Here is a 286,978-nt window from a genome sequence, read left to right on the forward strand (position 1 = left end):
TCCAGTCCCTTAGTAATCCGGGGGGGGGGGACCTTTATGGTGGTTTCTGTACTGGGATCCATCTACAGAATCCAAACAGGAGAACATTCTTCCTATTGTTTCTAAGGATCAGTACTGATCCTGACGACCAGAAGGAAGTATCAGTACCATAACAAATGAAAGCCCTTTCCTGCACTCACTTTACAAGGTTCAGACCTTTCCTCCATCGCTTTGGTATGGTAGGAGCAAAGAATTTAAGCAGAGGGTGTGCTCGCTGTGGCTTCCTGCGCGAAGCATTGCATGCTGAAGCCCCCTTGCCCCGGGAGCTTGAATTCAGCACCACGTTGTTGGACAGCTCCCTCCGGGGAAGGCTTTGTGCTCCTGGCCCCCGCGCGGGGAGTTTGATTTCAGCACCCTGGATTCGGACAGCTCCCTGCCGAGATAATAAATGCTTGGCAAGCTGCTTGACATCAGCGTCTTTGGAGGAGTTTCAAACGTGAATCAAATGTGTGAGCATCGCGGCGAGCGAGAGACCCGCTTGTACGCTAAGCAAATCAAGAGCTTTCAACACCAGAGCTGTGGGCAGCTACTTATGCAAGAGAAGAGGATTCGGAGGCGCAGCACCTCCAGCAATTGACAGAGGCGGCATCTTTACAGCAAGGAGCAGGCATCCAGTCCGCCAGGAGAAAGAAAGTCAGAGCATCTTTGCCCAGCTCGCCTGGGAAACCTCGAAAGAACCCAGCACAGAAGGGAGACGCTTCCTCATCACCTAACAGGTGTCTCTGCTTCGCAAAGGTAAGCTTTGTTATTCAAAAATGCCGACAATGAGTGGAATTCGAAGCCTTGCCTCTTTATTTTGTCATTTTCTGAAACATGCTACTATACAGTGCTTCTTTTTCGACAGGATTCTGAATGCTTTACAGTGCTATTTCTTGCTCTTATCTCGCATCATCAAACTGATATTTTCTGTTGTTTCCCGTCTGTCCTCCTTTCCTCCCCCGCCAGTCTCTGGCATTTGGTTGTGGTGGGGTGAATTAGTCCAACACGTTGCTTTTTAATCCTATAGATATCCTTGGCATCTAATCCCATTCTTCCCAACAGATTTAGAAGCTAATAGAAGATTGCACTGGAAGCTAGTTGTCTCTCTGCCAAACACCCACAGCCATTTCTGGTAATTAATTATCTTTCAAAGTTTAATTTGGAAGACATATCAATCCACTTCAGAGCTTATTGTATGAGCTTGATCCAGGATGTGAGAACCACTGTTTGAGATCTCACAGGTAGCAAACAGCAGCAGCAACAACAACAACAACAACAACAACAACATTAAGTTTTGTAACTGGTGCTTCTAGGAAAAGAATTTTGTATGTGTGTTTAACATTACTATCAGCTGTATCACAGTGGTGACCCTATTTGATGAGATTTTCTGCGATTCTAGTTATTCACTGATACTTTAGAAGACAAATGTGGTGGTAAAAATAAAAGCGTCTGATAATACCCCAAATGATTAGCTTTTCAAGATGTATGTTAAAAACTGAAATATTTGCCACTTAAGAAATGAGAAGATGTTGACAGGAGGAGGCAAGCATGGACACACAGGTTTGCTTCCACTGTCCCAAACCTGTGATGTCTTGCCACTTCATTCTAACTTATAAGTGAGTGTTCATATTTATTGGTTTAATACTTTTACCAGGTTATATTTTGCCACATAAGTGAATGTCCTCCACAGGGCTTTGGAAATAAAAAAGCTAAAAATCTATTTCTTCTCATCTTTCTATACTAACAGTAAATCAAAAAAAGTCACAAAACATTTAACAAGTTAGGTAAATTAAAGACTGAGAGCAGGAAAAGTTCTTTCTTTCTATTTCCTTCCTTCCTTCCTTCCTTCCTTCCTTCCTTCCTGCTTCTCAGCAGGGATATCCTTTATAATCTAGAGCCAGAGGCAGGCTAAAGAATAGAGTGCTAGAACATTTAACGAACTCCTAGGGGAGAGGATGTAAGGTAGATTGTCTCTCATTTCAAAAGAAATAGCCAGATGAAGCCCACACTGTAAGACATGTTAAACAAAGAGCATTATTTATCATTCACTGAATTTAAAAAGCTCAAATGCATTTCCAAAAAGTTGATTCTATTTCATAAACGAGCAAGGTCTAACTTATTGCATTGCTTCCTTTAAAAACAAACCAATGAATACTTGCAAAAATAGAAAGTCTGATCAGCATGTCCATTTTCCCACTGGTGTCTTTCAAATGTTCTGTTTGACCAGCTACTCTGATAAGCAGTCTGAATTAATTTGTGTGAATTTAAAATCACCCTGGACTGCCATCCATCAGACAATGACTGACAGAGCATCTCCCACTCAGAAAGCTGCCCCTACAGAATGTCTCTTTTGGGGTGATGCATTGAAATGACTGATGGTGTCAATTAAGCAAGGAGACATGGGAGCCTAGTTCTTGCCCTCAGAATCTCCTTGCATGTTTTTGAATGCAGATCACCACCAAAACCAGAGCCTTAGAACTCTAATATTTGGTTGGTGGATGAGAACAAGGCAGAGAAGCAAGGAGATTAAAGCACTGTGTGGCAACTTGCATGTTGCCTTTGCTCTTATGTAAAAGATACATCGCCCCTGCCCTCACAACGATGCACCACTGATGTCCTTCTAGACACTTATAGATCTTAGAAGGGACTTGACAGAGATTTTTGACCACAAGTGTATGAAGGCAGATATCCAAACAGCCTTAAGGGAAGAGCATTGCCAACTGGGGCAATTTCTTACTGCATGGCCCTGATCCAGGAATACATCTTAAGTTTATATTAAAGTTGAGTGTTTGAGTGTTAGCTGTGATTCCTGCTTTTCAGGGGATGACCCTTTGGGTCCATTCCAACCCTATAGTTCTATGATTCATTACCTGAGAGTGGTGTGGTGCATGGTATACAGTGTGAGACCTGAAGTGATGATAACTTGGATACAAATCCTATCTTGGTCATGAAGTTCACTTATGGAGTGGCATGGAGCAAGTCTCTTAGCAGGATGTTTGTGAAGATAAAACACCATGGGTGCTGTCTCAGGCACCATGCAGGGAGGGCAGAATAACAGTTGAAAAATAAACCAATGTTTTTTTTGAATCCTATTGGTGTGTGTGGAGTGAGATTGGTGTGTGGAGGGAGGAAGGCTCTGCTGGAAACAACAGGGCCATATCCATTTGTGGCAAATGAGGTACACCTGTTGGCCTAAGAGGAAATGGGAAATAATGAAAATAATTGTTGCTTGAGTCAATATACAGTGCAGGGCCAAATAGAATTGAACACCCTCATAACACATGTCTTGCAAAAACTAAGCAGGAATTAATGTTACAAGTGGATCTAAAAGTGGTGACAAGTAAAAGTACAATCCAGAGTTCGCCATACATGGAGATCCTGATAACAGTTACCAGTTGTGACTGTAGCCAAACCCTGATCTGCAAAAGTGAAGGGTGAAATGGGGTGGCAGTCTCCACCCAGCCCAAAAGAGCTCTACCAGCCTCTGCCAGTGGAGTGATGCTAGTGTCACTCTTCAGCATGAAGTCCCCTATTTCAGTGTTTTTCAACCACTGTTCCGCGGCACACTAGTGTGCCGCGAGATGTTGCCTGGTGTTCCGAAGGGATCTTTGCGCGCACACCCCCCGCCCCATTCTCGGTGCAGGGCTGTAAATTCCTCCTGTCAAGCCACAGATGCAGCAGCAGCAGCGAAACCTTGCCGCTCTCCGCTCTCGCCGGGCTGCGGCGCTGCGCCCTGGCTTGCAGCCTTCGTGACATGCGGCAGCTCGTACTGCCGCTGCGACTGTTTCACCCCGGACTGCTTCGGATCCGGTGCGAGGTTTCCAGCTCTGCGCGCTGCTCTGGGGCGCGGCAGGGTGAGGCCGCCGGCGGAGCGCCTGTCCTGCAAGTCCCAGCCTCGACGGCCCGCCCGACGGAGGTCACCTTGCGTCCCAGGAGGGGAAGGGGGAGAGGTGGAAACTGCGTCCGTCCCGCCTATGCCCCAGCCAAGACGGGCGACGAAGCCTCGGGGGGGACGGACGCCTCTCCCTCCTCCCCGCGGTTCCGAAGTGGCGCAGCACTGCGGGGAAGGACCCTCGGGACTTTGGGGGGGGGGACACACCCCAGCTCTTGGGACCTTTGGCGGCGGGGAAAGACCCTCGACGAAAAGGTCCCAAGAGCTGCCCGCAGTAGCGAAGGTTGAGTTGCCTTCTCGGGCGTCGGGTCCAACCAACGACGGCAACGCGAAGTCGACGGCAGCCGCTTCTCCACGTCGCCAGCCCCGATCTTTCGGGCATGCGAGGCATGTGCGCGCCCTCGCCACCCGCCTCCGCCCGTGTGGTTTCGCTAGCCTGGGGGTGGGGGAGTAATCGAGTGGAGCTGAGGCGCCCCCGAACTCGCGTCTTCTCCTTTCGCAAATGCGGCGCTTCGCTTGCCGAGAGTCGCGGCGGCACTTTGGGCATTTCTGCTCTTTGCACGCTTCGGGACTGGTCTGGGGAACTTTCGGGGTCCTTGCACCATGGGAGACTCTGAGAAGGGGTCCCTTGGTAGAAATCCACTCAGGGGTAATTCCCCACCTGTGAATATGGGCTTTGGGCGAGCTGCAGTCACAGAATGGTAGAGTTGGAAGGGAGTCCCAGGGGTCATCAATAAAGTATTTTATAATTTTTCATATTTCTGTTTACTTACTATTTCATAATAAAGTAATTATAAAATACTTTCTTTGTGTTTATTTGATTCCTATTCAAGAGAATTACTTTATATATAGTCAATATAGGCACAGAGTTAAATTTTTTCACATTTTCTAATGGTGGTGTGCCTCGTGATTTTTTCCATGAAACAAGTGTGCCTTTGCCCAAAAAAGGTTGAAAAACACTGCCCTATTTCACCCACCCCAAATGCAAGTGAGCGGAAGTATCATGGAAGCACCACGGACAGGATTCCCATGAGTGGTATTATACAGAGACCCCCAAAAAAGAACAATCTGTGGGGAGAGGCTGAATCAGCCCACAACCTACTGGATCCCAAGTGCCCCCCAACTGCCATCCCTTGACATCTAGGCTGGTGTAACATGGAGCAGGGGTTTGCCTGCCCCATTGCATTCCACCCCCGGTCAGCCAGCATGAGTGGCAGGGCTGCAGATACAGTGGTGGCTACAGAGCTCCATTACACCCCAATGCTGCCAAATGAGGGCTAGGATTGCTCTGCCCACTACTTTTCTGGAACCATAGGAAGCAGCTAGCCACAGGTCGATCCGAAGGTTGGCGGACAGTGCTGCTTCCTAGAAGACTGGTTCTGCCTCAGCGGTAGAGAAATGGCCAAGTGAACCCTGTTGCTACTGCATGGATAGGGCATCATGAGGTTACGGTTCTTCAAAACAACACATATAGCATTAGCATTTTTAGAGAAGGAAAGAATAGAGGACAATACGGCAAGTATTCCTGAGCCCTTTTATTAACTCCTGGACCAACTATATCATAGGAAGGCAAACTAAGGCCCAGGGTCCAGATCCGGCCCAATCGCCTTCTAAATCTGGCCCGCGGTCGGTCGGGGAATCAGCGTTTTTTTACATGAGTAGAATATGTCCTTTTATTTAAAATGCATCTCTGGGTTATTTGTGGGGCCTGCCTGGTGTTTTTACATGAGTAGAATATGTCCTTTTATTTAAAATGCATCTCTGGGTTATTTGTGGGGCCTGCCTGGTGTTTTTACATGAATAGAATGTGTGCTTTTATTTAAAATGCACCTCTGGGTTATTTGTGGGGCATAGGAAACCATTCATTATTGTTTTTTTCAAAATATAGTCCAGCCTCCTATAAGGTCTGAGGGACAGTGGACCGGCCCCCTGCTGAAAAAGTTTGCTGACCCCTATGTTTTGTGTATAGATTATGGTAGCCCCGCCTTACCCTGACAAAATTAATGAAACAGGGAAATATCTATTATAGAATATGATCTTACATATGTAACAGCCAAGGGAGAATTGGATAGGGATGTACACAATTCTGAATGGCCTGGGGCAAAAGAGGAAAACAAAATAATAATAATAAATCCCCTCTGAACTGCTCTTCCTCACCTCTGAACTCACCTCTACAAAATTCCAGAATTGGAGGGCACCCACTGAAATGAACATGCAACAACGTGAAGAAAAGGAGCTCTTCTCCCTCTTTCCCACGAAACTGATGCTTGGGAACCTTTTGCATGGAATGTGATTTACCAGCTGCTGAGAGGGCAAAGCAACAGGGGAGGGCAGCCACCTTCCTGCTCTGCCTATGAGCTTCCCAGAGGCACCTGATTGGCCCCTGTGAGGAAAAGAATCGTTAGTCTTGTCCAGCAGGACTCTTCGTATATTCTTATGTGCAAGTGGATTTAAAACAACAGCAGCAACAACAACAACAAGAAGGCAAGTTCATAAAAGAGAGGCGTATTGACAAAGACTTTTAATTAAGGTGGCCAAGGCATCTCTGCCGTCTTGCTGAATGGATTTCTAAGCACAGAAATGCTGGAGGCTCCAAATGATTGATAGTAAATGGATGTCTCTGGCAGTACTTCATTCTGTTAGACATTTTATTTAAATCAGGCAGAAGTAGTCTTTATTAAAAAATGGAAAGCTGGGCTAAATATTCCATTGGTCTGATCCAATTACAGCTTTCTCTTAGTGTAAAATTGCCTCAGCGATCCTTCCTTGCCTATCAGTGGGACAGTGAAGTGGAGTGTTTATAATCTGTTTGCAACCTCTGGTTGCAAGGAAGTCTTTATGACAGTTGTTCTTCCAGGAATAGATATTAAAATGTGACATTATACAAATGTTTGACTAGAAGGAGACCGAGAGGTCAAATTTTTATCACTGCGTCTTGAAGAAACCATATTCTTATAGACTATATGGGTCTTTAAGAACCGTCAGATCGGAACAAACTTTCTGCACTCCAGAGCAGCCCTTCCCTAAACTGGTGCTTCCCATATATTTTTAGCTGCACAACTTCTGTCATCTCTGTTCATTGGCCATGATGATTGGGTCTGATGGGAAGGAATGGTAGTCCAAAACATCTGCAGGGCATCAGGCTGGGGGTGGCACTGTGGTCTAAACCACTGAATCTCTTGGGCTTGCTGATCGGAAGGTCAGCGGTTCGAATCCCCACAACAGAGTGAGCTCCCATTGCTCTGTCTCAGCTACTGCCAACCTAGCAATTTGAAAGCACACCAGTGCAAGTAGATAAATAGGTACTGCTGTGGCAGGAAGGTAAACAGTGTTTCCGTGCACTCTGGTTTCTGTCATGGTGTTCCGTTGTGCCAGAAGCGGTTTAGTCATGCTGGCCACACGACATGGAAAGCTGTCTGTTGACAAACACCAGCTCCCTCAGCCTGAAAACGAGATGAGTTCCACAACCCCATAGTCACCCTTGACTGGACTTAACCATCCAGGGGTCCTTTACCTTTACCTTTTACTCTAGCACTTAACTAAGATGATATGTTGCTGCACAACCTCCACAGGGCAGTGAATATTTCCTAGAACTACAGACAGCAGGCCTACAAGGGTCAGTTTTGGATCAGTGACTGCTGGGATACCAAAGGGCTTCCCTTCTAATTTCTGGTAACATTTTCTGAGACATGATTGTCGACTATCATAATCCATTGCAAAAGGGTAGGATACCCAATGGGTGCCTTGTTCCCAGCAACACTTACTTGAGGAAGTGAAACAGGAGCTGTCTCCAGAATATTTGCTTTGGTGTCCTAATAGGTTATGGAGAAAGCATTGGTTCCAATCTAAGAGCCGATTGATTCTGTCTCTGTGAAACAAGCTACTTGTTATATGAGAATGTAGGAAATAGAAACCCAGATAGCTGCTGCTTCTATAGAAAGGAGTTTTGCAAGCTACAGTCTGTAGGAGAGAAGCAGTTGGTGTGCTCATGCACTTAACTCTTTCCTGCCAGGTACCTGCCCGCTGCAACTCTGCAGCCAGTTTCCAGATGCGTGCGATCTCATAAACTTTGCAGATACATGTCCGGAATCCTGTAAGCGGAGAGGCCATGGGGGAAGTTGCAATGAAGAAAATACCTGCCATGGGATGAGTTAAGCACACCCTGCACTTTGCCACTTCACAACATTCCTTCCTGAAGCTGCTTTGCCTAGAAGAAGAAACTGTCAGTTTTGCTATGCTTTTGCAGTTTTCTGTGTAACATGTAGTTTGCCTCGGTGAGCATATTTCTTGGCTGAGGAATGGATATTTGTATCGAGACCAGGGTTCCAGTTTTGCAACCTGCGTGCTTCCTTCAAAACTTTAATGTTGCTGAATATATATTTGCTGATCCTATGTGACAAAACAACTATATCCTCCTCATGGACTGGCTGGCTGGCTGCTTGGCTGGCTGTGTTGTCTCAGTTGCTGAAGGAGAGGTGGAGATTTGTAGCTTTAACCATTTGGAGAGCAGTCAGAGCTCGATGAAAGAACATACATTTTGCAGAAACTCCCAGAATCAGCCCCAGCATCATATTATGAACATCACAGGCTAATGTTAGCATGTTGGTTAATCCAGCCCTAATCAAAATGGAGCCAATCTCTCCTGTTGGTGGTGGTGGTGGGGAATCAAATACAGGGCCAAGTACAAATTTTCTCAACTTTCCCACAACCTTTTCTTGGACCACCTAAATGGAGCTAGCAGACCACCCCCAGTCCACATGGATCACGGTTTGAGAACTTCTGTTCTAACTGGGTGCACTGCAAGGAAACTTTCCATGCTTTGTAGCTTGTTGTCATAATGTGCTTTGATGGTATCTGGTAGTTGTTTACATTCTGTGGGTGGATTTACTGCTGTTGATTATATCCATATCTAAATAGCCATATCTACATCAATGCATATATACATATATTTGCACATAAACAAATGTGTTCAAATATCATCACCATGTTTCCATTCAAGGGAAACAAATATAACAGGATACAACCCATCTGTCAGGTGTAACAAGATAAAGATAGCCACTACTTCACCAGGAGGAGCCAGGTACTGCGGCTGAGTTCTGAATCTCTTCTATGCACATTTTGCTGAATGGCAATTAAAATTTGATTAAGTTTCAACATTTGAATTCCTGGCTTCTCCTTTGTATTTGGATTGTTAACACAGGAGAAATGCACATTGTAAAAAATAAAAAAAATACTTGAGGTCCGGTTTTGAAAGCTGTCTTCAAAATTGTGTGAGACCAGCATCCATGAAGACCCCCTCAAAGAGTGGGTGGACATAAAGCAGAGCTGGGAAATGTTTTTTTCCTGTGGAGCATCACATGGTGGCTGTGGGCGGGAGTTAGAGCTAGTGGCAGGCAGGGCAAGGTCAAAAGTGGGAGGGGCACTCCCCCACCCTCTTTTTCTTGCTCCACAGGGGGTCCTGTTGTTAAACACCTGCCACCATGTTTCTAACAGTGTTTGCTGTTAACGAAAAGTCCAGAGTTACGTTAAAACCGAAGGCTTTATTTCTGTAGACTAAATGTGCCTTCTCCTGCTTTACCTCCTAGCTCTGTATGCTGAGTCACTTTTTAGTGTGTGTGTGTGTGTGTGTGTGTGTGTGTGTGTTGGGGGGGGGGAGGTCCCTCAAACCATGTCCTTTCTCTATCTAGTTTCCCGAGTCTCTCGTTTAGTTCAACACATTGATACACTTCCTACCACCCTCTTCTCCCTCTCCCACTCTGCCACCCCCCTTGCCCCTGGGTTCCACCTCCTTGCCACCAGCATGAAATCAAGGTTGTCTACCTCCTGACATTAAAGGCAGGCACAGTGTTTGGCTGGGACCAGGGGGGTCAGAAGTCAAATCACTCCTCAATCTATCTTTTCTACCTTCTTGAGATGGTCACATACCGGTAATTGTTGTAAGAAGGTTTCATTGCACAAGGATCCTTGCAGTGCTGCTTTGAATACAATTTATTCTTTCCCTATGAATACAGCAAATATTTAAACAGTTAAGAAGGGCTAGAAGGCAAATCTTAAAGGATTTGGCAGTATTTATTTTTTTTGAAGTGGTTAATGGCAAGTGGTCAGGGTTTGCCTTGATTCTACATATGCACTGTGCTACCACCTCCCTCTGTTTGGAACTGGCAGATTAGGCTGAGATGTAAGGCAGGATAGACTCTGGCCCCTTTTCCTTGCTAGTTGTATAAGGCCAAGGCAAACTGATTATAAGCGAGAAAGCAGCATTTCTTGTCCATTCACCAATAAGAACCCAACCATTCATTGACATCAAAGCATGCATAGCAATGCAAGAATGTAAGTATTATGTAAAGTATTAAGTGTTTAGTCATTATTTTACCCTTCACACACTTGAACAAGCTGTGTGGATGAGAGTGAACATCTTGTGCCTGAATCTAAACAAGATGGAAATGATGGTGGGAAATCCAGATGGTCTGTAGGAAAGAAGGCGCTGTCCACTAGAACCAGAATGTCCCTACCTCTGGCAGGGCAGATTTCCAGGCTTGTCTGCGAGTAACAGCCATGGCTCACAGTTCTTACACTTCTGTTATTTGCAGATCAGGGTCTTTCTGAGATCTAGGTAATTACCAATTACCTCTGCCTATGTAGCCTTCAGAATGAATTACTGCAATACACTGCTTATGAGGCTGTGCTTGAAAACAGTTCAGAAGCAGCCTGATTGTTAACTACAGTAGGAGAAAGAGAACACATTCAGTCAAGCTTTTGTCAACACTGGGTGCCAGTTGGCTTCTGGGCCCATTACAGAATGCTGGTTTTGATCCAGAAAGCTTTGCCAGTTCTGAGGCAACATTTCTTCCCCAGAAGAGGCTGTCCAACTATTAAAATCAGCTTGTAGCCCAAAAACAGATAGATGCAGCAGGGCTTTCTCAGTAGTGGCCCCCGTTCTATGGAATTCCCAGCTCTAATTGTTCCACGGGCTTTTGTTTGTTTGTTTTGTTTTGTTTTGTTTTGTTCCACAGGCCATTTGACCTAGACAAATGTTTGGTGAACTTCTGTGATCTATGGAGGTGATTTATGTCTGTTTATTAGGACATATGCATGAAATCTTTTCTGGTCATAGTAGTCATTTGATGTTATGATGCTTCTTTTCATTGTAGTTACACAATCTTGACATTTTCTGACTTTATTTAATTATAAACCCATCACAGCGATAATCTCAGAGCAACCTACATCAGGAACGAACTCAAAATGTTGAAGTTACTCCCGTCATAGGCTGCCACAATCCTATCAGAGGAAGTGGGATAAATAGGTCAACAACTAAAAGCAATCCCTTTGAGTCCTGTTATTCTGTAATTTGAATTGTGTGGGTTGTTCTGCAAGTGGGGATAAGAGGAAGGTGTCATAGGGCTAGCAAAAGGTTTCTTCAGAGCTACAAATTAATCCAAGTGTCATTGCCATCATTACCTGTAGCACCAACTTCTAAATAAGCCAGCAAGGTGGTACTTCATAATCGCCTGCTGTGAAAACTGTGACCAGTTTTCTGCTACCTTCTTGGCTGGGGAATATATTTCTCTATATTATTATTTTTTAGCGTGGGCCTTGCCGGGGTCTTGCCCAGAAATGTGATCACTGGGAAGCTGTGGAGGGAGCCTGGTGCCACTTCCCAACAGCCATACTTTCTGAAATGCCTAGGAATTGGGAAGATGCAATGGGAAGTGCCATCAGTCCCAAGGCATTCCAGGAAGTTCAGCTGGCAAGAAACTGCAGAGACAGCCTTTGTTTGTTTGTTTTTATATTAAAAGGTAAGGGACACCCTCCCTGCCCCACACAGAGAAAACACTTGACCACCTTGCAAAAGTTAAGTAAGGTAGTTAGCAAGCTTGTTTCCCAAATAATTTGAACATATTTATTTCCCAGCCCTGATATTTCCTGGAGATTCATTTCACTCTCCCCACCCAACCCCATCCATCCAACAAATAGTAAAAAAAATAAAAAAATCTCTGCAGGAACACCTTCCATATTGAGCCACGTGCTCTAAGATCAGCAGGTGAGGCCTTAATAAGAGTTGCATGGTACAGGGGGCTAGGAAAGGGCTTTTTCCGTGATGGCTCCACATATGTGGAATGCCCCACCTCCACTGACCTGCATCTGGCCCCATCTGCTTACCATTTTAGGCAGCTAGTTAAGACTCATCTTTTTTGGCAGGCATTTGATGAAGGAGATGGCTGGTTGCAGCTGCTACTAGTAATATGTATTGTGACTTGTAATATGTTTTGTGTTATTTTATAGATTTTAAATATCTATTTGCCCGTCATAAACTTTTCTGTGGCTTGTGCAAATGACAGTATATAAATGATCTAAAGAAGTAATGAATTTTCAAGATTTTTGGCACAGGTCTCATTCCACCTGCTTTGGAATCTCCCTCAACATCATGTTTGCAGTATCTCAGGAACAGCATCCAATCACATATTTTCTCTCTCTCTCTCTAGCCTGTGACTGTCCTATTCCCTGATATAGGCCATTTGAGACTCAGTAACACATCCTTCTCTAGCTCTCCTACGCCAGGCTTTCAGGGTAGATTGACTGACCAACCAACATTCCATTTGTGTTAAATAACTGGCTGGGAGGAACATCTCAAATGCTGTAGCCGCCCAAACTAAAGATGACTGCCTCTCAGTCTCCATTCTGTGAAGTATTTTGTGCATAGCCAACCTGGGGTAGTTAGAAGACGAACATCCTGGACTGCAAGCATGGATTGATTTGATAGGTACCTTAATCCCTTAATAAAACAAATGAGTGCTTTTGCAGCTGTCCTAGCTTGGACAGGTTAAGTAAAAGAGAATTGGAATGGCATATTTTAAAAATATTTTGCCTACTAGGCTGCAAGTTCTCGCTCTCTGCCTTCAACATCATGGGAAAGGTGCCTCTAAGGCATTTAGTCCTTAGAGATATGCAAATTTATTTAAGTGTAATCAATTGTTTACAACAAGGCAGATGGTTAATCAACTAAATCTTGAATTGGTAGCCAGCCCTGATAAGGGACATTCTCCTACATATTTCATTAGTGCCAGTATTATAGTGCCTATTGCTTGTTAATCCCCTGGGAACTTAGGCAAATATCAATAAAAACATTCAAATGAATGCAGCTATTTATCTCTTCTTCCTCCTCCTCCATCTACCCAACTTACTAATGAAGAGGGACAATCCAGTTCCTTACCACATCCTCTTTGCATGATTAGAACACCCTTTCTCTAACACACACACACACACACACACACTTACTTCTTTGGCCCCTAGCCTTTGTTTATTCATTGCATTTATGCTATCTTTCCTCCAAGAAGCTCAAGGTAGCCCAGATGGCCCTTGCCCTCTTCATATTATCCTCACAGTGACCCAGTTTAGGCTGAGAGTTGGTGGATGGCCCAAGGCCCAAAGTCACCCAAGTGAACTTTGCTGCCAGGGTCGAGTAGCAGCTGTGGTGGCTTCCAGCAAGATCTCACAGAACTCTCGCAAGATCTTGCTGGAAGCCACCACTGCACAAACCCAATAAGTGAGGCTGTGGTGGTGTGGCTCCTTTTCACTCCACCTCAGGTGGCAAAATGGAACCAGCTGCCCCTGCACCCTCCAGGTCCTAGTGCAGCTCTCGCACAATCTTTCATACACACACGTAATTACCACTTTCAAGGGACAGACTGGATCAGTCCATAGGTGCTTCTGCATTACTTGAAATTTTAGATGCCTCTGTTTCTCTGCTCTTGGGAACAGGGAAGCTTTCTTACGGGAATGGTACCAACATTTCTGCACTCACTTAAGATACATTAGGTTTTAAAATAACTGAGGTCTTTTTTTCTCCCCAAGTTTCAGTGCGAAATATCCATAAAATATGCAACTTGATGCCTCCACTCCTAGACATTCATCTATTTTGTCCTATTGTGTCTGCTCTCAAGTACTTAGTACTCTCCACTGTTGTCAGGTAATGGTCCCAAACAATAAAAACACATGCATATAAATGAAAACAAAAATAAGAAATACAAAGCAGCAGAGAATCTAAAAGCAGGTGATACTAAGGGAGCGACGGGGAGTGGGGGTGGGGGTGGAGGAAGCGGGAATAACATGCCATCATCCAAAAAAGAGCAAAAGTCTGCCACAACAGGAAAATGTTCTCCCTGAAATGGGGCATCATCCAAGAGGGAGCCAAAGGTGAGCAAGGCCTGGGCACAGTGACAGAGAAGACTCTGTCATCACATATTCCCATCAGATGGCACAATTTCCCCTTGGATTTCAGAGAGTGGGCAAGTTCACATGATAGGTGCTGGTCCTAAGCCATTTAGGACCTTAAAGGTAATTCAACTAGCACATTGAATTGTTATGGAAGCAAACCAGCAGCCTGCGAAGATGTTACACAAATGGAGTCATGTGTTTGCAATTTGTTGTCGTTCAGTCGTTCAGTCGTGTCCGACTCTTCGTGACCCCATGGACCAGAGCACGCCAGGCACGCCTATCTTTCACTGCCTCCCGCAGTTTGGCCAAACTCATGCTAGTAGCTTCGAGAACACTGTCCAACCATCTCATCCTCTGTCGTCCCCTTCTCCTTGTGCCCTCAATGATTTATTTCAGTGCAATTTCTTTTGTTGTTGTTAAATTGATATACCGGTACCAGTTTCCTGCACAAATAAACTCCATTCAAACAGGGATGAAAGAGTGTTGATGAAGCCTCTGGAATCTGGATACAAAAGAAGGACAACCCCTATTTCTTTCCTAGATGTCTTGATTTCAATCATCTCATGATTTTGAGGAGCTGCATCACAATTTTAATCTCAACCTCAAAGGGACTACAAATCTTCTGGTCAACCCAACTGGCTGGATTGAGGCCCTAGGGAGATGGGGATAGGTCATGCTTCCAGGAACGTGCTTCCTTACATTGAAATCCTGCCCAGTCTATAGAAGAATTGATATCTTGCTCCACCTGTGCAACCTCATGAGAAGTGCAAAAACTCCATCAGCCTTGACTTGGCATTCAATACATGCATTCAGATCCCATGCAGATTAAATTACTTATGTGCAAATTAAATATGGAAATGATGCGGCAATTTGAAGCTCACATGTTTCCAAGGGAGAGTCATTAGGTCTGAACAGAATCCTTCCATAACTTTGCTGGACACGTGATTTCATAAAGTACCTGCACAAGGATTCCCCTAAACTTGGAGATCCTTCCATGGCCTGATCGAGCCCCAGAGACCAAAGTACTGACTCCCACTTCTACCCATTTTCCCTTGTCACCTTGAGGACTTTGAGATGTCCCTCCTATTTACACCTTACCAAGCCAATGAGAATCTTCAGCTGAAGTAATTATCCTGGTCCATTCAGCTATCTCACGGTGTTGTGTGAGTCCCATCTTGCTAAGTGTGATATGAAGGCAAGATGCATTGTTGGTGGGCTGGTTATTATCCTCCCCACAATGCTATAAGCAGAGGTAGCTCTGTCAACATGGACCAGATGCAGTCTCTGTTCCTTGTTATTTAAGTCTACCTCTGATACTGCAACTGATGCTCAGTGCAGAGCCAGAAGCCATTGCTGTGAGCCTAATCAGGAGCAAAGCCAGGGCTCCCTGCAATGAGGATAGAAATAATATCCGCACTCAGTTATTATGTCTCTCAGCCTCCTCTGAGCTCCCCACAGGCCTGAACTTGCATGATTTCAAGCCACTTTGCATGTATCTCACCCTTCCCATTTTGCTGCTGTATCGCCTGTTTGAGTTCATCTGATCAGGTCTCCTGTTCCTTAAGCGTTATGCTTCGCCATATTTATGAAATGCAATAGGCCAACAATTCTGCATGGATTGCCAGGACATGCCTGACTGCCCCATCATGCCATTAACAAGGGAAAGGTCATGGGGTGTTCAGCAAATGTTTAATTCAAGAAAGCTGTTTCTGTTCTATTTATATCTCATTCAGTCTTCCCCTCCATGGCAGCTCTGGAATGGTCTACCATAGTCACCATGGAAGATGCAGGATGGGTAAGGCTGAGGAGATGATCAGAGCAACTATGATGTGACTGGGATATATGCCAGGGTCCCTTCTTAAGCCTTCGTATGAAACCAGAAATGCACAACTAAGTTTTGGTTTTAATTAATTGTTTTATTTATTGTTGCATTTCCATCCCACCTTTCCCCTACAAGGAGTTCAAGGTGACATATGTGGTTCTCCTCTTTTCCGTATTACCCTTCACAATGACGCTGTGAGGTGGGCTAGGCTGAGAGACAGTGACTGGTCTCATTTCAGCCAGTCAGCTTCATGGCCAAGTGGGCACTTGTGCCGTGCTCCCCTAGGTCCCCGTTCAACCCTCTAACCACTACACCACACAAGCTCTCTGTTTCCCTTCCTCTGTCTGTGCTACTGGAGAGAGATTGGCATCAGGAGGCTCAAAATGGGTCTCCTTGGGTTTGAAGCTGGCAGTCTTATCTATAGAGGATCCCCATCAACTGGGGTGCGTAGTGATGCTTGCTCCTAATGCTTTGCTTATTTAGGTGTTGAAAAAGATGTTATAACATGCTGAGGGGTTGAAACAGACTGCGCCACTTCAAACTGAGAGCAGATTTTGGGGGTGCGTTCATAATTTTTTTATTAAAAAAAAAGCCTCCACACCAATAGAAAATAGCAAAATAGACAACTTTGCACTTAAATGTAATTTTCTACTTGCAAGGGGTTGCATTGTCGTGCCATGTTTATCATTTTTAACGTTCCCCTGTGTAATAATCTGTGATCGAAAGTGGTACAGCCCATTCAACCACATCAACATACTGCCATCTCCTTACTTAGCACCTTATTCCGCTGCAGTGGTGCAGCTGGGTAATCTTAGACACTGGACTGAATGGTCTTCGTGATGTGGGTGTGGAGAGTGGGTGAGGTATTTTAATACATCTTACTTCATTTCTCAGAATGTGTTAAGCCAGTCTTGGTGCACTTGGGGACCCTCCTGCCAGTGACAGTGATATTTGGGGCTGGGCAGGGGGTGAAAGGCAGGGAGGCCCATCCTGCTCCTTTCCGAGTTCTGTAAGGGTAACACTGAGACTAAGGAGCACGAAGCTGACATGAAGAGCCAATTCCTGAGACTGGCTGTAAGTAAGAAGGTCAGCAGGTGGGTGCTGGCTGAGGACAGACTAAGGGTGGTGGAACACTGTTCCTTCTGCCCTAATGGACAAAATGCTCTATGGCCTCCTGCTCATTTAATTCCTCCTGGGTGGGGGGGCCCTGGACAGCTGCCCCAAAGTCCTGCCCTGATGGTGCCACTCTTCTGCTGCGTGTTGTACAGCCAGCTTTGGCTACGGGCAGCCAACGCAGAGCAAAGTAGCCCATTGGTGCTGTTTTATGCTCTACTAAAAATAGTCCTAGAATTGGTACAGATGATGCGGTTTCCAGCTTGGAAAGTTTAATCATAGACACCTCCGTGCTTTTCCTTCACGTCAGGTGGCAGGCTGAGGTCTACCGTGTCTCACACGGTGAGGCAAAATAATAAGCAAAATCAGAAAGGCCAGCAGGTTTACTTACCAGAAGCACTGGGGTGTGAGGCTTGTAGAGGAGCTGTACTTGTCACACACCGGCTCCTGTGACCATCAGTGCGATGTCAGTTGCGCTCTCCTGATTGCTGGCACCGTAACCTTGGCATACAGGAAAAATGTACAAGCCGTGGCCTGGATTAACATCCTCTAGAGTTTAAAAACAGAGGTCCAAGAAAGCAAATGTGGCTAGAGGGCCATTGGGGAGAAGGCAGAATGATAATTTCTCAGTGACTGTTCCACCCACCCGCAAGAGGAAGCTACAGTAAGTGAAGGTTAAATTGATTTGCATACAAGCATAGTCAACGTACCTGTACCTTGGTGCAAGTTTGTAGCTAACTAAAATAGCTGTAGATGAAAACAGTCCTCTTCACGTGGGAAGGAATTCACTCTCTAAGCTACCTTTTATAGCAGCCATCCAATTGTACAGTAAGTGGTGCGGTACTTTGTATTTCTTCCACCCAGCCAGTGTGCTTTCAAACAAAGCCTGCTCCTGGATTGCATTGTAAGTCCTCGCCAGACAGAAATTAAGGCGGTTGACCTTATTAAGCTGTAGTTACAAGGAGTGATCCAACAGCTGTTGGGCTCACTGTGGCTAGATAATGTGCTGAAGCAGAGGGGAATTACTGGGATTTTCACACCCTGAAGCTTCAACTTCAGTAGCCTTGGCATCTTAATACTGTTAAAGCACCACCAGCTCAGCAGTGCTGAAGTAGGGCCCTCTTTTCTCTGTTTGTTACTGAGGAATCATCTTGACAGGTTAGGAGTCTGCTATTCCTTTTACTAAGCCTTTGGAGAAGTGGTTGGTGAACACTGGGCTCCTGGACTGCTTATTGAAGGCTGCTTAGGATGACTGGACCAATTTAGGGTCAAATAATTTGGTTGTGCAAAGGAAGAAAAGGGAGGAAGCTCAAAACAAAAAATTCTCCGTCAGTTTGTACCACAGGTGCTAGACTTATTTGTTTACTTAATTTCATAATTTATAAACCATTCTACATTCAGAGAATAGCTGAGTGGTGTGCACAAGAGGAACGTGAAATATAGCACAGATCATAAAGCAGTATTAAAGCCTGAAAACCGGCAAGAATTAAAGACTTCTTAAAATGGAAAGAAAGTTTCTGACAAATGTCAAAGACATAACAATGTTGGCACTTGCTTCACTTCGAAGGGAAGAGAATTTTAGAGAACTGGTGTCACAACACTAAAAACATGTGCTCAGGTCAAAGAATGCTTGAAAGGAGGGAGATGTGGCTTGACTTTGAGTTCCAAAAAGTTGAGACCAGTCTTTCCAGAAGCTGCATTTTGGGCATTTTTAAACTATCAGCTCATGGAGATATCTCTCATGAAGCTTTTGTTATATGTACCTCTTATGATAGTGCTCACATTTTGGGAAAACAACTGGACAAACATGCTTCTGTATCAATATGCTCCTGTTTCAGGAAGCTGCTGAGATTTCCCCTTCCCTGGGCTAATGAAAGACTTCAGGGGACATTCAAGGCAGTGCCAGCAATGCCCACCACAACCAAAACACTGCTTCTGCTCACCACCAAATGCATTAACATCCCATCTCCCCGGGCTGCCTCCCCAGCACCCCCTGTACCACCAGTGCAGGACCTCTGACCTGCTTGCTGCTGTGCATGGGGGTTAGCAACACCTCCCATCCCTTCCTGGCACCTGGAGCTCCTTAAGCTTAGCCCCCATCCACAGTTGCCTCCCATCACATTTAGATATCGAAAACACACTGACCCAACCCTTAGATGTATAAAAAAGCACTGTCCTGGTCCATACATCTATAGCTCCTCAGTCCTCACAGAATCACATAGCCATAAAATCTATAAATAGATCTACAGGCTGGAGTTTTGCATTTGCTGTATTAATTCAAGCAGAGTGTCCAGATCAAGGGAAGTAAGCACCACTCTATTCTGCCTTGGTCAAACCACACCTGGGTGCCACAAGGATATTGACAACCTGGAACATGTGCAGAGGAGGGCAACCAAGATGATCAAGGGTCTGAAAACCAGGCCTCATGGAGAACAGTTGAGGGAGCTGGGTATGTATGTTTAGCCTGATAAGAGGAGGCTGAGAGAAAATACGACAGCCATTTTCAAATATCTAAAGCAGTGTTTTTCAACTAGTGTGCCGCAAGATGTTGCCTGGTGTGCTGTGGGGAAAATTGAAAAATTCAAGAGAATTACTTTATATATAGTCAATATAGGCACAGAGTTAATTTTTTTAACATTTTCTAATGGTGGTGTGCCTCGTGATTTTTTTCATGAAACAAGTGTGCCTTTGCCCAAAAAAGGTTGAAAAACACTGATCTAAAGGGCTGTCACATGGGAGGATGGAACAAGCTTGTATTTTCCTGCTCCAGAGGGCAAGACTTGAACCAGTGGATTCAAGTTACAAGAAAGGAGATTCCAACTAAACACCAGGAAGAACTTTTTGACAGTAAGAGCTGCTCAACAGTGGAACAGACTACCTCCTTGGAGGTTTGTAAGCAGTGGTTGGATGGCCATCTGCCATGGATGCTTTAGCTGAGATTCCTGCATTGTGGGGGGTTGGACTGCATGACCCTTCCAACTTTATGATTCTGTGATTTGGATAATTAAACTTGGTGGGTGGGCACCATCCACCCAGCACTGAAATGGCTCTTCATGGTTACAGAAAACCATAGGTAGCAAAAAACATAGGCATATTGAAGTTGGGAACATTTCATAAGCAATTGAAAACTAGAAACTGAGAGTCAAGGTTCTTGTATTTTTTCCCCCTGAAGCTAGGACCCAAAGTACAACTTGGAGGAAGCAGTCATCATCATGGAGTTGAGCGCTGCTTTTGTTCAGGGCCTCTTTGTGCACACATGACCTTTTTCTAAAGCGTAGGGTTTTGAATATGACAAGCATGTATTTGCAAGCCCATCTATCATGCAATTACACACTTCAGGTAGCCAGGATTGAGTGCTGAATAACACAGTGGCAAACTCAGATTTGCTGCTATGTGACGTGTGAAAAGGCTAGTCTCCTCCCTGGTAAACAATGTTGTGCAAAGTGGAGGATGTCTAACAGTGTGGCTTGATAGTCAGTGTTCCAAATACATCCAGCGCTGCCACTTTCCTATTTTATTCTGTGCGTTAAGAGTTTGCCTTTTTATTCACGGAAAACCAGGAACCAAAGATCAAGAGAAGTACTTGGTTCTCTTTGCCATTCCCCAGTCTGAGCACAGAACTGGTTGTTGTTGCTGCTGCTGCTTGTTTTCTGGAGCTTCTGGAGTTTGCTGTGAGACACACAAGTAATAACACCCCCTTAAAATAAGTGGTTGAAAAGGCTTGCTGCTGATGACACACAAACACAGAGATTAGTGGATGTAATTAGTGTTCCTTCACACAGTTCATTCTTCAGGGGAGAAGTGTTTGTCAACAGCCAGGGAACTGCCTGTTTGCAAGTTGTATGCATTTATAATTCATACACGAAGCATAAGACAATCTGTATAAACTGAGAGTCGTGTGAGGAAGGGTTGTGAAACAGGGCAGGTGTTTACCATCAAGAGGGCATATCAACAAGCAGCACAACAAATGTGGAAGTGTGAATCTTCGAGAAGGCAGATGCTCCACTCCCATCTGAACAGGGACCTCTCTAGGAATCATTCAGTGCAGTCGATATTCTGGGCATAGTTGTTTGCATTTTTGCATACACGTGAAATGACATTTTCACCACGGATTCTTCGATAGCTCAGCATTTTACTATTGCATTTCACTCGTGTGGGTCTCAAAAGAGGCAAAGGATTTGGGTGGGGTTTTTTCTTTCTTTCCAAGATTGTGAATACGACGCTGTGCCAAAAGTTTGTATACCCTCCAGCGTTTCTCCGATGAAAATAGGGGCGTGTATCCTTCTGTCGCCTTCAGCCAATTGCAACCTGCCTGCCTCACCTACCCCACAGGATTGTTGTTAAGAAAAAACGTGAGAAGGAAGCAACCATGTACAACACCTTCAACAGATAAATGGAATGAAATAAAAATTTAGTTGTAAGTTTGCCTTGAGTCCCTATTGGGGGGGGGGGAAGGTGGGATATAATGAGGATGATGTGATGATGGAAGAAACTGAGAATGATCAGGAGCATACTAGACAGTAAATCCTATTGAACTCAGTGGCACTTAATTCTGAGTAAATCTGCTTCAGATTGCAACGTGAGGCTGTTCAGTCTTTACCCAGTTACCTGAGAGTCAACTCCATTGAATACAGTGGGACTCACTTCTGAGTAGACAATGGCAGGCTCCATTTACAATAAAAGAGTAAACACTCCACGTGTTCCTTTTAAAAAAAAAAAGGCCAGCTGCAAAAGCACTGCAATTAAAGAATTTAAAGCGGATTGGTGACCTTTTCTTTCAGCATTATAGCAAGGGCTTCGTATGCCAGCTTCACTGCTTCCTTCATTTGGCGCAGGTATTTTATTTTCAGTAGAAACAGGACTCTGCTTTTGTTCTCCAAGTCATGGAGGGGAGGAAAAAAGAAAAGCAGGACACTCCAGGATCAAATCAGAAACAGGGGTGGTTTCTGTAATTCCAGCGCTGTCCCTGGAAAATTGGAACACTTGGAGTATATGAGGTTGTATGTGAGCATTTCCAATGAGGAAGTAGCTGCTTCAGGGAGGCTGGTAACCTTTTGGCTTTGTAGGGCTGCAAGTTTTAATCTTGCTGTTTTCAACAACTTTTTAAAGCATACATTTTAAAACCCAGATATCATTCAAACCTACACAGCCATTGCCAAAAACACACACAAACTTTTAAAATGTGAGGGACACTTTTCATAATCCAAAAGCATTTCCCCCTTCTAAATTAAAAGAAGTAAGTATTCCAACCATGAGACACACAAAAAAGAAAAAGAAAAAGATTGTTCCATTTGAGCCACAGCACATCAGAGCACAGCACAACATATGTATGGCCCAGTCCTGAAAATATGAAGTAATAATCTCTGCTCATGTGAGAGTTCATTACACCACACTATTGCTAATCAACTTCTGTTATGTCTGAGGTTTGGAAGAATATATTCCATGTTTGGGCAAGGATGTGGAGTCATATCCAGACAGATATAGAGCCCCAAGTTTTCTCTTTTTGGAATTTCACTGCAAGACTCACAAAAGGCAGAAATGATAGTCACAGCATTTTCCTTCATTCCTGTGCAATCAAGATATATCCCCTGCTAGGAGAGGGACTTGTAGGAAGCAGATCCACACACCTTTTCTGGAAATACTCTGACATGGTATGTGTCTACCTTACCTGCCCTGTATTTTTTTTCTTGTTAATGAGGTGAAATAGCCCATGTGATTATGTCATGATGCCATGTAGCCAGTCAGATGTAGCTAGATGAAATGGCAAAGTCAATTCAGAGTGCTTCCTGCCAGCGAGTGAATGTTTGAATCCGCTTTGCACCTCCCCCTGTTTCAGCACAGCCTTATTGTCTAACACAGGAATTAAGGGACCAAATCAATCTTGTTCAGCAGAGTCCCAACTTCCAGGCCAGGGTGGGCTGCTGTAGTGTGAACAACTCTAGGCAGAACTTGGCAAAAGGGAGAGAAAGGCAGAGAGAGGAAGAGGTGCTTGCTGCTGTGAGAGAGAGGCCTGATGAATAATACATTGGCTGAGTTTAGCCTCTTTTTCCGCTTCAGGAATCCCCGTGAGCAAATCAGCACTTCGTTGCATTTATTCATTACTGAGAATTATTCAGTGAATTTGTAACCCAAAATCTTTCTCTGGCTGAGAGTGCTGGATGGGAATTGTTCTCTGCTAGGGATTGCAAGGGAATTTCACCTGTGTTTAGAAAGACTCCCCCCCCCAAGAGGTAATTGGTGACTGCGATGAGGCCCGCAGGGTGGCATGATTCCTGTGCCTTGTTCAGGACAACCTGCCTTTGGTGGTTCTTATTTGAACCACTTTGAGATGATGTAGATGTCTCCTTTCGCAACCCACACAGTAACGAATCCAGTTGCAAACATCGCAGGCACGGGAGCCGAAGCGCAGACAGATGTGGCTAGTTTGTGTGGGCATCCATTGTGTTCTCCCATGCAGTAACATACCCCTCAACTGTCCCCGTAAAACCGGGACATCTCATTTTTTTTGTGCAAGAGCACATCAACCATTTTGTGCACCGCAATCCAGCCCCGAAAAAGTGCTTTTTTCCAGGACTGCAATTTTGCATGGGTGATGTGACTTGTGCAGGAGCGCTGCTCCGGAAGATTGCATCCCGGTTTTTTACCTTGCCATGTTGGAGGGTATGCAGTAAGAGCAATGGCACTAAATCAGGGGTATCTAGAAAGCACCAGTGCTAGCCACAACTTCGTATGATCATGGCACGTACCTAAAGTTGTATGTTTACTGAAACAGGGAACCCTGTCCTTGGAAGTTGCAGTCCAATGTTGCTGGTTAAACACTTCTTTCTTGCATGTACATGTGTGTGCACCCATCCACCCCTGTACACACCTCAATAGCATTACCTTTTAATATTATTAATATCCTATGTGCAATGTGCTTGTGCAGCTGTCATGGGTACCTGCCTGTGACATCTCTCATGACAAGAAATGCAGTTTCCCTGCCAGTCATGCTTGCACAAATCCAAGTATTATTTTCAAAGCTCTCTCTCGCTCTCTTTGTGTTTGTGTGTATATGCTGCAATTTACAGAACATTTTCATGTCATTTTTATTTGAAGGATATGCAATCCCCAATCCAGCACTGAAACACACACTCCTGTGTTCTCTTCCTCCTCCTCCTCCTCCTCCTAATAACAAACCAAACAGCAAATGGGCTTTTATCCCAAGGCAAAGCTGTTCCTCCTCCAGAAGCACAGCTTCCCCCCATTCCTTCCGTCCTTCTCTCATGCTACTGACGCATGATCGGGTCTAGAAGGAGCACAGCAGTATAAATGAAGTTGATCTCATTTTATATATATATATACACAACAATCTCATTCGTACATGCCCTAATGAAATACATATGGAGGATTCTCCTGATTATCTCTATCCAAATTATACCCCCCTCAGGATAGTTCCAGCATTCATAAGCTTGTTGCATTAGTATTAGATAATTGTGGCCAATTCCTGCTGTTGGCAGCCTTCCAGACAGCATTTAAAACACTAATAACTGCTGGATGTATGGTGTAGGCTTTGGCTCCCTTGAGGGGAAACAATTAAAACTACTAATTGATGGCGCCTGTCACTTTTCACCCCTCCCCCTCATCTATTTCTCTTCCAGGTATTGACATTCTGTGGTGTTGTTATCCTTTCCCCTGTTCCTTGTAGCTTCCTTTGCATCTCTGCTGTCTTAGGTGCAGCATCTCTTGATTATGTTCTGTAGAGATGAAGGCAGACATGTTATCAAAGAAGAAGCTTTTGCTCAGATAAATGTGATTACCCTTGAAATGTGATTGGCAGGAAGGCTCTCCAAGTAGCATCTTCCTGCTCCAGTATCTAGAGTGGGCTTCTTTCTTTGAGAGAAAGAGAAACGGTGTGAAGACACGTTAGAACCACTAAAATGAATGTGTACGTGACTCATTCTTACCACCTTAGGGTGCCAACACAGTCATAAGTTAAAGGGGATTTAAAAGATGCAACCGTTGCACTGAATGTTTATATCAAGGTGGTCCAACTTTTCATACCAAATGGGCCACAAGCGTACTTTGACGCAGAATTCGCAGGCCGCACACAGCCTTGTCACAGGGTGGAGGGCAGCAAGGCCAAATTTTGATGCCTTCCCCCTGGCCTCAGCTACCTTCCCAACGCTGGCTAAACAAGGCATCAGGCTTTGGGAAGGAGGCTTGAGGCTCTGGCAGAGCCCTAGAGCCCTCACACCTCCTTCCCAAAGACAGGCAAGTGCTGACTAGGCTTCGGGAAGGATACTGGAGGACTCTAGGACTCTGCTAGAGTCCTCACACCTCCTTCCCAAAGTCCAGCACCTCACTCCCTGGCCCCGGCTTTGGGAAGGCAGCTTGAAGGCTGGGGGCATCAAATGTTGCCAAGGGCCACCCAAAAAGGTCTCACGGGCTGTGTATGGCTCTCAGGCTGCATGTTGGGCCTGGTTTATACAGTGTTTTGTTTATTTACTATTTACACCACTCCAGCTAAGGAAGTTCCCAGAGCAGCTTACAGTCTCTGGAGAACAAGTACTGCACAGTGCCACAATGTCCCTTTTATTTGGAAAATGTTGATCTGGCAAATGAATGCAACATGCTGCAGGGAGGCAAGGAGAAGAAGCCCATCTATATGTTGTACACAACAGCAAAATTACGCAAACTAGGCCAAGAGCAGCAAGTTTAACAAGAGCTCTTCACCATGACATTGTGACAGTCAGAGAAGCACATGGGGGTGGGGGGTTGTAATTAGGTAGCTTTGCCACAGAGAAGAGAGGTCAGGATTCCTTTGTACAGGAGTTTTCATCGCCTTGTCTCTTATCCACTTCTTGGTACATTTGTATTTTTCATAGGTAATAATAGAAGTTGCAGAAATCCAGTAAGATTCAGAGACTGATGTCAGAAAGTCCCATGACTTGAAAGTGAAGATCGGATCATGCTTGTAACTTAAAGCCCCGAAGCCTGCAAGGCTGACAAGGCTATTGCTTTCATTACCTGTCTCTGTGACTCATCTGCTGTAGTGTCACAGGTTTCCATTACGCCCAGTTGGAGAGCTTCCCTCGCACACCTCACCCCACCCCAGGCAATCTGCCCTTCTTTATTCACTTCCATCAGCAACAGGATGGTCTACCTTATTTCCTTTTCTATTGAGGAATTATGATTCTATCTGTCACAGACTGGCTGGATGCAGAGGAGTTGTGGGAAGCACCAGCTGGGGAAACCCCAAGGGAACCACCAGGGGAAGAAGGCTCAGAGCCAGGGGGTTGGTGGTGGAATGACAACGAGTGGTCCGAGGGAGAAGGAGCAGCAGACTGGGAAGAGGAGATGTTGGAAGTTGAAGAGGTAACAGGGTTTAGTGAGACTCTGAGGCTGCAGCAGAGGCTGGAGAGGAGGTTGGCCAAGAGGCAGAGTTGAGACAGGCTGCTGAAGAACCCAAGAGGTCTCCCCCTCCTGCTGTGACCAGCTCCACACACCCCTGGTCTCCCAGAACATGAAGAGGACTGAGCAACAAGGGACAATAAGGCAGAACCTTAGGCTGCTGGGGAAGGAACTGGGGGAGGAGCCTTAGAGAGTGGTGGAAAGGTGGGGCCTTCAGTTCTCGCAACTGTCTCATTGGGGCAAGACCTACTGGGAAGAGCTGCTGTGATCACTAGGCCTGCGCTGTTTTGTTCCTTTGAATAAAGATTTAACTTCATGGACACCGGGTGTTTTATTGCTGACCTGCCCCTGACTCTGGCTCCTGACAATATCCAACCTTTTCTTCAAAAAGCTGGAAATGGCATGCATGATTCTTGCCCTCCCTCATTTTTTATCCTTTGCAGCAACCTTGTGAGGTAGGTCAGTGGGCCTCACAGCTGAGAGCGCATTTGAATCCAGGTTTCCACGACTGTAGTCCACCACTCAAACTGCTGCATCACACTGGCTCCCTATGTTGTCTTTAACTCAGCCTTTACTACTCCCTGAGGCAGAGTGCAAGGAATTTAAAGAGACAGCACTCAGGTTGGGTGCCTCCCATTGTGACATCATTCAGCGGCCTCTTTGCACCTGGGAGCTCTAGTAAAACCTCTTGTCTGCCAGAATAGAGGAGTGTGCAAATGTGTCTAGAAGCTAGCGTAATGCACAAAGATAAATTTATGGTGATTGTTCCACCCATGTTCGCCTCTTGTCCCTTCTCACCACTGATCTGTGCCACCCCCACTCCTGTGAAGGTTGTCCAGAAGGGAATGTAATCTTTGGACTGGATAAGATTCCCCACCCACTCCTACCTTACAGGGAAATACATTTATCTGAGGATCTTACCACCCAAGCAGTAGGTCATGTTTCTAGCAAGATACTCAAATGACTGGGAAACAGATTTGTTTTCATATCACCCTCCAGAACTGATTTGTGAGCCCTTTTTTTGCATTGTATTGCAATAACTGCTAGATAAAGGGCCAATTCTGTTCTAGGAACAACACACCGTTCTCCTGTGCAAGTCCCATTGAAAGGCATGGGAGCAAGTAAAAGCTGTCCAAGTTGGGCTTGGACAAGAGAATCCCTTTCCCTGGTGGATTCTGCCTAGAGTTTCCTAACAATAAAGGGAGGCCATTCTCCTTATGAGATGCAAAAGAAGGAGAGGTTGATTCTGGCCAGGCAGTCCTTATGTTAATTATACAGGGGTCAATACCAGTTACAGTATATCTGAGGAAGGTAAACTCAGCCTTGCTCAAAGATGAGTTTTTGTGCAAGCGTTGTTCAAAGGGACAGAGTGGAATCTCTCTTCTTTTCATCCCCATTTCCTGCAGCTGTCTGTCTTTACTGCTTATGCTAATGAGGACTAGAAACCCTACATGTGATAATGCGAGCTTGGAAAAAAATCCATTGCATTTATTCTATAGGGAGACAGAAAAACAACACAGCTTTTTGAAAGGAAATCTTTACTTTGTTTCAAAGGAGCCTTTAAATGAACAACAAAACATTTCCTTTGTCTGGAAGAGACAATTAATCTCTACGGAGACTTTATTACAAAAAAAAGAGAACGGGAGTTATGTTGCAAAAGGCTTTGATTCCCCAGCCCCCACATTCATTTGTACAGAGACAGTGTGCAGTATGTATAATTTGATATCATTTAATTTGGGAGAAAATTGTGTTTAAATTTTTTAAAAGGAATCAATACATAATCTGGGGGTCCCCGTGGGACTGGTGGAGGAGAAAGAAATGGCAAGGAACAAAATAATGCTTTATTAGCTATGGGAAAAAAGACGGTTAAAAAAAGCACCCCACCAGAGTCCTCATACTTTTGCTATTCTGAAATAATTATGTTTGAAACAAAGAATTAATTAACTGGGAGTAGAATGCATAACTTGTCTCATGTAAAAGAGCTCACGGTGATTTACTTGGCATTGGCACTATGCATTTGCATTCTGCCCACAAATTGCATTTTTTGTGGGATGCTTCACACATTATAAAATTAAAGTGCACAACTAAAAATGTAATGTGTGAATATGGAAAACATGTTTATAGTTGCATTGACAAAGAGACAGAATGGAATGTGGCTCCCTGTTGAACAGTAGGGTCTCCTTTCTCATTGGTGCTTTTAGCAAGTTGTTGTTAGGGTGGGGCTTTGGTCTAAACCACTGAGCCTCTTGGGCTTGCTGATCAGAAGGTTGGCGGTTTGAATCCATGCAATGGGGTGAGCTCCTGTTGCTCTGTCCCAGCTCCTGCCAACTTAGCAGTTTGGAAGCATGCCAGCGCAAGTAGATAAATAGGCGCTGCTGCGGCGGAAGCAGTTTAGTCATGATGGCCATGTGACCCAGAAAGTTGTCTGTGGACAAATGCCGGCTCCCTCGGCCTGAAGCGAGATGAGCGTCGCATTCCATACTTGCCTTTGACTGGACTTAACCGTCCAGGGGTCCTTTAGCTTTTCCTTTGTTGATGTTATTTCATTTATGAATCCCTTCTCATCAAGCATCCCAGATCTTCCTAAATACTTGGGCTTTGATATTGTTTTAAATTCCTCCCCTTCACAAAAAGTTGCTCAGAAGCAACCTTTGCTTTCTGCATAATAGTAAATTCAGGTGACATGATTTGTTTCATCATTGCATGTTTATAATTTGCTTATATAATAGAAATAAAAAAGAGGAATAAAATGTGGAAAAAGAAAAACAGGAAGAGAAAACAGGAGGGTTGAGAAAACTGAAGGAAATGGAGGGAAGAAATCTGCATAAGAATAAACTGCTATATTAAGGAGAAAGAGGTCTATGGAGAAATATTATCTGGTTTTATTATCATTCCAAAGTTAGAAGGAAAAAGCCCCTTTCCCAATGAATTTGTCCTGTTGGTTATTATTTAAAGCTTTCTCTTTGTATGTTCATTTTGTCATTAATGCTATCTCCCAGATTTTTCTCAGCCAATTTGTTATGACCACATGCTACATTCATTTGTTGTTGTTGTTTTTAATCTGCTTACACACAGTGCAATTGCAGAAAAAGCTGTTTTCCCGCCCCATGCTGTACATGTATGTGTGGGGTGGGATGATGATACATTTCTTCATTTGAGGGCCGTTGTGTGCAGTAAATAGAAGTCACAGATGCGGGCCTCAAGTGAGCTGATTTTATAGACCTGTAGCTGAACCTGGTGCACAGAGGGAGTTTTGCCAGTGGTACAGCTTGCATTCTATAGCAGGGAGACACATCTATCTTGCATTGATGCCTTTCAGTTTAAATTCAATTTGGATCCTGCTGCCAACATATTTCACACATGTAGGGATGTACTAGCATGTGGGTGCTGGGGTGGACGAAGAACACATAAGAACATGAGAAAAGCCCTCTTGGGTTAGATCAGTGGTCCATCTAGCCCAGCCTCCTCTTCTTACACTGGCCAGCTTGGTACCTGTGGGAAGCCCACAAACAGAGCAACAGCTGCAACTCTCCCCACTTGTGACAGTCAGACCCTCCAAGTGTCCCTATTTTCCAGGGACAGTCCTGGATTTAAAGAAGCTGTCCCGGTTTCTAATTTGACCACGGAATGTCCTGCTTTTCCTTTGTTGTTGTTGTTCAGTCGTTCAGTCGTGTCTGACTCTTCGTGACTCCATGGACCAGAGCACGCCAGGCACACCTATCCTTCACTGCCTCTCGTAGTTTGGCCAAACTCATGTTGGTAGCTTCGAGAACACTGTCCAACCATCTCATCCCCTGTCGTCCCCTGTCGTCCCCTGCTTTTCCTTAGGACATCCCTATTTTCATCGGAGAAATGTTGGAGGGTAGGAAGTTTTCCGACCCCCACACCATCTGAAGGCAACCCTGTATAGGGAACGTTTTTTATGTTTAATGTTTTATTATGTCACGTTGGAAGCAGCCCAGAGTGGCTTGGCCAACCCAGTCAGATGAGTGGGGAGATAAGTAGTAAAATGATAGCAATAATAATAATAATAATAATAATAATAATAATAATAATAATAATAATAATAGAATAGGACGTCCCTATTTTCACCAGAGAAGTGTTGGAGGGTATGGACAGTTAAGGGTATAACATATGTGAGCTATTCTGAATTTTGCCTTCATCCTGCTCCCACTACAAACAGTCTCCACTTGCAATTCGGCTACATGGAGTCTCTGTTCATAACAACACCGACACACACACACATCTCACAAGTATGATGTCATGTAGCCATCTTCGGGCTTAAAACTGAGACAAAGTCCACCACAGCCAATCACAAGCAAGCAACCACACCCTAGGCCAACCCCAACTTCTCTCACCACTAAAGGAACACAAGCGAACAGCGAAGAGAACCTGCACAAACGACACTGACACAAAACCCCCACACATACATTAAGTAAAATAAAAACATTGCCACCCAACCCCACCCACCATGGCCCCCTCCACATCCTCCCTTTCTTCCTAATGTAACACTAATGTCTCAACAAATGAAACCGACCTGTAGAAAATGTAACTTGAAAAAAGAGACATTGCACATACTTTTGTAAACCAAGAAATCTTTAATAAAAATACATTTTTTTAAAAAACAACTGAGTGACAAAGCGCATACCTTACCAGCATTATGTTCTTGGTTGAATCCCTAGCATTTCCAGATAGAATCATCTCGGGCAGCAGCAAGGCTGGGGAAAGACCCCCGGCTGAGAAGCTGGGAAATTGCTGTCAGTCAGGCTAGATGGATGGTGGGCCATTGGCATGACTCAGCTTCCTATGCTCTCCTGCGGCGTGACTTGCTGTTGGAGCAACATCTGCTTCTTCTGCCTCCAAGAGAACCTACCAGATCGGGACTTCTATTCTCAGCACCTGAAACGCTGTCTGTCAAACCCAGAGATGCACATTATGCTTTGCCAAGCAGCCTGGTGATCTTGCTGTGCATTTTCAGTTTTCAGGTCTGCTCCAAGCAGAAGCCACTGAGCCTGAATTCCATTTCATCTCATTTTGCAATGAGGGAGCTACACTTTATTCATTGGCCGCGCCACCCAAGCGCTACAACATGGTGCCTTGGTGTGAAATTGACTAGAAGACACTGTGAGAAGGGAGAAGCAAGCAAACGTGTCCCCTGCTCTACGAGTCTCTCCCTCCCCATTTAGCTTCCTTTGCGTTCCTTCCTCCAGGCCCGGCTGCTTCTTTGTTCTTATTCCTGCCAAAGGGTCAGGCAAATTGATGCTGATCATTATTGTAATCATGCCAGCACTATAAACAGAAGTGCTTTCCTCTTAATGGGGATTTAATTATAGAATTAAACAATTATTATACCATTTTCTTCGACTGATCCCATTAGCAACAAAGAAACAAAACAGTTCAATCTCATAGGCAGTAAGAAGTGCGCAAGCCTATGCATCTTGTTCAGGCAAGGCCATGAGATGACAAACAGAGGCACAGAAGTCTAGAGGCACATCTCTTCCTGCATACCGATCTAATACATGAATGGGTAAATACACACATACATTACTTACTCTTTGTAAGCAATGAATCCACTATTTTTTTAATGTACAAAAAATGAGTCAAACCTATTATTCCATTATGTCAGGCTTTTTTTTTCCTGTGAGCTCAGAATAAATGCAATCACATAAAATAGTTTGAATGAAAACGTCCAGCACAACCTTTATCTTGACTATAATACCAGCATTGCAAAGGAAAGACTCACATTGCCTCCCAAAGAGGAGTGGACTCTGAATCACCTCCATATAGGGTGGAATCTACCTTTATATCATCTTCACATATGGCTGAATCCAGCTCTGCCCTTGTGCATGGACAACAGACTTCCGCTTATGCAACAGGACTTCTTCCTCCTCTCCTCCCGTTGCATCCTTCCACTGCACCCCCTCAAAATATGCTGCAACAGGATAGGGAGACCCTCTGAAGTAGATTCTGGAGGGGGTGCGGGACGGGCTGCAGGCCAGAGAAGAGGAAGCAAAAATCCCCTTGCATGAGCAGAAGTTTGGCTCATGTAACGTTAGAATTATGGCTTCTGTTATAGTATAGAGATTTCAAATGTGAAAAAGAATAGTTTTCTCAAATGTGGAGTGCCACTTCATATGCTCATTTATTTGTCATTGATTTAAAATATTATTCCACCTCCTAGAGGGCAATGGCTCTCAGCAATAAAGACAATAACAGTCAGAAAAAGAAAATATAAATCAAAACTAAGACACCTGGAGAAAACTAACTACTTAAGGCCAGCATGAGAGAGATCAACTGAGAGAGGTGGTGCAGCACTTCTAGAGAAAACAGGGTGGAAAATAGACGGGCATTTAAATTATTGCATATTATTACTGTGTGTGTTTGTGTGCAGCTGCAGTATCCCTGCACATAAGGGAGCCATGGTATAATGGACACAGTGAAAGACATACATGCCTGATCAGTGTATGCAACTGCTTGCATGGAGGCTTAATGCTATTTCGCTTGTTTATAGGATGTGTGAAGGCAAAATGCCTCTGAATGTACCCTCATCAGCTATTAGCAGAAAAATAAATGCTGAACAATGTTTCTGAGCCCCATTCAAGATACCTTTAAGAGCACTTTTATGTCTTGGCTATCTCAGAGGTGTGGGATAACCAGATTCATATAACCAATATACTTAAGTCTAATTGATGCATGAAAGGGTTAATACCACAGAGTAAGCTGCCCTGCTAGGCTTAGATCACCTTGGGAGGGTCTAGGTAATCAAGACTTTGTTCCTTCAGTCTACCCAAGAAGGTAAGAATATGATGAGGTTTTGAGTTGGTTGCTGCAACTCAGACCACATGGCTCTTACAAGCCATTGGTGTGCTCCTATACCAGAACTTCCACCACTGTAACTAAGCTGAGTTGCATTATCTGTGTTTTCTGACTGATGTATGGAAAAGCACATGAACCTGACCTTTGGAGAGTTTGTAAGTAAACTATTTTTAACTTTTAGTCTTTTTCTATGCTAGGGGCAGAGGGGACTTTAGAAGGAACTCACAAGGACATATTCTAAAGGTCTTACAACCTATATTTCCACACTATACTTTGCTGCATGTGTTGTGATTTTAACTCTCTGCTGGGGTTCTCTCACCAAAGAGTACTTGCCCCCAAACTTGGATCCAGGAATTCTCTTTTCATAACTACCAATACTTCTACCCATGTGAAAAAACCTGAAGTTTATGATCAGCTATGCTTCAGGTTACATTTTATATGGAAGATGTTTTTTTTGTCAAGTTGCTCTTTTCTTTTCTTTTTGAACCAGGAAGGACCCTCCCTCTATCTCCTAAACTTCTCTAGCATATTTGTTCATCTACTCGAATCTTAGCCATAGAACTGGAAGAGAGTAAGGATTGTTTGGCTTGCTAATTGATATTTTAATTGCTTTAAAAATCTTTGAAAGCTTTGAAAAGTGGGTCATAAGTACCTAAATCAATACAGCCAGACTGGTTTGCAACAGGGCCATCTCCCTCATTGCTCTGGAGCTTTTCTGTAGGTTGTTCATTTATTATTTTGTTTGTTTGTTTAATTTCTATACCACACTATACCCATAATGACACTGTGGTCTGGTGAAAATAATTCCGTTCTGCAGTGCTTTGGGGGAATTGGCCCTTTTGAGCTGCCCTAGGGCATGGCTTTGTATAGCTTTTGGTATTTTTTATAATCTTATTCCTGCTAATAGGGGGAGATAATGATGGTGCCTTGTTGTATTTCCACCATACTGGTAGCTTGAGCTGCAATGCAACTTACATGTTTTGTAAAGAAATAAAACTATTGTGATGAGCACCACTGTTATGAGATCACTTTCTGCTGACAATTGCCTTACCTTAGGGCAGGGGTAGGCAACCTAAGGCCCATGGGCCACAAGCAGCCCACGGGGGTCATTTAACTGGTCCACAAGCCACCCCCCCGAACCGAGCCGCCTGCTGAGCAAGTCCCCATGCGTGGCGCAGGACTCGCTTCTGCGGCGCCAGAAATCACATCTGCGCAGACGCTGGAAATCGCGGGTGTGCGCGCTACACACAATGCAGCCCACAGAGTGATCTCCACTGGAATGAACCAGCCCAGTAAACCTTGCTGACCCCTGCCTTAGGGAATTGGTGAAAAAGCAGGTTATCTGAAACTCCAGCAGTTCCCAGACTGACACTTTTCCAGGGATGGGTGAATATGTCAATTCAGGTTTCTCTCAGTTTCTAATTTTTAAATTAAGTTCTCCACATTTCCACATCGGTTTCATTCCCCCCCCCAAAAAAAAAAGTTGCCATGAAAATTCAACATTTCCCCGTGAATATCTCAATATGCACATTTTTGAAGGCAACTTTGCTTTATATATTTTCCAAAGCATATTTGTATTTCCCCTAATATAATACATTTATGTTATTTTCACAAATATATGCATTTCAATGCACACTTTATGCAAATTTGGTAGGGTGGCTGTGTTTCGATTTGCATATTGCAAACTGGGTAGACTCACCTTTAAATGTGTGCTGCATCCAATCTCTCTGTTTCTCATCCCTGCACCTTTCCCAAAGAAAGGAATCAGCCCACTGCTCATTGTGTGCATGTAGTTTAGTAAATAAAAAAAGCTCAAGAGCCCCGCAACACCTTTGCGCCCTCAATCCATCCAGGAAGGAACAAAACAATTGCAACAGGCACCAAGCTTCAGCAGCTGCTGGCTCCGGGCAAGCTGCAGGGCCACTTCTCCTTTTGAAACCTGCAGGGCCACCGGGCACAATGGCAGTTGGCCAAATAACAATCTCAGTTCTGAAGCTTTCGCAAAAAAAGTTTCATTGTGAAGATTGACCTCAGCGAGCAAAGAGGAACGGGCAGAGAGAGAGATGAAAGGGAAAACGAGAAAAACAACTCCTTCCTGGTATACAGTGATAGAGCAGTTGCCATTTCAAGCTGGAATTGGCACCGCCTCCCATGTAATCAGTTTTAGGTCCGCTGCTTGGTCCCCCACGCAGAGTGAAATCTGAGAAGGTCCAAGGAAACATCATTTTCAATAGTCAGGCTTCCCACCCACCCCAGCCTTATTTCTCCAGCGGCAGGATCAGTCAACGCTGTGAAAGGCAAACTGGCAGCAGGTGGGAGGGAGCCAATCTGTCCATGGTGCCTTGGTGAGGCATTAGGAAAGTGAAAGATGTCGTGTGACAAGGCCTGATAAGCTTGTCAGTCTTGGTTCAAAACCAAGCAGTGTAGGGAAATCTGTGGATGCAACACCATGGAGGGCAGCCAAGAGGCTGGCAAAGAATTCTTCTCTCTTCTGCCTCCTCCTCCTCTTTCCCGACAACTACTTGCTCTTCATTTTTCTTCTTCTTTGCTGAGTTCTTCAGTGGACTCTTTGCTTCCCACATTACCTTTCTGGCTCACTCCCTGGAATGATTCCCCAAAACATGTCTTGGGGAAACACAGGAAGGCTTTAGACCTGTATCTTGTGTTTGTTTAATAAGCAACAGACTCTTGATAGGTCGGGCCTGTCTGGGAAACAATGCTTTTGATGGCTCAGCCAACACTGAAGATTTAGAACAGGCTGCACTCTCAACCCCAAAAGCATATTTTTCAGGGTGAGAGCTTATGCGGTGCCCCAAAATGTGTGTGTTTTTGGGTGCCGCACAAGATCATGGCATGAGAGCACAGCGTGAGATCACAGCATCCAAAATGGCCGCTATAATATTGCATGAAAATATTGGATGACCCTTTTTTCTGGGGCACTTGGGAGGTATGGAACATAGGGTCTGCCTTATGTCAAGTCAGACCATTGGTCCATCCAGCTCAGTATTGTCTACATTGACTGGCCGTAGCTCTCCAGGGTTTCTGAGAGAGGCCACTCCCAGCCTCACCTGGGAATGGCAGGGATTGAACCCAAAAGCTTTTGTATGCAAAGCAGGTCTTCTACCACTGAGCTATGGTCCTTCCTCATGCTGAAGGTTTAAAAACAGATATATCCCCAGAACCACAGGAACAATTTCCCATCTTTTTATGCTAATAACTGAAGTGAAATTCATGGTTTGAATTCGTGTGAAATTGACATTTTTCGGTGGAAAAATAATTATAGCATGCCTGGCTTCTCGACATCTGCTTGGCAAGGAATCTGGCCTTCCAAGTCCAGCTTTTTTCAATTTGACCTCTTTCCTACACCCACATCGAGAGAGAGAGAGAGAGAGAGAGAGAGAGAGAGAGTTTAAGTAATGTCTCTTCCAGGACACAAACAACCTTTCCTTTGCTACGCTCACAAATCAGGCAAATAGACACACAAGTAGATGGTTACTTACATGGTAGGTTGGACCATGTTATTTTTACACAGTGCAATTTTACTTTCCAGTAGCTGGAAACTGCAATTGTGGAAACATTAACACTGATTTGGTTCAAGCTGGGAATTGTTCTACAATGCTTGTAACATATAAATTGACATTTTTAATTGCAGGCTATCAGCTAGTGCTTTGAGAAGAGGGTGACAGCAGTTATTTAAACTTCCCAGCACACACCTGGCCTGTCCTTGTTAAACAGGTGCTTCAGAGCTTTTTAGCTTTAGCCTGAGGGTAAATGTCTTGTGTTTGCATTTTAAAAAATAATTTTAAAAAATCATGGCATTTAAAGTTTAGTACAGGGATATGAAGGGCAGATTTGGTGTTTTTCAACCGCTATAGGTCTGACACGAATATGAATAATCAATTTCCCTAAATTTGCATATCTTCCTTATTTAATTTTTTTGTGAGGCGAAAATGTCCATAATGCCATTTTGATGGCATAGTCTCAAGGCTCAATCTGAGGCAAGACTCAGCTGCTATGGTATAGCTCGGGAATATGGGAAGCAATCATGGTTGACTTAGTCCACGCCACACATATATATGGGATGAGGAAGCACAACATCTACCTAGATTATAGACTGTGGATTAAGATTTTTCTTGAGCCCTGTTTTGGCCTTTGGTGGTTTTTTTAAAGGGCAATTACTTGGAAACCTTCAAGTAACTATGCAGCAAGAAAGTCTACCATTTGACTGGGACTCAATAATTTCTGAGCTTTATATATTAGGAAAGAGATGTCATTAACAACACAAAAATCAAGTGCCCACTGAAGAGGACACCACAAAATAAATTAAAATACATCAAACTCTGCACAACCATTATTTTTTTCGAGCACCTCTCTTAGACCCATAATTATTCTCATATACAGCATGTGTTATCCTAAGTCTTTGATGGTATTAAACAACTAAATGGTCATAAGTCTTTGATAGTAATAAACAACTAAATGGCCCTAAGTCTTTGATGGTATTAGACAACGCAATGGCCCTGGGTCTTTGATGGTATTAAACAACTAAACGGTCATAGGCATTCTCAGATCAATTTCACAAGTGGGTTCCTAATGGCCCTTTTCATACACAGCCATATACTGTACACAGAGAGAACTAGATGTGGCCTGCACAATCTATCACAATCCTTGCCTTGCTAGGGAGCCAAGAGGGTATTTAGCATAATTGTTTATCCAGCTGAATTAGGGAAGCCTACATCATGCTTTGAGGATCATTTCACTAAACAATGCCTATTTTTCAAAGGAGCTTTCTACCAGCTCTTATCCACAACTTCTGAACATGTTATTATCTGTTTAAAAATAATTGCTGGGGTGACAGCATTGTAAAACTAACTGGAGCAGAATTGGCTTTTGAATATCTGAGAGTCTGATTGACTAATGATTAAAGCAACAATGAAAACATACAGAAACATTCCACACTATTTACAACTCATGCAGTGAGCTCAAAGGCTGAAACCAGCCTCCCTGAACAACAGGAAGGGAAATATTTGAAATGCTTCTTTGGTCCTCGTACATCTTGGGATTGGAACTTTATTTGTTCAATTCTTCCACACGGAATCCAGGAACCAGTTCTTGCCCCCTGTGAGTTTCTGCTGTAAATGTTTAATCAACTGCAATTATGATAAACACTTTGGACCGCAAGACAAAACGTGATAATAAGTTTAAAGTGCTATAAGCTGGCTAATAGCAGTGACTGATCTCGGGCAGCTTTATAACTCCTGTCGAAAACCATTGGACTTAAGGCACATGACTTTATTATGCCTTGTAGCTATAGCATGACTTCAACATCACTGTTACGTGGCCAACTATTAGGGCTCATGCACTTTTAACTTTTGCCCCATGCTTACTAGGCACAGATCCAGGCCCTTCAACCGTGTCTCTGTTTTCCAGGGACAGTCCCAGATTTACAGAAGCCATCCCGGTTTCTGATTTGATTTGCTCCGATTCAGCAGTAGACTGTGGGTTTTGCCAGGGAAAGCGGCAGGACAAAAGAGAAACCTCTCAGACCTGTGCCTAGAAATCACGGGGTGAGCTCTCAGTGTTGCCAAGTGTCTTTTGTTCCATCAGGATTTTCAAGAACAGGCTAAAGTTGACACTCTCTCTTCAGGATGGAGATGGGAGAGAATTTTGGTTCGGTTCAGATTTTAATTTAACTTCAATTTGTTTTAATTTGGTTTGGCCCACTACCTAATTTGCACTTCCTGACACAATACGCAGACCAAAATACTGTACAACTATCCTTTGAAATTCACACCCTTACTTCTGGGTATGTCATCATTATAACTTCAGTTTATCCCTTGCTGTTTCTGCCTAGGAATTTGTCCTCCCCCTCCCTCCCCCATTTTAAAGATGCTGTGCTCTGAGCCTCAAATTTTGCACTATGCTTGGGAAGAAAAGGGAAGAGAAACGCAAGGAGAGAAGTGGAGGGAAGCAGCTATGTTTTTTGAATGTCAAATCCTGGCTAGTGTTTCCTTCTTGTCAGTCTGCCCTCATCCGCAGGCGTTTGGTCACAAGGGGAGACTGATGAACCGGGGGGGGGAGCAGGACGTGGTGTGAATTTAACCAGCTTTTAAAAAAACAAAGGAAAAACAACAACCTTTATTTCCTCCAGCAACAGAATCATGCAAAGCATCAGGCAAGGCATATATGGTGTTGGCAAGCAAGAGAAATTTGGTCCAGAATGGCTTGGAGTTCAAACCCCAAGAGGTGCTGTGAGGCACTCATGCCAGATAAACTTGGCACATTTGACACAGCTCATAGTGCAAAGAACAAAGAAAAGAGATGGTTTGACCAAAAGGCAGCCAGACTTCTCCCTATGGGAATTCTAAGTTTTATACACGCCCCTACCTGGCATTAGATGTTTTGACAGTGGGCACTGTAGGCGGAAAGTCAAAATGACAACCTCTTTCACAGCTTCCCTTTTTCATGCACACTCAAAAAGAGTATAGAATAATTCAAGGGGTGAGGGGTGATTCTTTCTTTCTTTCTTTCTTTCTCAGTATGCCTCCCCTTGTCTCCAGCACAGTGTATTTGCTACTTGCAAATTTTGCAGAGAAAACACTACCCACTGAACAGCATTGCCCTAGGAAGTCACCCACAGCCGCTAAATGTTAAATCTGGCCCTGCACACATGTACACACCCTGCCTCTCTATCTCCTGGTTGCCGGGAGCAAGGAAAGGAAGAGGTCGAGCCCTGGGAGCGTCCTGCTTAAGTGCAGCAGGCACGCCCAAAGCCACCGCGCCAGTTGGCTGGTTGCCCAGGCACCGCGCCCAGGGCTCGACCAATTAGTGCCAGGGGATGACCCATCCCCTGTGCGCGTGCAGGGCTCGTGTTACCTGCCTGCAACCCCCCCTCCTTCTTATGGGCGGAAGGGGCATTCTTTCTTTCTTTCTTTCTCAGTATGCCTCCCCTTGTCTCCAGCACAGTGTATTTGCTACTTGCAAATTTTGCAGAGAAAACACTACCCACTGAACAGCATTGCCCTAGGAAGTCACCCACAGCTGCTAAATGTTAAATCTGGCCCTGCACACATGTACACACCCTGCCTCTCTATCTCCTGGTTGCCATGGTGACAATGAATCCTGGGGAGTTCTATGCCAGAAGTTTCTTCATGTTAAATGGGGGGGGGGGGGGAGAGAGAGAATGTGCAGGGAAGAAATCTGCAGTCTTAAAATACAGAACAGTACAAAGCTGCGCTACTCGTTCTGTGGATTTCTGAAATAATGGACATTCTGGAACAAAGGTGTACTCTGCAGGGTTGTAGACTTTAAAAAGCAAAACTTGGCATGCGGCAAGGGGCTAGAGATGTCACCTGGCCTATTCCCCCCCCCCTCAACTCTTTGTTTTATATCTTCATCAGTGTTAAAGGGGGGGGATTAGTTGCCTGCAGAGATTCCAGTCATCCAAGAAACAGTTGTCCAGCCTATGTTTAGTCATCCCAAAATAAAACATTTTCCCTTCTTGTTTTTAAAAAAGAAACATTGCATATTATGTCGAGTTGTGCTTAATTCTTATTTAATTGTGCTTATTTAATTCTTACAAGATGTCATAAAATGCTATCCACTTAGCTACTTTAAACACAATACCAGAGAAACTGGTCATGGTTTGCAGGTCATTGGCCTGCCTGCAGTCTTGTTTTCTGAAGCACTTACTATTTGGGCCATGTTGGAGCCCGTGTGCCTCTGAATACCAGCTGCTGGGAGTCACAGGAGGGGAGGGGAGCATAGCTGTCAACCCTCCCTGCTGCTCCCCACTGCTATATACATAGCTGTCAACCCTCCCTGCTGTTTCCCAACACTATAATAAGGGAATTTCCCCCCAAAACGGGAAAGGTTGACAGCTTTGGGGGGGAGTGCTGCTGTTGCACCCAGGTTCATCTAAGAGGCTTCCCAGGGGCATTTGGTTGGCAACTGTGGGGACAGGATACTAGACTAGAAGGGGCACTGGCCTGATCCAGCAGGGTTTTTCTGATATTCTTATGGGGAGTAAAGGATTTCCTTAGAGGAATGAAATAGGAGGATATAATGTTTAAAAAAAATGGGACGGAGAATATTATTCTGTCAGCAGCAGAGAGAAAGGAGAGGCAAAGATGGAAAGATTTTGGGGTACTGGCCATACATTTTCAACCATTCTGATGTAGCAGGAAATGAGGTCCCTTCCCCACTCCATCCCTTCAACGTTTCTGTCATCCCTTCTTCCGACTCCCAAACAAAGCAGGGCTACCTTTACCACATTTGGAAGCAAGTGAAGGAATTCACATTAATCCATTAAAAAGAGAATAGTCCCCAAAATATAATTAAGTCTAGAATTGAAGTTTTCCTTTGCAGTTCTGTGAAGATGCCAGGGGTCACCAACATGGCGCCCAGTTGAGGCCAATACCTCCCATGACAGTGCCTGCAAATGGTCTCAGTAAATATCACCTTAAAAAATCCACAATATTTGAGAGACAGTTTGCTCTTGCTTTTGCTGCTGCTCAGCTCCTGCTTGCAGAAGCTCAGCCTCCTCTGCACTGAACACATCCCCTTAAATATGTCCACAATCTGCTGGAGGACAGAATTGGGAAGAGGTGCTGAGAGCGTCTCTGTATGAAAGTGCTTTGGTGGCTAATGTAGGTGCCTTCCCCCGCCCCCAACTGATGTGGAGGCAAGCCTGCACCATTTTGTAGTCCTCTCCTTCTGCCCTTTTAGATGTGGCAGACATGCCCCCACAGCAGCCATCTTGGGGTGGAAATGTTGGTGAACCCGTTCTAGTCTGCCCACCGTGTTCCATCCTGGTGTTCTATTCTGAAGCAAGGAATACTCCTTTGAAATTAGCATTAATTCTTCAAAATAAGGGATGCTGATAACAAATTACATTAAACCAAGGGATACTAGTGTACAGGCAGATGCTTTTCAAAATGCAGTGTTCTTTTACACTATATATATGTATATATATATATAGTACAGGTATGTATAAAAATAATGAACAGTCTGTATAGAAGTGGGGTTTTTGTTTGTCTGTTATTGTAACTAATATAGTTTATAGCAGGGGTCCCCAAACTAAGGCCTGGGGGCTGGATCCGGCCCAATCGCCTTCTAAATGCGGCCCGCGGATGGTCTGGGAATCAGTGTGTTTTTACATGAGTAGAATGTGTCCTTTTATTTAAAATGCATCTCTGGATTATTTGTGGTGCCTGCCTGGAGTTTTTACATGAGTGGAATGTGTGCTTTTATTTAAAATGCATCTCTGGGTTATTTGTGGGGCATAGGAATTTGTTCATATATTTTTTCAAATAATAGTCCGGGCCCCCACAAGGGCTGAGGGACAGTGGACCGGCCCCCTGCTGAAAAAGTTTGCTGACCCCTGGTTTATAGTGTTTCCCTGGTTAGCCTTGTAACTCTTGAGAAATTGTAATAAATGAATGAATGAATGGACATAAGGTATCTATTTTTTACTAGTAGCCAGCCGGTGTGAACAATGAAACAAGTACTGTTTTCATGGCTTGGAAACCTAGTTGTGCCTGAGGAACGTATTTCCTGAGGCTTGTCTGTGCTCAGTGGAAAAGCTGGTGCCTGCCTACCCTAAGCAAATACCATTTTCTTAGTAGGGAGCTACCTTGAGTATGTGCTGTGAAGTGACTAGTTAAGGGATTCCCCTGTAAAAGTGATGATATTTATAGTACCCAGTGGTGCCACATTTGTGGCACCATAAAACTAAAGATCCAGAACTTAAAGGATATCTCCACCGGGCCTTTCCATGCTGTAACTAATTATCTCCCCTCTTTTTCCTCTCTCTTTCTCTGTCTCCCACAGGTTGTTGTGTCTTTCTTTCTCCAAAGGGGCTGATTAAAAGCACAACTCCCAGCAGCAATTGCTTCTGTTTGGCTATATTTGGACATCACAATATAATTGTTTATTCGCCTAAGGCTGGAGTTTCCTTGCGGCAGGATGGCCATTGGACACTGCTGTTGAATTAAATAAAGGTGTTTCAGAGACACAACTGCCCACAACAAATGGTAGGCCATCTGACACCTTTGCTCTGACCAGGGGGGGGGGGTGTCTCCTTGTGGCTTGGAAAGGTGCTTGCTGCCCTCTTGAGGCAGTGCAATGGCATCCTCTGCCACCCTTTGGATTCTGCTGGTCTATCCTGTTGCGTGCCACACCAGCATTCATAGCCAGAGCCCTGGATACAATGTGCCAGCCAAGAAGGAGATCAGCTTGGAAGGTGACCTGGTTATTGGGGGCCTGTTCCCAGTCCATGAGAAAGGAAATCCTACGGAGGAGTGTGGCAAGATCAATGAACACCGTGGCATCCAGCGCCTTGAAGCTATGCTCTTTGCCCTAGATGAGATCAACAAGAACCAGCAGCTTCTGCCAGGCATCACCCTGGGAGCTCACATCCTAGACACCTGTTCCAAGGACACCTATGCCCTAGAACAATCTCTGGATTTTGTGCGTGCCTCCCTCACCAGAGTGGACGGCTCTGAGCACATCTGCCCTGATGGGTCCTACGCCATCCATGATGATGTACCTACAGCTATCACAGGGGTTATCGGAGGCTCCTACAGTGATGTTTCCATTCAGGTACCATTTGCAAACAGGAGAGAGCTGGTGGGAATGCAGAGTGTGGTGCTTAGAATGGGGGGGGGGTTGTGTCTGGGGCCTTGTATTAGGGGTAAAAAGAATGAGTGCAAATGGAATAAGCCAGGTCTAGGCATTGGCTCACTGGATAAAAGGGCTTGGAAAATTGATGGTTACTTGAGAAGTCTATGGGTCTATAGTCTATAAAATACAACTGTGAAACTAGGAATCAAGTCATTAAGTGGCTTCCTTTCAGTGAATTAAGGTAGCATAGTGGTTTCCACTCGCTTGGCCATGAACTTAATCAGTGGCCCTAAGGCAAGTCAATATTGTTCTGCCAGTTCCAAGCCAAGCCTTGGCACCTGGTATTCTTGGGCAGCTGCTGAGGCCCCAGTAGGGCTTCTCTTGTGCTTGCTTTCGGCCTGCCACACTGAGTAGCTGGGTCTGAGAAGCTGATGCTTAAATATTTCTGCAATGCCCTGGCATTCTGGGGCATTCTGGGAAATTTTTAATGGCAGCTTTCCTGGGTCGGAGAAGGCATTACCGTAGGAAAGGGTCCACTAGATAGCTTGATGTAAGGATGATGAGACAATGTTTGTAAAGCGCTTTGGTCATTATCAATTTGGGTATCACTATCTGGTTTTAATTCAGAATCAGTAGTCAGAAAATAAAAACCAATACGATCTTGGCATCACAAGATCCCCCTATCTACAGTATTCTGTATTGAATGTCCTAATAAGTGAAGGGGCTCTGCGTTCAGCAGACTAAGAGTACTACACACTTATTTGGAAACCCCATGGAACTCAGTGTGGCAGATTGTTCTGTAGATCGTGAAGTAGATACAGCAAGAGAATAAGGTGGCATCAGAAGAATTTGTTTCCATTCTGCTAAGCACAGGACAGAGCAGAAGCTTCTCGTGATTACATATGAAAGGCATAGTAAGCATAGCCACGAGTTTAAGGACTTTATCTTATGTTGAAAGACTGTTGCATATTCAAGTGGATCATAGCTTTGCAAAACCAAATTGCTCTCCTCATGTCAGATTCTTCTGCTACAGAATACCTCGTATCTTGGAATGCTTCTCTATGAACTATCACCAGACCTGCAACTCTAGGCAATGCATTCTTACAATGGGAATCAATTGGGGCCCTATAGATTTCAAAGGCTCTCCATACTATTGTACAGAACCAAGGCGAGAGGCGAAGTGGGGTGAGACTCCTGGGATGAGATGGTAGGAGGTCACATGTTATTCTAATATCAGATATATGTTCACCTTGGGAGTGAGAACAGAGAACAGGCAGGGTATATTTGCGAAAACATAGCTGATGGCCATTGGGGATAGTATTTTGCATATATTTTGCAGCAGGCTCAGTTATCTGAGCGAGCCTTTGTGTGCCTAGGATTTGTGGGTGTTTCCAAACGCCCTGCCATTGTTTTATTGTGATGCTTCCTGTGGTGCAGTGAACGTGGTAATCACAGCCTGACTCACACACCTGTATGAGAGACAGAGCGACCTTTTTATAGCCCACCCTGACCGCCACCTCTGCCTTTGGGTTCAACCCTCCCGACAAAAGCTCTGCCTGATTCTAGGCTTCCTAACGCAGGGACCGTATCCCAGAGCATCCGTGTGACAGAGTAATTAGCTGCTGCTCCTGAGAAGCCCTAAGGATGTATTAATGCTATAATTAATGTAAATTAATATATCATTATCACGTACAGAGCCCATTGCCAGGAGAGAAAGAGGGAGAGAACTGAACACGGCTAGCTATCTCATTCGCAGAGAGAGGACGAGCCTGTTGCCAGGGCTTTGCTCTTAGATGTCTCTGGCCCACTTCCCCAAAAGCAGAGCAGGAAGGAAGGAATAGATGCCACTCCAAGCCAGGCTTGTAGCCTTCCAAGGGAGACTTGCATTGCATCCAGCAAATTAGCAGTTTGAGGAGGGTCTTGCCTTGGCGATGCCAGTGCAAAATAGTTCTGTCCTTTCTCCTGTAGCTTGCAGCTCCTGCTGCTGTGCTCTGCTGCCTCATGCTATGTTTGCCTCAGTCACAGATCTGACCCCAATTCCTGTGGGTAGGAAGACCACAGGATCCCTCTGAAGACATCTGAGACCATGGCCATCTGTCACTTAATTTCAGGAGCTTCCCTACAGATATGCCAGGCCAAACTCCTCCTCCCTCCTTCCCTAGTCAGATGCCACTAAGAATGCATTGCTGGAGCTGGGCTTTTGGTGGATGGAGCCGAAGAAACAAGAAAGACTTGCAAGAAGAGGGTTTCTATTTAGCAGGGTCAGTGGCAGCACTCAGCATCTGCCAGGGCCCCCGGAACCTTGGCACTGCTGAATCATCATCATCATCATCCCCCACACACCATCATATATTTATACCTCGCCCATCTGGCTGGGTTTCCCCAGCCACTCTGGCAGCTCCCGACAGAATATTAAAAACACGATAAAACATCAAACATTAAAAACTTCCCTAAACAGGGCTGCCTTCAGGTGTCTTCTAAAAATCAGGTAGTTGTTTATTTCCTTGATATCTGATGGGAGGGCGTTCCACAGGGCAGGCACCACTACCAAGAAGGCCCTCTGCCTGGTTCCCTGTAAGCTCACTTCTTGCAGTGAGGGAACGGCCAGAAGGCCCTTGGAGCTTGACCTCAGTGTCCGGGCTGAACGATGGGGGTGGAGACGCTCCTTCAGGTATACTGGGCCAAGGCCATTTAGGGCTTTAAAGGTCAGCACCAACACTGAAGGCTGGGCTGGGCTGGGCACCCCTTAATCCCCCCTCTTCTGGCCTGGCACTCTAAGCACTGCCCATTGGCTAGATCAGAGGACACTTTCCCCAGGACCCACTGACATTGGGTGTCCTACTATTTTGAGGAAGTAGCAGGTGAACTCAAAGCAAATCCTCACAGTGTTTTTTTTGTGTGTATGTGCACTGGCTTTCCTACCATATAACTGCCCTGAAAGTCACAGACTTGACTGCTACTCTGGGCTATGAAGCTGGGTTGGTTTCTGAAGTTGCTGAGCTGTGGTTTGTGAACAGCATCTGTTTAGTGTCCTTTTATGCTACATCCGCCTCCCTCCTTCTCCCTATTTTCAAGCAGAGTATCACATGACCCCTCTGCCTTCCTGCTACAGTACTTAGAAGTGGCAACAGTGGGAGTTGAAGAGTGGGAGACTCAGACATGCTTCTTCCCATCCACCCCTTCCACCCCTGCTCCCCTTACAGTTTATTGTTCCATGCCAAATGTAAATGGCAGACTCTCTGGATCACACCTGCACATGCCCATAGCACCATTTCTTTTCCTTTCAATAAGAGTCCCTTTGAACCAGGCATTTACCAAATTGCAAAAAAAGAGGGACAGAAATCACACACACCATTTAAGGGAGGAGAAGGTATAACTGAAAAGAAGAAGAAGAGTTTAGATTTGATATCCCGCTTTTCACTACCCGAAGGAGTCTCAAAGTGGCTAACTATCTCCTTTTCCCTTCCTCCCCCACAACAAACACTCCGTGAGGTGAGTGGGGCTGAGAGACTTCAAAGAAGTGTGACTAACCCAAAGTCACCCAGCAGCTGCATGTGGAGGAGCGGAGACACGAACCCGGTTCCCCAGATTACGAGTCTACCGCTCTTAACCACTACACCACGCTGGCTCTGGTGTAGTGTGGGTGGGAAACAAAGAAGAGGGGTGATAAACTGTGGGGAAGATAGTATCCGCACCATACGTTTTAAGCACATTTAATGGCACACACATTTAGCACACATGGCTTCCCCCAAAGAATCCTGGGAACTGTAGTTTATCCACAGAGAGCAACCATTCCCAACACCCTTAACAAACTACAGTTCCTAGAATTCTTTGAAGAAAGCCATGGACTTTAAATGTTAGTGTGTGGATGTTGCTTAAAATAAAGGAATTAAGCAAGAAAACCAGTAGGACGTAAAAAAGAAGAACAATGAAAGACAGAAGAGGCTGAGCCGAGAAGGTGCAGAGAGCGGCAGTTAGATCTGATTAAGGAGAGCAGGGCATGAAGGAAATAAAAGAGGGTCATCTTTTTTCCCCTTCCTCATGCTCTGATGGTGTCGTGCTGGCGATGGGCAGACAAAGAAAGCAGGACGCAACATTCAGAAAGATAACCAGCTAAGCCAGCTAGATGGCTGTGTTTTTTAATAAAGGAATCATTAGCTAAACTGACAGCCCAAAAGGTGGGTAAATAGCAAAGCAGGGCAAGGAGTTATACAAAGTGAGCGAGGGACAGTTGGTGAGATAATTAGGGAGCTTATTAAAAAGATCCACAGATAATTTGGCTACAGAACCCTCTCCGCAGAGTTTTGCACTGGCGCCAAGAACACAAAGACGTTTTATTAATAATTCTGGGTTCTTCTCACTGGCTGCTGTCCCCTGTGGTTTGTGTCCCCTCCAGGCTGGAGGAGACCGGAGTGCTCTCTCTGCCTCTGATTCTCTCCCCGAATCCCCCAGGACTGGCACAGAAAGCTACAGATTTGATCCAGCTGAGACACTGTGTGTCTAAAGCAGGCAGTGGATTAACACCTTCTCTGCTTCTCTCCAGCCCTCTTTACTTCCCAAGAGTGGTTTGGGCAAAGGCTGTATGAAAGGGAAAGGCTCGCTTACAGCAGTGGAGCGCAGGCCCTCTCAGGAGTTGAAAGAGGCCTGGACCACATCCAGCTTTTGAGAACTCTGCTCAGAATAAAAATTAAAAATGGTGAGTCTGTATGCAAACAGAATCACACACACACACACACACACACACACACACACACACACACACACACTATTCAACAACCCAAAGCTGCTTCCTTCCTTGTTTCAAACCCAGTGCAAGAAATAAAATTGATCTGCGAGAGAGCACACCTGAGAACTAAATATACAAGTTGAATGGGAGAAATTTGCACATTGAAACTCCTCAGATTCGCCAGTATTTAGGCTGCAATCCTAACTCCACTTACCTGGGATCAAGCCCCACTGAATTTAGTAGAACTTACAGCATTTCAGAGTAGACATGGTTAAGATTGCTCTAGCCATGTTGTGGGAATTGCATTTTTTTAAAAACATGTTTGTGGGGTGGGGCTTTTTAAAGGGAGAATTTAGAACCGCCCAGCGGTATGTAATTGATTATAATTTGCCTGCAAAGCATGCACCACTGTAACACACATTTCCCCCATGTCTGTATACATGCTTTCTTGTTCAGTCACATTTTATGACATTTAGAAGCCTGCATGGAGTGGGAGAAATCCTCAGAACTGGGACTTTGGCAGCACTAATGCAAAGGAGTTTATAGAAAAGCTTCACATAAGAGGCGCCTTGAAACAGGGCAACAAAGCTTTATTTGGAGTGAGGGATATAAAAAACAAGTTGTCACAGAGCCACACAGTACAACAGGCCTACAAGCCTCAGCTCACGGTCTTCTTCGTCCAGTGTGGTGTAGTGGTTAAGAGCAGCAGACTCGTAATCTGGGGAACCGGGTTCGTGTCTCTGCTCCTCCGCATGCAGCTGCTGGGTGACCTTGGGCTAGTCACACTTCTCTGAAGTCTCTCAGCCCCACTCACCTCACAGAGGGTTTGTTGTGGGGGAGGAAGGGAAAGGAGAATGTTAGCCCCTTTGAGGCTCCTTTGGGTAGTGAAAAGCGGGATATCAAATCCAAACTCTTCTTCTTCTCTTCTTCTTCTTCTACCTCGGTTTACAAACTTAATCCGTTCCAGAAGTCCGTTCTTAAACCGAAACTGTTCTTAAACCGAGGCACGCTTTCCCTAATGAGGCCTCATGCCACTGGTGCCCTTCCACCGTTCACATTCCATTCTTAGACCAAGGTAAAGTTCTCAAACCAAGACACTATTTCCAGATTTCCGGAGTTTGTAAACCAAATCGTTCTTAAACCGGACTGTTCTTAAACCGAGGTACCACTGTAGTGGCCTAACGCAAAATGAACGCAACCTCCGAAAGAGCAGGAAAAGAAGAGAGGTGGGAATATAAAATGGTACAAATAATCGTGTTCTCTCTCCCCCCCCATATTATCTTTAGTAATAATGATGATGATGATACTAATAATGATGACTATGCTTCTGCACTGTGCTTCTCTCAGCCCGCAACAACTTGGGAGCAATCTCTGTACCCTGCTGTGTGGCAGACAGCAGGAAAAAGATGCCTCTGTACTTGGCTCCCCACCCCAAAAGAACTTTGGAACAATTCCTGCTATGGGGCATGCAGCAGGAACAGGGAAGAGTTGCCATAGCCTCCCTTACCCTCACCCCAACATTCAGCTGAGGCCCATCTCAAGCAGTTGCTTCTCTCCCTCCCACACGCCTATATATATCTATTTAAAAAGCTTGCCACCACACACACACATTCAAGAAGTCTGCCAGCTGCTCCACATGGCTGGTAGGCAGCAAAGCAAGCACAGTAGTTCCCATGCTTCTTCCTCCACTCCAACACAAACATGCACACAAGCTCAAAAGCTTCATACTTGTTTGATGTAGCTGGCAGGTAGCAAAACAAACACAGTAAACACAACAACACACCAGTCAATCCCCTTGTTTTTTTCCACTCTCTGTCCTGTTTTCCAGTCACTCTCAGTGGGGAGATTAGGTGCCTGTTGTTTGCTCTGCAAGACCAGCAAAGCAAACGGGAGGTGAATAAGTCCAAATGCTTCTTCTCTCCCACTCACCTCCCATTTTTAAATAGCCCACCCATAGGCAGTAAACTGTTTCCGCCATCTTTTTTCAAGGAGCCTCTCCATGGGCAAAGCCCTCTCAACTCATTTCCATCCTTCACAATCCATTCCTGTCCCTTCTTCATTTTTTTTATAAAAAAAGTTTGTTGCTTCCCTTGTGTCTTAGTTACTTACACTATTAGTCTAGTTAGAATAGTTGCTTAAAGAAGCATCACTCTTCTTTCCTCCCAATTTTGGCTAGAGAGTGGTAAGTTTTGCATTTTATCTACAGCTGTATTCTCGTTCAATTCATCCTATCCATTTATCCTTCAGAGCCTTGACTATTATAATTCCTTCACTGTTACCTACCTAGGCAATTATAATTCCACAATTGCCGCAAGTGTGCCTAGGAGACATAAAAGGTTATGGTAATTTTGAACCTTAAAACAGGAAAAACCTTGGATCTACCTATCCAAAATTTGGTAGGGTTAATGTCTTGGCTGGCTACTACGTACCTATGTGGGGTGAAACTCAGAAATTTACAGCTGTTCTGGTTTCCTGGCAGAAGTCAATGAGAGGACTGTAGCTTTGGTTTTCCCAATATTGTGAAGGTCTCCCAAACCAATCTGAGGTGAATGTAGCCCCAATCAAAAGCACCACCAGAACAGGTTCTGAAGTCAAGTGGATGAGGGGAGAGTTCATGTAGCTCTAGTGCTTCTCCTTGTCCCCATCCCCTAAAAGTTCTTCTAGGCAATGAGGGAAGAGCTTCCCATTCTCATCCTCTTCAAAAGGCCTTCCAGGCAACAAAATGTGGTGAACACCAGTTCTTCACTGTGGTTTTGTTTGTTTGTTTGTTTGTTTTTTGCAACCAAACATTCTCCCCCCCCCCAAAAAAAAGAAAAGGAAAGCAAATGGCAAAAGGGCCTGCCTCTGACTCCAAGCTACCACTTTGGCTCACAGAATGATCCTGCACAAACTTCCTGCCACAGAGGAAGGTGGGGTGTTACTTCACAGTCATAATATTAGGGGAGTAGGCCTTCTGCTGAGTCATTACCATTTAAAACTCTTTAATACTGTATAACTATATCTGTATCAGTTAAACAAAATTTAAAAAGCATTTTGCCAAATCACCTTTCTTACTTGCTTAAATGTTCTAAACTGTGAATGTTGCATTTCGGTCCGATGTGCATAAAAACAAGTTGCAGAACTTAACAAATGCTGAATTTGAGGCCTCCTTTGATCTTCAGTCCCTCCTGGTCCTGCTCTGATAGTCCCTGGTGTGGTGTGCATATGTTTAAGCGCGCGCGCACACACACACACACACACACACAGAGACTTTCTTGTATCTTCTTTTGCTTGCCTCATGTCATGATAGAACTAATTAAACTAACAAACTGACCCCCCAAACTACCCTTCCAGTGGGCAGCAGTTCTTCCTTTCGCATTGTCATAGTGATCTAAGGAACAGTAGTCAGCACAGCAAATGTATCACAATTTGGGGTCAGAGGAGGACAAGCAGCCAGCTTTGTAGTAAAGTGTTGCCTCTGCGGCACAGCTTCTGTATGATTCCTAATATGACTGCCATGAGGAACGTCAAGCCCTCTTGATGTTGCCGGATGCCAACTCCCAACAGTCCTGGTCAGCATGACCAAAGGCCAGGGATGATGGGATACATAGTCCAATAACAACAGCTTAGATGGTGGGGGCACAAGGTCATCATCCGTGCTGTCAAGGGATGTTAGCTTAGTGGAGGGTCCATAGCTTCATGGCAGAGCACATGTTTTCATGCAGGCTATCCCAAATTTCAGTTCTCAGTACCTCCAGTTAAAAAGGATTGAGTAGGATGTGATGTGAGAGCCTTAGAAAGCCAGTTCCAGTCTCCTGAAGAGCAAACTGGGCAATTTTTCTGACCTGCTATAAGGTAGCTTCCAATGTTCCTAGATGTTTGCAAGTAAAAAATATAATGTCAGAATGGTTCATCCATGCAGTATTCTGAGTGACAACTACACAATGAACATCAGAACTTCTCGATTCATAGATTGCCTAGGGCAGGGGTCTGCAACCTTTAAGACAAAAAGAGCCACTTAGACCCGTTTCCGAAGGGGGGAAAAAAAACTGGGAGCCGCAAACCCATTGCGACATGGAAGGAATGTTTTTATTTTATTTTGACTATGGCAGACCAACACGGCTACCTACCTGTAACTGCAATAGCCTAAAAAAGATATTTAGTCAGATGCATGACCCCCCCCCCAGCTGTCGTGTCTGACTACCCAAACTTGGCAAATTTGGCAAGCTAGCTTCTCCACTAGTCCCCAGTACAATTCTACCTCCTGGCAGGAATACAGCTAGCTACCTGCCACACTGGTGCCTTCTAAATGTTTTGTGCTACAAATCCCATCATCTCTGACCATTGGTCATGCTGCCAAGGGCCAATGGGAGTTGTAGTCCAATGTGGGAATGTTTAGGAGTGTGGATGAGTATATATTATTTATATATCTCAATCCCAGCTTGTGTGAGCAAGCTCCAAACTTAGCAGAGTTTACATTCCCTTTTAAAACACAGCAGAAAAACGTTTGCATAGGCTTGCTTAAGCCAGCTATATTCCTGGTATATTCCCCTTGTTCCCTCTTAAAAGTAGAAAGACACAATACTGATTATAAGATATAAAAGGAGTTTACTTACAGACATCCATGAGTTACAGTACATGCTTCAAGGAGGCAGACAAACTTAGATAAATGTATTTACATGCAGTGAAGCTGCTTCCATGAGGGAACAGGCTTCACCTCTGCTTCTCTCAGCTGCAGGCTGAGAGAGAGCATGCTGCTTCTTCAAAGGATGAGGCAAAATGGGAGAGTCTTCTTTGGGATCTTCCTCCCAGGTAAGACCACACCTACTTCTGGTTCCTGTAACTCAGTCCAGGTAAACAGGAAGTTAAGCCTGGAGGACTGAGTTACCTTCATGTCCTCTCTAGGAGTGTTGTGTTTGGCTGCTCTGTGTTTACATCCCACAAACCCCTTCTCAGACGAACACAACATACAAACATATACAACTTTATTCAACCACCCAGAGTCCCAGCTTGACACGTAGATTCTGGAAACTCTCTCTTGGGAGGGGCTTCGTCAGGATGTCCGCAGCCATCTCATTGGTGCAGTAGTACGACAGTTCCACAAGTCCATCCTGGACTGCCTGACGTATATAATGGTACCTCACACCTATGTGTTTTGTCCTGGCAAGGAACTTTTCACTCTGTGTCAGTTTTATGCAACTCTGATTGTCCTCCAGCAAACTGACAGGTTCCTTTCTCACCAAACCAAAGTCCTTGATGAGTTCATCCAGCCAGGCAATCTCTCGGCACGATTCCGATGCAGAAATATATTCAGCTTCTGTGGAAGATAATGCTACACAGTTCTGTTTATAACTGCCCCACACAACAGGTCCATCCCCAAACATAAAAACATGACCACTTGTTGATTTATAATCAGCATTATCCCCAGCCCAATCTGCATCAGTGTACCCCACCAACTTAGGGTCACTGACAGCTGGCAACCTTAATTTACAGTTCACTGTACCCTTCAGATAACGCACCACCCTCTTCACGCCAGCCCAATCATGCTCAGTGGGAGAACTCACTTTCCTGCTAAGAATCCCCACTGCATTGGCTATGTCAGGTCTACATGTGGTAACTAAATACAAAAGTTTACCAATTACCGACCTATATTCACTGTTATCTGGCAACAGCTTCGAATCCTGCTGATTCTTCAGGAAGTCTGTGGCCATGGGCGTTGCAACTGTGTTTGCATCTTGCAACTGCATGCATTCAATCAGTTCATTTATTTTCTGTCGCTGGCTGAGAAGAAATGATCCGTCTTCTTCTCTTTCCACTTGGATTCCTAGGTAGTACTTGACGTCTCCTAGTTCTTTGACTCCCACCTCTTTGCTGAGGTGTTTCACAATTTGCACATAGTCTCTGTTATTAGATGTTGCGATAATCAAGTCATCAACGAAAGCCAATATATAAGAAAATTGTCCATTATTTGACTTACTGTACAAGCACTTGTCAGCGTTTCCTTGCTTGTATCCAAGTTGCACCAGCATACTGTGCAATTTCTGATTCCAAGCTCTAGCAGCCTGCCGTAATCCATAAAGTCCTTTTTCTAATTTGCATACTAGATGAGCCTCATTCGGTTTTATAAAACCCTTAGGCTGTTTCATATAAATCTGTTCTGTAATCTCGCCATGCAAAAACGCAGTCGAAACATCGATGTGATGCACGTCCATTTGCTTAGAGGCTGCTATGCTCAAAAGCATTCTCACGCTACTGTATCTTACAGTTGGTGCAAACGTTTCATCATAATCTTCACCATATTTCTGTGAAAAGCCTTGTGCTACTAGTCTTGCTTTGTAGCGTTGCACTTCCCCTTCTGACCCCTTCTTAACCTTGAAAACCCACTTGCAACCAATGGCTTTCTTACCCGGAGGTAGTTCTGTGAGGGTCCAAGTCTTGTTTTGATGCAGTGCATCCATCTCCTCCTGCGCGGCCTTCTTCCAGAGACTAGCTTCTGCAGTTGGCATCCGCTGAATCTCTTCCCATGTGGAAGGTTCCTGTGGTGACGCCGACCCTGCAAGGTAGGACAACCTTACCGGTGGAACACCTCTGTTGGTTCTGGATGAGCGTCTGACCTCTGGTTCTGGTTCCTGAACCGCATCAGCTTCTTCATCATCCTCCAACGCTGGCATGTCCCCTTCTGGATCCTCTTCGTCTCTGGAGCCGCCAGGATTCTGGTCCTCTGCGTCTTCTGGTGCATCACCTGTAGGGGGCGCTATGACACTAGAAGGCAGATTAGTACTTTGTGGGGTTACAGAAGGAAAGTGTATAAGTTCTTGAGTCCATTCTGACTCCTTGGAACAGTCAATGACAGTCTTCCTTGTGTCAACCTTTGCATGCTCATCAAAATAGATTGCATGTTGTGCGCTGACCTTACCAGTTCGTAAGTCCATCACTCTGTATCCTTTTCCTCCAGAGGCGTACCCAACCAGGATACCTGCCTGTGCTCTGGAGTCTAGCTTGTGTCTGTGTTCCTTGGGCACGTGATAGTAACACAGACTACCAAACACACGTATGTGTGACAAATTAGGCGTTCTTCCATGCCAAAGTTCAAATGGTGTGCGCTCTGCCCCCTTGGTGGGCAATCTATTCTGGAGATAAACGGCTGTATGGGCTGCATTTCCCCATAGCCTTTGGGGCAAGGATGCTTCCTTTAGCATGCATCTTGTCATTTCCATAATGGATCTGAATTTCCTTTCGGCTATCGAATTCTGTTGTGGGGTATATGCGACTGTGGTTACATGTATGATACCTTCCTTGGACATGAGATCTTGCATTTCACGTGAGCAGTACTCACCTCCATTGTCACTCATCAACACACCTGGAGCTCTCTGGAACTTGTTCTTGACCATGGCAATGTAGTCTCTGAACATTTCTACTGTCTCACATTTCTCTCTGATGAAGTATGCAACACAATATCTCGAAAAATCATCAAGAAATATCAATATATATTTGTTGTTTCCAAGTGATGGAACATTGATTGGTCCACATAGATCTGAATGCACAATGTCCAAAACTTTAGTACTTCTTTGCTCTGCACAACGTGGAAAAGAAGGTTTTACAGCCTTTTCAGTTATACAACTTATGCATTTTGTTGGAGCCTGGTTGTTGCTCCCTTTTACCTGCAAACCTCTTACAAGATCCTTCTTTTGTAGATCCAGAATGACGTTTCTGTCTCTGTGTCCCAATCTTCGGTGCCACAGCGTTAAATCTGCTTCATCCTTCTGGCTGGAATGGGCAACTTTTGCAGACTGCTTTTCTGAAACATTAAGCTCATAAACCCCATTTGTTAGTCTGGCTTCAGCATACACTTCACCATCTTTGGTCACACTACATTGTCCATTCTCAAATGTGATCTTGAAGCCTTTCTTGTCCAAAGCGGACATACTGAGTAAATTGCAGTTCAATTCTGGCACATACTGAACATCAGACACTCTGGTTCTAAAAGACTCATTATCTACATTGAATTCCAAATGCAGAGAACCTGCACCTTCCGACTTCAAAATGCGGCCATCAGCTATTTCGATCTCAGATTCTTGATCATTTAATTCATTAAAATATCCTTTTACAAAACAGTAATGGGAGCTCGCTCCAGAATCTAAAATCCACGTATTATGCACATTTTCATAATTCTGGACAGCTAAACTCCTCTCTTGTAACAGCATGGAGCACTTAAATCTTTCCTTCCTTTCTGCCTTTTGCTGAAAGGTCTGGGAATTCTTTGCTTTAGAAGCATAATTACAGTCACCTCTCCTAGAGTTGCGTTCTTGAGAATCCAAGCTTTCTCTGCATTCCTCTCTTAAGTGGCTGATTAATTCATTAAAAGTCAGATCTTTTGTGTGATCCATTAGGCTTCTAAATGAAGAAAATGCTGGTCCTAGCGATGCTAGCAAGAAAGTCACCTTAGTCACTTCATTAAGAGCTTCAGGAGTGAGAGCAATTCTTTGCACAATCTCTGAAAAACTCTTAACATGCTCTGTGAACTGCTCTCTGGAGTTCATCTTTAACTTGAGCAATTTATCTAGCAAATGCCTGTAGGAGTTCTGTGTAGATGCTCCATAAATCCGCTCAATGTCTTTTAAAATCTGGGATGCATCATCCTCAATGTTTATTAAGGATAGATGCTCATCGCGAAGTGCACTTAAAATTATGTGCTTGGCTTCGCTATTCTTCCTTTCCCAGGCTTCAATTTTGGCTAAATCTTCTTCTTTATCTCCTGTAGGCTTTTGCTCTTTTATAGCCTGCAGAACGTTCCTTGCACTCAGATATACCATTAAGCGTTGCTTCCAGTGCACAAAATTATGGTCGTTCAGCAGCATACAGTTTGGCCTTGCTTCACTATCAAAAGCTACACTAGCCATCTTAAAATTCAAAAAGTTGAAAAATTTTCAAAAATCCAAAAATTTGTCAAAAATTCCAAAAATCAAAACCTCAAAAATGCTCAAAAATACAAAAAACTCAATAAATCTTCACTGCCTCTGAGTACTGTAAACTCTGAGGGAGGGGAGGGGGATTAATCCCTTTTCAGCACAGTAACAAAAGAACAAAGACAAAGAAACATGTGCTCACCAGGAAGTACTTTAAAAAAAATCCAACTCAACTCAAAAACACAATCCAATGCAATCCTTCAAAAATACACAAAAATATGCAATTCTGGGGCCAATAACCCTTTGTGGGAATGTTTAGGAGTGTGGATGAGTATATATTATTTATATATCTCAATCCCAGCTTGTGTGAGCAAGCTCCAAACTTAGCAGAGTTTACATTCCCTTTTAAAACACAGCAGAAAAACGTTTGCATAGGCTTGCTTAAGCCAGCTATATTCCTGGTATATTCCCCTTGTTCCCTCTTAAAAGTAGAAAGACACAATACTGATTATAAGATATAAAAGGAGTTTACTTACAGACATCCATGAGTTACAGTACATGCTTCAAGGAGGCAGACAAACTTAGATAAATGTATTTACATGCAGTGAAGCTGCTTCCATGAGGGAACAGGCTTCACCTCTGCTTCTCTCAGCTGCAGGCTGAGAGAGAGCATGCTGCTTCTTCAAAGGATGAGGCAAAATGGGAGAGTCTTCTTTGGGATCTTCCTCCCAGGTAAGACCACACCTACTTCTGGTTCCTGTAACTCAGTCCAGGTAAACAGGAAGTTAAGCCTGGAGGACTGAGTTACCTTCATGTCCTCTCTAGGAGTGTTGTGTTTGGCTGCTCTGTGTTTACATCCCACATCCAAAACATATGGAGGGCACCAAGTTTGAGAAAGGCTTCTTTCTAACCTGCTATACTACAAGTGAAAAAAGCCATTGCCATAAAGGTGGCTTCTGATACCCTCATTTCCTTCAAGTAACGAGAGAGAGAGAGAGAGAGAGAGAGAGAGAGAGAGAGAGGCAAAATAATGGGTGGAGTCACCCCCCACAACCACCATGGCAACCCGAAGAAGAAGAAGAACAAGAACAAGAAAAGTCCAGGTTTGGAGTTTCCTCCGGGCCCTTCTCGGTCCTGATGCTGCTGCAGTGGTGGAGGCGGCGCAGCCGGGATCTCCTCCAACGCACATGGCCAGCAGGTCGAAGCCAGCGAGAGGAACGAGGCGATCCCGTCACGAGCAGCAGGCACCCCCACTCGGGCTGCCCATCTTCCCAGAGCCCTGGCACAGCAGCATAGAATCATAGAATCTTAGAGTTGGAAGAGACTGTCATCCAGTCCAACCCCCTGCCAAGCAGGAAACACCACCAAAGCATTCCTGGCAGATGGCTGTCATTTGGACCCACCCCCTTTTTCAGGGATCCATCTCTCCGTAGACATGGAGCACAGTCAGATTCCTAGGCAGGAGGGAGAAGCCGAGGTATACCCCTCCAGACAAGGGTGCCAACTTGAATAAAATATTTTGGGGGGAGATCTGCATAATTGAACACATGACACAGCGTGCATACACCATTTGAATGGCAATGCCGATCAACTCGGGGAGGGAGCAGCCTCCTCAAATATTCTATATGGAGGGGCGAAGGGACCTCGGCTCCCCGGCACTGCAGAAGATGGAGACGTCCCTCCAAAAGGCCACATTTCCCGTTCTGTCTTCACCACGGCACCACCCCCGCCAATGCTCGACTGGGCTTATCTTGTTCTTGCCCCAAGGATGCTTCCAACCCCCCACCCCACCCCAAGCATCCTCTGCCCTCCTCTCTGAAGCTCTCCTTCGCCCAGAAACCTCCCTTGGCACAGCTCACCCCTTGCCCTGCGCGCTAAGTCTCTCCCGAGCGCGCCCACATCTCCATTCGCAGGAGCCTCGCAGGGAGGGGGGAGAGCGGGGGGGGGAAAAATCTCTACCCAGGCGTCCTCCGCGTCCCTTAACCCTGACGTGGACTCCCCCTCTCCGTTTCTGCAGCCGAAAGGAACACCCCTCCCCCATGCGCACCACGGACGCGCCTCGCAGCACGCGCAGAGCCCGAAGCGCCCCGAGAGATTCCTGCCGGAGGGGACACCGGCCGACGCGTCGCGAGGGGTCTGGAACCCGCAGAGGGGCATCAGGGTTGGGGTCCCGGTTCGACTTCCCTTTAGGGTGGTCGCAAGTAACTGCTCTCTCCCAACCCCTCCAGCAAAACAGGAACAAGGGGAATGTAGAAGGGTCACCTTCTTCCACCCTGTTTTTTCAGGGGTCTCTTTCATCGCCGCTTGCCGTCGGGATTCCTCCCCCCCTCCATAAGAAAAGAGGAGCTCTCGGTCCCTCGCATCCTTCCCCGGACCCACCACCACCCCTTCACCCTGATCTCTCTGAGCCTTCCCCTCCCGCCCTTAGAAGTTCGCCATCCCCTCGACCCCCGGGCAACCTAGCTGCACCCCTCCCTCCCCACAGCCTGGCCGTGGCCTCGGAGATGCTCCCTCGCGCGCCCCGCCGCCGCCGGACTCGGCTCACCTTCCCCCTCGCCCTCGCCTGCCGCCCGCCGCCCCTGGCCCAGCCCGCAGCTGCCTTCTTACCTCTTCGAGTCGTCGCCTCGTCGTCGACTCTTCGAATCCTCCTGCTCCACGCAGCAGCCAGCAGCAGCCGCGCCAAGGAGGGAAACTGCTGCGGTCTGCTGCTGCGCCTGCGCTAGCACGAAACGAGGCACGGCGTCACGCATGAGCAGCAGCAGCCACCCGGCCAGGTGGAGAAGTGGGCGGGCGCAGGCGGGCCAGCAGCGCAGCGCGGCGTAACGCGTTACGGCGCGGAGGGCGCAGGCGGGCTAGCAGTGCGGCACGGCGCTGCGCCCCCTTCATTTCGCCGCCCTAGTCTAAGTAGACACACCGGCCCTGCCGGGAGCCGCAGCAACGGTCTGAAAGGGCCGCATGCGGCTCTGGAGCCGCGGGTTGCCGATCCCCGGCCTAGGGGTATGCTGCATGCGAACAACCAATTTAAACTCTTCTACACATTTTTGCCCAGAAGAAACATCCCAAGAGCTGTCCAGTGGAAGCCAAACATTACATTGGAAATGACTCCATGGATGTGAGAAGCTATTTATGCATTGTAAACTATTTTTATTTATTCTTGTAACCATCAAGTTACAATAAAAGAGATTCTGACTAAACATCAGGAAGAACTTTGTTGTGACAGCAAGAGCCATTCAACAGTGGAACGGATTCCCTCAGGAGGTGGTGAACTCTCCTTCCGTGAAGGTTTTTAAGCAGAGGTTGGATGGTCTTCTGTCATGGATGCTTTAGTTGAGATTCCTGCATTGCAGGGGGGTTGGATTAGATGACGCTCAGGGTCCCTTCCAATTCTACAATTCTTTGATTCTAGGATTATTTATTAAATTCCTATACCACCGTTCGGCCAAGGATCGCAAGGTTGGTTTACAATATAAAAACACAAAAATGCACACCATACCATACCCTCATGCTACCTGACATCAGATATCTAGAAAGAAGCACTGTGCTTCCAAGATGCTTCTAGCCTTTAGCTCATAGCTCACTCTGTGTACCTATCTTCTGTGCCTGTTTGTGTTTACCTGCCTCGGACTGCTGACACACATACACAATCTACAAACGCTGGTGACTTACTCATTCCAGAGCTCTAATAAATAATCTAATAATTAATCATTTAACAAATAGGTCCCATCGAGAGACACCCCTTGCCCATCCTGGACTATTAAGGAAGACCTACATTCATTTTGTCATTTTGTCAAATCCTAGAGTCTGATCAGCTTTTGCTTTCAGTCAAATCCATGGCAATTGTCCACCCACAGTAAACAGACAGCAGTCCAACAACTGTATGACAAAGCATGCATTTATTTCACTCCCTGGGGTCTGAGTTTGAGAGCAGTCTCTTTTACCTTCTCCACAGAGACTCTTTACTCAACAACAATCTCAATGTTCAAATCTATGCCATCCTGATTCAGGTTGTTAAAAGAATAGGCACCGGAGGCTTTCTGGAAACTGTGGTGCCGCCAGCTACTTTGGATGATCTGGGCTGCCCTTTGATACTTCTTGTACCGTGTTCTCATAAGCCACATCTTAAACATCGATTGCAAGAGGACGGAAGCCTTCTCAGACCAAATGTATGTCGATAATGCCATTAGCCTTTTCTCTTCTCGTCTCCGGAAGGAAATCATGCGCCACCATTTCTGGACCAACCATGCACAGATGATGGCGTGTTGCAGGCTACGGCGGACTAGAGTACCACGCCACCATTTCTGGATGGTAATAGCAGCCTGAAAATAGGAAACGGTGACTCAGGTGTCACTACAACATAAGCAGGAAGGTGCCAAGGCACAAATCCCTTTCCCTGTTAGTTTTCTCTCTCATACAAGAATCAGTCATATTGTGTCAGACGTTTAATAGTTTCTGTCAGCCAAACAAGACACAAAACTGAAAAGATGCAAACTGGGTGTTGAAAATGGCCTTTTCCCCACCTGTGTCTATCAGCTAGGCCACAACCTTAAAGTTCTCACTTAAAAAAAAAAAAAACCTGCCTGGAAGCAGACATGGTGGCAGTGCAGGAAAAGCGTGTAAGAACATAAGAGGAGCTCTGCTGGATTAAGCCAATGGCCCATTTAGTCCAGCATCTTGCTCTCACAGTGCCCCCCCCCCCAGATGCCTCTAGGAAGGCAAAATTGCCTGTATAGAAAGTCTGGCATGTACCTTAATTTCCCTTCTCGAAGTTTCTGGCTTCAAAGGTGGTGGTGACATTGGCGGTGTCGGTGGCGGCGATTTTCCGCATGTCTTATGAAGAGATGGCCAGAATAAATAAAGAAAGAAATACAAGCATAGAGAAGGGTCAAAAGAGTCTGTAGGAGTGTTGAGCCTTATGCTATAAGAGCATTCAAGCTCTTTACCAACGGCTGCCCTTCCATTTATGTAATTTTGCATTTGTTGGGTGCAAAAGGCCAGCGCTTGACTAATGAGCAAGAGGGCGGTGCAGCAACTGACTACACTACATCTTGCTTTTTATGAAAACCAGTGCTTACTTCCTAAAAATAGATGTGCGGTTCAGGCATGTTCCAGAAGCTAACCGTTCCGTTGTTCCATCCTAATTCCAGAGATTGTGTGGGTTACTGGTGTATCTGAATGTGCCTACTTCACAGTGTGCAAAGCTCATCCTTGCCCAGGTCCCTCCCCCCTCACCAGCAGAGAAGCGTCATTCGAAGCTGGCGCTGTTGCTGGTGCTTTGTGGGCACAAAGCAAATAAGGAAGGCTGGTGTGGCGTGGCACCAGCAGGGTGGTGGGGTGGAAAGTTCTGTTTCATCTCAAGCGGTTAAATGGGACAGGCCACCCCTGGTTCCACCCTCCCCTTCTCCACTATCATGACTAAAACACTGCCAACTGCCCCAGCTATTGTTTGGCTTGGGGAGGAAAGCTCCCGCAGATATCATTGGAGACTTGAGGATGGCAGTGCAACAAAGGACTCAGTTTCTGATCATAGTATTTTGCGTAGCGTAGGACATTTTGCAAAGGAAGATTGGCACGCGACACTCAACTTACGCAACATTTTTTGCAGAAAGCAATCATTTCTTTCAGGGTAAGCCCATGTCTCGAGGGGAAATGGTGATCCGCTTCTAGCAACTGAAGCTCTCTTAGAATCGCAGCACCGAGCTGGGTTGTAAACTCTGATGTCATAATGAACACGCCGACACTCCCCTGCTCTAATTCTCACTAGTTAAGAATGAGTCTGTCAGATATGATTTGTCATTGCTTAACTGGCTGGGCTAGAGAAATGTCACTTCTGTGTGTGCATGCACCATGGAAACAGGAGGAAGTTTTCCTTCTGGAGCCAGTGTTTTTTTTAATTGGCAGTGAAGGCAGAGCTTAGGCGAGGGATGTTCACACAAGCAAGCAACTACACCTGGCAACTGATGGCACAAAAACCATCCTTTCTCCCTTCCTATATGGCAATGGGTGCACATGGCTCAGTGTTGTTTTCTCTTTCACACCCATGGCCAGACGCAGTTGCACTGTTAGGGTCAGACTTTGTAGCAGGCATCTGGGGTGCTGCAGTCTGGGTGGGCCCACAAACAATACCAGTGAATGAATGGCAGGTTCTGGGGGGTGGCTGTGGTGAGCCATGGCGTGTAATGGAACAAGGCAGGGCACCCTCCGAAGCTCTGCCCACCTGGCATTTTCATTCCCCCACCATCTTTCTGGGTCCAGAGGCATTCTGGGGTAATAAATATTTTGGGCAGCTGGTTCAACACAGCACTTGGTGGGCCGACCAACTCCAGGACCAGGCAATGAAACGACAATGCAACCCAGAGGCACCTTGGCCAGCCTGGCTTAGAGTGTCTTCTGGCCAGCCTGGCCAACCCTGAGGTTTTGCAAGGTGACTAGAGCCTGCCCTTCCTCTCAAGCCGGCCCCATTCACACCACTGAGATCTCGTGGAAAACTCCTTGCAATCTTATCTGTAGCCATCCAAAAATTTTAGCAAAAAGGAAAGGGAACCCCTTGCACCAGGACTGTCTTCACCCGGGGGTGCAGGGGGTGCAGGGTACCCACGCGCCGAATTCTGAGGAGCGCCTAAGCTCTTAACTATCTACCTGTTATGAAATAATAAATAATTTTGATCAAGCTAGAAAAACAAAATACTTATATACCTAGGTATTACCGAAATGTATACCTACTGTTTCCCGAAAGGACTTTCGACTTTGTGCGCTCATCTACCAAAGCCGCGCCGCGCTAGAGGCAACGAAGGCGCTTGTCATTCTCAATGGCGCCATGCACACGAAATTAACTCTTACATCAAAATATTATGTTACGTATTATATTGAGCTGCTGTGTGGCAGTGGGGCTAGCGGCACCTTTGACACGACTGATCTCACGCCGCCTGCCTCCTGGCTGCATTCAAGCCACGTGTTTGAATTTAATCACTTGCAGTTCATATTCGTTTAGAGAAATCATTAAAAAAAATGTTTATTTTCGCTAATTGTCAGCATTTTCTTTGACTAACTGCTTAGTACTTAGGGCTCTACTACACATGCGTTTCAGCACACGATTTTAGTTTTCCATTTCCGCAAAAACGCATCTATGAATTCTGCGAGCTGCATTTTTTCTTCATTTTATGACAAATGCTAAAGTTAATTTTGGGGCTAAACTAAATTTGGGGGCGCTGGGTGGATCTTTGCACCCTGGCGGCACATATGCTAAAGACGGCCCTGCCTTGCACTACTACCCTAGAAAGCACAAAGCTGATCACCAGCAATGCAAGCACTTCTGAAGGGGGGGGGCATATGGGGATGAGAGGGAGGGAGGAGCCCCATTGCATGAGTGAAAGTCCTTGTGTGGACTTCCACTGGTGGGACTAGTTAGTTAAATCTGTCCTTACCTAAGGGAGTCCCCCAGTATGTAGAAACCACTCCATTATACCGGTATGTTGGGTAGCTTTGTTTTGCTTCCAAATTTGTAGGCACTCAAACACCTATTGGAATTTGAAGGGATAATTATAGCCTAATGCAGTATAGAAGTGGATTTACCTGATCTGTGCTTTCCCTTGGATCATCATGGAATCTTAGAACTGTAGAGCTGGAAGGGAACACAACCCCCTGCAATGCAGGAATCTTCCACCCAACATGGGGCACAAACTCCTGACCCTGAGGGTAAGAGTCTCATGCTATGGCTCTAAGGACAAGTTGGTGACAAGAGATAAATAGTTCTCACTAAAGTCTAACTGGTAACTAGCACCACTTTTACAGATTTTTTTTTTTTTACATTTGAACAAAAGAGCTACTTAGTCCCACCCCCCAGCTGTTACAGAGGCAATCTACCACAATTACGATCATAGCTGTTAAATAAACAACAGTCCATTAGCAAAGAGAGAAATGGCTGCGTTATTGTAGAGGTCTTGAATGGCCCGGAGTTTTGCACTGAGTCTTGCAAAACAACAACAACAAAAAACCGTTCTGCAAGGGGTTATGAAATTATAACATCATGCTAATAATTCTAAAATCAAGCCTGGCAGGTGTGAAAGATTGTTCCCATTCCCCACAGCGTATACAGTTAAACACGAGGCTTTAGGTCAAATGCCCTTGACCCTGCCGGTGGGGAGTCCTTGAAGGGCAATTTGCCGTCTCGGGTGCCTTCTTGCCGCTGTGGAATGTAATTTTCTGCTTAAAATTTATTTGTGCATGTTAATTATGCAGCAAGGTTTCGACACATCCAGAGCTGTGAAGTGTGTTCTGCTTCTCAACTCCGAAGAGCCTATCAGATGGCAAGGCTTTTTCCTCTAGCCTGCCTCTTTTGTAGTCTGTATTTTTAACAACCTCATTAGTGAGGATTTCTCCCCTTTGAAGATAATGAGCATTACTGCAGAGCATCTGGACCAAGTGGAGAGTTTGAGTCGCAGACTGCAGCAGCACCATCCGCGGCTCTGGGTGCACATTTTCACTGCTGGTAGATTATTTGACTTGCTCTTCAGTTTTTCCTCTTTCGGAAGGGCTCTTAGGCCAGGCACAAAGGCAGCAGATTAGCTTTCTCCCTGCACAACATCTGCTTGTACATCACTGTGATTTACATCAGTCGTAGAATTGTGTAGCCTGCCTTGCAGCTCTTACAGGATCTGATCTGCAACAACCTTATTAGCAAAGCCTCTCTTCTGCTGCCTTTTATATGAGCTATGTTATAGCATCCATAGTAACCGTAAACGTACTGCTTTGTCTGCTCTAGTTTGGCTTCAGACTGTAATAGGTGCTTGTCATTCTCCCTCCTAATAATATACTGGAAGGTTTTACCCCACGCAACCACTTCTGCTTAAATTCTGTGATCTTCCACACTAACATTACATATTAGACATTTCTGCAAAATTCCTTCCGGCTGTTACATTTTGTCGTTAGTATGTTGTTGTTGTTGTTCAGTCGTTCAGTCGTGTCCGACTCTTCGTGACCCCATGGACCAGAGCACGCCAGGCACGCCTATCCTTCACTGCCTCTCGCAGTTTGGCCAGACTCATGTTAGTAGCTTCGAGAACACTGTCCAACCATCTCATCCTCTGTCGTCCCCTTCTCCTTGTGCCCTCCATCTTTCCCAACATCAGGGCCTTTTCTAGGGAGTCTTCTCTTCTCATGAGGTGGCCAAAGTACTGGAGCCTCAACTTCAGGATCTGTCCTTCTAGTGAGCACTCAGGGCTGATTTCTTTGAGAATGGATAGGTTTGATCTTCTTGCACTCCATGGGACTCTCAAGAGTCTCCTCCAGCACCATAATTCAAAAGCATCAATTCTTCGGCGATCAGCCTTCTTTATGGTCCAGCTCTCACTTCCGTACATTACTACTGGGAAAAGGATAGCTTTAACTATACGGACCTTTGTCGGCAAGGTGATGTCTCTGCTTTTTAAGATGCTGTCTAGGTTTGTCATTGCTTTTCTCCCAAGAAGCAGGCATCTTCTAATTTCGTGACTGCTGTCACCATATGCAGTGATTATGCAGGAGGTGATGGGACCAGTGGCCATGATCTTAGTTTTTTTGATGTTGAGCTTCAGACCATATTTTGCGCTCTCCTCTTTCACCCTCATTAAAAGGTTCTTTAATTCCTCCTCACTTTCTGCCATCAAGGTAGTATCATCAGCATATCTGAGGTTGTTGATATTTTTTCCGGCAATCTTAATTCCGGTTTGGGATTCATCCAGCCCAGCCTTTCGCATGATGAATTCTGCATATAAGTTAAATAAGCAGGGAGACAATATACAGCCTTGTCGTACTCCTTTCCCAATTTTGAACCAATCAGTTGTTCCATATCCAGTTCTAACTGTAGCTTCTTGTATGTTAGCATCATCTAATAAATTCCCTACTAATTACCTGAGTTTATTACATAACCTCACATCATGTCTGATATCTAACTTGTGGTATATCAGGCCTAGCCTTGGTCACCCCCTTTCTCTGGTAACCTCCTGGTGAGACGACTGCAATATTTTACATGGGGCTGTCCCTCAGGAAGTGCAGTTCAGAAACTGCAGTTAAGTTAGAACAATGGCAGGGAACTGGTTCCAGCCGGTAAGCTAGATCCTTACCTCCCTCATCTTCTATGGGCCAACTTACACTGATGGACAGCGCCACCCACCTATCAATGACCCAACATCACAATGATGTCAGGTAATCTGCTTTCCTTTTCCTGCGTGGTTTGAGATCAAATTGCATGGGCAAAGGTACAGTGCATTTCAGACACTGATGACCAGCTAATTGTCAGTGCTTATACTGATAGTGATTATCTGGTTGCCAGTGCTGCAAACCCCTGCCCTCCACCTGACATCCTATATGACATTTGGTGTAGGCCAGGTGGGTGTGGCTTGGCTGAAACAGCCTCATGGGGGAAATGGGTTGGCGTGCCACTGCCAGGCCTAACTATGTGTACAGGTTCCCCACCGCTGGTTTAGACTATGGCTGCTAGACAACAAGCTGTGCTGGGAATTAAAAATATATATATTTCACCACTGCTTTGCCGATGCCACTGGCTCCTGGTGTGGTTCTGGGCCCATTTGAAAATGCCGATCTTGACCTTTAAGGCTTGCCGACAGGGACCTGGAAGAGAGCCTGTCTCCACATGTGCCTGGCCATTGATTCTCACCAGAGGTGCTTCTTCAGATTCCTCCATGGCTATTGGGGAGAAGAGAGGCCTTTCATTGAAGGTGCCCTGGCTCTGACATGGCCTACATCCACCCTCTCACCGAATGGTGAGGCAAGAGCGGGGCATTGCAAGCATGAAGTGTTGCAGCTCATCTTCCTCACCCACAGGGCAGAGAAGACAAGTGCCAAGGCCTTGTATGTCCCCTCTCTCCCCAAATTAGGGTGTTCTGCCTCACGGCGGTAATGGCAGCATATTCCTGTTTTGCCTCAGATGGAGAAAGGGGATGGGCTGCCCCGGCTTCCTTGATTTCATTCTTCATCAAGATCTCCACGAGTATTTTAAAGAGGGGGACGATAGCATGTCCTCGGAACTGGATTTATTTTGGTGCCCAGGATCGCCAGCCACAATGATTATTGGGGTTTCTAGCTTGCTGGACTCAATGTCCTCTTTGGCATTCAAAGTGGCACAGCCTCCGGTACATGCAACCCTGCGACTCATGTTTTGACATATTTTGTAGGTGGGCCTCTTATCTGTAGAGAATGTATCGGCTCAACTGCTGTCCACTGTCCACTAGCATATGACCCCTTTGCCCAACATAGCCCAAGTGGTTTGCATGTTAATCACAGCAGAGTTTGCCTTCTCTAAATCAGGGGCAGCCAACCTTTCAGCTGAGGTCATTGAGAAGATCTTGGACACAGTAAAGAAGGTGCAGAAGCTTGATCCTGAAAATCCAAGCCACTCTCTCATAGCTTTGAAGCTTCTCCTTCTCCCAGAAGTTTTGCAGGACCTGAATTCCAACTGTTTTGATGACAGCGCAGTGGCCTACGGCTCTGCTTTGCTGCACAGTGAGCGCTTCATACTGTGCCGTGTTTTTGCAGAGCCAGAAGCCGCTCCCCTCCCCTTCTAGCCAGTGCAGCGGAGAAGGACAAGTGTCATTGCACAGCATTCCTGTGAGGCAGGGGTTTGTTTGTTTGGAGGTGGTTTCTGAAGAATAAAAGCACGCCGTTAATCTGTAAGATATAGTTCCATAATGGCTTGGAGAACGGCTTCAGACCACAAGGGAAATAATGACAGTGTAAAATAATGACCGAGAGTAAACTATTCCAGCCGTTGGTCACGAATGCTCTGGAGAGACTCAGGCCTCGGTCGTAAAAGCTTGTTTTCAGCAACCTTTACCGCATTAGAGCTAACAGCTTTGGATTTCTTTGCACCACGCCATCAAGGAAATGTAAGAAATATCCTCAGGGTTTGCAAGCTCAACAGGTGAAGATATCCATTTCTTTGAAGCTCCATGCATCACCTGTTGAGTTTCTGCCTGCCACATCCCTGAAAGACCCAAGAGTTTGACAAGGAAAGGTGGCAGAGAGAGAGAGAGAGATATTGATAGATATAGATATACGTTTGTTGCAAACTGCCTTGGGCATTTTTGGTCAAAAAGCAGGAAAAAAAAGATTTCAAATAACTAAAGAGACATGTTAAGTAATTTAGATTTGGTGCAATTCCTTGTTTTGGAATATATAGCTCTGTGTTAAGTGCTGGAGTATTGATTAATAATAATAATAATAATAAACCTACTACTTTACATTTACAGGAAAATTATTCCTAGGGTTTCCAGATTTTTATAGTCCATTTTACAGGAGCTTGATCAACAGATACTACTTTAGTAGGTGGTAATGGCCCACCTGCTGATGCCTTCATATATATGCTATTAATGCAAAAGAGTAGACCAGACATTTTCTTCTGAGTTAGTTGGCAATTCTAGTCCTTCTTTGCTGTTCAGACTCCTTAGATATGCTCATAAATTGGTGTTTGAACAACTCTTTGCTAAGATTGCCTTAGAGAGGAGGGTTCCCCCTTCCCTTTTCTTTGACCATATCCCCTAGGTACCCTATAAATGCACACATACTATGTTACTTTCTTATACATGTGTGTGTGTGTGTGTGTGTGTGTATGCATTACATATGGTCTGGGGAGGGGGTGTTCATTTCTGAGTCTGCTTAATACTGTCCCATAGACCAGATGCAGCATTTTAGGTTCCACAGGGGTGGAGCAAGCAAGGACATGCTGATAGAGGAATAAGATTCTCAGAAACGTTCAAAGGCCTCTTTCTGGATGTATTGCAAAAAGTAGTATATTTTGAGATTGCTTGATATGGTTGTTTCGTAGTAATCGGATAGATATGTGTTATTGAATATGGGGGAGGCAGGCTGCTGCTCCACATCGTAAATTGCAACACTTCTATAGTAAAAATTCAAAATGATTTCAGAATTGGCATTTCCAAGTTGCTCATCCTTGAACAAGCTCTCATATTAAGAGGCAGGTTTCTATTAGCGTTTCTCTTGTTGGAAAGTACTGTCTTTGAGCAATATCCTGCAAATGTGATGGACATTTGTACCAATTATGCATGCAGAGAGCTAGGGAGGCTGTCAATAGGATGCCTTATGCATACATTTGTTATGGCTGCATGCGCAGTCATGGTTGGAAGTGCTCCTGCGTCTGTGACAATCAATGCCATGCCTCTTCCACATGCCAGGAAAGAAGGGTTTTACAAACCAAAACAAGATGCTGACAATCTAGAGAGGCTTGTTATTTTGCTGTCTCCAATTATAAAGCGTCTGTAACTTGAAACTAATGGGAAGAGTGGCTCATTGAATACAACACATAACAGACCCTGCTTTATTTTTCTACTGTGGTAGCTCGGTGTGATTTAGCCTAGTTCCTTATAAAGGGCTAACAGTGCAGTCAGTCATATGTAGGTCACAACATACAGTGGGAAACATGTGTCAGATTTTTGTATGGAGCTGCTAGCTAATTCACCATCATCTTATCTTGCCACTTGCAATCCACCTCCCATTGGGGCCAGTGGCAAATGCCTATTGATTTGATCGAGATTAAACCCCAGGGTTTCAGCTATTGCAGCTCCAGAGAAAATGTGTCCAAATTGCCATCCATGTATTTATGAGTTCACATCTGTCTGTAAGAAGCTGCAAGAAGCTCACAATGAAAGTCCCCATTAAATGCCCTATTCATCTCAGCGAGGGGTTAATTTCAATGGTCCAGGAAGATGATTTAGGCCATTTCAACACCGCAGGAGATCACACTTGTTGTATTCTGTGTGGCTCAGACATATGGTGCCCACCGAACATGTGTCACTCTGTGTCGTTTATTCTTTGTGCGCTCCAACATCCAGTAGACGTTTGTACAAAGGTTTTCACTGCATACGAAACAGTTCAAATGCATAGTAAAGAAACATCAGTGTAGAATTGATGTGTCATAAACGATTAGCTCAGACAAGGCAAATAAGGTCAGCAATGTTAACCGCTGTTAACCTAATGCCTTAGAAGAAATGATTTGCAATATTAAGGATATGCTTTCAACAGCAAATGTTTTAATCCGCGGTGGCTGGTGTGACTTGTGGAGTGGGAGGCAGAGAGCCCAGAAGTAGGTGGAGCCAGCCAGAGTCAATGGCAGGCAGAACCAGCTAATTCTAGTTTTGCTCCTATTTGCCTTCTTTCTGAGTTTTACAAGGGGAAACACAGAGACTGAAGAAAAGGAAGCTGACATGGAGTGTTCTGTACTGGATGTAAGCAAGAAGGCAGGCAGGCAGGTGAGGGCTGCCTGAGGGCAGGCTGAAACTGGTGGGGCAGCATCCCAATTGCCCTAATGGACCAACCTTCACTGGTTTAAATGTTAGACCATCAGTATGTCCCTCTACTGGTGCAAATGCATCTCGGTGTGGTACAGAATGTATCATTTACTTTGAATGTGAGCTCTGATTTTAAGAGAACAATTCCCTCATCCTCATATTCACAGCAAAAGGTTTGGAAGTGTGTATGCATTGCCTGCTGAAGGTTCAGATGCCAGTTTATGCAATGCCATCTGGGTACCTGTGCCTTGTAGTTCTCCCATTCTCTTCCTCATCTCATTAAACCAGATATACTGACAGGCTATGATCAACTTTGTTCTAAACACCAAACCATGGTTTGCATTGACTACGGTTTAGAATTTGAACCACGGTTTGAGAATCGTATAGAAGGCAAACCATGCTTTAATTTAGAGCTTCTTGTGCGTTTTCATTTTCCATCCTCTCTGGACTCGGCTTCTTAAGTGCATGTTGCTCATTTCCTTCACATGGTGAAGCAACACCTGAAGGCAGAGGGATGTCTATAGCTATGGCATGTCAAGTCAGATATCATGCCAAACCACTGGGAGCAGAAACTATAGTTTGAAAACCCACTTCAAGCAGTGGCTTCTGGTTTGCTGGTTGACTGCAAATGCTTGTTTTGTCAGTTCAGGCCCCAAAGTAAACCATGGTTAAATTTCTTTAACCATGGTTTGGTCTGATGTCTAAACTGAATTTTCAGGGTAGAGTTTCTCAAATTAGGATCTGGGGAACATGAGGTTTATGAACTGCCTCCTTTTTCAAAGGCCAACAGGGGAGTCTTCTATTTAAATTGTCACATTTTCCTCTACAGAGCAGGTAGAGTATTCTTAATCACCACTGCTGCTTCATAACTATGCCATTTCTCCTGTTGCCACTTATGTGTTGCTCAGTTTCCTTCCTTCCTTCCTCTCTTTCCCTTCAGGTGGCTAACCTACTGCGACTATTCCAGATCCCCCAGATCAGCTATGCCTCCACCAGTGCCAAGCTCAGCGACAAGACTCGCTACGATTACTTCGCTCGCACTGTCCCACCAGACTTCTACCAGGCGAAGGCTATGTCTGAGATCCTGCGTTTCTTCAACTGGACCTACGTCTCCACGGTGGCCTCAGAAGGCGACTATGGAGAAACAGGCATCGAAGCCTTTGAGCAACAAGCCCGGGCTCGCAACATCTGCATTGCCACCTCTGAGAAAGTGGGCCGTTCCATGAACAAGAAGACCTTTGACGGGGTGATCAAGGCCTTGCTGCAGAAGCCCAGCGCAAGGGTGGTGGTGCTATTCACCCGGAGCGAAGATGCCCGAGAGCTTTTGGCAGCCGCTCAGAGGATCAACGTGTCCTTCACATGGGTGGCCAGTGATGGCTGGGGCGCTCTTGAGAGTGTGGTGTCTGGCAGTGAGCCAATAGCTGAGGGAGCTATCACCATTGAATTGGCTTCCTACCCGGTGCAGGAATTCGCAGTGTACTTCCGGAACCTTGACCCCTACAACAACAGCCGAAACCCTTGGTTCCGGGAGTTCTGGGAACACAAGTTCCAGTGCAGCTTCCACAGCCAGAACTGTAGCCGCTTCTCCCTGAAGACAGGCAAGTTTGAGCAGGAATCCAAGATCATGTTTGTAATCAATGCGGTCTACGCAATGGCGCACGCCCTGCACAACATGTACCAAGCGCTGTGCCCCAATGCCACCAAGCTCTGCGACCCCATGAAGCCTGTGAACGGCAAGAGGTTCTACAAGGAATTCATGCTGAATGTGACATTTGATGGTAAGCCGAGGCTGTGCTTTGGGGTGCGGGAAAATAAAGGCTTGGGGTGTGGTGGGAGAAGAAGGGTGCCGTTTCAGCCTAATGTGGTCAGTGAGGCCTCATGGCTAATTCTCATATTATATGGGGGAAATATGTGCTTTTCTGTATGGACACATACAGCACAATGGGAGGGAGGAGATGTGGAGTCGCTCCGTTTGGCCAGTCAAAATGCTTGCCATGGCAGAATGCTTGCCTTAGGTTGATATCAAATTCCTTCTAATATTGCTGGCTCTGGGTCTGCATACAACTCTGATGTGCTGTTGAGAAAGGAACAAAGCTTAGGCTGAATGTTGCCTTTCTCCATTTCTGCTCCATCTCACTGTGGTGAGAAGCCTATAGCACACAACCTGATAAGGAGGAGGAGGAAATGGGGAAAGTCCTCACAGAATTGCATCTTCCCCAGACACGATGTTAATCATCTAACTAGCCCTTTCTTGCTTGTTTTCTCTCTCTAAAGAGTAGCCCTGAAGAGCCCTAATCTAGATTGTGATTGCAAGGTTGGTGGAGGGAGGCTTTAACCCTTTGGCTCCTCTGAGGCCCTTGTCTAGATCAGGGGGCTTGTGGCTGCTGTTTAATAAAGGGAAAACAAGCACATGAAGCCAGTCATGTGACTACAGTGGTACCTTGGTTTACAAACTTAATTCTTAAACCAAGGCGTGCTTTCCCATAGCAGCGGGGGACTCGACTTACAAATGGAAACGGAACATGTTCTGCTTCCAAGGCAAAGTTCACAAACCAAAACACCTACTTCCGGGTTTGCAGCGTTCTTAATCCAAGTTGTTCGTAAACTAAGCTATTCTTAAACCAAGGTACCACTGTACTGTCACCTCTAGATTGGTCCTTAAGGCTATTCCACTCACAGGTTTGCTGAGCCGATACAAACAAGTGCAGTAGGGGCAACAGACACACGTCTCTAACATCCCTCCACAATGCCCAGGAACATGAAATTAGGGGTTGAAATAACAAAAATGAAAAGAAAAACAGCAGAACATAAAATGTGAGCATATTTAGCATGCTCAAACAAATGATTATGGCTCTTGCAACTGAAACTGTAAGGTCAAAAAGGACAAAGCACCCTATTAGGCTTTGGTTCATTTCTAACAGGTTGTCCTGAATATCCATTTTGATTTTTGTAATTAAAAATAAGCAAAAATGGGTTTCTATACATTGCATTCTAATGAAATAGGATTTTCTGGGGGGAAATGTGTTTTTTTTCTTTTCTTAGTGAAACATTTTTCTGTCAATCCCATTAGTCAGAAGTAGATTTATTTCAAAGTATGATAACACTTTGTAGTTAATCCTCTGTAGACATGCCCTGGAAAGGAGAGTGACAGGTACGTGTGGAGCTAGATTCAATTATATGTGGACATTTGATTTTCTAATCATTTAGCTTTTCCATCATTTAAATGAGTCTTTGCTCTTCTGCTTCACAGCTCCCTTTCGACCATCATTAGATACCAAGAGCACAGTTCGATTTGACCACTCTGGGGATGGGATTGGCCGCTACAATATCTTCAACTTCCACAGAGCCAACGGGAGGTATCGCTATCAGAAAGTGGGCTTTTGGGCAGAAGGACTCATCCTGAACACAAGCCTCATCCCCTGGGTGAAGACCTCCATCCCTGTTTCCCAGTGCAGTGATCCCTGCAAGAAGAATGAAATGAAGAGCATGCAGCCAGGAGACATGTGCTGTTGGATATGCATTCCGTGCCAGCCTTACGAATATCTGCTGGACGAATTCACTTGCAGCGATTGTGGACTTGGCTACTGGCCCAACGCGATGCTGAACGCATGCTATGAGCTACCCCAAGAGTACATTCGCTGGAAGGACGTCTGGGCTATTGGACCAGTCACCATTTCCTGCCTTGGTTTCATCTCCACCCTGTTTGTTTTTGGCGTCTTCGTGAAGAACAACGACACTCCCATCGTGAAGGCCTCCGGACGCGAACTGTGCTACATCCTGCTCACCGGGGTTTTGATGTGCTACAGCATGACGTTCATATTCATCGCCAAGCCCTCTACGGCGGTCTGCACCTTGCGGCGGCTGGGGCTGGGGACCTCCTTCGCCGTCTGCTACTCGGCCCTCTTGACCAAGACCAACCGCATCGCTCGGATCTTCAGCGGGGTGAAGGAGGGTGTGCAGCGCCCAAGGTTCATCAGCCCCACCTCCCAAGTGGTCATCTGCATGGCTCTGATTTCTTGCCAGCTCATTATCGTCGTCATCTGGCTCCTGGTGGAGACTCCCGGCACGCGGAAGGAGACTGAGCCCGACAAAAGGTACATTGTCACACTCAAGTGCAACAACCAAGACTCCAGTATGCTCATTTCACTCACCTACAATGTGCTCTTGATAGTCTTGTGTACAGTCTATGCCTTCAAGACCAGGAAATGCCCTGAGAATTTCAACGAGGCCAAGTTCATTGGGTTCACCATGTATACCACGTGCATCATCTGGCTGGCATTCCTGCCCATCTTCTACGTCACCTCTAGCGATTACAGGGTAAGTCATCTCTTGCTGCGAATGAGGGCGGGAAATAGCCTGTGGCAGGCACCTTCAGGTCACCTATCCTTATTCTGTTGGATGGGGAGGAAATAAGGGGGAGGGGTGGAGCAGATTCATGCTGGCTGCATTCACACGACAGTTTTGTTCCATTTTCATGACATTTTGCTAAGTGCTCATTTCCACATTGGATTTGAGCTTTCACGTGACGTGAAGAGAGCCAGTGTGGTGTAGTGGTTAAGAGCGGCAGACTCGTTATCTGTGGAACCGGGTTCGCGTCTCCACTCCTCCACATGCAGCTGCTGGGTGACCTTGGGCTAGTCACACTTCTCTGAAGTCTCTCAGCCTCACTCACCTCACAGAGTGTTTGTTGTGGGGGAGGAAGCGAAAGGAGAATGTTAGCCGCTTTGAAACTCCTTCGGGTAGTGATAAAGCGGGATATCAAATCCAAACTCTTCTTCTTCTTCTTCTTCTTCTTCTTCCAGAACTATAGTGGACTAGTTGGCTCCCTGTCAGCTTGCCTTTTCAGTCTCCACACTATTAGCAGAAGCATCCAATGAGCAGTGAGAATTGCAGAGAGGGTAATTGGTGTTAGTTTGCCTCCAATAGAGACACTTTATGCTGCTCAAGCCAGGAAGAGAGCAGAGAGAATTGTCGCAGACCCTTCGCATCCTGGTCATTACCTGTTTGATTTACTTCCATCCGGACATCATTACAGGACTCTATACACAAAAACGTCTAGGCACAGGAATAGTTTTTTACCCTTGTGCCATCAAACTGTTGAATTTGTAGCTGTGTCCAGAAGGGAGGTCAGTTGGTGGTATGGGGTTCCTTTGTTGGGCTGTTGTATCGTGAGGGGAAAAGTGTTTGTATGAGGTACGTTTTCTTTACATTGCAATGTAGTCAAAGCCAAATTCCAAGTATCGTTGATACTTGGCCAATAAAATTATTCCTTATTCCTTATACCTAGGGGTTGGCAAAACTGCCCTTCGCCAGGGACACGGGCCCAGGGGGAGTGCAAAAAAATCAGAATGCCGCTACTGTCACAGTGAAGTTGAACACAGAAAAAGCTTCCCATCCTTCTTGCACCGTAGCACGAAAGTGTGCAGATTTGTTCAGCCCCCCCCCTTGCCTCGCCCTCACTCTGGACGCTTTGAGTACTTGGGTGCTGTAAAATGTGGCCATTTCTAAAGTGGCTATTGAAGTAGCGGTTTTTTCTTCTTCGGGGGGGGGGGGGGCTAATACAGCTAGCTCATTGCCAAGAGTGCAAGGGACCCTCTATTAGGCTATTGCACCACACTTCAAATATTAGCTGAAGTCACTAGATATATCCCACTTCCAACAAAATATTGCTGGAAGCTTTGGCTTATCCACCTGTCTTTCCAATACTGGAGCCATACTTTATGTCAACTTTATGTCAAGTTATTCCAGTCAAAATCATTTACCAGCCCAGTCGCTCTTTTCTCCTATCTTTCTTTCCTGTCAGGTTTTCTGGAGCAACCAGGCAAAATGGTGTTGTCAAATTGTTGCAGTCCAGCATTTCCCTGTTGTTTTCATGTGAAGGTGAGGGGTGGGGATTAGGTTGGATTCGTTGCATTAAAAAAAATTAAAATTAAGTGAAGTATCAGCCTGTTTGGGATGGGTAGGCAAAGCACTCTTGAAAATTTTCAGCCTTCCTGTGCTGTTGTTTAAAAAAACACACGTTTGCAGGTATAGCTTGTTTTGCTGCTATCCCAGCCGAAGGATTCATAGTGAATCAGTTTTATAGCCTCCCTTGCAGGAACAGAAACTGGTACTGGGGCATTTAAAAGGTTTATTGAAGGGGTGATTTACAGCCAATTTGTTACTAATTCCACAAGTTGGATCAAAGTCAGCACAAACATTACAGCTTGGCAGACAGAACAATCCCCCCTCCCCCCCTTCTCCGTTTTGGGATTTCTTCTCCCCCTGAGTCAATTTCAGGACAGGGGCGCAGGGAGGGGAGGGAGAGAGTCCCACTGCACAAAAGGAATCCCTTGCAGCACGATGACTTGTTGGGTGAATCTCAACCCCAGAACCCTCTGAAGCAGAATTTTGTGGGGCAACAGGGAGGAGGAGGAATCTGTGAAAATTGCTGCCCCTGCTTCATCTGGTGGGAAAGTCCCTTGGACGGATCAGGAGCCAAAACAGAAGCAAAACCTTGAAGGAAGATATTTTGATAGTACACAACAAATGAGCATTTCTTCGTTTCTTAGGTTGTAGACTGATGAGCTAGAAAGCACTTTAAAGAGAATCAGTTCACATAATAATTCTTCAGTGAGGGGATAGCTGTCATTTTCAGTGATCTGGTTGTGTTGAATTTCTGAGTATTCCATTTCATACCCTGATCCCAGCTCATCACATCTCTGGAAAAAAAGTTGATCAGAAAAGACTGGAGGCAATTGCAATCTGGACACACGTCGGATAATTGCCAGAGATTTGGCCAATGCACTTAGAAGTGACTTGTGCTGGAAAGAATTGAATGTTTGTAAGCATGCTACTGTCGTAATGAAGACACAGCAATTCAGCTATTTTGTGGGACTGTGGGGCCCATTCCACCCCCACAAATGTGCAGTTGCTTAAAGAAAACTCAACAGATTGTGACAAAAATAGCAAGTTGCATAATTTTTCAAGAATCGCAGAAGAATGTGTGTTGCTAGCAATGAACATCAATGATTATCTGCAACTGGGTAATTAGGGACGATGAAATAATTACTTTCTGGACCTTAAGGTGATTTTTAAAATGAGTACAATATTTCCAACTCTCCATTCCTATTGCATCTGTCTCCCTGGGCCTTAGTGCTGCCCTGCCTTTGGTGTTTCGCTAGAGAAACAGCAGCCTCCAGTGGCCATCAATGCGCTATGCAGACCATACAGAGGTTCGTTTTCAATATCTGTGAGTTCCAAAGCAGAAAACAGTTTTAACTGTTAATAATGCAATAATCTTTAATAATTATAAAGTGGTTCTGGGTTGTTTTTTTTTTAATCTTCTGGACATGAAAGCTAAGCAATCTCTGTTGTGGCCTTGGGGAACATTATCCTTCATAAAATAGGGATTGTGGTGTTTGATCTACTTGTTGGGCAGGTTAACGCTTCCTTGCAGCTTCCCCAAACTGGTTTTATGTTAAGGCAATTTCACTGGAAAAGATGAGGTATCTGAAAAAGAGGTGCAGGAATTTGTTGTGACAGTCACTCCTTTGGACTATTGCCGAAGTCATGGGTCTTGCTAGTCTGCTTGGCTGGTGGGTATTGGGAACACTAGATTAATACGCCCCAACCTTCAAACATCATGAAGCCCCTTCAGAGGTGTTGGCAGTTTAACCCAGGGATGGGCAGGAAGGCTTCTGGAATCTACTGGTACTTCATTCTTTTCCTGGAGTTTCAAGGTTCACCAGCTGGAGTTGCATGCAAAATAGAGATGCATGGTGGTGGAATTAAGATAATTAATTCTGATCATTAAGGAACAGGATGCTAACCCACAGATCCACCACTAGCTTGATATGTACCTATTGCACACTTCTGGTTTAACCCATCCTGTGGCAACATCCCAATTTAGGCTGGGTTCCATCTTCTGTAGAAATGGGTCACTGGTATTGGGATAGATACTAAGATCTGGTACTGGTAGCAGACACCTGTTCCATAAGGTCTTCGGTTAAATGCGCTTGGCATTTCTGAGAGGCTTGCAGAGTCTTCAGGGAGCTTGATAATATGATGCTGTGAGAAACTTTGGAATGATGCCTGTAAGAAACTTGGTCCAAAAGGCACCTTATTAGAGCTTTCTGATTTTCTGTAAAGAGTACCTGTGTGCTATTAATGGGTGCTGAATAGCACAGCTCCATTGAAGTCACCCGGAAGCAAGGACCTTGCCTGCATGAAATGTGGGTACTTGAGTTTGTAATTTGATTAGGCTAATGGTAAAATCCTGCTATGCTGCTACCTTCTGAAGTGCTGAGTGACAGAGTCCTCTGTGCCCTCGGGTCCCAGAAATACTTTATAAAGTAGTACAAAACTATAAAAGCTGTTATAAAACATTGCTGCTGTCTTCTATCTCCCCGTGCATCTATCCCCAACTGCTTGTTAGAGCCCAGCGTAGCACCCAAGCATGCTCAGGGCTGGTTCAAGACATTTTGCTGCCTGAGGCAGAGCAGCAAATGCCCCCACCCCATCAAAGTCAATGTGAAGAAAGCCCAAGGCTGGTAAGTTCCTGTGGTACCCGAGGCAGAACATCCCTGAGGCAAAAGTCCCTCCTCCCAATCCATGGCAGTAAGAATGCAACAATAAACTAAATAACCACCTTCTGTGCTTTCATGACACCTCAAATCTGCCTGAGGTTGCATCTCACTCAGCCTAATGGCAGGGCTGGCCCAGTAAAAGCTTGGATGTGTACTCTAAGACTGCAATTAGCTGTCCCACTTTGGACACCTCTCTGTTGTGCTGCACATTGGACCATGTCTAAATAATGTAGGACCCCTGTTTCAGCAACACTTTGCACAATATGTATGTTGTTCCAATATCCATCCCAAACTCTGAAACTAGACTAACTCAAGGAGGAGAAGTTTCTAAACACAAAGGTGTTTAATATGACAAGGCAGCAATTTATTTATTTTTTTAAAAAATCATCATTTACAATATGTTCATCTCATCTTTTCTCCAAGGAACTCAATGCGGCATGCATGGTTCTCATCCTCCCCATTTTATCCTCACAACAACCCTGTGAGGTAGACTCACCTGGGAGAAAGACACGAGTCATTCAGTGCATATAACTGCAAGTCAAAAGGCAAATTGAGGTGGAGGGGTAAGAGACTTCTGTATCACATGTTGTTGTTGTTGTTTAGTTGTTTAGTCATGTCCGACTCTTCGTGACCCCATGGACCAGAGCACGCCAGGCACTCCTGTCTTGCACTGCATCCCACAGTTTGGTCAGACTCATGTTGGTAGCTTCGAGAACACTGTCCAACCGTCTCATCCTCTGTCGTCCCCTTCTCCTTGTGCCCTCAATCTTTCCCAACATCAGGGTCTTTTCCAGGGGGTCTTCTCCTCTCATGAGGTGGCCAAAATATTGTAGCCTCAGCTTCAGGATCTGTCCTTCCAGTGAGCACTCAGGGCTGATTTCCTTCAGAATGGATAGGTTTGATCTTCTTGCACTCCATGGGAATCTCAAGAGTCTCCTCCAGCACCATAATTCAAAAGCATCAGTTCTTCGGCGATCAGCCTTCTTCATGGTCCAGCTCTCACTTCCATTCATCACTACTGGGAAAACCATAGCTTTAACTACCGGTATATGGACCTTTGTCGGCAAGGTGATGTCTCTGCTTTTTAAGATGCTGTCTAGGTTTGTCATTGCTTTTCTCCCAAGAAGCAGGCGTCTTCTAATTTCGTGACTGCTGTCACCATCTGCAGTGATCATGCAGGAGGTGATGGGACCAGTGGCCATGATCTTAGTTTTTTTGATGTTGAGCTTCAGACCATATTTTGCGCTCTCCTCTTTCACCCTCATTAAAAGGTTCTTTAATTCCTCCTCACTTTTTGCCATCAAGGTTGTGTCATCAGCATATCTGAGGTTTTTGATATTTCTTCCAGCAATCTTAATTCTGGCTTGGGATTCATCCAGTCCAGCCTTTCATATGATGAATTCTGCATATAAGTTAAATAAGCAGGGAGACAATATATAGCCTTGTCGTACTCCTTTCCCAATTTTGAACCAATCAGTTGTAATATGTATCACATATTAATCAACAAATAGACTCACAGGAGAAATTATGTATGCAACAACTGTTTGCAAGGTTTGAGCCTGGACTTGAATGTTTTACATTGTACATTCAGCCCAGGAAGCTTGTTGTAAAGTTTTAACCCTACTAGTCCAGCAAACTGCTAAGACCTAGTAGTGGCAAGAGGCCCACTGTCTTGATACTGCATTGCAGGGTCTCCAGTTTCTGAGCTTGGGGTTGTGACAGAGGAATGACTGTTCCCCACATTAAATGGGGAGCGGCTTTTGCTTGGTTGCGTGCAGCCCCCTTGGATCTGAGAGTGACTCCTGCCAGTTCGGGCTGGTTTTGCCTTCCCCAGGCTGGATACCTGTGGTCTCCGCCTACCTCAGCCAGCATCCAATCCCGCCTGGGGGAAGCGTTGCCAGGGGGTTTGGCCTGGTAAGGGGAGAGACCACCCAGCCTACACAATAGAAGGCATAGCTTACTTGGGAAATGGCAGTTGGGCTCCAGAGCTTTTCTCTCATCTTCCCATGTGGGGTCAGACTAAAGGACTTCCCCCAGGCAGGAAATTAGAATGAAAATTTCACTAAGCCTGCCAAATACCTGGTCTCAGAAGCCTCCAAAGCAAGAGGAAATGTTTCATCAGAGTTTTGCTGCTAGAGGGTCAGATCAATGTCATTTAAAGCCCTCTTTGATAGAAACTTGTAAGAGTGGTTTCATAGCAATTGTACAATTAAAAATACCCCTGGACTTTTGGAGGGATTAAGGGCTGCTTCTTACTTTACATCTTGTATTAAGTTACCAGATAGTCAAATGCAAAGAAGTATTTGCTTTGCACAAGTTGGGAATGGCAAATATGCATTTAAATTAGTACGTTGCTGTTTTCCTAAACCAGAATTAACTATTTTTTAAGAAAAGCAGTAATATTTATTGACTTGTAAAGCTAACATGTACTGTGCTCTGGGGAGCTATCACTAAAAAGTATGCTTCTTTTCCTATGCCAGATAACTGAGCCAGTCTCAGCTAAGTCATATATTATTATTATTATTATTATTATTATTATTATTATTATTATTACCCTGCCCATCTGGCTGGGTTGCCCCAGCCACTCTATCAATCATGTATACTCAGCAAATCTTAAAGAAACAATGTACTTACCCTGTAGCTACTTTTCTTGGGGAAATAGGGGGTACACAGAATATGGGGTATGACACTTTCTCTGTTGGCACATCCATTTGTTTTGTTAGGGAGATTGTTCCTTTGTCTTCACTGTTCTCATTGTGGGAAATTGCAGTCAAACATAACAATGCATGAGTGCTAGTTAGTGCATGAAGGGGTTAAGATCACAGAGTTATGCCCCCTTTACTCCAACTAGGGAGGAAGTGAAGTCTTGTCTTTCTGTTTCCTCTCTCTTATTGTCATGTAACCTACCAGAAAGGACGTTTTAAGCTTTGCTCCAAGCTTAGAGCACATGTTTGAAACAATTTGTCTGTATTTTTCTACTCAATATCTGTCCTATTTTTCTACTGCATAAATCTGACCCTTTGGCAAAGGTGCCCTGTAGACAGTGAAAATCCCCCTCTTTCCCCAACTCTTGTGGCAGAATTCTGTGAGGAGAACTCCACTCAGCAGCTCTCTGGTATTTCACATGGGACAATCCTAGCCCTACCTGGAGCCATTAGGGATTGAACCTGAGTCCTTCAGCATGTAAAGCAGACGCTGTGGCCCCTCTTCCAGCTGCATCAGCTACTATAGATGAGAATGTTGAGTTACATAGAACAATTCCTCAGATGCATATGTTAAAGATAAGATACTGATTATCTGTATCTATAGACTCTTGATGCGAACTCAGCCATTGAGTACAGTAGTCCTCAGTGGAGCTGGAGGTCAAGGCAGGGATTCTGTTGATTTAATTACTGAGTCTGCTGTGCAAATCATCCTAGGTTAGAAGCCCTAGGAACAAAGTAGCAAGAAGTTTTCAATAAGTGTTTTTCTAAAAAAAATATAATATTCAGGCCCATGACATCAGCAACCTATTTAAGATTTATTTATTGTCATTGTCCGTATATACACAGTATACACAACAACGAAAATCTATGTTAGTGTGACAACTGCATTTATGATTATGAAAATTCTACAATAGTCACCCCCAACCTGAAGCTTAAGTTGTGAAAGGCCACCATCCAAGGAACCACAATAATTATAGGACAGCTGCTGTTGCTCGAAGCATCAGGGAATAATAATAGATGTCATCCTGTGATTGGAAAATCACATGGTTCTGTGACTTTAGAGAGTGTATTGATGCGTCTCAGGAGAGGAACAAACTGGTAGTTGACATTATTAGCTTTTTGTCTTGCTTTCTCTTTCTACACACTCATCTTGGTAATTCCTTAATCTGTTGAAGGATTCGTTTTCTTTAAGAAATATATATGTATATGTTCATGAAATCAGCTGAATCTCTTGACAGTTACTAAGTCTTTGCGATAATAACTTTCAATTCATATTTCTCATTTGTTATATTAAATCCATTTATATGCCATGGGAGTTGTCTTCCATCAGTATGGGGAATGTACTGAGTGCAAAAAACTGCAGAAGTATATTAATTTTATTGCAAGATAGCATGCTTGTTTCTTAGCAATCCAAAGGCAGGGAATTTCAACTTCTTCCGCGCCTTATGGAAGCCAATGAATTAGTGTACGTAGAACTAGATTGCAACAAGGGAGATATAGTAATATATTTTAAAGTTGATTTTTTTTAATAAAAAAAATTATCCATGTAACCCAAATAGCAGAATAGAACTTCATGACACAAACATAAAAAACTAAATTGAGCCAAACCAAGGGTGGCATGTGAATCCTACATTCACAGGAAGAAATGATAAAGCTGGTTGTCCTGATATTTGTGATAAGATACAGACAGCTAAGTGGAGTGAACAACAATAAGAAATGAGAGAGCAAGAGGTGAGGCACACATGACTTAAAATATATGCAGGGACATAAACCTATAGCTGAAACCATCAGATATATACTAATACATGACTTCCGCTTAATTCTAAGTAGGGATCTATGGGATTGCATTCCTGAAGGATATGTTTCAGGATTTCATGGGCTGCACTCCTATTCCTAAGCGTGGTTTTATAACTGTACACTTCTACACATGTCTACTCAGAAGTAAGCCCCACTGAATTTCATGGGGTTTGCTCCATCATCTGGTAAGCACCTATAAGATAGCGGCTTAAATCGGTTAGTCTTAAAGGTACTGCACAGGACTGCTGACATGTCCAGCCCTAGGCGGAAACAACTTTTTTCATTTGTTTTCATTTGTTTTGTTTTCAAGAATGTGATTGGGTTGCCCTTTTAATTTTCCCTGTGTCCTTTTTTTTTTAAGTTAAGCCACCAGCACTGTGAATACGTTGGGTTATAAATGTTTGACTTTTGCCCACCTTCAAAAGAAGCCAAAGCTTGAAAGAAACCTTCAGAAACGCACATACCCTTAGGAAAACAAGAGAATGATGGTTGGTAGGAGAGAATGAAGAACTCCTCAGAGTGCATTGCATAGGCTTATACAGTTTGGCAAGATTTATTGAGTGAAGATCATGCTTCTTCTGGTCTAGAATCAAATGGTACTTGCCTATTTCTCTGCCAGTTGGAAGTGTGTACTGTTGGAGATTCATTCCCCGTGTGCAGTCATGGGTTTATTGTCTATCACATGATGGTGTGTGTTTTGATTCCACAGGAATGGGATGTGACGAATACAGGACGTTTGTATTACTATGTTTCCTGAAGTGGAACTGTTGTCCTTTGTTCTTTCTCTTTGCTGCCTGATGATAGAGAAAGAGGGAGCCATGGTGAAGTGCTCCATGTGTATTTACCGGTATATGTAAATAAAGTAGATTAGCCTAAATGCTGAATTGCTGAGGTCTGTTACGCAACTGCTCACACTCTGCGGATCCCTAAGTGTGCTGATGCCAGAAGACATCAGTCGCTGTGGTGTTCGGGCTGAGGAATACTTGTGAAGCTCTTGAACGATTGCCCAGGAGGGAGAGAACATCCCAGGGATCACCCGGGAGGGTAGTTCCTATGTGCGGGGGTACATAAGTATGGACACATGTAAATACCACACTTTCTTTCTTTACCTTACAGATTGATGCACTGTTTTTCTTTCTTTGCCTCCGCTCAGGTCCAGACCACCACCATGTGTATCTCTGTTAGCCTCAGTGGCACAGTAGTCCTTGGTTGCCTCTTTACTCCCAAGTTACATATCATCCTCTTCCAGCCCCAGAAGAATGTTGCCAGCCATCGTGTTTCCACCAACCGTTTTAGTGTGACCGCTCCAAGCTCCAGCCACTCGCATGGTGAGTAACATAGGATTCCCCCTAGGTACTGTTCTCTGCATTCTGAATGCCTCATCGGAGCCTAATAGCGATTGATGGATTCATGAATTTATTTAATCCTTATTTACAACTTCTAAGCTAATTCCCATTGCCACACAGTGGTGATGAATTTTATAAGCTATTATTTATTTTATTTATTTATTAAATCTATATACTGCCTTCTATCCAAATATCACAGGGTAGTTTACAACATAAAAACATAAAATACATAGCATAAGAATAAAAATGAGAAACACCCCCAGTTGTGTTTTGTGATGAAATACTTCATCTTGTCTGTTCCAAGTCTACCATCTACCATGTTCTGCAGCTGATCCAATGTTCCTCTGCAAATGCACCACTTCCCATGAGATTCTAACACAATAATTCATCCATGAAGGTGGGTGCTTCGAGATGGGTCTTTATTGTAGGATTGGAGCTCCTCATATGCATGCAAGTTTGTTGAATTGCCCACATGCCCACCCCCACACCATTTAATCTGGATCTACCCTTTCCAGGGAAAATCTGATAAGCAAATGAACAAACCTATTGCCAACTATCCATTTGCAAATTAAGTTCCTCCCACCCTAATCTAGAAACACCTGGTGACAAACAAAATAATTTGAGGGAGTGAAACATAACAAATCTAAGGGTACTGATTTTGGCACGGGTATAAACTTGTGTGTTTATGCTAAAGTACACGGCTACAAAGACAGCTTGGTTTTGCTAATCAGTATTGTGCATGTTATACTTTGCAGTATACAAACAGTATAGATAAGCCAAGAACGCATTTCTATTAATGACACAGACCATTTATTCCCTGTTCCCCTGTAAAGGTACACTTGGGCAGAAATGTCATGGGGCTTGCAGTCCAGCCATTACAACTGTTTCAAAAGCAGGAAACCAGTTTGGCTTGGGCTTCTTTTCCTGGTTTCCTGGTTCAGATGTGATGAAGAACTGCAGCTTAAAACAAGCCAAAACCTCCACACCAAGGTTGGCATGTGAGAGGAGGGGAAGAGGACTTGATCCTGGCACCCACTGCTGGCTTCCTAAGGCAATGGTTTCCAGAAGCCTAGAATGATAATCCAAAACAGACCATAGTGTGTGACGAATCCTCTACTCTGGGAAGAATAAAACACTCCTAATAATAATTTTTCTTAGCTGTGTCCAAGTCCTAACAAAAGGGTGTGTTATTGCTAGATCTGCTACTTCTCAGTGGCAATATATATTAGAAGAAAATGTGGTGACAAGCAGCATCTTGCATTCCCTTGCAACTTGTGTCCATTTGGACAGAGACAACATGTGATCAGGATTTTCATATAAGAAGCACTTTGCTGTATCAGATCTGTGGGAAACTCCCATTATCCCTGATCATTGGACAGCTACCTTTCTCCAACAGTGACCAATCAGTTGCCCTGAGAAGCCCACTGGCAGTGTGTGAGCTCTGGCTTACGTTACAGTGTTCCATTGCACCAGAAGTGGTTTAGTCATGCTGGTCACATGACCCAGAAAGCTGTCTGCGGACAAACGCCAGCTCCCTCAGCCTGAAAAGCGAGATGAGCGCCACACCCCTTAGTCGCCTGTGACTGGGCTTAACCGTCCAGGGGTCCTTTACCTATCTTGTAAAGATGAAGACAGAGCTGTGCATATTGCATGGTATATAAATAAAAGCTCTGAACAAGTCAACTGAGAGTTTATATCAATGAAATGTATTGATGCAGTATGATTGTGTTAGAGCTGATGTGCTAGAATTGGAGATGGCTGAAAATAGGAGGTGATTGGCAGCTCAGCTATGATGCATGGGAACTCAGCACCACCAGGTGAGATGGGGTGGTGGTTTGCAGATGGTAGTGTTTGGGTAAGTGCAGGATTGTTAAAAACTGCTATTCATTGAAACCTCCTTCTGTTCTTTGCCCCACAGGGTCATCTTCTCAATTTGTGCCAACGGTGTGTAATGGCCGTGAAGTGGTGGACTCGACAACATCATCCTTGTGAATGCCTCTGTGTTCTCTGTCAGTTACCGTATGTTGCCTCTGTGCTCACTCCCTATGAACACATGCCTTCTTCTTTCCCACTGGGCCTCTTGTTTCCTAAAAAGAGAGAGAGAAACCCTGTTCCCCATGCCTCTTCATTGAACAAGTTTTTCCAAGGAAAAAGCAAGAGAACAGAGATTATCCTTTACCCCCAAAGTCCAGCACCAGTTTAGAGATGCAAGGAAACTTTGGCACAGTTGAGAATGTATCTGTGAAGAGGCCCATGATGTTGCCCTCGTGATATGGATACAAGACTGATTCCCTATCAGATTACTGGGGTGACAATAAAGAATCCACGTATATTCCTTTTTCTTGTCTACACTTGAAAAGGAACAGTGAAGCTGTCGGTTGTTGTTGTTTATAACAAACTGCATTCCCTCAAACTTTTCCTCAACGTATACAATACTTCTGCTGTTAAGAGGGAGGATCAATATTAAAACTCTGAAAGGATACCAAGGAATCCGTGGTGCTATGGATTGAAAAGATGGGATAGAATCTCCTCACGTTTTAAAAACCTGGTGGCACACACTGATACTTGCAATGACTCCAAACAAACATATATTTGTAATATGTCTACCAGCTGTTTGCAAGCGTAATCTCTGAGAGAAGCTTCCTGAAATGAATTGACAAAATGCTCCTGTGGTAATATCTGAGAAGAGAAATAGAACCACACACCTGGTTTTTAACAGAATAGTTTGTTATATCTTATATGCCGCTCTGCAGAACGAAACAAGATGAGGCAAAGAAAACACACATCCCAGATGAGACCAGTATTATTCCTTGGTTGGCATCAGGAGACAATGGAAGAGGGCACCTTTGTGGGTGAAGTCAAACTGTTGGAGAATTACAGTTCCTGCTGTGGTTGTAGAGACCAATATGGGAGAGACATGTTTTGTTGCAGCCGGGGCAGTTGAAGGTGTCCAGTTGTGTTGCTACAGGTGCAACATGGAATTTTTTTTCTCTGCTCCCAAACTGTCTCCAGGCACTGCGGTCATCTGCAAGGGATTCCCACATGGGTTTAATGTTGCCAGCCTTTGTGTCATATTTGCAGACATTTTTGTAAAGCAGAGTTAGTCTGCCAACAGGCCTGGTGCCTAGAACCACCTTCCATTCTGCAGACATGGCTAAGCCAGCATGTCATGAAGGACAGGAGTGCAGACCTGCTGGGAATGTGGGCTTGGAAGAGCACATCTTTGTTTGAGAGTCTGTCCTGCCATGTGATGCCCAAAATCTTCCTGATACAGCACATGTGGAAGGCATTGATAAGCTGTTCCTGGCGGTTGTAAGTTGCCCATGACTCCCTTGCAATGAGAATTCACGAAAAAACAGCAAGTGATAAGGCCATAGGAGGTGTAGGAAGGCGATTTATTTATATGATGAGTGTAAATGGAGAGAGACCATTTTGCCAGCATGTCCCCAGAGTCAAGTTTCTCTATATTTTTTCCTAGGTCACTTGGAGAATATGAGGGCCCAGGTCGAGAGCAGCCTTTCCCAACCGAGTACCTTTCAGATGTTCTGGACTCCAATGTTCATCATTCACAACCACCTGGCAAATGACCAGGAAAGTCCAAAACTTGGAGGGTACCAAGTTGGTACAAGGCCGCTCTTGACCTAGAAAGAGAAATGCCTCTGAATACCTGTTGATGAGAGTTGCAGGGGGGCAGAGTACTGTGGCATTCATGTGCTGCTTGTGGGCTTCCCATAGGCATCTGGTTGACGATTATGAGAGCAGGATGCTGGGCCATTGGCCCGATCTAGCAGGCTCTTCTTATCATCTTAGTTATCTCCTTGAAGCTTAGGCCACTAGAGTAGCAAAACTGCTCAGTTTTATAAGGCGTATGATGGACAGATTGAATAGACTGGAAGGAAAATTCCCTTTGTCAATACCAGTTATACAGTTCTTGAAAGTGGCTCATAATTACCTAGACTCTTGCTTTATAAATAGCACTGGAGGATTTCGATGGAAAACATTTCAGGCCAAAGTATATATGGTGCTGAATATTTTGGTACAAACTCATATTGTCAGTTATTAGCTACGCTAACAGTAACCTGTTATAAGCAGTCATAGTAAATTGTACAGTCAATGTACAGGTTTCACAGTATAACCGGCGCACCAGAGTATTTAGTGTGGTTCCAGAAACCTTTCCAAACCTCATTGCCATCAACAGAGAGATCTTCTACTTATTCTAAACGATGCTGTTTTGAAGTGAAAATTCCCTAGCAGACTATCACAGGGGAAACAGCAAGTTATTGGCAAAAATGTGACCTTGAGTCAAAAACCAAGACAGACACCTCTCAGACAATCACCTACAAAAAGCACATCCTCACAGTGAAAAGGGGGAAATTTGACTGCCCCCTGCAAATATGGACTTCTTTTTTCTATGTACTATGTAGTTGCAGTGTAAACTCTCCTCTCCTCTAAAAAGTTAGCATGAAGAAAGTGCCACATGCATGACCTCAAGGAAAGGAAAGGGGAGATTCACTTGAAGGCTGACTCCAGCTTTTGAAGGACCTTTGACCTAGGAAGACTCCCTAAGCCTGTCAGGATGAAACTACAGCTACGGTGAACAAGGGGAGCGTGATTTAAGAATCCTCTGCACCACTGCCAATGGGCCGTGCCAGCCCTCTTTTGTTTGTGAAAGGAAACAGCTTGCCATCTCTGAGCTAGCCTGGGCTTCTTCTCAGTGAAAGCCAAGATAGTAGCACTGAATCCTAAGGTTCTGGTGGTGGTCCTTAAAGGGTCAGAGACCCCACTTCTGGCAGCAACTTTGGCACTCATTTTTCACTTCTTTACAACAAACATGCCTGGTTTTGAGTACCACGGGGTTCACTCTATGTTAGAACATTGAGTCCTGAGTCCCATCCATTTTTGTTAGCAAATAAGGCAAATGATACTTCCGTTTTGCTATTAGGTTTCTCAAGTTTTTCAGAATATAACAAACAGTAACCCTCCCTCCATTTCTTTAATGTCAATTCACGCAGTGAACCTGGTTTGTAGATTGACATCGATTGAGACATACATGAGGAGTCGTAATGAAGGACAGCAAAAATGGAAAATAGTAATTTACAAAAAGGTTCCCAACTCTGCACTGAACTCATCAACGCAACATTAATTACTTTGATTCCTTTACGTTTTATTCCGTGCACAAATCCAGAAACGCCTACTATATACTGCGGAATGTAACCTTTTCCTGGAAGCAGAAAATACACCCCATATGTATGCTTAGGACCAGTAGGTCTCATATCCAAATCTCAATAGCCACTAGTTGAGCTCTGCCAAACCGTCGCCTCTCCCCACCTGCCAGTTCTCACTTATGGGTAGAGTTGTCTAGCAAGCAGTCCCAAACTTTGTGAAGTCTTTGTTATACACCTGTGTTTATCTATGATGCTCGACAATCACTTGGGCTGAAGTTTCTCTGTGAGCCGATTGAATTCCTAGCAGCTGAGGAAAATGTAATTCTCTCTTAAGGTGAGATACAATGTGATTGCTATGGCAGATCTTTGCTTCCCCCTCCTCTGGACAAATTTCATAGCTTAGGAAATGGATGGCATAAGGGGAACACTTCAAGGCCTTAGTTGTACATAATAAAGGGAAGCTAAAATAAAACAAGTCAAAAGCACAATTTCACTTCTCTAAAGCAATTCCGTTCATAACAAAACTATACAGAATCATTCTATACAGCTTCTAAAGCCGGTACAAATCAAGAAGCTTGGAGGACAATGCTTCTCCCCCCCCGCCCCTGTATACAGGCAGCAGGCCTCACTCTTGCCTCTGGAATGAACAATTCTCCCTACAGCATTGGGGGAAGGTGGAGCTACCTCACAATCCCAGGAAGATCAACATTTCAAATGATAGTATTCTTTTTTAAAAAAAATATACTGTTTGGAGTCCCAGTTCATAATTGCGAAACTGACTCAAAGGCAGAGGTAAAAGTCGCTCTGTTACTTTACCATTGTGAACTCATGCTGGGAGCCATCAGTAGAATGGCAACTACATTATTCAAACTTGTGAAGACGCTGAAAACAGGGAATCGGGTGTTTATGAGGTATTTGCAAATTGCAGTATTTCCTATGTATTCATGTAAATGTTTGAAACAGGCAATGTATTCTAATGAGTCGCAGTAGAAGTGTTTTTTTATAGGCAAGACATAATTAATAGAATACCATTTAAAATGTTGTGTCAGTGCCACTATTTTTTTTTAAATAAAAATAAAGCAGTAGACCTACGGCATGTCTATACTAGATTTCTTCCACAAGTGATGATTTGAGGCACCTACACTATACTGTGGACCTGCCTCGCCTGTGCCATCCATATTGACAACAGGTGTGAAATGTTGTAAGGTGCCATTACCGTGTCATAGCCCTGTTCGTTGCAGCAAGATGAAGAAAGATATTTCCTCATCCGCTCCTTTAAAAAAAAAGGATTTTGCATGAATATATCTTTAATTGATCAGGTCTGCTTTTTAACATCTCATTGTAATAACTTTCTGGGGCTGAATCTGTGTGCAAAATTCTGAACCAGAAAATGGACGGCCTAGAAATTATTATTCTAAACCAATAGGAACATAGGAAGTTGCCTTATACTGAATCAGCCCATTGGGTTCATCTAGCTCAGCATTGCCTATATTGAGTGGTAGTGGTTCTCAGGGTTGTTCCCAGTCCCTACCTAGAACCTGAGACCTACAGCAAATGCTGAGCGGATACTCTATACTGATTAGCATGTAAGGAAAAACTTTCCCTACATTTTTGGACATGAGACTACGGTTTACGAGACTCAATAGAGGCCTATAAAAAAATGCCTCTTCCCCACCAAAAAATGTGGAAGCCCTGCTCAAATACTTGAAACTACCCTTCCAAATGTTGCTGGACTCATCAGCACCCATCCAGCCCAACCAGAATGGCCAATGTTCAGGGGGTGATAGGAGATGGGAGTCCAACATCATCTGGAGGAGCACATTGTGAAACACTGCTCTACACTAGTACTTGGCAGAGGTAATCTAGCCTTATCAGGGAACATTTGTCTCAAGTACCAAAGTATAAATGCCCAACCCCAGGTGGGAGGAACAATTGTGGCTGCTGACACCCCTTAGCAGACCAGTGCCATCCAGTTAAACAGGATTACAAGCATGCAGCTCCTATCCTATTTAGTCTGCTGTTTTAACAAAGAGAACGGCTATAATTGTGTATAGAAGTTCCTACATTGCTTGAAGATTCCAGAATATACCCATAGGGTTCTTCTATCGATTCCTCTCTTCTAATCCTTTCTACTGTTGTTATTTAAGCAGTGAGTCTTACATCTGAAATTCACAGGAGTCTATTGCTCTAAGCCACTTTGGATAAAGGGGGAAGACATGCCAAAATTGGATCTGGTCTACTCTCCAAGGTCTTAAAACAGTGGTCTGTGCGTTGTAAGATTTTCAAACTGTATTATTAATGTATATGTAAGAATGCACTTTGCGGCAAAGAACAATAGAAGAAAGGAAGAGTCGTGCAGAAAGCATTGCTGGAGAACCACAAGCTGTTTTCAGGCAGACTGCTACACTTGCTTCTTTATTATATTATTATCCCATTCTTTTCCTAAGCATTGCCAGGAGGTTCACATGGGCTTCCTTCTCCCCCATTTTTATCCTCGCAATCAGCCTGTGAGGTAGAAGTTAGGTAAAAACATCGGCTGGTCCAGGATCCCCTAGAGAGCTCCATGGCTGAGTGGGGACATGAACCTGGTTCTCTGTTTCAGTACTATCCAGAAAGCAAACAAAAGGAGATCAAATTCCCAGATAGACTAAGCTCTTTAACTGCCCACATTATTGTTCTTCCTGTAAGAATTGCAGCCATCATTCAGAACTTCTTCTCTTATTTGTTGCATACTATTTTCCCACCTTGGGAAGAAAACATCAGATGAAAGGGAAACATTTTGACCAAAATGATAGAAGGTTCATCTTTTAGGGTTATAGTTTTATTTTTAACCGCAGGAATCGCCAACATGATGAGGCTTTTCCCAACACACAAAGGGTCCTCTTCCTTTGTTGAAATTAAGCTTGTAAGGAGCAGCCTGTGAAGAGATTACAGTGTATACTGTGCCCAGCAGTTTCTATCAGTTTGCAAACAGGCCTATAAGAAGTTGGGGGTCCCTTTAGTATCGGAAACTGAAAGGTGAAGGCACTCAGGGGAGGAAGACAGGGCTGTGGCAACAACAAAATGTTTGATGTGGGATGGGTTAAGGAGAATGTGAATTTTATCTAAAGACGCAAGTGTTATTGTGATACATACCGTTTTAAAAAAATGGGAAAGTTTAAAGTAATTTTTTGTGGGGAAGTTTGTGACCTTTTGTAATTTATGTAAATAAAGTGCTTTTTTATTATTGAAGCCTTGTGTGACAAGAGCATCTTGCTTGTAGCTGGGATAGCTGAGGTTGCAAAAACAAGCAGACCAGCTTTGACTTGAGCCCACCATAGAAGCTTCAATTGCTTACTTGCCCTCAAATTCTAGCTAAGTGACTGCATCATGTCAGTGGCAAGTCAGTCTTGTCATCTGCAAATGTTGGACTTGATTGGGATTATGAGCAAGGTGTAATTTTACTCTGTCCAGAGACAGGTGGGCCCCACTCACCCACACACAAAACTGCTAGCTTGTGAATGCCTAACCCAGGGGTCAGCAAACTTTCAGCAGGGGGCCAGTCCACTGTCCCTCAGACCTTGTGGGGGGCCAGACTATATTTTGAAAAATATAAATGAAAGAATTCCTATGCCCCACAAATAACCCAGAGATGCATTTTAAATAAAAGGGCACATTCTACTCATGTAAAAACACGCTGATTCCCGGACTATCTACGGGCCGGATTTAGAAGGCGACTGGGCCAGATCCGGCCCCCAGGCCTTAGTTTGCCTAGCCATGGCCTAACTCAACACAGAAAGAAGCATACGTGTAGCACAAAAGCAGCCAATTCACCCTGATTAGGCTTTCACAGCTGAAGCTCCGGGAGCAGAATGGAGCAAAAGGTTTGTGAAGCTGCTAGTGTTGGGCAACTGATCTCCCTCAAAGCAGCATGCTGTCTAATCCGCTTTCACTCGGGCAACCCTTATCACAACTTCAAGGACCTTTGCAAATGCATCTCTCTCCCATTGCCTCCCCTGCAGGAGGGAAAACATGCATAAGTGCCATTATTCATAACAAAAGATCTAATTAGCACTCAAGATTCTGAATGAGAACTTTACAGAAGTCATGCAATGCCAAAATCTGAAATTAGACAAAATTCTTAGCTAGAAGCCCAGAAACACACACCCTTTGCAAATGTACCGTAAGTTGCTATGTTTAGGCTGCAATCGTATTTCCAGGGAGGAAGGTGTGTGTGTGTGTGTAAAACACTCAGTCGGGCTTCCTTCTGAGCAAACATGCATTGGATTGCACTGTCAATCTCTGATTAAAAAGCTGTGGGCAGGTCAGGTCTTGCTACCTAATATCTTGGGAGAGTTGTTTCCAGTCCAAATGGACAGTAGTCGACTATATAATCTGACTCCGGGTTTCCTAAATAAAGGCCAGAGATTAGGGAATTAGGGAAGAATTCAACAGTGTGTTGTGGCAAATATTATGTCACAAAAACACCATCCTGGAATATCTCTGCAATATGGGAACTGGAGAGAGGCAATGGAGAGCAAAGTGAGGTTATTACAGCACCTGCTATGATGGGGTTTTTTTTAACCACTGTCAAAAAAAGGGATTGCATTATGTTGCCTCTTTTATGCTGGTGCCTCCTCTCCCAAAAGATAACCATATTATTAGGAAAAAGCATGTTGCCCCACGGCAACTTTAACAGCAGCAAATGGATGGCTCTTAAGACAAGAGAATAAAAAGAGACACAATCATGACATCAGAAGCGGCAGCATTCAGAAACCAGAGAACTTCTGTAAATTTAGACACACTACTATCAATTGCAAAGTCATAACATTTCAAAGGGATGCTCCAGAACTGAAATTACTAGTCATCTGCATTCAGTTCAAACTGAGAGTTGGACTTGCATTTGTGGAAAAGGTTACCAGTTGACTTTTTACAGCAAGAAAAAGCATGTCTGGTGTTTGGATGGGTCACTCCAGTCTGTACCCATGTTTGCTTCCAAACAAATTATCTCCCTTCACTGAAACCAAGTCCTGTGCATGCTCACCTGAACAGAGATTTACTTCCAAGTAAAGATGAATTAGGCTGCACTGTTAATTCCTAAGTAGAGATGAATGAGGAAATATGAGGCAGCGTGATCTGAGGTTACCCACGATTCAAATATTGCACACAAACATCTTACCAGACCTATTTAAGGTTGAGAAATCAAGCTGTATACTGCAGCCTTTTCCAACCAGGTGCGCTCCAGATCCTGTTCAACTACAACTCCAAAATCCTTGCTAGTGGCCATGCTGGCTGGACCTCATGTGAGTCCACATAACATCTGGGAGACAACTGGTTGGGAACAGCTGGCTCTTGGCTTTTCCCTGATTGGGATGTAGGAGACAATAGTTTAATTCTCCTCTCCCAACAGACACCCTAAGGAATGGCAGACGCATGACTCAAGAGTAAAAAAAGCCAGCTTCTCATGCCCTTCCCTACCTTACCTAGAACCATGGCTGTCAACCCTCCCTGCAACCCTCCCTGCAGTTTCGCAATGCTATAATAAGGGAATTTCCTGCAAAAAAGGGAAAGGTTGACAGCTATGCCTAGAACAGGGCATGCCTTCAGCCTTCTATGTTCTCAATTACGAAGTTATGTTTGATTAATGGAGAATAGAATGATTGCCCCTGATTTGGCCCAAATAATGGCCTTAAAGTACCAAATATTTCTGAAGATCTGGGTCTGGGTAGTACCAGCCTGGGAACGTCACATACTTTCCAGATTCTTCAAGAAAAAGGTAGAACATAATTATTTTAAAGGGGCTCCAGAACACAACAGATGATTGCTTCTTTTATTTCAGAAACTACAGCCCCCTTGCTTCTGAAAACCTCATCCACAATTCCTGTGAGGAAAATAACTAAACTATAATTAAAAAGCTAAAGGACCCCTGACAGTTAAGTCTAGTCGCAGACGACTCTGGGGTTGTGGTGCTCTTCTCGCTTTACAAGCCGAGGGAGCCGGCATTTGTCTGCAGACAGTTTTTCCTGGTCATGTGGCCAGCATGACTAAGCTGCTTCTGGCGCAATGGAACACAGACACCAGAGCAGCGCACGGAAACGCTGTTTACCGTCCCACTGGAGTGGTACCTATTTATCTACTTGCACTTTTTGGCATGCTTTCGAACTGCTAGGTTGGCAGGAGCTGGGACCAACCTACAACAATGGGATTCGAACCGCCGACCTTCCGATCGGCAAGCCCAAGAGGCTCAGTGGTTTAGACCAAAGCACCACCCTCATCCCTGAAACTATAATTAAAAGATGGCTGTTACCATTTTACAAACACAAAATATGGCTTTAATAAACAGGTTATAGAATATTAGGAGCCTTCATCAGGTATCTGTGAGTTTCCTGCTGTAGTCTTCTTGAGTGGAATAATGCAAATGCTGTTCTTGGCCTCTTTGATCCTCCACCAGCGACCCAATCTGCAATAAAACCCAGGTAAAATAAATTTTTCTGCTACTAATACACGCCTTTTAGGTTCTGTGATAAAGTATATCTGAATTTAAACAATCAAGTAAACATTACACAAGAAGCCATCATCAATAAAAGAAAAAGACAGAGACATATTGATTTGCAACAGGATACATCAGGAGAAGCTGACAAGGTTGGAACTGGTCTATTAGGACTTGGGACCATCTTCTTGTTCAGACGCATGCTTTCTGTCTTATACAAACAGAAGACTGAACGATGCTGCTCAGCCTCAAAACCTCCATGCTAATTCTTACTCTTAAAGAGGGTGTTCCCTTTCTCACTCCTGGCCTTAAAAACAGATGAACCTAGATTTAACTAAAGTTTACACTAAAATAATAATAATTGCAAAGACACTAAGAGACATCTCCCATGAGAGTGCTAAGCAAGATATTTTTTCATGGAAAATGGAACAAATCTCTTTAGGGGCACAGAAGTGCTAAAAAGTTGACTCTTAAATTTTCAGGAGTACTACCAAACTCCATGAGAGATTTAAGAATTCTGCAAGGCAGTTCTAATCTCATCTTGAAACTGAGATCCTCAAGATAGTTTGTAGTGGGGACAGACTGTGACAGTTTAAAGCTATTTACATCTATTTTAAAGATGATGGAGAATGCAAATCAGAATCATGCACACATTATAATAAAACAGGTATGGAGTATGGGATACCTGTGTTCTTGTCCAATTCCAGCAACTAGGAAGTTTCCAGAATTTGAGAACTTCAAGCTATTAACAAAGCCAACCTGAGAGAGAAACACACCCAGAGATATAAACTTCAGATTCCAGGCTACATGAATCTTATTTACTGATATAACAAAGTGATATGATTGGTCTATAAGCCTCCCTTTGATATTCTGACATGGCAGACAGTTTCCATTTCACCTCCATCCAAAGTGTGCAAATGAGCCACCAGCACACCAGAATTATGGAAAGTCTGAGATGTTTTGGAAGTGCTCTGTATATTCCAAGCTGGCATAGGTCATTCTATCACAGTCATACTGCCATTTTATTTTATACTCATGATTTCCTGGATGTCCCAACCTTCTTGCGGCCTTTCTGTAGTTTAAGCCAGTATTTTACTATTCCTTATGGCCAAACTACAATTTTTCCACACAGTAGCAAACATGGCAATGGCTTCAAAGGATTCCTTAGCTCTTTTAAGTTCTGAGCTAGCAGCTCTCCTCCTGAAACCTCTGTGCCAGAACACTATCAGCAGAAAGGGAATACTGTTTTGGAAACTTTAAAGAGGTCATTCTGCTATACATAATGCAGTTCGGAGCTGCTGGAAACTTAAAAGTGGGTGTGTTTTCTAAATCAAAGTAAGTCCACGTGACTACTCAGCAGGATATACTGCAGCCTACTAAACACAACAGTTAAGTTTATCTACCACTCAACTGCCCACAATTAATAAGCATTTATTAATTTATTAACTTACAGCCTTCAAAGCGTTTAATACACATGATCTCCATGATCCCTGCAGCAACAGGTCCAGGGACATTAGAATACCAGTAGTTATCTGCATATTGCAAGGGGAAGAGCTAAGAGAAAGGCTGAGGCCATGATCAGAATTCATGGTCAAGGTGAGCTCTGTGCAAAGAAGTCCCCTGGTTCACTTTCAGCCTATCAACAGCACTGTGTGGAAAGCTACTGATGAAAAGAAAACCATCCTCCTTCCTGCCCCCAATTTCCTCACCAGGGGAATCTCAAAGAGTGGCTCCAGCCTCCGGAATCCCTCTCCACACTTCCACAACTTCACACTGGCACTGTGCGAACCTTCCAAGAACAAAAGCGTGTCAGGGTTTGTTGTCACATTCAGGGACTAGAATGAAGTTTTCCCCACACACCCGGCCATGTCTTTCAACATCACAGACCAGGATATTGACATCCTTGCTAAATGGAACCCAGAAAAGAAGCTTGTGAAGCAACTCACCTATATGTGTAAATAAAGAGCTCACCCCAACACCAAAAAACCCCAAACAGATTATTTACTGTCTTTAGGACACTCGTATGGCAGCAGTCAGAAAATGAGGGAGGTTTATTAACATGTAGTTCTTAATAATATAATAATATACTCCACCCATCTGGCTGGGTTTCCCCAGCCACTCTGGGCCACTTACACCTAACAAGGATCTTTAAATGCATCATGAAATAGTATCCGAGCCCACACCTGTTAGGCAGGATTTGTCTAAAGCAGAAGATGGCTTTATCCAATGTTCCAACTACTGTATAGGCAGGCTTCCCATTGAGCAGAGTGTACAAGTGCAACCAAAAATCTACTCAGCATTGAATCCCGCTGAGTTCAATAAGCCCTGCTTCTAAGTACAGAAATGCAGCCTAAAATACACAGCTAGCTTTTACTACAGCAGGCCTTAAAAAACAACAACACCTCCCTCCTTTTAGCTATAGCACAACAAGAAAAGATAAGCAAGGGTTTCAGATGCTGGATTCACACGTCACTTTCAACCACTGGTCTTCAACTGGTGGGTGGCGACCCACTAGTGTGCCTCTGCCTGAAGCAATGTGGGTCACAACAGGAGCTCTAACACCATACAAGTATATGGTAAAAGATTAAGAAGTGGGTGTCCAAATGTTTGGGTTAAAAGTGGTCCTGCGTCTGAAACAATTGAAGATAGCTGCTTTAAAGGATATCTTGGTTTAAAGATGGGTGCACAGCATGGTGATTCATGGAATAAAATTTGTAGGCAATTTACTCCTTCTCTATCAGCCTGGGTTCAGATGTAACTGTAAACCAAACCATGGCTTGGCACAAAGCGCCTTCCATTTTAACATTGCACACCAGCACACTGCACCTTCACCTTTAAAGCACAATGAAGCTTAACTACGGTTTACAGTAATGTGCAAATGAGACCAAAATATGAAGTACCTGTGGCTACAAGGTCACTGTTCAGCAAAGCAGCAACTGAAGAGATCCAGTATGGTTGTTCCAGGCCCTCTGTGCCATGGAGACTGTGGGCTTTCTTCACTGTGGTTAGTGGTTTCTTTTTTGAGAGACCCCAGAGGCATACTGACCTTCAGGAAATATCAAACAATTATATGACATATGTGCAAGAAGAGGCTACGGGGTGAAAGTGCTAATTCAGCAATGTTAAGGCTTGAGGGAGTACTCACCCATCGTCCGCACCAGACACCATATGCTCCTCATTGATCAGCTGAATACAGTCAATGGAGCCCCTAATCCAAAACAGGAAGCCATTATTCTTTTTAAGAGAGCGTGCTGCAGTATTTATAAAACCACCTTTTAGGACCAAGCCCTCCCAAGATGTGTGTCCACAGCCATCTTTTACACATAATGAATGAATGAATACCAGCAAGGAACAACAACCATTAACCCACAGATCCTATTTCTTAAAAAAAGAAAAAGAAAATGAAGAACAGCATCGCAGATTCAACAGCCCAATTAAAAGCCTTAGCATGAGAATGCCACAGCATACAGATCTGTTTTGAGGACCCATTTAAAGGTCCGCATTGAGAGAGACCAATGAACTGCCATTTCTACAGGTGTGGGGTCACTGTCAAAAAGGGGGTGGGGATGCTCATTTTGATGCAGGAAAGAATCTCTGCTATCTTCTCCTGCAGTAGCAGTTTCATGTATCTTGGGTGCCTCAAACAATGTCCATATTAAAAACCTTCGCCTTCACAGCCCCTCTTTTAAATATCCTGCATTTAGGCCTATAACCACTGTGAAGGAACCAGCGCATACAACACCGTTTTCCAGCCTTTAGTGTTCCTGTCCCATCTTTATATACATTAGGCACTGGGGAAGGGCCATAGCTCAGTGGTAGAGTAGCTGCTTTGCATGCAGAAGGTCCCACTCGATGTCTAGCATCTCTAGGAAGGATTGGGCTAAGTATCCTATCTGAAATCCAGGAGAACCGCTGTCAGCTAGTGTCAACACTGACCGATAATCTGACCAAGTGTAGGTCAGCTTACAGCAAAAATCACAGGGTGGCTTCATGTTGGATATGTGACATGCTGCATGTAGTCCACCAACCTGCCTTCCCCCCACCAATTCTATGTAAGTACTTACTGGTGCCCATAAAACACCAGCTGGGCTTCCTCAGGGATCTTCCAGATTCTGACAGTGCCGTCCCTCCCTCCTGACGTCACACAGCACTCCCGACTCAAGCTGTCCAGCCCTGTGATCATGTCTTGATGACCAAACCTGAGAGGAAAGAAGGTGTGGGAATAGCAAAGCAGATGAGATTCAGCTGTGGAGTGTGCATTTGTTTCTGTAATACCATAAGCACACTAAGAAGAAGGGTGGGGGGAGGCAAGCTCCTTACAGAGTTTCCACGTAAGCATTTTCAGCCACGTTCCACACTTTGACTGAACGATCATGTGAAGCGCTGTACAGCTGGTGGGTCCCCTTCCGGAAAGACAGGCCCTGCATTCGGAGAACAGGGAGAGTAAGGAGAAGGGGGACAGTGGTGCAAAAGAGGCAAGATTGGCGGGAATTTTTATTTTATTTATCCGATCTAGTCAAAGACATTGCAAAAGAAAAAATACATAAAAACATAAAAAATGAAAATAGGCAGTGATTTCATTGGTGTTCACAATCATGGCATAGTTGAATCTCACTGCCAGACCTAATTTGCCTCCTCTCCAGAGCAGATTTCAAAACTATGGAACAAGCAACCGGCACAAGCTACAGATGGGAGACTCAAGTGACATGGCACTTGACCCAAAAAAATAGAGGGCTGGGATATATTTTCTGCTACACAATGTAGGACATTTGCAACATGCCCTCAGGCAAAAAGTCTCAAATTCCTTTTAAAAGGCACATCCTTGCATTTATCTATATCTAACCGTAATTTCTTTGTATATAAAATATTTTCCCCACTTTTCCTATAAGATCTGGATGAACACAGCTCACATTTTAAAATAAAAATAAAAATTTATTATTATTTATACCCCGCCCATCTGGCGGGGCTTTCCCAGCCACTCTGGGTGGCTTCCAGCAAAACATTAAAATACAATAATCAATCAAACATTAAAAACTTCCCTAAACAGGGCTGCCTTCAGATGTCTTTAAAAGTCTGGTAGTTGTTGTTCTTTTGACATCTAGTGGGAGGGCATTCCACAAGGTGGGTGCCACTACCGGGAAGGCCCTCTGCCTGGTTCCCTGTAACTTGGCTTCTTGCAGTGAGGGAACAGTCAGAAGGCCCTTGGTGCTGTACCTCAGTGTTTGGGTAGATCAATGGGGGTGGAGACACTCCTTCAGATATACTAGACCCCAAATCCTGTGCCTGCCTAAGCTACAGCATCACTACAACTAAGGCAGGGGTTAGCAACCTTTTTCAGCCGTGGGCCGGTCCACCGTCTCTCAGACCATGTGGTGGGCCGGACTATATTTTGGAAAAAAAATTGAACGAATTCCTATGCCCCACAAATAACCCAAAGATGCATTTTAAATAAAAGCACACATTCTACTCATGTAAAAACACCAGGCAGGCCCCACAAATAACCCAGAGATGCATTTTAAATAAAAGCACACATTCTGCTCATGTAAAAACACAAGGCAGGCCCCACAAATAACCCAGAGATGCATTTTAAATAAAAGGACACATTCTACTCATGTAAAAACATGCAGATTCCCGAACCATACGTGGGCCGGATTGAGAAGGAAATTGGGCTGCATCCGGCCCATGGGCCTTAGGTTGCCTACCCCTGAACTAAGGCAATGAACTTACTCACCGATACGGCATCACGGTGACCTGTGAACTTATACAGGTGGCTGCAGGTTGCAGCTTCCCAGATCAAAATAAGTTTGTTCCTATCTCCTGTAGCCTAAGAGAGAAAAGGCAAGGCAAGATGCTTATCAGTACCAACAACCCTTCAGCAACATTGTACATGTTTACTGGTATCAGCTGTAGTAAGACAACCACTTAGTCAACAATTTGTGCTGGCTGCTGGGTTAGCTCCCTCCCCTTTACTCTACTTGGCTTTTTAGATCAAGCTTCTAGAGAGGCCCGGTGCGCACTATAATCCAAGCCAATAGCTTCTCCACTTGGTGTTAAGTGCGCTGCACGCAAAAGCTCCTGAGTTCAGTCCCCGGGATCTCCAAATAGAGCTGGGAAACCTCCAGCCAAAAGCCCAGAGAGACACTGCCCATCAGTGTAGATATTCCTGAGCTGGACGGATCAAGGGTCTGGCTTGGTATAAGGCAGGCTTTTACAACCCTATTAGCAGCTGACAACAAAAATACCTAACTTTACCCAGTCCTGTGAAAGGACAGGTAAACAATGCAGGAATGCCTGCGCACCACATGTGCACCCACTTGCTGGCATGACCAATAACACAAGAGTTTGATTAGCAACCACCTGCCAAAGGGACATCATGCTAGCCAAAAGCCCACCCAAGAGGACACTTGGAGGAAGGGTTGTCTGGCTTTCCCTCTTCATAGCAAAATCTGAGCTGCAAAGATTGAGAACTCAAATATTACTCCATCTCTGGGGGGAAAGGTGTCAGTTTCTCTTACCAGGTATTTACCATCCGATGAGACAGCCATGGAGAGAATGTGTGCTGTGTGGCCAACATGGTTGTCCTTTGACCCCTTCTTTCCTCTGCGGATCACATGCACCTTCTTCCCACTCTCAATATCCCCTAAGATACAACAAGGGCTAAAATGAGTTGGACAAGAAGGCAAATACCACACAGTCATTTTCAAGGACTTGAATCGTCACTGCGAATCTTTCTCCACTTTAGTTGTCCGGAGTATTGCAAAGTTGAGTTACTGCAGTAGAATCCATGGTTGAGGAGGCAAAAAGTGGCAGATTTCCTTTTGAAATAAGATGCCTTCTATCAGTAATTAAGGAGGAATTAGCAGAGATCACACAGGGAGGAGATGGTGAAATTTAAAACAACAGCACAGGGTTGTATACTGCTAAGTTCGACTCAACAATCAGTCTTAACACTATGTCATTTTGTACAGAATAAGACTCACATTTGATGATTGAACAGTCTTTGGCTGCAGAGAAGATGTATTTATCATCTGGTGTGATGACCAAACAGGTGATGGGGAGCTGGTGACCTCGTAGTACCCTGATTTCAGACGCGTCTGGAGGCTGCAACTGTTCAAAGAGTAACAGTAAGAGCAATATTTGAGGCTGCATCACAAACAATCTCATGTCCTGTGATAAAACTTTAAGTGCTTTGCAGTACGCAAAGGAAACATTCCATTCCACTGACTCTGCAAACTGAGGCACTTTATGTCTCCTACTTCCATACTAAATAGAATAGTAGCACTAAATTCAATACCAAGCCAGATTTGTTAAATAAAACTGGAGCATCGAGCCACCAAAATAACCAACTTCTTTGAAAACTAACTTGAAACGATCAGAATTTGGCAAATGCACAGTTTCTGGCAGAACTATTCCATGAACATTACAATGACCAAGGAGAAGAGAACAATTTTCATTTAAAAGCCAATGAATAAATCTCCAAGTAATCTCAAGTAGTAGAAGAAAGTGCCATGTGTAATCTGGTAAATTAATATGCCACCTCTCCAAGTAACAGAGCTATAGCTGCTCTGAAATCTTGCAGCAAAAAGGTTCAAGGGATACTGTATATACTTACGATTTTGGCAATTTGTCGCTGCAATTTTCCTTTCTGTTCGAGCTATGGGAGAAGAGTAAAATAAAATTGGATGGAATAGAATCCTCTCTCCCCCTTCCCAAAACCCAAGTAGTTTTAACAACGTGCAAGCAACACTGCTCAAAATTAACAGAACTGATAGGTCTTATCTTTTATTTTTAAAAATATTATGTTTCCAGCTCTCATGAGTGTGGAGATAAGTATTAGAGAACTGTAGTTACAAATATGCTTTAAATTAGGGGTGGGAAACTGCATGTGTATGTGTGTACACACACACACCACCACCGACAACAACAACAGCCCTTGCTGTCCGTTTCCACTTGCTGTTTGAAAGGCAAGCATGGGTAGGCAGAGATGGACTGCTGATTTTCCTGCTTACCAACCAGCTTCTTGCTACTATGTGGAAGAGGGCCTGTTGAAAGGGCCAAGCCCAGTCAGCTACTACAACATGGAAGGCTTTTTAAAAAAAATTTACTCTCTAATGAAAATACCCCATTAAAACTTTTTCATTAGGTGGGAAAATCTACCTCTCCTCTGCCCTTTTGAAGCCAAGCACCTTTTTACCAAGTATCCTACTCACCACATCTTCCTTCAGCCGGCCAGCAACCAGATCCTTCTCAAAGGCCTCTTCTTCAGCTTTTTCCTCTTCTGTTCAGGGCAAAACATACAAACAGGCCATAAGACCCAAGGCTTCAAAGAGTGAATGCCATTGAACATGTGAATGTCTTGATGTACATATGTCTTTCTGTTCTTCCCTGGTTCACCCATAAAAACTATGGGAAAGAACTGCCGTGGCTGGAACACCATGCTAAATTTCATCATATAATGTGAAGCATGACAAAAAGTGGGGAAATTACAACACAAAACTGTTTTTTTTTTTTCTGGAAGCAATTAGCATGGAAATGAGAACAAAACTTCCACTACATTCTGCTAGATTTCCAGATCACGTAACACACAGCAATTATGAGGTAGAGAAACGTTGGGAAAATGTAATAAAGTGCTGCCTGAACGCAACCCACAACTCCTACCATCGCCAGCCATTGACTAAACTAGTTGGGGATGACAAGAGTTCAGACCAGCAACCCAAGGCCTGAAGAATACTGTCCTAGAACAGCCATTCATCAAGGTACATGGGGTCAATTTGTACATACAGTGGTACCTCTGGATGCAAACGGGATCCGTTCCAGAGCCCCGCTTGCATCCTGAGCAGTCCGCATCCTGAGCGCCACGTCTGCGCATGCTTGCTGCGTGATTCGGTGCTTCTGCGCATGCACGTGACATCATTTGACACATCTAAGCATGTGCGAACTGCCAAACCCGGAAGTAACCCGTTCCGGTACTTCCGGGTTCGGCGGGTTCGTAACCCATGACGGATGAAACACGTAACATGAGGTACGACTGTATCCCACAAATGCATGGCTGCCACTTGAAATAGCTGGGCGTACCAGTTCACTGGCAAAAGCTGGCTTATCAGATAAAGTGGCTATGGCAAAGAGAATCAGTTGCTTGTTTGCATAACCACAGGAATCAACCCCAAACACAGGCCATTCCAGACACTTTGAGGAGAAGAAGTACTCCAAACCAATCTCCATTCCCAACACACTTTTTTAAAAATTGCTTCTCTTAAGCAGATTCTAAAAGTTGAGATATATCAGCAACCTAAGCTATACTGTCTCAGTAAATTTCTGCAATCGTTTCTTCTACATCAATTTTTTAAAAAAAGACCATGAGTTTCTCATAGGAGCTTTCACCCTTAATTCCAGATTCTCTTACTTTTTAAAACCATATTGGTTGATGTTTTACAATATTTCACAGAGCTTGCAGTCGTGTTATATCACAACATATCCAACATCTCACCTTGCTGTCGAAGCTGCTCCAGATATAACTTTGCTAATCTTAGTTTCTTTTCTTGTGCTGTCTCCTCAATTTCATCTGCTGCTTCATTGTTCTTTTTCCTTGCTGGGCTATAGGTGGGAAAGATACAACCCATAAGGCTTTCTCTCTTACAATCATACATTAGCTAGAAATAACATTCTCATGATCTCAGAGGAGACTTCAATTCTCCCAGTGTCCCCTAAGGGTCAAGAAAGGGTTGTGTTCCAAGAATCCCTGGGAGCTGCACTGCAAAGTACAGTGGTACCTCGGGTTAAGTACTTAATTTGTTCCGGAGGTCCGTTCTTAACCTGAAACTGTTCTTAACCTGAAGCACCACTTTAGCTAATGGGACCTCCTGCTACCGCCACACCGCCAGAGCACGATTTCTGTTCTTAAGCGGGGTTCTTAACCTGAAGCGTATTTTACCTGAAGCGTACTTAACCCGAGGTACCACTGTATTACACAAATGTCTAGATCTATGCAAGAACATAACAGCCTGCTTTGTGGCAAGGAGAACACAATTTTCTCGCCCAACTTTTTTTATCTTACCCCCCTTAGGGAGGGGATTCATACCAAGTCTGGTTCTCTGAATTCATATTTCTGAGAACATTCGTCTTTAGTCAAGATCATGCATCTTTCCTTCTAAGCTACAATGCATATCCTTACATGTCTGGTTCAGAATCGCTGGAAATCTCCTCATTCAACTTAGAGCCAGCTTTCTGCCACGCTTTCTCCTCGGCAACAGGGAGCTAGGAAGTGAAAACAATCATTTCAGAAAACAATTGCAAGTCTACTAGAGTGAAGCATTGCTATATTGAGGAACAGGAGTTTTAAGTAGTAAAGGAAAATGGCCAATGACAAGTAACTGGAGAACTGACCAATTGTGCAACCAAAACCCATTCTACATGCAAAATTCTCTCTCTGGATGAGAGAATAACTACCAAAGTACGGGTATAAAGTACAAAGCTAATGGTAAGTTCTCAAACGACAGAATTATGACCCCCCCCTACAGCTTATTTAACAAGCAATTTAAGCCTACGAGGCATCCTCAAGTACCGCTTAAGGCCGGTAGCGAAAAGAGCAACATGCTCGACTGAAACCAGTGGACTTCCTCGCGAGTAAACTTGCTAAGGCTCACTCTGCACAGTTGCCGGTGGTCATTACTTACTGTTTTGGAAACGAGCACGTGGCGCTACCCTCACCACCCTCCTCACCCTCGGTCTCTGCCCCCGTGAAAATAACTTGCTTAGGGCAGTGGAGTGGGGGGGAACCCCTTAAACGAGCCCGACGCCCGAAAGGGGAGCGCGTGTCGCCAAGCAATTCAGCCACGCGGCGCCCCGGGGTGGGGGGCTCGGCCGCTCTCCCTCCCCTCCCTCCCCCCACTTACCGCACTCCCCACTTACCTTGCGCTTCTTGCGTGCTGCGCCCCCCGCCGTTGAGCCCGAAGCAGAAGCTCCGCGCTGCCTCTGCTGCTTTCTCTTCATCCCCGCGGCCGCCATGCCTCTGCCGGGGCTGCTGCTGCTTTTTCACCACAGCGCACTTCCTGCACGCGGCTCGACGAGCCAACCCCCTCGGCGCTTTCCTATTGGGCGGAAACGCCTCCGGCCTTTCCTCATTGGCTGAGATTTCTCCCGAGACCCCGGAGGAAGGAAGGCTGAGACTGGTGGGTTGGCAGCGTCACGCCTCCTCCCGAGGGTCCGCTTTCATTGGTCCGTAGAGTCAGCTGCCTACCTTCTTTAATGGTCCACTAAGCCGCTCGTCTTGCTGTCGAAGCGGGGGACTGGGCAAGCGCGGTGGGGAAAGCACAGGCAGGGCGCGCGCAGCTTCTGCATTGTGCTTCGCGCACCAGTTGGGGGCGGGCTTGGAGCGGCAGTTGCGGCGTCGCAATTCCCGCGGGGACCGGTGTGCTTGCACCTTTGCATACCCGGACTTTTGGGAGGCTTATGGCAGAAGAGGAGGGGCGAGGGGTGGGAAGGCGGCGGTGCCGGGAGGCACAAAAGGCCAGCTGGCGGAGTGGGTGGGGACGTGGCTTAGCCCTTGAAATGCGCAGGGCGGGTGAACGACAGAGCTATGCAAAGCCGGGGGAGCGAAGAGACCGCAGATTTCCCGTGCAGCTTTCTAATTTGCACGGGATGACGTGAATCAAAAGTTTCCCCTTCTGGGTACCCTTGTTTTCAGGGACACGCCCAACCATCAATAATCCCTGGTGCTCTTACCTCTGTTCATACATGCATGGGAGATGAGGGGGGCTTTAATTAAAGAAAAAACATAATTTTAATTTAGTGCCCAACAGTGAGTGGATGCAGAAGAAGTTGCTTGCTCTCTTCCGCGCCCCCTCTGTGGGTCCGGCTGGTCCGGCTTTTCTAGCACGCGCTTGATGGACAGACAGCTCGGCGTGCAAAGGGGCGCTGCTGCTCTGCCCCTTCCTTGCCTCTGAGCTGGGCTGGCTCCTTCCCCGGGAGGCGTGTTGCTGCAGCCGCTGATCGAAGGCTGAGGTCACCAGGCGGGAGGAGGGGACGGCAAGCGAGGAAGAGGGAAAGCCCAAGCGGCAGATCTCGCCCTCCGACTTGCCCAAACTTGCCCTGCCACTTTGCCTGGCTTCTTTCTGCCGGCCTCTTAACCCTCCGCGTCTAAGGAGCACCACCGAGCTACGAAGAGCCGTTGCACCCACCCCCACACCGCGGTGAGTTTTGCTATTCTGGGCAGGCGGGAGGTGGGGTTGGCAGTAAATAAATAGAGGTAGCTGGATGGCGGCGACTGGCCTTTTATCTTGATTGTGTCTGGTTCGTTCCCAAAGCGACAGTCGGGGAACGTGGACAGAATCCGTAGCTTTCTATAGCCTACCGGGTCTGATTTCTTCAAATTAGAGAGAGGTGTAGGAGACGTCCCCAAACAACGTAGAGCCTCTGTATCTTGATAACGGGGTACTGCGGATTCCTTTTAACACGGACTGGAACCTCCGGGGTAGTTGCGCCCTCGCTGCCGCTGATCCTAAGCGAGTACTTAACAGGGCTGTGCGCTTTTTGCTTTGACCCTCCTCCGCAAGTTAATGGGTCGCTACCCACTTTTTAAAGGGGCAAATCTCCACACAGCATCCTTTGAGTGTAAACACCTATCTGGTAAATTGGGGAAAGTGCTGATTCTTGCCACCTTCGGCTTCCCGGAAGAAGGGTGGAATAGAAATACAGTAAATACCGGTAAATTATTCCCCCTTCCTCCCCAAACACATTATGTTCCACAATATTAATACAGCCGTATTGGGGGGGGGGCAGGTGGGCCAGCAAAAATTCTTCATAGCTTGAAACCTTTGGTGAAATGATTTTCAAGTCTTCCAAAAGTTGTGCAGTTCGGAGACTACCTGTGAAAGCAGCCAGTGGGCTGCCCATCTGTAGTATGATGCCAATATTGGCTCTTAATTGCCCCGCCTCATCCCCCCCAAAAAGACCATTTGCGATTTTCATTTGTGCATCAAGAGTGCATACTTTCCATCATCAGAGTATGTATGCTAAACATTTTGCATACAGCAGGCTATGGATGATTGCTTACATGACTCAGAAGCTTTTTCCTCTCGGATAAGCTTTGATTGGTTTTTGTTTTTTAAATCTGCTTTGTGTGGTTTGGCTTGCTTCTTTGAGCATGCTATTTATTCAGCAAGCCCCTTTCTGGACCAGAACTGTTGGGCTTGCTGTATGCTGTCAGCTGAGTGGGGTACCCCAGCCAGATGGGCGGGGTATAAATAATAAAAATTATTATTATTGTGTAGACTGGTTTTATGGAGTCGGGAGGTGCAAATAACAAAACAACCCTGTTATGAGGCAGCTATTTCTCTCAAATTTAAGATGTTTAATAATACTACTAAAGAACCGGATTTTCTACTAGATTTGCACTAAATTCCTCAATTCAAGGTGCAAATCACTTTCTTAATTCAAGCAGGAGGAAGACACTAGCATGAAGGCAAAGGAAGTTGCCTCTGCCTCTTCATTAATATAGGTAGCAAAGCATAGAAGCAAGTCCAGTGATCCTGAAAGATAAGAATATTTGCATAATATTGATCTGTCTACTTCTATTATTTGGTATCTATATTGGTTTTGTAGTGAAACTAGTGAATGTACACATGGTTGAGTCCTAACAGACTGTCTCCCGGAACACAATATGTAGATAGTCTGAGCCCAGGAGCATTGGCAGACTTTGAGCAGTTTATTACTCAAATAATTTTGTTCTGAGTTCAAAGAGCACTGGTGCGTCTAGAGGACTGCTTGCTGGATATCATACATTCACCTGTTGTTAGCTGATCTTATATTTCTGCCTCCAACCATGCTACATAGCAATGATGTTACATTTCAAAACCTTGCATCACTGTAGGCCTACCTGGCTTTTAGAAAACTTGTTTATTCCTCGTCTTGTGGCTAAGCTCCCCACAGACCAATTTGTGGGAATACACTCCGTTGGTTTCTTTGAACCTGCGATTATTTGTATTAAGTTAATGTCAATATTATGCACTATTTTATGTGTTCTTCCGTGTAGAAGTGAAAGCGAAAGCAGAGCTCAGTAGGCGTCTCGCCACTGAGATCCCTCCGCCTAGACTTTTTGGTTCCAGAGGTTTGAACTTGTGAATGATCAGTTAATCTGCTTCCCGCCTTTTTGGGGGGCAGCAACAGCGTTCTTATTGGTAAAAATATCGATCATGACGTTGCACTTGGTTGTCAATAAAAGGCTGCGGCTCCCCGTTTCAGGCGGACAGTCAGAGTTAGGGTTCAGATGATTCAGATGTAGATAATTGGGGTTTTGGGGAACGGGTTGGTAGGGTTGATTGGGTTGGAAGCGCGTGCAGGAGGTAGAGAGGTTAGCTTGCGGAAGAATTGGCGGTTTAGGCTTAGCTAGCTTTAGTTTTGGGTAGCCTAGAACTCGCGGAAGAATTGGCGGTTCAGGGTCAGTTAGCCTAGGTAAATGTTAGTACAGTTTAGGCATAGAGAAAGGTAATAGCCTATGCGGGTCAGCCAAAGCCATCTAAAAGAAACAGTGATTGTCTGTCTTTATTTCGTCGTCTATTGGCTCTTTTGCCTGGCCGTAGTTTTGGCCACCTTTTGTTTGGGTACATTACTAAAGGGAACAACTTAGGAGGTCGCAAGTACTTGCAGCTACTTTACGAGGCACTCTTTTTATCCGAACTACTCACGCACCTTCAGATTTAGCCTGGCGGACGACGGCGCGGTGTGAGTTTAAGCTCCGGAATTATCAGCCGTCCCGTTTGCAGGCTTGGCCGGCGCCCGTGCAGGAATGCATGTGAGGCGCTGGCCGCAGATCCCCGGCAACTGGAATCCAGCAAAGAATCCCCGCACCAATTGATGAGGGTCTGGGCAGACCATTTGTTTTTCCTAACTGTTGTAGCAATTGTGATGCACTGTGTTAGACGCTGTATGTCTGTTTTTATTATTATTGCATTTTATTGTATTACAATTAAAATTCAAATTGTAACACAATAAAAGGTAAGAAATAAAAAAGCTGCCAAAACACAGCTAAAAATCAATGTGAATACTTAGTGAGGTAGATGTGTTGTTTCTCATCATTAGCCACCAATTCATAGATGCTCCATGGAGCACCTGACTGAAGCTCATGGACCATAGTTTGGGAATTCCTGCGCATGCTATTCTATCTCACCTCCAACAGATAATCAGTCTCTGTCTCTCTGACTCCTTCCTCTACTGTGTTCAAGCATGCAATTATTTCACCTGTTCTCAAACAGCATCCGTTAGTTCACATTTCCTCTCCAAGTCTTACCTTCTGGCTATGATGCTTGCAAAATCCTTTATATTGTATGCAAATACTGTATACTGTTTCTAAGGTCTAGAAAAGACTGTTCCCTCTTGTGCAATAAAGCTGAGACGTGTTAGTGAAAGCTGTGCACTGTTATTGAAATAGCATGAACATAACCGTGCACTTCCAGTTGTGACTCATTAGGAAAATATTCTGCTGCCATTGACTGCCAGTCAGCTTTATTCAAGTTAAAAGTTGGCTCCTTGCCTGTTCCTGGCATTCGATTAGTAAATCAGAATTTAAAACGCTTGGAGTAGCTGACAAACCTGCAGGTGATGAGAAGCATAATAAAGTCCAGCCGAAGGTTCCAGATTTCCCGAGGCTGATTTGTTAACAGATTGATACAGTTAAAAACCAAAAAGGACGGTCTGCTGTACAAGGAATAAAGGTCTGAACTAACGGGGTGATTAGGAAGGAGAGGGCTTGGGGCTGTTTGTGACGTGAGTCAGCTATGAAACCGGCATTTGGCTCTGATAGTTGTCGTATGGCTGTTTGCCTAGGGTGTGGGCTTTTGGGCCTAGGACTAAAGACAACATGTTCATCTCTGTGGCACAATGGGTCAATGCACCTGGCTGTTAACCCAAAGGTGCGTACTTCCCTCCACAGTGTTAGATTAGAGTGCTGCTGCTGTTTCATACATAATCGATTTGCATGTTGAGCTTGTACATTTATATAATATTCTATGGCTGCGCACACACCATATATTTGAACCACGCACACACCCCACACAGAGAATCCTGGGGACTGTAGTTTATCCCTCAGAGCTACAATTCCCAGAGCTATGGTTCCCAGGATTTTTTAGGCGAAGGTATGTGCTTTAAATATGCTTTCCCCGTATGGTATGTACACTGCCTATATCTATATGCAGCTTTTGCTAGATCTGAGCAGAGTGCACAGCACACACTCAGAATTCTCATATGTGGGAATGTCATCCAAATCTGGCAGGAAAGAAAAGCAGATATCTTTGGAGCTACATTATGCTAGCAGGAGCACACCTTGAAGTCTTGGCTGTTGGAATACCCAGCAGTGTGATGTTGCCGCTAAGTCAAACTCTGTGTTTTGCCAGAGTTTTATTGAAGAGTCTTATCAGTAGGCAAAAAGGAATTACTCCAGTATTCCTTTATAAAATTTATTTAATGGTAACACTTGAAGTAGACAAGTCCTCTCCCTGTTCTCACTTAAACGAAATCACAGAGAAGGTCAAAATAAAATAAAATAAAATAAAAAATTCCTTCCAGTAGCACCTTAGAGACCAACTAAGTTTGTTCTTGGTATGAGCTTTCGTGTGCATGCACACTTCTTCATGCACACAAAAGCTCATACCAAGAACAAACTTAGATGGTCTCTAAGGTGCTACTGGAAGGATTTTTAAATTTAATTTTGTTTTGACTATGGCAGACTCGAAGCGACTGGCATGAGTTTGGCCAAACTGCAGGAGGCAGTGGAGGGTAGGGGTGCCTGGCGTGCTCTGATCCATGGGGTCACGAAGAGTCGGACACGACTGAACAACAACAACATGGCAGACCAACACGGCTACCTACCTATAACAGAGAAAGTCAGTTTGGGTCATTTAGGGACTGGTACTTCTGGTGACCTCCTGAGTCCCTTAAGTCTGTCTGTGCAAAGAATTAACTTGCCTCCATTTATTTATTTATTTTTGCAGTTGAATAAGAGCAGCAGCCTGACTCCTTTGGGAAACAGGGTACGGCTCTGGAGGGAACGATGCCGCCAAAGCGCAAGGCCCCTGCCCAAACCAGGGCAGCAGTCAAGGGCAAGAAAGTGAAACAGGAGGAGCCGGAGCTAAAGGCTGAACCTGAAGAAGACAGTTTCCGCTCCACCGTGGAGGCGCTGAAGGCAGCTCCCAAAGAAAAGCTCAAGGCCAAAATTGACTCTGCCTGTCAGCTGAGCGACGTTGATAGCGCCAAGGTGAGAGCAAAGCTCTGGCTGAAGTGTTCCCCGTGCCCAGCATCCATTGGGGTTGGGGAAGGGGTCATTCCCACTTTCACCTGGCCCTGCAATGGGATAGCGTAGCATAATGGGAGTCCTCCTGTCTCTTGTGGGCACCTGTGGTGGGGCAGTGAAGGTCAAAGTACACACTGAATCTTGAGGCTTCTCTCTTTTCCTGAAGCTTTTCTTTGCCTTCCTTTAGCAGGGCAGCCAGGACTGCATGTCCCAAGTCAGGCATAGGCAAACGCGGCCCTCAAGATGTTTTGGGACTACAATTCCCATCATCCCTGGCCACTGGTCCTGCTAGCTAGGGATCATGAGAGTTGTAGTCCCAAAACATCTGGAGGTCCGAGTTTGCCTATGCCTGTCCCAAGTAGAGGGGGGGGGGAAATTAATGGAACCAAAAATTGTTCCGTTACCACCCCCACCCCACCCGCCAGAGCCTTATTAGGATTAGACAGTGTTCTGTCCTTCAGGACCCCTTCTGCCCATTTGTTTTCTGCATAGATCCTTTAGCAAAAGCTACTAATGAAGGTGGGGATGCCGTTGGGAGAGTCCAGCCAGACTAGGAATTTATCCTATTGGATTCCGGCCTAGACTTTATTATAGCACTTGGTATTTGTTTGTTCTTGCAATACTTTTTAAGTGCTGGGCTCTGATTGTACTCCCATTTTGCCAGATGTCAATCACAGGTTGGAATTTAGCCACGCAGAGGTTGCTGTGGGTGTCTTAGGGGCGGTCATGTTGCCTGTTACGATTTTAGATTCACGAGGACTACGATTGCATGCTGAACCAGACCAACATTGGCCACAATAACAACAAGTTCTACATCATCCAGCTCATAGAACAGAATGGGAAGTACAGCTGTTGGAACCGCTGGGGCCGTGTGGTGAGTAGCTTGCCCCCAGGATGAGCCACTGCAGTTGTTCTTTTCTCAAAAATCTGTGTGGGTGGGTGGTCTTCCTCTCTCTAAGACTGACACAATTATATACAGCTGGGGCTAGTGATGCCTAGTACTGGAATAAAGGAGGAAAGATAGCCCAAACCTTAGCCATAAGCTTTAACTCTTCCAGCAATGTTTCCTGAATGACAGTTTGCAGAGCCATAACACGTCCAGACCCTGTGGTTGCTATTAGTGTTCCTAGCCATATTTATTGTTTAATATTCCCCAGGTTGGTTAAAAGATGCGAGGTGGTGGGCCTAGCAGTAAGAAAGTCTGGAAAATACCACTCCTCATTGACCATTGAAACACGGGAGAGAGTGAGTCGAGAAAGTCGAATGAGCAGGAGTTGGAACTAAGGGAAGGAATAGTTTCACATACATGACACCTAAGTGTTAGGGCCTCTGGGCTCCATTTAAGTGGTACAAGATTCCCTGGGGTTGAGTGGCTACGGAGCTGAGATCATCCAGTTCTTACGCTGAAGCAAGCTGACTACTGCTGCTGCCATAAAACTATTTACAAGGTTGTAAACACTTTTAGCCTGGTAATGTGGATTCTCGCTTCGCTTAGCCTAGAGCTGTTGGTATATCAGGTGCAGTGTTTCAGCAGACTTGCCACAGATAATGGTTTCACAAAATGATTGTCTTGGAGCAGTGTGTTACCACTTCAGGGTAATAGGTAGGATGGCCACAGTGTGCAGCTCTCTTGGTCTGCGGCTTCTGGGCATAAGCCTTTTTCCAATTGTAATAAAGTTCTGTGTTTCAGACCTTTGGTCTAATCTAGGTACGCTCTTCTAAAATGACTCCCTGTTAACTCTTGAGCCTGGAGTAGCCAAACAGGGTGCCCTCCAGATGCTGTTAAGACTACAACTCCCATCAGCCCCAGCAAGTGTGGCCCAAAGGTGAGAGATCATGGAAGCTGTAGCATAGCAGCATCTTGAGGACACCATGCTTTGGGCTAATGGCACTGCCACACATTTCTCCCTTTTATTTGCCCTGCTTTCTTAATATTGCAAAACATTTTAAATTAACAAGGCGAAACAGCATGGGCTTAGCCAGATTTATGTTGGGGGGGGGCAGAATTGAGCTACCTGCATTGCGATTGGTCAGTTAAGTATTTTTATTTATTTATTTACTTGATTTGAGGGGCAGCTGTCCCCTGTCTATGCCCTTGTGGAACACAGAACAGCAACATTCACTGGATGTCAGAGGTGAGGAACCTCTGACCTGCAAGCCTAACTAGGCCCAGGGGGCCGTTTTAACCCAAACTGTGAAGAGGTAAAAGCATTTCTGCGGAGAAATGACTGGGAACTTAAGCACACTGGGGCAGGTCATGGTGCTCTCTGCTCAAATAAGCTTGTGGGCACTCAGAGCCACCCCCCTGAAGTCTGTTTTGCAAGCTGTTTGCGTTTAATCTACTAAGAGGCCAGTGACCTTGGAGAATCAACACAAGGCAATTGTTGTTTGCTTCTTCCGGACCTGTACTGCAATGGCAGAATTGCACAAGTTCATTCTTCAGTTATCTATTAAAATTAGACATGAGCTTGCAGTAAACTAATCAATACAGAGAACAATGAGAAAATGTGCTCTTGAGAAAGAAATGTTTACATCCTATGTTGATCAGGTTGTTGTTGGTGACTTCTGTTTCAGTGTATCTGAAGAAGTGTGCATGCACACGAAAGCTCATACCAGGAACAAACTCAGTTGGTCTCTAAGGTGCTACTAGAAAGAATTTTCGATTTTGTTCAGGTTGTTGTTGTTGTTGTTAAATTGCAACGTGATTCAGCAGTTGAGATTTCCTAACAGCCATGAGTGCAATCCCACACATGTCTTTTCAGAAGTCCCTTTGGATCGAGTGGGTCTTAAGTGGGTGCCTGACTGCAGCCTTAATTAATTTTCTCATTAGAACTCCTAGGGCATGTCTCGGTTCCCCAAGCTGCAATTTTGTAACCAGGGCAATAGTGTTTGTTGAAGCTATAGGCAGAGGTGGAAGACCTCAGAGTGTCCAGGTTTGCTAAACTGCAGCTCCTGTCATCCCTGACAACCTATTGGGAGTTGGGATCCAGCATTTTCTGCAGGGTCACAGGTTATCCATCCCTGCTGTGGGGGGATCTCTTTTCAGGAACATTGGGTGGTATTCTACTAAGAGAGACTCAGCGTTGATCCCTTGAGATTAATGAACATGACTAAGTTAGGACCATTAATTTCAAGACGTCTACTCTGAGTAAAACTTTCAGCTGTGTGTCCAGCTTAAAGCAGCCTTTTATTGTAACCTGTGAGGCAGACATAAATGCAAGCTGGTTAAGTTTGTCTTGACCTGATGTGCCCCCTTGGGTGAAACCCTCTTTATGTCAGGCCTTTAGACCCAAGTTTATTTGCCTACCTGACCCTTGAGGGTGTGGGTGGCTAGGATTGTTCCCTGCCAGTTGTCTTTTCCTGCTCCAAGGCTCAAGTTTCAAAAGGCTTTTATTCCTGGAATTAGGTTGTCATAACTTGGCAAGGACTCTGTGCTTGAGAACCTGGAGTGGGAGCTGTACTGAGTCATCCATCACAATAGGCTCTTTCCCACCATCCTTTTGCTAATTTTCACCACATGTTGCCCTCCCTTCTTGCTTTGTTTGCATACCAAATACACTCCACACTGACTGCCACATAGAGACACTCTCTCCCCCCCCCCATCCTTGGGCTTTGAGGCGGAAACACAAAACATACTTCTCTGGAGACCAAGGTAAGGAGCTGAAGTTATTAGCTAGCAACTTTCTCTTATTCCAGAGGCTAATGGCTCTGATAGGCCCACTGCAGTTCTTCAGAGAATGCAAATACATGTCTGTGTATTCCAGAGTTGCCCCTCTATGCTCTAGCTGGAGGTGGGGGCGGGGGGAGGAAAAAGATGTTAGGTAACATCACTATAAGTTATTGTGATTATTCAGAGGTTTCGTGGGAAATGAAGGTAGTTTAAGCTTGTTGGTGTCTCTGGTATCTTCTCTCTCTTACATCATGGATGTTGGCTTATATTATGGATGCACATTCTGTATTTTAATTATACTATTACTACCAGTTTGTCATGGTCTTTGGCGAGAACAATAAACATATGAACTAGAATGCCTATGGATGAAGCGAGTTTCATTGCCATGTATGTCACTTTCTTCTCTTTTGCCTCTCACTCAGCATCCGCCCCGCCCCAAGCTGGATTTGGTCCAGGTACCTCCAGTTTTCTGACCCCCCTTTTTATACACAAGACTGATGTGGGAATTGTCTGAGCAACCTGAGGGATATTGCAGTTTATCAGGAGTGTGAGCGCACCTTTAAATTTGTATTATACAATGCTCAGTGCAGTTGTCCCTGGCCCACTGCTCAATCCACATGAGATGCTTCTTTAAAACAAAAACCACCACCCAACTCTAAGCTGACACATGGCTAGGTTTGGACTGGCAATATATCCTGGTTGTATTTTGCGCAGTTTCATGTACGTGCCGCGATTGCCCTTTCCTATATTTCTATAGCTCATACACATGCCCCCTCCCACCTTCCCTTGTCAGCTCAGCATGAGTGGCAGCTTATTCTGGGCTATCCTCAAGTGGGAAGTGCTTTGTCTGTCACCTTCCTAAATCAGCTTTTCACAGCAACAACCCCAAAAAGCTCTCTTACTTGATTTGACATGTCATCTTTTACTAGAGCAGCTGCAAATCCATGCAGCAGCATTTGTGGAAACACTTTTTAAGAAAAACACCATTCATCGCGGATGAAGCTTACTTGGCTAAATGCCTCCCCCCTTTTGAACCAGGCAAACTGAAAAACAGCACAAGGCTGAGTCTACCTGCACATGACAAACTGGAGTTAATCCAAGGTTTCAATCTACATTAATTTAAATTAGGTGGTTAAAAACGAGTATTAGATAGTGTAATCGACACAGGTTACTGGTGGGATTGGGCTTTCTGCATCGTGAGAGTTGAAAGTCTAACTATAGACCAGACTAATCTCTAGAAATGGGCTTGTTTGCCCTCAAAATTAGTCTTGGATTAAAGGGCTTTAATCTCAACTGGAAGGCTGGGAGAGGATTGGCAATAAAAGGGGAACCTATGGTCACAGCCACAAAGCACATTTAAAGCAGTCAAGGTGGTGGGAATTGTAGCTCTGTGAGGGGTAAACTACAGTTCCCAGGAGTCTTTGGGATGAGCCAAAGTGGTATGAATATGCTTTAAATATATGGTGTGGCTGTGACCTAAATAAGCAGCTCATATCTGATGAGTATACAGGCTCTGAAACCATGATCAAGCAGGATGGACCTCTGAGCTAAAAGGAGGCTCCTTTTAAATTCATGATAGGAAGAAATCTCATGGCTGCTGTCAAGGAGCATCCAAGCCAAAAGAAACACCTTCTGAATAATTTGGCATAAATAGAGATGTCAAACAGAAACTAACAGTAGCTTTAACTTTCCGTACTCGCTGTAGCTGACGTTATGGTAGCATGGCTGCAACCTTCTCCATGAGGAGCAGATGAACAAACCAGCTAACTTAGCCACTCCTGTGGTTTTAGCAGTTGCCGATAAGAGCAATTAAGATGCATTTTCTCCCCATGCTATTTTTATAGTCTATCTACGTAAGGCTTATACAAACTGCTTCCCTACTTTAGCTTAAGACCAAGCAATAAAGGAATTCCTTTTGCTCCATCCTAATTCATTGGCAGTACCCCAGTCAACCTCAGTGCTTTCAGCTCAGCTTCTTTTGTCCCTGGAATCTGGATTCTCTGCAACTGTGACTTTTTCTGTTTCCTAGCTCTCCCATCTCTCTCTGCTTGCTTGTTTGCCAGCATCATTTATATGTATGATTCATCATTCCAGCCTCCTAGCCAATCAGAAGGACAGTAGAAGCCAACTCCAGACACAGGCACACTGTAAATTTAGGTTTGCGCAATGAAAGTGGATTCAAGTGCTCAGGTGCAACAAACCCACTTTTTAAACAATATAGATGCAGATATAGATATAAAGATGTCTTTTGCAGTTGGGAAAGTGACAGGGAAATGCACTATAAAGTGTTGAATAACAACAGGTGGACAGGCAGGCATATGACTTCCCCGCAAACAGATAAGGATGAATGCCCATTGTCATATTATCTTCCTGCAAAGAAATCAGAAGGATTTGTTGGCAAGCAAATTGGGATGAATGCTCAATAAACGGGTTGTCTGGAGGAGCCCACAGTTTTGCTAAGTTACTCCCCCCCCCACACACACACACTCACACATGGACATGGTAACTAAGCTCCATTCTGCCCCCCAGGTTATTTTCCTGGACTGTCCTGTTGCACCTTCTACGACCTTTTGAGTCCCCTGGCCAGAACTGCCTCCATAAACAGATGACAGACATTCTATAAAAACTAATACAAAATTTCCTTTACAGTAGCGAAAAAATGCATATAAAATATTTAAAGAGGAATAATATGTACAGCTGTTTACATACCCATGCTAAAAACATGACAGCCAAGTTGATTTAGAGGACCTGGTGCAAGAAGAATATATGGCTCTAGGACAGGGGTCCCCAAACTAAGGCCCAGGGGCCGGATGCGGCCCAATCGCCTTCTCAATCCGGCCCGCAGACAGTCTGGGAATCAGCGTGTTTTTACATGAGTAGAATGTGTGTTTTTATTTAAAATGCATCTCTGGGTTATTTGTGGGGCATAGGAATTCGTTCATTTCCCCCCAAAAAATATAGTCCTGCCCACCACATGGTCTGAGGGACAGTGGACCGGCCCACGCCTGAAAAAGGTTGCTGACCCCTGCTCTAGGAGGTGCATCCCAAACCTTGTAGAACAGTGCAAAGCAGTAGGATCATTTTATCTTCATATGCCTTTGCTTTTGTTGGAGAGAGATTCCAATATTTAGGAACCTTAAAACAAATGCTGATCTGAGAAGATTCCAGGCAAAATGAGAAAGGGAGAAGGAGTGGAGAGAGAGAAAAGAAATATAGAATTAGGCACAGCTGCTTCACTAAAACTTTTATGAGATCCTTGAGGTGCTGTAAGAAATAGAAGTCCTTTTATTTAAAATGCATCTCATTTTTACTGCAAGTCTCTTGCAGTGCACCAGGGTAATCATAAACAATGTCTACTCAGGAGTAAGTCGCAATGAGTTCAATAGGGCTTGCACCTAGGTAAGTGGCTAAAATGCTAAAATGGCTCTTGGGCAGTATTTTTCTCTTACTTTTTGTAAAATCATCTCTGGGACACCCAGGTGATAAATCTGTGTGCCTCCAGACTCCATTTGCTAATGACCTAATTTGAATTTCCACTCTGGAGACACTTTATTACAATTCATCGTTGCTCCGACATCAAGAGAAGTCACTCCTGGATTATTTTCACCTTTCTGAAATACGCTGCATTTACAGAAGGTGGGGGAGGAGGATTAAACACCCTAAGACTGGGAGCAAAGAATGCAAATGGGACTAAGTGGGCAGGGAAATCTACCTCCGCTTCAAAGTGGAGATTAAGGACTTCAGGGAACCGTTGTGTACAACAGAGAAGCCTGCACCAGAGACTCACTGTGTGTGCAATTGGCAGGCTATCTGTTTTCACTGGGAAGGGCTGTAGCTTGGTGGAAGAACATCTATCAAAGGCTGGGTTGGTGGGTTGTGCTTTCTACAAAGAGGTTGTGGTCCCTTCAGAACCTACATACGCCAGCAGGCAAGATGATGCAGGGTGTCCTTCTAAAGTGTACCGTTGCATGCAAGGACATGTCCCCCTCTATAGGTTACCCCACTTTGTGGAAGGTATGAGTTTCCTGTCTGTGAGGATGGCCGTGTCCTTGCCCATCCTTTCCTGCCCTTCTTTCATTGCAGGACTAAGAAAGGAAGTGCAAGATGCATGGGAGAAGATGCAGAGGTTTCTGTTTCTTGCTGATGTGTGTTTCCTTTCCTCTTGTTGCTTGCAGGGAGAAGTAGGGCAATCAAAACTCAACGCCTTTCCATCCTTGGAGGAGGCCAAGAAGGATTTTGAGAAGAAATTTCGAGATAAGACCAAGAACAGCTGGGCTGACCGGGAGAACTTTGTGGCTCATAATGGCAAGTACACCTTGATTGAGGTGCAACATGCTGATGATGAAGAGGAGCAGGAGGCCACCGTGAAGGTACTGAGCCAAGGAATACACTGGGAGCAGACTGGCACACTGGGGAGGGGCATCATAAGTCAGTGCAAAACGGCAGAAACAAACAAAGCCTAATTGCAAACAGTCTAGACTAGTGCATTTAAAATTAGGTTAGTTGATTTGTTGGCAGTGCGATCCGACTTGCAAGTGAGTCCTATTGAATTGAATGTAACTTACTCCTCTGTAAGCATACCTAAGATTGCACGGTAAATGACCATGATAAAATAAGCAACAGATTAATCAAACTAAAAAATAGTGGTCCAGTGCTTCTTTATCGGCCGTCCCAATACTTTGGCACACAGTGTCCAGAACACACTAAGCCAGGAGCGGGTGTACTTCTCATTCATTACTGTCCATATGGTTTTTTGGTTGTTTCAGAACATGTGGTGTTGTGGACTTTTTGAAATGAAAGCGCAAAGTTCAGGGAAGAGACCTGGGATGCGTCTGGGAGAATATGGTCCCTGCCCTTGCATACCCATACACACACCATAGCTTTGGCTCAGGGACCAGTGGAAGGCCTCATTTGGAGAGCCAGATAGTTGATCCCTGGGCATTATAGCACCGGGCTCCTCCTGTGGGCCGACCAGTGACTGAGGGAGTTCAGCAGAGCATTAAGCATCTCTGCTTGCCTGATTGCATTATCTGCCCTTCCCTCTCTCTAGCCCACTGTTCCAGGGTTTCCGCTGATGCCCACCAGACCCAGAGGGTGCAGGGGGAGGGAAGGAGGGGGAAAGCCCCATTGCGCTAGCAAAAGTACTTGGATGGGCTTCAACTGGCGGGACTACTTAGCTGAATCTGGCGCCGAGAGTGCCAGATGAGTTCTGCCGGTGTGCCTGCACAGCCCCAACCGAGTTGCCATTCTGCCTCTGCCCCACACCATTAGTAAGAGGCAGCAATGCTGTCAGGAGAGGGGCAGAGCAGCAGCACCTGGTTGAGGCTGTGTGCCATCTTCGATCACCAATCCAGTCCTCAAAAAGTTATCCTAGCAGCCTAATCGCAGTCTATCTCCCAGTTATCAGTGATTTAGAGGAGTCTTGCAGGTTTTCAAGGTTTGTGTGAGTTAGAGAACATGGATAAGCTCTTGTGGTGAACTGCGTCGGGGTTGGTGGAGTTAATGGAAGTTAGCGTTTCCATGCGCAGGTCCATGTGCTGAAGGGTGCTTGCTTAAGTCCTGTTGCTTTGAAAGGTGTTCGCTGCCAGGTAAATGCTTGTGCATCTAAGGATGAAGTCCAGCCCCACTAGAAGAAGCTGAATGGTGTGTATATCCAGACCCAGGTTGGTTCTTCCCTGTTTCCAAGGTGGACAGTGTAGATGGAGTGAAGCTATCCAAGCAAAGGATAAGGCCCTGCACCTTGGACAAGCCTACTCAGGAGCTGGTCTCGCTCATCTTCAGCAACGACATGTTTAACGACGCCATGCAGACCATGAATTTAGGTAAAGGGTCAAGGTATCTTTGGGTGGTGGGTTGTTTTTTTTGTTTTTTGCTTTGCAGCAGGTGAGAGCAGCACCCAATGGCTTCAAGTTACAAGAAAGAAGATTCCGACTAAACATTCGAAAAACTTTGACTGTAAGAGCTGTTTGGCAGTGGAACAGACTCCCATGAGAGGCAGTGGACTCACCATCCTTGGAGGTTTTTAAGCAGAGGTTGGATGGCCACCTGTCATGGATGCTTTAGCTGAGATTCCTGCATTGCAGGGGGTTGGACTAGCTGACCCCTGGGGTCTCTTCCAACTCTATGGTATCTCCATCTTGCCCGCTCTTGGCATCAAACATACAGTATCTGTTTTTTGTGGTTTGCTATCTATTTGGCTAATAGAGAAAGCCGGTGTATATAGTTGTAACAACATCAAGCCAAACCAATTAGTGAGAGAAAACTCGGTTATGGGGAGGAGGGAGAGGGAAAGAAGCTCAGGTCACCTGTACTGGTGAGATTTGATTCTTTGGTCCTTGGTCACAAATGAAGGCCAACCTGGGAAGAGCAGAAAGTGGTTCAGTTACAGAGTGAAAATGGGCATGAATTGAACCAAGTAGTGACGTTCTGATCCGGGTGGTTTCAGCTAATGATTTGTAGGATTCTTGGAAGTCCACAGAGTTGTTACACTGATCTCTGCCAAACCTCCTCATGTCACCCTTTTTAATCCCCTTTCCCAGATGTGAAGAAGATGCCCCTGGGGAAACTGAGCAAACAGCAAATTGCCAAAGGCTTTGAAGCTCTGGAGGCCATTGAGGGAGCCCTGCAGAAGCAGCCGCCTTCCCAGAAGCAGCTGGAGGAGCTCTCCTCTCGCTTCTACACCATCATCCCCCACAACTTTGGCCGGGCTCGGCCTCCATCCATCAGCACTCAGGAGGTTGTCCAAGCCAAGAAGGACATGCTGCTGGTAAGGAGCTCTGAGAACTGGGCCACCCCCCACCCCGCCATTAGAGCAAGAGACATCTCTGTGCTGTGGAAGGATCCGTCAAAAGTCTTGCATGCTCAGACTGCAAGACCAAGGTCTTGCCTACACAGCAATGAAGTATCCTCGCTGCCACAAGAATTCTGTACTGCTACGCTTCCTTACCTGCTCTTACAGCCACCGGTTCTGTCTGGGGCCCAAAGCTGCCCAAAGACCTTGTCAAATGGTGTGTGGGTAATTGGCCAGAAATGTGTTTTAAATGTTTGAGAGGGAACTCCAGTGGCCATAGGTTCTGCTCACTCGGTCCCATGCTGTGTCTACTGCACAGTCTTTTTCTACCTGTGCTAAAAGATAGCAGACTAAATATTTTAATATTAAACAAAATAATGGAAGCCTTTATAGCAGTTCAATTTGCAGTGTTTAGTAAAGGTAAGAAGGACCCCTGTTGCTCTGCCCCAGCTTCTGCTGTGTTTAGTACTATAGGAATGAGAGATGAGACCACTACAAAAAGAAAGGAACATAGGAATCTGCCTTATACTGAGTCTGACCATGAGTCCATCTAGCAGCTGAGTACTGCTGACCCTGAATAACTGCAGCTCCCCAGGGTTTCCCAACCCTACCTGCAGATCGAACCAAGGACCTTCTGCATGGAAAGCAGATGTTCTACCACTAAGCCATAGCCTTTGCCTGCAAACAATGGAAACACAGAAGCTGCCTTAGTCATACCTTTTGACCATGTAGCTCCATGTTGTCTACATTGATTGGCAGCAGCTCCCTGTGATGGACCATCTGCATGCAGCTGTTCTGCCAACAAGCTGCAACCTTTCAAGGCTAAAGGGTATAATCTTGAGAATCATGCCATTTCTCAGACTAACAAAACAAAAAGGCCAATGACTCTGGTTCAGTTATGATTTTGCAATATGAGCCCTCAGTACCCAAAATGGCTGCTTAGTGGGTGCAGCCTTCAGGGTTAATAATCCCTTCTGCTCTTGAGTTCTAGAGTCTCTCTCTCTCTCTTTCTTTATTTCATTTCATGTTGTTTGTTAGATTTCTATGTGGCTTTTCACTTGCACAAATGACAAAGCAGCTCACAAACAATAAATAGCAATACTGTAACATAATAGAACATCGCAATTAAAACGTATATCATAAAATTAAAGAATCATCAGTAAAGCAATTAGAAATCATCTGTAAAATATAAACACTATTAACAAAGCAACTCAAACAGCACAACCACAAGCCATATTATAAGATTCACAAAGCACTACAGCATTCATAATCTACAAAACAATATTAACATTAGCAAACTAACAACCAAAAACAAAGAAACACTGTTGAATTCACCCACCCACACCACCCCCAATAGCAATATTGAAAACATAAAAAAAAACCTTAACCTCCCCCCCCCCTTTTTTTTTTTTTGCTTTCAAGCTAGAGCACCAATGAGATTTCCCTAGCTGAAATGGGCTACCAATAGCACAGTCTTAGACATGTTTACTTGGAAGTGAGGCTCACATAGGATGGCAGCGTAAGTGTCAATTGGTTCCCCCCACCACCAGTGTTTGTGAAGATTGGTTCCCTTTCCTGATAGGTACTGGCAGATATTGAACTGGCCCAGAGTATGCAGGCCCAGAAAAAGAAGGAAGAGGAAGAAGAGGAGGAAATGAAGGTGGAAGAGGTCCCACACCCAGTGGACAAGGACTATGGCCTCTTAAAATGCGAACTCACACTGGTAGACCCGTCGTCGGAGGATTATAAGGTGGGGTGACCCTACAGGAAGCTTCCCAGTCCGGTTGCTGTGGTACTGTGGGGTACCATGCATGCCCCTGTGTTGGAAGCACAGGACCTCTGGAAAGTGGGGGCAGCATGCAGGGGGGGGGGAAATGTTGATTATCTGCACTTTCCATTTTCCTTTCTCTGCCTCAGTGTTTTAATGATCACTTCCTTCCTCTGCTTCTCTCCTGCTCCCTGAAATTAGCTGATTGTAAACTACGTAGAGAAGACAGGCTGCACTTATCGGAAGCTTCAAGTCCTGAACATCTGGAAGGTGAACAGAGAGGGCGAGGTAAGGTCAGCTGGCAGTGCCCCTTCCCTTCTTCTGTTAACTGACTGTGTGTGCTTCTGCCAGTTGGCCGAAATTGGCTTCTGTCTTTGAGCAAAACCACCCAGAGCATCTCACCTTGCAGCTGCCTCTGGCACCAGACAGAATAGTCCTAGGAGCATAGCAACAAGAAGAGGCCCATACTCTGAAAGCCAGTTACTGGCTTATTCTCCTTTGGTTCCAGCAGTGCCAGGATCCCTTGTGGAACATAGGGAGCTGCCTGAAATGGAGCCTTTCAAGCTCAGAATTCCAACACTGGCTGGCAGTGTCTCTCCTGAGTTTTAGGCAGGGGTCTCTGGGATCTTTTACATGCAAAGCATGGGCTCTCCACTGAGCCTCAGCCCTTCCCCCGTTGTGCTGGTCGGCAGCCCTTGGCATCTGTCAGTCTGTATAGCAGCAGGGCCCATATTGAACCTAGCAGATGCTTTTGTGTAAAGACCCTCTGTTAGTGGCTAGGTATCTCTCACAGCACTGTGGGTGCCAGCCAAAGCAGACCGGTGCTGTCTAGAGAACTTGTATGTTGTGAGGCAGTGCCCAAATGTTGTCAGTGGTGCTGGAGGTACTCTTGGGATGTAGTTGAGAAAGGGCAGCTTTGGATTCCCAAGACCCAGAGTGACTACATGGGTACAGAAGAGACCAGAGGCACTCTAGTCCATCTACAACCCCAAAGGAGGACTCTTTGCCTCTTAACACACCATTGTCACTGTAGATCAGGAATGGGGAATCTCAGGTCAGGGGGAAGCGGGGGGGGGGGTGGATGTTGTTCTCCATGCCTCACTATCTGACCCCAATTTATGCAAGTAAAAATACAATCAGCAACTGAAGGAGAAAGCTTCTTCCCCACTTCCTTTTTCTGTAAAGGTGTCTCCTCTGGTAGGTTGGTGTTGGGAGCGAGTGGGGAAGAGGCCATGTTCTCACCAGTTCATGCTCCATAGGCACCCTGCTACACGTGGCTGACTAGTCACAGTTCAGCTTTGCTGTGTGTGCAAGCCATGCTCGGTGCTCCCAACAGAAGGCTTATCTTGCTGCCCATGAGCATAAAATTGCACCCTTCACATGGAGGGAGAGCTCTGCTTGCTGAACTTTTTTTTCTATCCCCACCCCATTCTGCTATGCTAACAGGGCAACCGTTTCAAGGCTCACGGCCACCTGGAGAACAGGCGACTGCTCTGGCATGGCACCAACGTGGCTGTCATTGCAGCCATCCTGAAGAGTGGTCTACGCATCATGCCACACTCCGGCGGGCGTGTGGGCAAGGGCCTCTACTTTGCATCGGAGAACAGTAAATCGGCAGGATATGGTGAGGCAACCAACACTTTGTGCTCTCTTTGGGCTGCAAGGGCTGCCTCCCCTCTAGTTCTTTCTACCACTTATCTGGGCTTGATAGTGGCAGGGCAGAAGGCAGGTCCATACAGAAAACCCTGGTCCATGTTGACATGCTTTTAAAAGCTGCCACTGCTACTGTTCGCATATATAGATACAGTGGTACCTCTGGTTACGTACTTAATTCGTTCTGGAGGTCCGTTCTTAACCTGAAACTGTTCTTAACCTGAAGCACCACTTTAGCTAATGGGGCCTCCCGCTGCTGCTGCGCCGCCAGAGCACGATTTCTGTTCTTCTCCTGAAGCAAAGTTCTTAACCTGAAGCGTTATTTCTGGTTACAGGTAGGTAGCCGTGTTGGTCTGCCATAGTCAAAACAAAATAAAATAAAAAAATCCTTCCAATAGCACCTTAGAGACCAACTAAGTTTGTTCTTGGTATGAACTTGGTATGAGCTTTCGTATCTGAAGAAGTGTGCATGCACACGAAAGCTCATACCAAGAACATTATTTCTGGGTTAGTGGAGTATGTAACCTGAAGCATATGTAACCTGAAGAGTATGTAACCCGAGGTACCACTGTATATAGATATGAGAAAGGGAGGTAAAACTGAAAAGTGTGTATTTATATATCTGTACTGTATTTAACTATTGCCATTAAGTGATCCTGGCCGTGTCCCACAAGCACTTAGGTCTTTTGTAACCTTGTAAACTGGAAATGAACCTTAGAGGCTTCTAGCACCAATTGGGTGAAAACCTGTTCCAGATTGGAGAATGTACACCATGGTGGTATTTGGCTTTGCTCTAGCGGAAAGCACATCCTCTTCCAGAAGCAGGGCATCCCATTTTTTTCTGCCAATCCGTTGTACTTGGATAAGACCACCCCAACCCACTGAAAAAAGTGCTTCTGACAGTTATGGGACAGTCCAGAACAGTATAGGATGTGGCGCAGCAGGCTGCTAGCAACTTTTATCCTGCTGAAGATCTAGGACGTGTGCATGTCTGTTTGGACCAATACAGAGTATTGGTGCAGTAGCCATTCCTTCCTCATAGAAGCTGGAAGTTGGAGACGTCCAAATTAGCAGCCCCAGTTTGAAAGGGCAACTTCGTTGCTTTCATCCTATGCCATTCAGGAGGATGAAACCTGTGGTTGCATTTTTGAAGAGGATATTGGCAGCGCCATCTGAAAATAATACTATCCATGATGGGATCTGTCTGTCCTGTTGAGCAGATTTTTTTTTTTTTGAAAGCTGGAATATGTTCATGATATATTCATCCTCCTACTTTCCTGATCCCACTAGATTTGTGTGTCTATGTGAAGCAGAGCACAGGGAAGGATACGGTACGGTGTATGTGACTCGAGGAGCGTACCTGCTGTCCATCACATTAACCACTGGGATCTCTTTTTTTCCTTCCTCTCCCCCAGTTGGCACCACCTCCAATAGGGTGGGGATTATGTTCCTGAATGAGGTGGCCCTTGGCAAAGAGCATCACATCACCCAGGACGACTATTCGCTCTGCAAGCCCCCAGACGGTTATGACAGTGTCGTGGCCCGAGGCGTGACTGAGCCAGGTAAGCCTGAAGGTTGGAAAGAAACAGTTGTGATGGTTTGCATCCTGTTAATCATATGCTGACCTCCCTCTCGCTTTCTTTGTTTCTGGCTTGCTGTGCTATCCCCAGACCCGGCGCAGGATAAAGAGATAATCCTGGATGGGAAAAAAGTGCTGGTATCCCAAGGAAAGCCTGTTCCTATGGCTAAGTACAAGAGCTCCCGCTTCAGCCAGAGCGAGTACCTGATCTACCAGGAGAGTCAGTGCCGCATTCGCTACCTTATTCAGCTCCACTTCTGAGGCGTTTCTCGAGCAGCTCGCCTGCTGGGCCCCGCCTATGCAGCAAGGACGTCCTCGTCTCCCTAGCACTGAACAGGCATGTGACTGTGATATGGCGGTCCGCAGTTGGACTGCCTTGGCATAGCCAGCCATGTTTGTCAGCTCTTAGTGGAATTCTGCGGTCCCAGATGGGCCGAGGAAAGCAGAACCACTCTCTAGGTTCATTTTAGGACTGTGTTAGGCTCCGTAATACTGTACAGATGAAAGTCTGACAAGGTGGAAGACAACCAAATGCTGACAAGTGGCACTTCCTCCTTTCAGAGCACTTTAAGGCCTGTAAATAAAAGAATGTACGTTAAGCCACCCTAATGTCTTTCCTTCCCTGTTACTGTCTACCTGGGCACATAGCTAATATCCACGTATATGGCCCACCCACTGTAGAAGCCATGGTACAGGAGAGGCTAAATGAAGAAAAGGAATCTCTGAGGGCTGTGACTGGGTTCAAACGTGGCATGCTCAGACACGAACGCAGTTACACACCACTGCACTGTGTCCTGAACCAGGCATGGCTAAACTTGGCCCTCCAGCTGTTTTGGGACTACAATTCCCATCAACCCTGACCACTGGTCCTGTTAGCTAGGGATGATGGGAGTTGTAGTCCCAAAACAGCTGCAGGGCTGGGTTTTTCTTGTTCTTTCCACCATGTGGTCAAGGAACTGCTACTGCATTTACTTTATTTAAAATATTTCAACCCACCTGTCGTCGCAGTGCAATGCCGCACCGAGAAGCAATAATGAAAAATGTGAACAGGAAAATTAAAGGAGAGGATAAAACCCGCCACAGGAGCAGCAACAACAATAATCGTCAAAATCCAGCCAGGCAGGCAATCCCCTGTAAAAGGCCTGTTGGAATAGGTGGGTTTTCACTGTGCACAGGGGCAATAAAAGAAAATGTTTGCACCAGAAACACTGTTTCCATTTGTCCTCGGGCAAACTTAAGGAAGATCTTCTCCAGCTTGAATTTCTCTGTTGATTGAACTAAGGTGTGGTTCGCTTATTTTTTTATTAGCCTCATACATGGCATTGCTTGAGAATTCTAAGAAACAAACAAACAAGTTCACACATTCATCTTGATCCAAAATTGTGTCCAGTGGTATCTTTTTCTTACTTTGGGGTTTTTGTTTTTAATTTAAAGGCAATACATTAAAAAATGAGCTTTTTGAAATAAAAACAAAGGGTATAGGGTATCACTGTGTTAATTGTTAACAATTACAGTTTTTAAGCTACTGTATTTTGTATAAATGAGATCTAAATTTCATTTTACTTGTCCATGGGAAGTCTACATCTTTCAGCAATCCATACTTATATAGAGCCATGCATGTATCTTTCCAATGCAGCAATATCAGTCTTTTGGCCATAGTAAGGGCATTTACATTGTCCAGTTGTCAAATGCCATATAGTATGTATGTAGTTCAAAATAGTATTGTCCTGACAATTTTAGCTTCTTTCATCATCATATTTATATGATTCACTACTTTCCCCCAAACTTAGTAAGTATAGGACATTATAAAAACATGTGTTTAAAAGAAGCATCATCTTTATTACATCTCCAACAAAATGCTGTCTTCTCCAACAGAAAATACCGGTAATAATATTCGTATAGAAAAGGATTGTAATATTGGTCGTAATATGAGATCCACTGATACATTTGTTATAGAAGTTTTAAAAAAATGATCCCATTGTTGAAGCAATATAAGAACCTCTCATTCTTTATTCCATTCATTTCTTAATATCAAATTGACTTATTTATAATAAATATCTATAAAAAGTAATCATAGTTTTTTTAGTTTTAAATACAGTGGTGCCCCGCTAGACGAAAAACTCGCTAGACGAAAGGCATTCGCTAGCGGAAGGCTGCCCCGCAAGACGAAAAAGTCAATGAGGCTGCCTCGCAAGACGGTGGGAAAAAATTTTTTCCACCGCGAAAACCGCTTTCTGCCTTGGTGCTTCGCAGAACGAATTATTTTCGTCTAGCGAGGTACCACTGTAATTTAACCAGTTCTAGTATTTTGGGTGTCTCAGAAGCTGAAAATGCTTCTGGTCCAAACAAATGTTAAGAAATGTAGCAGTAGATGTTGCCATTGGGTTACATCCAAGAGCTGATGTTTATTTCATAACATGGCGTATGTTAAAAATTCATCTTCATTATCAGTTGATCCAAAGTCAATATGCCCGCTTCAATCCAATTGTATCTGGACACAGATGAAAACCTGCTCTTTGATCTTGGGAACCATCATGAAAAATTTGGTTACAGTATTGTAAGAGGTGCGCAAATATATACTGAACCAACAGCTTTCCATAATAAATAGTTGTATTTATATTCTTGGAGGATATGGGCACACTTGCACAAATGGGCTTGGCTGTCACACAGTCCTTAAATATTTTGTACGCACAAAATGGTACACACAACAGGCATGCTAGTTTAGAAGGCATATTTGAACACTGGAGAAAGAGCTTGAACTTTCCTGTCAATCTCTTCTGTTTTGGGAGAAATGCTATCGTATTCCTGCATTTCTCGGGGAGGGAAAACACAGTATTAGAACGGAATGCCATCATGAGGCTTTTTCTAGTAACTGTCTTAATGCAGGAGAAATGCATCCGTGTGTTTTCCAAGGATGGCCATAAACTCCTGGCCTTAGATTGAGGAGAGGAATTTGTGCCCCTCCAATCATTCCTGGCCATTGACCATACTGATTGGGGCTGATGGAAGTTGGAGTCTGGTCACATCTGAAAGGTCACAGGTTGCTCTTCTCTCTGCCTTTAGATGGAATGGCGGGAAAAGTATATGGCTTACTCTGAGCTCGGACAAGTTAAGCAAGTTGTCAGGGATTCTTTAGCTGTGACTCCTGCATTTCAGAGGGTTGGACTAGATGACCCTCTGCGTCCCTTCCAACTCTACAGTTGTAGAAGCTGGTGTAAGGCAAAATGAGGCTCACTGTATGCTTCTCCCAATTCTGCCTTTTTTTAAAATAAAAAGGGCAAAAGGGTTTTATTTTTGCAAATGTCTGGGAGTCATAATCTCTCCTTATCTAATTATATATTTGTAGCTTCCATCACCATAGCATCACCGTGCCTCTCATGTATTTACAGAGGGAAATAACAATTATGGCTCTGTCTTTTTTACCCTCTGCATGCTCGAAGCCTGAAGCAGGGAAAGCTAGATTACATTATAGGGCTGCTTTTAATTTGTGTGAGTGAGTTTGTCCAAGATTGCTGAATGAAATCTCAGGCTGCATTCCCATCATGCATTTAAAGCACTCTTGATACCCCCTTAAGCAGCCGTGGCTTCCCCCCCAAAGAATCCTGAGGGCTGTAGTTTCTTAAGGGTGATGATAGTTGTTAGGAGAGCCCTAGTCCCAGAGATAACATTTTCGAGAATGTTTAACAATCCCTCTTCACAGGGACCTCTGGAAGTTGCAGCTCTGTGAGGCAAATAAGGTTTCCTAACAGCCATCAGTATCCTTAATGAACTACAGATGCCAGGTTTCTTTGGGGGACACCATGGCTGATGTCCATGGTGAGTTGAGGCTCCAGTACTTTGGCCACCTCATGAGAAGAGAAGACTCCCTGGAAAAGACCCTGATGTTGGGAAAGATTGAAGGCACAAGGAGAAGGGGACGACAGAGGATGAGATGATTGGACAGTGTTCTCAAAGCGACTGCCATGATTTTGGCCAAACTGCGGGAGGCAGTGGAGGATAGGGGTGCCTGGCGTGCTCTGGTCCATGGGGTCACGAAGAGTCGGACACGACTGAACAACAACAACAACATGGCTGATTAAAGTGGTGTCGTTGTGCTTTGACTGTATCATGTGAAATTGGCCTCAGTCTTTAAGCTGGGCTCTTAACTTTGGTTCATGAAGTCTAGTCAAAGCTCATTGGAAGGAGCAGTCTGTGAACCTCTGAAGCTGCCCCATTAGGAGTCAGTCCTTTGCTCCATATAACTCAGTATTGTCTTCTTTTACTTGGCAGCTGCTCTCTAAGGTCTCTCAGCAAAATTATTTCCAAGCGTCAGTCAGCTGGGAACATTTTTATCTGGAGCTGCTGAAGGACTAAATCAGGCACTTTGTGCCATACCCCACAAGTTTCCCAGGAAAACTGGGACACCCTTTTTCTTCCTGCGAGAGTACGACATCAGTTTTGGGCATCATAATCCATTGTCATTATATAACCAAGGAGAGCAAAACTCAGGATTATGCCTTGACATGGGCTAAGCAGATGACTTCCCTGAATGTTGCAGTAGCTCTGTCCTTAGTTTAGAAGGCGTTACAGTTTGACCAGGCATAGATGTCGCAGAAGTCAGAGCTAAAATGACAGCGGCGCTTCACTAAGCGTGCGTTCTACAATCCACATCAATACCATGACATAACAAAGCTGCTCTTTGTCCCTTTGCAACAACAAGTAGTGTCTGACAATAGCAAGTAGTCGCTTGCCATTATTTGTTCTGTTCCCTCAGAAACATGTCATCACTGATCAGTCAAAGCAACATTAGTGTACCAGAACAAAACCACAGCACTCCATTAGGCCAATCTGATATATGCACCTGTCTTCTGTTACCCAATAAAATTAGGATGTACAGTTCCCAGGATAGACTGAAGGGCCGAGAGATTAAACTACCTAATTGCAAACAACCATTTTAAGGCAAACATGCTCTGGGAATCAAAGTCTGGGCATCAAACAAACAATTCTGTGTTCATATTCACATTCACTGTGCAAAGCAATAACAATGCACCGTGGTCCTTCGGTGCAAATGTTTGTTTTTGTTTTTTCCAGAATTTTAAAATGCTTTGCAAGAAGACACATGAGAGTAGATTCTCCAGGAAGAGTGGGTTAAGAGCACACACAGTATGCTGTGGCCCCTAGACTAGTTTAGCTTCTGTGACAGCCCACTTCAGCAAATATATGCAGTAGATTGAGAAGGGACGTATACATATAGTCAAGGCTCAATGGGGAGAGAATAAAATATAATTGGAAAGCAAGGAAAACTTGCCTATGTTAATGTGAATGCAATACACAGGATGAAACTTTTGCAGTACCATCAACCAACCTTTGTCACCTTCCTATTTGCCCAGGCATTTTAGATCAGCCTTCCATATGTTCTGGATTAGCGATCCCATCAGCCCTAACCAATGTGGCCAATAGTTTGGACTGATGGGTGTGGTGGTCCAAAACATCATGAGGATACCAAATTATGGGAGGCCAGTTTATATACCGTATTTTTCGCTCCATAGAACGCACCGGACCATAGGGCGCACCTCATTTTTAGAGGAGGAAACAAGGGAAAAAATATTTTTCTGGTTTTCCTCCTCTAAAAGCCCTTTTTGTGTCCCCCCCCCCGAGGATCAGCTAGGTTTGGCAGCTTTTTTTGCAAAGGGGGAAAAGCAAAGCTCCTTTTGCAAAGGGGGAAAAGCAAAGAGGAAAAGCCCCATTTTTATGAGGTTTAACTCACATTTCTGAAAAATCTTAAGGAAAGGGAGCCATTTCTACAGTTTCCAGACAGATAATCTAATCAGCCAGTCACATGTCCTGGGGAAACAAACAACCTCCCTCTGCAGCACATTCAACAAAGGAGGGTGGGGCTGAAAGGGAGCCGGGACTCTTATCTCTCTCCCGATCTCTTGCTGATCAGCTGCTGAGCGGGGTCCTTTCAACACTCCCTTTTCTCTTTGTAAAATAGAAAGCATGATCCTCTTTTGGCCCCTGGGCAATTCAGCTCCAGGGACCACCATTCGCTCCATAAGACGCACAGGCATTTCCCCTTACTTTTTAGGAGGAAAAAAGTGCGTCTTATGGAGCAAAAAATACGGTAATTTTGGGGATTTATGTACAATTATGCTCTTTAGTTTTAGGTGCAAAGAGCTGCATGTGAGGCTTTGTTCAAACAATGTATGTCAGCAGTTCTTACCACTAGCATCCATCTATCTTGGGAGGCAATGGAGGAGATGAAGGCATCCAGTTGTACTGATGCAGGCGTACCATGACATTTCTTCTCTCTATGCTCCTCCCAGCAGTAATTTCTCCTCTGGTCATTGCCGTGGATACATGATCCATCTCCAGGCACTGCAGCCTTCTCCCAGGGATTCCCCAACAGCGGGGTTGATGTTGCCAGCCTTTGTGTCTCATTTGCAGGCATCTTTGTAATGCAGAATTGGTCTGCCAATGGGCCTGATGCGTGAAGCAGTGTAGAACACCGCCTTGGGGATCCTGCCATCTTTCATTCTGTGGACATGACCAAATTTATTTTATATTTACATTTAACCACATAATAAAGTTCTGAGTGGTTTGCAATATTGATAAAAAAGAATTAAAATACAGCTATCAGGCATCAAATGTATCTCTCCTACAGTGGCAACTGCTTCAGCAAAACAGCAAACAAAATCATAGGTGATGACTTGACTTTCTCCTTTCTTCTTCTAAGTACCTTGTTTTTCCTTTTGTTGGTGGTAATAGCTACTGTAGGTTGCCAACATCAGTGGAATAACAGTAGCAATTTGAACTTTGGGTTGCATCAATGCTTCCTGCAAGAGTTGGGAGATGAGTGATGGCTCCTGTTTCCTTGGAACATTGAAGCAGTGCTGCTCCCGAGACAGCCTGACATTTCACAGGCCCATTATGACAGCCATTATTGTTGCTCTGCCAAGTTCTATAATTCATATATATTTAGAAGGGAGCCTATAAACTCTCTGGTCCAATCTGCTCCCTGGATACCTTGTACCTAAAATCATTCAGGGCAGATGTTTATCTGGATTTTTCTATGGTACTATACCCATGTCAGAGGATGGAAACCAGTATGCAGTTGTGCAATGAGCATGCTCTAGAGTTACTGACACCTTTGACTGCACTTTTCTAATACACAGATCACTTTGCTGAACTTAATTGTAACCATCCTCAGAGCAACTCTGTGCAGACCATGAATTAATATTTCTGTTTTACTATTAGGGCATAGTATGTGCAATAGAAAGAAAGAGGCAGCTACCCAGGCAGGACAGAGCTGATCAGGTTCTAACTCATATCTCCTAATTCCAATGCCCGAAATTATCTACTAGTCTTGATACTTGGAAATAAGATTGGCCCATCTCACAGGGCTGTAGTAGATGTGTTGTTTTATATTCTGTAAATTGCCACGTACGTCAATAGCACTATATCTTTCTATGGACATAAAATGGTAATGCTGTCATCATGCTGCAGATCACATAGCTGCCTGTTGGCGGCCACACCAACTGCAGCATGGCAAATGGAAGGTGGGTGAGGAAGGAAGCCGTTTGAGTGGCAGACGGCCAATGTGAACGGTTTAACAGCTTGAACACGCCTGCAGCAAGGTTTAGTGGAGGCAGGGAGGCATTTCACACGCCGATTTGGCAAGCTTCGCTGTGAAGCAGCTCCCCCTCTTTTAAAAGGGCTTGGCACTTGGGGTGAGCTGTGAAGGGATGGGTAGATGTAAAGGTAAGAGGCTTTGGTCATGACAGTTGGCAAAGCGGTAAGTAGGGTTGGTTTAGTATCCCCTATCAGCAATGTAGGTGAAGCAGTGTGAAGATGTGAATGGTGCTGTGTTCTAAACAACTGAGCCTCTTGGGCTTGCCGATCAGAAGGTCAGCAGTTCATATCCATTGCTCTGTCCCAGCTCTTACAGCAGGGTAAGCTCCCATTGTTCTGTCCCATCTTCTGCTAACCTAGCAGTTCAAAAGCGTACCAGTGCAAGTAGATAAATAGGTACCACTGTGGCGGGAAGGTAAACAGTGTTTCCGTGCACTCTGGCTTCCGTCACAGTTTCCTGTTGCGCCAGAAGCAGTTTAGTCATGCTGGCCACATGAACCGGAAAGCTGTCTGTGGACAAACACTGTCTCCCTTGGCCTGAAAGGGAGATGAGCACCCCATAGTCGCCGTTGACTAGACTTAACCGTCCAAGGGTCCTTTACTTTTTAATTACTTTTTAGGTGAAGCAGTATATAAACTGCTAAGTATTATTAGGCAAGTATGAAGAGCTGTTGGCTGTGGGTTACCTGTTCATGTGAGCTACAGGCCTCCCTTTCTTCTCAGGGCATGCAAGCCTCTCTTTCTTCACTGGTTCTTATCAGTGCTGTTGGGAAGGAAGCAAGGCAGGGACTGCTACCTGCTTTCTTTGAATCTTCTTTACTGAGGGCTTTGCAAACATTTAATTAATTGGACAAACAGAAAGGTCTGAGGGAACACTTTCTTACATGCAAATCAGTGATAATGGAAAACAAAAGGAAGTGAGCCACCGTAGACCAGTGACAGTTCTTATCTCTGACCCTTCTGATAGAGAAATTGGAAGCTTTAAAAATTAACCAGAGTTCAATCAATACATGAGCAAGAATATTGCTAGCATTTGTTACAAATGCATGCTTTTTAAGTTTGTTTATTGGTTGGGGTTTTTAACCCCGGAACTGGAATGAACAATTGATGTCACTGAGCTGAGCTCTTAAGTATGGAAATATTTTGTTAGTAGCTATCTGCCTGTCGATAGAAATTTCAGGTGAATGGTCCCAGCCATGTGTCAAAGCTGCCTAGTAGCCTTAAACACTTAGCAACTCAACAATTAATGATTCATTTAAAAGATCTCAAATTTAAGTGAGCAGAAAGTTTACTAATAGGCCAATTAACAGCTTCCAATACCATCACATCCCAAAGTAGCTCAGAAGCGAATGACAGTACTACCTAGCAATCCTCCACACCATTTATGAGCTCCCATTGCTCTGTCCCAGCTCCTGCCAACCTAGCAGTTCGAAAGCACACCAGTGCAAGTAGATAAATAGGTAAACGGCATTTCCGTGCGCTCTGGCTTCTGTCACAGTATTCCGTTGCACCAGTAGTGGTTGCCACTATGCTGGCCACATGACCCGGGAAGCTGTCTGTGGACAAACACCGGCTCCCTCAGCCTGAAAGCCAGATGAGCGCCTCAACCCCATAGTCGCCTTTGACTGGACTTAACCGTCCAGGGGTCCTTTACCTTTACCTAGAACCTAAAGGCCAGAAAGCCCTCTCACAGTTTCTGATACGAAACCATTGTGAGGTGTGTGTTTTTTTTATTACAATCAAGCGGTGTATAAATTTTATGAAATAAATAAAATTCATTTTCATTTCTCCCCTCTTTTAAAAGGCTGATCACTAATATAATAATAATAATAATAATAATAATAATAATAATAATAATAATAATAATAATAATAATAATAATTTATTATTTATACCCCGCCCATCTGGCCGGGTCTCCCCAGCCACTCTGGGCGGCCTCCAACAAATATCAAAATACAATACAGAGTCACAAATTAAAAACTTCCCTAAACAGGGCTGCCTTTAGGTGTTTTCTGAATGTCAGGTAGTTGTTTATTCCCTTGACTTCTGACGGGAGGGCGTTCCACAGGGCGGGCGCCACTACCGAGAAGGCCCTCTGCCTGGTTCCCTATAGTTTTGCTTCTCGCAGTGAGGGAACCGCCAGAAGGCCCTCGGCGCTGGATCTCAGTGTCCGGGCTGAATGATGGGGGTGGAGACGCTCCTTCAGGTATACAGGACCGAGGCCGTTTAGGGCTTTAAAGGTCAACACCAACACTTTGAATTGTGCTCGGAAACGTACTGGGAGCCAATGCAGATCTCTCAGGACCGGTGTTATGTGGTCCCGGCGGCCACTCCCAGTCACCAGTCTAGCTGCCGCATTCTGGATTAATTGCAGTTTCCGGGTCACCTTCAAAGGTAGCCCCACGTAGAGCGCATTGCAGTAGTCCAAGCGGGAGATAACCAGAGCATGCACCACTCTGACAAGACAGTCTGCGGGCAGGTAGGGTCTCAGCCTGCGTACCAGATGGAGCTGGTAGACAGCCGCCCTGGACACAGAATTAACCTGCGCTTCCATGGACAGCTGTGAGTCCAAAATGACTCCCAGGCTGCGCACCTGGTCCTTCAGGGGCACAGTTACCCCATTCAGGACCAGGGAGTCCCCCACACCCGCCCGCCTCCTGTCCCCCAAAAACAGTACTTCTGTCTTGTCAGGATTCAACCTCAATCTGTTAGCCGCCATCCATCCTCCAACAGCCTCCAGGCACTCACACAGGACCTTCACCGCCTTCACTGGTCCTGATTTAAAAGAGAGGTAGAGCTGGGTGTCATCTGCATATTGATGAACACCCAACCCAAACCCCCTGATGATCTCTCCCAGCGGCTTCATATAGATATTAAAAAGCATGGGGGAGAGGACAGAACCCTGAGGCACCCCACAAGTGAGAGCCCAGGGGTCTGAACACTCATCCCCCACCACCACTTTCTGAACACGGCCCAGGAGGAAAGAGCGGAACCACTGTATAACAGTGCCCCCAGCTCCCAACCCCTCTAGCCGGTCCAGAAGGATGTTATGGTCGATGGTGTCAAAGGCCGCTGAGAGATCCAGCAGAACCAGGAAACAGCTCTCACCTTTGTCCCTAGCCCGCCGGAGATCATCAACCAGCGCGACCAAGGCGGTTTCAGTCCCATGGTGAGGCCTGAATCCTGATTGAGTAAATGCTTCCCCCTTGGAGCCAGCAGTGCCTATCATAATCTGTTCATGAGCCTTGTACTATTTGCCCTGAAGGAGGTGCAACGAGTAAAGGCAACAGCCCAGATATAAAAGCAAGTGTTCTTGTTGGGGTGTTATTAGATGCCAGGAGGGGGTATTGGATATTATTCTGACTTCCTCATGTTCAGCAGAGTGCCATCCCTTTTGCAGCTTAAAAGGGAAGCTTAGATTGGCTAGTTTTAGCCTTTGAGTTTAAGTAATCCAGGATGCTTTAAGGTAGATGGGATTTCCCCTTTCTCCCCCATAAATCAAGAATCACACAAACAGGGTTGTAAAAGGTAAAAATAACATTTGCGCACTCAGAATATTTCTTGAAGAGCAACAGATAAAGAAGCTTTATTCAGGCAGGCTTAAAATGGTAATTCAGTTACAAAGACATGCAGGCATCTCCCCCTACCCCTTACACACATGTGACCCTGTATACACGGGGCGACAGGAAATCATTAATTCAATTCAAACCCAGAAATGGCGAGAGAGAGAGCTGGAGAGTTCTCGGGGCTTGGGAGGAGACCTTCCCTGGAGCCCAAAGAGAATGTCCGTGAGGGTGGAGGAAGCCCCAAAGAGACCAGAGGCACAGTGGAGCTTTGTTTAAGCTGCTCAGCCTCCCCGCCTAACAGCTGATGTTTGGGATAGCGCAGCAGTAGTCACTGTTTCCCCAAGCATCCGCCAGACTCCTGCCAGCCCCAGAGCTTCAATTCAAGTTGTGGTCCTTTTTGCTACAGTATTTTTGGTGTGGAATGAAGAGAGAACATAAGAGAAGGCATTGAAAGGGTGCTTAGAAGGTGCTCCCCAATTTGCGCAATTTCACTTATGTCTGTGGGGGCCCAGAATGTAACCCCTGCTCAAGTGGGGAGTCACCTGCACTTAAGTCTAGTTTAAAAATGGAGTCTGAACTCAGACTGCAGGTGTTCTCACATTGCTGGTGTGTGAGAGTGGAAAAAGCAGAAAGAAGGGCAAGGAGGAGGATATGTAGCTTATCCCTCTTCCTGTCAGGGCACAATGGGAGTGTGTCTCAGAGTTCTCTCTAGCAAATTTACATGAAAAACTCTGTGACCTTTAGTTCCTAACATGTGCCTATCTAGGAAAACAATAATAGCTGTTTTGACCGCATTTAAATATCCCCCAGTTCTGGCCCCAGGTAGCCTGGTTAGGTGACAGCAATGGCTGTACATCACTTGAAAACATCACTGAATGATTCTCAGCTGAATGCAGAAACTGTTTGAAGGAATCTGAAGTGTTGCGGAAATTCTCTCTTTGATGACTCAGCTGTGGTGATAGTTTGTGTTGTTGCAGCTGTTGTGAGGGGAAGATCCATGTATGGACTCTTCTCAAACTCCTTGTCCCTACGGCCTTTGCTGTCCCTCTACCGGATCAGGGGGATCTAGTGAAGGGGTGCGCCAGGGATTCCTTACTCTTGCAAATAGAGCTCCACACTTTCACCACCACAAGGGAGACGGTAAAACATCTGTTTTTGTGGACGAAAATCCCCTCATGACAGCTGGCTATTAATCTATGAGCCAATCATGAGAATAATGTTGTCACATAGATCAAATGAAACAAAGAGCCATTGCTCATTTGCTATGGTAATTCATGGAAATGTACGCACATTTTAACATTTGCCTGTCACCTGGCTCTGAGTCCGAGATAAAATATACATGACAAGCTATACATATTGTAAAACTGGCAAGTATTATTCTAAGTAGGCTGGGAAGAAACTAGGGGTGCTTGAGGATTTTGACTTCTTTGAATTTTGAAGTGAAGTAAAATCCCCTTGAACTAATGTGTGGATCAAAACCTAATTAACCTTCAGGCTTCACCATTCCCAGAATTTTGCGATACAGCTCTCTACTGAAAAGTAGAGGAACAGTGGAAGGAGTTGGGTATGTTTAGCCTGGAAAAGAGGACACTGAGGAGAGAGATGAATGCCACCTTCAAATATCTAAAGGGCTTTCACATGGAAGATGGTGCAGGCTTGTATTCTCCTGCTCCAGAGGCTAGGGACCGAACCAATAGATTCAAATCACAAGAAAGGAAATTACGACTAAACACCAGGAAGAACTTTCTGACAGTAAGAGCTGTTTGACAGCGGTATGGACTCCCTCGGAAGGTGGTGGACTCTCCTTCCTTGGAGGTTTTAAAGCAGAGGTTGGATGGTCATCTGTTTAGGGTGCTTTGAGATTCCTACATTGCTGAGGGTTGGACTAGAACGGGGGTCAGCAAACTTTTTCAGCAGGGGGCAGGTCCACTGTCCCTCAGACCTTGTGGGGAGCCGGACTATATTTTGAAAATAATAATAATGAATGAATTTCTGTGCCCCACAAATAACCCAGAGATGCATTTTAAATAAAATCACACATTCTACTCATGTAAAAACACGCTTATTCCCGGACCGTCTGTGGGCCGGATTGAAAAGGCGATTGGGCCAGATCCGGCCCCTGGGCCTTAGTTTGCCTACCCATGGACTAGATAGCCAACTCTCCAGTTATATGGTTCTATGATTCAAAAAACATTCTGAAACACATAAAAAACGGTATTTTAGAATAAAATATACAGTGGTACCTCAGGTTACGTACGCTTTGGGTTGCGTACTTTTCGGGTTACGAACTCCGCTAACCTGGAAGCAAAACCCAACGCACGTGCGATTTGCGCATGCACAGAGCATTTTTTGCGTTTTTTTCCGGGTTTTTAGAAGGAATTGTTCGGGTTACATCCTTTTCGGGTTACGTACTGTAACCCGGAACGAATTAAGTATGTAACCCGGGGTACTACTGGATTTATGAATGCTTACATACATTGAGATAAAATGCAATCATAAATGTGTATTTTGTGATAGAATTCATGTAGAAGTACTTAAATATGAATTTCCTTGCATGTTTTAATTTTTTTAAAAAAAAAAATCGTATTAATGTGGAAATGGGACAGGATGAATAAACATGTGCAAAATCTATACAGATTGGAAAGAGACTGCTTTATTTTTTCCTAGTAAAAAAACCACTGCGATTGGTAACAGAGGCCTGAGTGAACTAGCAGGGAGCTGTCTTTGCTCTGCTTTCACTGCAGGGAACAAAACCACACACACCTCTGCATCCTCCTTCTCTTTTTACCCCTTAGGTACTGCTTGTACAATCTGAATGGAATGACCTGGCCCAATTATCTCCCTTGCAGAGCTGAAAATTCCAGAGGTTCAGCAGCTTCGGAACACCCATTTCCTACAACAAGGGTGTCCTGGGTCACTCAAGCCTATGTATCTCTGTGGGGGGAGGTGCTTAGGACCCAGTAGAATTCTCTCTGAATGACAGACAGTGCTTTAAAAGGCCAGGCAAAACCCAGATGTGACAGCCTGTGCCATCCACAGCGAAACAGCAGTCACTACTGCAGCAGCAGCAGCAGCAGCCTCCCAGCCCCATTCCAGGTGCGGAGAATTCAACAGCAGAACCCCTTCCTAGGGATTTTATGCATCTCTTCTTCCTAGTCTTGGGCTACCTCCAGGGTGCAATAATTGCCTTGCTTAAGCTGTCTTCTCCCTGCAGCAGGAAAGGACTTTGATTCCACAAACAAAGCAGATCATTGTAAACAGGACAATAGTCCTTGTTCCCCCGTTCATGGAGCTGGTACGAAAGCCAGCAGAGCATCACCGGTTTGCTGTCTAGGAAAATGGACATCACAGCAGAGCATGGAAAACTGATAAGCCTGTCAGCTCCTGAGAAGGAGGGGTTAGATCTGAAGCCGCTACTCCTGCCCTTGCTGGGAAGTTATGAAGAACTCGCTGCTCTGGAGGAGACAGAAGTCAAGGATGCTGCTGGCAAGTGAAGGACCATCAGCCTCACTCGACTTAGGTGAGTGACCTCTTTGTGGGTCCTTCTGGGGAGGATGTAGGTCTGAGACAGCATTGGGGCAAAGGCACATACTTCATTTGGTAAGGAGAAGTGCAATGGCAGATCATCTGCTCTGCATGCAGAAGGTCACCTGTTCAATTCCCAGTATGCCTGAAACCCTGGAGAGCTGCTGCCAGTTAGTGCAGGCAAAATTGATCCAGTTGGACCAGAGGTCTGACTCGGTATAAGGCAGCTTCCTATGTTCCTCAGCAATATAAGCCCCTTCCACTGAACGGGCTCCCTGGACCTTTTGAGGAGAAAAGCTTCCTTCATCTTTTCCAGTTTCATATCTGCAATGTATTGGGTGTGACATTCCAGAAGGGGCAGGGAAATCTAGAAATACCCTGGTAATAAGGCACAAGCAAAGCCTTTGGTTGAAATGCTAGGTCAAAATTGGCTCACCTGCATTCAAGGAGAGAGAGTCGAAACTGAAATGAGTGCAAAGAAGAGCGAAGAAAAGGAAGGTTGTAACAGAAAAGCTGCTCAAGGGGAGAAATGGAAAGAACTGCCTTACCTTGGTGAAAAGGAGTTTGCAGCCTAAAATGACAATTCAGTAGTTGATACAGCAACGAAGAATAAAGGGTATAAATGATATATACTTGTATAAGCCCTACAAACTGCCAAGTGGTAGTAAAAGGAAGGTTTCTGATAGAAGCACCTTCCTGCTTTCAAAACTGGTAAAATCAATTATGGAGGTGATTTTTGAAGTTAGTTTGTTGACTTGCTTCAATTTTTTATTTATTTACCCCCCCCCCCCGGCAACTTTCCTACATTTTTTTTCCTGCAAAGCTGTTTCATTCCCCCTTCCTTGCAACCTGTTTTACCATTTATTTTATTGTAGGTCACTATTTGCACTTGCTTGATCTTTGTGGATCACCCCATTGTCTTGTCTTATGGACACCATGTGGGAGGTTGCTTCAGAGGCTTCTGGATTATAATGCAATATATGCAGACAATGAGGAGGACTCTGAGGACAGCCACCAAGGGTCTCCAAAGCAGTTGTTTTTCAGCTTAAACATTGGAGCATGCCCTCTTAAGATTCAAGACCATTCCATTCCTCCACCCATCCAGTTCCCACAACAGCCAGTCACTATTCCGTTGTTACTGAACGTAGCACTCATTGTGTTGTTTTTGGGGTTCCCATCATTAGAGTGTTTGCCATAAAAAATGTTTTTGCGCTTTTGTTAGCCTTGGGGCCCTCTCAAGCCTCTTGGTGCTTCCCTCTTGTGTGTGTAGACCAGGCATAGGCAAACTCCAGCCCTCCAGATGTTTGGGACTACAATTCCCACCATCCCTGACCACTGGTCCTGTTAGCTAGGGATGATGGGAATTGTAGTACCAAACATCTGGAGGGCCGGAGATTACCTATGCCTGGTGTAGACGGTGCCATTTTGGCAACACAAGCTGTAGCGCTCAGAGTCTGAACATCAGAAATGGAGGGAACAGTTTTAAAATCAAACCTGAACATTGATCCCATTTCAGCTTATGTGGGCATGCCAAAGAACACTCTAACACTTCAGCATTTGCCTCTTAAACATTTGAGTGAGAGCACTATCTGAAAGTGCACCGAGAACTACTGATGGTCCTAGGCCACAGTTTAACCAACCCTGCTCTAAGGCCCCCTTCACACCTGCAACTTAAGAACCACCCCCACATGATGCAATCTGGTGTCTTAGGAGAGCATGTTATGGGAATAGTGCAAGTACATTGGTCGGGGCAATTGGGCGAGTCCCTCAATGTGTTTGCATTATTCACACGTCTCCCCCTGTCCCACTGCAGTTTAGGATTGCTTCATGCAGAAGTGGCTTCCAAACTGCTGGATGCCAGTGTATCACAGACTTGTAGCATTGTAAGGCACCCTAAAGGCCATCTAGTAAAGGGGTCTAAAGCATCAGAGACAAGTACACATGGAATGAGATACTGGAAGAATGGCCCTCAGCCACCAGCTCCAAACACTTTTTCTGCTAGAGTCATTCACTTGACGGATGCTGTGTAAGTGGCCCTCAACAGAAGAGGAAAAACTCGTATCCGAGTGTCTCGTCAGCACTGAAATTTATACCACAGGAGAACACAGTCCTCAGTAAACTTATCCCAAAGGCAGTATTCTGTGGGACAGATTGTGGAGTTTGGGACTCACCTTACCAATGAAAAAACGTGAGACACTTGCATCAGGCAGTACAAATTCAAAAAGTTGCCTTCTGACCTCCATTTTCTGTTTTGTTAGAAAGAGAAGGATTTGCTTTATATGGAACACATCCGCCTGAAGGATTTGGTACAGGAGCTGTGTCCTTTCTGCAGTTAGGCAAGGGCGAGTGTTGAGGGACGGCAGGCCTCTCCTTTAGGGAGGGAGAAACTGCCCCTGCAACATCTGAGATGGTCTCAAGCCAATCCTGTCTCACAGATCACACACTCTCCCACTCTGTGTGCTCTGTGCCAGGAACTGGCTGCTCTTGTGTTGTCACAGGATCAGCAGGGGCCAGAGGCAGATTTACAAGTATGTGCAGAATTAGGGCCTAGTGTGGCTGAGTGCCCCCCCCCCAAAGTTATTAGTATACCTTGTTAACTGAGAGGGTACCTTTGAAATGTGACTTTGCTGAATTCCATACCCTCTGATGAAAATAGGGGCATCCTATTCCATTATTGTTGTTGTTGTTGTTGTTGTTATTATTATTATTATTATTATTATTATTATTATTATTATTATTATCATCATCATCATCCCACCCATTTGACTGGGTTGCCCCAGCCACTCTGGGAAGATACCAACATATATAAAAATATAACAAAACATTAAACATTAAGAAACTTTCCTATACAGGGCTTCCTTCTAAATATGTCTTCTAAATGTTGTATAGTTACTTATCCCCTTGTCTTGGGGGGGGGGGTTGCCTAACTCCATACCTTCCAACATTTCTCCAGTGAAAATAGGGACGTCCTAAGGAAAAGCAAGACATTCTGGGATCAAATAAGAAACAGGGACAGCTTATGTAAATCCGGGACTGCCCCTGGAAAATAGGGACACTTGGAGGGTCTGGAATTCCAGTCTTTTAGTCGTGTTATTTCCATTTTTCATTTCTCCTACTTGCTTCAAGCCAGCAGGCACCGGTCCATTAGGGCAACCAGCGTGAAGTCCTACCAAGTTAAATGTCAAGCAAATTGTTAAAGCAGCTCCACCCCACCCCCCCTGCATCTCAAAGCCACAGCCTTTCCTATCCCGCACATCCTTCCACAATCCATCAGAATTTAAAGATGTTCAGGGAGAAATTTCCATCAATCTCCCATTCTCTGACCAACCAGTTACCTCCCTCCCAGCTTTGGGTTGAGCCAAACATTCATCACCACCACCACAATTTAGTTTGTTTGTTAACTAGGAGTTTGTCCAAGGCTGATTCTGAGCAAAGCAGCAAGATGACGATTACAGCAGCATGGCTACAAAAGTATAAGCAGAAGCTGCTGGCCTGGCTTGCAGAGAAGTTGCTGGGATGGTCTTGTCGCTGGGGTGGAGCCCAATATATCTAGAGCCCTCTTCAGCAAGTGTTGAGTTGCCCAGGCAACTCAATCTAAAGAGGAATCTTCTGCCGCTGTTATTACTAGGCAGGGGAGAGAACTGTTTTGCTGGATCAGCAGACTATGCACCATTTCACACTAACCTTGCCTGCCTGGGAGAGAGGAAGAATGGTGTTTGCTCTCCTCCGGGCTCTGTGCATGTATGGATGGGAGTGTGGCACTGGGCATGCCTGTGTGTGAAAAAATGCAGTTCTAGGTGTGCTAGAATACATACAGGTCAGTGGAGGGGGGGGTTGGAATGGGGGGGATGCATGTCACTTACAGAGTAAGCCAGTGTGCCTCTGTGTACATGTTGTTAAAGACTGTGCTGTGGCTATGTTTTTGTAAGATAAGAGAATGGTGGCCAGGAGAGTGTTAATGAAGCTAGAAGATGCCTTACTAGACCCGGCAAAATTGCTAAGTGCAGTTGTATTTTTAGGGAGATTGGCTGAGTGTTCTCCAAAGCTTGCCTTCTGAATGGCTGGAAAGATCTGAAGGGGGTGTGAATATGACACTATTGATCGATACAAAATTGGCCATGTATTATTCAGGCAACATGGTCCTGTTTAATCCAAACGTGTCTATTAGTTCTTTTCAAGACAAGGGAAATCCCAGGTTGACTTTTAAGTACTAATATTTTTTAATTAAAAACAACAGAAGAGCTAGGGAGGGATCCTCCCCGGCCCACCCACCACCCAGTGTGATTTCCCCCCAATCAAAATCCCTCCTCTCCAATGGAAAGAAGCATATGATATGTGACTCCACAATTTTTAATTGAAGGCAAACGTTCAGGACAAATTCATGGAGGATAAGGTTATAGAGGGCTGCGTTCTGCATCTGCTGTTGGAGAGTGCATGCCTCTGAATACCAATTGCTGGGGATCACGAGTGTAGAGAGTGCTGTTGCACTGAGATCCTGCTTGTGAGCTCCTCATAGGCATCTGATTGGTCACTGTGATGATAACAAGATCCTGGACTAGATGGACCTTTGGACTGGCTGAGCAGAGCTCCTCATAAGTCCTTAAGTGGAGTCCAAATCAAGAACTGGGACTTGAACAAAATGTCGCCGCCGCTTATTAAGCCTCGGGCCATCCCAAACCATGTTTCCATGCCACAGGGAAGATGTCCCTTAGAAGTGTCCTAGCAACATTTCTGTCTTAATGTTTTGCCATGCTTTCAGTCATGGTGTCCCATGGTGTCCCATTACTTTGCACTGGGGACAAAGAAGGAGCCTGAATTAGTATAGCTCTGTACTACAAAATAAGATTTGGGTTATCCCGTATCAATCATATGACCATAGGTCTGGGAGACTCACCTCCACACAAACAGAGGGTGAGAGAATTTGATGGGGCCATCTGTAAAGGCAGTGGTGGACTTGGTGCTCTCAAATTTCAGTGGTGCCTTGTGCAGTGCTGAAATTTGGTCGTCGTCCCCCCCGCCTCGTGCTCCATTTTACGGCATTGTTTCAGCACTCCCTGCAGCACGGCGCCCGGTACAACTGCACTGATGGCTGTACCCTAAATCCACCTCTGTTAATGGCTAAAGCTTTCATTGTTATTGTTTACTACAGCAGACTTGACAGCTAATTTAAACGTTACCAGAACAGCTGGAGGTTCCTTCCTCACGGGTGGAATTATCCATGCTGCTCTGGTAATGTGGGTCAGGTGAATAATGATACAGTTCTTTCCTCTACTAGCATTGATCTGCTCCTGGGGGTTGACAATCTGGCTTGGAAAGAAAGCATGTCATTTCCCCAAACTGTCCTTGCTTCCTTCTTCCAGATGATTCGAGAGTGGCATAGAATTCAACATGCAGAAGCAGGGCTGGCCTGACACATTTTGCCGCCTGAAAAACGTCAAGATGGCACCCCCTCACATTCCGTATACTAAAGTGAACCAGGCTGGTGATTGAATCTGACTTTAGCACTGGTGGTGGGACAGTGTCTTCCACTGCAACTGAGGGCAGCAGAATAGCTTAGGGGTGCAGGGTATGTGTCCCACACCACTCTCTCCTCCAAGCTCCACCACCTGAGGTGACTGCCTCACTCTGCTTAATGGTAGGGCTGGACTTGTGTGGAAGGCACTCCCATGCTCCGCTAGAACTGGCCTAATCTTGAATGCTAACATTGTGTTTAGCCCTCAGCTTGGATTTCAAACATGGTACCTCATCACAGGGCGGCGGGGGAGGGGACTGAATGATAGAATACCTGTAAAAGAATTACACCCTCCCCAAAAAGTTATGGAAACAATAGAAGGGAGCACCAATGGCAGGGAGATTGACCTTTCAGAGGTTTAGCTTGGCATCAGCCAAGTAGTCTAGCATAAATTAGGTTAAACTATAAAATCATTGCAAGCCTCTTCCTTAATGAGGTAGACTCTGCAACTTTCAATATGTTGTTTCTTTTGCTAGTCTGATAGTTTTTTTTGCTGACTTTACTGGATTAAAGAGTGGCCACTTCAGGATTAGCTAATCTAGAGATGGGAAGGAAGCCTCCCTCATTTTATTTCTTACTGATGGTGGATAGTGTCGGGTGCCTGGTGAATACCCCTACTGGAGACTGAAAAGGGGATACAAGGATGAAGTCTAAAGCTTGTTTCTAAACACACACACACACACACACACACACACACACACACACACTATTCAGAGTAACAGCACTGACAGTTTTGGTTGAAAATTGTTCTAGGTTGAGATAAGCCATCCTCAACATTCTTAAGAGGGTGCGCACACACACACTGCTTATTCTACCAGAAAGTGCCAGAGTCCAGTAAGATAGAGCTCATAGCAACCAATGAGGAACTTATTCCACCTACTAAGATGATGTCACTGTGTGCAGAAGAACCGTGACTGCCTGTTCCCAAGAATGACCCTGATAAGGTGTCTCCTGGGAGCATTTCCTTTCTTTCCTGAGGGGGAAATCAGCCCAGGGTGACTTAATACCTCCCGGATCAATTTCTGCTCCTGTGTAAGCAGTGATTTCATAATGCAGGCTTGTTAGGTTTCATTTTCTTTGCCCTGCATATAAAGGGGCTGGTCTTGCCCCTGTGGAAGTCAATGGCAAACTCTTCCTGACGTCACATTCTCAGAATAAGAGGCTCTTGACTGGACCAAAATGTGAAGGGGTAGGAATTTTTCATTGGCTCTGTTAGATTAGCTGCAGGATCCAGCAGTTATCTGGAAAGTTTTCCCAGGTTGCTATGGCTCTTCAGGTTCTTGGGATCTCACCTGAGGAGATTCCACCCTCCACTTCAAAAATCTGCTAGCCTGAAATTTGATTTCTGGATACACTCTTGGGTTTTGTTGGGTTTTGTCAACTGCAAGAAGAAAATTGCTGAAGTAAACAGAATTAGAAATATATTGAGGCTGTGGCCTTGTCATGACCTTTCCTGTGCCAGCCCAAATAAATGTTTGCAGGAAAAAAGTTAGAAGCTAGCTCAACCACCTGAATACCACCTTGCATCTTATTTACTGGTGCCCCTCAAGGCCTTAACCTAGGGCTCATCGGAGAATGTGGTTATAATTGTGCCACCATATTTTGAAAGTACCACACACACCAAACAGAGCAAGAACTTCCTGATGGTGCAAACTGTTCAACAGTGAAACAGACGGTCTCAGAAGATAGTGGGCTCTCCTTTATTAGAGGTTTGTAAGCTGAGGCCACATACGTTGCAGGAGTGGATTTCCTACTTTCGCAGAAGGTTTAAGTAGGCAGTAGTGTCCCATGAGCTGGGGAAAGGTGAAACCTCAGAGCTGCTCTCCTGACATCAGCATCATCTGCCACTCAGAGGCATAGCATGGGCAGGGCTGGGGCAGCTGCTGCCCTGGGCATATTTTTTTTCAGGGGGCACAAGCAGGTGCCCCCATGACAAGCCCCCTGCGGGGAAGGAAGCCACACCCGAGCTGGGCCTTCAGGGCGGGGGTGGCGGCAGCACCTTCTGCTCATAGCCAATGAAGGGACACACATTAGACCAGCCAAGAGGGGGAGGGGGAGGGGGAGGGGTGGGTGGTACTGCCGCTGCCCCATCATGCTTCTCCTCTCCTCTGCTTGGCTCATGTGACGTCCCAGCACTAACATGCCAGAGCTCCACTCTCGGATGAGACCTGACCCAGGGCAGGAGAGGAGAGGTGGCGGCAGCATCACTATGTTTTTCCTCTGCTGGACTCCAGTGTGTGAGGGAGCTGCACTGCAGCCCAGCACTGCCAGATTGCCCAGTCCACCAGCAAACTATGCTATACCACTGAGGAGCAACTGCAGTCACCTCAATTACCTTTTAACAGGATGGATAAAGTCACAGTTGATTATTATAGCAATCAGCACCCGAAAGCTCCAACAATGGGGGGGGAGTTAGGGGGCCCTTAACAACATCTGCATGTCCAACACCATCTACCCAAAATTATGTCTTCCAAAACAGCAACTGATGGGGCTTCCCCCTCTGACCACCTAGTATTTAAACCACTGGAACACCCTCACCTAGTTCATTGTGTGTCCTACTGAATTGTGTCTCACCCCTATCCCATTAGAGTCCATGTGCTCATTCTGTGTTCCAGTATTGCATGTGCAATGGTTAGTTCCCTCAAGCTACTTTGTCACCCATTCGATTCTAGCAGCACATTCTGTTCCAGTCTTTCCTATGGCATTAAGATTTGTTGTTCTCCACAGGGATCAAGAACTACTGGGAAGGAAGATGGTGGCAGTGACATATACTCTGAACATCCACTGGTACTTCTTGCTGCTAAGGCACAGGTCACTTTGAACTAGACCATGGGGACAATGGTAAACAGAACTAGGATCAACTCTACCCAGGGTTTCGATGCCTTCTCTTCACTTGGAGTGTCCCAGTTTCAGGAGGCCATTGGCATTTTCTTCATGGTCATGCTGAGTATCATTGCTTTGGTTGCCAACACAGCAGTCATGGTAGTCATCCTCAAGACGCCTCTGTTGAGGAAATTCATCTTTGTCTGCCACCTCTGCTTAGTAGATCTGCTGTCTGCCATTTTTGTCATGCCACTGGGGATCATATCCAGCTCCACCTGCTTCAACAGGGTATTGTACAGCATCGCCGAATGCCAGACTCTGATCTTCCTGAATGTTTGCTTCATCAGTGCCTCCATCTTCACCATCTCAGTCATCAGCATCGAGCGCTACTACTACATTGTCCACCCCATGAGGTATGAAGTCAAGATGACTACCGGGCTCGCAGTTACCGTTGTGGCTTTCATCTGGGTTAAGTCGATCCTCGTAGCTGCTTTGGCACTCGTGGGTTGGCCCCAAGACAACGGGGCCAGCAGTGCCAGCAAGTGTACTGTGTACTGGAGCCCAGGTGCCCACAAGAAGATCTTTGTGATCATCTTCAGCACTCTCTGCTTCATAGTACCCACCTTGATCATCTTTGCAGTCTATGGCAGCATCTACAAAGTGGCCCGGATCGCATCCTTGCAGCATGCTCCTGTCCCATCCTGGACTGCCACACCCAGACCGAGATCAGACTCCATTCACAGCCAAGTCACTATAATCACAACCAGGAATGCACCTCCCAGGCTGTCACCAGAACGCTTGTTTGGTGGGAATAAAGCTGCCCTCACCTTGGTCCTGATTGTAGGCCAGTTCCTCTGCTGCTGGCTTCCATTCTTCTCCTTCCACCTCCACTGCTCCATCAACTCTGCCTTGACCATCCCCAGTTATGGTGAGATTATTGTGACCTGGCTTGCCTATTCCTCCTTTGCTATCAACCCTTTTTTCTATGGGCTGCTGAACCGTCAAATCAGGGAAGAGCTGTCCAAGCTGGGGCGGCATTGCCTCAGCAAGCCCCTGAGCCAGGAGCTGTGCATCTCCAGTCCAGAAGGGTCCATCCATGAGAATTTCCTCCAGTTCCTGCAGAGGACCAGTTGCACAACAGAGACCCGTTCTACGTATGTGAATTCCAGCCCTAGGAACACTATGGACCAGACTACAATGGGGTTCCGGATCCCAGGACAGATCCCAGAAGAAACCAACTGACGAAAGACCAGTGCTTTCATGTCACTTCAGCCATCTCTTTCCACCTGCCTTTTAAGTTAAGAGGGGAAGAACAGAAGGTTCAGTGCACTGAAAGATCTGACCAAGCCTCCTTTATGGAGGAATCTGAAATTGAACAATTGATTTTCTCTCTGAGAATAAATGTGATTAAACGGGTTGTTTGCTCATGGTTGCAACTGGTGGGATCAGAGCCAGGTATACCATTAGGCTACTGTTGGCATCCACCTGGGGGGAAGGGGGGGCACTGTGAAGGAGAGCACTCTCAACTATATTTGCAGACAGCAAGAAGTAATATTGGAAGTGGAGGCCTTTCGACACTACCCCTCTCCAAAAGTGCTTGTTGGTGTAAGTGTTAAAATACCGGCTGGTCCAATAGTGCTATTTCTCCCCAAGCATTGGAAAAGGGCAAGTTTAGTTTTGTCATGGATAGATAATGAAGTGGTAATTTATTTATTTTTTTAAATGTGAACTCCAGTGCTGGAGAGCATTCCTGCACAAACTCCAAAAGTAATTGGAAATGGTAGGGTGCTTTTAAACCCTCCATAATGGCACGGATAGGGAAAGAGGCATGCGGCATTTATCCTACACCATTGATACTAGAGCAGCTTGTTTGGGCTATGGCTGATGGGAGTTGTAGTCCTTACTAGCTGGAGGGCACCAAGTTAAGGAGGGCTGCAACAAGCATGACCTGCACTGGATTCATAACTACAGTGCTTTGGTTAAGGAGAAGAAACAGCATTTCCCCCAACAACTCATGGAAGCAGGGAACACAACTGCTAAGTGGAGAAATGTTCACTGGATCACGCTCAACAAATGGACAACCACTGTATATGCCTTAGGCAAGAATAACTCTAGAATTCTGGGCACTGTAGTTTGTTAATAGTTACTGGGAATTGTAACTGTGTGAATCATGAACTACAGTGCCCAGAATTCTGGGCAGGGTTGGTGGTGGATGAATGTGCTTTGAATGTGATTTAAAGGTATAGTGTATGTGCAGCTGTAGATACAGGGGGCAGAATCCATTGCATTTGCAAACAGATGCTTGAAAGGTTTGTGCATTAAGAGGGCACTTAGGACTGTTTTCTGCTGCTTTGCCATAAAATTATTCAAACTCAGATAATATAATCCAAGCCTTCAAAGCCACCTGCCCCTGACTTTGTTTTGCGGCATAGGCAGAATGCGCCAGTTGCCAATTAATCTTGGTCTTCCTAAAAAATGGCAGGGGGGTTGAGAAAAGGCCGTAGACCCTTCATTTTTTGTTTTTTATTCAAGAGTAGGACAGCTATCAATCCCCCGGGGAACTTTAGAAAGTCAAGCTCTATGGGGGAAATAGGGCCTCCCAAGAATTATCAGCATCCTTAGCAAACCACAACTCCCAGGATCCTTTGGGGGGGGGAAGCCATGATTGTTAAAGTGGTATAATAGTACTTTAAATGTATGATGTGGGTGTGACCGTCCATAGTGTAGCAACACCAAGTACAGATTTTTCTCTGCTTTAGGGGTAGGCATTTTCAAAAAGAGGCACCCATCAGTGTTCTTAAGTGTTGAGTGAGTGAGTGAGTGAGTGAGTGAGTGAGTGAGTGAGTGGTGCTCACAGAATTTCTCTGAAGAAGCATTTTTTCAGTTTCCATGCTCTTTGTGAATAATCCTGGGTTGGTCAGAGATAGGACCATTAAGGAAAGAAAGGGAGGCGAACCTACACTGTAGGCCTTGTTCTCCCAATGAGGCTGAATGAGAGCCAATTCATTCCAGCTGAGCAGAGCCATTGGTTCTGTGTAGCTGAATCCCTTGGTGACCTTGAAGAAAGTTCCACTGAAGCAGATACTTAAAGCAGGAGTGGAGGAGGCAGCTCACAGCAGCTGGCTGAGCGAGACAGCGCAGTACCTGCCTGCCTAAAGGCACTTCTAGCAAGCCAGCCTTAATATAAAGTGAAAGCCTCCTCTTGATTGGATCCATGTGACAAATTCGGTCTGTCACAGTAAGATGCCAAAGAGTTGTTTGTGTCAGGGCATGACTGAGTCCTTACTCATCAGTAGGGAGGCACTCCATTTATTCCAGGGGCATGCTCATGGGGTGCCGTTTATACAAATCACAGGAGATGGTGGTGGTGATGTGGCTTAGTTGGCTTGGGCTGACTTTCTCACCAGCAGTGAGTTGGGGGTTATGTATCAAGGCTACAAACTTAGGCGCACAAACTCTCTCAGAGGAAGCCTCAGGTAGGACATGCTTTTGAGGAAACTTGCACAGGGCTGGGTTTGTGGGCTGATGGTTCTGGTACAAGGATTATGAATATGACATGCCTTCAACCTCCCAACAGAGGAAGCATTTGTGGAAGGGAAGGAAAGGAAGGAAGGAAGGAAGGAAGGAAGGAAGGAAGGAAGGAAGGAAGGCTAAGTCCTAATGATGCTTAGCCTGCGGCTCTCTGGGCACTGTTGACTCCATAGCAGCCATCATCACTGACCATTGGCCATGCTGGCTGGGCTTCTGGGAACAAATGGAGGGTCATAGGGTCCCCATCCCTGCCATAGTTACTATCCACACTTATATTAACTAACTTTTGTTCTTGGAAGCAAAACTTCAGGTTATTTCTGGTTTTGCACCATATGTTTGATTAAGGAGCCCAGTTGCCTTTGATCCAACAAGGGAGCTCTATGGGCCAAAGCAGGCATCTGAACATGATGCAGATGCAGATCAGAAATGCATATAAATGTACACCTCCATCATCATCACGGTGCTCATCCATATCCCACCAGTCTGTTTTGGTGCATGCATCCCCATCGAGGACCACCAGCAGTTGTGAGCTATGTTGCCTGAGCCTGGAGCTGGATGCAGGCCAATGCTCCTACTTGATGGTTCCACCTGGTAGATGATCACTTCTAAAGGGAGATGGCAGAATTAAATCTGGGATCATATGCATGCAAGGCAAGTACCCATGAGCTGTGGTTATTTCCTTCCTGAGCTCTTGAAGCCCTGCTTCAGTTTCAGCTGCAGGGTGGGGAAAACAGTTGTCCATGGCTGGAGAGACAGGGCTTTGGCTGAATTTGAGAAAGGATCTCCACAAGCTCTCAGGAGACTAGAAAGGGGTGCAAGTGGGCATGCTAATAACATTAGTGAAAGAAGGTAACCTACTTAGATTCTTCAGCATTAAGACACACATGATTTCTCTACCGTCCCCCGTCTCCCACCGAGTTGAGGGAAGATGGGCAGCTAGAAAACAGGTCCAACTTTCCCTTGCAAGACTGCTTTGGGCCCATCCCATGCTGAAGTCCCTTCTCTCAGAGGATGAAAAAGAGACTCCACTGATGTGTGCAGGGATGGGGTGCTTGAAACAGCTGTTTCCTTGTTTCACCAGGGTGCTGCTTCTCTCCCCAGTTTGGTGTAGTGGTTAAGAGCGGCAGACTCGTAATCTGGGGAACCGGGTTCGTGTCTGCACTCCTCCACATGCAGCTGCTGGGTGACCTTGGGCTAGTCACACTTCTCTGAAGTCTCTCAGCCCCACTCACCTCACAGAGTGTTTGTTGTGGGGGAGGAAGGGAAAGGAGAATGTTAGCCGCTTTGAGACTCCTTCGGGTAGTAAAAAGCGGGATATCAAATCCAAACTCTTCTTCTTCTTCTTCTTCCCCACACCCTTATCTAGATACAGTGGAACCTTGGTTCTCGAACGGCTTAGTTGATGAACGAATCAGCTCCCGAACACCAAAAACCTGGAAGTAAGTGTTCCGGTTTTTGAACGTTTTTCAGAAGCCAAATGTCCAATGTGGCTGTTGGCTATTGTTTCAGGGGCGCCTGCACCAATCGGAAGCCGCGCCTTGGTTTAGGAACGTTTCAGGTGTCGAACGGACTTCCAGAACAGATTAAGTTCGAGAACCAAGGTTCCACTGTACAGACATCAAGGTGGAATTCTCAGTGAGGATGTGCATGTTGCCTCTTGGCTAGGCTGGCTGGGACCCTGCTGTGAGGAGAAAGGATGCCCAACCACAGGGTAGCTGCTGAGAGCCAGCGTGGTGTAGTGGTTAAGAGTGGTAGACTCGTAATCTGGGGAACTGGGTTCGCGTCTCCACTCCTCCACATGCAGCTGCTGGGTGACCTTGGGCTAGTCACACTTCTTTGAAGTCTCTCAGCCCCTCTCACCTCACAGAGTGTTTGTTGTGGGAGAGGAAGGGAAAGGAGAATGTTAGCCGCTTTGAGACTCCTTCGGGTAGTGATAAAGCGGGATATCAAATCCAAACTCTTCTTCTCTTCTTCTCCTCTGTTCACTGCTTATTTGCTAAAAACAGAGCATAGAATGCAATCCTTTGTGGGGTGGGTGGGAACAGACTCTCTCTTCCTTGCAGCTTCATAGCATGACTTCGGTCAAACCAGCTGCACATTTCCCACCCCCCACCCCCGAGTCGTGTTATTTCTTCTGCCTGGGATGCACGTGGACAAGTATGGAGAGGCAGGGAACCAAAGCAGGTTACACAGCTGCAGGCAAATGAATGGTATAGCCCAAATCTCCTTTAGGAACGGTTATGTGGTTATGCCAGTAGGGCCCATGTTCAAGAAGCATTAAAGTGATTGACTCCCATCGTTTTTATTACCTTCCTAGGATACTTTCCACCACACGCAACATGTCATAACTGTGTGTTGGGGCAGGGGAGCTAGCAGGCCCCTTAACTAATGGCCCACAAACTCCTTCTGCCCATTTCAGTCAAAGAATGCCCCCAAACCCATACAGAAACACTTGCTAATGGGGCCAACTCCCTGTAAATTCAAACATGGCATGTAGAAGAAGTCTATGTAGGGAAAATGGTTGAAGATGCTGTGACTTTGCTCAGGGGTGGACTATGTTACAACACTGCAGTGGACCTACCAACCAACCCACCACACTTTGCTTCCTTATGGAGATTTTCCTCTGAATGTTGGTTTTTAAAAAATGGAAATCTGATTTCTGTAATTTGTTGGATCCAGCAAGCAAAAAAATAAATAAATCCAAAACAAAACTCCCAACTGTTGTAAAACAAATAAAGCATTAAATGGCTGCTGGTGGGTGATTTTTCAATGAGACTTTACCTCACTCTCTTGTCTGACTTACATGATTTGGGGACATGTACCCAAATGGAAAGCCCTCTCTGGCACAGTTGAATCACTGTAACGCCACTGCTTCCATTAGTATTTGATTAGGCTAACAAAGCATGGCTTATCTTTGGACAGCTAAATCTGTCCAAAGTCAGATATGTGTGGTGGCTGAAATAAAATAACACAAAGCAAGCTACAGTAGTTTAAAGCAGGCATGGGGCCCTCCAAATGTTGCTGGATTAAAACTCCCATCAACCCTGACCATTGGTCATGTTGGCTGGGTATGATGGGAGACAGAGTCCAACAACATGGGGTGGCCCCAGGACTTCCACTCCTGTTTTAAAGCTCCTTCACTGGGAATTACACAGCCTCCCAGCCAGAGAGAGGAGGAGGACGATCCAATGAGTGACAGCTAGCAGAAACTCCCAGCAGAATATCAGAGCATGCAAAGTTCTCCTATGTGTGAACTGCCAGAGCCCCATTGTCAAAATGCTGTCGCATATTATGAGTACCCAAACAAAATATGTATTTGTGGAAACAGTAAATCTAGATTAAAAGTGGGGTCAGGAAGGGAGAATATGGAACAGTATTTTGATGTGGGTGTCATGTGGACACTGAGGGAAAATTGCCTACATGAGGTGCACGGAGTCTACCATTGACTGTCATGTGCAAGAGCCCTGGATGCCCAAATTCACTAACAAAGGCTTCCTGATATAACCAGGAGCCTTCCAATACACAGACCCACCTTTCACTCACCTGTCATAATCATGGGTATTTTGCCAATCTAGTTTCCTTCACAGGATCTATATTGTAACAATATTCTCTTCATTTCCCCCCTAACAGTCAACCTTTGAATCAGAAGGTGTGCATTGTGTTATAATTGCAGCCCTTTGTAGAGATACAATTTCACCCATCAAGCTAATTCCAAAAGCCCTTTACAAGGTTGCACTGATTATAGTAAGCCCCATGTTCATAACCTTGGTCCTGCTTCGACACACTGCCCAAGAAAGGGGTTGTCTATTTATCCACTACTAGCAGCCTACATAGCAAGATGTTTAATAATATAGCCGTAGAGAACAATGGCTTCAGAGGTGCCCTCTCACTTTACTTTATATCATTTCTTGAGCCACAGAATTTCACTTGTCCATCAGTTCTATGGAGCAATAGCCTGTAAAATTCTCGTGCCAAAGTTTTTGTGGCCTTTTTTTTTTAAACTGCAATAACCTATTGTCTTTTAGGAGTCCTGCAAGACACCTTTGGCCAGTTAAATGCCCCAATACAGACTGCATGTTGTATGGAAGCAAGTCATACTAATTTCAGCTCCAACTCAGATCCTGAGTGGATAAACTATTCACATGGGGATGCATAGGAGCAAGTCCCAGACTTGTACCTAGCCTTCTCAAATGACGTTGAGTGTTCTCTGTGACTGGGTGTGTACGTGCATGCAATCTGCCCACCCGTTTTTGTTGTGGATATGCATATGGAGATGGAGAATCATGTGTGAACATAGCTGATTGCACTCCATGTTCCAAATGCATAGCTAGGGGTTTTGCTCAAGGCTTATGGTACATCTGCTGCCTCCTGCTTTGCTTTCACAGAATGTGCTTTAGGTTTAGGGGTGTGAGGAAGATAAAAGGCAGTGGTTTTTCAGATCCGTGCCATCTTGCAGATCCCGTCCCCTTGTCACCCCGGATAACTCTAGAGGAATGCAATGATGCCACATGCCCTTTAACCACTTTACTCCTTCCTATGATGTGCTGCCATTTGAAGATGTCGTGCTGGAGGAAGCAAGGGCGTTTTCCCCTTCGCCTTTGACCCTGTAAATAACCGAAGCTACTACATTCTCGGTTCCTTGCCGCTCAAAGGGCTTCAGTCAGTGCTAGTGGTTTGATCAAAGAGGTGCCTGGCTTTCATTGTCTCAGCCTCTGCTGGCACATTTATTAAAGCAGAAAGGCAGCGCACGTGAATAAAAGCTGGGTAGATGAGCATATCCCAAGGCAAACACTGCAGAAGGCCTCCGAGTTAATAATATACAGCATTGCAGGAAGGATTCAATTTTCCATAGCACAGTTGCAATTCAACAGCTCTGCCCTCTTCTCACCTGGGAGAGATGTGGCTGAGCAAGCAGCATTTGGAGGACAAAAGCACATCCGTAATATCTCAGGGCCAGCTCCCCCACATTACATTTTTATACAAGCAGGCCCACCTGAGGACACAGGCGTTTTTGTCACGTTGGGAGTTTTTCTAGTTTGGAAGACCAGAAGTGTAACGTTGTGAGAGCCTTCTGGACTATTTTTGTAACAGAGGGGACAGCAACACCCTTGAGCAGCCATTCCCATTTATTATTATTCTTTCCGCGGTAGCTACATTGTACAGCACATCCCTGTTACCATGACCGGCTGTTAGCAATGAGTGGTACAGCTACGGCACAGGGATCACAGTGGTTATTGAAAGCATTCCGCAGCATGTTAACGGCAGCGAGCATCTATACTGGCAGAACAGCTCCATTACTACAGGTGTTCTTTCTCTTGTAGTTTGGTTCTTGAAGCATGATGTTGAATTTCGTGTGCATGGTGCTTTCTGCTCGGTGGGGAAGTCTAGCCTGTGTGAGTCCCACCATCCACCCCCAGGATTTCCCTCAAGCAGAACCCACAGTCAACACATATGCCAGGAAAGTACATAAATGAATCTGTGAAAGACTTTGCAATCTTGTTTTCTTTCCACCTCTACCCCGGTCCTGTATCCTTCCCTCCCATTCTATCTACTTGTTTGTTTAAATTATTTTTAGCCCCACTTTTCATTGTTCAACAATCCCAGAGAGAAGAAAAACATTAAAATAGAGATTTAACTTAAAAAGCAAAACCAGACAGTATATATTAATACCACCAGCCAGGTGATGGACAAAACTTTGGGCAAATGCTAGGGTGAATAGCCACACATTGTTTCTTATTGCTGAAATGAGTTCCTCAAAGTTGTTGCCATTCACACTTGAGAGGGGAGGGCATTCTAGACATAGGATTCGGCTACATTAGTAAAGGAAAAGTGTTTTATATGTGTTATAACCCTGTGACATCAGATGGTGCTGTTGAGTTCCATCTTTCGCCAATGTGATTCCTGACTTTGAGGTTTACAATGCGTTTTCCTGAAACGCTTTTTTGATGTGTCTAGATCCAGCCTTACGGTACTTTTGCATGCCATTCTTTCCCTGATCTGATTATTCCTGTGTCTGTTGCAGGTAGCCTGTTGTTCACTATTTGTTTAGTTGCTTTTAGTTGTTTTATTAGTGATAGCTTTTAGTTTGCATTATGAGTGTGGTTACTAGGATAGACAATTCGGCAGCTGCATTCTAGTTTGAAAGGAATAAGCATTTCCTGCTTATTTCTTCAAATACTGCACACACCTACAGTGAGAGGATAGTGGCAGGAAAAGATATATAATATTGAAGCAGGAATAGCTAACCTGTGGGCCCTCTACATATTGCTGGACTCCAGCCGCCATCATCCATGCTGGTTGGGTCTGAAAAAGGAGTTACAATCCAACAACATCTGGCGTGCTGCAGGTTCCCCATCACATTTCTCAGCCATCTCTACTCACCACTGACCTAGCAGAAAGGAAGGGCCTGCAATTTATGTCCAGGTGAGTACCAAATAGTTCCAGCAGGGGATGGTTGGTCCACACTGAAGCCTTCTTCTGGCAGTAGGCAGTTTTTGCAAGCTCTGATCCACCCATGAACGCACAGCATTCCTCTATAGCAGCGTGTGACATTATCATTTCGCTCTGTTACACGTCTGCAGCTGGCCCCGTGAGCCCAACATCCTGGCAAGTAAACACCCCTTCTGTGGTTGCTGTAGCAACAGAGAGCATAAGGCAAGGGAGGGTTCCCATGTCTCTCATCCACATAGCAACAGGCTGCCCTCACTGAAGATGGCCTGGCTTAGGGCGCACTAGACACTGGCCTGCTATGCCAAATGCTCTCCCAATAAGGCAGCTGCGATTCCTCCCTTTTGCATCCTCCCCTCTCCTCCTGCTCCCACATTTCCTTTGGCACATCCATCATGGGCAAGTTATTGAGATGGTCTAAGACAGGTGGCATGATGCTGAAATGAGAGGAAGGTGGCACTGGCGTACGTTGGCAGAGGCTCCATAGGAAGCCTTAGGAACATGGCAGCAACCTTAGAAGTGGTGGCCCCAGCTCCCGCACCACTACAAGATTGTTTCAAGGGGCCAGTGCAGCTTTGTGGATAGAATGTCAGACTGAGATGAGGCTCAAATCCCCATTCAGCTGTTGATGTCGCTGGGTCACTCTGGGGCAGTCCACTGCCCAACTTAAGTCTGTGGATCCTACGTCTGTGGAAGAAATCCCATTGAACACAGTGGGGCTTGCATCCAAGGGAGGATTGCAGTGAGAATAACATGCAGGAACCACCATGCATGCTCCCACAAGGTTCTTTGAGGGAGGGAGGGAGGGAGGGAGGGATAGTAATATGATAAATAAACCAGGCCCTGTTCTTTAACCGTGGCATACTGGGGTTTGTGTCTAGAGTCCCGATATGTGGGTGATCCTGCTATGCTTGATCCAGCACTATTTGTTCACATTCATAATGGTGAGAGCCAGTGGAGGTTGGTCCATTAGGGCGAATGGGGCACCTCCCCACCAACGCATCAGCCTGCCTTCAACCAGCCCCAGCTGCCTGCCTTCTTACAACCAGGCTGTGTACATACTACACATTTAAAGCACACAACTTTCCCCAAAAGAATCCCGGGAAGCATAGTTTGCCACTCTCAAGAGCTACAGTCCCCAGCACCCTCAACCAACTACAGTTCCCAGGATTCTTTGGGGCAAGTCGTGCGTGCACTTTAAATGTACAATGTGCACACAGCGTTAGGTCTCAGTGTTGCCCTTGTAGAATCCAGCAGGGAGGAGGAGGAGAAAACAAGAATTGGCCGACTATGGGCTCATTCAGACTTCTGTCTGTGCTGCAATTTCTAGGCACAGGATTGGGACTTTCAGGCACGGGGCTGAGAAGGATTCTTTTTGTCCCACTGCTTTCCCTGGGGAAACCCGCAATTCACTGCTTAATCGTTGCAAATGTCAATCCACAGAAAATCGTTGGGGCGTGTCCACTGGGTGGTAATTATTCCGAATCAATTAAAAAGTAGGAATCTGAATCATACTCCACAGTTGCTTCCCCACTTCCCCAAATAAGGATTCTGACTACTCCACAACAAACAGAAATTCAGTAAGTGAAGTTTTCTTCAGCATTCAGTGTTAAGAGCAGAACACATTTCACCTGCCCTTTCTTCCCTCGCTGACTTGCATCTGGTTGAAAGGCCAGGTGCCCAGCCACCAGGTGGGATGGGTGGGCAAGAATCTAGCTAAGTGCCGCTGCTTCTTAGGCAAAACGCTGAATAAGCCTTTTCTTTCCCTTTTTATTCAGTCATGCAAATAGCCAGAGGGGTGTATGTGCATTAGCTTTGCCTAATTCAAATGTATACAAAATCCTAATCACATTACCCTCTGAGTTGACAAAGTTTGTATTTTTATTAAATCAATCATAAGTTACAAAGGAGGGAAAAAATATAGAATTATATGTACAGCATTTTCAAAGACAAGCCAAAGAGGATCATGGGATAGGAGGTGGGACATTCCTTGGAGCAGCCAAAAATAAAAAATAAAAAGGGTTACAAAGAGATAGAAGCTTTTTTTGCCAGTGAGTGATGCAGGGAAGTGATTGGGACCAGCCAGGGAACAAGGGGAAATGGACAGCTGGTTAGATTGGTTTGTAGGAATAGGAAATTTTGGCTCAATTCCCTTGTGTTTTGTGGAATCCAAATACTGGGATGCCTCATTGCTGAATTACACCACCTGAGAATTTGACGCATTCGATGAGCGTTCCCCAGCTTGGTTGCCTCTGGCCAGAACTCCTATCAGCCCCAGCCATGATGGGAACTGTAGTTCAAAGCACCCGGAGGGCACCAGCTTGAGGAAAGGCTGCAATAAATACATGAATCTGCTGAAAATATTTAATCAGAAGTGATCAGTGCCTAAACAGGTGTAGGTACTCTATGCTACCAAATGAATGTGTAACTGAGGGCAAATCTGAGATCCTGTTGCTTCTTGATATTGTAAAGGTACTACTACACCAAATCGACCTCAATTGCCTCCTTTTTGCAGCCCATTTGGCTTCTCTCCACCCCCCCACCCCCGCCAGCTTTGGTTCAGTAACCCAGCCCCAACATAATCAGGGCTAAGTGTAGCCTGTGATTCCTGAAGGAGCACAGAGAAAGCACTGGCTATGCTTCAAAGATGTGCTTCTCAGTGACTAAGATGAGCCCCCTGCACAAGATTCCCAGGCAGTGGGGGTTTGTGTGAGGCTTCCATGCCTTTGCCCCTGCCATGTTTAGCAAATCCAGTATTATTTATTTATTTACTCATTCACACCATTTATACCCTGCCCTTCCTCCCAAAGGAGGATTTATTTTATTGCCAAATAGCAAACAATATTATACAAAAATAGGAGAAGTATTATGCACATTTGTATGATTTATGCTGGTCATAGAAAAGAGCTGTCCAGGATTTGCATTGACCGCATGCAGAATTTCAATGTTTCGTTTTTGGTATGCATTTACTCCACACAGGCCTGTGACTACTAACCTTTTCTTATCGTGAGCCAACTAGTTGATGGCTACAAGCAGGGCCAGAGCCAAGTTTTTGCTGTGTTTGTTTCATCAGTTTTCTCCAGGTCCATTCAACAATCACCTTCCGCTTAATGCCTTATAAAGTGTTGACAGCGAACTGTGCAGTCTTTTGACTGCAGCAATACAACCTGTCAATTAGCCAACAATCCGACCCACTTTGGTGAAACCATGCTGATCTGCAAGCCAACTAAGAAATTAGCCATGGAATCCTTGGCTATATGGTACATTTAATCCATGGGGATAATTTTTGGGGGTGCGGTTTGGATGAATTATATGCTGCTGTGATAGCAGTCTGTTTAGGACACAAGTGTAAGTGCCAGACATACATGTTGGTAACTTTAACCAGAAATCATCAGGATGGGCATCTGCTTCAACCTGAGGTCTCAAGGCTCTCATGGGCACGTTCTGACTAGACAAGTGCCCTTACAATACTGATACGAAGAGAGAAGGGCTGACAAGAGAACAAAATGTGGCAGAATTTAGTAAGGCTGCAGCCCTATATCCACTTATGAGTGACGGAAGGGGTAGGGGCTTATTTCTGGAGCAAACATGCTTAGGATTGCACTGCAAGAGATGAGAGCAAAATTAGAAAGCACTTGTTGGAAATGTCATCCCACGACAGCAAGAGATAAACCCAAAGATGAGTGGCATGGCAAGATATCGCACATGCTGCCAGATATATATGAGGACAGATTTCTGCCATAAAGTTAAATGAGGGGAGAAGATGTCGCCCACATACAATAAGGTGACCAGCTGGGATTGCCGGTGCTGGAAGCTCTTACCTTGTAACAGATAGTGAATATTTATAAAGAACTGCTCTGTTTCTCAGTGAGGAAAGACAACTATATGCCTCTGGTCTTCTCATGGGCATCTGAGTTGGCCAATGGGTATACATAATGATGGAGTGGATAGGGCTCCGGTCTGATCCAGCAAATTCTTGCATACACTGTGCCAGTTCATGCTAAATATTAGAAGGTCTGGTGAAAACTAATTCCCTTCAACCACTTGTAGGAGGTCGGGGGCCAAGCTGAACAGTCATGAAAACCTCATCCTGTATTCTAATCCAACTAAAATGGAACTCACAGCCAGCTTCATATATTAGGAGAGAAGTGCTAGGCAAAAAAACCAAACACTGAAGAATTTCCTTTTTGGTACATTCTGTGATTTCTAGGACATGCACAGCTTCTAGTTCTATAGAAATCAGAACCCTTTTCCAGTTCTGCTCTTGGAAATGCAACCCATGAGAGACAGCAGCATAGCATGTTCTCTGTTAGGGTCACCAAAGGTCTAACCAGCTCCAGCCAGTGCCACAGTCGAGATGGGACCTTTCCCAAGACCCCCAGCTCTATCAATACAGTACAAAGAATTTGAGTGGGGTTCCAATTGTCTTTGAGTAACATGTTTTCCTGAAAAAAGAAAACTGGTCAGGAAACCAGATGGAGAGAGAACCTCTTCATCTTCATTGGTGAAGGCGATCAGGAAGGTTTATGGAAGGTAAAGGATAATAACACTTTATAGTGTGGGGGCAGAGATTTGTTCCGCGGAAGCAAAACTACGAGGCTTGATTGCTCTTACCCATGACAGACATATCTTTAGCCAGGACCGAGGGGGAGCTCTGCAGAAGCACCGCTTCCCCGACTGACTCATGGCCAGCACTGCTTTCAAGAGCTGTCTCGGTTATCCTCTCCCACATACACTTCCTTTCCTGCACATTTGGCTCCCCCCCCCCTCACCTCTTTCCCCAGGTAGTCTCGCTTTGGAGCGGCCCGACACTGATGCCATCTAACAAAGCATGTGAGGGTTCTCCTAAGGTTCCCCCTCCCTGCCCCACCTTCCTGTTTCAGTATGGGGAGAACTTCTGCCTCTCAGCCTTCTTGCTGGCATTGGCTGTCGAGATCTTGGTCGTGTAGGTGGCAAGGCTGCCATTGTGCCCCGTGGCTGAGGAAGGGGGCAGCGTCAAGAAGGGGACGGGTTTCAGGCCAATGAAGTTGGAGAGGGAGATGGCATAGGGGGCACCAAGCAAGGCTGGGGGAGGCGCGGCCACTGCTGTCAGCGTTGGGGCTGGCGAAGGGGTGAGGGGCTGGGAGAAAGTCATGCCGAGGTCAACGGGGGGCGTCTGGGAGGTAGATTTGGCCGTCTCTAAACTGAAGAACAAGAAGGGAGAAAGAATGAGACTCGTGCATGCATGCACAATTTACACATACAAATGCAGCGTGTGAGGACATATACTTGGGTGTATATGTGCTGTTATATGCATGTACAAGCTTGAACATGGAAAAATATGCATAGGTGTGGGCGGATATGTGCAGTTTGTATAATACATACATACAAGTAGGATATGCACACACACACACACACACACAGGCATTTGTTTGAGCTGACATGTGCAAAGGAATAGGTACACACAAAGAATGGAGCTAGTGAACAAGGTACTCTACATTGCTTTTGCTTCCAGATAATGTCTTCTCCAGAGTCCTTTCCCTCTGGGACTACAATCTTGTGGAGAACATCCTGAATGACACATAGGGCTTGTTTAGAATTCAGAAGTGGCTATGTTAAGGATGTTATACCTTGTCATGGACCCTATTGAAACAAAGCATTCCAGCCACATATCCTTCTTGGCTTTCTCGGGTCATTGACAGACCACTGTGTTTTTCTGGGGAAATGAGAACCTCTCCCACATGAGATGCTCAATAAAGGTAAAGGTAAAGGTAAAGGTAAAGGGACCCCTGACCATTAGGTCCAGTCATGAACGACTCTGGGGTTGCAGCGCTCATCTCACTTTATTGGCCGAGAGAGCCGGGGTACAGCTTCCGGGTGATCTGGCCAGCATGAGTAAGCTGCCTCTGGTGAACCAGAGCAGTGCACGGAAATGCCGTTTACCTTCTCGCCAGAGCAGTACCTATTTATCTACTTGCACTTGACGTGCTTTCGAACTGCTAGGTTGGCAGGAGCTGGGACTGAACAACGGGAGCTCACCCCATCACGGGGATTCGAACCGCCAACCTTCTGATCGGCAAGCCCTAGGCTCTGTGGTTTGGACCATAGCGCCACCCACGTCCTGAGATGCACGGTACTGTTTATCTATTAACTTGTCCCAGGAGGAAAAGAAGGGAGATGGGGGCTGTTAATTCTCCTTCAACATGCAAATGCATCAAAAGCTGAAATGAGTTCTGGGGTCATCACCACGGGGAAAACTGATTACAAAAACGCTAACATGCATCCGTCAATGACGGGCTCCACACCTTGAAAACTTGCACCCTATAGTGGTGGTGATCCCTGAACCGTGAATGGCTATTTCCTGCTCTAAATCTTGAAGCATTCCAAATGCCAGGTCACAACTGCGACCAATAACAAATGTTACTCTAGTTACAGGTAGGTAGCCGTGTTGGTCTGCCGTAGTCGAAACAAAATAAAAAATAAAAAAAATTCATTCCAGTAGCACCTTAGAGACCAACTAAGTTTGTTCTTGGTATGAGCTTTCATGTGCATGCACAAAGTGAGGTTATCTTTTGGACAGGACGGGAGAGTTCCCTGCTGCGACACAGCAGTTCTTCCTGCACAGAATTAAGGTCACATCCACACTTGTCATTTAAAGCACTCTTATGTAACTTTTAAGCATCATGGCTTCCTCCGAAGAATTCTGGGAACTGTAGTTTGTTAAGGGTGCTGGGAGCTGTTAGGAGACTCTTAACATACCACTGTTCCCAGGATTCTTTGGGGGAAGCCATGATGCTTAAAGTGGCATAAGAGTGCTTTGCAGCTGCAAAGGGAACATTGATGCCCAACATATTGTAGGCAAGGATACTAGAAATCATGGTGTCTCCTGAGAAACTCAAGGCCTGGTTACTCTCATGTGTGTCCGAGACAGGCAGGCATTAGTGTGAAAGACGGACAACAAAGCAATGAGAACACTTCGTGGTGCTATGCTCAGCACTCCTGTCTCTTGTGCAGAGGGCCGAGGGTTTGCAAACCGGCAAATTCAGCCATGACAGCAAGGTGCTGCCACCTGCTCTCTGCAAAGCTGTCCATCTAAGAGGCCACAGGCTTGGGCACAGCGGGAAGAAGCTGCAACGAGACGGCTGCGCAAGTGCTGCGTTACTCCCCACTTGACCTGCCCAGCAGTCCTAATGGCTCTTACCAGGCTGTGATGAGGTACTGAGCCAAAGTGATGCTGACGGGGGTGCCGGTGATGGTCACGTGACGCTCAGCAGAGCCCTCGGTCTGGTTCCCAATCTTGATGTGTGCTCCGGACATCTGCCGGATCTCGCTGATCTTGCTGCCCTGGCGGCCAATGATGCAGCCAATGAGCTGGGGGGGGGGGGAGAAAGGAAGGAAGGATCAGCCTTTGGGGTGGAACCGCGCTGGAAACCTCATTGCCCAAGAACTGGACAAGACTGGACAAAGCGAACGGAGAGCGTTTTACTCATTTTAGGCCACTCTTGAGTGAGGGAATGAGTGAACCTTCCCAAGCCTGACCTATACTACACAATGGTCTGCTTGATTTATTGTTGTTTTCCGTGTTGGATGAGTCTGAGCCAGAACCCATCAAGGCTTCAGGCTTATCTACACTTACCTTTCCAAGCCTGAGATTTAGCCATTTTGATTCACTCTCAAGGGAGTGGAAAACACGAACTGAGCCATGTAGTTCAAGGTTCCTACCACACTGTGGCAGGAATTGGCCTATTTTAAAAAATAAAACAGTCCAGATAGTTTCATGAGGCTTGTTCCATAAACAAAAACTTCAGAAAGGGCTACTTTTCCCCACACGGGGTCGGGGGGGGGGGGCGAAGTAAAGGTCAGTGTTGCCCTCCTGCCCACTCGTTTCCTGCCTTCTGAGATGCTACAACGGCCTGCTGTGTGCCCAGCAACGCATGCTGACATCTGCAGAGCAGGCCTGGCACGCTGGCAGCCGGGCTGGCATGTGGGTGGGCACAAGAAATGCTGGCACATTCCTCTCTTATCATATTCACCCCTTCTGGGGTTCAGCTTCCACGGATACACACAGAGAGAGCAAAGGACAGCTCACATGGGAGTGATGGCGAAAAAGTTGGAGGAAGTTAACCTTTCCCACGGCTGATGGCTCCTCTCTCTCTCAGAGGACTGTTTATCGCTGCCCCTTCTTTTCCCACCATTTATCTCTGGGCGGTTATAAGCTTCACCTGCTTAATGTCTCTCCATGCCAGGCTGCTGTTAAAGACACAGGAGCGTAAGCACGTCTGTGTACATACTGATAATCTTGGGAAATGTACTTGGGAATCGTAGCTCTGTTAGTTCCCAGGATTCTCTTGGGGAAGCCTTTTCCTTTAATGTGTTTTGAAGGTACAATGGCAATTGTATGGAGGAGAGAAGGCTTGTGAGGGATGAACTAGCCCATGGTTCTGGAGTTTGTGTAAGAGTGAGGATAGATAAAACAACCTGGGGCTTTGTTGAACTTATCTTCCTTTCAAGGACCATGGCTGAGCGGCAGATCACACGCTTTGATGAAACACTGAACTTTTGCAAGCTAGGTTAACAGTACTGGCAGGAGGGTTCACAACTTGCTAGGAAACTGTACTCCAAGAGTGTTCCTAAATGGTCTCTCACCAAATGAGGGAGCTTCATGGAGGGTGCCCTGATGCAAAAGTTCAAGAGTTGTAGTTTGCATGACAAGCTACACCTGGTGAAATTTCCTCTTCTACACAACAGTTGAAACTGCAAGAGCCCTTTTCCAACCTAGTTTTGACTGTGAAAGAAGCCAAAGGACTCCGCAGCAAAATATTTAGGGCTGTTCTACATTTGTTTGAAAAGAATCACTCTCTGAAGATCTCCATAGAGAGTGGAATGGGTTTGGCTGATTATAACCTTTTGGGGCCCATGCACACATTTGCAAACCGGGAAAACTATAATGGGCACAACGCACACAATTCAACACACCACACACCACAACCTATTCCCTTTGGCTGTGATACAAAGCTTCTTTCAAGCACCAAGTGGGATGGGGAGGACCCTATGAGCACCAAGGAAGACCTCTGTGGACAGGTGTGTGAGCTTACTAAATATACACCATACATTTAAAGCACAGGACTATCCCCAAAATATATTTGGGAACTGTAGTTCGTAGAGGCAAACTTACATCGTTAGGAACCAGGAACTCCTGAGAGCTATTCTGAGCGTTCGTGTCCAGGGCTGAAAAGGGAGAAAATAAAATAATGTTATGAATAAGAGAAGAATAGGGGATTAAGTGTTTGTTTGTTATGTTTCGTTTTTGATGTAGTGTCTTGTTTATTTTGTAGTTTGTATTTTGTATTTGTTATTTTTGTTAAAATCCAATAAATTCTTATTTTTAAAAAAAGAAAAGGGAGAAAAGAAGCACAACATTACTGGGGCTGTTCTGTCCTAGCTCTTTCTTGCCTTCCTAGAAGGAGGAGCACTAGGATGACCACATCACAAGGCTACAGAAGAAGTGAAACGCCTAGCATGAAACCCAAAGAATCCTTTCCAGGCACTGCACGGACGGAGCAAAGAGCAGGAGGCACGCAAACAGGACTGGACCGTTTCCCAGCTACTGCAAAGCCATCAGAAGCTCCAAGAAGAGGCTTTTGTTTTATGCCACTTTGCTTGGGTCACATTACACCGGACTAATTTTAGACTGAGGGAGACTGTCCTGCCCTCCTCCCGTCTGATGCAGACTCCCATTGGTTAATGCTGTTCTTTTAATGTAATAAGAAAAAAGCCTAGGTGGAAAATCCTTGGATTACTTTTCATAATGAATTAAAAATAAATAAATCCTGTTGACAAGTATGGTGGGGTGAGGGGGAGGGTATGTTTGCATCTTTCTCCTGGCAATCGTAAGTACAGTGTTACCTCTGGTTACGAACTTAATTAGTTCCAGAGGTCCGTTCTTAACCTGAAGCTGTTCTTAACTAGAGGCGTGCTTTCGCTAATGGGGCCTCTTGCTGCCGCTGCACCGCCGACGCACGATTTCCGTTCTCATCCTGGGGCAAAGTTCTCAACTCGAGGTAACTCTTCCAGGTTAGCGGAGTTTGTAACCTGAGGCGTTTGTAACTCGAGGTACCACTGTATGTGTGAATCCACATTCCCTTATACGAAAAAGTACACTTGCCTTCAGATTCTTTTGTTATTTTTGTAACCAAGAGTTCAAGATTCTCAGAAAAAAATGATACTCACCTCCAGTTTTGTATTTATCAATTGTTGTGCTTTTTTATAAAAAATAAATAATACAGAGCAGGGATGCAGAACATGTGACCTTCCAGATACCATTGGACTGAAATGTGCATTATCTCCAAACAGTGTGGCTAACGGTCAGGGACAATGGGCTATGTAGTCCAGCAATATCTGGAGGGCCACAGCTTTTCCTGAGTCAGAAGATAAATGCTCCACTTCTCCTTCTGGTATCTATCTTCTAGCATAAGAGAGCTGATCCAGCCTTTAAAATAAGACCAAGCGGCAGTCTCCAACAAAGCTCACCCGCTCCCTTACCTAGCAATTCTCCATCATTCCATGAGCATTTTGCTAATTTATTTAGCTCTTTGAAGGTCCTGCATACCCCATTTCTAGGGCCAATTATTCGTGCACCATGTTCTTTCCGTGAAGACCTATTGCCTAAAGGCAGCTGGAGCACAGGCTCACTGTTCATCTGAGCAAGCCCCTAGGGCCATAGTTTGCCACAGAGGATTGTGGGAGTTTAAGCGGCTTCATAGCTCTTTGGGGTTCCTCACCTGCTACTATTGATGGAGATTGTCCCAAGGAAGCGAATGAGACAGGCTGCCCAGAAAGCTGCTGCAACTTCGACACCTAGATGAGAGAAAAAAGTCAGTGGAATGACAGCAAGACCTGTGTTCCCATCTACCTGCTCACATTAGGAAGTAGATGGGTCCACCATACACCTAGAATACAAGCGTTGGCTACTCCGGAGGTATAGTACTAACTGAGCATGTGAAATTTAATTACCATATATTTCCATGTATATGATGCCCCCATGTATAAGACGACCCCTATTTTTTTAAACCCAAAATTAAGAAATTAAGTTTAGCTTTTTGGGGGGGGGTGGGGGAGGTCACTTCCGCCAATCGCTGACCCGCCTGCCCACCACTGCCAATCACTTGCCACAGCCACTGCCAATTGCACACCTCACCACAGCTGCCAATTGTCTGCCCACTCAACACCACCAACAGCCCACCCGTCCACTTGCCGCAGCCGCCAATCGCCTGCCCGCCTCGCCACAGCCACCAATTGCCTGCCCAATTGCCGCAGCCACAGCCAATCGCCAGCAGGCCTTGCTGCAGCCACCCACCCAATCACCCACCCAATCGCCGCTGCCAATCTCCTGCTTGCTGCTGCCATTAATCGCACATCCCCCCTCTGCATTCACTATATGTGTATAAGATGACACCCAATTGTTGCCTTTTTTTTAGCAAAAGGCATCATTTTATACATGGAAAAATACGGTATATGAAATGGAGTAAGTGAAAGTTACTGGCGGTGCTTGCCTGCTGTCATAAATTATTGTATAGCCTTACCCAACAAGGTACTCTGCAAATGTTGCTGGATTACAGCTCCCATCATCCATAGCCTAGCCACTGGCCATGCCTGTTGGGGCTGATGGGAGTTGGAGCCCAGCTATGTCTGGATGCAAAGATCACCAGTGTCGAAGCAATGATTCTTCAACATCAACTTCGTAGGACTGGTCATATTGTGTGGGTGTCTGATTATCGTCTTCTAAAGGAACTACTCTATTCCGAACTTTAAAATGGTAAGCATAATGCTGGTGGTCAACAAAAGAGTTTCAAAGACTCTCTTAAGGCAAATCCAAAAAATGTAGTATAAACACTTACAACTGGGAAACACTGGCCTGTAAGCGCTCCAATTGGAGAACAGCCTTTACGAAAGGTGTCATGAGCTTTGGAGACGCTCAAACTCAGGAGTGCGCTAAGAGGAAGGCACGCTTGGCAAACCCTCACCGTGATCAACTCCCGCCAGGAAACCTATGTCCCCCACTGTGGAAGGACGTGTTGATCCAGAATTGGCCTCCACAGTCACTTACGGACTCACTGTTAAAACCATGTTCATTGAAGACAATCTTACTCGGCTACGAGTGATCGCCAAAGAAATATGTCTGGAGGCACCAGGATTTGACATCTGGATGCCAGGAGGGAGAGAATGGGGAGGCAGAATGGCAAGTCTGGAACAGGCAAGCAGGCAGGGGCGGAGCAAAGGGGCGGGGGTCACCCTGGGTCCCGCCCTGGGGGGGGGTGAGTGACACTTGCTGGCCCGCCACTTGCCTCCATGCCATGCCAAGAGGCGAAAAAAACCTTTCAGCAGCTTTTTCTGCTGCTCAGCTGGCCTTCGGAGATGCGGCATGGAGGCAAGGGGCAGGCCAGCAAGTGTCACCCCCCCCGGGCCAGCTGCCCGCTCCTCGCCTCCATGTTGGGGCTCCGCCCAGGGAGCCTAGGGGCAAAAAAAGCTGCTGAAAGGGGGTGGGGAAAGTAAAGTAAAGCAGGTGCTTCGCCCGCTTCGCTCTCCTTCCCCCCCTTCAGCCCTTTCTCCGCCGCTCAGCTGACCTTCCGAAGGCCAGCTGAGCAGTGGAGAAAGCTGAAAGGGGGGGAGGGAGAGCGAAGCAGGCGCTTTCAAGCCCCCCCCCCCTCACCGGCTTTTTTGGGTCCGGATGTACTATGCATGCCCGGAAATTCCAGGCATGCGCAGTACATCCGACGTGCGTCGTGACCCCGCCCCTGCAAGCAGGACAACAAGACATGGGGGATGATGGAAGGCAAAGGTGTGAAGAAGTTGGTCCTAGCTATACACTGAACTACTTGGAAGCGTGAATTCAAAACGGAGCCTCCTTTTGGTCTGTAAAGCTTAACTTACCTCTGCTTGAGACATACCACTGTATTGTCCTTGCATGGAAAATCCCTGAAAAAAGGATGACAAAGGAGAACAGCGCTATCAAAAATGTAAGAGAATGAATAGGCCCAGCTCCAGATTTTGGAAGGGGGCTGGGGAAGCTACCCTTGGTGCCTCCCAGCGCTTGCCACTAATCTGACCCTCTGGCAAAGGTAGCACTGTTAGTAACCACCAGCCTCCCACTCCCCCTTGCGCAGGCTTATGAGGCATCGCTGCCAGGTAAGCGTGCGTGTTTGTGAGCACAAGGCGGCTGCCAGATTCCCCCTTGTGCTTGCCCATGAGAGTGGGCTTACCCTCACAGTGCTGGTGCTGAAATGAACCGGAAGCAGAGCGGCCATGTGGCTCCTGGCTCGTTACAGCACAGGATAAGTCAGCTCACAAGTTAGCGAGCCAGAGAGTGGAGCTGCAGAGACACTGGTGCTGCCAGGTGCTCAAGTGCCAGCAAGCGCTCTGGGAGCCAAGGCAATGCACCAGCCCCAGGGGGCCTTGCTGGTGTAAGTGAACCTTGGCAAATGCCTACCTACATACAGTGGGTGCTGGCGCCAGAACTGAGAATAAGAATGGATGGGCTTAGTTGTCATTTGTATTTTGTTGATGGTAAGTCTCAAACAACTTAAATAAATAAGAAATGGGGTGGGGGTGGGGGTGGGGAGAGAAGCTCGCAAGAAAGCAGACTTCCTGGTAACTACTGTGCTTACTGAAATGTCAGTTTTAAGGTGAGGAAAGGACTAGGACCAGTCAGAAAGAGACTGTAGAAATTCCATAAGCAGGTTCATCATCATACCCAGAAACATATGGATAAGCAATATGGGAGGAGTGAATCTCATTCATTTGGCTCACCAAAAGCTTAAAGTTAAACTTTTGGAACATACACAAATAAAACCTTAGAAAATGATTGTAGAAGAAAACACAGATGATAATTAGAATCATAGAATTGTAGAGTAGAGTTGGAAGGGATCCCGAGGGTCATCTAGCCCAACCCTGTGATGCAGGAATCTCAACACACAATTCCCCATCTAATTTGAAACCATACTGGACCCTGCTTAGCTTTGCAAATGTGCAAGCAGCTTTATAGCTGCACCACTAGGACACTAGTAAATAATGAGGTCAGATGTATCTGTGCAATTCTCCCTCTTATCTTTAATATATGTGGTATTCCGAAACTCAGTGTGTTAGGTCTTCTGCTTCACTTAAATTCAGAATTCTATTGACCCCAAATTATGATGATTTCATCTGGCTGAAATGGAAATGAGTAATTGTTCCTTCTAATATAAAATTCAAATCAGTTAAGCATCATTTCATAGTAAATGAAAGCTTAAAGTAGATTTGAAATGGGGCAGCACATTACAGATTTACACCTAGTATAATCTGTTTGCTGATACCAATAAGCTTTAGGCTTATTGTCTGGTACCATTGTGTGGGAACTGGGTCATCATCTCACTGAGATAAAGTATTCTTATACAGTTGTAATTTTATTTTATTCAGCCAATCAACATTTTTCAGCCTCAATTTGCATCTCTTTGGTCATCTGGTAAGTACGGTAAGTTTTGATTTTTTACTGGCTGTCAATCCTCAGATGTGCTTGAGTGGCAACATTTGTTAAACCTGACTATGTGCATCACAGCAGGGCAGAATTTTGCACGGATAAACAACTTTTAACAAAATAGCAAATGTTACTTTAGGCATATAGCAAAATATCCATGTTAAATCCCCACGTCCTATAAACTGGTTCACCGTAACGTAGATTCTCTTTTTTCTCTGTAAACTTTAAAAGATTCAGTTGCTCTCTTGCTGGTTTAAGCATACAAAAAATTAACATCAACAACAGCAACACCTCCCTTCACCCCACAAAACCCCCTATCAATAATACCAAGTGTCTGTTCAGCAGCCTCAGCTTTTGCAGCTGGAGTCAGTCAGGGCCTCGCCCTCCCAGGCCAGATGTTTCCTAGGACTCACAGCCAAGATGGTCCTTGTATATATGGTCTCTGAGGGATCTGACAGCAAGTGCTTGGTCACATGACACGGAAGAAGCCAGAAGTCAAGGTGGAAAGGTAAAACCGATACCCATTAAGTCATTCTGATACTTTCTAATCTGGAATGGTATTTGATATGGTGGCGAATTAGGGTAGGGGTGGGGGGAACCAATGGCTCTCCAGATGTTGTTGAACTCCAACTCTCATCAGCCCCAGCCAGCATAGCCAATGGGCAGTGAAGAAAGGAGTTGTCACCACACAACAGCATCTGGCTGACCGCAGTCTTACCCACCCTTTGATTACAGGGTAACAAGAGAACCAAAGCCTAACAGTTCTCTCTCTTTTTAACCTCAACAGAAAAATGGTCTCCTGTGAATTTATGAATCCCTTACCTGATTGGCTGAAAGAAGAACTGATCCCAGGGACAGGCTGGGGTGATAGGGAATAGTGGCGCCTTTTGGTGGAGACTGAAGGAAATCAAAGGAGAAATCACTGCACCATGGATACACAATGCCACTTCCATCCCATCCCATCAGTATCCCCACCACCACCCATGACATCCTAATGGCCATAGCACCCTTGCCACTTGCTGGATTTCTTTGAGTTGCAAAATAGGCACCAGCTGGGAATATCTTTAACTAACTCCTGTTTGGTATGATATGATATGAGTAGTGCCTAGGGATGCCTGGTTCAGAGGAGAACAATAAAGATAGCCTGCAGTTTTTTAAAGAAGTTCCATGAGGAAAAGGTTGACGAGACTAGATATGTTCTTTCAGTCTTTCCTCATGACCTGGTACTGTATGTTTATTTTGGAGAAGAGAAGACTGAGAGGGGGACACGACGGCACTCCTCAAATTCTTGGAAGGGCTGCCACACAGAAGAAGGCAAAATCTGATTCTCAGTTCCTCCAGAGAACAGTACTAGTTCTAATAAGTTTCAGGAGGGGAGATTTCAGATGGAGAAACATATTGATGGTAACAGCAGCACCAGATTTAAGTTGGTGTGGGTGGTTCCCCCGCATAGGGCGCTGAGCCAAGGGGGGAAATAATAATAATAATAATAATAATAATAATAATAATAATAATAATAATAATAATAATAATAATAATACCTATATTTATACAGGTACCTACTAAGAAGATCTATTAAAAAGCAACTGTACCAAAAGGAATAATTGTGAAAACAGGAAATATTGGGGGGGGGGGTTTGCCAAATTTTGTCCTTGCTCAGGGAACCATATTACCAAAATCTGGCCCTGATAACAGCAATTCTGCCATGGAACCAGTGACCTCGAGGGATAGTGCACCCTCCTTTGCTGGAGGTTTCAGAGGATATTATCTGATTCTGTGGTTTCACATGCATTGTGTTAAGGATCAATGTGTGACTTCTTGACACTGGCAACAAGGAAAGGGTGATATATATTCCACTGATGGAACTAACTTTTCACAGGGCTGTCAGATTTACTGCAGATGCCATTCATGCGGACTGAAACTACCATGAGACACCTAGGGCAGAATTCATCTTCAGGTCTGCAAACAGTGTTCACTATGGGCCAAACTAGATCTGACATGTGAGCAGCCACTGAAGGAATGGACTCGTAGCTAAGTGGCAGAGCATCCGTTCTGCATGTAGAAGATCCCAAGTTCGATTCTCCAGGCATCTCCAGGCAGAGCCAGAAAAGATCTCAATCTGAAGTTCTGGAGAGCTGCTGCCAGTCAGTGAAGACAACAGAGCTAGATGGAACAAAGTTCAAACTTGGTGCAAGGCAGCTTCCTATGTTCCACCTACCTACCTACCTACCTTCCTTCCTTCCTTCCTTCCCTCCCTCCCTCCCTCTCTTTCTTTCTTTCTTTCTTTCTTTCTTTCATTCATTCAAGCAGCCACAGGGAACTTTGGATCTGATGGAACAGTAGCAGGGTAGGGAAAGTATGTTTAACCCTTTCCCCATGGACACATTTTTGTGATCAAAACACCCACTCAGCTGTTCTTCTCCTTACAGGGGAAAAGATACAGGGATCCAGTAGATTTCCCCCCTAGAGTAGAAAGGCAGCTAGGTAGGAGGATATTGATGAGGGGAACTGCTTACAGGTATACACCCCTGCTGCTGCTTCTTTGGTCAGATTTACAATGATATAAATGAATTATATTGGGCAATATCCAGCTGTTAAGGATTTACACTAGCAAAAAGGAACTCCCCCCCCCACACACACCATATGCACCCCTCCCCAAATCTGCTCTGGAGGGTTGAGAAAATCAAAGGGGAATATCACTGATTTCTTCTGCTTTAAGGGGGGGGGGGGGCGAGCCAATGTGACTTATGTTTTTGACATCAGCACCCATAGCGCCAATCCCCAATCCCAACTGTGTCCTAACAAAGGGGGCAAAAATAGTTGAGAGTGCTGATTGGTGCAATGGCAGCTGATGTCACAAAGGCACTACTGTTCCTTACGCTAGATGTGGCTGATAACCCTGGTGAGCGTCTCTGAACAAAGCCACAGCGATGGGCTCCAGGTGAAAGAGAAGTAAAGGAAAAGGAACCAGGGACCCAAGACAGAGAAGCATCAGATCCGTGGAAAGAAAGGTACAGCAAAACCAGCTGGGAAGGGATGCAGCCAGCTTATATGTATTATCACCAGTGGGGTGGCATTTTCTAACAATTGTCCATGCATGTTTGGAAGGAAATGTAGGGCAGTCTAATTTGGGGGGTGTAGATACCCAGCCTTGCGGTACCACTTCTCCATGATGGAAGGGAGGGTCACGCATTGCAGAGTGCTGTCCTTGCCTGATGAGGTGGAAGGAAAACGAACCAACGGCCCATACCTCCAAGATGACAGCGCAGATCTGTCGCACGCATTGGATGATGGCATCTGGTACTCCAGAGATTGTCACAGCCCTCTCGGTGGAGTTGGGGAGGAGGTCTCCAGCCACTTGGACTTGTGCTCCTGTGGTCTGCATTAGGGGCCAAAAGAAGATTTCTCAGTCTTTCTGGGCATTCTGATGAACCCTGCCCACCCAGAGAACAGCACATGGATCACTAGAAGGGAAGTATTTCAGAGTCTTCTTCTAATGGTATGATTTCCTAAGCAGATATTAATCCACAGGCAATTAAAAGAATTTCATGAGACCCTCTCAAAGAAATGTTTGTAGTTTAGCTCAAAATTTTGTTTATTATTATTATTATTTATTAAATTTGTATACCACCTCTTCTATTTCTCCTTATTAAAACTGTTTTTTTTAAATAAACAACTCCTCAGTGTCTCTCTATTCCTGCTTTCCTCAAACCTCTGCTGTTGTTTAAAACCAGTTTTTTTGTTTCCGTGACCCTCCATCTCTGCTTTACTCAAATTTCTGCTGCTGTTTGAGTACACTGAAAAAGGACAGACACTGAAAGGAAAAAAATGGCAGTTTTTTAAAAAATTTTCCTGGTCCCCTCCCCTGGGTCAGTCTCCAACCCTCCACCACACACTTATTAAGAGCCCCTGACAATATGTTATTAACAACCAACCACACACACACACACACACACCCCATCCATCCATTTAATTCTCCCTAACTGAGCAAGCCCAATGACAGCTTTGCTCTTAAAGATGCAGTAACATATATCAGTTTTGCACACACACCCCATGCTGATAGGAGATTGCAGAATAGGAGAGAGGAAAAGGCATGAAAATCTGGGAGGTCTGTTTCGAAGGGAGATTTGTAAGTAGGAAGTAGGAAAAGGGGGACGAATGTGATAATGATGTGTGCACGCTTTCGCGAAAGCGGCTGCACAATAGGAGAGCGCATAAGGCATGGAAATGCGGGGGGTGATCTATGTGCAAGAAATAATTGAGAAAAGTAAGGGGAGGAGAAAGGAGTAAAGGTGAGAAGGAGGCAAGGAAATGGGGTTGAAGAGGAAAGCATGAGCATGCAAGTCTGCAGAATAGGCAGAGATGGTGGCTTCATATCTGGGCAGAAGGTGAAAAGGGTCTTCATATTTGCAATGTGTGGGTGGAGGAAGAGGCAGGAGGTTCCCATGTGTGCAAGGGGTGGGTTGCACAAAAGGAGGGGGCATGGACATGGGGGTGGAGATGCAAACAGGTGTAAAGTGGAGTTGCAGAACAGATGAGAGAAGTCCAGAAATGGGGTTGGGAAGGTGAAAAGTGAACTTAGCAGTTGCATGGGGTTGGAAGGGGAAACTCTAGGGAGTTAATGCAGGGGAATGGCAGCCCCTAGTTTTATAAATAATAAAAAAGTTCACTCGGGTAGCTTAGGATGAGTAGCAAATATGAAACCTAGGAAGAAAAATGGTTCAGGTACAGAAAACCAACATAGAAATAACAGGTGTTCTTGTCCATGGTATGGAGAGGAATGAAGCAATAGGAGAAGAACTCAGATAACTGATTTCCAAAGTTTTTACCTCTCGGATCTCCTTTATTTTGGCTCCTGCTTTGCCAATGAGCGAGCCACATTGGCTGGCTGGAATGACCAGCCTCAGTGTGACAGGTGGCCTGGAGACGGTTCCTCCATTGGCAGCTCCTGTTCCCAGATCCTGAAACAAAACCAATGGGATGAGGTTCAAGATTCAATGGGTTCCTTCAGAATCACCTTTTTGGTAGTAGTGTGCATAAGACCATTCCGGATACACCACTGCTGTCGTGACACTCAGATGGTGTGGTTCTTTTCCCCAGCATTTCTAAGATCCATATGATGATATTCAGATTTTTGAAACCCTGGAGCAACCAGCCAATAACATTCCACACGGATTTCCAGGCATAACATGGCCTGATCTCCTAACCTGGGTCATGATTGGGAGCATGATTTAACTCCCTGCCCCCCAACTCCCGACTCTACATGCCAGTATCATAAAAAAGATAACTCCTACATGCAAAGATAAGTATATTAGAAACCTTTCCATGTTTAGTCATAATTGTTCAATGAGGTACGTGGTTGAATATTCTCATGTACTTTGTTGTCCCATACACAAGCAGTAAAACCATTTTTTCTCCAAATCAGTAAAACCATTTTTTCTCCAATTGTCTTCTTTCTTGGGTGTGTATTAAGTTTATCAACTGGATCACAGAAACACTAAATCTCCCAGACCGTAAGAAACTAGGCTCCGTTTTAGAAAGTGGGTTGCTTTCTCCTGCTATCTAGGATATGATTACTGTGCCAATGCCTTTTTGTGTCTCTCTGTGTGTGTTTTAAACTGATATGTGGAGAAAAAACATAATTCTTTTCGTACCACATCCTCCAGTTTCATCTGTACAAGGCACTAAAACTCTGTGAGGAGGAGACTCCACCATGTGGAGGCAGAGCTAAGTGACTACCTTACCTCCTCCAGCTTGAAAGCAATCATGGAAACAGCTCTAAAAACTGCATCAGTGGATCCGGTGATAGTGGTGATCCGTTCTGGACAGGATCCCTCTGAAATTGTGATCCTGGCTGTACTCTAAGAAAGCAAACCACGAGTAATGTCATTAATAATAATTTAACATTGCTACCAAGCGCTTAGAATGCTTTGTTGATATAAGAATCCTGTAAGATGGGCTCCATATTACAGACATGCAGCTGAGAGAGAGAGAGAGAGAGAGAGAGAGAGAGAGAGAGAGAGAGAGACGCTCGCCTCTCTAGGGAACACAGGAAGCTGCCTCACACTGAAGCTGTGCACACATGACCATTGAGATAGCTGTTGCACATGCACAGACACTTCACTGAATAGGTGTTCAGGGGATTAAAAGCACAGAGAAACAAATCAGGTAATTTGCACCAGGCGAAGACATCCCTGCCCTTTCTCTGGTGTGTAAAGGTAAAGGTAAAGGGACCCCTGACCATTAGGTCCAGTCGCGGATGACTCTGGGGTTGCGGCGCTCATCTTGCTTTACTGGCAGAGGGAGCCAGCGTACAGCTTCCGGGTCATGTGGCCAGCATGACTAAGCTGCTTCTGGCAAAACCAGAGCAGCGCACGGAAACACCATTTACCTTCCTGCTGGAGCAGTACCTATTTATCTACTTGCACTTTTTGGCATGCTTTCGAACTGCTAGGTTGGCAGGAGCTGGGACTGAGCAATGGGAGCTCACCCCATCACGGGGATTTGAACAGCCGACCTTCTGATCAGCAAGCCCTAGGCTCTGTGGTTTAACCCACAGTGCCACCCGCTGGTATGTACAGCAATGTAAAAATGTGACTTGAAATGCAGTGAGGGAGTGCAGTGCAGCTCACCTTTGTCAGATAACAGATCTACTGTTTCCAGCTCTATTGTTGCCACTAGTTCGCAGTGGCTCCCTCTCCAGGGTTTCATGGGGAGGGAGCCTTTTCCAAATCACAGTCCTACCATGGGGAGATCTCAGGGACTGAACCTGGGGTCTTCTGCATCCACAAAATGTTATCTACGACTGAGCTACGGTATTACCCCTCTGTAGAATAATCATGTAACTTTAAACTTCATTTGAATTTTAAAGAAATGCTGACAAACAAGCCTTGTGCCTCTTCACATTTCTCTGCATACTCTTCTCAATTCTCATTCAGGATACCCACTTTCCTTACACACACACAAAAAAAAACCTTTTTCCAGATAAAATGTCCAGAATCGTATAGGCATTCTACACCATCCCATGTTTGACCGGCAGCCAATTCCAATCTAGAATGGAATTACTTCCACACTTACTTGTTCCCGTATCCTCTTCACAGTCTCTCCTTTCTGTTGGATTAAGGACAATAAAGTTCGTCAGACTTCCGCAGCTTCACAGATGCAACAAAGGAACAGCCGCCACACGCCAGAACCTACATCAATCTTACCTTGCCTATGATACTGCCAACTTCCTGCAGGAACACAAAAGACATGAGAAGTTGAATTAAGGGAGATTTACAAATCAGCAGGAGTTTGGCAATGTCTGTATACTTTCTGCTAGAAAATGAGAAGGCAGCACTTTTCTCCCAGCCCCCCTCAATGGAAAACATGGGTCATTCAGGATTTGGCAGCTTAAATGAGAGGGATATCCCTCTTCCCAGACACGGGCAATCTCACGGCCTTCCTTATTGGAGCCTTTACATGTTAATCCAGACGCCTTGGCAACGTCTTCTGCTGAGTCTATTTTGTAATCCCAGCTCGAGATTCCCCACACAGAAAAGGTATTGTGTGTAGGAAAGAATCACATCCACACCATAACATTAAAGCACATGGCTTCCCCCAAAGGATCCTGGGAACTGTAGTTTACCTATAAAAGAACTACAACTCCCAGCACCCTTAACTAAGTTGGAGGAAGAATCGTGTACATTAAATATATGGTGTGTATGTGACTAGTATTTCAAGGCGCCCCACCCCCCCTGATTTAGAGGTAGGGTAGTGGCTCACTGAGTTTGGGGACTTAGGTTTGCATCATAGCCAATGTTCCCCACCAAGGCAAACAGCAAACCTGATCCAACGAGAGGTCTGCTATGGCCCCTAATGAAATCAGGATCACAACCTAATACGGCAGTCTCTGTTTACTTACCTTCCCATGCATAAGCATTCGAAGGGTGAGAGTGATGCTGAGTTCTGCTTCGTCTAGTCCATTATCTGAGCCACTCATCCTATCTGGTGATGCCATGATGTAGGAATGCATGGGTCTGCTCCTAAGGAAACCAACACCCAGGGTCTAGCAGGAGCAGAAGGCGCCAAATCTGTAGATGCAGAGAGAGAAATAAAAGAGCCTCAGAAGGAAACTTGCTTGTAAATCAGCCCACCGAGTTGGCAGGGCTGCAGTGATGAGGAAGCAGTGGTTGAGTTTCATGCAATGTCCTTTGATGCTTCTTGTCTCAGAGTCAGGGCGTCCGGGAGGATAATGATTACAACGATGAAGAGAAGCATCGCATAAGGAAACACAGCAGCCTTCCCAGATGCAATTCACTGAAAAGCCTTCAGAGAATCTCAGTCAAACATTATGATTTATTAATCAGATTTATATCCCAAACTCCCTCCAAAAGGAGAGCATACAAAGACGATATATATCTGCAATCTGGGTAAAAAAGTAGGTGACATTTAAGAATATCCTGCCTCTCTTATTTCGGTAGTCTATTTGCAGAGATCTTGGATGGTATGAAGTGGGGATCCCTGGGTCAGAGCCACAGTACCATGTCCTGCTGGATACCTGATCTCCATTTTGTTCAAATATGTGATGGAAATGACCAGCTGTGTAATCCCTCCCTCACCTCCAGTGTATTGCATGGCTGGCTGCTATTCAAGTGAGCGAAATTCTTGAATATCATAGATACCATATATATTGTGGGGAGGCGGGGGCGTGAGGGGTGGAATATGAATCCCTGTGACCCACATGTGTGGGGTAAATGCAAAATAATAGGCTGGGTCCCTGGATTCAAAACACAGCGCTAAACTCACCCGCCAGCAAGAGAGAGTCCCCAGTAAGAGAACTTACACAAAAGTCAAGCAGCAGTACAGTGCTAGGAATATAGGTTGTTAGACCCTTTTATCCATGTAAGTCCACTTGCAAACAGTGCTGCTCTCTTTCTACCCTTCTTACAATGAACAGGCGTTAAGTAAGTTTAAAACACTTTACTTACAAAACATTCCAAAGGTCAGATTCATGCATTTATCCAAGCAGCAGCAAGGAGAACATAGGCAGAATACTTTTGGGTAGGAAATACAGAAATATAGCTTCAAACATGTGCTCTAAGCTTAGAGCTTGCTTAGAAACTGTCAGTTACATGGAGTGGAACGAGTGGGAACAGGAAGAGAAGGTTTCACTTTCTCATCGGAGAAGAGGGGACACAGCGGAGTCTAGGAGTCCAGCTCTGTTTTCTTACTAGCACTTATGCGTAGTTATGTTTGACTGCTATTTCCCTACTCTATCTCTCTTTTCTGAATGTTTGGTAATCTGTTCTAGAAAGGCATCAGCCATGTCTTCAGCATGGCTTTGTGGTCTATAGAAGACTCGCACAGAAAAGTTGCTGTTGTTTCCCTCTCCTACAATTTTTACCCAAATACTACTCTCAACCTCTCTTTCACCATCACTTGTTAGGTGGTGGCTGGGTGGGGTGAGGCAACCCTCAAGACTTTTGCACTGATCTTCAGCCCCTTCCCCCTGTTGTTTTTAACTTTTAAAAAGTTTCATTTTATTTACTTTGCTTACAGAGTGGCTCTCCCTCTAAAAAACTGCCTAAATGCTCAAATGTGTGTGTGTGTATGTGTGTGTGTGTGTGTGTGTGTGTGTGTATATATATATATATATATATATATATATATATATATATAGCATAAAATGCATATGCAAATTTGCACCATGGAATTTTAAGGATCTAGCAACACCCCTGATCCTATTTTGATATCTATTTCTTTGTAAAGTGAGAATCTTTGAATTAATGCAGTTGCTTCAGAGATTCTTTGGATCATCTGGTTTTAATTCCTGGGTTTTCTGCAGAGTTCCCTCTCGGTGTTTAGACTAGTTGCTGTGTTATAGGCTTTTTTGTGAATCCAAAAACTACAGCTATAAAATAGGAGCAAGATTATTAACTATCTGCAAACCATGTGGACCAGAGGTGTTCCTCCTCCTGTGTTTTGTATTGCAACACAGTGTGGAAGCCACGTGGAAGCAAAAAATGCAATTAGTCTTATGGAACCTTAAAGGCAAATGTATTCCGTGGCGGCACCGGGGAGAGGGCAGAGAGCAGGCGGGGGCAGTTGCGCGTCCTGGGGGCGTGGCGCGCCACCCGCAGGTGCGTGGCGCCCAGTGCGGGCGGGGGAGGTAGCCACAATGGCACCCCACCGGGATCACACTGCCGGGGGCGCTGCGCTCCCTCCGCACTCCTCTTCCTCCGCCGGTGAATGTGTTATGTCATAAGCTTTCGTGGACTCAGGCCCACTTTGGCTTGCAAGGTAACTTCAGTTCACTGGAGAGGGTTAGAAATCGCAACTGACACAGAAGGGGAATTACGATACGGTTAACGCATTTTACATGTTCAGCTGGCTCATTCACAAAGCCTCTCGAAAGGAAGGTAATACTTTATTCAAGAAAGATGATACTTTAAAATTAAGGTCAACACGTTCATTACAGAATGCGAGGTCTTCTGTAGATGCACAGCTCTTTTTATCAGAACAATCTACTGCCAGCAAATTCACTGTAATCCTAACTGATCATTCTGGGCTAGGCAATAAATATAAATAAAAATCTGTACACACATCCCCACTGCCAAGGTGAGGCATGGAAAGGAGGGCACTCAAATCATCCAGCACAGGCATTTAGAGACATAGGACATGCTGGATGAAAGCACAATTTGGAATTCAGGTACTACTGTACCAGGCAAGTATCAGGCAAAGTCTGAAATATTAAAAATAAATAAATAAATAAAAATCCTTCCAGTAGCACCTTAGAGACCAACTAAGTTTGTTCTGAAATATTCATCAAAGCTTCTGATTCTGTACCTCACCTGCTATTAAAAGTACAGCCAGACCATCACTCTTGTCACAGTTCGTTTCACTTTTTCCTTTAGGGCACAGCAAAACTCAATCTGCCACAACCAACCAACCAGTCCTAGTATTTTCCCCAGGTCTCTCTCCTTGCTCCTAGTCCAACATTCCACTGTGCTATGGGACCCCTGCAGATTAGTGTTTTATTGCGGGTGTCTTCTGCAACATGTTATTGAGAAAATAATTGTGCATTAGTAGGTGGATTTATTCTGCTTTAGTTTGTTCTGCAATGCTTCCCCAATGTTACCACATTATTGCTGGCCTGAGAGGCTATAGCGCAACAAATGCAGGACGAAAATAAACCAGAGCATTTAAAAATAAACCAAGTATTTAAAAAAAGTTTCAGGATATAAGAAGAGGAGAAGGAGGAGGAGGAGGAGGAGGAGTTTGGATTTGATATCCCGCTTTATCACTACCCTAAGGTGTTTCAAAGCGGCCAACATTCTCCTTTCCCTTCCTCCCCCACAACAAACACTCTGTGAGGTGAGTGGGGCTGAGAGACTTCAAAGAAGTGTGACTAGCCCAAGGTCACACAGCAGCTGCATGTGGAGGAGTGGAGACGCAAACCCGGTTCACCAGATTACGAGTCTACTGCTCTTAACCACTACACCACACTGGCCCTCAAGATTAGAGGATATGCATTGACTGGAAATGAAGCAATATTACAACAACCTCAAAGCTTTTCCATGGTATTGAAAGCAGGGTCATGTGTGACTACACCAAAAAGCAACATGAACACAAATTATCACAAATGTACCCCCCCCCCAAAAAAAAGTCTGGACAGGCCCTACAACACACTGTAACTACACCCCCATTGACTCTATTTTGGTTTGGGTCTTTTAATATTTGAGGAAGCTAGACAATAACCTTTTTGTTTCATTTTTATTTTAAAAACTTGCATTCCACCTACTTTCCAAGGAATTCAAGGCAGCTAACAAATCCAAATACCAAAAACAATATTTCAAATATAAAACAATCACTTTTTCTGAACCCAGCCATTAACATCACAAAAGTCATGGTGCTAATTCGGACACAGCCAAGCACCAGGCAGAAAAATAATCAGCTGAAGGACTTTTTTAAACAGCAACATCCTTACCACTTGCCTGAAACCAAGCAGTGAAGGGGGCTGGTGCACTTTGCCTGCCAAATTATTTGGCAGAACGGGCACCACCACACAGAAGGCCGTAGCCCAGATTGCAATCAGCCACGCCTCATGAAGGGAATCTGCAGCAGAGCCGCAAATGATAGCCAGAGCATGTGGTGAGGAAAAAGCCAACCCTTAAGAGGTGCACTTAAAATGCCAGAGCGGGTTTGGATATCGTTTTTGTTTTATTTTTACTGAATAAGAAATTGCTGAATTATAAATATGTGAGCATACAATAATAAGTTATTGCAGCTTGTTGGAAAATTAAGTTTTTGCGACAAGGAAGATTGAGAATGGATCATGAAATTGGTTCTAAGTAGATTTGGTTTTGGCTAAAAGAGCGTAAAGGGACCCCTGACTGTTAGGTCCAGTCGCAGACGACTCTGGGGTTGCGGTGCTCATCTCGCTTTACTGGCCGAGGGAGCCGGTGTACAGCTTCCGGGTCATGTGGCCAGCATGACTAAGCCACTTCTGGTGAACCAGAGCAGTGCATGGAACACCGTTTACCTTACCGCTGGAGCGACACCTATCTATCTACTTGCACTTTGACGTGCTTTCGAACTGCTAGGTTGGCAGGAGCTGGGACCGAGCAATGGGAGCTTACCCTGTCGCGGGGATTCGAACCACCAACCTTCTAATTGGCAAGCCCTAGGCTCTGTGGTTTAACCCACAGCGCCACATATAACACACATAATTCAGTAGGTGCATGAGTACAATAATGTACATTTGCTGTCATTTATTTTTTTTAAACGCTTTGATGAGGAAAGAAGATGAGGAGCAGAGTTGCTCCACACTCAGTAAAAAACACACTGAAAATTATGTCCCTTTAATAAGCATTTCTGTGGCAACGGTGGCAGGTGCTGTGGGGGGGGGGGGGTACGCAAGAAGTAGCATGCAGGGAAAAGGGGAAGATCATGGAATGGGATGTAGACTGTATGAGCTCATACAATTTTCAGCAGTAGATTGTGTGAAAAACTGCCAGTTTGGATGTGTCCAAAGTGTATTGATGACAGGTTTCCCATGTCTGCTTTTGTGCCATGAATCTGTCACTTTGCTCAGTGGTCGCACAGCAAACCTTTGTACAGACGTCACCTTTTACCCTTTTGCTGCTGATGGAGCAGAAGTGAGCACAGCAGCTGTCAAAGGCCTTCGCTCCCTTTCTTTATGGAACAGCCTCATTCAGGCTGTCAAGAGGATCCCGAGATAGGAGAACAAACTGCAGCCACAGCAATGGAGCCTTGTCTATCCTTCAAACATTGGAAAGGGAAAAGCATTTCAAGCTCACTTACTCAGTATTAAAGCTGTTGGACAGAAACGTCCTCTCTGAAGCCATTGTTACAAGCTAGGAAGTTCAGCAGGCAAGACACTCTCATCTCCATCACACTGGCGACAACAACAAGTTAATGCTCAATACCCAGGGAGCAGCCAGTATTGATTGACTGTTTCAGTGAAGACGTCAGGGCTCTCGTGTTCCTGGAGTACCATCCAGACCAAAGAATCATTCTAGTCTTTAGAAGCACTAGGAAGGATGGGGAACATCTATCCACGTCTCACAGAACGTGCTTTCAAATGAATTTTGAAGTGAACAGATATGTGTCCTTTGCATTTGATTGTCATCAAACCATCCTATGATGCAATATATATTCAAGAGGAGGCATGTGAGGGTGCCTGCTGCTACATGCGCCAGAAACAGCAATGCTCCCCATGTGAGATACGTACCATCACAAAATCTCAACCAAAAGTTTCCAAAACTCTTCAGCGAGGAAGTCCAAGTTCTGGGGAGACCAGAATTTGATGGAACCAAATGCTTTAAAAACCTTGTAGTTAAGGGCCAAACGAGAGCAAGCTTCTTTTTGTGTGTGCACCCCATCTCCATATACAAAAAGGGTTGGTCTTAGTTGAGCAGAAAAAGAAGAACATAGGTATGCAGTGCTGATGAACTTCCTTTGCTTCTGTGCCTTACCTCCCCTCAGGCCACTGCTCCTCACTTTACTCTGACTGAAGTTCTAGGATTCCTAAGAGCAGCTCTGCCCCATCCTTGGCAAAACCTCAAAAACAATAATAATTCACTTTGCTTAAGATGAATAAGCCTGAGCTTTCTGCTTCTTTCCTCATCTTGGAAACAAGACCTTTCCAAGAGACTCCTCTCCGTGTTCTGTCTGTGTTGATTTGCCTGTTGGGTCTATGTTTGGTCTAGCTAGCATTGCCCTCTGCACAACCTCCACCATGCTGCCTCAAACCCAACCTTCCTGCTAATAATGTGTGTGACTCTCTGCGTCAGGCGCATCACCGGAGGCATCTGTGGAATGCAAACCCACACAGTGATGTGCCAGCCCATGTGCTTCCCCTCCCGCAACCGGAGTCCCTAATCACCCTCTTCTGAGGGAAACGAGGAGACACAGAAGCAGCAGCAGAAGCAGCAGCGGAGGGCATGGGCTGCCCCCCTCCCCTTTTGTTTCTTCAATAACCAGAGCCAAATGGTCTTAGGTCCCTTCTGAAAATCCAAAAGGAAAACAGGCTGAAAATGCTAGTTAACCCAGTGATGAGGCGAGAAGGCGACAGCTGTGTAAATGCAGACACTGGACACCCACCCCCCTTTCTGATCTTTCTCAGCTGTCCCAGGCGGCAACTGTCCCTATCAAAGAGCCCTCAGGGGGCTTATTTAGACTCCAGCGCCTTTATTCTTGCCTGAGAGATTGAGTGCCAGGAAAACCTGGGGCTTTGTTTGGGACAACAACAAGTTATGGCAGGCGAGACAACAGAAGAGAAGCTATCAGGCCTCTTCTTTCATTTGCTGGGCTTGGAGGGCTCCTCTTTCCTGTCAAAGCCTCCCAGAAAAAGACCCCTCTGAGGCAGAAGACAGAAGACCGTGTGTGTGTGTGTGTGTGTGTGTGTGTGAGAGAGAGAGAGAGAGAGAGAGAGAGAGAGAGAGAGAACCACAGATTTCAATTATGTAGTAATTATTGGTTGTGGGTATTAAGCTTGTGTGCACAACAAACACATTACCAGGGGGGAACATATCAAAACACTGTATTCAATTTTTAAAAAATGCCAGGATGCACATGGATTTTGTGGCTAACACTGTGTGCATACCTCTTTGCAAACCAGCTGTGGGGGCGCACTGGATGCAGAGTAAACAGGACTACTGTACATACACAGCCTAAGATTGATCCTAGACACACAGAGCTTGGCTTGGCTTTGCCACTTTCCTTGGAAATCATACAGAAAAGGAAAGAAACAAAACCATAGGCGCTCATGCAATAACAAAAGCCATTACATTTTGCCACATACTCTAGTTTGGTGCTGACCTTTAAAGCCCCAAATGGCCTTGGCCCAGTATGCCTGAAGGAGTGTCTCCACCCCCATTATTCTGCCTGGACACTGAGGTCCAGTGCCAGGGCCTTCTGGCGGTTCCCTCACTACGAGAAGCCAAGTTACAGGGAACCAGGCAGAGGGCCTTCTCGGTAGTGGCACCCACCCTGTGGAATGCCCTCCCACCAGATGTCAAAGAGAAAAACAACTACCAGACTTTTAGAAGACATCTGAAGGCAGCCCTGTTTAGGGAGGCTTTTAATGTTTAATAAATTATTGCATTTTAATGTTCTGTTGGAAGCCGCCCAGAGTGGCTGGGGAAACTCAGCCAGATGGGCGGGGTATAAATATATTATTATTATTATTATTATTATTATTATTATTATTATTATTACACACATAGCATATACATTGTTGCCTCGTTAGTACTGAAATAAGCATTCATTTTTTAAAAAATTAAAAATGGACGGAAAAAAATACATCCTGTTTATTCAAGACATTTGGTCAATTGATAACTTTTTAAAAAGTCAGGCCTCCTAGTGCTGAAGGTCAAGTGAGACAAATATGGCACTCTGATGTGTTGAGGAATAATACAAACCCACCCTTTTAATCATTATACTTTTCAGGTATTTTCAGGTCAACTGAATATTATGGGAAACTTGTGTCTTCCTCCAGTCCCAAACCTACTTCCTGTCTCCCAGCTGGGACCAGATATTTATGTGAAATTATGTCATCATTGCATCACTGCTGTTGTTTTATATACAGGAAGAGAGGTTTGTTTTTCGTATAGATACTATCATTAAAAATTTGTCGGTTTTGAGCTAATCAAAAGCATTTTGATTATAATTTCAATTATGATCATCAAAATATTTGTTATTGGCTCACAAACACCTAATTTTTGATGACACTTCCTGAACCTGAACCAGAACTCTGAGTGAGATTTGTTATTGTTTAGTTGTTTAGTCGTGTCCGGCTCTTTGTGACCCCATGGACCAGAGCACGCCAGGCACTCCTGTCTTCCACTGCCTCCCGCAGTTTGGTCAGACTCGTGTTGGTAGCTTCGAGAACACTGTCCAACCATCTTGTCCACTGTCGTCCCCTTCTCCTTGTGCCCTCCATCTTTCCCAACATCAGGGTCTTTTCCAGGGAGTCTTCTCTTTTCATGAGGGGGCCAAAGTATTGGAGCCTCAGCTTCAGGATCAGTCCTTCCAGTGAGCACTCAGGGCTGATTTCTTTAAGAATGGATAGGTTTGATCTTCTTGCAGTCCATGGGACTCTCAAGAGTCTCCTCCAGCACCATAATTCAAAAGCATCAATTCTTCAGCGATCAACCTTCTTTATGGTCCAGCTCTCACTTCCGTACATCACTACTGGGAAAACCATAGCTTTAACTATATGGACCTTTGTCGGCAAGGTGATGTCTCTGCATTTTAAGATGCTGTCTGTTGTGTATTAAATAAGATATTCTGGCAGCAGGGTAAAGTATTGTTATTGGTCAATTTGAAGTGTACAATCACAATCCACAGCCTGATTGGGTCCCGCCGGAAAGTTTGAATATTATTGGTTCCCGCTAAAATGTATCTTTTCCCTCAGTCCCAATGTGTCTATAAATAGAGCTTTCCCTACCCCCTATCCCCAGTCTTGTCTAATCCCTATAATAAAGAGCTGTTTTCACTAAGATGTGTTACTGGACTTCTTGCGACTAGAACCCACGACACAACATACTGGCGACGAGGATGGGATTGAATTAGGCCGGCTGAGGGCTGTGGACCCTAGCGACCTGATTCTGGCGACAAGACTCCCTGTGACTGACAGGACAGATCAGTCCACTAAGATGGCTGCGTCACGGTTCATGGAACCATTTCAGCCCGGAGCAACTGAGGCCTGGGATGCTTACCTCGAGCGCTTTGAATTCAGCGTGGCTGCAAAAGGGGTCACCGACGAGGAGAGGAAAAAGGCGTTGTTCCTGAGTTGCTGCGGGGCAGAGACCTTTGAGTTGGCTCGGGCAATTCTGGCCCCCACAACCCTGCGGGAGGCGTCGTTCGCGAGCATTACGGAACGCCTCTCGAGTCACCTTAATCCTACAGCGTCGAAGATGACATGGCGCATCGAATTCCATAAGAGGCAACAACGACCTGGTGAGACGGTAGCAGTTTTTCTTACCGAACTAAGAAAGCTGGCGAGACACTGCAAATTCGCCAACTTGGAGGAGGCCCTGCTGGATCGGTTTGTGTGCGGCCTTCGCAGCAGCAAGGGCCGCAGGCGGATTGCAGCAAAACAAGACATGGATCTCGCGACAGCGCTCCGTGAGGCCATTGCGACAGAGAGCGCAGAGAGAGAGGAGCAAAACCCGGGCCAGCGAGCCGAAAAGCAAGCTGGAGAGTCAACCAACACCGTGGACAACCAGGATGTCAGCCCCAACCAAAGCCCTGTGCGGGGAATAGAGATGGTGCGACAGGAGAGCACAGCAAATAAAGGTCGGCAGGGGGTCTGCTCTGGCTGCGGCGGATCACATGAGAGAAGGAAGTGCCGGTTCCGAGATGCTACGTGTCATGCTTGTGGGAAAACGGGGCACATAGCCAGGGTCTGCAAGTCGAGTGGCACGTCGGGGTCCGCGAAATCAAGAGGTCAGAGGACATCCACAGCGACGCACCAACTCGACGATTGCAACTACCTCACGCAAATCGAGGGCAGAACTGTGCAATTTCCAGCCCAAGGGAAACCAGCTGTGCGGGTCCTAATCGAAGGGAAGCCGTGTAACATGGAGGTGGACTCCGGATCCGGATTCTCCATCGTCTCGGAGGACACGGCCAGATCGTTATTTCCGAGAGGTAAGCTTCCGAGATTGGAGCCCTTCCCGGCTACTCTACAATCCTACTCCGCCGGCCGCATAGACATTTTGGGGATGTGCGCAGTGAACGTACAGTTCCGCGAGAGGGAGGCCGTATTAAAGCTGGTGATCGCAAAAGGGAAGCGCACTAGCCTGCTGGGTACGGACTGGTTCCCGGCCTTAGGGTTGGGAATCTCAGGGCTCAACACGATCCAGACAGCTTCCGAGACATTTAACACCTTGTACACGGAATTTGGGGAGCTATTTAATGGAGAGTTAGGATGTTATACAGGACCTCCAATTGACTTAGAACTGGACCCGGGGGTTGTGCCAATCCGCCTCAAACCCAGGCGGGTTCCATTTGCGCTACAGCCTAAAATAGAGACTGAATTGGAGAAGCTAATACAGCAAGGGGTGCTTTCACCAGTGGACTCTGCTAAATGGGAAACACCCATTGTCACACCCCTGAAGGCTAACGGGGAAATACGAATTTGTGCGGATTACAAATGTACGATTAATAAGGCCATCAGGGGCAACTCTTATCCAATCCCAGTAGTGTCCCAACTTTTAGCGAAGCTGGCTGGGGGCAAGGTGTTTGCAAAGATTGACTTGGCACAGGCATACCAACAGCTTCCAGTGACTCCAGCGTCCGCAGAAATCCAGACAATTGTGACGCACAAGGGCGCCTTTAAGGTGAATAGGCTGCAGTTTGGAGTCTGCGTGGCACCTGGCATATTTCAAAGTCTTATGGAGCGCCTGTTACGGGGCCTGCCAGGTGTCCTGCCGTATTTTGATGATGTGTTAATCGCGGGCAAAGATGCTCAAGAACTACTGGGACGCATCCAGGCAGTCCTATGCAAATTCCGGGATGCGGGGTTGAAACTTAAAAAAGAGAAATGTAGTTTTGGGGTAGCAGCTGTGAACTTCTTAGGGTACAGAATTGATGCTGCTGGCATCCACCCCATGGAAGACAAGGTTAAGGCTATCGCCGCAGCACCGACACCTAGTAACAAGGCTGAGCTGCAGTCCTTCTTGGGCCTCGTCAATTTCTATCACGCCTTTGTGCCACACAAGGCATCGATAGCCGAACCACTGCATCGGCTACTCCAAAAGAAGTGTGCATGGCGTTGGGGGCAACCGCAACAGAGAGCTTTTGAAACGCTGCGGGGTGTGCTGTCAAGGGAAAGTACACTTGCCCACTATGATGCTGCTAAACCATTGGTGTTGGCGTGTGATGCCTCACAATATGGCGTGGGGGCTGTCTTGAGTCACAGGGAGGCGGATGGGTCGGAACATCCAATCTCATTCTATTCAAGAACCTTGAGCCCCACTGAGCGAAACTATGCCCAGATTGATAAGGAGGCACTGGCTATAGTCACAGGAATCAAGAAGTTCCATGACTACGTGTACGGCCGCCCTTTCACAATTCAAACGGACCACAAGCCGTTGCTGGGTTTGTTCTGCCCGCATAAACAAACGCCCCAAATCTTGTCCCCACGCATGCTCCGATGGTCCATTTTTTTGAATGGATTTCAATACGAACTGTGTCATGTGAAGGGTAAGCTGTTGTGCCATGCGGATGCGCTGAGTCGTCTACCACTACCTGGAGCAGCCGACGACGACCCAGCTCCGGCCGAGCACGTCATGATGATGGAGACACTTCCCGGACCACCCGTGACTGCCGTCGACATCGCCGTGAGAACTAAAAGGGACCCCGTCCTCGCCCGTGTTCTTGTGTGGGTGGGGAGGGGATGGCCAAGTGGGACTCAGGAAGAGAAATTTAGACCTTTCATGGCAAGACAAAATGAGCTGTCCCTCCATAAGGGTTGCATATTGTGGGGCGATAGGGTGGTTATTCCAAGGTCGCTACAGAATGAGGTGTTAGACACATTACACATGGGTCATCCGGGCATGGTTCGGATGAAATCTTTAGCCAGGTGCTATGTGTGGTGGCCAGGTATGGACAAGGACATTGAACAATGGGTGCGCACCTGTCGAGCGTGCCAGGAGGTGCACCCAGAAATGCCCAGGGCACCAGTGTATTGGTGGGAGCGGGCTAAGAAACCGTGGAGTCGGCTCCATGTAGATTTTGCAGGGCCGTATCAGGGAAAGGTGTTCCTAATTGTAGTAGATGCCTACTCGAAATGGCTGGAGGTCTCAATTGTTCCAAACATGTCCTCAGCTGCTGTAATCAGGGCCCTGCGCATTTTGTTTGCAACGCATGGGTTACCCGAGACCATAGTATCTGACAACGGGGCGGCTTTTGTGTCCCAAGAGTTCAGGGCATTCCTGGCCGATAACTTCATTAGAGGGGTAACTTCTGCTCCCTTTCACCCATCCTCGAACGGACAAGCCGAACGGATGGTGCGCACGGCCAAGGGTTCAATAGCACGCCTGCTGGAGGGGGATTGGTCTGCTCGCATTGCAAGGATGTTGTTCCTGCAGCACACAACGCCGTGTGCATCCACAGGCAAGTCCCCAGCTGAATTATTAATGGGAAGGAGGTTGGCCACAATCCTAGACTATGTCCACCCTGACAAGGTGCCGGGCCGCGATACAAGAGAACCACCGGCTGCCGAGGGTGACAGAACCCGATACCTGTCAACAGAGGATTTGGTTTGGGTCCGGAACTATGCAAGGGGACCAGCATGGGTGCCGGGGGTGGTCACCCGACCCAGTGGGCCAGTGTCATATTTTGTGACGTTAGAGGATGGCAGAGTAATGCGCCGCCACATTGACCAGCTAAGGCGCCGGTTTCCAAGCAGGGTAAGCCCGAGTGGGGAGGAGCCGCGCACAACTCTGCCGGCGTCCAGTGAATCGCAGCAGTCTAGTCAGGATGACTCCGGGCCACAGGAGGTGGAGGGCTCAGAGAGTCAGGAAACCGAGATCACCACTGATGAACCTAACCCGGGGACAACTAGTCAGCCTAGAGAGTCAGCTAGTGACACAGCTCCAGCTGAGGTACCCGAGGTTATTGGGGAGAGAAGTCTGACCACGGACAGTCCAAGGAGTGACACACCGGGGGTTAGGCGATCCGGTAGGACTCGAAGACCTCCGCAATACTTGAAAGATTACGTGTATAGTATCAACTGGGTGCGGGGGAGTGTTGTGTATTAAATAAGATATTCTGGCAGCAGGGTAAAGTATTGTTATTGGTCAATTTGAAGTGTACAATCACAATCCACAGCCTGATTGGGTCCCGCCGGAAAGTTTGAATATTATTGGTTCCCGCTAAAATGTATCTTTTCCCTCAGTCCCAATGTGTCTATAAATAGAGCTTTCCCTACCCCCTATCCCCAGTCTTGTCTAATCCCTATAATAAAGAGCTGTTTTCACTAAGATGTGTTACTGGACTTCTTGCGACTAGAACCCACGACACAACACTGTCTAGGTTTGTCATTGCTTTTCTCCCAAGAAGCAGGCGTCTTTTAATTTCGTGACTGCTGTCACCATCTGCAGTGATCCCAAGACAGTAAAATCTCTCTCTGCCTCCATTTCTTCCCCTGCTATTTGCCAGGAGGTGATGGGACCAGTGGCCATGATCTTAGTTTTTTGTTGTTGTTGTTGAGCTTCAGACCAAGCTTCAGACTCATTCAGACTGGATGAGATAGATATATTCAAATCTATGGTTGCTGAAGGGCAGCAATATGGTAGGAAGCTGAGATATGGATAGAAATCATTCTTGTTTTGTGCTCTGACTCAGAAGAGCAAATGTGTCTGGAAACATGTTAAGATTTCTCATAACCTTCAGCATTTTGGCCTTGATTTCTAACATGTACTGCCTTCAGCTAAAGTTGCAAACTGGGCAAAAGTACCACTGAATTTAATGGGACTTACTTCTGAATGCATATGCATAGTGTTGGGCTTTATTCGCGGATTTTTGCAAAGGTAGCTTTATATATCTGAAATTATCTTCTGCTGTTTTCCCTAAGATAAACCTTTTTATGGTTTAAGATTTAACTCATTTTGCCCTGGGTTATTCTTACATCTCACGACAAATAGCAAGCTGTATACTGCATGGCAGTTTTGTTACCTGAAAATTACATTTCAGAGCAGAATGAATAGTGAGATTGGAAAGCTCCTGGATTAAAATAAGAAATGGTGCATATATGCTATGGTTCTGCCTCAAATATCACCTAGTCTATTCGCTGACAATGCAGAAATCTACTGCTGGAGCATCCTTTGTATGTGGCCAACCCAACCAGCTTAGAAACCTCTAATGAAAGAAAGTTCACCAGCTTCCAATATAATTTCTGCCATTGTCAAACAGCTTTTAGCATCAGGAAGTAATTCTTCTTTTTAAGGCAAAATCTCTTTTCTGATCATTTGTACCTGTTAGTTCACATCCTACTGTCTGGAGTAACAGAAAACAAATTTGCTCCATCATCCGTGCAGTATTTGAAGACAGCTATCATATTTTCTCTTAAATGCTTTCATCTTCAGGCTAAATATACCCATTGCCTTCAGCCTTTCCCCACAGGACTTGGTCTCCAGATCCTCGCAATCTTTGTTGCCATTGCTTCTGAACACATTCCAGTTTGTGAATACGCCGTGCAGCCCAGAACACTATCTTGCATTAAAGCTGACCAAAGCAAAAGGTAATGGCGCCATTACTTCTTGTGGAGCCAAACACTACATTTCTGTTGATAGAATTGCATTAGCTTTTTAGCAGCTACATTGCACTGCCAACTCCTGCTTTGACTTGTGGCCAACTAAAACCCCTACAATCATCTTTTCTTACATGTGCTTCTGTCTAGTTCTGGCTACCTCAAGATCGTTGGATGGAAGTATGCTTTTAAACTGTAATTGCTTTTAAAATGTTTTCAACTGTAACTGCTTCTACATGTTTTTAATTCTAATTGTTTTTAGAGTGTTTTAATCTGTTTCAGAAGGTTTTTGCTTTGTTTTTGTTTTTTAAATTGTGTATCTATTGGCTGCCCTGGCCTCCTTTAGCAAGGAAAGGTGTGATATAAATCCAACAAACACATAAATAAGTCACGTGCCAATGCAGAATGTTACAGTTATCTCTGTTGAAATTAATCTTGTTTTGGCCCGGTCATCCTGAATCCTGTTTTTATTTCTAAGGGATTAGCTACCGCTCCTAGCTTCATGTCATCTACAAAATGGATGTGTATTCCCTCTAATCCTTTGTCCATGTCATTTGTAAAAATGTTTAACAACACTGGACCCATGACTATGGTTACCAGATTTTTTAAAATGAATCCGGGGACACTTTTTTCTTTTCTTTTTTTTCTTTCTCTTTCTTTTGAAGCTGAGTAGCAACAGGGAGTCAGTAGTGGGGATGGCGAGGCAAAAGACCCTGGGTCCAAGCACACATGCATATCGTATAAAGGTGCAAAGCCCTTCTTTTTCACCCTGTGAAACATAAATGCACAGAGGTTTTTTTAAAAAAAACTGGGCAACAGCCAAGCCATGTCTCCCGAGCCTCCTCCGATCAGTCAAAACAAAGGGGGAATGGGGCAGGAGATGTGTACCACTGGACGTCCCTAGTGCCCCTTTGGCAGTGGCGATGGCAGCGGCAGTCAGCAACCCAGAGCCAGCCTGGTAGCGCAGTTGGCTCTTATTGGCTTCAGGAGCTGCTCGCTGCCATGGCGCTCGCCATTTTTCATTGCCAGAAGTCTCCGTATGATGTGTTGCGCACAAGACACACCATATGGGGACTTCCGGTGAGGAAGAATGGTGGGCGCCACGGCAGCAGGCAACGAACAGCTCCTGAAGCCAGCCAGAGCCAACTTCACTACCAGGTTGGCTGCGGGCTGCTGAGGCTGCCGCTACCACGTTTCCCGGGGACAGATTCACCAATCTGGGGACATTCCGAGGATGGAATTTGTCCAGGGACAGATTTGCAAATCCGCGGACTGTCCCCGGAAACCGGGGACGTCTGGTAACCTTACCCATGACAGAACCCTGGAGTACCCCACCTGTTGCTCTGGTGTTTTGTTTTGGTTTGATTTTTTAAAATAACCTGTCTTGTGTGATCATTCTAGTGGAAGGCCGTGTCTAACTGATTTTAACTAAAATGAAAACAAACAATAGGAAGCAATTAATCTGGTGCTGAAGATTTGAATTCATTTAGAGGGCTATATTGCCTCTTTACTTATCTTGGGCTGCAATTTCCCTCTCTCTCTCTCTCTCTCTCTCTCTCTCTCTCTCTCTTTTGGTCTATCTTTGCAAGGTTGAGCAGAGTATCGCTTATGGGAGAAGAGAGGGCTGGGGCAAAGTAAGAGTTAATCAGTTCATTCTCCTTTGTTACCCACTAACAGATCTCTATCTTCTCCATGCAGTAGATCTACCATTTCCCTCTTCTTCCTCTTGCTCCTAACATAGAAATAATAATCACCCCCTTGTTATTTTCAACATCTTTCAAGTCTACACACATTCTGAGCTTTAGCCCTTCTGACACACTTCTCCCTACAAGATTTGGACATTCATCCTTGGCGATTTGCCTCTCTCTGCATTTCATGCACATGCCCCTTTCAAATCTAAGTGCATCAAAGCTCCTTGAACAACCAGTCTGGATTTCAAACCTTATTTTTCTACCCTTATTTCTCCCCCCCCCCGACCCCTAAGTTCACAAATTAGTTCCATTTTGCTCATTCTTCCACTGAGATTGGTTTTCTAATACATTCAACAATAGACTGTTTTCAATACTGTGTTGTTGTTGTTTTACCTAAAAGCCAATGGGCAGTGGGACACATCCATTGCCAAAATGGCGCCATAAACAACTGCTGCCAAATAGTATTGTCTTCCCCTTTTGTCCTAACCAAATATTACTAAAAATAAATAAATTCTGCCAGCATTAACATTCTCCCGGTAGAGAGGTTTCAGTCCTTGAGCTGAAGCAAGCATTTATAGTAATTACTGTGGAACGAGGAGTTTACAAATAAATCAGGATTGAAATATATACTGTATCTCTTATTCCCTGGGAACAACAAATCAGCTACTAACTATGCCACACACACTGGCATGCCGCCACAGCCATGGCGTCTTGCCTGATCTACCACAGCAACATGTTTTGAGGAGAAAATTCCTCCCTTAATTTTTCCAGAGCAGGTGATCAATATAACCCCCTGCATGTGATTGAAACACAACCTCCTTAAGCATTTAATCCCACTTATACCCTGATCCTTTGTTAGTGACCACAGGGACTCATTCAGAACTGGCTTAGTTTGGAAGTTTCTACAGTGAAGTCAATGGTGTAACAGCAGTGGGAGTCCATTTGGAATCTGGATCTATTGCTCATACAATCCTAGTAGTTATTTTTGCCCTGCCGGGGAATCCTGTTACGGCAAAGTCCGCTCTGTAGATTACTGTAGGCATTTTACAGCCCCTTTCAGATTTCTGCTATAAAGCAGTAGGACTTAATTGTTGAGGTGGGAAGGGTGGGCCTTTCACAGGAGGAGAAGGAACCTGAGGAGTCCTGTCTTATCTTTCGAGGGATGCAGGTTGGGTAAAATTTCAAAAAGGACATTAGAGAAAACTATGAAAGCACTGCTATTGAATTCTGGGGGAGTGGTAATAAATAGTATTTTTTTTTTCTTTTTTAAGGGATACATGGCAACCCCAAGACCTCCATCTTATGAAGTTCACAGTCCATGCCTCTGTAAATATCACAAATAAAAAAAATCCTGAACCGAAATCACCTGTGAGTTATCTGACTCCGTCCAAAATCCCAAGCCTAAAGCTAGAATCCTAAACATACTTACTGACTAAGGAGTAAATCCGATTGAGCCCACTGAGATCTACTTCTGGGTAAGCATGCTTAGGATTGTGCTGCACAAATGAAAAAGTGGCCTGATTTGGCTTTCGTTTTGATGCTTAGTTGCCCTTTCGAACGAATTTTCCCACCCCTTGAAAATTAGGGCAAAGTATGGTAAGCGCAGCAAGCTAGATGGGAAATCCCAGCTCTGGCTGTTGTTGCTGGGTTCTCAGAGGACGAGGAGAGCAAAGATGATACGAATCGTATGAGCAACTGGCAGCTTGAAAAGGGAGCAGATGGCATGAGTGACAATATCTGCCAGTGGAAGGGATCATCAGCCCACGCCTCTTATTAGTGCCTGATCCATTGACAGCACTTCGGCTCCCAGGGCTCAGCGCAGCTCTCCATCAAAGCACCCAGATTACTTGGCAGAGGCTAGGAAGCATGAGGAGAGGGCTATATTTTATCCAGCTGAAGAAACAAGCAGGACATACTGTGCACCCTTTCCCCCAAAGCCCCCAATGAGCATGCTGAAGCCTTGGGCCAGAAGCCACAATGAATAACTCGTGTTTACCATCATAAAGACACTAAACCAGGGGTGGGCAACCTAAGGCCAGTGGGCCGGATGTGGCCCAATCACCTTCTCAATCCGGCCCACGGACAGTCCAGGAATAAGCGTGTTTTTACATGAGTAGAATGTGTCCTTTTATTTAAAATGCATCTCTGGGTTATTTGTGGGGCCTGCCTGGTGTTTTTACATGAGTAGAATGTGTGCTTTTATTTAAAATGAATCTCTGGGTTGTTTGTGGGGCATAGGAATTCATTCATCCCCCCCCAAAAAAAAATATATTCCGGCCCACCACATGGTCTGAGGGACGGTGGACCGGCCCATGGCTGAAAAAGGTTGATGACCCCTGCACTAAACTCTTCTAGTCAATGTTTTTCTGCTTCACACATTACTGGTTGAGTGTTTGCAGGCGCAGGGGTCACTTCCAGACTGTTGCTATTTTCGGATGGGATTCCGTCGTGCAAATTCAGGTTGCACAATTAAAACTGATTTGGTGATCTTGCGCAACACACGTTGCTCAGTAAATAGCTGACATAGTACAATCTGTGCAAACAAATCAGGACGAATGCTTTTAAAAAAAAAGCAGTCATGGAAGACCAATGTGAACACCATCATATATATATATACATACCATAAAGAATTGCAATGCACACACACATTTACTCCATAAAGTATGGAGCAGTCCTTAGATATTCCTATAATCTGATATAAAGCTAGAGTGACTAGAATGCCCCCAAAGGAGCGACAGACTAGGATCCAAGCAATTCTTGCAGTATCACCAAATATCAGGATAATTACTGCTCAGATAGTGGCAGTATGCCATGACATAGTACCATCTGTGTTACATTCACAGGAAGAATCCATAAGCACTGAATCTTAAAGGGACAGGGTGCAGATTCCTATATGTTGAAGGAAGCAATACCCTTTCAGATCGCCACCACATATGGACACTTCTTTTGAGGCCAAACACTGCAGGACTAGACACATTGAGGCCTACAGGAGATGGGTGCACACATGCCACATTAATTCTAGCCCCGAAATCCAATATATCTAGCCCTTTTCCCTTCATGGAGCTATAGGGAAACCATACAAGACTCTACCCAATACTTGCCAGGTAGGGCTGGGAGACAACTCAGTCTAAAAGCCTGCCAGTCTGTGTGCACAATACTGAGATAAATGGAGCAATGGCCTGGCTTGGTACAAGCCCTGAATGTACCTCTGCCCTGTGAGAGAAAAGTGAGTGAGTGAGTGAGTGAGTGAGTGAGTGAGTGAGTTTCAAGGAGGGGAGAGGTGTATCCCTTTTATTTATCAGCCTCAAGTTGCTTTCAGGTGGGGGTGCTGCTCATGCAGATGTTTTTCACAGCATCCGCACAACTCCATCATCATCATCAAAACGCCACCCTGTAGTTTTTAAACATTTGGTTTGTAGTTTCAGTAAGTAAAAAGAGCCTATTATATACCCATTGCCACTGCTGATGTAGAAACTTAATAGCGCATTTCAGGGGTGGGTAGTTTTTGTCACGCATGTGCATTGATATTTGCATCTCCATCTCACACCTCTACTCTGCTTCATCCTCATCTGGGGCACAAGCTGGGCATTTTGTTTCCAGCATCCCAAACAATTTGTTTCCAGCATGCCTGTTTCCATCGCTTGCTTCATGCTGAAGGCACGTACACATTTTACAACCTTGGTCCAGAGGGACTCTTCTTTCAAGATCTCCACACTGTACACGCAGGGGTTTGCCTTGGAGAATATAGTTGCAGGATATACCAATCAGGCTTTTAAAAAGACCTCTTTGTCACTCTTCTACAAGACAGGCAAATCTATGAAATTAAATTTACACCCCACTCTTTCTCAGGGAGGCTTAAAGCATGAAAGTAAGACAAAGAGGGGTAAAACTTAAAATATGTGAAAACTGTAACATTCACAGCCAGGTTTAAAATAGGAGCTGTTAAATTCCGCGGTGCAACAAAGGTCTGACCAAATAAATGTTTTGGTCTTCTATCTAAAAGTGGCCAAAGCTGGGGCGGGGGGCTAATTTTGCCTGGGAGTTTCATACATGGGGTTCTGCCACAGAAAACTCCCTGTCCGGTGTCACTGCTCTTTGCCTCTTTAGCCAACGGGACATCCTGATCATAGCATGTAGCCGGCAGGTGTTGAAAAAGGTGTTTCTTAAAGAACTTAGTTCCTAGACCACTTAGAATTTTGTACACATGTTCTGACCACTTGAGTTGGGACAGGTAGCTCATGGACAACCAGTGCAGTGCTTTGAGGATCAGAGTGATATGAACCCCTCTCACTGCTCCAAACAACAGTCAGGAAGCAGCATTCTGGACTGGGTGCAGCTTCTGGGTCATCTTCAAAGGTGGCCCCATCTAATGCAGTGATCTATACAGGGTTACTCTATCATATCTCACTCTAGAGCAAGACCCCCAGTGCATTACCCTATAAAATTATCAACTTCAAGTTTTTTTGGGGGGGGTTGCCCTTCCTGAAACATAATAAGGCAGCAAAAGATCATTTAAAAATACAGCTTCTGAGCCAATTCTACCTCTAAGCCCTATTAAGGCCTGGGCTGAAAATGCTGAGCCCAACACTTTCTATCCATAATCCTTCAAGTAAGAGAAACCTCTGAATAAAACAGCTGTCTTCTCAAAAGCTCACACTGAGCGTTTTGTAAAGAGTTATAAATGTTGGCTTTCGTAACTAATGCTGAAAGTCAAAAGGATACCAGCTCCCTCTTGTCCTGGTGCTCCCTTCTAAATGGATTCTGGAGGAAGAAAACGAAGCCCCCTTTGTAATCTGATATCTGAAGCAAGTGGTTCATTCATGTGGCTTTGTGGTAAAGAGGAGCCTGCAGCACGGCTAGACCTGATCTTGGTATACTGCAACTTCATTTGTTATTTCCTTCTGCAACCCTGAGAAAACTCCTCCCAGTTTCACTACATCATCCACCTTTGACTAGGGGTGCTTGGGGTGTTATGGGAGGGGTAGTACGGTGGGGTGTTAGGGGAAGGGTAGTACGGTGGGGGACACGTTGTGCTCCTTCTGAGGTAGTTTGTCCACCTTTGGTCCCCACACCCTGCACTCAGCTCTCACCTGTGACTCCTGGAAGCTGTCAGCATGGGACAGCGGCCACACCCTGGGAACGACTCCGACTGACTGGCTAAACCAGGTGAGGGTATCAAACCCTCAGTGAGTTAGGGGCTTTCTCTGAATGTGAAGACAGGCTCCAGCAGATGAGGTGGACGAGACTAATAGTGGGTCCAACAGTCAAGAAGGTGGTATCTGCATATGCGGTAGAGGGCAGTGAAGGACAGGTGGGGCTTGTCTACCTGGAAGGGTGGCCCATCTAGGAGAAGGAAAACTCTGATCCTAAACCTCAGCTGCCTTGCAGGATATCTTCAGGAGAAGTAAAGGCTAAGGAGTAAACCATACACACACCCCTAAGACAGTTGGGTGGCACCTGGTACGCCTCCTTCCAGCAACTCCTGCAGCCAAGCTGGTGCCAAACGTATTGCTTTCCTTTCCTTTGGACCACATCAGTGAGGCCGAGTGGGGGGGGGGGTGGCCTTGTTGTCTGGACAGCGCAGGACCTCCACACATACTTCCCAGGCTGTGCCATGGGTAGGTCACTTTGGTGCTGTTAACGCAGTGGTTTGGCTTTGCCCCCGGAAGAACAATCCATTGTCTCTCGAGACAGATGGATGCCAGTAACAACCGCTAATGCGTATACAGTATCTATCTTCAAAGTGCCACCACACATTCAGCTAACTGTAAGGACCTTCTTCTCCATTGTACAGAAGGAGAAACTGAAACACAGAGGTGAAACCGTTGGTTTGATCTATTATCATGGTGGCAGAACCAAGATTAACATTTAGCAGCATATTACCCCCAGCCAATCCTTTGCTATTTTAAAAGACATATTGCAGCAAAATCCTGTGCATGTGCGCTCAGAAAGAAGTCCCTCTGCTTTCAGTGAGTGAGGTTATAGGATTGCAGCCTTACAAAAGCTTTCAGCCCTAAAGGGGGACTCAAACATGAATCCCGTCACCCATTGGAAGGAATTAAAAATAGAACTCTTTAGGGCCGCAGTAGCTTACCACTCTGAAAATAGATATCAGCAGCATGACTTTTTAATTTTTTTAAACTCACATTGTAGTGGCGGCTATAGATCTTTGGATTTAGTTCTAGTCCCACCACCATGGGATAAAAAGACAATAAATCCCAAAGCACTTGGTGCCTTATGTCATCTCCTCAATAATGCATGTATGGTTCCCCACTCCCTTGAGGTGTCTATGTTACGGATTGTATCTTAGCTTTGTACAAAGCCGCTCTAAGATCTCTCCTTCCATCTCTTACAATCACGACCAGAGTGCACAAAGAATAACATAGTTTTAATAAGCCTCCAGTGGAAGCTTGCTTGCTTGGGTAGCTTTCTCATTAATCCTCCCTCAACTCACCCCCACCCCCGGCTTTTGCATGAGAGGGATCTCTTACTGGAGCATAAGAACAATTCCTGGTGTGTTCCCTGAATGGTGAAGAGGAGGAGAGTGGAAGCCCTTAGAAAGATGACCTCATAGCTGCTCTGAATATTGATGCATAGCTCCCAAAATGAATGAGCAGGGCAGAGTTGGAGGATGTGTGGACTTAAAAGGACAAAGGGGCAAATGTTTGAGGACAAACGGGGAATTTGGATAATTCAGACGGAGATGTAAAAGCACCACAGCAGGAGGATGACTTCCTTGGAACAGGGCTGTTACTGTAGAGAAAGCCCTGCGGCCTTCCCTAAGAGAAGCCCATATGGAAGAGGCTGTTGGTCACATGACGAAGAGGGCTGCCTGGAAACTCTCCTCCTGAATTAGGAGGCAGGATGAAGGAGGATGCTCTATTCCCAAGAGGCAGAGGTCCTAATTAAAAATAACATTTTGGCAGTTCATCAACTGCTGTAGAAGATCTGCTGGGCAATTCTGCTTTTAAATTAAGGATACATGGTGGTGGAGTTGATGGAGGCATCATTATATGCTTTCTCTGCTGCCTAGAGAAGGTCCATTGCAGCATAAAGCGACAGGGTTATGATAAATCTATTCTTTCTGAACAGCCAGGAATAGTATTTTACCTCCATCACCTCCCTCTGGCACTGCTTTTCAGGGTCCTTCAGCTGGATAAAGGCAAAAACAACAGGCCATTTTGGCCCCACAGCTCTATTAGTTTCTCTTGCACCCTAAAACGTATCTGGGTTAGGATGACTTACACAATGATTCTTAACATGTTTACCAGGAAGTAAGCCATGTATGCAGACTGAATATCCTTAGGACCTTAAAATACTTCTGTGGCAGCTACGTACATTCCCCCACATACAGTTGGAGCAATTACTGTACAGTATTGCACCGCAAAACTTGCCCCAATAGAGCTCAGTACTGCCAAAGCAGCCATGTGCAGACCATTCCACCAAGTAAGAAAAAGCGTTCTGCATAGCCAGAGATGGAATGAGTAATTTTTGGCCAGCTGAGACAACATCCCTCGCCCTTGACTGCCCCAGGGCCATCTTTTGTCGTTATTTTTGAATATTGTACCTACGTGAGGTTCTGGTCTGTATAAAGTGGCCAGAAATGACTGGGAGAGGACTGGCATTCGGTAAATGTTGGGAACAAAAGGATGTGCATTGTAAAGAACAAATGCAATCTGCTGCCAAACTCGGGGGGGGGGGCAGGTGCTGGAAATGGAGGCTGTGTCATAAATGGAATGAGCTGGGCAGAGATTCATCACCCAACATGTCCCCAGGGATCTTACCACAATAGTAAGCTGAGCTCAGAAGTAGGTAGGCCATGCCAGTTTGGAGATGCAAGGGGGTGGGGGGGGATGAATGGGGTACAATAGGAACAGAGGGTGGCGGGCGAGCAGAGAGAGACGCAGAAGTGTGGAGAGCCAGAACTGGGAAAAGGCGTGTGAAGTTGGCTTAAGGGCGCGGGGGAGGGGGGTTCCGGGGGAGGCGCATAAGATCAGAAGGTTTGGAACGAACAAACCCCTGAATTTTCAGAGGAATACATACAGGAGAGAAACAAATGGCATGAGCCAGGTGCTGAAGGTCAGAAGAGAGCTGAGAAGAGAGCGGCATGAGGAGGATCGCGGGGGGCAGGAGTGCCCAGTAAGTGCTTGAGGACGTTCGTAGGGTCTGGAGCTGGGAACGAAGTTTAGGGGGAGGGGGAACAAGCGTGCCTGCCCGATCTCCTCTTTGTCGCCAGCAAGGACACGCCGCTTCTTCTATCCTCGGGAGTTGCAATATACGTATCCCCCCTTCCTCCGCTGTCTCCTCAATAACTTGTCTTCAACCGCGAGAGGCTTCTGCAGGATCGCTCTCAGTCGCAGAAAGCGAGCGCCGAAGTTCAGGAGAGGCCTCGGGTGCCAGATCACGCCCGCCGGGTGGGTTTACAAATCTTCGGGGCTCCGGCGGGAAGAAACCCCGGGGTTCCTCCTCTCCCCGGCCCAGAGGAGGCTTAGGCTCTTTGGCCACGCGGGGCTTGGAGTGCGCGGGATTGGCGAGGCATCTCGAGGCGGCGCGCGGCGCAATCTCCGAGGAGGCATCGCCAGCGCTTTCTCCTCGTCGCTCCTTTAGGCAAGTCGCTTTCGCGGAGGCGCACGGTCCAAATAGACGGCGGGCAAAACTTCGCCCCGCTCCCTTGCCCGGTATTTCCGTCGCTGACGGAGCGGCGCGCTTCCCCCCCCCCCGGCCCCCGTTTTCCAGCCTCGCGGCGCATCTTACTACAGTGCAAAGTTGCTCTCGGCTTGTAGGGAATTTGGGGCGCGTGGGAAGGTGCTCTATAGAGTCCCTTACCCCCTCCCCGTGCCGGGGAGTCCTTCAGCGACCGTCCCCGCGCAACTCCCCCAAAGTTGGGTACTGGGCCAGACCCGCGCGCGCGCTCACACGCCTCGATTCCCCCTTTTTACTTACCTTCGGAGTCTGTCCAGGGGGGTCCTTGCCGTGCCTCCTCCTAGTCCCACATTGTCACCCGGAGAGGCGTCTGTGACAACTGGGAGTGACATCAGCCCGGAACAATGAAATCAAAGGCTTGACAGGCTAGGGAGGCCGAAGCCTCGGGACTCTTTTGCCTCCCCCTGCAATCCCGCCCAGCCTCCCTCGGCCCCTCCTTTGCTCGCCGGCTCCCTCCAGGATCCAATTACAGCGGATAAAGGAGACACTAAAGGAACAATGCACACTGGGTAAGACCATCTGCCAAGGACAGGGACATTCCACGCCCCCCCCCCTCCCTGCAACGCAGATCGCTCACCCTCTTTTGAATTTGGCATTCATTTCCCGGAAAGCGACCCGCCGAGGGGCCGGGCCGCCTGGGGTCCAGCCGTCCTCCGTTCGGGCTGCAGGACTTGCACTGCCTCGTTTCCCGCTGCTTAGCGCTCGCCCTCCCTTGATTTGTTTACTCGAAATCCAGGTGGCCGCCTTTGCCTGCTTGTTGTCTGTCCAGAAGCCTGCCTGATTTCTTTTGATCGTGCACTTTGGGTGGTTCAGAGATCGTTGCCCCACTCTGTGGGCTCTCTCTCAGGTCACTGGGCGCTTGCTGCGAATTAATTGTGGGCGCCGTGCAATTCTTTTAACTCAAGAGGAGGCCAATTGTTGGAAAGTGAAAGCGCCCCTGATTATCCACAGGTCACTCAGTGCTTTTAAACTTACGTAGTTCATTCATTGGATTTCCTCACTGATTGAGTGCACAGTTCTGAACTGAACTGAAATAATTTGCAAAGAAAACCCTGTATTTTCCCCAGGGATTCAGGTTATTGCAATGAGCCACTCCTTTCCCCAAGTTCCGTTGCATCAACTTCATTAAAGTTGAGCACAATAACTTGTCCTTAATGTCAGCAGAGAGGAGAAACGCCATGGTAGCAGCACAACTGGACACCTTAATTTGCTCCAACTGCAACAAGACACATTTCCCACATTGGCCTCTACAGCCACAGCAGGCGCTGCAACCTTCCAACAGCTTGACCTCACCCCCAAAGGTGCATTTCTCCATCCTCTCCTGAGACAGACAGATGCCAACAACATTATTATTTGGGTACTCTTGAAGTCTGTGTTCCATGCACACAGTATCTTCCCTCCATCATGGTTCAGGAGGATTTGAGGTACTTGATTATTACAGTAACATGGACCCTTTCTTAGCTAAATTTGTCACTGTCCAGCCAGCAGTGGGCCTTGTAATTCAACTACCTGTTTGCAACAGAGAATAGGGGAGGACTGAGAATTTACAATGGAAATAATGAAGCAAACTCCTTAGCATCCCATAACAGCATCCTGCTTACCATCCTGTAGTCATGCAACTACTGTTTAAGTGTATGTGTCTAGTTTAGCTTAATATAGAGTTGTTGGTGTCAGAAAAATAAAGGCATATAGAGCTGATTCGCATGTGCAGGTTAATCACTTGATGGCTGCAGTGTCATCATGAAGACCATCGAGGTCTTCCAAGCATCACAAGCATGTCAATCATCAGTCCCAAGCCCTATACAAGGAAAGTTGTTGGTGTTAAATGTGTGTGGCTCCCATTTACTCAAGCAAATAAATGTGTGCATGCACGCACACACACACACACACACACACACACACACACGTAAAAGGTAAAGGACCCCTGGATGGTTAGGTCCAGTCAAAGGTGACTATGGGTGCTGCGCTCATCTTGCTTCAGGCTGAGGGAGCCACTGTTTGTCCACAGACAGCTTTCTGGGTCGTGTGGGTCATGACTAAACCACTACTGGCGCAACGGGACACTGTGATGGAAGCCAGAGCACACGGAAACACTGTTTACCTTCCCGCCACAGTGGTACCTATTTATCTACTTGCACTGGTTCGCTTTTGAACTGCTAGGTTAGCAGAAGATGGGACAGAACAACGGGAGCTTACACTGCTGTGCAGATTCAAACCGCTGACCTTATGACCAGCAAGCCCAAGAGGCTCAGTGGTTTAGAACACCGGGCCACCCACACAGAACCTTTGCAATCTATACTACATTGTCCTATAAGAAAAAAGAAGGTACGTTGCAGAAAGGGACTTTGAGAACACCTAGGTTTACTCAGTGAAGCACATCTTTGGGGTGGGGGAGAGGATACCCAAGAGGGTCAGTTGCCAGTCTGACTTGGACAAAAATTCTTTCTCACCCCATATACTGGAGCCTGAAAGAGGGTGTGTAAGAAAAGAAAGGAAACTGTGTTGGGCTTGAATTCTCATCTTATGGAAATACCCGATAACCGAAGTAGTTGGGTGGAATAGAACTGCTACAAATGCAAAAGGGGAGGGGAAAAAATCCCTCCCTGGCCCTATTTGTCCACAACAGAATAGAAACTGAAGCATGGAATGAAGAATGCCGTTTCTATCATCTAACAATCACCAGCACAGCCTTGGCAGAGGAATGTGACACTCGTGTGGGATGAGAGAGAAAAGCTGCACAGTAATGTGATCTGCCACTGCTGGCTACCCAAAGAGAGGAGTTGGGTGCAACTAACCACACAAGGGTGGGTGGGTGTACTTCACCACAACTGCTTCGGAGATAGGGGGTGGGGAGAGTGAGCCTGCCATTGTTGCCAGTACACCCCATGACTACATTAAAGGTTTAGTGCCAAGCGTCTTCAGGATTAGAGATGTGCCAGCCCTGAACCTACTGTAAGGTAGGACTGCGGATTGTGGAAGCATTCCCTTGTGTTGATGATGGAGCCAAGTCAGTGTTACACAGAAACACCCTGTGCTTGTGGACAGGGCATAGATGGATGAAGTAACAGGAGCTTCCTGGAAGCTGAGAAGGGAAGGTAGAAAGTGTGGGCCTAGGGCCATGGCTAGTAGAGGCAGATTTATTAACATTCTCTCTAGCAGTCCACTAATGGTGTGGTCAATGTGACTACTTCTGGGGCAACTATGGCTGTGCAAATGTGGGGAGATGTTTTGCCAATCCCTTGATTGGCACCTAGACGGTTGTCATTCATGGGGCTTCAAAATTCCTGAGCATAGGTCTGTTCCTAAAGGAAGGAAGTATTAGATGCTATGAGAAAATGAAAGGGAATGGTGCTCTTTTTTTGGACAAGAGATACTTGCTGGGTGGCTTTTATTTCTAGTTCTATTGATTTTACGATCATGTGTGGACATCCTGGTGTTTCTCACCTCAGCTTCAAAGCAATGCAGCTACCAGTGTCAGTGAAAAACAGTAAGAGGCTACTCCGCCACAGAGCTTTCCCCTTTCTAAAGCTACAGCAAAGTTGACTTTTCCCTTCTCGAATTTCTAGCCGCCTTGAAAATCAGGTCTACCAAAGGTATGTAACTGCCTCTCCAAACTTATTTCTTTACTTATGTATACTCCATATTTCTTTATGAAATAAGCTCAAAAGCAGCTTACCCTCCCCCCAAAAGCTACTAAAATACATAAAGCCCTGAGGGAAAAAAAATCCACATTACTAAATACATTTTGTATAATAAAACAGATTCAGCATAAAAACGAGACGGGATTTTAACCCATTCTAAAAGCTCAGCAAAATTAAAAGGTCTTAACAGCTCACCTGAAGCTTAAACAGAGAGGCTGTACTGGGCTCTTGTGATCTCAAATGGAAAGGGGGGGGAGGAGCAAAAACTACATTTTTGGTGAGGCAGATGAGAAAGAGGACAGGGCTCCTGCTCCTTTAATAGTGGAGTAAAGGTAAAGGGACCCCTGACCGTTAGGTCCAGTCATGGACGACTCTGGGGTTGCGGTGCTCATCTCACTTTACTGGCTGAGGGAGCCAGCATACAGCTTCCAGGTCATGTGGCCAGCATGACTAAGCCGCTTCTGGCGAACCAGAGCAGCGCATGGAAACGCCATTTACCTTCCCGCCGGAGCGGTACCTATTTATCTACTTGCACTTTGACGTGCTTTTGAACTGCAAGGTTGGCAGGAGCAGGGACCAAGCAACGGGAGCTCACCCCGCAATGGGAGCTCACCCCGTCGCGGGGATTCAAACCACCGACATTTCAGTTGTATCTTGTAGGAAAGGGGTGCCACCAGGAAGGTGGGGGGCTTTCCCCAGAGGGATCTTTGCCCACAGCCCACTCAAACTGGCACCAGACTTGCCTGCTCCTCCTTTACTCTGATATTTGGCCTTCAGCCAGTCAATGACTTCTGCAGCCTCAGCACAGGAATCAGCCCATTTCGTCCATTTAGCTCATACTGACTGGTAGTGGCTACCCAGGGTCTCAGACTGGGACATTCCCAACCCTATCTGAAGATGCCATGGATTGAGCCTGGGCCCTTCCCCATACACAGATGCTCTACCACTGAGTTATGACCTCAGGCCCCTTTGTTCAAACTGGATTGCAGTTGTAGGCCTGACACTAAGGTGGTCACACCTAGATGAATGTCTACCAAGGTTGTGTGAACTGCGATTTGCAGGAAGGACTCGTGCTTTGAAACAGAATAGCAATGATTAATTGAGCTTCTGTTCTGCTCATATTCATTTTCAAAGTTCCGTGGACAACTCAGACTGGATGAGATTCTCTTCAGACATTTTTGTGTTGTTGAATGCCAGCATGAATAGTTAGAGAAAATGGATGTTTTTCGGTTCCCCCCCCCTAGAAATAAGACACCCAGCTAGCATCTCTTGGCCTGAAAATGCATTGAAGGTCACGTCACCTTGGCAGATTATACTCTTGGCCAATATAGCTGTTGCTGATCCTTGAGATTCGCCCCATAAGAGATACTTATTTCACACCGATGGTATTCCACATATGGCTCCACTCCACATTCCATTTACTTTGATGTGTTTTCGTGCCACAAAATTTCAGTAGCGAGGAACCCAACTTCACTGACATGCCAGAGCAGAACACTCTCCCTTCCTTTGAGGTGCAGTCAATCCCAGTGCTTTAGATCCTAGCTATAGATGGAAGTTGCTGACTGTGTGGGAATCAGACTCCCGGACTTGCCAGCCCCCTGCCAGCAAATCCTCTGCCTAATAGGATAAAGTTTGGTTTTTGACAGCCATCACAGCCTTCAGCCAGTAAGGGTGCCATGTGACGATTAGAGTCCACCTCCCTACTTCTTACTGCTGGCTCCATCTGTCTGGTCTCCATCTGTGGGAAATGAGCACAAAGGAACAAGGCCAGGTGGCTCTGGCATAGCCGTGCGGCTGACTTTAACCTGTCTCCCATCTGTTCACCTTGGCCATTAGTTTGGTAATCCCATGGGCATTTAAAGGAATCCATTTGTGCTGTTACTCCAGGGGCTGGCAAGCATTTTCTCTTAAGCTGTAGAAAGCTAGAGCATCTAATTCCATCTCATGTGGATAATGGGAAGAGACAGTGCACTGATGATACAGGAGAGGTGGGAAGCAAAGGGACCATAGCTCAGTGGTAGAGCACATGCTGTGTGGTGGCCAGCCAGAACAGACCATGTGGGTCTAGATTGATAATGGCTTCCTCTGTGTTCTGCACCAGTTCTGCTAGTAGGGCAGCACCTCCCATTATTTGCCTAATTATATTTCCTATGAATCTCTCCTTCCCATACATTGTTAATTATGCCTGTGCATGAGCATGCCTAGCTAGGCCCATTAGTATGTCTATCATTTCAAATCCCTATTACCCAAGGCTACACATAATTTTGAAGACTGCTAAGGTTGGAGGACCCAAGACCAATATTGTTTATGCTATAGCCATGCATCATGAAATCTGAGAAGGGCACAATTACTAAAACTATAAATCTTGCAGTAGCCCTAAAGGAAATTAAAAAAAAAAACCATTATTAGTTCAGATTTTGTCTTTTCCTTACAACTAGATTCAACATAACTTGATCTTGACACAACTCCCAAGACAGTGCTATTTTCCAGTGTTAGGTCAGTGTTAGGTTCAAAACCCAGGTTTTGTGTTCTAAACGGCAGACTGAGCTTTCTGGATTATAATCACAATGTGTTCCCCATGCCTATAAACCAACATGAAGACTAGTTCAACTAATAGCAAACATTCTCCCCAACATCCCCACGTTCTCCAAAAACCTACTCCAAACTACAGTGTCAAATGTAATTGTGGTGATAGGATGATTCGCAAATGTGTGGTTGAGCTACATTAGAAAAGAATGCATCAGCAAAATAAGCAGATGTATAAATCAACGTTTTAATTGATTAAAAAAAATTAGTTTTGACAAAATGTATCATTCAGCAGAAACTCACCGGAAAACCAGGTAGAGCCTGCACAGCCGATTTAATTAATTTTCTTTATCCAACTTTTATTATTGGAAGTCTGCACTCCTTGCTAACTTGACAGTCCCTTTGATTCCATGCAAGATAAAATTGTTCAGGTATAGCGTAGCAGTGGTGAGTGATGCTTCCTCCCTCAGAGCACCCCAACTCTTCCAAGGTGCATAGCAGAGATGAGGAACATGTGTCTCTTCAGAGGTAGTTGGACTCCAACTTCCACCACCCCCTGCAAGCATGGCAAGTGGAGAAGGATGATGGGAGATATAGTCCCAACATAAGGAGAGCCACAAGTTCCCCAACAATAGTGTTCAGTGCCATTGCATTTCTTCCTTCTACTATTGCAACCTTAGACAAACAATACTCTGACAGATCCCATATGTTAAACTTCTAAGAAGAATCCCAGAACCATCTAGTAATTTAATCACCAATGAGAGTGATAACCGTAGAGCACAAGGATGTTTCAAAATAGGTAGCCACATGTTCTTGCTGGGCTCAGGCAGAAGAGGTGATAGTATTTAACATATGCACATTGTTGATGAGCTGCAGTCCTACACAGATTTCCCCGGGGGTAATGGAACTTCTGAGCAGACATGGGTAGCAGATTGCACTGTTAGAAAGGGGAAGCCCTGGAGATGCTAAAGGTTTTGTCATACAAAATGATCCTCCCTAAATTCACTGCGTCAGCCTTAGTCCTGCTCTCTAATAATTGCTCACCACAATGCAGCTGGCTGCCACCATGCACGCCAAGAATACATAGTCTTGCCAACCCAAAGCAGGAAGAAACAGATTCTGACAAAGAGATGGTGTGTACACCACAGCAGTGACATAGCAAAAGGTTCTGAAATAAAGACAGATGTCCCCTGGCAAAGATGTCAAGGGCAAAGATAGCTAAGAGTCCCACAAAGCAAGGCAGGCAGTCTCTAAAAAGACTGTTTGGTTGGGGAAACGTATATTGCCCCACCTTCACGACATCTTCCTCAGCTAACTCAGCATGCCGGCTTGTTGCCTTTTGTGTTCATTTACCGGTAACTAAAAAGAGGGGGAAATTTCACAATCATTGGTGAATGATGAGGAAGAGGTGGATTTCACGCAAGATTGTGAAATGGCAAATTTACACTGAGGTGCCAATGTGCCTGTGTAACAGATCCATATTTATGTATTAGGGTGACCCAATGAATCCCATGGCCAAGGGAGGGGAAATGGGTGGGTGGGTGCCACCCTGGATATGCAATTAATGGAACACGATTATGATTCTGTTAAGCATTGGGCATGTTTTGGATGCAGCATGATCCATTTGCTAAGCATTTTAGTTCTATAATTATTGGGTAGTCCCCAAAGGACTTGGCTCCTGTTCGATTGCCGACTGAATTGCAGAAAGAGAACCCAGCACCCAGGAAGCAAACACCAGACAGATGTGGAAGCCACTGATCATTGTGCGTGGGTTGGGAGCAGGCCGGGCCAGTTTGCTCTTCACTCTATGCTCTTCAGGAAGTCTAGGAGCCCATGGTGCCACTCATCTGGCTTGTCAAGGTAACAGGCATGGCCTGCCCCTTTCATCAGCATCACCTTGTGATTAGGTAAGTTCTTCAGGTTTTTCAGGCTCACTTCCCCCAGCTGGGCGTCCTGGTCCCCATATACGATGAGCGCTGGTGTCTAAGTATGGGAGAAGAGAAGTCAAGTGTGGTCAAGTCAACAAACAAGGAATTTCCCCTTTCTTGGGTGCTTTCAACAAATATCTCAAGTGAAACACAGGTTCGAAGTTGGAAATTAACTCTACCCACATATAAACTGTATTGTGCACAAGCTCAGGAACTCTGCAAAAAGCAGAGTCCTCAATCGTACCCATGTAGGGTTGCTTTTGTGCATGTGTTAGTGGCAGAGCTCACCACCCCAATCCTCTCCCCCCCCCACCCCGCTCCACCTGGGTGTCCAATTTACCTATACTGAATGTGCAAAGGCAGCTTGTGTCTGCCTGCTTCACTCTAATTGGCTTGATCTGTGCCAAACAAAAAGTTCAGGAAGCTAATATGTGCTTCCTCCTGTCTCTTTGATCTCTGTGTTATTCAGTGTTTAAACCTTTATTAATGGTATTGCTGCCAGTAGAATTATCCTTTCCTGGTTGCAGTACCTTCTCCTAGCAAGGAAAACAAACCTCTCCCACATTTTAAATAGCTCAGAATCTCTGTGGTAGAGATGTTCAGGATTCACAGAAGTACAGAGAATTCCCACTGCTGTCAAAGCTATTGTCTTACAGGGTTACCAGGGCTAAAAAAAGGTCACATTTGCAAGGGGAGATTTTGCATTTGCCAGTCACATTTGACTGGGCAAAGGCACACCCCAGAGATTAATAGGAGGAGGAGCTTAAAATATTAAAAAGTGAGGAATTTGGATAACAGTCAGATCAAGTGCTCTGCGTTTGCAAGAGACATTACAAAGCTACACTTATAGGATAAGGAATGCTCAGAGATTTACAGCAGTTACAATCTAATCCCTCTTGCTTCTACCGGTAATGATGCATTTTCTCTTCTGAGTGTAGAAGCAGACTTACTTTCCTTGCTCATGTAAAAGATCACACTTACTCCATCAACCCACTAATGGGGAGAAGGCTATCACAGCAGTTCTTTTTCTCATAATGGTGAAATGATCCCTGCATCACACTATCCTTGGAGCAGTCCTTATGAGATGATAGGCAGTCATTGCAGAAAGAAAAAAGCAAACAAGCTTCCCTGTTTGTGTTTGTAGGCCTGATTATAGGCCTGTTTTGCATCTCTGAAAGCGGTTTTGTGCCTGAGAACGAAGCAGTAGGCACTGCCCTCTAGTGATTAGCTCAGGAACCCTTTCCCTGTTGTATGCAGTTGTATGCAGTCTAACAGAATCCGCTCCAGAAGTCCGTACAACTTTCAAAAAGTTTGACTTCCAAGGTACGGCTTCCGATTGGCTGCAGGAAGCTCCTGCAGCCATTCGGAAGATGCGGAAGCCGCACTGGACATTCGGCTTCCATAAGTACGTTCGAAAACCAGAACAATCACTTCTGGTTTTCGATCATTCAGGAGCCAAAAAGTTCAGCAACTAAGCTGTTCAAATTCCAAGGTACGACTGTATTGCTGTTCTCCGTATACCCCTCAATTATTTTTCAATGCCTTTTAATTTTAATTTCCAGGACTGGCGTCAGAAGTCTGCACTACAAGGCACTGGCTGAGGGCCATACCCCTGCATAGTCATTTGCCCTCTCCAGGAATATCAGCAGTGGCAAGACTAAGGCAGAGGAGCTGCAGTGCCGTTGCCTTCTTATTCTGGTCAGCAGTGCCAATTGGGCATGGATAGAGAGGGCTCTGAATAAGCAGCAGTGACAGTAGCCTGGAGATGGGCCCGCCCAGGTAATTTTGGCCTAGGCCACAACATCTGCAGCTGACACTGTTAAGTGTCATTGGCTGAAACAAGACCTGCCCCAGTTTTAACCTCAGAATCCCCTCCCCTCTGCATGCCTAGCCGCTAGGCGGACATACTTTGACACCGGCATATTGTGCTGCTGAGAACTTCTCTGTGCAGATGGGTGCCACCGGGACATAGGCTTTAAGCATCTCGCTGTGCTGGAAGAGGAATGGAAGCGAATACATCCCGCTGAGAGACGGGCTGATCACCACCGCCTGGTCTAGCTTCAGGGCCTCGAAGACGGACTTCAAGAAATTGGCTGGTGCTGGCTCTCCGACAGGAGCTGGGGCAGTAGCCTCTTTGGAAAGACCTAATCCTGGACCGCAAGAAACAAGACACTGCACGTCACACATGTTCTGTGGGAAGGATGAATCCTGATTAAATTGGGTGGAGGAATGAGTACAGGGTGGCATTTCAGTGCTAACAAAGCAATGTGGATGCTGGGGGGGGGGACCCACACCCTTGCATGCACAAGCAGCACCAATCCAACAATGAACATGCACCTGGAAGCTCCCATTTTGCTCTGTTTCGCATTAGGCCTAGAATAACACTAGCTTACAAACTGTGATTTGAGAGAGACTGCCAAACCAGAGTCTCAGAGCATGCTTTGAGGCTGATTTTGAAACCACAATTGTAACTAACTGTGATTTGCTACTGCTGCCATCTATCTATCTATCTATCTATCTATCTATCTATCTATCTATCTATCATCACTAGTGTGCATGGTACTTTATAGAGTCCAAGAGGTCAGGAGTCTGACCCCAAGAGCTTTCAATTTAAAATCTGAAATTGGGGAAACAGAGGGAGAGAAAGCAGGGGATGAACAGGGAAGCCAATAGCTGGTTGTTTCGGTTATACGTGTTTAGGCTTAGCCATAGGCTCAGTTATAGTGAGGCATGGGAATTAGGACAGGGATGGGGTTGCTGGACTTTGTAGGTAAATACATGCTCATCCTGGATCCAGCTGTTATGTCTGAGTTCAGGTAACATTGATAAACCACAGTTATGGCCATTGCTGAGACTTCAGAGGACTGAAGAGGATGCTGCTGCAGTATGGAAATGAAGCTCACCATTGAAAAACAAAAGCAGGTGAGCAGCCGTAAACCTTGGTTTGCCTGTTATACCCAACTAAGCCCAAGCATAGTTTAGGATATTTATATTTGGTTAGGACATCCATGGCTTGGCAAGATATCTGAACTGAGCCAAATGTGTATTATCACAACCCAAAGGCACGCACACCTGCATGACAATTTTTACACATGTTCTTCCATACATGAGCGAGACTTCCCACATTGTTAAAAAGCAAAACAAGAAGGAGGGCCTGGATGTCAGCAGCAGTTTTTTGACCTTGGGGAAAGGCCAGGTTCTTACATTTCAAATTATAACTGCACTGGAGTTGCCCACAGGTGTGGAAGTGATCCCTTCACCTGTCGAGATCCAGGCATACCTGGCAGGTCGACAGCCACAGCGCGGTATCCTGCTTCTCCCAACTTAGACAGAGTCTGCAGGTTTAGCCACGTCTCTGATGAGAAACGGATGCCATGAAGCAGCAAGACAGAGAACCGGGGGCTCTGCTGAGCAGGCTGGACCTGCCGGTAGAACAGCGTTTGCCCGCCCACCGTGATGCTGCTCTCGGTCAGTTGCGTGGTGGTAGCAGCCATCACTGCCAAAGAAGGTATTCTGAGAAGCCTGAAAATGAGAGCACCAAACAAAAAGAAGAAAATGGAACAAATAAATCATGGTGTTTTTTTAAGGGGGAGGAGATGGCACTACTGTACTTTACTTTCTGGCTGGCACAAAATGGTGTGTGCAGAAGTGCTTACACATTTAAAGTGTTTAAAGCCCTAAAAGACCCAGGCCACAAATATTTGAAAGGCTGCCTCCTCCTTTGCAAGTCCCTTGGGTGCTAAAATCGGCGGAGGGAGCCCTCTTGGTTGCTCCACTGCCCTCAAAAGCTCAGGGTAGCGGCAGCCAAGGAGAGGGCATTCTTTGTGTTGGCCCCAAAGTCATGGAACTCCGTCTCACAGAGGTGACTCTTGCATCTTCATTATACAGCTTTAGGTGAATGCTTATCCTGGCTTTTGACACCCGAGGCAAGGGATCGTTCATTAGTATTGTAGGAACTGCAGGAGGAAATGCTGGTGTGGCTTTGCCTCCTCTTGCTGCTAAGTCTTTTTCTGGTTAAAAACCACCTTCTCGATTCTTCTTTCCTCAAACTGGCCACAGGTTTGCAAATGGGGGGGGCAATAAAATGTTGAGCCACATGTGCAGATAGGTGACAGCTGTATGTGTGCTGTGACACCATTGAAAAGCATTGTGTGTAAATGGAGTGGAAGAACTTTCAGATCTGCAATGGCCCAATTCACACGTGCGCAAATCGCCATCTGAGTTTGCATTAACCTGAGCGAGGTTTGCAGAAGCCTGCTCACAAGGAGACCTCATTTGTAGAGTTCTTCTCCCTTCAAATCTGGGCCTGTTCTAGTGTGCTCTGCTATCCAGTTAACAATCTCCTAGCTCAAGATCTGACAGCGCCCTTTTATGAGCCAATGATGCTGCCATTTCATCTCCTTACAAACCCAGAAGGCAAACAATGCTTTCACCATCTCACCTAGTCCACCTCACATCCACTGGGGGTTCAAAGTATCCTGAGCTTGTGTGTGGAGCTAAGGGGGTAGAAGGGTTGGGAGGTATCTAATCAAACAAACAGGAATCGTGTGTTAAAAAAATCAAGTGACATGCATCGTGCAATCATGTTTGAACCACCAGCACTTATCTTACTGCAGTGCAAGAACTGGGGTGTAATCTGCTGTCATATATAATTGTAAAATAATGCAAACACCAAAGTGATTTGAGGCACTGGTGGGACTAAACCATGCAGCCCATTTTCACCATCAGTACAGTATTTATCCAGGGGACATTTTAAATAGTGAGAAAGAGCACAAACACCTTTGAGTATCTGTAGATCATGTTCCTCACCTGGGATTAGGGAAGCGGGCGTAGCTTCCAAGCAGCCTTAGCGTTTAGTCATGTGTGCTTATTTACACAAAGGGCATTCACATGGTACATTCAAGGAGTGTACACTCACATCACCCGCATAAAACATATACCGTAGTTGAGCTGTATAACTCAAGAAACGCACACTTGGTTCCACAGAGAGGTAACTTTTGAACAAGCCTAGGGGGGGGGGGGATTTAAGCGGCCAGGATTCAGTTTATGTAATCACATTCTATATGTCTTGCAAGCAGCTTGGGAACCCAGTAAGAAGCAAGGTGCTCTACTCCTTAAACTCGCCCTGCCTGGGTCTTTCCTGCACCTTCTTATGAGTGCATGGCGGGACAGGGAAAGACAACTTCTGGACTTTGTCCCGTTTCCTGGCAGCTGCAATGGAATTGCCCAAGTTACCAGCTCAGAACGGAGGAAGAGCTCTTTGAGACGGCGAGGGGACAAAACGAAACAACCACCTTACTCTCAAGTTGCTCCCTTTCCGAAACAAAGACACTGGAAGCTTCAGGAATGCGTCACTGTCCGTCGTGCCCGATCGCGGAAAGAGTTGATGCACCCCTCGACTTCCGGATCCAAAGGTACCGTCGGAAACCCGACGAAAGAGAGCAACGGGGGGCGGAGGCTGGAGGGGAGGGACAAAATGTGGAAATATACAGCATTTCTAAGCAAAGGTCCGCGCGAACACTAGCGACACCTAATGGACATCAGCAAACTCATCTTGTCAAGTACAGTACTGTAATGGCACAAGTGATCTACGACGAGCAGCCTAAACACATAGCTGTCAACTTCTCCCTTTTTAAAAGGGAAATTCCCTTATTCCGAATAGGATTCCTCGCAAGAAAAGGGAAAAGTTGACAGCTATGCTAAACACCGGGAGGTACGCAACACCTGGGCGTCCATGCGCACGTGGGCTGCACTGCACAGATCCGATTTTGTCCCCCGGCGTGCGCTCTCGCGCACTTTCGTCCACATATGCGCGCTTTCCGTTTAAATTTGTCTCAGTGTTTCCCACTCACTTTTGTGGGCCGTGCTTGATGGGCTATATTGGCCATGTGTGATGTCCCCTTCTCTGTTAGTACAGTACTGGATGCCTGAGGGCCATTAAGGGCATGCATGCAGGTGTTTTCCTGCATGGGGACACCACTTCTTCCTTATAGTTTATCTGGAACAGTGCAACAACAAACTCCCACCAAAGCCAACATTTCAAGCATGCTCCAAGTAGGCAAAATGGCGAATTAAAAAAGAAATAAATAAAAGTGCAAGATTAGCTTCAAAATTTAAAACAAATGCATATGTATGGCACACACCGCCGCTACATAGAGAGTGAGTAGCCCATTGCCGGTGCAATGCAGCTATTTTGAACAAACGCTGATCTACATGAGACAGTTACAGGTAGGTAGCTGTGTTGGTCTGCCATAGTCAAAACAAAATAAAATAAAAAATTCCTTCCAGTAGCACCTTACGAGACCAACTAAGTTTGTTCTTGGTATGAGCTTTCGTGTGCATGCACACTTCTTCAGATACCACACTGAAGAAGTGTGCATGCACACAAAAGCTCATACCAAGAACAAACTTAGTTGGTCTCTAAGGTGGTACTGGAAGGAATTTTTTTTATTTTATTTTGTTTTGACTACATGAGACAGTTGTTGCTGCTGTTTTTTTAAAAATACCGGGAGTGTGCCTTTGGCAGCAACCTGTAGAAGTAGGTGCACTGCATCTTTTTCCTTGAGCTGGTGGAAACAAGATGGCTAGGCTGCGTTCAGAACTGAGGAGACAAGACGATAATTTAAAGTACTTTGAGATTTATTTGTTTTTTAAAAAGCACAAGCCCAGACAAAGTTGTTGGTTTAAAAACATGACTGTGCAGGGTGGGGAGTATATGCCAGTGGTGGGGAAAGCTGACACTAAGTGGTGCCAGAGACAAATGCTCTGGATTACCTAACCCATGATAAAGACATCCGTTCATTTTTACAGCCCTTTCTGGTTTGTTCTGTAACTACCTAAGGGAGGGGGAACACTCTAATTAAAAAGCCAGGTACAATAAAAGGGAGATTAACAGGGAGGAAGAAACTCTCATGGGAAGTGTAAGTTCAGGAAGTGTAAATTGCCACATAAAATGAAGTCACCCACCTGTGGTTTGAAACAATTAAAGATTTGAAGTGCTAAACTGAAATCAATTCCACCTCCCTCCTTTTCTTTTTAAAACAATCTACAAGTACAATATGTTGTGGAGATGAGGGGGGGGGGTGATTAACAAAACCAACCCTTCTGGCAAACTGGGAATATCCCCTCATTCACCCAGGTTTAAGATATGCCACCATTCTTCAGCAGAGTTTCTTTTTCTATGAAAAAAAAATGAGCGGCTCACATAAATGTAAACTAAGCTTTAATGATGGTATCTGAAGAAGTGTGCATGCACAGGAAAGCTCATACAAAGTTAGTTGGTCTCTAAGGTGCTACTGGAAGGGTTTTTTATTTTGTTTAAGCTTTAATAATAAAGAAAACTGTAACAAAATAACATGATGAGAGAAACTTAAATGCTTAAGGAATGAAAGTAGTTAGATAGGGGGAATTGGAAATGCAAGGATAGAAGATAGAAGAAGATAGAAAGTCAGTTTGGAGGGATGGAGGGAAGTTTGAGACAAATTATAGGTGATGAAAAGATACGTTAAAAATGTTTGGTTGAAAAATGAAAACTTAATAAATAATATCATAAAAAAGAGAAAAACTTAAATGCAACATGAGGCAAGTCTGAGGCAAGAAACAAGAAGACGCAGTTGGTCCCTCTTGGTCGGCGGTTCAAATCCCCGCGATGGGGTGAGCTCCCATTGCTTGGTTCCTGCTCCTGCCAACCTAGCAGTTCGAAAGCACGTCAAAATGCAAGTAGATAGATAGGTACCGCTGTGGTGGGAAGGTAAACGGCGTTTCCGTGTTTTCCTCTGGTTCACCAGAAGTGGCTTAGTCATGCTGGCCACATGACACAGAAGCTGTACGCCGGCTCTCTCAGCCAGTAAAGCGAGATGAGCGCTGCAACCCCAGAGTCGTCCGCGACTGGACCTAATGGTCAGGGGTCCCTTTACTTTTACCTTTAACTGAACAGAACTGAGCTCACACTGCAAGGAGAGGCTGATTCGGAGCATAACACACAAGTCCCGCCCAGATGCCAAACAGAGGAAGGACTGAAAAGGTTGGTGGCTTGTCTAGTATCTTCTGCTTGTAAACTATAAGGCTATTGTATCATATGTATGAGTGAATTAATGAAAAATTACCATAAACATCATACATCACTGTTGGTGAATGTTTACTTAATTATAGAGTTCGGTAAAACTGCCATTCAACATGTTACTTTTTTAAATGCTAAAGGGTTTCTCATTATGCTTCTATCTCTTCAAAGTGATGGAAGTATTATATAATTGAGATTTTTCTCCCTTTCTAGCTTGTTTTCCCCCCCGGCAAGATTTTTTTTACCTTTCACAGCTAGACTACAGATGGAAATTCAACAAATGCAAACCTGCACTGCTTCCAACGAACCTAGCATTCCAATCACAAATTGGAGTCAGATAGTCACTGCAAAGGAAGAGAATCATTCTGGTGAAGGGGAAATGTACTTTGATTGAATGAGTCGTGTACACTTTTAATGCCTATTAATGTGTCCATTCGTGTATTGTATAAGAAAAGCTGGTTTGCTTGCTTGCTTGCTTGCTTGCTTGTTTGTTTTTGATAACCAGGCCAGGGGATCAGACTTCAGAGATAGCATTAGTTACAGGTAGGTAGCCATGTTAGTCTGCCATAGTCAAAACAAAATAAAAAATAAAAAATTCCTTCCAGTAGCACCTTAGAGACCAACTAAGTTTGTTCATGCGGCTCAATGAGCACACGAAAGCTCATACCAAGAAGAAACTTAGTTGGTCTCTAAGGTGCTACTGGAAGAGATAGCATTGTAAGTTTAGGAGGGGTTAGAAAGGAGTGCAAATGTTTCTTATTTTCAACAGGCCAAGTTGTGAAACACACCCTTTATTAGGGAAACGACACGGGTGGCGCTGTGGGTTAAAACACAGAGCTTAGGGCATGCCGATCAAAAAGGTCTGCGGTTCGCTTCTGCCAACCTAGCAGTTTGAAAGCACATCAAAGTGCAAGTAGATATATAGGTACTGCTCCGGCGGGAAGGTAAATGGTGTTTCCGTGCGCTGCTCTGGTTCGCCAGAAGTGGCTTAGTCATGCTGGCCACAAGACCTGGAAGCTGTACGCCGGCTCCCTCGGCCAATAAAGAGATGAGCGCCGCAACCCCAGAGTCGTCCACGACTGGACCTAATGGTCAGGGGTCCCTTTACCTTTTACAGGTAGATGACATGAGACCAGGGTGAGGATTTGGAGATGACTCATCCCTATTGACCACCCTCCCCTTCCCAGGGAGAGCGGGCAACCTGACTGTGGATGGAAAACCACAGACTGCAGTTTGAGTGAACGGAAAAAAGACACCGAGAATTGAGCTTTAGGGTTTGCACACCGACAGCATTTGGGAGGGAGGGTCTGATTCTCTTTCTCCTTCCTGAGATCTGATATGGAAGCAGCAAATTTTGGAGGAGGTTTGCTGGAGATGATCTTAATGGCTAGATAATGTATGTTTTGTGGGGTGGGAGCAGATTAGTTTAAACAAAGGCCAAACAGCACCGTACATTTAAAGCACATTACTTCCCACCAAAGACTCCTGGGAACTCTTAAGATTATACAACCTTCTAAAATTAGTGTATAACCTTACCTTTACAATAATAATTTAACAATGCATGGGCAAGTGATTTTGAGTGCTCCAATGTCTTCTTTCTGGGTGACTTAAGCTGCTTTTTCTTGACGTCCCATTGCAAGTTAACAGAGCTTGCACACCATTCTCCAGAAACTGAAGCATCTTATAATTCCAGGGTTCTTAAATGCTGAGCTTTGGAGCACACAGAACTGCCCCCTCTTTGGTGTTCTTCCTGCACGCCTTCTTCAGAATGACCCTAGGAGCCAATCCTCAGTGGCCATTGGCCAATTCACCTCCTTTCACTCTGATTAGCTTCTCAATTGCTAAAAAGCACCCCTTTCTTGCTCATTGGGTGGCTTGCTGATGCCGGATGCAGACATCCTGCTGCAGAAATAATAGCAGATCTTCAACCCCACCACCAAAACTTGACCTCAGGTTGTAAGTGGCTTTTACTTTTTTGCAAAAAGAAAAGTACTAACGAATAAGCGCAATTAATAATAAGTCACATTTGACATTGTATTTGCACCCAAGGCAGATTTGGGGCGGTCGGGGGGGCATTCACTTGGAGGTTTGGATGCATGATTTGGCACAACCCTAAGCTACTGTGGGGTACTCTCTCTCTCTCTCTCTCTCTCTCTCTCTCTCTTCCTAATTTGCCATCGCGATCTGCGATCATCGTGTATTCATGAGCTGCCATGCCTATGAATATGCATAAGCAGGGGATCTCCCTCCCTCCCTCCGCAGCTGCCCAGGCTCCGACCACGCCTTCTGCGTCGCTCCTGCCCGAGACGCCGCGTAGTCCCGCCTCCCGCCGCTAGGTGGAGCCTTCCGCCTGGAGGAGAAGGGCAAGGCAAGTAGGCCGGCGGCGGCTTCTTCTGCTAGGCCCCGTGGAAGCGGGGCGGGAGGCTTCGCCGCCACGGCGTCATTCGCTCCGAGCCAGCCGGGTCGAAGTGTGTCGCAGGGGGCGGGGGAAGAGGCAGGACGCAGCTGCCGCGGAGGCTGCTGCTAAGTGGAGGTACCTTCACGGGCCGGCCGGGCTGCCCTCTGGGCGGGGTGGCGGGGGAGCGCAGCGCTTGCCGGGCTCGCTCGCGGGCTGCCTGCAAAGCCCGTGGCGGGCAGAGGAGAGGCCGCCGCCGCCGCCGCCGCGCGCAGGGGCGGGAGATGCGTGCGGCCCGGGCGCGGCGCCGTTGGCGGGGGGGGGGGCGCTCCCTGTAGGGGTTGGGGAGCTCGGACGTGGGGGAGATCAGCCGGCCAGACCCGCCAGGTGTGAGTGGGTGGGGGGGGGAGAGAGAGAGATGTGGGGGTCAGAGTTGGCCAAGAGATTCTCCCGCCTCCCCTCTGCAAGGTTTTGCATCGAAGGAGGCGAGAAGCGGAGCTCGGTTGTTGCTAAGCGCCGCGCAAACCCTTCTTTGTTTACTTCAGGGGTTTTTATTCCTTTTCGTTTTAACTCTGCAGCGCCTTCACCTTAAACGGCAAAAACACACACACACCTCCACGGCAAAGAACGCTCTCTCTCCCTCCCCCAATTCTGCTATATTTAGTTTCTAGGCCCCCAAGACCATTGAAAATGTATACGTATTTGTTATCCCTGAGGGAGCTTTCCAAAAGAAGGATGGAGCAGGTGACATTTTGGGGCTCCCTGGTTTTGTTTCCTTTTTAAATCTATGAGCACCTGTGGCTGCAACTACATGGGAGACTAGTTTGCTGAGTAGAACATGTGGGGGTTCCGGGATGTGGATGTTGGCACAGTATATAATAATATGATTGCCATAACAACTGACAACTCAGTTTTGCATCTCTGCGTTCAGCAAAGTGTCCATTGTGGGTTTCCTCATCGGAGGTGCCTGCTTTACTTTATGCTCCTTTTTGTGTCACTGAAGGAGTTGGAGGAGGGAGAAGGGGGAAGGTGTGTATGTAAGTGGGAGGTTAAAAAAAAAAGGCTTGTAAACAAGGGTGTGTCTTGCTGTACTTAACCAGGCAGGAGCAGTGGGAAGCTGTTTGCTTGTCCCGGCAGGAATGGTCTCTGCTTCTTCTTGAGGGTGTTAATGTTTCCTCTTTGCTGAGGGGGAATTGATGAATGGCTGAGGCTCAGAGGCACCCAAGAGATAGTAGTGCTATGCTCTCGAAAGACGGCGGAAGAATCCGTTGGGTGCACGTCTCTCCGTCTGTGGCAAATTCGATACAAGAGCTGTTGGAGCAGATAATATCTGAGCGGGATGCTTTAGGCCAAGCCCTGGCTTCTCTCTCAGCTGGACTGGCCAGACTGGAGAAGCACCTGGAAGAGACGGACCGTCGGGTAGAAGCTCTGGAAACAAAGCTGGTGTCCACGCAAAGCTGTGTTGTCAAACACTCCACTCTGATGAGGGAACTGGCGGTAGGGCGCCTGGTAGCCGACCGCAGGCTGGAGAGCCTAGAGAACAGAGTGCGAGCTCGGAACTTAAGGGTCACTGGTGTCCCAGCAGCTGTTGGAGATGCCAACCTCATTCCTTACCTAGAAAATCTGATGCCAGCTGCCTTGGATTTAAATGGGAAAGAGGTTCCCATCTGCATTGAAAGTGCATACCGTCTCCCAGCAAAGCATGCCTATGAAGGTAGTGGCAGTACAGTGCTAATAACTCTCTCAGATGTACGCCATCGGGAGAGGATACTGAACGCACCGTGGGCTTCCCAGACAACAAAGTTCAACGGACACAAGGTATCCTTCTTTCCTGACCTCAGCCCTGCCACGTACGCCAGGCGGAAGCATTTCGTTGCACTCAAGCAACAGTTCTCGAAGGCAGGCGCTCGGGCTTACGTATTGAGCCCTGCAAAGTTAAAGGTGGTGCACCAGGGGAAAACCTACATCTTCAAGGACAGCAAATCTGCAGCCCAGCTGCTGGATAAAATCCAACAAGGTAGCTGGTGAAAGGTTATGGTGAATAAGGATATGTCTTGAAGGATAAATTGAAATCTGAACCAGGAAGCACATTCTTCCTTACGAATGTGAATTTCACACTAGTGTGCAGCTTTGTTTTGGCTATCTCTGTCCCTTCTTTATTTTGAGTAAAAAGTAGTTATTAACTGATACAAAGGAATGAAAACTAGCTAATATTTACCATCACCGCAAGCCTTGTGAGGTATGCAATATCTTGGGATAGCTTCTGTGAAAGTTGTTTATTCCTTTGTCCCAGCTTAACAAACAGAAGTGGGTGTTTCTCCCTCTAAAGGCAACAATCTTTAACTGTGCATGAGCATCTTCCGCAAATTGTGAAGGAAAATAATTCAAAAGGATGTCTTGCCTTCTGTGCTAGGCCAGTCCCTGTGTCTGCTATTGAGTTATCAGCTGACTTGTGTCAGGACATGCAGTAGCTGGCCTGGAGAATAAGTGTTTGCTCTGGCCATTCCACATTGGGCAAAAGATTCCTGCATTGCAGGGGGTTAGACTAGATGACCCTTGTGGTCCCTTTCAACTTCTCCTTGCATTTTATTTTACACGAGAAGAGGTTAAACATCTGAATAGAGCTGGTGTGTTTCTGGGTGGTTATCTTTGTTGCCCTCCTTTAAGCTTCTTGGTGTTAAGGATTTGCCTAGTTAGACCTCTCTGTCTAGAGTCTTTTGGGCCTGGTTGTGTAAGTGTGGATGGGGTCTGATGCAGTCCTCTAAATCCCTGGTTAGCGCAGACATCAAGACTAGATCTAGAGTTAGACGTGTGCAGTGGTGGCCAAGTTGCCTAATGATACCAAATTGTTCAGGGTTGTTAAAGAGAGACTGTACTCCTAAAGGACCCCTCCAAACTGAGCGTATCAGTTGTGAAATGGTGAGTGCAATTCATTGTAAACAAGTGTAAAGTGATGTTATGTCAGGGGCCAATAAATCTTAATTTCACATAAACTATCATGGGGTCTGTACTGACAGTGATGGACTTATAACAATACATTGGGGTCAAAGTAGATAGCTTGATGAAGATGTAGACCCAGTGTGCAGCAGCAGTGAACAACGCAAATTCCATGCTAGGGAGCATTAGGAAAGGTATTGAAATAAACTGCTGGTATCTTAATGCTGTTATACAAATCTATGGAGCAACTGCATTTGGAATACTGTGCACAGTTTTAGTCACCATATATATATGTATGTTTGTGTGTATATATATATACTGTAGAGTTAGAAAAGGTTCAGAAAAGGGCATCAGGAGGATGGAGCAGCTGCCCTGTGAAGAAAGGTTGCAGCATTTGGGACTCTTTAGAGAAAAGGCTAGTAAGAGGTGGCATTATAGAAGTTTATAGAAGTATGCATAGCATGGAAAAAGCAGATAGAGAAAAGTTTTCCTCCCTTTCTCATAACACTAGAACTTGTGGAGATCCAGTGAAGCTGGATGTTGAAATATTCAGGACAGATACAAGAAAGCACTTCTTCATGCAGTGCATAGTTAAACTACAGAAGTGGTGATGGCCACCAACTTGGATGGCTTTGAAAGAGGATTAGACAGATTCGTGGAGAAGTCTAGCAATGGCTACTTTCTGTGGTGACTGTGCTGTGCCTCCACAGTTTGAGGCCGTACTGCTTCTGAATACCAGTTGCTGAAAATCAGCAGCACGTTTTGAAACATCTTCGGAATCTGGGGTCCCTTCCCTCTTTTGCCTCCCTCTTATCAAGGTGTGTTCTGTCTTACAAAATGTTACTTCAATTTTCATCATCCCTGACTGTTGGTCATTCTGGTTGGGGCTCATGGGAGCAGGAATCCCCCCTCCCTGCCCACTGTTGAGTGAGCTGCACAGGACCTCTTGACCAGGGCTGGGGAACTGAGGGCCCATCAAATGTTAGATTCCTGTGCATATTTCATTGCCCATTGGTAATAATGCAATAATATGATTAAAATGCTGTTTTACCAGAGAATATTGATATGACAGCGGCAATATTAGCTGTAACTATTAAATAGAACAAATATCAGTCTGCCTTCCCTGGAGAAAAGGCTCTTAAGAGTGTAGGATATAGTTTATGGTTGAATTAGCTATTATCGTTAGAATTAAGGAAAGGGAAATTTAAGAGACAATGGGTTTATTGAAAAAAATGAGCCTTTTCAATGGAATCCTAAGAGTTTAGGATGATAGACAGCCTTAGGCGCTATGAGGAGAAGCATAAGGAGAACTTTGTTTCCTATGGGAACATGTTTCCTATGGGAATAACAGCCTAGTGATAAACAAGCCAACAAATGAGAGTCCGTTTGGAGATACCAGCTATTCCATTTGGCTGCGAAGTTTGTATTACTTGTTACATTAGGTATATTGCATTATGCTTGTTGAACACATGTTGTGAGTCAGCAAAATAAATTTTGAAAAAACCTGGGGAGATTTGGAAAAGGAAAGGTATTGGGAAGAGGTAACAGAGGGACACCTAGCAGGCTCCCTCTGGGTGGGTATGAGAATGGTGGGTTGCAAATGGGGAGAGAGAAAAGAGGATTGAGTTGTCACCTTTTCCCTAACAGATCTTCTGTGCATTGATAACTGTGTGAGATGCTGCTGAATTTCTGCATTCATTAGCATAGAAATCCAGTAAACGGGGGAGTGGAACACATTTCTGAATTTTTGTCAGCCTTCTAGACAGACCCTGACCACTGTTGTAGGGAAGAGGCATAGTGCAATATACATTCTCTTTATTAATGGCAGGTTGTCAGTGACAGTTGCAGGTTTTGGAGAGCTCCCAGTAAAGTTATCATTAGTCCCCTGCCTCTTAGTATGGGCCCAACCTTCTCATTGTTTCAAGCTGCTGCTGTACTTCTTCTTTTCATTGTTACTGTGTGCTCATCTGCCATGGGGTGAGCAAGCAGGCAGTGGTTTACCCTGCCCTCTTAGGTGAGGAGCATGAGTGCAGAGCTCTTGGTTGGGGCCCATTAAAAGTGTGGCCCTTGTGGCCCATGCCAGCCCACCTTTTTTCTTTGCCTGGTGTAAAATCAGAGGGGCAGCCCTTCTGAGTGCCAGGGCAAACATTGAGGGAGTGCCATTGTGCTCATGCCCAGGTTGTGGGCTTACCAGTGGCATCTAGTCGGCCACTGCAGCAAATGGGACCCAGCAGAGCTCTTCCTGGAAGATGTACTGAGAATGTGTAGAAGCAGGCTGAAGCATTAGTAGAATTTAATTGTTCCTAAGTTGCTTGGGCAATTGCAACTTTTGGCCTCAGCCTACCCATCTCCAGCGGGCATGGTAAAGACTTGGAGAATATCACTGATGCAGGGACAAACATGAAGTAGCTAATGTTGAGCAAGATGAGTTGGAGCATCTTGGGTTCTCTGAACCTCTCAGCAAAAGGACTAGGTTTCTGTGGTACAAAATCATAAGAGGTTTTGGGGGTATACGGGTTCCCACACTGAACCCGGATCAAAACACCACTACCCAGTAGGATCATTTTATTATTTACCGGTACTTATTTGGAGTATGCATGCTGTTGCAGAGAAGGCCACATGCCCAAAGAGAGGCTACTCTGGACACAGGCTCCTTAATTTTTCCTGAGCCTTTCCCCATTGCAATCCTGCAATTTGAGTTGTTGCATAGAGTTCACCTGTCTTCTTGCCCATGTTCAAATTCTCTGATCCTAGTGGTTTTCTTCCTTTCTCTCTGTCTCAAAACTCTTTCAGAAAAGATGACTATGACTTTGATCCGCAACAGGCTGGGGCTGCTGGTCCTAGGAGTCCTTGTCACCTTCGTCCTCTACCTGTTGCTCCCGGCAATCCAGCATGAGAGATTTACATCCTCGGTAGACATCCCCAAGCCACGGGCTATGGAGGAAGAAATGAATAAGGGCCAAGGCACGGGCAACGTCACCATCTTGACAGGGACAGTCCTGCAAAATCCCTCTGTTTTCTTTAGAGAAGCTGTACAGGTACAGAAAGATGGGCCACCCTTCACTGAAAGGTAAGGTCCCCCCACCCCAAACTCTGCCTGTAATGAGATAAAATGGCCCTTGTTACCTTAAATAATAAACAAGCTCCATGGCAGCCTGTCCATACTGACAGTTTGCAACTACATCAGCTTAGGTTATGATTCTAGTAGTGTGTCTTCATGCAATAATCAGACTAGAGACAAAACAAATTTTGACAAATTGTTCTTCCTTTGATCCAGCAGTTCATTCTGTGCCTCTGCAGATACACAAGTGCTTGTTGACTAAACCAAGATGGCTGTTATCCAAAGCATCTTTGAATTAAAACTATCCTGGTAGCTGCACTTCTGCTGCTAAAAATGATCCTTCAGCACTTGGGAGAATAAATACATTTTGGCTTTTCAGTTACTTTTCCACTCAGAGGTGCCAAAAGATTACTATTATGATGGTGAAGTATCCAGATCTAGACTTTACCTCTGGATCAGCTGTTTCCCATATCTTTTTATTTCTTTCTGGCAAAGTGCAGAAATGTTCAAGATAGCAATAGCCTGCTGAGTCTTGCTGATGCTGAAGTTTTCCTCCTATGTTTGTTGTGCTAACCTATTGGACTTTTCAGGTGGTAGCTTTATTGTGCAAGTCCTACGTTATTGCAGAAGATCCAAACACCTTTTCCCTCAGATAGCACATTTATTGTAAAGAATCTCATTTTCCCAGCTGTCAAGCACAATATTTCAGCACTAAAGAGACAGACAGAGAGAGAGGGAGAATATCTCATATTTGTGTGTGAACAAAGCTTTAATTGAAGTGAGAACAGACATCCAGAATACAAATATTCAAATAATAATTGCAAATGTTAACAATACTTACTATTATAATCCAGAATATTATGTCAGCAATTAAAAAAATAGAGAGAAGGTAAAAGGAGCCAGCATGCATTCATTAATTTCATATAATGGATAGGGAAATGATATTAAATAACCCCTTTTTATATATTTATCATTCTTTGTTGAAAGATAATTGTATTCATATATCCTCACAGAATTGCAAAAGAATTATAACTAATCCCATGCCCCTCTGTCTGCTTCTCCAAAATTCTTTAAGCATTCCCCATTCTTGCTGAAATCTATTTTCTTTTTCCCTTGTCAGACCCAAAGCATCTAGATAATTTTATGTAAAGCTGCCAGTTCCCAAAGTTTTGTAAACTATTACCTCAGATGAGGAAATTATTTCTCTTTCCAATATTTCACTAACAAAATAATTGCTGTTAGTCATATAATGTAATAATTTCTCACTTTCTTTGACATGAGTTCTTATTGGTGAGCGCTGGTGACATCTATGGTGACGATCTGCAATCCTTATTCCCAATACCCACACCTATAAAATATTTTACTTTCATTTTTCTGTGTTGGAGAACCTGAGCACTGTTTACTATGCCACTGTACCTTAAATATGTGTATATCCTTTGCTGCAGTCCTGTGTTACTGTGTGAACTCTCTTCCTCATTTACAGTTAATTCTAGGCTGTGTGTAGCTCACAAGCGCTGGAGTGTGTATATACCCCCCCCTTCAGAAAATCTGTACTGCTTTCCCACCCCCATCCAGGCTATCATTACTTCTATATTTGTTGTTTGTTTCTTCATTTGCAAATAGACTATACACTGTGTTTTGTTTTCTAGGTTGGCAGTGATCTTCCTGCATGGTCAGTCCTTCAATTCAAAAAAATGGGAAGAATTGGGGACACTAGCTTTACTTTCTGAGAATGGATATCGTGCAGTAGCCATTGATTTGCCTGGTGAGAAAAAGCTGCAGACTTACCCGTGTTGGAGCTTTATGTGCTCTTGCAGTTCATCAGGGAGAAATAACATAAAAATGTGTGTATCTAACTTCATCACTGGCACTTTAGTTGACAGTGAGCAAAGGTATAAGAAAAATCACCACTTGCTGTGCTCACTGAACTACTCCCACATAACTGGGGCAGGGGTAAAGGTTTGGTGTGTATGGGTGTTAGGGAAGAGGTAGTACAGTGGTACCTCAGGTTATAAACGCTTCGGATTACAAACTCCGCTAACCTGGAAGTAGTGCCTTGGGTTGCGAACTTTGCCCCAGGATGAGAACGGAAATTGCGCGGCGGTGGCGCAGCATCAGCAGGAGGCCTCATTAGCAAAGCGCATGAGCAAAAGCACAACATGAATGCCACAGAAATTAAAGGATCTGCCAAAATCCCTGTCCATCAATCACATTGGGGGAAAAGTGACTGAAGAAGAAGAGGAGGAGTTTGGATTTGATATCCCGCTTTATCACTACCCTAAGGAGTCTCAAAGCGGCCAACAATATCCTTTCCCTTCCTCCCACACAACAAACACTCTGGGTGGTGAGTGGGGCTGAGAGACTTCAGAGAAGTGTGACTAGCCCAAGGTCACCCAGCAGCTGCATGTGGAGGAGCAGAGACGCGAACCCAGTTCACCAGATTACAAGTCCACCGCTCTTGGCTTTTAGACTATAACTCACATCATTCCCAGACAGCTTAGCCCAGTGGCCATGAATAAGCCAGTTATACTGCTGGCTGGCCTAGGAGATCTTCCATGAGGCCACCAGATTTCAGTGTTCTTTGATCTTAGGACCCTATATGTTGTTGGACTACAGCTCCCATCATTTCAGGGTGCTGTGAAGTCTGTTACGAATGAGACAAGGGAAAACAGCACTGCCCATCTTTCTTGGATATATTTCTCTTTCAGGCAACACTGTTCACTAGAGGGCAATGCTTGGTCCCTGCTCTGGGATTCTTTGTCATAGTTACTCATTGCCTTGGAGATGTGACAGAACTAGCCTAGATATGTTTGGCTTCCATTAGAGCACAAGGTGGCTGCTAATTAGCAGTCAGCAGTGACTTATGAGTTGAAGGTGCTTTTTGCTTAGTGGTGTAAGTTTTAGACAGATTGCTGCATCTTCTCCAAAGGAGAAGTAATTGCTAGTAAGTTCAGGTTGAAAATTAGTTGGTTTAGCAGCAAAGCCATGTAGTTACCTCTCCTTGAATGTTCAGCTTCCTTGAGTCTTTGTTTCACAGGAGTTAAACTCAGCTCTGCATTTTGCAGCAAACCTCAGTGCTAGTGGAGTGATTTCTCCCCCGCTCCCGCCCCACACTTATGCTGGCGCAGGTTCTTAAATGGCAATGATAATCACTGCATTTTTGAGAGAAGGAATCAAATATGTTGGTAATTCCTACAATAGCACTGTAAGGTAACTCAATAATATTGCTCCCATAATACTGAGAGGCTGTGGCTTGCAGGAGACGACCTTATAGATTACTTGGTTGATTTGAAATGGGAGGCGCTTGGCTCACGGCTCACCCTATTAATCACTAAGTAACTAAAGAAACCACCACTGGCAAAGATCAATTAACTCTGCAACTTTCCTAAGACCCTGATTGTCCACAGGATTGGACAGAGAAAAACCATCCTATTGAGGAAAGAACCTAGATCTGTGTGCTTAACAAAGTGACGACAGTGGCCTAAGCTTGTGCAAGGCATGGTTTTCTTCACTTTGGGCAATGGGGATTGGTTGGTAAAGTTAGTAGCTGGAATCATTCTAATGATTTTCCACCAGCGCATGTTGATTGTTGCCTGTGTGTGTCCTGGCTGTCTTAATTACCCCAGTTCCTTCTGTTTCTCAACAGGCTATGGGGAGTCCCCAAGCTCCAGCACTGTTGAGACAGCACAAGGCCGTGTTGCTTTCCTGCAGCAAGTCTTCAAGGAGTTGGGACTCCAGCAGCCTGTTTTGATAAGCTCTTCCATGAGTGGTCGCTATTCTATTCCGTTCCTTCTGGCTAGTGGGGAGCAGCTGAAGGGCTTTGTGCCCATTGCACCTGTGGGCACCAAGGACTTCACTACTCAGCAGTATCAGCAGGTCAAGGTAAGAGAGAGGGAGCTGTGTCATGGTGCCCCTTCTAATGTTGTGGCCTGGAGCTCATTTGATAAAAGTTGTCATGGGGGCAAGTCTTAGCATACGATTCTAGCGGTGGAGCAGAAAAAGTGAATGTCAGCCTAGTCTTTGTTCACAAGTGCATCTCTCGTGCTTTGAAGGGAGCCTGTGTAAAACCAATAATATGTACACACAGCAGGTACAGAATTCGGCATAACATCTTCATTGTTTAAAAAGAAGTTTTATGCCTGCTTGACTTTATTTGGGGGGTGGGGATGGAATACATACTGGATTAAGGGTAAGAAATTTCAGGAAAATAACAGAGTTCAGTAACTTTGAACAGCTTCCAGGCTTTTCTGCCTCCTTGGGTTTTAGTTAACCATTTTTACTCAGAGTAGACCCATTGAAATCAATGCTTATGACTAACTTTATTATTTTTAAAGGTTCTACTCTGAGTAAAAGTTAGTTTAATACAGCCTCTTGTCTCTGTTCCTGGGTAGTCATATTTCCCACCATTCCATTCTGTCTCTGCCTTTTGCTGCCTCAGTATTAACTCTTCTGTATATGGAAACAGTTTCTCTAGGTATGGAAATGCATGCTCTCTTGTTTCATCCGCCTGATTCTGGGTGCAACGCTTCTGCAGAGCAGAAGATGCACAGGACTCCACCCAGATTACAATGATAACAGGGTTCTTCTCTCAGTTGCTCTGGCCTAACTACTCCTTACAGCAAGAGGCAGCCACTGTGGTTCCCATCAGGTGTTGCAGACAACATTCCTGGCCACTGGCCATGCTGACTGGGGCTTATGGGAGATGTCGTCCACAGCATCTGGAGGGCACCTCATTTGCTACTCTGTGCCAACACGTTTTGTACATTTAGTCCCTTTAGTCAGTTACAAATAAAGCCTTTTACAAAATAAGTTGCTCCTCACATGAGTGTGCAGTAATGTGAGTTTGTAATAATGTATTCCTTCAGGAGATACTTGGTTCCCAACATCCTCTTCTGCCTGAAGGTCTCTAGGTAGACTTTCTTCTTTGCATCTTGGCAACAGGCACACTTGTTGAATCAGTTACAGGTGGGTAGCCGTGTTGGTCTGCCATAGTCAAAACAAAATCGAAAATTCTTTCTAGTAGCACCTTAGAGACCAACTGAGTTAGTTGCTGGTATGCACACGAAAGCTCATACCAGCAACTAACTCAGTTGGTCTCTAAGGTGCTACTAGAAAGAATTTTCGATTTTGTTTTGTTGAATCAGATTTATTTGGTGTACATTGAAATGCATAATTAGGAAGGAGATGTGGAGCTTTGCAAAAGTGAAGTGATGATGATCACCCTGGCTTCATAACCACAAAAGAAGCCCTGTGTTAGTCCAGATGATGTGTACAGCATGGTACTGCACGTTACGAGAATAATATATATATATGCCTTTCCATATCTGAATATTGTATGAGGTGCCTCTTTATGGAAACCCAGTCAGATGGACAGGGTATAAATAATTATTATTCTCGTAAGGTGAGAATTGAGGGGGAATAGTACATCTGCAATTGTAAATCCCAATCTCAAACTTCCTACCAAGATGATGATTGGCCCCTGTAACCTTTTCACTGTTAGTGAACATGTATATTATAAGGGTGCATAGCCTTATAGTAGTTTTTTAATCTGTTGCTCTTTAATCTTCTGTTTTACAATGTTACAAATACATTTCCAGCAGAGCATCCAAAGAAGTGCTCACAAGTGCCCATACATAGAAGTATGGCGTTTTTTCATCCAGAGTGCTCCAGGGATTGTACTTCCCATGCTCACTTCCACCAGGCCCATTGGAACATTACTGACATGTTAATGTTTTGATCTCTCTAGATTCCAACGTTGATTATCTATGGAGAGCGTGATACTGGCTTGGGTACTCAGTCTCTTCAGAGCCTTCAACAGATTCCCAAATCCAGAGCTGTCATGCTCCTTGGAGCTGGCCATGCCTGTTACCTTGATAAGCCTCAGGAGTTCCACAAAGCACTTCTGAACTTCCTCGGTGAGCTGAAGTGATTGTGGTACTCTGTATATCTGCCCTGCCCTGCCGATCTCTTCCTGGGAAAGAATTAAGACTGAACCTTTGCCATGTCGCTGGGGTGCTGTGTGTTTGAATCTGTTTCTCCATATTTAAAGGGCTGTAGGACTTGCTGACTGTTGACAGGGAATTGCTTCTCCCTGCTTGCACTTGAGGCTGCTTTTGTTACGACTGCTCCAGGCTTGACTGTCTGAATCCTGCAGAAATATTGGAACAAGGCTATATGAAGCAGAGTGACACCGTTTTCAAGCTATTTGTTGTGACTGTGCCTGGAGAACTTGATCTGCGCATCACTTGCCCCATTTTTAGCCTCCTGCCCCATTTTTAAGAACTGATCCCTCAGGACAATGATGCAACTTCAGCACCAGTTTCTTCATTCAGGAGCACAAGCAGCCCATGTTACATCGAGGCCGCACTTCTCCATCATCAGCTGACTACTTCAACTGGTGTGTACACTCCTGTTTTAAGGATTGAGTGTTTTCCATGTGTATGTTGCTTTACTGCTCTCCTCTTTCTTGGAAGGGATCTTCTCAAACTTGCCCATCGGTGGAAGGCAACTAGGTGGGCTGCCATGCTGAATTGTGGCACCCCAATAAGATGAAGAGTGTGTGTGTCCTTGTTTGGAAGATCTGAACAGGAGCAAACCACAGCAAACACTAATATATATGAAATTGGCCAGGAGGCCTTTGAGGGATTTGGGAGAATTATTTTTCTTTTCTTTTATTTTATTTGGAAAAAGCACTATGTTTAAATGTCTGTTCCATTTAACTTTTGGTGATAATTGTGATGCCTTGGGAACCCAGCTGTAACAAGTTGGCTGGTTGTGGGTGATTTTGTTGTGTTAGCGTTACATACATTATCACCCAAGAAAGAGGAGGTGCGGGATAGAGGGGAAATGATGCTACAATGTTTTCAGGGAATGTAACCCATATGTTAGGGTTGTGGCTGATTGCTTCTATTTGGTGTCATAAGCTGTTTAGGGATACTTTTTTTTTAGTGTTGCACAACTGCCAAGGGTCAATAAATAATTTGTACAGATCTTGTTGGGTGTATGTGTACACGCACATGCTAGGTAGAGACTGGGTGGAGCAGGAAAGCCTTGCCTTGAAGTAGCATACATGCTTATTTGCTATTTGTCATAGAAGACGGAAATTTCCCCTATACATTCCTGTGTGTTGGGGTCAGCTTACTCTCTGCTCATCCATGTGAGCAAATGTAGCTTGATCTATTCTTAGCTGATAACAGGATCCCTCCCCCTCCAACTCAGAGGACTCTGAAGACCTCTGAAGACTTTTCCAAATTAAGACTAAGAGGCCTCGCTGTTGCCAAAGACTTCAAAGCACCTACTACAAAGGAGCCACTGCCTTTGGCTTTATGATGCCTCACAAATTAAAAGCCTGATTAAATTGAAAGCTCTTGGACATATTTGTGATACTACTACAAGACAACTACTATGCATGCCACCCCCCTCACTCTAAGAAGACTTCACATGCCTTTTTAAAGCAACATCCCACCTCAAGTATTGTAAACTTGCATTAAATGTTAATAAATCCCCCTTAAAATATGTTCAGGTGATTGCCTTCATAGTTCCTTTGCACACCAAACTTCAGGTTGAATTTATTTTAACTGCTGAGATGAATGAAATAAAAGGTTCTCCTTTGAGCTTAAAGCAATTTAGTTGCCTACTAAGACACAGCAAACGTATGTTCAGACATCTGTGAGTAGAATATCCTCAGTGGGGTCTGAGACTTTTGTGGATGATGTGCCACGGTGCAGAGTGTGAGTGGTTTGAAAGCTAACAGTACAAAGTAGTAGGTAGCTTGTCTTTATAGAGCAAAGGATAGATCGGACTGGTGAGTTTCTGCTTTGAAAACTAAATTCCATTGCTGAGCCCCTGTGAAGTAGGGACGCTACAGAGATAGTTCTTGCTAACTTTCAGGTCTACATTCTGGTGTTAGTGTAGCATGGTGTCTATCCTGTCCTAGTTCTTTAAGAGCCAGTGGCCTATCTTTGGGTGTCTCATTCATCTAGCACCTTCATGCGTTTCCAGCTGACTCCTACTCACCTTTTATGGGTGACTATTTCTGGTTGTGGTACAGGTACTCATACTTGAAAAGAGATACTGATGGAGTGAATGTGCTGCACATTAGGACTGGATCTGCCTCACAGCCTCACTGGAAGCAGTGTGCTCTTTGAGGGATGGTGAAATTAGAATTTGCTGTAAGTAAAATGGACTATTACCTAATGTCTCTAGGACTTCTTATTTGCAAAATGACATGGATGGGAATTGCCTTCTACACTTTGGCTCTTACTCATAGAGACAGCCTAGAACTGGAAAGAATGCCAAGATTCAAAGGAGCACGGAGGGGAGCAGGGTTAAAATGGCACCAGATGCTCAAGATAATTATTAAAATGCTGGTTAAGCAATAGTGCACAGGATACAGAGTCCAACACTTCATTTTCTTTCCTGCACATCTGATCACTATTTTACCAAGCCAGATTCCAGTTAGGAACATGGAATGCTAGGAGCAAAATAATGGATAGAGTGCCTGCTTTGGACATTACATGACAATACAGTATGTTTGATGTATAAAATCAGTGCTTTTAAATGATGGCGTGTATTTGACAACATACAGTGGATAAAACTGTAGCCAGTTACATCTCATTGCCATGACAGGTGTCTGCTTCATGCTTTTCTGTGTCTACTGCTGCAAGCACAATAAAATCTGGAGCTCGAAGCACATCCTGGTGGATATGCAGTATGAATACACATGCTGACCAGCTCCACTGGCTAATTGTGTATCTCCTGCACACATGCAAATCTGTATATCTGCTACAAAAAACATGGCCCTTTTAGTATGTAATGGAAGAAGTATAAATAGCCCAAGAGTATACAAGAGGTGTAAATGTACCCCTTCCTACCTCCTTTTAAAGCTTCATTTTATAACTTTTTTTTTTTTTTAGAAACTTTGAACACAACCCTTGCATAAATGGGGAGATGCCTGTAATAAATAATGTTCCTAGGATTCTTTAGAAGAAGCCACAACAGTTCACTGTTATAAAACCAACAAATACATTTCAAGAATAGTCATAAAAGTGATTAGCATCCAATCTGGTTTTCCGAGTAATTCTCTTCTACTCCTTTCCTCCTACTTTAAGTTGCTGGCCAGGAGTAATATAAGAGCTAGAATACAGAGACGATATTTCCAGGGAAGGATTCTCACTTAGAAGTGGGGTTGTTGGTAGAGAAGGCTCCAACATACTCCTTGAAACAGAGTTCTCAGCCAGCCTGCTGCTGCAGCTCTTCGTCATTCACCTTGATGGAATTCACCTAGATGGAAAATGCTTCAGGCTGCCCCCTTCTGCCCCCGGATCTTCTGAGTAAGTATCCTAAGTGAACCGCACACCTACAAAGGGCAGCAACAAAGCCTTGCTGGAGGAAGCGGGTGGCTAGTTCTGAGCGTCCCAAAGAGTGTTACAATATTCCTGCCCCTGGCTCTCAGGAACCCTAAATAGGAGCACTCCCGTTAGGGGCTGGGGATATGTACTATTATAGTTTACTGACTCGACTGGAACGGTCATCACATTAATAGATCAAGTATATTCACTATGGAGATTGTTTGCATATACTAACATTGATTTTAGTCAGCCACCAAAGGAACCAACTGAAACTCTTAACTTTTAACAACTGCTTTCATAAATTGGGATAGCAGCTTAGTGTTACTTAACTTTTGCCATCCTGCCTACGCAAGGTTCAATAATATGCAGACTTTAATGCCTGCAAATTGGACACGAGCCCATATTCTCTTTGTGATTAACATACCAAACAAACATCTCTGTTATTTTGGCAACCAACAAAAGTTGGAATTTTATACTATTTTATACTTGTTATAGTCCTCTGCTTTCCATTGCCACTTCGTCCTCTTCAGGGCATTGCTCTTAACTAGTTCAGCATGTAACAAAGAGGAGCTGCTGGAGATAAACTTATTCAGTGGCGTACAATAGTGCAATGTGCAAAAATGAAATAGCAGTAATTGCTCAAGGGAGCATTGACCCTGAGCAGGGAAGATAATGGTGGTGTATTTGAACCTGAATGACAGTAAGCCTTGAGTAAAGTTTTTAACACTTGAGGTGTTAATCTTCTCAATGGAAATCTGATAGAAGATAATATCACACATGAAAGCAGCAGGTTGACCCTCAGAGGAATGAAAAACAGTATCACATCGCATATAACCTGACTACTGAATCCGTAAATGGCTAGTTAAGAGCTAGTTTTATTCAGGCTTCTGAAAGAACTGTATATGCTTGCAATCAGTGAGGAAACACCTGCCTTTTCTACACTAGCAGCTTGCAATGCCAGCATAGATGTGCTGCATAGGATTGGTGATAACATATTTCTTTATCAACAGATAAAATGCTATCTTTGTTCTTGCTATGCCTGCTGCACCCAGCGCCAAAAATCTTATGCTCTGTGGGTCTGTGATATTTGTCAGATTGGATTTGCTACATATTCTTTGTTCTACCTGGTGTTTCAAGCATCCTGAACAACATGAAATGAATGAGAATTGCAAGTAGCTGTACCCTTCCAGAGAAATTGAACTTTAAGAGGCCGGCGCAGACCCACCCACCCAATGGAACTGGAAGTTGGGCACTGTGTGAACATGACTCTTTAGAACAAACAGTCTTGCGCACAGGAGTATGGGATGACACTTAAAATTCAGAGCATGGCACAGCAAGTGCTGCAGTACTGAGTGAGGACAGTGACCTCAAGAGGTTCTGGGAAAAACAACATGCAACCATAATGAATTCTCCATTGAGAAGCTGCCTGAGAACTTAGGGTAATAGGATATGCACTGTCATAGCTATAGTGTCATCAAAGGACTTCGGCTGTTTCAACATTCATTTGAAGATCTACTGAAGATCTGCAAGGACCTCTGCCCTCCCTGGCTGATTAAAGCCATGGTGTGGAAAGTCAGGTCCAGGGTATTACAAATGCATCATTGCATGATGTGGTGGGGCCAACCACGCTTAAAGAGGCAGTGTTGCAGCCACTGCTCTTAAGAGTCATCCTGGAGCCAGTGATGTGTGATGACTACTAGCCAGTTGCCAAAAAACCTTTTTTGAGGGTAAGGTGGTGGCAGAGCAACCACAAGTGTTGCCGGATGACACTGGTTATCTAGATCAACTTCAATCTGAGTTTAGATCTGATTTCAGGACTGTGTAGGCCTTGATCACCCCAGTGGATGTTCTGTATTAGGAGGGGGACAGGAAGTACAACCTTCTCAGTAGTTTTCAATACCATTGACAATGGTATCCTCTGATTGTGGGATGCGTATCGGAGGCACTGTTCTACAGTGGTTCTATTCTTGCCTGCACAGTAGAGTACAGACAGTGCCATTTAGAGAGTGCTCTTCAGATCCCAGACACCTGTGCTATGGTATTCCACAAGGCACTGTGTTGTCCCCAGGACTGCTTAACATCTATTTGACTCAGCAAAATTGAAAGCAGCACAATGGCCAGAAATAAAAAAGAAATTTTATGGAATAATGCAAAACATCAAAACTATCAAACTGAAGTCTCTGAAAGTCCTTGAATAAGTCATGGTGCCAGACTTTACCCAGCGGAGATGAAGCTTGTAAAGCAACACAGGGAGTTGTTTGTTTGTTTACTTAACATCTATTTGAAGCTGTAAGGAGTGGTCATTAACAATTTTGGAGCACAGTGCCATATGGATGCTGATGACATGCAGCTCTACATCTGAATCAGGAGAGGCTGTGCAATCCCTGGACCAGTGCCTTAATGCAGTGGTGGACTGGATGAGGGCCCTGAGAAGACATAAGCTGTATAGGGAGGTAGTTCCTATGTTGAGAAGATAGGGTAGCTGTCTGTTCTGGATGGGGTTGCATCCCCCCCTAAAGGAGCAGGTGCATATCTTGGAGGTATTCATAGATACATTCAAGTGACCTCTGTGGCTAGGAGTGCATTTTGCCAGTTTCATCTGGTACACCAGCTGCAGCCATATGAGAAACATGAGAACATGAGAAAATCCAGACTGAGGGAGGGGGAAGTGTGGAAAGGAAGTGTTATAGAGAAAAACATTATATGGACAACCCATAATTAATGAAGGTATAGGAAACTTACTATCCATGTTAAACAACAGTATGGATGAGCCCACAGTCTAGGCACCAATATTCCCTTCCTGCTGATTATCTCTATGGCAGGGGCAATGGTTGAAAGAACAAGTACAGGAGGGCTTGCAGATTGACTGGGGTAACTGAAAGGAAGATGTGTCTAGTGCAGACATTTTGGCCATTTTAAGTGCACCAATCTCTGCTCCATAAAGTTCAATTTATAAATAATTTAGGAAAGAGAGTTGAAGTGTCACAAGGAATTACATCTCAAAGGGTTATGTACTGTGAAAACCATTATGCATTAAATATATGCAGTAGGAGTTTATTGTGGGTTGTTGTGCTCAATAAGGAAAAGTAGGCTTTCCACCTGCCTTCCAGGGATATAAGAATTGCATCTGGAAATGCATGCAGCAATACTATTCTTTTTGTGAAGTGTTACTAACGTAAAATTGGCTGTACAGAGATGAGAAGGTGGTTGATGTGTAGTGGCTAAAAATGTGGTCTGTGAGCCAAGGAAGTTCTCTATTAAAATGTAGCATCAACCATGAGTTGGCTAGATTTTATTACATTTGGCAAGCCAGTTAATAGCCCCTCAACCTTCCTTTGCAATCAGACAAAGTATGCTCTGAAGGAGGTGGATTTGGACAAGAAAGAGTAAAGCAACGAAGAACCTAGTTTGAATCTGACTAAGAGCCTAATACATAGGACACATAGTCATGTATTTAAACAAGCATGCCTATTGTCTCCACACCATTTAACACCCCCCCCCAAAAAAATCATAGGCACTGTAGTTTATCCCTCACAGAGCTATAGTTCACAGCACCCTTAACAAAAACTATTCAGGAGAAAAAGCAGCACGGGCCTGCTTCTGGATTGGAGTTTTGTATCAGTTTTTGTGTGTGCTCACCTCCAAAAGTTCTGCTTATTGTAAACAACACCTTCAGGGGCAAATAGAAGTGGATGCTTTTCAGTAGAAAACCATGAGCCTGGGGCTGCTGCTACCTCAACATAACTAGTTATGTTTATTTAAACATATGTCACAATGTAGCTTGGATTGAGACAGAAAGGAGAGTTGTAGTTTAGAGCTCTGGAAGGTACCGTTTGGGGATGCTCTTTGGGCAGTGATGTAAGAGCATGACTGGCTGGGCCAACCCAGCCAGATAAGGTAAAGGTAAAGGGACCCCTGACCATTAGGTCCAGTCGTGTCCGACTCTGGGGTTGCGGCACTCATCTCACGTTACTGGCCGAGGGAGCCGGCGTACAGCTTCCGGGTCATGTGGCCAGCATGACAAGCCACTTCTGGCAAACCAGAGCAGCGCACGGAAACACCATTTACCTTCCCACCAGAGAGGTACCTATTTATCTACTTGCACTTTGACGTGCTTTCGAACTGCTAGGTTGGCAGCAGCAAGGACCGAACAACTGGAGCTCACCCCACCGCAGGGATTCGAACCGCCGACCTTCTGATCAGCAAGCCCTAGGCTCTGTGGTTTAACCCACAGCGCTACCTGGGTCCCTAACCCAGCGAGATAGGAAGGTTATAAATAATAAAATAATTATTATTGTTTAGTAAGACTACTATGCTATCTGCCTTCACCTATCTTTAGCTTGCTAATGAACTCACATGTGACAAAAATGCTATAGGTTTCCAGTGATTTCTCTTTCCAAAGAAATCCAAGTTCAGGTGAGTGCTGCCCTTGGAACTACTTGCCACTTGGTGGAAAACAATACTAATTTATAGGAATCTGTAAGGTTTTACAACAAAAGTAACGTGTGAAGCACTTCAAATGCTCTGAAGCACTAGATAACATGCTAAGTATTCATTTCAGGATAATGGCTTGATTTCATTATCTCCACACCACTCATCTGACCCTGCGTTTCTGAGCCTTAAACTCCATATTTTTACATATTACTAATTTTTACATATTACACATTACTACCTATTAAGGATATTCAGTAACCAGGCTGAGAGAACTATGGCAGGTGAAGTGAGTATAAAAATACACTGCTGTGTTTGTATTCTGCCTCCTGGTTAAGCCTAAACTTGAAACCTGCCCCTTTTATTTTATATAAAGAAAGTGATTAACTGAAACTTCTACATATTTTTGCATAAGTACCGTAAGTCCCGCTGGCTTTTAAGAGAACTTACTTCCCCCAAAGGACTTGCGCCCTTAGTCACTCACGAGCTAGAACTTTTCTCAGCAAAAGACATCCAAATGTCTGGTGGTACTAATCCGATATCCTTTCTTCTGCACCAGGGGCGCATTTTAGGAGCCCTCAGATTGTAGGAAGTTTTCTGAAAAGGACAATAGATTGATGGGCTCTCAAAGATTCATAGCAGCCAACTCCTAGGAGCCGGGGGGTCTTCGCCTCCCTCAAATAAAATATTTGAGGGGACTAAGGTCCCCAAACTTGATGTGCATTGACAATGACTTTCAAAGTGTGTGTGTGTGTGTGTGTGTGTCGTCATGTGATCGATCGATTCTGCGGGGCGGGACTTACCTGCCCCTCCCCTCCAATATTGTATTCAAGGTGCCACCCTTGCGAAAACTCTGGCGTGGGAGGTAACTTACTTTCCCCTGCCCCAATATTGTCCACCGGAGCACCCACCGGCCACCCATTATGTCGATTAATACCCTCACCTACCACACAGGGCTGTGGCAAAGAATTGCAAGGCGATGTATGTGGAGTGTTTGAAGGCGCTCTCAAAAAGGGGCCGGGCCTGAGGCGGCTTAAGAGTTTGGAGTTTCTTAGCTGGGCTGCGAGTTTCCGCTCGCGGCTCGCGCTGTCACCCTCTAGCCAGCCTGCTCAAGAGAAGAGCCGGCGCTGGGGAGCAGGAAGTGCTCCCTGTGGAAGGGCCCTGGACGTGCCCAAGCCTGCCGTTTTAAATCTGGCCTTTGCACGCGCGCGCTCTCTCTCTGTTTGGCAACCAGGATTTATTCACTCGGGCCCGGGCGACGGGTGTCGGCAGGGAGTTAAAACCCAGGAACTTGGCGCCGAGGCCAGCCCTGAAGGCGAGAAGACAGGCGGGACCCCGCTGCAAAGGTGCATTGGCGCGCTCGGCTCTTCCTCCCTCCCTCCGCAGTAACCCTTACCAACTCCCTCCCTCCCAGGAAGTCTTGAACCAGAGGCATCTTCTGCCTCTCTCCGAAAGCCTCGCCCCCGGCCACGTGCGCCAGACCCCCCCCCCGCCCCAACTCGCCCGGCTTGGGACGGAGGCAAGGCGGCCAGGCTGCCCCCCGTGGGATTGGCCACGCCTGAGGCCGGCGGGCGGGCTGGAGGCAGGACTGTCCCCGCGCCCAGCCTTCCTCCGCCGCCGCCGCCGCGAGTGCAGCAGAGCCAGGCAGCAGGAGGAGGGCTGGAGGCAGGCAGTGGCTTCTGCGGCGACTGGAGAGGTGGGTGAGCTGGGCAAGGCGGGACTCGGGGAGGCTGCCCGAGAAGGTCCCCTTTTGGCGGCCCAGCGCCTGGCACCGCCGGCCCTTGTGCAGCCTGCAGGGAGGAGGGAGAGAGGTTCCTGCGGAACTACTTGTTTACTTAGCAGCCGGGGCGCGGGAATGCGCGTCCTGAGGGGGCTGCTCCGCTCTGGGGAGGGGCGAGCCGGCTCGGCGCCCCTCGGACGCCCACGCTCCTGACCGCTATCCCCATAAACGCCCCTTGTGCTTCTCCACGTTCAGCTCCGCTTTAGGACGACCCCCCCCCCTTCGGAATGGACTGCGGCTTCCCAGTCCCGCTGCCTGCGTTGTGTGGCCGGCCTTTCCCCCTGTCAAGTGCAGCCTGCTTAGCCCACAAACGCGTTTTATTCTCCCCTACCCTCAAATGCTTAGTTTTAAAAAAGAAACGAGAAACGAAAGCCGCAGCATTTTCCAGCACTCATCATACGCTGTCATGCCCCAAACTTCCCTTGGCCAACTCTGCCTCTGCTCGTTTTCTGAAAGTTTCCCTCTCGATCCCTGCTGCCTTAATAACTTATTGTCTCCCAACGCCCTGTGCCTGTTTAGCACGAATCTAGCTTTGCAAAGCAAGTCCACCGAAGTTACAACCTCTGGCGAACTTTTTTGCTCGCCTACCTGCCTATGCCTGCCTATTTGAAGCGCCTGGTTGCAGTGACTGTGGTAGATAAGGGATTCTACAAGCCTTCCTTCTTGCCGCACAGGTATTGCCACAGAGCAGTGTATTGTGGACTCAGTGCTGCTCATACATTAAGGGTTTTTTTGGTATTTTTTTAAAAAAATGGATAGCATCAATGCTGTCCACATGAAACTGCCATCCCATGTTATTTTCCTGACTAATCAACTATGATGTGTGGATGTTATGAAATATTTCCATGCATGAGCAGCACCTTCTTCACAATAAATTGCTGGGCAAAAGTGCCTGCAGTCTTTCTTCCTATATCTCTTCTTTAAAAACAAAACAAAACAAACACCCCCCCCCCCAAAAAAAACCCTACTTCGCATACTTGCTCTTGCCCACTTAATGCCCCCACTCCCAATTCTATGCTCACCAGTTTCCTTAACACCTAAATCACAAGAAATTTCTCCTGTGCTATTAATTTTACCCACCTCCCTTCTATTCTAGTCACTACCATGATGTCTAAAAACCCCCAATATCGAGTCTTTAATATCCTACAGCATTATTGTATTAAAAGGAGAGCACAAACTGTCGACCTTTATATCATAGAGTCCCTTATTACTAGTCTTGAACCCAGTGCTTTTTTCCCTAAATATATATATATATATTTAGTGGTACTCTCATTTTCCTACTCGTATTGAAATTTTGTTGTTCAGTTGTTCAGTCGTGTCCGACTCTTCGTGACCCCATGGACCAGAGCACGCCAGGCACCCCTATCCTCCACTGCCTCCCGCAGTTTGGCCAAACTCATGCCAGTCGCTTCGAGAACACTGTCCAACCATCTCATGTATTGAAATACTGCCCCTCAATGAGGCCAAACTTAGATTCACAAAACGTTTTGGGGTTATGCATCCCCCCAGGAAAAAGCACTGCTTGAACCCATCTGTTAGGAGCAGCTACACATTGATAATGCAAGTTGTACCTATTTACAGCTGTCTGACAGGCAGTAATTCAATGGATGCAGCTTTCTTCACGCCTGTAGGGCATGGCTATCTATACCTGTGGAGTTTCTGTGTTGAATGCAGGACACAGTCAGTAGGGTGTGTGTGGAGGTGGCAACGCTACTCCCAACTTGTAGGTCAGTTCCCCAGCCTTCTGTGTTTCCAGGACCTTTTGCTAAGCTGCCTGTTTGAATGCTTCCATGTAGGTGTTAAGAGAACACATCACCCGTTACTCTTGCCATTACTGTATAGTCATTTCTCGTTTCCAGCAAAAGTTGCCTTGTGCTCTAGCCCAAGAGCTGTATACTAGACACAATACCCTGAAGAAGCTGTTGTAGAAAGTGCACATGGCCATGCTCATTTTCAAATTAAACCTTCTGACCTTCATAGTAGTAGGTGTAATGGAGTTGAAAGTAAGCCTTGATTGGGATCCCCCCCCCCCTTGGGTGCAATGATGATTGGTCCCTCAAGTGCTGAGCTCAGCTTTCATAGCTTTGTATGTGTGTTTTTTGAACCATTACAATTTTGGGAGCGAATCCATTTCGGGGAAGTTTTTAAATCACCAGTCAATTATTGGTGCCATCTGGCAATTTCCTCCTGTTGCTACAGCCTCAGGAAAGCGAGAGAAGGCACAGCAGGAATTAAATGTGGTTATACAAGTTAGTACCTGTAGCAGCGCAATTCCACTCTGAACAGTAAGGGAGAATGATATTCTTGCTCTTGCTCTCTGCATTTCCTATGTATTCACTTCTTAATTTCACAGAGGACTCTAATATCCTGTGTCCAGAAGGCTAACATGCTGCCAGAGAAAGACCCTAAAAGGCAAGGGGAGAAGGACCCCCGAGAAGATCCATCAGTCACCCTCTTCCGGGAATATCTGAGAATCAAGACTGTCCAGCCAGAGCCTGATTATGGTATGGAGGGTGTTTTCTTTTTCCTCCTTCATTTTAAAAAGGCGAAGTTCTGCTGCTGTCTACTTGACTGGTGTCACTGCTGGAGCTTTGCAGAAACATTACATAATCAGCAACCAATGGGAGTCCATTCGGAGGCTGGTTACTTTAGCAGCTGGAGGTAATGTTCTTGCATCATTTGCCAGAGTGAACAAAACAAATTGATTTCTGGAGTTCATTTGAAATGGTTTTATCTCACCTGTTCTGGCTAAGATGCACCAAATGCATTTGCCACATACAGCATAATTTAAACAGGAAAAACCATCTAGTTGGAATTATGCATCCCTGGATATATTTACACAGACCTATGATCATCTGTGCTGTGCTGTGATCATTCGGTCCATATGAATTATTCTGAGTACAGCTTGTGAGTATCCAGCTCCACCCCATGTTTCATATGTATTATTTTCAATATTTAGCCTTTATAATCACATGGATAAGCCTCACTTCCATTGCCCCTCAGCACTTAAACTATGCTTTAAAGAGTGAGGGGAAATCTCTCTCCTCTCACTTTATAACACGCATTTCATTGCTTTCTTTTTAAAAAACAACATCCTATCAGTTTGCCAGGAACTGATTGGTCTGCTTCTATACCACTGTTTCTCTGGGAAGCTCAGAACAACATTTTAGCCTTATTAAACAAACACACACACACCTACACCTGTGAGCAGGGAGATATTTGGGACAATTTTTATTAAATTGTTAATTAAAATACCCAGATAAGATAAGTAAAATTGACAACAAAATTAACTGTTATAATACAATCCAGTACATTTGCCATCTTTTCAATGCATCATTGCATTTTCTACTTCAAAGTCAGAATATTTCTCTAGCCTCCTTTTCCAACTCAATCAAATCATAACTTAAAAATACTTTCAGACAGGGTATCTTGCAATAATGCTAACGTGTCCCATGACATTTTCCCATGGTTTGCTTTGCTGCTCATAGAAGACTACAATGTAAAGAAGAAGGTTATGCTAGAACCCTTTCCGCTGACAAAAAGTTTTATATGTGCGGGCAACATTTTTATATGCTGAAATGTTCAGCCATGTTCGCCTGCTACCATCTTCAGTCTGAGCAATTCGGACCAGACGCAAACTTTACTTTCTCTGAAGTAGGCCAGTAAAATTTCCTGAGGACTAGATGCACAAAATTCCTTACTACGCTGAAGAACCAGCATAACTTGGTTGGAGACATTAGGAAAACAGAGAAGTCACAACTGATACGGAGTAGGCCAATGAAAACACAGTTCAACACAGTTAAATAAGGCCACAGACAGCCCTGTACTCACTTCTGTGAGAGTAAGTCCCACTGAGCCCAATGGGGCCTGTTTCAGAGTGGATGGATGAACATAGGATTGAACTATTAACCGCTTAACAGGTTTATGCATGAGTCCCTCTTTGTTGGATTATAGCCTTCTGCCAAAATCCACAGAAAAATTTTAGAAGAACATAAGGTCTTGAGTGTTCCCAGTCGGACTTCTGCCCTTTCCCCCTTTGCATAGCAAATCACCATACTGTAGCACAAACAACTTTTGACACTTTCCTGGGTTTTGGAAATACTTGGCTGGAACTTTTGAAAGCTACTACTGGAGTAATGCACATCAAAAGCCCCAGTGGTCCTCACTAGGCAGAGGAGCAGAAGAAACTTGCTAGACCAGAATGGAATGTTTCATCAAATGCAAGTCACATGGAAGTTCCAGTTTCAGGGTGTGTGTGTTTAAAATTTCTGTTCCTTGCATGATTCAGTCTATTCCTCAAAAGATTCAAGTCACATTTCTAGCCCATATACATTGTTTCAGCAGACTTAACCTTCCTACCTTCACCTTCCTAACCATGATTCCTTCCAGTGCAGATGAGCACAGGATAGGCCCAGGGATGAGCAACCTGTGACCCTCCCAGAGATTTTTTGACTCCAGCTCACATCAGACCCAGCCAGCAAGGGATTGTGGGAGTTGTAATTTCTGGGTGACCCTAGTTTCCCCACTCCTGATATAGAGTGCAAGTTGTGCCTCAGGGGACACCAGATAGGGATCTGATATCCCTTTCTCTTCCTCCACTCATGCCCAGTGGACAAATCTCTACATATTGCTTTTTGAGTTGCCATTTGAAACAAATAATGTATGCCATAGGCTATCAGATCAGAAAGTAATTTGGAGGGGTTTAATGGTGATATTTTGGACCCAAAGCTACTCAGAAGTGTGAAGCAGAAGGTGTTAATAGCTTATCTAAGAAACACTTTGCTGCTTTTCGAACTTTGGTGCTGAGTGAAGTCCACATTCCAGAGCTTACTTCAGACAAGTATTGCCCCTCTGTTATCCTGAAGTATTAATGAGTCACAAAGTGAGGGGATTTAAGCCTTGTTTTCATGGCAACAGGAGTAAATCTGTATGCACTGAGCACTCAAGTGAGTTAAGCTGGAAGAGAATTTTTTGTCTGTCGTATACGTTGGCTCTCGTCCACTTCGTTTAGGCAGACATTGAGTTGCAGTCATGTGAACCCTTGTCCTCAGTGTACTCAGCCTAAAGTTGGCAAAGTTACCCTTTCTAAGTCACTTTGTAACTTAGGCTCCTGTTCCCATATCACATAGTTTGAAGTAAGGCTACTGAAGCCAGCGGGACTACAGTGGTACCTTTGGTTACAAACTTAATTCGTTCCGGAGGTCCGTTCTTAACCTGAAACCGTTCTTAACCTGAGGTACCACTTTAGCTAATGGGGCCTTCCTGCTGCCGCCACGCGATTTCTGTTCTCATCCTGAGGTAAAGTTCTTAACCCAAGGTACTACTGCCAGGTTAGCAGAGTCTGTAACCCGAAGTGTTTGTAACCCGAGGTGTTTGTAACCTGAGGTACCACTGTACTCTGGAAAGAGTGGCTTAAAGGCTGCAGTCCAAGGCTGCAGTCCTAGCCTGCCTGGTGCATCTGAATTGCATTACATAGGGCTTTTTGAGCTAGGGTCAAAATTCATATGAGAAGTGAGATTGTGTATTTTAATTGAAAAGACAGTGTATGGGAGCACCCTTGCATGTCCACTACTGCATGGCGGCCATTGGAAAGTTGTTGAAAAGAAAGCCTCTGTGTGGTAGCCCGCTTGCCACCCAAGAGCTGGCCTTATGTCCCTGCCACATGCTTGCAGCGTGTGCTGGATATACCAGAAGGAGAAATGGCTCTTGTGCAATGCACACTGAAAATCAAATCCCAGGCATGGCAGAGGGTACACATGACAGGATTGCTACGGGCAACCTCATTCAGTGTTTTGTTCACACTGTCACCAACTGTGTGTCTGGCGGGTTCTGTGAATAGTCTAAAGAAAACTGGTCAAGTCATTTTGGGGGAAAATAAAACCGAAAAAATGATTTTTTATTATTACAAACTTGCACTGGATTACTATTTGCATTTTACTTACCGGTACTTACCGGTACATCAGCTTACTTCTGTTCAAGCAAAGGATTGGCTTACCACTTTGCCAGAAATAACACTTACAAGAACTTTTGTAACTAAGAATTATTGTCTTACCATGCAATCCACACACCCCATCTGCTGCATGCGGTGATTGTGGCGGCGGCGGCGGCGGGGGGGATTGGATAGATAATTGTTCAAAACAGCTCCTTTGGCCTTTAGCCTGGCCTGGGATCTGCTAGATCAGCATAGGCAAACTCCAGCCCTCCAGATGTTTGGGACTACAATTCCCATCATCCCTGACCACTGGTCCTGTTAGCTAGGGATGGTGGGAATTATAGTCCCAAACATCTCGAGGGCCGGAGTTTGCCTATACCTGCACTAGATCCTGAGCTACCCACCCTCCCACCCACTGCCATCACTTGGTGGCATTAGACTTCTGCTGCTGCCTGGCTGGGGTTAGGATTGCTCTTGCGAGTTTGCCTTTTTCCTCCTCCTTAGCAATTCATTTTCCTTCCGTTTTGTGTATTTTAAATTATAAACCTGAGGGTAGGGTCCATCTTATTACAGGCTGTTGTAAGCTGGTCTAGGAGCCTTTTTTCAGCTGAAGAATATACTGGAAAATACTTTAGGTAAAATGTCACAATCCTATTTAGCTGTATAGGATATGCAGCCTGGGATGCATCACTTGTGAATGTTAGTGGGAGAAAGAAAAGTGCAAGAGCCATAATTAGCTGTTGTGCGTTTTTCACTTACAGAAGCAGGAGAAGCCCATTTAAGTTTTGCTTGTGAAAAAGTCTCGGTGGAGAAAGCCTTGGCTTGGATCCATGAAGAGGGCATCACCATTAGGTTCTTACTGGACTATCATCGTTGCACACTTTTGAGCTAGGCAGAATGAAACTGTAAGAATTGTTTCCTGTGTCCAAGGAGAGAAGGCAATAGGAGGACAGCGCCAGAAAACTCCAGCACAAAGCGTTTGCAGGGAGAAAAGATTTGTTGTTGAATTCCCACCACCCTCCCCTGTTTTGCTGGAGGGGCCCTGCAGGGAGAAGAATCCATCAAAGGGGACTTAATAAGGTCCGTTTCCTGTTTGCTTGGCCAAGTAAACTCCTGAGAGGAACCACAGAATGAAAGCAAAAGATTTTTATCCCCCTCCGTTTGTTTTGCCCTACTGGGTCAAGGAGGCCCACATAGAAGGTTCTGAAATAGAGAGGGGCTAGCTTTGAAAAACAAAAAACAAAAACTTAACGCTCTCTGGACACAGTCAGTAGTATGCAGTTGACCCTGTAGTCCTTGCAGAAATTGTACTTTTGATTTAATCTACAAGGAAAATAAGGCAACGCTGCTCCATGCAGGCTTACCATCTTTAGAATGTTTTAACTTCTCATCATGCCTTGTCTGGTCCCTGTCAAACTGGCTGGTCAGCTGTGGGGCAGGGAGAACGGATGGGTGTAAAGTGTGCAATGGGAAACATTGGAAATTAGCAGCACTGACAAGACTTGAGAACCTTTCCAGATTAAATGTCAAAATAATCCTCAGAGCAATATTCATGCAGAAGAATAGCGGAAGGCAGGCCTTTTCTTTGCTTGACACACTGGGCTTCAGAGAGAAAAAATGAGAAGGTGCAAGTTGCTCTTGTTGCTTCCCCCTTGCCCAACAACTGTGTCCATCTGCAAAAATCAGTGTGGAGTGAGAGATCAGCCTCTGTCCTGAAGCCTCATCTTCTGCCAATTTCAGGGTTGCATTATTGCCACTGCAATTTAAGAGAGCCTTCCATATAAGCAAATGCTGGAATGACACCCAAAAATTCTATGCCTTTTTTTAAAAAAAATATTCCTTGTACGTAGAAATATTAGAGGTTTGAACACCCTTTCCCAGTGATGGGAGAGCATTCCAGCATGTTATCAGAAGGCAAAACAGGGGTTCGCAATTTTGGATAAGAAAAACCAGAATAATTATGATCCAGCTGGCAGAGTGCTGGGTGGACTTCGGAGAACCAGTGTGGCGCCATATTTACCAGGTGATCTTATGCTTTCGGCTGTGTGTCTTTCCGAATACCTCTTTCTGCATCTCTTTACCCTGCCTTTTGACATGAGGTGTATATTTTCAGGACTGTCGTTATGTCTGTAATTATAAGTTTTAATATTGTGCTATGCCGTGTTTTAACGTTGTAACACACCTTGTTAAAGTAATAAATAAGACTATAATACAGTAATGCTTGCTATCATTCAAAACGTTCAGTGGAAAATACTTAAGACAAAGAACTGCTTTAGCTAATATGAAACAGAGGGCTCAAGCAAGAGGCCTTTGCGACATTTTGCAGAGAAACATGTAAAAGCCAGGGTATGCAAACAAGATGTATTCCCAAAAATATTTTAAAACCTTGTCTGGTGCTTCAACTCCATTTGTTGTCCACCTCTGGGAAAAAGTTTTACTGCTCATACTGCATTGGGTACAATGGATGTGCAGCTTTTTGCAGAGGCTACACTGATGATGTTGAGTAAGTTTTATTGAATTAGCTACTTCATGTTGTATGCTGCCTTGGTAATTTATGGTTTTATGTATTTATTATTGCATTTCTATGTTGCCTTTCCTCCAAGGAACTAAAGGTGGTGTGCATGTTTCCTCTTCTTCCCCATTTTATCCTCACAGCAACCCTGTGAGGTAGACTTGGCTGAGAGTGAGTGATTGGCGCAAGGTCACCCAGTGAGCTTCATGGCTAAGTGAGGATTTGAACCCTGGTCTCCCAATCTCGGTCCAACCCTCTAACCACTACACCACACTGGCTGTCTCTAAGGCCAGTTTATAAATGCTTTTAGTAAATGCATAAGTAAAATAAACGTTATTGACTGAAAGGTGGTTAAAGCAATGTGTTTCATTGATATGTGGTTTTTACAGCTGCTTCTCCTTTCTCCTTCCAGACACAGCAGTGAAATTCTTGGAGAGAATAGGCTCTGAACTTGGCCTCCAGTGTCAGAAAGTGGAGGTAATTAATGAGAAAGCCATTGCCTCGTCTCAGTTCTGTCAGGATGTCTGATCACCCATCTCCAATTTACTGTTACATAGTCTCTCAAAGCTTATGACTTGGTAAAGGAGGTGCCATTAATCTGCCATACAGAAAGCTTTGGGCTAAAGTAAATTGTTACTGGTTCTCAAGAACATTGTTCTGTTTGTTCATTTAAAGTACTTCTAGGCCTCCCTTGATCAAGACACATTTCAGAGCTGGGTACAACGAGCATGAATAAAACTATTCATACCAGATGCAAAAACAACAAAACATCAGTATTAATAACGAGCTAGCAAAATGAGAGGCATAAATAAAACTGTAAAAACTATACTGCCTAAAGAATTATAACGCGGAGCTCTAGTTCCACCATCACAGACTCAAATTTGATATCACAACGGTACATGTCTTTTAAATTCCGTCTCATCTGCTTATTCTCTTAGCCTCTGCGAGAGGGATATTTCTTTACGTTCTTGGATTGTTGTCAGTGTCAAACTTCCATCTGTTTTAAGTACCAGGAATAAGAAGATGGCGTTGGATTCACATGAGCAAAGTGTCCACAAAGCTCCTGTTAGTCATGGGTGAAATGTAGGCCACAATTTTAGATTCCGTAATTGGAATCACTGCATTAAGTTTACAACCCATTATTATTTCCTTGTGGCCACAGAAATGTGCTCTTTAACACTTTCCCAGAGAAGACTATTATTGACAGTTTGGGCCTCAGATACAGATAATCAGTCAATCCTAGTGGTGAGAGAATGTTGGCATTCTTTATTTGTTAATCGTGTAAACACTCTCTGCTGGTGGTGATAATGTTTTACACAAATGTTCACTGGTTCTATTACAATTGTTGTTGTTCAGTCGTTCAGTCGTGTCCGACTCTTCGTGACGCCATGGACCAGAGCACACCAGGCACACCTATCTTTTACTGCCTCCCGCAGTTTCCAATACCAGCACCTAGTATGGAGGCTGGAGTCAGAGCCGCAAATTAATGACCTCAAAATAGTGCCTAGCAGAGGTTCCAAAGAGAATGAGGGCCATATTCTCCAAATGAGTCCTGCCAATGCAAGGATTTCAACTTGCACAATGGGACTTCTCCCCTTCCCTCCATGTGTGTGCCCTGAACCCTCCCCCAAATCTTTCCCAAAGGGTTGGGGAACAGATTTAGGGTGTGTGCAGGGGGAAAAAACCATTCTGTTTTACAAAGAGAAATCTCCCCTCCTATCCAGAGTCAGAGTCAGAGGCACTAATGCTTCTGAATATCAGTTGCTGGAAACCATCTTGTGCTTGGGTCCTGCTTGCAGGTTTCTCACAGGCATCTGGTTGGCCACTGTGAGAGCAGGATGCTAGACTAGATGCCAGGCAAGGAGGCCATGGGGAAGAATTGAGGATCAAGGGAGGACTTGGGATGGAGCCAAATGGGTTCTTTGGCGGGGAAGAGGGAGGAATTCCTGAGATAGAGCTCTTCAGGACCACATATGTTGGCCTGACTTGAAGGGTGGAATAGAAACATAATAAATAAATGGTTTCATAGGCAGTCTTGAACAAGTATTGCTTCATTATGCCTCCTTGATTTGTGTTGTTTAATGTAGTGGTGGTGAGGAATGCCTTCAGATTTATTCTCAGGCAATCTTCTGGTTAAGCCATGCTGTGGGAAGCATTCTGATAATGCTGGTGCTTATATTGGCTGTTTTATAATTTGTTGCAGCCCTCGTGCAGCCTATAATCTCTTCATGAGCTGGCTATCCCATTAATCTCTTATTACCATGTTCTCAGTCTATTCTTGAACAGATCCAGCCTGACCTTTCCCGCATTAGGGCCTGTATTTAGACTGATTATTGTTACAAATTAATGTCATGCAAAAATTGAACTTTTTTTTTAAAGGAGTGAGTTGTGTTCTTTTATCTACTCCTATGTGTTGGTAAAGGCCAGTTCTCCCCCCAAAATGTTAAAATGTAAATGGGTCAATTTCAAATATTGGAGTTTGCATCTAGCTCAGTCTTTATCATGAAAGTCAAGGGTACTTTAAAAGGACTAGCAACCATAAGCCTGTATGAATTTCCCAGAGTCTTGTATCTGTTCCGGACTCCGTCTAGTGATCTCTGGAACTTCTCTGTGTTGGAAAGTACTGCATTTTATTATGCCGTTGGAGGACTGCAGGTATGAACCTAGATCTGTAGAAGCAGTTTGGGGCTGCCTGATTTCGCCATAAGGAGACACTGTTTGCCTGAATTCCGAGGCTCATTTTGATTCAGCCTGTGGCACTGTATCTCCCATCTGTTTCTTTAACTCACAGTGAACAGGGTTGTATCCAATGCCGCTCCTATTTAGAATAGATCCATTGATGTTAATGGACCTGAGTGACTCGGATTTATTAATTCCAGTAGGTCTACTCTGAGTAGAACTTGGTTGGAATACAACCCACACTGTGTTCAGCCTTGCAAACAAGTCTACAGAAGCTAGTCACCTATAATGCTTCCCTCGCTACCCATTTAACCCAAAAGTGGCAGTTTTAAAATGTTTTTCCTGCCTCGTCACCTCATGGCAATACTTATTTTCCCACAAGTGGCTACTGCAGAAACCTGAATTGAGACAAAGCCACCTTAAGGCACCAGTGTGCTTGCTGTCTGTCGGATTCTCGCTTAATTTAATGGAACAATTTGCAGAGAAGAAAATAAGACCCCGTGAAAACTCAAAAATGACTATAAAGTCCAAGCCACAATAAGGTAGAATAGTGTGAGCCAGAACAGGGTGCTTCTCTCTCATCATCATCATCATCCATCAGCCCCTCTTGCTGCCTCTCTGGATTGCACACAGAGAGGTTGGTACCTTTAGAAAAACCGTTTCCAAATACTTGGGAACCATCTGCTGAGTTTTTTGTCCATACTGATCTAGTGACAGGACGAGCAACCCACAACTGACTTGGTGTTCTGTGTTGCAGGTCTGCCCTGGCCGTGTGATCACCATCCTGACCTGGAAAGGCACAAACCCGCATCTCCGCTCCATACTGCTGAATTCCCATACAGACGTCGTGCCGGTGTTTGAGGTTAGAAGGGGATTCAGGTCTCTGCATCTTGCATGTGATGCCTGCTGTTCAGAAAGGGTGTTGGTGGTACAAATGTGCCCCCCTCCTTCAGAATGCTTTGAAAGACCCAGGGAAGCTTGATTATGCTTGCTTGCTTCGTGTTTTGAATATATAGAGGACACAGGTTACGGTGCTCATATTGGTGTGATGCATTTTCATTCACGTCAACACCTGTGTCATCCTGGGGGATTAGTAATATGTACCGTAGAGTTCACACTTTCTAGGATTACAACAGTTGAGGGATGAGATGCAAGATACCTTTGAGTAAGCCTTATAATTTAAACTCAAGGAAACTCTGCCCACTTCGTTATTATTATTATTATTTTAGATTTTAAAACAGCTTTATTTAATTTCAAACTTATAAAATACAACCATATCAAATCAACCAATAGAAACAAATAAACAAAAAAAAAACCCAAAAGCATATAATCTAGACATAGTAATCCACAAAAAATAATATATGAAAAACAAAACACATGGAAAAAAGCAAAGAATTATAAATAACAATTAAAAATTGACTTCCAGTTGTCTGTATATCACTTCCCTTAATAATAAAACAAAACTTGCTATACCTTATACAATTGCCCTCTTCGTTATTCTAGTCCCCAGCTTTATACCAGCAGAGTGCCACCTACAGGGAGAAATAAAGAGCTGCAGGCATTTAGATGGTTTCTTTAATACAGTGGTGTCTTGGTTCTCAAACTTAATCCGTTCCGGAAGTCTGTTCCAAAACCAAAGCGTTCCAAAACCAAGGCATGCATTCCCATAGAAAGTAATGCAAAACAGATTAATCTGTTCCAGACTTTTAAAAACAACCCCTAAAACAGCAATTTAACATGAATTTTACTATCTTACGAGACCATTGAGCCATAAAATGAAAGCGATAAACAATGCACTATACTATAAAATACAGTGGTACCTCGAGTTACAAACGCTTTGGGTTACAAACACTTCAGGTTACAAACTCCGCTAACCTGGAAGTAGTACCTCGGGTTGTGAACTTTGCCCCAGGATGAGAACAGAAATAGCGTGTGGGTAGCACGGCGGTAGCGGGAGGCCCCATTAGCGGAAGCGTGCCTCAGGTTAAGAACGGACCTCCGGAACGAATTAAGTTCATAACCCGAGGTACCACTGTAAAGTTAGGGAAGATAGCCATATTCCTTAAAGCAGTTAAATCCAAAGAAAGGGATTCCTAGTTTCAAAACGTTACCAAATCATACAACAGAGGTTGTTTCCTAAGAACTCCTTGCCTGCCAATGAAATATCAAAATTGCTTTCCTTGTTTTCAACTTGGATACCTCTGGATGGAAAGCAATGGGTGTTTCCTCTTTTGTTTCCTTAGCTGACACATTGTGTTAGGATCACTTTCTTGGAAATGCTTGCTTGTTCTACGCTAGGGTGGGAAGATTGAGGCAGGGCCTTAATCTGGTGGTAGAGCACATGCTTTGCATGCAAAAGATTCAAGCCTCGATCTGTGGCATCTCCAGATGTGACTAGAAGTGACCCCTTCTGAAACCCCGGAGAGCCCACTGCCAGCCAAAAATACCAAACTAGATGGCCTGACTTAGCATAAGGTAGTTCCTAAAACCTGCTTCACTCTGCATTCAGCACTTAATTGGTTCTCCTGCAACATTCAGTGGTGGAGCATATGCCCGTGCTGCCCAGGCCGGGCGTGCTCCCGAGGGGGGCGGGGCATGGAGGGAGACGCACCCACTCACCAATCCCACTTCCTTTCCTTCCCCCTCCGTTATTTACTCGCTTGCCTCTTTTCCATCCTCTCCACTGCCTGCCTGCCTTCAAGCATCCCTGGAGACTTGCCGCCGCTGCCATGCCACTGGGACGCTCGCTGGCAGGCGGGGGAGAGGATGGGAAGGAGGCAGGCGAATAAATAATGGAGGGGGAAGGGAAGGGGAGAGGAAGGAAGTGGGATTGGTGGGTGTGCTCAATGCCCACTGGGAGGAGGTGCCCGGCATGGGAGGAGCGCCACTGCGAAAATCCGCGCAGGGGGATTTTGTCACAACCCCCCCCCCCCAGAGATGGTACCCAGGGCAGACCTTCGTCCGCCAGTGGCAACATTACAGTTGTCAGTTTGCTATCACAGTGGGGAAATATTCCCATTTGCCTTTGTTATATGGAAGTGATTTTGCCCAAAGATAGTACTTGAGCATCTGACATAATATTTGAGAGTCTTTCCAGACAGGAGTTGAGGAATCCAAGATCTCATATATTTGCTCCTAATATTCAAAATACATAGGATTTCCCCTGTGCTGTAATAGCCAGGATATCACATTTTCAGTGCCTCGTGTCCTCCCATCACCTGAGGTGCTCTGCGTTGTTTTCCTTCCTACAGGAATATTGGCGCTATGATCCATTTTCAGCCTTCAAGGATTCTGAGGGAAACATCTATGCACGTGGAGCCCAAGATATGAAATGTGTTTCTATCCAGTAAGTCCATCCATGGTGGGGGAGAGGACACATGACTGAGAAGATTATCTCAACCTATCATAGTTCACGTAGAGTGCTCGTTTCAGTTAGTGCACTTTAGTGAGTGCAGAAGTCAGTGGAAAATTTAATCCTGGTCAGTTAGTTAAGTATTTCTATTGTTTTACTTGATTGGGGGGGGGGAGAAGCTGCCCCCCTGCCCCCTCCTTGGCTATGCCCATGTACTGAATGCACAGCTTCTGGTAGATACAAACTGTGCATCTGAGCCATGGGGGGTCCCTGATGGTGACTCCCTCAAAGACATTGGTGGTCAGACACGAATCTATGGAACCAGGCAGTCCTTGAGGTATCCTGGATCCAAGTTGTAAAGGCCTTGTAAATTAATATGAGAACCTTGAACCTCTCCCAGTAGCGTACAGCCAGTTGGTGCTAGCTTTTGAGTATTGGAGTTGTGTGTTGGCGATAGTCCGTCTGCATCAACACTCTAGCTGCACCATTTTGCACTAGCTGGAACTTCCAGACCAGGCTCAAGAGTAACCCCACGTAGAGCATATTACCAATGCATGAATTACAGTGGCCAAACTATGAGAATGGCCATAAGTTGGCAGACTAGCTGTAGCTGGTAAAAGGCATTCATGGCACCCCCAAATTCTTACTAATGTGCGGTTAATATGAATTGCATCGTCTTGCTCTGCCCTGTATGGTAAATCTTAGAAGTCAATGGACTCTGATTCAGGCTTCAGATAGCTGCAGTGGCCCCTTCTAGCCGCCACCGCCCAAAAACCCACCCTCCCTTTCCCTCCTTTATCATTCCTGCACCTGTGCATGATCCTGACTGGGCATAGGCCAAGCATCTCTGGGTTCCCCCAGGGGTATCATCAGCCACTAAATAAGGCTCCTTTCCTTCCAGGTACATAGAGGCCATCCGGAAACTGAAAGCCGAAGGTAGACAGTTCCCACGTACTGTTCATATGAGTTTTGTCCCAGGTGAGTTAACCAAGGGCTTATTCTTTCTCATTTACTTGTATTTCCTGCCCCTAATAGTTTCTCCTCCTTTCCATATTTCTCTCAACCCCTTTGAATGAGCTTTAAAAGGGCCAGCCCTCCTCTTCCCTTAGATTTCCCTCCCAAAAGACTGTTGCAGTAGGTAGGAGTTCGTGTCCCTCCGCTCCCCTCTCAGCTTGTGAATTACACCAGGCAAGTCAACCCAAACCTTTTAATCCCTGCCATACAAACCTTCACTGTATCGACTGTCCTCAATCCCCTCTCAATAACCAGACTCACCAAAAACAAAAGAAAGTAAGTCACCACCATCCTTGTGGTCTCCTCTGGTGGTTGTCTGCTTAAGAGATGCTATAGGAGGGGAACCAGAATTTAATACCTGGTAGTGGCGGCGGGGGTGGCTGTTCTTCCTCCACTGCTGGAGGCCGTATGCCTCTGAATACCAGTTGCTGGGAATCACAAGTGGAGAGAGTGCTATTGCACTCAAGTCTTGCTTGCACACTTCCCAGAGGGCATCTGGTTGGCCATTGTGAGAACAGGCTGTTGGACTAAGTGGGCCTGTAGCCTGATCCAGCTGGGCTTTTCTTTATGTGGTCTTTGTAGCTGCCCAAAACAAGGGTTTTTTTTTTTTTTTTGCTTGTAGATCCTTTAACAGACAGCCATTTTTGTTCCATCCTTGGAACACTAGAGGCCTAGCTGTCAACTTTCCCCCCTTTTTTAAAGGGAAATTCCCTTATTCCAAATAGGATTCCTCGCAAGAAAAGGGAAAAGTTGACAGCTATGACTAGAGGGCAGCTGCAGAGGATACATGTACCATGACCAAGGTTTTTGGGCCTGACTGGATGTAAATGGAATATCTGTGTTCTCCTCTCCTTATGCCCTTTTTGTGGTTAAAAGCAATCATGGTGCCTCCCAATTTGGGTTGAGATCATGCCACTGGAGGGGTGGGGGTTTAACCCTTTTCCTTCACACTGCTTCCATGACTTAATCACCCCCCCCCCATCCACACAAACTGCTGCTATTAACTGCAATATAGGTTCATGTCCCCCTCCCTTCTCTCCAACATATAACCACATAGGTTTAATTCAATAAAAATACATCAGAGGGGATCCAAGCACCGTTATCCCATGGCATGTTTCTTCTGGCCCTCTGTTGCAGCCCAGGTAACCAGATACTGATACCTGCTATTTCTGCAGCCTTTTCATTATTAGTACAGTCTGCAGTTTCCTGGCAATCCTGAGCAGACTGACTGGCTCCTGCTACACAGCAGGAAACAATTTGAACATCACAAATCTCTGTGTCATTGCTGAGGAGGATCATCACTGTGAGCTAAATCACCACAAGTGAAATCCCTCCAGGTTTTCTTGGGCCCGTTTTGACTCTTAAGTGCAGAGAGAGATGTGGTTGGTCTCTGGAGAATGAAAGCAAAGGTATTTATGTGGCAATTGGTGATTCACTTACCTGGTCTCTTTTCCCTCCCCTGCAGATGAAGAGATCGGGGGCCACAAGGGGATGGAAATGTTTGTGAAGCGTCCTGAGTTTGCAACACTTAATGTTGGCTTTGCCTTGGATGAAGGTGAGGCTCCTAACAAGGAAGCTATTTTGGACTTGAGTGTATGAGGGAATCGGCCCATACATTTTGCTTTGCCCTTGTTTCAGTTTATCCTTGGTGATTACCTGGGCATACTTCCTCTCTCATTGCCGGAGAGAGAGAGAATGAGATTCTGTTAGGTCACAGGCTTGCTGTCAAAAAAGGGCATACAGTGGTGAAGATTCTTTGTTTTACTGGTGCAAGGCTAATGTTGGTGCTGAACTTTAAAGCCCTAAACAGCCTCGGTCCAGTATACCTGAAGGAGCATCTCCACCCCCATCGTTCTGCCCAGACACTGAGGTCCAGTGCCAAGGGCCTTCTGGCAGTTCCCTTGCTGTGAGAAGCCAAGTTGCAGGGAACCAGGCAGAGGGCCTTCTCGGTAGTGGCACCTGCCCTGTGGAACGCCCTCCCACCAAATGTCAAAGAGAAAAACAACTACCATACTTTTAGAGGACATCTGAAGGCAGCCCTGTTTAGGGAAGCTTTTAATGTTTAATAGATTATTGTATTTTAACATTCTGTAGGAAGCCGCCCAGAGTGGCTGGGGAAACTCAGCCAGATGGGTGGGGAATAAATAATAAATAAATAAGTTGTTGTTATTATTATTATTATTATTATTATTGTTGTTGTTGTTGTTATTTGCATGAGTTTAATGAATTCTCAGCCACTTTGCTGGCGGTCTGTTTCCTGGTCAAAAGGCGCTTCAGAAAGCCTACTGTGTCTTCTAGCTAAATGTGTTGTTTACTAATTCCATTCTCTCTCTTCCCCCAGGCCTGGCAAACCCGACAGACACTTTCACTGTATTCTATGGCGAAAAATGTCCGTGGTGTGAGTACAATCCAGGATTCCTTCTGTGTTTGTGTGTTTGGATTTTTGTCTCTATTTGTGGTTCCCTCGTGGCTACTTCTGGTCTTACATGATGTTTGCTTGCATTTTCAATACAGATCTTGGGAGAGATAATGTCTTTTGAAAGAAAGAACTGTTGAGCCTCTTTCACAGGGAAGTCACGAATTCTTCTGAGTAGTTTCTGGAGTTTTGCCATACCCATGTCTTCACTGTAAAACAGTCACACATGTAACCCTTCCTAGAGCTTTTCGGGGCTTTATGGAGGAGCCAGAGCAGATAATGAGACCAGCATCCTGTTGAAATTGGTTTGGGACTTCATAATTCTTGGCCACAGCTGTTTTTCACTCGCACAGTAGATTCGAATCTGTGGATTTTTTAGTCACAGTTACATCACTGGAGTGAACTTGGAATTTTAAGCCTCCTTCCTTGAGTGGTTTTGTAAACCTTGGGATTTTCAGTAACGGCTTGTAACTTGTGAATAATTTTGCAGTGAATGTCTGAAAGTAGGCATTCACATGTGAGTGTTAACAGATCGTATAAGTGGGATTGCCAGCATTCCCTGCCGTATATCTGTAAAAGGGAGTGGGGATTCATACCAAGGTAACAGGATATCCACCTTTTGTTGGATATACGAATGGTAACATTGCCATAAAACTGATTTATTATAGTTTGCTGCCTTTATTTCCCTTCCTTGATGGCTTTGGCCTACATTTTCTCCTCTTCACCCATGCTTTCTTTCTGGTTCCCTCTCTTTGGGATACTGCCACAGTCCAGTGTCTCATCTGCTGCCTTACTGCCGTCTCCTTCAGTGGCGGAGGCACCCCCCTGGGGGCGGGGCGTTGCGATGTCACAACGCACATGGGGATGGGCTGCACATGTGCGGAAATGCCGTGCATGCGCAGTCCATCAGCCTGGCGCTGCTGTTCCCGCAACGACCGGGCGGGCGGCAGCTTGTGGGTTGCCCCGTCCATGCTGCTTTACAGACGGGGCAGTTCGCTTAGTTGCCACGGGAGCAGCGGTGCTGACTCAGATGCACTGTGTATGCCCAGAATTTCCGGGCATGTGCAGGGCATCCCGCCCAACGCTGCGGCGACCGGGGGGAGCCACTGGGCAAGCGGCGGCTCGTGGGGCTGCCCCAGCCGCCCATGGAGCAGCACGGATGGGGTGGTGGGAGGGGCCGCCATGTGTCACCCCCTTCCCCTGGAACCCAGGGTGAAGCACCCCCTACGCCCCACCCTTCCTACGCCACTGGTCTCCTTTGCTCTTCCTCAATTTATTCCTATGGTGTCTAGCCCATTCCTGTTGCCCACAAATGGAAAGAGTTTTATTGCTCATCCATTGATGCGGACAACTGCTAGAGAGATAATGGAGGAAAATCTTATAGGGTCTACTCCATGATAGTAAAAAACAAAAACAAAAAAACCCCTACTTTACCACCACCAAACATATCCACTCAGTATTACGTAACAGAGCATTTCTGAATAGTGAGGGGCTTTTCACAACTTGGAAACAATTTTTTTCTTGTACCTACTCTTGACATGGATTCAGGTTACAGTGAGGGGGGAAAGTATTTGATCCCCTGCTAAATTTGCCCGTTTGCCCTCTGACGAAGAAATGACCAGTCCATAATTGTAATGGTAGGTTTATTGCAGCTGTGAGAGACAGAATAACAACAGGAAAACCCCCCAGAAACGCAGAAACAAGGGTTTTGCCACCAAGTACTAAGTCATCTTTTGCAAAGGGATCAAATACTTATTTCACTCATTATAATGCACATCAATCTCTGACTTTTGTTTTCTGGGTTTCTGGGGGTTTTCCTGGTCATTTCTTCGTCAGAGGGCAAACGGGCAAATTTAGCAGGGGATCAAATACTTTCCCCCCTCACTGTACATGGAAAATAGGACAGAGATATGCACCCCACCCTTCCTACTCCTTTTGTAGGAATAGTATCCAGGGGTCAGCAAACTTTTTCAGCAGGGGGCTGGTCCACTGTCCCTCAGACCTTGTGAGGGGCCAGACTATATTTGGGGGGGGGGAATGAACAAATTCCTTTGCCACTCAAATAACCCAGAGATGCATTTTAAATAAAAGCACACATTCTACTCATGTAAAAACACGCTGATTCCCAGACTGTCCACGGGCCGAATTGAGAAGGCAATTGGGCCGGATCCCCATGGAATAACCTTTCTGTTTGTTCTTTGAAAATTCACTGTAATGCAAAACGTTGCAGTACAGTTTGCAATGTTAAGCATTTGCGTGCAGTTTTTTTGTTTGGGGCCCACAATGGGGCTCTTAAGTATAGACTGTGCCATTTCCCCTCATAAATTGAGAAACAATGTATACAATATGGATGCAAATGATGTGAGGTTGTGGGGACTTTTGCAGCAACATTTCCTGCTGCTGAAGAAACAAGCCCACTATTCAACTTCAGAAGCAGTTTGGCTCGTCAGCCATGGGGGTCTGTGTGACACTCCAGTACTATTATCTCCTCTTTGTGCATGTTGATCCTTTGGATCATGGCACGCTTCCTCTAAAAGACGTGTTGGATGTGGTTCTCACTTACTGTAGGAGTTGGGCATCAAGGTGTTGCTTTGACCACCTTGCTTATCGTTCACGTTTTGTGCTTCCTCTGAATACTTTGCAGGGATTAAAGTGAAGGTAGAAGGGAACCCAGGACATGGATCCAGATTCATTGAGAACACAGCTGCTGAAAAGATGGTAAGAGATTAGGAATAGGGGCGAAGTGGCATGGGAGGCAAGGCTGCTTTTGTTTGGCAGGGGACAGAATTGTTTGCTTAGATCTAAAAGCAATGCCTTCAGCCACCCGAGCTGAGGTCTGTTTTCATAGACCTTTCTTTGCACAAGCCTTTGAGCCTGATGCCATCCAGCTGCTGGGCCACCTTGAAAAACATTTGCTCATTAGAATATGTATCTATGTTTCCATATTGTTGCATTGACTTTTCTGCTTTCTTGCCCATAGCACAGAGTGATTACTTCCTTCCTGGAGTTTAGAGAGCGTGAGAAACAAAGGTGAGGGGGGGGGGGGAAAGGAGCCCCTACTGGAAGCCTGACTGCGTTGGGAAGAGGGCTTCTCCTGACCTTCTCTATGGCTGACTTTTGTTTGCTATTTATTTGGCGACCATTTCTAATGTGCAAAGGCCTTTCAATCCTTACGTTTGTCCTCGTAACTGAGAAAGAGCCCTCCCTTAGGACCGATGCTAGCATTATTCATTGGGCCACACTGATGCGTGACTTGTTGCCATCTGCGTGGGTTGAGCAACACATCCAGGCTGTCGTAGAGCCCGTGAGCAACAGCCCTGCTGGGCAAAGGCAGAGAAGCTTTATTTCAGGGAGGGGACTGACCCACGGCCCTCCAGATGTTGTTGGACTACAGCTTCCACCAGCTCCAGCCAGCATAGCCAGTGGTGAGGGATGATGAGAGTTGTAGGCCAACTACATCTGGAGGGACTCTGGTCCCCTATCCCAGCGTTTAGTGGCACTCATTGTTCCTGAGACAAGATGCTTGCAGTGGAACATGTCTATGTTTCCAAGACCACTTGTAAGCTGCTGTGTGAGTCACCTGTCATTTGGACTCAGCTTCTTATGGGTGGGAATGTTAGCTGCTCTGACGATTGAAAATACCCACTGTTCCTACCAGTACTTGGAACAGTGATTTTAGCCTCCTGTTTTTTCACCCTTGGGACTTAGGGAGCAATTAAGTGCAGAGTTTCAAAGACGTGGGTTGAAAGTCTTTCTCCCTTGTTTCTTGGAGGTTGAAATCAGAGAAGCACCTTACCTTGGGTGACGTCACTTCCCTCAACCTGACCATGCTCAATGGGGGCATCTCCTTCAATGTGGTCCCCTCTGAGATGTGTGCTGCCTTTGACATCCGCATCCCTCCCACAGTAGATTTAAAGGTACAGTATCTGGCTATTGGCAGAAAGGAGGAGGTAGGGGAATGGCGACAAATTTTCAGGCTGTGGGGTATTGCCTGGAATATGCTAACTGGGAAATGGCTGGGGGGGGTATGTTTATTCTTCCTGCATTGGGCTGTGTCACCTAGAGCTCTTGTTCCTAGGCTTCTTATGTTAAAATTGTTTGAGACATCCTAGTATAAAATATTATGAAATGCTATAAAAAAAATTTTTTTTTGTCTTGCATTGGTTATCATTGATCACATGAAAGCACCTTGCAACCCTTACTGGTTATGGTTAGGGGAATTGAAGGGGTTGATTTCTGACTCTCCCATTCCACTTTTCCTCCTTGCCCTGAAGGATCGTCTCCAGTTGCAGGATCCGCCTTCAGAGGCTGAAAGAAAGGAAGGAGCCAGTTGGGGAAGCAGTTGAGGGAAGCCTCTGAGGTTTGGCATGGTTCAAAGCCAGCCTGGATCCTTGGATCAGTGGTTAAGCTTAAGGAGCATTTGATTTTTTATATTTGTGGGGGTAAGAATGGTGGTCAACCATGGCAGGAAGGAGTGCAGAGGATGCTGGGATGAGTTAGAAGGACTGTGGGATAAATCGAAATCAGAACCATCCTGAGATCAACTAACCCCTTTTACACCCAACTGATCACTCTGCAGGAGAGAACCCTCTGCAGATACCGTTTCATCAGGAGGTCCTTTCTATACAATGTACATTGCCTTTAGCGTGGCAGTAACTACCCATTGGACCTCCTTCCTGCTACATACAGATCAGAGAGACTCTATTTTTCCAGCACCTATTGAAGACACTGCTTTCTTAAACAAGCCTTATAAATTGGGGTTTTTTTAAATAATAAAAAATCCGGTCTGTTATCTGTATTACATCTGAAATGACTTTTATATGTTTTTACTGTTGATGTTTTTATTGTTAAACAGATTCAAGATGTTTCACAGGAAGCAATTCCTGGATGAAATAAATAACACTCCATGTTGCTTTGTTTCTGCTCTGCAGGCGTTTGAGGAGCAGCTCACAGCCTGGTGCCGGGCAGCTGGGGAAGGTGTTAGCTATGAGTTCCACCAGGTAACTGTGGAGACGAGGGAATATTCCAGCAGCCTGTTGCCACCCCCTTAGATCTAGGCGCATAGCTCAGTTCCTGGCTTATGGCTACATGGCCATCTGTGCTGCTGCAGCTGCTTCCACTTCTCTCTCCCTCTCTCCTCCATCTCCCTCTTGGGCCTCTCCTCTCTCAATATGGCTGCCCTTCTGTTCTGCCTTGTCTCCCTCAGCCTCTCGCACTCCTCCTGCCGCTTCTGCCGAGCCCTTGCCACAAGTCTCCTGCACTGTAGGTGCCCTGTTGCCTCCTCCAAGCTTCACCCTCTACCCTTTTCTTTGGGCTAGAAATACACGGATCAGTCGGTGACCTCCACAGAGGAATCTGACCCCTGGTGGAAGGCGTTCAGTGGCACCTGCAGGGACATGTGAGTAAGACGCCTCATTCCCCCCATTCTCACACTCACTCTTCTGAAGACACCTGTGGAAGCTGGTGGCTGTTTTCACCTGCCAGACACAGAAGGAACTGTAAACACAGCATCATTATGGAGGGAGGGTGTGTGTGAGGGGGGAAACCTAACATTCAAGGCATTCAGAAAAAGACTCCCCAAGGGATCAGTATGGAGAAAAAGGAGAGTGGCCCAGTTACCCTCACCCTTGCCAACGTCTCCCATTCTGTTCATCTGAGGTACCCTGTGCTCCATTTTTAAAAATTCTCACCATCTGAATCCCCCCTTCAGAGAGCTTGGAGCCTCCTTGGCAAGAGAAAGAAAAGCCTAGCTTAGCAATGGGAGCTCCCCTGTCATAGTATCTCTGTCTTTGTCAGGAACATGAAGCTGCAGTGCGAGATCTTCCCTGCTGCCACAGACAGCCGCTATATCAGGGCGGTGAGTGCAAGTGCATTTCCTGTGCGCATTTATCTTGTCAGGTGATTTCTTCCAGTACTTTGGTTGAGCTTCTCCTGTCTCCTCTTCCCCCTCCTCCTCCCCCCACTGTGTTGCAGGCAGGACACCCGGCTATCGGCTTCTCCCCAATGAACCGCACCCCTGTGCTGTTGCATGACCACAACGAGTTCCTGAATGAGCAGGTCTTCCTTCGCGGGATTGAGATCTACGCCCACCTCATCGCTGCACTGGCCAGTGTCCTTCCCCTGCAAGCAGAGGCCTGAATAGGGGCAGGCAGAGCATAAGGCAGCAGTCCGAGGGAGAGGGAAACCAAAGAAAGAAAAAGAGAGAGAGAGAAGCTGAAAACCTGCATTGCTTCCTATTTTGAGACGGGACCCTGCTAGAGGGGACGTAGGCCTTAGATGTTTTGATTGAGGGCTAGGGCTTGCTGAGATCACACCCAAAGCAGACTGTTGCATTCCAGCATCCCTGAGTGGTACACAACGGGGGGGGGGGGGAGCATGTTGGAAGCAGAAACGTACACTTACACCAGTATATATAAAGTGGGGCTCTGTAGGTGTCAGCGACTGTTTCTCTGCTCCTTACCCAAAGCACTTACAATCAAGACCCTTGTTTGCACAGTTCCTGCATCAGGTCCCAGAGCTCCAGCTCTTTATCATCACCAGCTACCCATGTTCAGTTTTAAAGGATTAATCCTCAGTCACCAGGTTCGTAGGACTGAGGTTCTCACCACTGAGGTTTCTTGGGTTTTGTGGCAGAACGTTATTGCCTTGTCACTGGCTCCTTTCGGCACCTTCTCCTGTTAACACCAATGCTGCACCTTTCTGCCATGTGACTCCCTTCTCCACATACCAAACCCAAGGCCAAAGCAACTGGAAAAGCAGGGTAAGTCCTAAGCTGCAGGATTAATCAAACTCCCCCCTGGTTCCTTCTTCCCTTTTGCAAGTTGATGCTATTTACACCTAGCTGGTTTTCTCCGCTACAAGGCATGCCTAGTTCTCAAAGATCCAGCAATCTCACATTTTCCGTGGGAGTCCAGGCACCATGGAAAAGCCTTGATTTTACCTCCATTATATCCTGTATGGTGTTGGGCAAATCACACACTCTCTCTATGCCCCCCACTTGTAGAGGGGCATGAAATGTTGCCACGGGTGTTTTGCCACATGAGATCATCCTACAGAATTTGGTGAAGATGAAGGAAAAGGCAGATTTGCTGAGGGAGATAGTAATTAATATTGCCTTACTGGGAACCTGCCTTCCCCACTCACCAAAGTAGGATTGGCGTGGGGATGGATGTCTCTCTGTATTTTCACTCTTTGGGACTTAGCAGCAGAGGTGCTGGCTGCAGCATGGTGCCTTAATTTTCTGCTGAACTGTAATGAGTTACTGCTGACACTTGCCATGCCCATGCAGGTAAAGAGTTGGGTGAACAAGTTTCAGCCATAAAGGACAGCCATCTCCTCCCCGCCCCAGAACGCTCCAAGGGAACAACACTACTTTATGATGCTTTTAGCAAAACTTGCCCTTGCTTGGAAAGATCGTTTTTCACATTACGCTACAATATAATTCCTCATCCTCAGGTTTACATGACATTTGATAACATCATCTGGAATTGCTAGCAAATTCCCTAGAAAATATACTCACAATTGCTAACATTGTAGATCAACATGTACTTAAGTAATGAGGAATACCTGCCCCTTCATCTCCCTGTTATCCGCATGCGGCTTGAGCAATAGATTGGATAACGGCATGATGCTCTAATTTGACATATGTCCTTGCTAGTATCAATAAAATATCCACTGAAGTATAATGAGGAAGAAAATGAGTTTCACTTTAAGTCTCGTATCCCAAAATGCCCCAATTCCAGAGTAGGCCTATAAACCAGGATACTTTTTAAAAGCCTAAAGCAAAGCAAAGCAAAGCAAAGCAAAACAACACAATATGCTTGTTTTCAGTGAGGCTTACTCTTTGGTAAGTGTTCACAAGATTGCTGCCTTGGACAAAGAGTTGAATGGCTACCTTTATGAATGGCAATATGAGAAGTTAGTGAATGACTACAAGTGAGAGGGATACATAATGTAAATATTGTGATACGATCCTCCTCTTGGCAAGTGGGAACTATTATGTACATCTGCATCAGCAAACCTATGTTTATAGAGCTGCCTTGATGTCCATCCCCATAACATCACCCCTTTATGGAGGTATATTGCCCCTCCTCTCAAGTAAGTTTAGTGGGAGGGGGGAGGAGAAACAGCAAGTGGTTGTTTCAATCCCAAAGGGGTGTTGCCTCTGGGATTCAAGGTGCCACATCCCATCCCAAGTAAATTTATTTGACAGTTTTAAGCGCTGCTGTTTTGTGGAGTGAAAACCCTTAATAGTGGCACAGACTGCATAGTCACCAATGCCTGCATTGCACAGAGGGAGGATCCTGCCACTCCTGCACTGTTGTTTTTGTTCTCATTTGAGAAAGAGGTACACCCCCCTCGGTCATCCTGGGGAAAGTGCAGGGAGCGTGTAGCTCCCTGCATTGCACAAGCTGCTTCCTCTGGTGGGGAAAGGGAGGCGCTGCTTGCAAGATGGACCACCCCTGCACTCCTCCCTCTCTTAGGTTAACAAGTAAGGTATATGGAACCTGGCCATATAGCATATATAGTATGTCACATTGAATAATGCTTAACTTGAAAGTGCGCAATCAACCAGTAAGCTCTCCTCTGCAAGTGCCATTAAACTTCCTAATGGTTTGTGCTGATTGTGTCTACATCTCCCCATCACCTCGTAAGCACACCTTTTCACAGGTAGAAACTCTAAATGTGCATAGCTTCCTCCATAAGATGCATATCTCAGCATATACTTTTTATTTTATTCACATTGAGAAGATTATGTACTGCAGGCCAACAAAAAATGTAAAGGTGTGTAAGGCACGAATATGGAGATAATTTAACATGATCATTGAATCCTGAGAGTTGTTCTACATTCCCCTGTAGAATATGTCTAAGGGCTTATTTGTTGGGGTTTTGAGGATTTGGCACCTGATTCCTCTGTAGTCTTAAATTATCTAATCAGCTTGCTGGCCAAACGAAAATAATAACAAGCTTGTTCCGATTTAGAAACGTTAGAAAACTTCAAATTTGCTTACAGTACTCCATGTCAAAAGGCCAGAAATATACAAACATGATTTTAAAACAAAAATAGGATGAAGGTATTAAAATATATTCAGATTTTAAAAACTCAAAATGTGTTCGCTTTTGTTGATGTGATAAAATGTACCTTGAGGAGGATGTGGGACCATAACTTCTTTATTTTCCACCAGATGGCGCCCTACACCTGACTATCCTCTGGCAAAGGCTGATTCCCACTTTACAAGGCACTACTGTATCTGCACTGTAGTGTTTGCTGCAGTTTGATGCAGAAAGGGGCAATGCAAATCCCTAAGTACTTGGCTGCTGGCTGCTGCTGTTTTATCCATTTCTTTTTGGTTTCAGGAATCATGTTGGCAAACATGCCCAAAGAGTACATCGCAAGTTTCAAAGCACAGATAGCATTTATCCAGCAATTTTGAATGAATATCAAATGACTGAACTGGTTAGTAGTGTGCTTACCTGTACTAATTGAGGAGGTTGGGGAAGAAAGGGATGTACGCACCGCACTCATAAAACCCTTCTCTGTGCTGCAAATTTGTAAGGGGTGTGGGGGGGAGTCCAGAGAATGATCTGCTATGCTTCCCACTTTCTCCTTGAGAAGCCCATGCAGGGAGGCATATGCCAGCTGGACTAGAGGATTGATTTGGTTATTCCTGTGTTTCCAAAACAAACAGGCAGAAAACCCTAACAGCGTGTCCTTGAATGGACATCAGTGGCCCACAAATGGATTGGGGGGGGGGGGAGAGAGAGAAATACCCTTCATCTGAAATGTTCACATTGTGAGATAAGTCATGGCATAAAAAGTATGCTGAATTGGTAACAAAAATGGGTTAAAAAAGAAGAAGAAGCTGCCAGTGGCTGGTTTCAGTGTTAAATGTACACAGCAGAGTATGCCCTGTGCTCTGCCACGTCTGTATTATGAACCTGGAAAGGGATGTGAAGGTGCAGCTGGCAAAAGCATTAAGCATCGGTCCCTCTAAAGCAAACTGGAAGGAGCTTCAGCAAAGATGTGAAAGAAGCAGGCAGTAGATGTTTCAAATTGGCCACTTTGTTAGCAGTGGGGAGAAACCCCTGATATGATTATACCAGGGGGTGGAATACTTCCAGCTATACACGTGCAATATTCTTGAGATCTAAACTAGTTGAAAACACTTGGAGGAAGGGGAAAAGATCCTGGAATAACTGTGGTCAGCTTTTGGGAATCATCCACTCAATTTGCTGCAGCTGTCAAAAAAGCAAAACCAAATGTTGGAGACCACTAGGGAGAGCTTGATGGAGAATCACAGTACTCTTCTGTTGTTGCTCTGCGCGCTGTTACAGTTCCTCTGATCGACGCATCTGGTTCTGGCTAAAGAAACAACTGTGTCTTAGGGAGACGGCTGGACTGACTCAGTAATGGTGTTCTTGTATATCCATTTGAATTTGCTTCTCAATACACTGTACAGGTAGACAGGGCATGCTCAGAACCCAATAATATCTGGTGGGGGGTGTTGTTCAAAGAATATGAAACACAGGTGTGATCAAAGCCTTCTGGAATAGACACAGCCCAGTCACATCTGGGATTTGACCTGGATCAAGTTGGGCCCCAAAGCTTGTATGTCACGCTGGACATTTTCTCCCGCCGGATAAATCAAGCCAGGTGTGGAGTGGCATAATTCTGACTTGCACTCCTTACGCCACAGTGCAAACATCCACATGGTGCAATGAGATGTTTGGGGAAGGGCATCACATGGGAACAGCATGGTTTCCTTCTTTGGAGGGAAAGTTGTTTCCACAACAGCCTGTTGAGGTTGCGTGCAAATATTTGCAGAAGCCCCCTTACTCTGCCGCCCTGCTGTCTCCTCTCCACTCAAAACACAACAGCAAGCGGAATAACTTAAAGGCAGCCGTCAAAATTGAAATCAGATGAAATGCAAAAATATTATGCTTTGGGTCTGAACTTTCCCTCTCCTCACAAATGAGATCCACGTCTCCCAAGGCAGGGGCTCTCTCTTGGGGGCCCCAAACCTGCTCAACCTGATAGAAAATGATGAGTGAGCAATTGTGATGACAGGCACAATGGGGTGAGATGGATTAGCAGTGGGGCAGGTCTAAATAGTTCAGTTCAATTTCTTGAAGTCAAGCTTGTCATGCATCTTAACCCCTTAAGGAGATGGCACAGGGTCTTTCTCTAGTCTGTTTCTTCCTATGCCAAATATGCAGTTGGCCAATAACTGTCTTATGAGGCAAAATGAGAGATTTCCAGGGGGAACTCTCCAGAACTCAATTGAGGCACCTCTCAGGTGGGTGCCATTGCCATTCTAAGAGAAAGAGGTGTTCATGGTGAGTTCTGGTACCCCCTTTTCCAGAAAAATAGCACTGGAGATGAGGATTCTAGATTAGTCCTGTCTCAAAAGAAGCCTATCTTAGCTGAAAAGTTTAGTGTTTCAGCTTCCTTTTTTCACATTGGCAAATCCTTTATGGAAAATTAATATAGAAGAATGCTTTAATTTGAAGTTGAGTCAGCGGTGCAATTCTCAGGACCAAAAGCAATCATTAATTTGATTAATATATTTATATTTTGTGACATAGTGGTATCCAGTGAATAGAGGGGTTTATTGCATTACAAAGCATCTACAGTGGTACCTCGGGTTACATATGCTTCAGGTTACATACGCTTCAGGTTACAAACTCCACTAACCCAGAAATAACACTTCAGGTTAAGAACTTTGCTTCAGGATAAGAACAGAAATTGTGCTGTGGCGGCGCAGTGGCAGTGGGAGGTCCCATTAGCTAAAGTGGTGCTTCAGGTTAAGAACAGTTTCAGGTTAAGAACGGACCTCCGGAACGAATTAAGTACTTAACCAGAGGTACCACTGTATTAACATTTCTTAATCCAGGCAATGTACTGAAGTTGGTTTCACAGAAAGAAATTATTTGTCCATATTACCGACAAAGGAAATTATTTTAGTTCAATAGTTTAAAAATGGCACCTGTGTTTGGAGTTACTGGGAACTGGATAAAAAAAGGATACAACCATATTTACTAAGGAATAAGCTGCACCAACACCTTGGGACTGACTTCTGTGCAAACAAGCATAGGATCATATTGCATATGATTAGTTAAAAGCAAGTCAGTTTGCCAACTTAAAACACCACCATTTTGTCTTTCTCAGATTAAAGTTGTTCATTTGTATTTCTTACATATATTGGTTCCAGGCATGGCAGGAGGAGGGTACCAGATGTACGTATGGAAGCATGCATGGCAGTGGGGACCAAATCCAGCTCAGTCTCTACAGCCCACTTTTGACATGTGAGTGAGGCTGCCTACCTGTCTATCACCTGGTGTCATGTAAGGTCAGGTGATACTTCCTCTGCAACCCTGGTTTGAATCCAAGCTGCGTCTGCAAAGATTCCTGCTGAAAGTGGGGCTTGCATTTATTGATTGATTTAGCACCAAATACAAGCTCTGCTTTCAAGAGGGATTGACTCCACTAGGGAACTTCGCTTGGGAGCCTCCAGCTGGAGCTGATCCCAGTGGGATTTGCAGTTGGAGTTGGATTTAAGCAGCACCAAATGAAGCCTCGTTGCCAAAGGAACAATTGATGCACCTGTGCAGTCCCAGTGGTTCCTTGGCAGATGCAGCTTTACTTCTCCTGAACCTGATTAGTCAGATCATGTCAGGTAAGTGACAGGTGGGTGTGGCCAGCTGAAAATAGCTGCACAGCATGCATAGAGAGGTGGCTTACAAGCTTCCATGGTAATCTACTTAACCTGTTCCTTCCCACCTATCCTGCTTCTCAACTAGTTGTTGGCTCTTCTCCAAGCATGACTGGCTAGCTGACTCCTAAGGAGCCCAGAGAAACACACAAATGTGTCTGTTTTTCAAGGGAATAGGGCAGTATTCAAGCCCTGTGGGTTTGGAGCAAACATTATCCCATTTGCCCTGAAATTAGTGAGTTTTTTGTTTTGTTTTTTAGCCATGAATAAGCAACATTTTGAATTGCATCAAGTACATTCATTCCATGTAATTTATGGTGACTGCATGGATCCTAAGGAAGTCAGGCCCATACACCTTTAATAGTTTTGTAAAAGTGGAAATTTCAGCGGGTGCAGTGTTTCTACCCCCACCTCTTGCCTGATAAAATTCCCTCTTCTGTGCAGTGATTAAAAGTACAAAGACCCTTTTCATCTGGTCTACCTAGCGGTGATTGCTGAGCCCTTTTTCATCTCCAGCTCGCTTCCAGAAGTGTATGTGAAAATGGAAGGTAATCTCACATTACATTTAATACTAAATGCCTCACTGTTGCATATGAGGATTTGTTTGTTTATACTGCTGCTCTCTGCTCTCTTGCCTCATTATAGTGTTACGACTCATCCCTGTTCCTTCACTGTACTTAACCACAGACCGCTCTGTTTAAGCTTCCCTGTAGTGAATATAAGCCTCAATGAGTGACCAGTTCAGACCTTATTTCTTCAGCCTATTGAAATAAGGCCTCTGGGCAATAATTCTGAATGCAAGAGCTTCTAGTGTGGCTTAGCCTCTCTTTGGGATATATTTTGCATATTAACTTGTTTTTGGATCACAGTTGAGTATAAGGCTGATGATTGGGAGCAGGAAACATTTTGAAATATTTCATTGATTCAGCAGGGGAGAGAAACCTGAAGAAAGTTGGGAGTAGGAACCAGCTGGCTGCCAGATGACTCTACCACCAAAGCCACAGGGTCCTGCCTCTGGAATTACTAGCCAAATAAACCTCGGGCTTAGAGCACTGGTGATTAGCTAGGCCTAGCATTGAGAAAGAGTTGCCGAGCAGTGAAAAGGGCATTCACCAAGAATAACAATTTACCAACTGGGAAGCTAACCTCTCCCTGCTAAAACTAACCGTGAGGGATTCCATGCTGTGAAGGTGGCAACCAGATTAACCGTGTACCTAGATAATGGTTGTATGCAGTTAAGCGACTGCAGCTCATCTCTGTGAACTGAATGAGTTTGCTCTCTCTGTACACGGAAGGTAAGCTATTGTGCCGTTTGTAAACGATGGTGCCTAATGTGGAAAAGGTGCACACAATTCACAAAGATGTAGTAAGAAATTTAGGCAGCTTCTGTCCAAGGCGTTAAACATCTCAGTTACTACTCTCCAACAGTACCATCTAGCTGGTTCAAGAGGCCAGGGCCGGCCCAAGACATTTTGGCACCTGAGGTGAGCCACCAAATGGTGTGTCCCCCCCCCAGCTGCGAGTGCATAAGGGTTGAGTGAAGATCTACGTCAGAAACAAGGAGTGGGGAATAAATATCTATATTGGGGTGTGCTGCCCCTGTGGATCCTGCTGCCTGAGGCAGTTGCCTTACTTGGCCTCATGGGTGGGCTGGCCTGCAAGAGGCCACACCCTTCCTACTTGCTCCATGTCCCACTGCAGTACATTGCTGCTGCTTTCCACCACCTGAGTTCTGACTGATCTAGCTGCTGGATTGGAACGAGGAGACTGACTGACTGACGAAAATATGTAAGTGGTTGTTCTGGCAGTACAGAGATTATAGCATATTAGAATCTCCCATGCTTTACGTGGAGAGATTCCAAGTTCAATCTCTGACACCTCCAGTTGATCTCTAGTAGTAGGGACTCAGGCTGAATCGACACATGAGGTTGCACAATGGATTGTACCACTTCAGCCTGCAAGTGGGAGATATGCAGTAGATGATCCCCTACATATGAAGGGGTGGGGATATCTTCAAGCAGAAAATTAGCTCAGCAGGGAGAAGGTTGAGCTAAAGCTTTTCTCATTACTGTGCTAGTTTTCTACTTGCATTGAATTTCTGTACACAAGAGAGCATACAAAAACTAATTCCCCAACTTGCAGTCTGAAGTGGTACAGTCCACTCTACCACTTCAGGATTTTAGCACCTCATTCTGTTGCATGTGAAGATCCAGACTACGGCATAGCTGACCTTAAAGTTGCCTGCAAAACTTGTGGTGAAAACAAATGGGAAAGGAATTTCCAAAGATAGAGTAGATGAAAGAGCAGCTTTTAAAAGGGGGGGGGGTCAAGCAGGCAGTGTGAAGTGTGAAACCCAGCATAATGATAGTCCCCATAGCTTGCTTCAAGTGGGGAGGATAGATTATCCACTTTGTGACCATAACATTCACTACTCTTTAAAGCAATGATGTTCTAATGAAGAAACAAAGACCTTTTGTGTCAGCGTCCCTACCTAAAGAGCTTTGTAAATACTATGTTAAGTTGCCATCTTAGTCAGGCCCAGTTCCAAGCAAAACACCAACCAGTCTTCGTTTCAGTAAAACCCAGAGCTTAATGGGATCAGAGAGAATAGAACAAGGCCTTTGATGCTAAGGAGAGTCTTTGTGTTGACCTTTGCTTCTTGGCACAGAATGGAAGCATCTATCTGAAGTACCGCAAGCTTACATCTCCCATGTCTTGAACTTCCAAGAAATATAAGGCATTGCCATAGAGGTTACATAAAGAGTACTTGGGGAAGAGTTGACTAATCCTGGGATACTGTGGAAGAATGACTGAAAATAGCAGCTTTCAATTCCAAGAGGGAAGCTGCCTTTTATTGAACTTAAGAATGGATCAGACTGACATGCATCTTGTCCAGCATTCTGCTTTTGAGATAGTCAACAGCTTCTGGGGGTTCACAAGTAAGGCATTATCACAATGGCCTTCTACAGCATCTGGTATTCTGAGGTAAACTGCCTCTGGGTGGGCTACTGTAGTGGACATCTAGTAAGACCACTTGATGGATTAAGAGTTAAAAACCAATGGCTTGGCATGAAAGGGAAGATAGCACCTTCCCTCAAGACTAAATTTTTTGGTGGCAGATCTGTGGAATGAAATTCTACAGCTACTCAGAAAGAGACTGAGCAGTGGTATCTGAGGAGCAAGTTTCCCGATCTCCACACAAATGTCCCAACTTTATTCTGCAGGAATGCTCAGTAGCATTCAGTTTCCTCATCCTTAGATAATGGGGAGAAGGTAAAGAGGCAGGGGTGGTGGGGAAAGGCGAGGAAGTGAAGGTTATCTCAAGCGAACATGACACTTTTGAACCACCAGCTATGTAGATTTAATCTGGCTGCAACCATCCTAGCCTAGATTCCAGTCGGAAACAAACAAAAATAATTTAGAATTATTAGAATAATTTAGAATATATAGAATTATGGTGCTGGAGGAGACTCTTGAGAGTCCCATGGACTGCAAGAAGATCAAACCTATCCATTCTTAAGGAAATCAGGCCTCACTGGAAGGACAGATCCTGAAGCTGAGGCTCCAATACTTTGGCCACCTTATGAGAAGAGAAAACTCCCTGGAAAAGACCCTGATGTTGGGAAAGATGGAGGGCACAAGGAGAAGGGGACGACAGAGGACGAGATGGTTGGACAGTGTTCTCGAAGCTACTAACATGAGTTTGGCCAAACTGCGGGAGGCAGTGGAAGGCAGGAGTGCCTGGCGTGCTCTGGTCCATGGGGCACGAAGAGTCGGACACGACTGAACGACTAAACACCAACAACAATAACGAAGCCTGACTTGCGAATAATGGGTTTTTATTCTTCCCAGGCAAACTGCAGCTTTTGCTTCAGCGATGTTCCTATCACTGAACTACACCAGCCCTCTCTGACTGATGCCTAACTCCAAAACCCCCTTCCCTTTAAAATCTTCAGCTGGAACCTTGCCCTGGCATCTGCTTCCCACTTTCATCTCCTTTCTCCGAGGAAGCCACTGAATGGGGAGCAAGTGGATGTGGGTGAGGGAGATCTGACCTGAGGCGTGTGTGGCGGCAAAGGCATTTTGGGCAAGCTCAATGTGCCTGGAACAATAAGGCCATTGGTAGTATTGCTTGGATTGGGGGTGGGGGTGGGCTGTCTCTGGATCACTGACTGGCAATTTTAGGCTTCGTTGGTGGGTGAGGAATGTTAATGGAAAGGGCGGGAGCCTCTGCACATGGTCAGTCGCCTTCCCTCCTCAAAGGAGCTGAAGCTCTCTCATTGTAACCAGAAACTGACCCTTTCTCTGCTTGTGCCTTCAGACAGTGAGAGGAAACGAGGCACCCCCTTGACAAACAAAGCTTTGCTTTCATAGCTGTGACCTCCCTTTCTCCCCCAGTTCAGTGCTGAGGTGTGACTGCTTGCCACACTATTCTGCCAACACAGTATAGACTTAAAACTGCAATTCCCTCCCTCCCTCCCTCCTTTCTAATCCACACAACTTTTCTGATGCCTTTCAGTTATGATCAGCAGCTGCTGCCCCTGCTCCGTCATCTGCTGGCTTGGCCAATCTGTAGTGTCTTCAGGATGTGACCTTCCTTGCTGTGTAACTGGCTCTTGCCCATCTCACTCTTTTCTTAATAGTTTGTATGATGATGACAGATTTGTTAACACGTGTGGACCCCAAGGGTTTACATATATATCCTGAGGGTTTGCACACACACACACACACACACACACATATCTATATTACCCACTTTATTCCTCCCACAAGAAGTGAAGACTTGGATTTGTGAAACAGACATCACACTTTAAAATGCCACAGACAGAGCTTTTGTGTCACTCAGGCGACCTGAATCCAAGCCCAATACTTCTCAACTGAGGCAGGTCACATGCTCAGTTGCAAGTCACGAAATAACAAGAGACATCCGTGCAGGTGCAAAGCTGCCCTTTGTCTGCCTCAAGTAACTTGCTCTGTCAACAGATGTGGCTGGTATGTAAAAGCTG

At 45.3% G+C, this 286,978-nt stretch overlaps 9 protein-coding genes across 14 annotated transcripts; 5 read left to right on the forward strand and 4 right to left on the reverse strand.

Moving 5' to 3' along the window:
* The first annotated feature begins 242 nt into the window (after positions 1 to 242).
* Positions 243 to 89,025, forward strand: GRM2 (glutamate metabotropic receptor 2). Its single transcript, XM_033140646.1, has 6 exons — positions 243 to 774; positions 43,095 to 43,865; positions 72,735 to 73,572; positions 75,045 to 76,111; positions 86,017 to 86,191; positions 88,128 to 89,025. The coding sequence occupies exons 2-6, from the start codon at positions 43,389 to 43,391 to the stop codon at positions 88,199 to 88,201; spliced, it is 2,631 nt and encodes an 876-aa protein (XP_032996537.1). The 5' UTR covers positions 243 to 774; positions 43,095 to 43,388; the 3' UTR covers positions 88,202 to 89,025.
* IQCF6 (IQ motif containing F6) lies at positions 61,372 to 63,181 on the reverse strand. The gene is made up of 2 exons (XM_033140647.1): positions 63,084 to 63,181; positions 61,372 to 61,813 (listed from the first exon to the last, which is right to left on the reverse strand). Exons 1-2 carry the CDS (start codon positions 63,108 to 63,110, stop codon positions 61,454 to 61,456), a joined length of 387 nt encoding a protein of 128 aa, XP_032996538.1. The 5' UTR covers positions 63,111 to 63,181; the 3' UTR covers positions 61,372 to 61,453.
* Positions 89,026 to 97,662: 8,637 nt separating the features above from the next.
* Positions 97,663 to 108,877, reverse strand: RRP9 (ribosomal RNA processing 9, U3 small nucleolar RNA binding protein). 2 transcript variants are annotated; one of them, XM_033140648.1, is made up of 15 exons: positions 108,752 to 108,877; positions 108,015 to 108,097; positions 107,331 to 107,437; positions 106,054 to 106,121; positions 105,456 to 105,497; positions 104,824 to 104,950; positions 104,359 to 104,483; positions 103,575 to 103,667; positions 102,164 to 102,264; positions 101,908 to 102,042; positions 100,989 to 101,051; positions 100,744 to 100,889; positions 99,553 to 99,632; positions 98,529 to 98,602; positions 97,663 to 97,813 (listed from the first exon to the last, which is right to left on the reverse strand). In XM_033140648.1, the coding sequence occupies exons 1-15, from the start codon at positions 108,845 to 108,847 to the stop codon at positions 97,708 to 97,710; spliced, it is 1,446 nt and encodes a 481-aa protein (XP_032996539.1). In that variant the 5' UTR covers positions 108,848 to 108,877; the 3' UTR covers positions 97,663 to 97,707. The 2 variants fall into 2 exon arrangements, 1 of the variants encoding a protein (XP_032996539.1); XR_004425999.1 differs by lacking the exon at positions 97,663 to 97,813 and having other exon boundaries at positions 98,579 to 98,602; positions 100,744 to 100,884.
* Positions 108,878 to 109,748: 871 nt separating this feature from the next.
* PARP3 (poly(ADP-ribose) polymerase family member 3) lies at positions 109,749 to 131,183 on the forward strand. Its single transcript, XM_033140649.1, has 11 exons — positions 109,749 to 110,031; positions 114,826 to 115,088; positions 115,873 to 115,998; positions 122,970 to 123,164; positions 124,481 to 124,616; positions 125,334 to 125,560; positions 127,167 to 127,334; positions 127,554 to 127,640; positions 128,799 to 128,976; positions 130,421 to 130,567; positions 130,676 to 131,183. Exons 2-11 carry the CDS (start codon positions 114,885 to 114,887, stop codon positions 130,843 to 130,845), a joined length of 1,638 nt encoding a protein of 545 aa, XP_032996540.1. The 5' UTR covers positions 109,749 to 110,031; positions 114,826 to 114,884; the 3' UTR covers positions 130,846 to 131,183.
* A 13,395-nt stretch (positions 131,184 to 144,578) lies between these two features.
* Positions 144,579 to 155,038, forward strand: GPR62 (G protein-coupled receptor 62). Of its 2 annotated transcripts, none has more exons than XM_033140652.1 (2): positions 144,579 to 145,281; positions 153,526 to 155,038. In XM_033140652.1, the coding sequence occupies exon 2, from the start codon at positions 153,628 to 153,630 to the stop codon at positions 154,861 to 154,863; it is 1,236 nt and encodes a 411-aa protein (XP_032996543.1). In that variant the 5' UTR covers positions 144,579 to 145,281; positions 153,526 to 153,627; the 3' UTR covers positions 154,864 to 155,038. The 2 variants fall into 2 exon arrangements, with proteins under 2 accessions (XP_032996543.1, XP_032996541.1); XM_033140650.1 differs by lacking the exon at positions 144,579 to 145,281 and adding an exon at positions 151,872 to 151,987.
* Positions 155,039 to 167,037: 11,999 nt separating this feature from the next.
* On the reverse strand, positions 167,038 to 211,752 carry PCBP4 (poly(rC) binding protein 4). Its single transcript, XM_033140653.1, has 13 exons — positions 211,487 to 211,752; positions 185,991 to 186,159; positions 185,296 to 185,319; positions 185,165 to 185,197; positions 183,832 to 183,948; positions 182,917 to 183,048; positions 181,338 to 181,466; positions 178,910 to 178,984; positions 176,509 to 176,553; positions 174,360 to 174,435; positions 172,754 to 172,806; positions 170,780 to 170,949; positions 167,038 to 168,782 (listed from the first exon to the last, which is right to left on the reverse strand). The coding sequence occupies exons 2-13, from the start codon at positions 186,099 to 186,101 to the stop codon at positions 168,479 to 168,481; spliced, it is 1,269 nt and encodes a 422-aa protein (XP_032996544.1). The 5' UTR covers positions 186,102 to 186,159; positions 211,487 to 211,752; the 3' UTR covers positions 167,038 to 168,478.
* Positions 211,753 to 217,640: 5,888 nt separating this feature from the next.
* LOC117041662 (protein ABHD14B-like) lies at positions 217,641 to 222,880 on the reverse strand. Its single transcript, XM_033140654.1, has 3 exons — positions 222,622 to 222,880; positions 221,250 to 221,491; positions 217,641 to 219,396 (listed from the first exon to the last, which is right to left on the reverse strand). The coding sequence occupies exons 1-3, from the start codon at positions 222,833 to 222,835 to the stop codon at positions 219,214 to 219,216; spliced, it is 639 nt and encodes a 212-aa protein (XP_032996545.1). The 5' UTR covers positions 222,836 to 222,880; the 3' UTR covers positions 217,641 to 219,213.
* Positions 222,881 to 230,845: 7,965 nt separating this feature from the next.
* LOC117041663 lies at positions 230,846 to 242,783 on the forward strand. The gene is made up of 5 exons (XM_033140655.1): positions 230,846 to 231,812; positions 235,526 to 235,802; positions 237,443 to 237,558; positions 239,440 to 239,675; positions 241,540 to 242,783. The coding sequence occupies exons 1-5, from the start codon at positions 230,996 to 230,998 to the stop codon at positions 241,720 to 241,722; spliced, it is 1,629 nt and encodes a 542-aa protein (XP_032996546.1). The 5' UTR covers positions 230,846 to 230,995; the 3' UTR covers positions 241,723 to 242,783.
* Positions 242,784 to 250,866: 8,083 nt separating this feature from the next.
* On the forward strand, positions 250,867 to 275,625 carry ACY1 (aminoacylase 1). Of its 4 annotated transcripts, none has more exons than XM_033140657.1 (15): positions 250,867 to 250,920; positions 253,708 to 253,858; positions 260,211 to 260,275; positions 263,235 to 263,339; positions 265,729 to 265,823; positions 266,731 to 266,807; positions 268,309 to 268,398; positions 269,185 to 269,241; positions 271,904 to 271,977; positions 272,240 to 272,289; positions 273,032 to 273,176; positions 274,191 to 274,259; positions 274,578 to 274,657; positions 275,056 to 275,116; positions 275,233 to 275,625. In XM_033140657.1, the coding sequence occupies exons 2-15, from the start codon at positions 253,741 to 253,743 to the stop codon at positions 275,395 to 275,397; spliced, it is 1,251 nt and encodes a 416-aa protein (XP_032996548.1). In that variant the 5' UTR covers positions 250,867 to 250,920; positions 253,708 to 253,740; the 3' UTR covers positions 275,398 to 275,625. The 4 variants fall into 4 exon arrangements, with proteins under 4 accessions (XP_032996548.1, XP_032996550.1, XP_032996549.1 ...); XM_033140656.1 differs by lacking the exon at positions 250,867 to 250,920 and adding an exon at positions 251,087 to 251,270; XM_033140659.1 differs by lacking the exons at positions 250,867 to 250,920; positions 274,578 to 274,657 and adding an exon at positions 251,064 to 251,270.
* Positions 275,626 to 286,978: the final 11,353 nt, after the last annotated feature.

The sequence above is a fragment of the Lacerta agilis genome, chromosome 2 (assembly GCF_009819535.1).
Source record: "Lacerta agilis isolate rLacAgi1 chromosome 2, rLacAgi1.pri, whole genome shotgun sequence".
In the NCBI taxonomy this organism is placed as follows: domain Eukaryota; kingdom Metazoa; phylum Chordata; class Lepidosauria; order Squamata; family Lacertidae; genus Lacerta; species Lacerta agilis.

Coding starts and splice junctions, on each gene's coding strand:
- ACY1 (XM_033140657.1), top strand. CDS start 253,741: ATGCTGCCAGAGAAAGACCCTAAAAGGCAAGGGGAGAAGGACCCCCGA. Junction 253,859..260,210: donor CCAGCCAGAGCCTGATTATG/GTATGGAGGGTG, acceptor TTCTCCTTCCAG/ACACAGCAGTGAAATTCTTG. Junction 266,808..268,308: donor TCATATGAGTTTTGTCCCAG/GTGAGTTAACCA, acceptor CCTCCCCTGCAG/ATGAAGAGATCGGGGGCCAC.
- PARP3 (XM_033140649.1), top strand. CDS start 114,885: ATGCCGCCAAAGCGCAAGGCCCCTGCCCAAACCAGGGCAGCAGTCAAG. Junction 123,165..124,480: donor AGCAGGAGGCCACCGTGAAG/GTACTGAGCCAA, acceptor CCTGTTTCCAAG/GTGGACAGTGTAGATGGAGT. Junction 127,641..128,798: donor AGGTGAACAGAGAGGGCGAG/GTAAGGTCAGCT, acceptor CTATGCTAACAG/GGCAACCGTTTCAAGGCTCA.
- IQCF6 (XM_033140647.1), bottom strand. CDS start 63,110: ATGATTGCTTTCTGCAAAAAATGTTGC. Junction 61,814..63,083: donor CTTTCTGCAAAAAATGTTGC/GTAAGTTGAGTG, acceptor TCCTATTTTCAG/GCTGCTATTACCATCCAGAA.
- RRP9 (XM_033140648.1), bottom strand. CDS start 108,847: ATGGCGGCCGCGGGGATGAAGAGAAAGCAGCAGAGGCAGCGCGGAGCT. Junction 100,890..100,988: donor GTGTCTGGTGCGGACGATGG/GTGAGTACTCCC, acceptor TATTTCCTGAAG/GTCAGTATGCCTCTGGGGTC. Junction 98,603..99,552: donor CACTCTTTGAGATTCCCCTG/GTGAGGAAATTG, acceptor TTTCTCTCTCAG/GTTGGCTTTGTTAATAGCTT.
- LOC117041663 (XM_033140655.1), top strand. CDS start 230,996: ATGGCTGAGGCTCAGAGGCACCCAAGAGATAGTAGTGCTATGCTCTCG. Junction 235,803..237,442: donor GGGCCACCCTTCACTGAAAG/GTAAGGTCCCCC, acceptor TTTGTTTTCTAG/GTTGGCAGTGATCTTCCTGC. Junction 239,676..241,539: donor AGCAGTATCAGCAGGTCAAG/GTAAGAGAGAGG, acceptor TGATCTCTCTAG/ATTCCAACGTTGATTATCTA.
- GRM2 (XM_033140646.1), top strand. CDS start 43,389: ATGGCATCCTCTGCCACCCTTTGGATTCTGCTGGTCTATCCTGTTGCG. Junction 43,866..72,734: donor ACAGTGATGTTTCCATTCAG/GTACCATTTGCA, acceptor CTTTCCCTTCAG/GTGGCTAACCTACTGCGACT. Junction 86,192..88,127: donor AAGCTCCAGCCACTCGCATG/GTGAGTAACATA, acceptor TTTGCCCCACAG/GGTCATCTTCTCAATTTGTG.
- GPR62 (XM_033140652.1), top strand. CDS start 153,628: ATGGGGACAATGGTAAACAGAACTAGGATCAACTCTACCCAGGGTTTC.
- PCBP4 (XM_033140653.1), bottom strand. CDS start 186,101: ATGCATTCCTACATCATGGCATCACCAGATAGGATGAGTGGCTCAGAT. Junction 185,198..185,295: donor TTGGCAGTATCATAGGCAAG/GTAAGATTGATG, acceptor TTAATCCAACAG/AAAGGAGAGACTGTGAAGAG. Junction 174,436..176,508: donor GTGGTATGTCTCAAGCAGAG/GTAAGTTAAGCT, acceptor TCTCTCATCTAG/GTGTCGAAGTTGCAGCAGCT.
- LOC117041662 (XM_033140654.1), bottom strand. CDS start 222,835: ATGGCTGCTACCACCACGCAACTGACCGAGAGCAGCATCACGGTGGGC. Junction 221,492..222,621: donor TGTGGCTGTCGACCTGCCAG/GTATGCCTGGAT, acceptor CTTGCGGTCCAG/GATTAGGTCTTTCCAAAGAG. Junction 219,397..221,249: donor CACAATATGCCGGTGTCAAA/GTATGTCCGCCT, acceptor TCCCATACTTAG/ACACCAGCGCTCATCGTATA.